Here is a 288,358-nt window from a genome sequence, read left to right as displayed (position 1 = left end):
AAACTGATAGTTCGCTAATTTTCACATCTGTCGATACCTGCTTCCTTTGGGATTGGAATTATTATATTCTTCTTGAAGTCTGAGGTTATTTCGCCTGTCTCATACATCTTACTCACCACATGGTAAAGTTTTGTCAGGACTGGCTCTCCCAAGGCTGTCAGTAGTTCTAATGGAATGTTGTCTACTCCGGGAGCCTTGTTTCGACTCAGGTCTTTCAGTGCTCTGTCAAACTCTTCATGCAGTATCACATCTCCCATTTCATCTACATCCTCTTCCATTTCCATAATATTGTCCTCAATTATATCGCCCATGTAGAGACCCTCTATATACTCCTTCCACCTTTCTGTTTTCCCTTCTTTGCTTAGAACAGGGTTTCCATCAAAGCTCTTGAAATTCATGCAAGTGGTTCTCCTTTCTCCAAAGGTCTCTTTAATTTTCCTGTAGGCAGTATCTATCTTAACCCTAGTGAGATAAGCCTCTACATCCTTCCATTTGTCCTCTAGCCATCCCTGCTTAGCCATTTTGCACTTCCTGTCAATATCATTTTTGAGACATTTGTATTCCTCTTTGCCTGCTTCATTTACTGCATTTTTATATTTTCTCTTTTCATCAATTAAATTCAATATTTCTTCTGTTACCCAAGGATTTCTACTAGCCCTCGTCTCTTTACCTATTTGATCCTCTGCTGCCTTCACTATTTCATCCCTCAAAGCTACCCATTCGTCTTCTACTGTATTTCTTTCCCCCATTCGTGTCAATTGTTCCCTTATGCTCTCCCTGAAACTCTGTACAACCTCTGGTTTAGTCAGTTTATCCAGGTCCCATCTCCTTAAATTCCCACCTTTTTGCAGTTTCTTCAGTTTTAATGTACAGTTCATAACCAATAGATTGTGGTCAGAGACCACATCTGCCCCTGGAAAATTTCTTACAATTTAAAACCTGGTTCCTAAATCTCTGTCTTACCATTATATAATCCATCTGATACCTTTTAGTGTACAAAATTGTTTTATTACAATAACAATAAAATGGAATTGTAAGACATATGCGGGGGAATGAAACACATACACTGAAACGAAAGAAAACTGTTTCCAACCATTCTACAGAGGTGTGCTACAGTTAATGGAAAGATAACATCTGTAGTTTGCAGTAATGAGCTGTTTGGCAGACGTTCATTACACTCCTGTATGACGAACTTTAGTAACAATTAATAATAATAATAATAATAATAATAATCCCCGTGGAGGCCCGGGAAAAGAATAGGCCTCTGGTATGTTCTGCCAGTCGTAAAAGGCGACGAAAAGAACAAACCACTAATAGGGCTAACCCCCCTTTTAGTGTGATTAGTTGGTTCAGGACAGAACTAAAGAAGCCTCGGACAAGCGCCGTCATGGTTGGGGGCGACGCTTGAACCCTATGCCCGCCCACAATGGTAACGACACTGCTAGCCAACTGGAAAATGATTTAAATCCAAATAGAGGTGTTTTGCGGGATATGCTTCCTGCAACCACCCTAGAAGGTAAACAAAGACAGAGGATGAGATGGTCAGATGAAGTTAATCGACACCTCATGTTCTGTTATTACCAAGCAACAAACCTAGGAACCAACACAACTGGATACAGATCACAAGTATACACAACATTTATTACCAGATACCCAGAATTAAAATTTTTAACAGAACAACGACTAGCTGATCAGATCCGTGTAATAATCAAAAATAACAGGATACCCCAGTCAGAATTAGAAAACATCAAACAAGAAGTACAACAAATACTGGAACAAAATAATGTGCAATCAGAAGAAGAAGAAAATACAGTAATGGACTCAAACATCCCAGAGCAAACAAACAAAGAACAACACGCACCAATTAAACAATCAGAGGAAAACGAAATCTTAAGACAGCCACCAGAACAAGCACAAATAGAACACGAAGTGACACAGATGCTAGATATAGAAGAAAAATTTCAGCTAACATATATAGAATACAAAGACACAAATGCAGACATTAGACCATTCTTGCATAGACCACCAAATAACCCACAAGCCGAAACAACAATAAAAACTATCAACACAATCATACACAACAAAATAAATGAAAACACAACTATGGAAGAGTTACAACTACTGGTTTATATAGGAGCACTCACTACACTAAATATACACACTAGACAGAGATCAGAACCAACCAACACACAGAAGAAACCCACAAAACCAGCATGGCAACACAGGCTACAGATCAGAATAGAAAAACTGAGAAAAGACATCGGACAGCTAACACAATTTAAAAGAAATGAAATCTCGGAAAAAAAACGAAAAAGGTTAGGTAAAATCTCACAACAAGAAGCGACAGACCAATTAGACGAAAAGAAGCAGAAATTACAAGCATTAGCCAAACGACTCAGAAGATACAAAAAAAGTGAAAATAGAAGGAAACAAAACCAAACATTCAACACAAACCAAAAGAAATTTTACCAGACAATAGATAACACACACATTAAAATAAACAATCCACCAAACATAACAGACATGGAACACTTCTGGAGCAACATATGGTCTAACCCGGTACAACATAACAGGCATGCACGGTGGATACAAGCAGAAACAGACACATACAAGATGATACCACAAATGCCTGAAGTGATAATTTTGCAACATGAAGTCACCCAAGCAATTAATTCTACTCACAATTGGAAAGCCGCTGGAAATGATAAAATAGCAGATTTCTGGTTAAAGAAGTTCACCTTAACACATTCACATCTAACTAAATTATTTAACAGTTACATTGCAGACCCACACACATTCCCTGATACACTTACACATGGAATAACTTATCTGAAACCTAAAGATCAAGCAGACACAGCGAACCCAGCTAAATATCGCCCCATAACATGCCTACCAACAATATACAAAATATTAACTTCAATCATTAAACAGAAATTAATGACACATACAACACAGAACAAAATTATAAATGAAGAACAAAAAGGCTGTTGCAAAGGAGCACGAGGATGTAAAGAGCAACTGATAATGGATGCAGAGGTGACATATCAAGCTAAAACTAAACAAAGGTCGCTACACTACGCATACATTGATTACCAAAAAGCTTTTGATAGTGTACCCCACTCATGGTTACTACAAATATTGGAAATATACAAAATAGATCCTAAATTGATACAGTTCCTAAACATAGTAATGAAAAATTGGAAAACCACACTTAATATCCAAACAAATTCAAATAATATCACATCACAGCCAATACAGATTAAGCGTGGAATATACCAAGGAGACTCATTAAGTCCTTTCTGGTTCTGCCTTGCTCTGAACCCACTATCCAACATGCTAAATAATACAAATTATGGATACAATATTACTGGAACATACCCACACAAAATCACACATTTGCTATACATGGATGATCTAAAACTACTGGCAGCAACAAATCAACAACTCAACCAATTACTAAAGATAACAGAAGTATTCAGCAATGATATAAGTATGGCTTTTGGAACAGACAAATGTAAGAAAAATAGCATAGTCAAGGGAAAACATACTAAACAAGAAGATTACATATTGGATAACCACAGCGACTGCATAGAAGCGATGGAAAAAACGGATGCCTATAAATATCTAGGATACAGACAAAAAATAGGAATAGATAATACAAATATTAGGGAAGAACTAAAAGAAAAATATAGACAAAGACTAACAAAAATACTGAAAACAGAATTGACAGCAAGAAACAAAACAAAAGCTATAAATACTTATGCCATACCAATATTGACCTACTCATTTGGAGTAGTGAAATGGAGTAACACAGACCTAGAAGCACTCAATACACTTACACGATCACAATGCCACAAATATAGAATACATCACATACATTCAGCAACAGAAAGATTCACATTAAGCAGAAAGGAAGGAGGAAGGGGATTTATCGATATAAAAAACCTACATTATGGACAGGTAGACAATTTAAGAAAATTCTTTATAGAACGAGCAGAAACTAGCAAAATACACAAAGCAATCAGTCATATAAATACAACGGCTACACCACTACAATTTCCTAACCACCTCTACAACCCTTTAGACCACATAACATCAACAGATACGAAGAAAGTAAATTGGAAAAAGAAAACACTTCATGGCAAGCACCCGTATCATCTAACACAGCCACACATCGATCAAGACGCATCTGACACATGGCTAAGAAAAGGCAATATATACAGTGAGACGGAAGGATTCATGATTGCAATACAGGATCAAACAATAAACACCAGGTATTACAGCAAGCATATTATTAAAGATTCCAATACTACAACAGATAAATGCAGACTTTGCAAACAACAAATAGAAACAGTAGATCACATCACAAGCGGATGTACAATACTAGCAAATACAAAATACCCCAGAAGACACGACAATGTAGCAAAAATAATACATCAACAACTTGCCATACAACACAAACTAATAAAACAACACGTTCCCACATACTAGTATGCACCACAAAATGTACTGGAGAATTATGAATACAAATTATACTGGAACAGAACCATTATAACAGATAAAACGACACCACATAACAAACCTGACATCATACTCACAAATAAAAAGAAGAAATTAACACAACTAATCGAAATATCCATACCCAGTACAACAAATATACAGAAGAAAACAGGAGAAAAAATTGAAAAATACATCCAACTGGCTGAGGAAGTCAAGGACATGTGGAATCAGGATAAAGTTGACATTATACCAATTATACTATCAATTACAGGAGTCATACCACACAATATCCACCAGTACATTAACGCAATACTGCTACATCCAAATGTATATATACAACAACAGAAATCTGTAATTATTGATACATGTTCAATTACCCAAAAGTTCCTAAACGTAATGAAACATATACCGTACAGTGAAAAGGAAGTCATGCTTGATCAAGGTCCGTGTCACTTTCCATTTTTAACCAGACATAACGTCTGAGAAAAGAAAGATAATAATAATAAGAAGAAGAATAAGAATAATAACATCTGAGAAAGGGAAGAAATAATAATAATTTTACTGTCATTTGCCCATTATAACAGTAGGCGATGTCACACACGTAATATAAATCAGTTGACAATCTAAAAGAAGCAACAGGCTGGTTATAAACATTACAGTTAGTTGATTTCTTTATATTTTAGGACAGGTTAGGTACTGTGTGTGTGTAGTGAGTAAATTGTTATGAAACAGTGTGTGAATAGTGTGTGCAGTAACTGATAGTGAGATATGAGTGAACAGTGTGTCATTACATTAGTTAATAAGTTATTTGTAAAAAAGTATTGTATACCAGGTGTAAATCTAATGATTGCCTCTAACTAGAAGTCTGTAAATATATGTGTGTACGAATTAGCTTATTTTAAATTGATCTAAACTTGTAAATACTTTGACATGTCCTATATCCTTGTAAAAAGAGATATATGGATGAATAGAGCTACTACTACTGCTACTACTACTACCACCTTCTGTAGTGTTTGTCTTAATGCTTTTCTGGTAAATATTCTAAAGTTTATGGAAGCTTATTAAATAATTTGTGCCCCATGAGTTCATAGTTGTTGAGTGATTTTGACAGTCTGTGGTATAGAGTGTCAATGCATCTGTTGCCTACTATGTTGTAACAATGTACATTTTCTCTGAGTTGCGTTCTGGTAATTTCTTTTTTTTCTATAAATGAAAAAACACATAAAGTTTATTACTGTCAAGATTTCTTGTTCCCAAAACGAAGGTTTGTACTATGCCCTATATGAAGAACCAGTAATTACCTTAAAAGCTTTCTTCTGCAATATTAAAACTAGAACTACCCCATAAAAATGCCATATGATATTACACTTTGAAAAAATGAAAAATATGAATTTTTGACATATCTTTCAGGTACACATTCCATAACTTGCCATAACAAATAATTACTCTTGACAACTTGCCACTAACCGTCTGTACATGTTGACCCCAAGGTAATTCGTTGTCTAAATATACACCCCCCCCCTCCAAAAAAACTAAATATAACTTGAATCATCTGATGGAAGCTGTCTTTTAGACTAAAAGCCTGTCTGCTGTATTTTGTTTCCATTCAATAAGATGCTTGATCAATTCACAACACAAATTTTAAGACTATTAAAATCATGACTTCTGCGAAGTAAAGTATCATCGGCATATAGCACTATACAGAATTTAATAAATGATGACAGGTCATTAATCATTATTAGAAACAAGAAAGGGCCAGGTACTGATGCCTGTGGAACACATACTTGAACTTGTTGTATACCAGACATTTCTTTCCCAACAAAGACAACTTGCTTATGACTCTGTAGATAAGATTTTAGTGATTTAAGATTGGCATCTCTGATGCCATTGAAGTTCATTTTGTATAGTGCTGTGTATGCCCTGCACAATAACAGGCTTCGCTTAATTCATAAAAAGTGACTTGAGAAAAGCCTTTGTCCTCTAACACACGAGGAATGTATTTGACTACACAGTCTATAGCATTAATCTTGTTTTCTAAAGCCATATTGTGATCAGCTAATTATTCCTAGATTTTAAAAGTAATCATATAATTGTTGGTAAGTAATACATTCAAATACTTCAGAGAAAGCTGGAACTATGGAAACTGGTCTGTAACTAGAAGGTGAGTCCATATCTCCCATTTTGGTATACTGGAACTACCCTAGACACTTTAAGCTCATCAGGAAAATATCCCTCAGATATATACTTGTTTATACAATGTGTTAAGGGGTACGCTACAGTCGATTACTTTATTATGTTGCTTGATATGAAATGCAGATCTTCATTGTTTTCAACTGTTTTCTCCTTGTTAGAACGAAAAGTGGTGTCTGAAAAGGGTGTAACTTTAACGGATGTCGATTTCTGCAACCACTAGGGCACATAGGCGTAACTTTATAATTTAAAACTGTGATAAACAATGTCTGAGTCACATGATGTGGATTTATTACATGCGTTCAGTTTTCATTTATTTCTAGAAGCCATAATTAGTTTACAAGTGGGTTTATGCGCCAACTATTTGATGTAAACTTGAAAGCGAGAAAAAGTGTAGGAAAGATTGGAAATTGCGTTAAAGATTCTAGGGAGTGGCTATGTGCATTTATTATCAAATACGGATAGTTTTCACTCCGTCTTAAGCAAATGCCACCCTTAATCACTGGAAACCGACTACCTGTAAGTGGGCCAGAGATGTAACAAGACGCATGCATGGTAGCTGGAGGGAATAGAATTCTCTTCTGTATTCAAACTAGTAGAGGTGACAAAAAATAACGTAACTGATAGTTAAGTTACTGAGAAGTAACGGGTACTGCGATAGCCGTTCCTCTTATACTGGCAGTTATTTCGATAACTGTCTATTGTCAACAGTGCCTCGTGCCATCTGTTGACCGGAGATTGTACTACGCTTTCGCGTCAACCCATTGGAGATCTAGCTACGAACGAAGGAGTGGGATAGACGATTTGGAAGGTGTTCTATAGGCCATGGGAATAACTGTGAGACTTCGCGCCATCTGTTGATAAGAACTGTGTACTATTTCGAGCGCCTTCATTACTTTTAGCACAAACAAAGGCTGATGTCCGAGCTGTGGTTGATAGGAGTTGTATTACGGGCATTAACAAGTACAGTCGTTCCCTTGAGCCACCGCCTTCTATGTAAGTTTAGCTTGGACGGGTAGTATAAAATAGAGTTACCATAAGAAATTCGAGCGACTATGGAAATAACTGCCAGAGATCGGCATTTTCCTCAAAGACGTTACTGGACATGGAGGTTAGGCACATGGGACGATAGGAAGAGGTATCAGAGGGGGGTTTGTTAGGTTTAGGGAACAGCAAGACTTCCCGTGTCCTGCTGTTCCCTAAACCTAACAAACCCCCCTCTGATACCTCTTCCTATCGTCCGATCTGCCTCACCTCCGTGTTCAGCGAGGTCTTCGAGGCCATCCTCTCTCACCGTATTCACCGGTACCTTAACCAGCACCACCTCCATCCCCTTACCCAATGTGGCTTCCGGCCTTCCTTCTCTGCCGACGACCAGCTCCTTAACCTTACCAATCCCTCCAACTTAACTCCCGTCGCTCCGCTATCTTTGTCTCCCTTGATCTCCAGAACGCCTATGACCGTGTCTGGCATCCCGGGCTCCTCTTCAGACTCCAGACCTATGCTCTCCACATCAACTTTGTCCGTCTCTTGCTTCCTTCCTCCCCCATCGTCCCTCCTATATGACTATCCACAATTCCAACTCCCGTACTTTCTATCCCTCTGCCGGCGTGCCCCAAGGTTCTGTCCTTTCCCCTCTCCTCTATCTCCTGTACACTGCTGATATGTCCAAACCTCTCCCACCTGTTCATCTTCTCCAGTTTCCTGAAGACACCGCCTTCCTAGCCCTTTATCCTACCCTTCAACAGTCCCAACATACCCTCCAAACCCACCTCGACCAATTCATCACTTGGTGCAACCAGTGGTTCCTCCGTATCAATCCCTCCGAGACCCAGGCGATCATCATAGGCTGCACCACCCGCTCCTTCCGCCTCCATGATTTCTACCTCACCATTTATGGTCGTCCTATCCACCTCTCTCCTGCCCTCAAATACCTTGGCATCACACCTGACCGCCACCTCACCTGGACACCCCATCTCCTTACCATCCAAAATAAAGCTCACAACTACCTCCACCTCCTGAAACTCCTGTCCGGCCAGACGTGGGGCCTGTATCCTTCCACCATACTTCACACCTACAAATCCTTGATCCGCCCCATCCTCTGTTATGCCCGCGTAGCTTGGATTTCCGCCACTCCCCGGTACTATAAAGCCCTTCAAATCCTCGAACGCCACGTGCTCCGCCTCGCCTTCCGCATCCACCTTCCGTCCCCCACGCGCATCCTCTACGACCTCGTCCCCTTCCCCCACCTTCTCCTTTTCCTCGAACACATCCGCACACTATATGTTGTCTGCCGCCTCGATCCCCCTCACCCCCTGGTTTCTCCCTTCCTCTTCAACCCCAACCAGTTGCTGCGCCTTTACCGTTGTGTCCCACCCTCTCTCCATCTCCACACCCTCCATCTCCTTTCCCAACACAACTTCCAACGCCTACCCCTCCCGGATGATGAGCTTCGTCCTGTCGTCTACCCTTCCTACCAAGTCCAACCCCATCTTGCTGCCTCCTCCTGAGTGGCTTCCCCCTCCTACTCCCCCTCATCTCTTGTGCCTCCTTTCAGTGTCTCTGCGCTCCCTCCTGCCCTGCCTTCCCTCTTCCTCTCCCACCCCACGTGTCTCCTGCCTCTTCGTGTACCCGCTAATGCCCCTCCTCTCTTCATCCCACTGCTTCTCCAGCTGCCCCATGCTCTCCCCTCCTTTTCCACCCTCTCTGAACTTTCCCTCGGTAGGTCCCACCAGCAGGTTTATTGTTCGTCGTGTGTGCTCCGAGTGGGTTTTCAGTGTGTTGTTCCAGAGTGTTTTTAATACTGTGGCCGACTTTTAACCTGCGCATGTCCGTTCAGTGTCTTCTCTGTGTTTTAAGAATCGCCAACAGTGTTTTTTGAACTTTCTGGTGACTTTTTTAATTGTCCCCCATGAACATCTACATGTCAGTCTATTTTTACCTCCATTTTCTCCCATTACTCTGTTTTATGTTTCCCTTTTTTATCGCCTTATGTATGCAACATTTTATTATTTTAGTCGGCATGTCACTCGGCTGAAGAGCGGCGGATTGCGCCGCTGACAGCCCTCCTCTGCCCATATGGGGCAGGGGAATGAAATCACAATAGAGAAAAAAAAAATTTCCCTCTGGCAGTTATCGTTATTGGCTCACATTTCTCGTTTTCTGGCCAGGTAACCTGGAAGTTGGTAACGGAATAACTGAGTATCTGTATTCCTGACTCAGTGACTCCAGTCGTAGACCCTGGTGATATTTCCAGAGGGAATAGTTACTGAAGCGAACAAATATTTTTGCAATGCTTCGGAAATAGCCGCTGGCTATCGCGAATGACAAATTTCAGACAGTATAACATAATACATTTGAATATAATAATTATTATCCTCATCATTTGTTAGGAGATTGTCAAAATATGTGAATATATTGCAGTAACTGCTAATATTTACAGAATTGATACACTGTCAGAATAAAACACAGTTATGCACTTTTAGTAAATTTACCATACACAGAAAATCCGATCTTGACTGTTGCGACCAAGTGCTGACAAAACTGAAATATATCAAAATTTTTACTTAAGCTGGTCTAACAGTTTCTGTTAAGATATTCATCTACTTGGTTGTGTGTGTGTGTGTGTGTGTGTGTGTGTGTGTGTGAGAGAGAGAGAGAGAGAGAGAGAGAGAGAGTGTGTGTGTGTTTTGCGGCAGTAATTGTAATTTCAAACATAAGTGTTTGGAAGTTTTTTCAATGAATTACCAAGTTTGTTTGTTTATATGTTTGGCGTTTTCGTTAGGTGTTATTGGTTTGTTATTTGTAGTGTGGTAAGACGTTTAATGTGTGTGTGTGGGGGGGGATAGGTGTTATTGGTTTGTTATTTGTAGTGTGGTAAGACGTTTAACGTGTGTGTGTGTGTGGGGGGGGGGAGATTGGTCTGGCCGATCTAGTTTGCAGTGCTGGAATTTGCTGGTGGTAAATAACTTTTTTTTCTAGTTGTGATGTTTTGTGTATTTGTGGAATATTCATTGTATTTTAATTTATGTAGGGATGTTTGATTTGTGGATTTTTGAGGTTGTTTTGATTTTTTATTTTTCGCAGTTGTAGGTGTTGGTTTTTTGGAATCAGTAGTTGTGGTGGACCTATATAGGTCACCGGAAATGACTGATTCCCATTTTCATACTCATAGGTGTTGATGTTTTGGTATCGTCATCTGAGGTTGACCTATGTAGGTCAATGGAAATTTTTGATTCCAACTTTCGTACTTTTAGTTGTGGGGGTTTGGTGTTTTGGTATGGTCACCTATGGTTGACCTATATTGTTCAAGGGAAGTTCCGATTCCTGCAGATTTTGTTGGTGTAGCGGAATGCTATATTTTTTTTTCTTTTTGTTCTTCATTTTGTGTTTTGGGATCATGGTGTGTTTTTCTTTACTAGCCTGTCCTCACCCTAAAACCCCCAACTTCCCGCGGTTGTCCCATTGGTTTGAGTGTATTTTTGGTGGGAGACGTTATTGTATTATTTATATGTATCTTCGTGTTTGTTGCCATGTGTATGTAGTGACGTCATAGACACACTCAAAATAGCCATTTCCGGCATATTGATGACGTCCTGGGTCAAAGCAGACGGGTGGAATCGGACACTTCTGTATCAAAAAGTCTTTGAAACGCTCTGTAAACCGCGCTTTATCTGAAACCAAGTTTTTAATGGTTGTTGACTTGATGGCAGTTTATTGAAAATGCATGTTCCTGAATATTGGACCCCTTTTGGACCAAGGTAAGTAATTTTAGGTCTTTATGTAGATTGCTGTTCCTATTTCTAGTACTGATATTATGTAGTGAGCTGTTGGTTGAAATTACTTGCAACAAATTTCATTAAGGAATAAATATACTATGAAGCAGTGGTTAGAGTACAAAGTTCCTCGAACAGGTTCCTACATGATGTTCTTGAATTTATACCACAAACGATTTTTATTACATCCTTTTACATGCCAAAAACTTTTGCTCCATTTGATGAGTTACCACAGAATATGATCCCTTATGAAATAATAGAATGAAAATATGTAAGCTTTTCTATATTTATATCTCCTACATCTGACATCATTCTCACTGCAAATTCAGACTTGTTTAGGCGCTTCATCAGTTCTGTGGTATGCCCTTCCCAACTGAATTTATTATCGAGTTGTAGTCCCACAAATGTAACACTTCAACCTTTTTGATCTGCATGTCTTCATATGTTATAAACATGCTGTAGCTGGAGAAATCGAGCAGTTTTCCAAATCTCACATAAAACTGGGATTAACGTACTCACACTTTCCCCAATAGGACTATCTTGCACAGGACAAGAGTAAACGAATCTGTCACATTACGAATATTTTTTGTTGTATTACAAGGCTGTACACTTATTCTATTAAGTGAGCAGCACAAAAAATTAAGCTTCGAATTTAACCTACAGTATTGAGTGTACATATTACTTCATACTTAAAAACGCACGTTGTCAACATTTTACTTAAACAGTGCTGTGGCGAAGTTCCGCATACTTTCTGTTGCAGCTGCGAAGATAATATTTCTAATAGCTACAGATAACCTATGTACATATAATATGAAACACTACATACATATAAAACGAAACACTAATAATAGTTCTAACATCAACTAAAATGTACCCGGAGTTAATTACCTAAGGTTATGACACGATTCATACGACATTCCTGCCATTTCACACTACCCGCCGTTATATTGATAACCAAACTGATGGATTCCAACTATGTCGTTATTTAACTATAACCCCGTCAGAGTATTCGGTAACGAAAAATAACTTGACAGTTAGTGATAACCGTTAAAAATAACGGTTACTCCAGAATAACTGTTTAGCCCACCTCAACAAACTAGTAAGAAAAGGAACTGTATTACTGTAATGACACACACTGAATTGTAACACCACAATACATCTCACGTGCATGGTTGACCTACTACCATATTTCACTGGGCTCATATCGAATGATACAAGCCTTCCAAAAATAATACTCGAAGATGCAGTACCTTGTAACGATCCTACTACGGATTTTTTATTTTTTTTTTCTTTATTGTGATTTCATTCCCCTGCCCCATGCGGGCAGGGGAGGGCTGGCAGCAGCACAATCCGCCGCTCTTCAGCCGAGTGATATGACAATTAAAACAAGAATAAAATAATACATACATAAGGAGGTAAAAAGGGGGAACATAAAACAGAGTAAGGGGAGAAAATGGAGGTAAAAATACACTGATATGTAGACGTTCATTGGGGACAGTTAAAAAAGTCACCAGAAAGTTAAAAAACACAATTGGTGATTCTTAAAACACATGGAAGTCACTAGATGCACAGGCACAGGTTAAAAGTCGGCCACAGTATTAAAAACACTCCGAAACAACACACTTAAAACCCACTCGGAGCACACACGACGAAGAATAAAACTACCAGGTGGGACCTGCCGAGGGAAAGGGCAGAGAGGATGGAAAAGGAGGGGAGAGCATGGGGCAGCTGGGGAAGCGGCGGGAGGAAGGGAGGAGGGGAACCGTGGGTTCACGAAGAGGCAGGAGACACATGGGGCGGGAGAGGAAAAGGGAAGACAGGGCAGGAGGGAGCGCAGAGACACTGAAAGAAGGCACAAGAGATGGAGGGGGAGGGGAAATCCGCTCAGAAGGAGGGAGGGGGAGGAGAGGGAGCCCTGAGGAGGAGGCAGGAAGAGGGGGTTAGAGTTGGTAGGAAGGGTAGATGTCAGGGCGAAGCTCATCATCCGGGAGCGGTAGACGGTGGAAGTTGTGGTGGGAAAGGAGATGGAGGGTGTGGAGAGGGAGAGAGGGAGGGACACAACGGTAAAGGCGCGGCAACTGGTCGGGAGTGGAGAGGAAGGGAGACACCAGGGGGTGGGGGGGATCTAGGCGACGGACAACATAGAGTGTGCGGATGTGTTCAAGGAAAAGGAGAAGGTGGGGGAAGGGGATGAGGTCATAGAGGATGCGCGTGGGGGACAGAAGGCGGATGCGGAAGGCGAGGCGGAGCGCATGGCGTTCGAGGATTTGGAGGGCGTTATAGAACCGGGGAGGGGCGGAAATCCAAGCGATGCTGGCATAACAAAGGATGGGGCGGATCATGGATTTGTAGGTGTGGAGGATGGTAGAAGGATGCAGACCCCATGTCCTACTACGGATTCGTCCACTTTTTTAAAAAAACACTATACCACAAATGTTTGTGAGTATGAAAAATTGTCTCTGCAAATAATTAAGAGACATCGACACTTTTACCAACTTCGTCAGGAAATTAAAAATAATCAAAACAATTAGATATGGATATTTTCGTTATTTTCAACCGGTTACTGTTAAGCTTTATATTGCAACATCAAATAAATGGCAATTGATTGCTTGTACTGTTGCATGGCGTCGCCGGCAGATGTCAGCTCGGTACGCTGCCGGAAATAACATGGCGACCCTTTCACCTCCGTCTCTTGTTGCCGTCTGCTTTGCAGTGCCTGTACACCGGAGCAAACACTGGCGAACGACCGGTCCACAGAAAAATGATAGTGTTCACTGCAATTCGCATGTACTTACGAACAAGCTTTTACACAAGACGAGTGAATGCAGCACTGTCACACGTGTAATGAGCGAGCAAACACAAGCGAACGATACGATTCTCTTTCTTAGGCGCGAAACCACGGCCGCCTGTATTAGAGGCCGGAGGACTGAAATGTGGCAACGTTACGTTAAGGCCTACTGCATGGCTGTGGCTACGAGGTAGCGAACGGTAGCAGTTGTTTACGTACTTTCGCGGTGTCTGTTTTATCCGACATTACAGAGTAATTATGCTATACTGGACTCTGCAAAAATTATAGCAGGTAGTCGTGACTACAGTAGAAGATATAACACAATGTAAGTATACAATTCTGTGAAGTTTGTAGTGTTTTTACATGTATATGTGCAAGTGTGCTACGTGAACGACTTTCGTCTACACAATTGCAACAAAAGTTCTACTATATTCTAGACAAAATTCGAAAATAAAGTTTTGAATTCATAAGGTTAGTATCTTCTCCTAAGTGATTTGTGTTAATATTATGAATATTTCTACACATTTGATTCTATTGTAGACTTGTGTTTCGTGATATCCAAGCAGTAGAAAAAACCAGTCCACTCAAATTCTCATTTGCTATTTTTACATAATAGTATTTTGATTTAAGATGTTAGCAATTAATGCATCATTCTATTTGCAGATGCCAGAAAAATGTTGTGTTCCTGGTTGCAACAGCAACTACAAATCCAGCAATGAAGAGGGTTACATCCCAGTGTTCAGATTCCCTACTGAAGAGGAAAACAGAAAACGATGGACAAGAAATATCCCCAGAAAGAACTCGACTCCATCAAATGGAAGTGTTGTTTGCATTAAACATTTTGAAGAAAGTGACGTATCAAGAGTGGAGATTTACAAGGATTCTGATGGGAACTGTCACGAGTTTCCTCGTGAAAGGCCAGCTTTTACCAGAAGCTGTGCCAAAAATATTCCCTGGGTTACCATCGTATTTAATTAAGGTGCAGCCTCCAAGAAGGTGTTTGTCATGTTTGTCATTTATATAGGAAGGAATATCATAATACATTCCAAATAACAGACTGAAATAATTGCAAGTCTGCAAATAATGTTAGTAGGCAACTCTCAAAATTGTTTGCTGAACTTGTATATCCAAATCTCGGGTAAGAAACGTCATAATATGAAGAACATGTGAGTTGTTGAAAAGTTCATCGTTGCAAGGAAACGAGAATAAAATGCGTAATTCCGACGTAAAGTCGGCGTAATACTGCGAGAAATTAGCTTTTCTAGGTTACTGTCTTATTTATAGGGACCAAATCTACAAAAAAAAGTGATTGCGTATTTATATCTGACACGTCTTCTCCATTCGACGAAATCTAAACTTTAGTCTCGGCCTAGCTGGTCACGCTAGCCGGCCTACTGACGTCACAGGCTACGTCGTTGTCAGCTTGACGACTCCGGCCTCTAATACAGGCTTCCGTGGCGAAACTCACATACACAGATATCCGTCAGAAAGCTACTGTAGCGAAATAGTTGGAATGAAAAGCAGTGATATCCAGACAGGACTGTTGTGTATGTCAGCTGCACTGTTGATGGTACAGAAAGCAGAGCAGCGAAGGAGAAGAAAAAAATATGGGCGTCTGAATGTTTGCAGTACGTGGTGGCAGTGCAGGAGACATTGAATTACAGCTCCCGCCTTTTGATGCCTGTGTCGAAATTTTACGCATATGTCTGTGGACAATTACTGAATTACATTTCTTCAGTATTCACTTTGAAACAGATAAACAAATTAATTGGTAAAACAATAGTGACTATGTAGCAGCTAGTGTACTGCTTTGCACAATATTGTTACTATTAATAGTGCCAGTGCTCAGACATGAAGTACTGGCTGACATGCTGAAGTTTCCTAATTTCTGAGAATTTGGAAGTAAGGAAGACCGGCAATAAAATAATTTGCAAAGAGTAAGAGCAGGCATCACATCTCCACTGGATTGATTTTTAATTGAGGACAGAGGGTGTGGAAGAGGCAAATGCCAGTAGATAGGCAGTGCAGCTTCCCTTCCTGAGGAAGAGTTGTTGATGCCAGGTGGGATGCACTGGGAATTGCTTCATCATTCATTTTAGCTGAAACACAACATCCTCAAATGAACACTGCATTCAAGATACAGATGTCTGAAAGCAGATTTTTGATTATGGTACCAATCTCAGCAACATTAACGGTGATATAATGACCACAACAACATCAATTGTGTTTCGTGAGAGTGCTGTTTGTTATTTCTGTGTGTAGCCCTTCCTTTATTTTCAACTGAAATATTATTCTTTCCATAGAATTTTGGACGCGATTCCTTAAAAATTAGCACCTCTTCTGTTTTTGGCATATTCACTTCAAAATGCATCTTTGTGCGAGAGTCTATCATTAATTCTACATATTCTTTCAGAAAATATACGAGGGCGGTTCAGAAAGTAACCTCCGATTGGTCACAGTGCGGGTTGTGGGGGGAGCAGCGACGCCATCTGTGCGTTCACGCACTCAACAGGTCAGTCGGTATCAAGCCGTGGTCGAGTGAACGTCGTACCTGCGCTAGTTTAGTTTTTGTGGCAGTTTGAAATGTGTGCTGCAATAGAAAACCCCGCCAAATGTGAAGTGCGTGCTGTCATAAGGTTTTTTACAGCCAAAGGATATTCTGCAGCAGCTATTCATCGTGAGCTTTGTGCCGTGTACGGACCGAGAGTTATGAGTGAAGGAGTTGTCCGTGAATGGGTACGTTTATTTAAAAGTGGACGAGAAAACGTTCATGATGAAGAGAGGAGTGGTAGACCATCATTGGTGACTGACGAACTCGTTCAGACAGTTGATGCAAAAGTTCGTGAAAATCGACGTTTCTCAATGTCGGAGTTGTCTACTGGTTTTCCACAGATTTCTAAGACTCTCTTGTACGAGATAGTGACAGCAAGATTGGGTTACCGTAAGTTCTGTGCACGATGGGTGCCCAAAATTCTTACCGACCACCACAAAACTCAAAGAATGGCCTCTGCATTAGACTTTCTGTCACGTTATGAGGACGAAGGAGAACCGTTGTTAAACAGAATCGTGACCGGTGACGAAACCTGGATTAAGTACGTGAACCCTGAGACAAAAGAACAATCAAAGATGTGGGCACATTCAAATTCGCCTACCAAACCAAGAAAAGCCTCGCAAGATTTTTCTGCCAGAAAACTGATGGCAACGGTGTTTTGGGATGCCAAAGGGGTGTTGTTGGTTGAATTCATGGAACGTGGTATGACCATTAATCAAGACGTGTACTGTGAAACAATAAAAAAGTTACGACGGGCTATACAGAACAAACGCCGTGGTATGCTGACTTCCGGTATCGTTTTTTTGCACGATAACGCCCGTCCTCACTCTGCTTGCAGAACAACGGCCCTTCTTCAGTCCTTCAAGTGGGACGTTATCAACCATCCACCTTACAGCCCAGACCTGGCGCCAGGTGATTATCACCTCTTCATGCATTTGAAGAAATGGCTCGGGTCACAGCGGTTTGATGACGACGAAGAGCTCAAAGATGCGGTCACAGGCTGGCTCCAGGCACAAGCGGGTGATTTTTATGCAGAAGGAATTTCGAAGCTTGTGAAGAGATACGATAAGTGCCTCAATCGCTATGGAGACTATGTAGAAAAATAGTGCAAAGATGTAGTTGTAAGATGTATATATTAAAATATTTTTATTTAACTTGGTGTATTTTTTTAAATCAACCGGAGGTTACTTTCTGAATGGCCCTCGTATAATATCCATTTTTCTAAACTTTCCTTTTTTTATCTGTTTAAATCTCTACTATGTGGCGGCCTCTTATTGTAAAGAAATTGGTGATGAACTGTAATCTTTCCTGTGGCACAAGCATTATACAAAACCTCAGCATTGCATTGTTTTTATTTTGGTCTCCACAAGAGCCAGGGAATGAGTGAAAGTGTTCAATGTGTTTCCCACCATTTTCGTCTATATAATCAAAAAGAAATGAACAGGTTTCATCAGCTCTTTTTCGTGCACGTTAAAGGCATTTAATGAAAGCTGATCCAAGTGAAATGTAAATTGTATTGGTATCTGAGGTAATAGCAAGTTCTGGATAAAGAAAAACGAGAGGGCTGGAATGGTAGAATCAGCTACAATTTTTGCTTTAACTGCGTGTAATTTCTTGCAGAATTTATCAGCACGCCTCTTGTGTGCTATTGATTCATCTGTTGCTGCCCTTTTACCAGCATAATTCAGAGATGAACCTTTGCTTTTTACCCAAAGCTCTTCACACGTACAAGTCCTGTCCACTCGTGGTGGTCCAAATTTTAAATTAAAATTTCAATGGCAACTTTTCAATTAAAATTGATAATCCACTTTAATATCTGGTTTAATATCGTTTTGAACATCTGCCACATAATCTTCACATGTTTATCGTCAAGATAATTCCATTCTTCATTGGTATAATGTGCTTTCCGGGTTTGAAATGTGATTTTTTGTTTCCACTTTTAACCCCTTATTTGGCAGTGTTGCTCTCAAGCAACATCAAATTTACGTTGGCATTATGGGACAACAAACACTTACCAGTGATTTTTACTGGCATAGATGCCTCCAGGCAACGTTCCTTTACACACTGCGAACGCCAGTTGTTGTAATAGTTCAAGGTTTTCCACGCGAGATGGCAGTTTGTGCAGTGGCGTTACAGAGATCTCCTCGTGTGAGCAACAGGGCTGTCTTATTTTGTTTCTGAAAGAGTGGATTTCAATAAATTGGCAGTAATCTTAGCAGATTTTCTTCACGAAATACCCAGAGGTGAGTTTACAGCAGAAATATTTGAATCTAATATTGTTTTGAATTACGTAAATAGTATAAAACTTTTATGTTGTCTGTGAGCAACATTGCCCATAGTTGGGACATGTGCCATTAGTATATTACAAATGCTTATGGCAGATATTCAAAACAATAAAATCGTGACACTTGCGAGCTGATTTTGTGGTGTCCAACCACTCTCAACAGTAAAATGATGGGACAGCAATGAAAAAAGAAGAATTGATGTGCCCTGTCCCAGTATTGAACGTCAGTACAACAAGCATATGGGAGGAGTTGGTATTGCTGGTATACTGATAGAGCTCTACAGAGTACCGATGAAAACTAGTTGTTGGTACATGAGATTGTTTGGATTTATGCTAGATCTGAGTATTGTAAATGCCTGCCTGGTATTTCGAAGACACAAGAAGACCTCACTGAAGTCATTCACGGCAGATATTGCCAATGGTTTGATGTTTTCAGGGAAAAGAAAGTAGGAAGGCCCTCAATAGACATAACACCACCACAAAAGAAGACGAGGAAGCCAACAGATCCGACTGTTACACAAGATGTCCGATTTGATAATATGAAGCATTGGCCTGTATACGGTCCCAAAGGTCGTTGTCGTTGTTGTCGATCTGGATTTTCTACAGTCATGTGTTCACAATACAATATAGTATTGTGTGTCGTTCCAAAGAGGAACTGTTTCCAAAAATTCTGTTGCAAGAAGAACTAGAAGGGAAAATGAAACAGTTCTATTACACAGCAGGAATGCATAAATGTGTTTATAAATTAAATTATTCACGTACAGGAAACCTTTTGCTTGAGGTTATTGGCAAACACTTTTTTTCTTTAATATGTATAAATGTCGTCTACTGCTGTCAATGTTGCTTGTAAGCAACATTTAATAATTTTCATAATTTTTGTCAAAAATTTCTAAAACTGAATTGTATTTCTTTAAGCATAATAAAGCACTGAAAAAATTTGTTGTTGTTATTTTCACCGTTTGCCAAATAAAGGATTAAAGCCACTGGTTTTACATTGCCAAGATGACATTTCTCCCTCTTACAATATACCAGTGCCTGTGTCATTGTGAATTACGACGCAATGTCCCTTATGACATCCACAATCTCCATAAGTGGCACAAATTTTCATTGTTGTCATTCCATTATCTAGCTGATGGTTGTCCATACTTGCAACTGTGGATACATTTCAGGTTTTCTCCTCTTATCTCTTGGAGATTTACCTTCTTTCAACAAATTGTCTTATTTGGCCATTGCTGACACCAAAAACACTTTGGAAGGCAGTTTTAAAAAATTGAATCTTACCTTCAGACCGTTGACTGGAATACTCTCTTTCAAATTCTGAAGGTGGCAGGGGTAAAATACAGGGAGCAAAAGGCTATTTACAATTTGTACAGAAACCAGATGGCCGTTCTAAGAGTCGAGGGGCATGAAAGGGAAGCAGTGGTTGGGAAGGGAGTGAGACAGCGTTGTAGCCTATCCCCAATTTTATTCAATCTGTATATTGAGCTAGCAGTAAAGGAAACAAAAGAAAAATTTGGAGTAGGAATTAAAATTCATGGAGACGAAAAAAAAAACTTTGAGGTTCGTCGATGACATTGTAATTCTGTCAGAGACAGCAAAGGACATGGGAGAGCAGCTGAACGGAATGGACAGTGTCTTGAAAAGAGGATATAAGATGAACATCAACAGAAGCAAAACGAGGATTATGGAATGTCGTCGAATTAAATCAGGTGATGCTGTGGGAATTAGATTAGGAAATTAGACGCTTAAAGTAGTAAATGAGTTTTGCTATTTGGGGAGCAAAATAACTGATGATGGTTGAAAAAGAGAGGATATAAAATGTAGACTGGCAATGGCAAGGAAAGCGTTTCTGAAAAAGTGAAATTTGTTAACATCGAGTGTAGATTTGTCAGGAAGTCGTTTCTGAAAGTACTTGTACAGAGTGTAGCCATGTATGAAAGTGAAACATGGACGATAAGTAGTTTCTACAAGAAGAGAATAGGAACTTTCGAAATGTGGTGCTACAGAAGAATGCTGAAGATTAGATGGGTAGATCACATAACTAATGATGAGGTATTGAATAGAACTGGAGAGAAGAGAAATTTGTGGCGCTACTTGACTAGGAGAAGGGATCGGTTGGTGGGGCATATTCTGAGACATCAAGGGATCACCAATTTAGTATTGGAGGGCAGCGTGGAGGGTAAAAATCGTAGAGGGTGACCAAGAGATGAATACAGTAAACAGATTCAGAAGGATGTAGATTGCAGTAGGTACTGGTAGATGAAGAAGCTTGCACAGAATAGAGTAGCATGGAGAGCTGCACCAAACCAGTCTCAGGACTGAAGACCACAACAATAACAAACCTTCAGACCTTGATAGCCAATAAATGTGAGATGGCCCTTTTAGTATCTTCCTCCAAAATTCCTTATCACTTCTAGGTTTCTTTCTTGCAACTTGTTTAACTTGTGTGAGGCTTTCAAAAACAGCATCCTGTTCATTTCTTGTTCTATCTTGCTGCCCTCTCTTATCTTAGTTGTCATGCATTTCATGTGGCAACTGGAAACAGAATTTACATATACAGCTGAAATATGTCCACTGTGGTGATTAAACTTTAATTTTGAGGTAATACTAAATTTCAGGATAGAGTTCACATGCAATCATAACCATGATGTTTTGGTTGAACTGTATTCCCTCTCCAATTTATATTATGCTTCATTTTTCAGTCTGCTCGACTTATAGCTATATGTTTCGGAAGCTCCACTTCATTCTTCTGTTTTTCATTACTCACTGACATGTGTCAGTAGCATCATGATTGTCTGACATTTTACCATCAATAACAATACAGATTAATGAAAGAGTTAGAAGTAATATTGATTATTGTCTCTGTTTCAACAATGCCGAGGACAGATTGTGTAGTACCCGACACGTACGTATCGAGACAGATACAGCTCATTTACGTGCATCTTATAACAGCAAAAGCCGCACTCGTTTCCAAGCACAGAGCCTTCGTGGTATCCATCCCGTCCTTCGAGGTTATACATAATATAGCCTACTTGATACACAAAACCTGTACTAACCTAACCTAGCCTCCTTGATCTCGTCAAAAGCTTCCAGTGCATCAGAAGTGGTATCAACAACTCCTCCTCAGGAAACGAAGCTGCACTGACCTACCTACTGGCCTTTTCTTCTTCTACATCCTCAACCCTCAAGTAAAAATCAACCCAGCATAGATGTGTTCCCTGTTGTTACTATTATCAAATTATTTCATTGCTGGACTTCTTTACTACCATATTGGCAGAAGTTAGGAAACTAACATATCAGTACTTCACGTCTGAGCACTGGCACTAATAATAATTATAATAATAATATTGTGTAAAGAAGTACAATACATATTACATAGTCCATGTTGTTTTACCACATAATATGAATACTGAACAAGTTGAATTCAGTAATCATACACAGACATACACGTAAAATTTCGACACAGGCCTCATAAAGTCGGGAGTTGTAATTCAATGACTGGTGCATTGCCGCCACGTATTTGTGAGCTTCTGCAAAAATACAGACGCCCGTATTTTTGTTTTCCTTCACTGCATTGTTTTCTGCATCACCAACAGCGCAGCTGAGATACACTACAATTCTGTCTGGATATCACTGCATTTCATCGCAACTATTTCGCTACAGTAGCGTTTTTTTTTCTTTATTGTTAATATAATAAATATGACATATAGGTGGTATAGATGAGACAATAAAAACGGCGGGCAATAACTGTAGACACAAAAAACAATAAACTTGAAGCCGTTCATGCTGGACGAGAAAAAACACTAACACCTGTTGACACGGCGCACAAAAACACGGACGACTGCGACGGTACAGGTGAACAGTGGTGGCGTGACGGCGAAAGAACACTAAACACAAAACGAAGGCACACACACGAGACACTGATGGCGATGATCTCCAGAGCGCGAATGTTCAAAGAGCGTGTACGAGTCCGGCAATCTGCCAAGAGAGGAGGAGGAGGAAGGGGAGTGGGAGAGGGAGAGGGGAGAGCAGAGATGCCAGGAGCAGGTGTGATAGGGGGAAGGGTGGAAGGGGGAGGGGAAGCCCTTGGGAAGAGGGGAGGAGGGAGGGGACGGTGGAAAAGGAAAGAGAAAGGAAGGGAAGGGAAGGGAAGGAAGGGAAGAGAAGGGAAGGGAAGGGAAGAGAAGGGAGGGAGGGTGCCTAAAGGAAAGAACACAGGAAGTGGGGGGGGAGGATCAAAGTTGATAGGAGGGGTAGAGCCCATATTACAATAAAATGAGTTACCTATATTTTTTTTTCCTTTATTGAATTTCAATTCCCCCCGAAGGGGGCGGGCTGGCAGCAGCTTAGTATGCCGCTCTTCAGCCAACAGACTTTGTTAGAAAGATGAAGAGAATAAAGAATAAAAACAGGCGATAAAATCGGAGACTTAAAGAGTAACATGGCAAAAAGAAATCGTGGAACTTAAAACAAAGAACAGAGGGATGATGATGCTAAGAAAACACATACAAAGCAGAAAGGTAAAACAATAGACAGACAATTATAAAAACACGGTGACAGTCTGGTTTCTGTTCGCAGAAGACATAAAACTCACACCCAGCGACAGCATGGTTTCTGTTCGCAACACGAGAAAGACGAACAACACTGAACAGTCACTGGAACATTGCACTAAAAAGTTGTCAAATGTGACAGACCACAGCCGAGAGCAGGTGGGGGGAAACTGGACAGATGATGGGAAAATAAAAAAGGGGGGGAGCCAGGAAAGGAGCTGATGGAGGATGAGGACCCATAAGAGGGGTGGGGGGCGCTGGGCAGACGCGACAGGGAGTGGGGTAGGCAGAGGAGGGGAATACAAAAGGACTCGGGGGGGGACAAGGGAGGTAGGGAGAGGTTTAGTGGGGAGAAAACAGGACGGTAGGGGGGAAGAGGGAGCCCAGGGAAAGGACAGAGGAAAGGAGGGGGAGTGAGGATCAGAGTTGATAGGAGGGATAAATGGAGGGAGAGAGAGCATCATCCGGGAGGGGGAGGTGACGGAAGCCACCTTGGGAAAGGAGATGTAGGGTGTAGAGATGGAGGGTAGGGGGGACACAACGGTGAAGACGTGGCAGGGGGCGGGGATCGGAGAGGAGAGGAGCAACCAGGGGGTGAGGGGGTTCAAGACAGCGAGAGTTGTAGAGGATGCGGATATGTTCGAGGAATAGGAGCAGACGGGGGAAAGGAATGAGATCATAGAGGATCCGCGTGGGGGACAGGAGGCGTATACGGAAGGCGAGGCAGAGTGCATGATGCTCAAGGATCTGGAGGGACTTATAGAATTTTGGGGGGGGGGCAGATATCCAGGCAGGACTGGCATAACAGAGGATGGGACGGATTAAGGATTTGTAGGTGTGGAGGATGGTGCAACCCCCAGGTCCGGCCGAAGAGGAGTTTGAGAAGTCGGAGGTGGTTGTGGGCTTTGGATTGGATGGAGCAGAGATGAGGGATCCAGGTGAGGTGACGGTCAATGGTGAGGCCAAGGTAGGTGAGGGTGGGGGTGAGGCGGACAGGACGGGTGCAGACAGTAAGGGAGAAATCCAGAAGCCGGAAGGAGCAAGTGATACGACCTATGATGGATGATTGCCTGGGTCTTGGAAGGGTTGAGTTTCAGGAGCCACTGGTTACACCATGCAGCAAAAAGGTCAAGGTGATTCTGGAGAAGGCGTTGGGACCGTTGGAGGGTAGGAGCGAGGGCGAGGATTGCGGTGTCATCAGCATATTGCAAGAGGTGTACTGGAAGGGGGGGTCTGAGTTACCTATTGATTTATGTGCATTTATTGCACTGTATTCAAGAAGGCCATATGTTCACTTAGTAAATTTTAACAGAACGTCAAGAAAATATATTAGGTTTACCAGCAGAGCATTTGCATTCACCCCTCCATAGAATAATGCTAGTGTTCACTGCAATTAGTCTGTGTTTGCTCCGCTATACAGGCACTGCAGAGCAGACGGCGACAGGAAATGGAGGTGAAAGGCTCGCCATGTTTTTCACGGCAACACGCCGTGCTGACATCTGTCGGCGACGCCAAACAACAGGGCCTTCATCCGACGGCCGATTATTCGATGTCGAAATAAGAAGCTTAACAGGAAATGGTTGGAAATAACAAAAACCTCCTTATCTACTGCAATTGAATATGTTTACTTTCTTAACAAAGGTGGTAAACTCATCCGTGATTCTTTTTTATTTGCAAAGACAATTTTTCATACTCAGCAATATTTGTGGTGACATGTTCTTTAAAAATGAGAAAGACATTACTGAGGGTAATACTCAGCAATATTTGTGGTGACATATACTGAGGGTAAGTGAATCGAATAATATTGCTAACAATTTTTGGAGGGTTTGTGCCGTTAGGTGCGAACCGGCAAATAGATTGATAATGTTTTCAGGCATCAAGTCCAAGTCGTTAGGTGCGAACCGGCAAATAGATTGATAATGTTTTCAGGCATCAAGTCGTGAGGGATGTTAGTCAAAATTACGTGTCTCTGCAGCTACCATGCATGGTGAGCTGCATCGAGCCAGTACTTGGACTGAAGACGCCGAAAACAACAACAACCCTTGTTCTGAAGATGGTTGCTGCTGCATATGTTATTTCTGGTCGTGTGATTGTTTTATAATGTTTTAAATTTGCAACTACAGACAGCCGTTTTTTGTTGTATGTTGTCTTGCTGATTTAATTTTCCTTAGTGAGGCTTTTTATTCTATTTTGCCATGTTCCTCATTTAGATTTCCCGTTATGATGTCACCTAAGTATTTAAATTGATTTATCGATTTTGATTTCCTGTTCTTCCGCTGTATTTCTGTGGACATGCTGGCATAATTTGTTTTTGCAAATGATATTCTGAGGCTGAGTTTCTGTGCTATTTATTAATGATTTAACTACTTTAGTAGTTTCTTGAACGTTCTTGACTAGGAGCATGCACTGTGTTAACTATAAGACGGCTGAGTTGTGAGGGGAGTGCGGGGGAGAGGAGGAAGCAAGCATTGGCCAGCGTGGTGGTATATATATATATATATATATATAAATAAATGAATGTATGTATGTTTGTCTACTATGCGCTCACAAACCATTCATCCGATTGCCATGTAACTTTGGTGAGTTGTTCTCCGAACGCCTGAAAAGAGTAATTGACAATATTTCAAAAGTGAAGTCATTGCAGCATGCGTAGTGCAACTGATTAGGTAAATACTTGTCATGCAGCGGACATGTGTTCGATACACACTGCTCGAAATTTTTTTTTTCATTTTATTTCATTCCCCGCAATGTTAAACTATTGATTATAAAAATTAAAATATACTTAAACAGGTCATATAGTATAACGTAACTGTCAATCGAAATAGGGGGCTCCTTCAAAGTGATCGCGAACAAAATATCTGAAATGGAAACTCACCTTTTCTTGCCAAACGTTTGTAGTGATAAGCCAGGATGATTCTTGGAAAACTGTTTGAATCTTCCAATGCTACTAATGCTTTGTCCTGTGTACGTAGCAGCTCTCACTGAATATTTGTAAATGGGGTGAAGCAATTTTTTCTGCTCCCTTTCCCTTTCGCAGCATTCAATCACACGCAATATAATTTTGCGAGCATCGCTACGTAATACTGGTTTCCTTCTAACCATAGGCCTACCGGTAGGGGTTGCTGGCGACTCCCGAGATGGGCCAGCAACTGCCCCTTCACTCATTTTCATAATGTTTAGCACAACTGCACAATAAAAACACGCAGAACAGTACAGCGCAAAACAATAACGAAGCAGACGACAATGGCTACCTCGTACAACACAGTCAGCTACGTAATGTTGGCAGCAGTCGAAACTGCGTGCCTACCGAAGCCTCCCGACGTTTAACGACTTCTACCGATTCAGGACTAGGGAGAGGTCTGCCATCTAAAAGTTTACACACTGTAATATCAGCAACAAATCCCAAGCAGTTTAAGCTTTTATCAGTTTTCACACTTCCAGTTCTTATGTTCTTTGCGTTATCCTTGTACCATTCTCTCATTACATTTCCAGTGCTCAGTCGAACAGTAATGGTAATAGGCATTCACCTTGTCTTACGCCTGTTTTTATGACGAATGTTTCAGAATTTTTTTCTTTAAGCCTTACTTTCAATTTAGCGTTGTTTAGAGTAAGTTCTACTAGTTTAATTAATTTTGGATAAAGTCTTAGATTTATTAGAATTTTTAAAACTGGAGTTCCATGGAGACATTGGATGGCTTCTTAAAGTTTACAAACGTTATTGCCAAGATTTGTTCTGTCTCCTACAGCACACCATAATCAACTTTAAACTAATGATCTGCTCTGCACAAATTCTCCATGGTCTGAAACCTTCCAGATTTCCTCGTAACTCCTGTTTTAGTTGTACCTAAAACTTTAAGTCGACAAACATTTTCAGCTACAATAAGCACATTAGGCCATAGGAGCAATACGTAAATTACAATTCAAGGCAACAATGACAAATATATTTAGCAATTCGGAAAGTATATTTGTTTAGAAACGTCAACTTGCACGATGGCCAGAGATATTGGACTACCTTAATGGTCATGGTTATTGTTTATGACAATGCTGTGTACAAATTATCCAGTTAATAAGCACTTTAAAACAAATGAAAAGACATTTGTGATAAGATTGTATAGAAAAACCGTCTCTAATTCGTGATTAATGAGTTAGCTTCGTAAAATAGAGGTATGAACCTGGGCATCCATGATGCCCTTTTGCCTACAACACCTAAAAGTATGTTTCGCATTAAAATTTTCAAAAAATAGTAAGTCATAGCACTAAATTGGTATGCAGTGCCAAATAAAACTATTTCTAGTGATACCACATTCGGCTGTGTACAATTAGTACATGTTCACGAAATATTTGTTGTCTTGAGAAATAATATATTATACTCTTCTTCTCGTAACATTGGCCGATTTAGAAAGAGATTGTAAAAATTTTTACTTATATACCAAACTTTGAAGTTTGAAGGTATCACAGATTTTTAGAAAATGGAGTGAACGTTTATTCAAGACATGTACAGAAACCAGACTGCAGTTGCAAGAGTCACAGAATGTGAAAGGAAAGCAGTGGCTAAGGGGAAAAGTGGGTTGTAGTGTACGACTCGTGTTATTCAGTCTGTACACTGAGTAAGGAGAAAAGGAAATCAAGGAGTAATTTGTGAGCGAAATTAAAGTTCTGGGACAAACAACAAAGGCTTTGAGGTTTTCTAATGATATTGTAATTCTCTCAGAGACAGCAAAAGGCTATGAAGAGCAGTTGAACGGAATGAATAGTATTATGGCAAAAAAAAGCATTTCTTGTTGCTGAATAATGCAGCTAGCTACGAATACTTCCGAAATGTTACAAAATAACTTCACGTACTGAGACACTATATTGACATCAACCATTTGGACCAGAAGAAAATTTGTGCCAGACCAGGATTCGAACCCAGATTTGTCGCTTACCACAAGTGCTCGCCTTAAGAACTACAACAACCTGAGCAGACTTCCAGTATCAATCGAAACTTACACGTGTCACATAGTCACAACCCTTATACTTGCACAATTCGTGATTCCCACACGGGGAAAACCTTTAAGACAGAAAAAAAAGCAACTCACCTCGAAGAAATTGTCCACTTGGGACTGAAATTGGTAGACGTTATGTACATGTACAATCAACCAAATGGTCACAACTGCAGAAAAATTGGTCGACTTATTCAAGAGAAAGAGCTCCACAAATTGAGCAAGTCAGTGAAGTGTTGGTCTACCACTGGTCCTTATATTAGCAGTTATTTGGCTTGGCATTGATTGATAGATTTGTTGGATGTCCTCTTGAGGGATGTCGAGCCATATACTGTCCAGTTGGCGCTTTAGCTCATCAAAATCCTGAGCTGGTCAGATGGCCTCACCAATAATGTTACATACGTTTTCAGATGGGAGCGAACCTGCGACCTCACTGGCCAAGGAAGGGTTTTTAAGCATGAAGACAAGCAGTAGAAACTATCGCTATGTGCAGATGTGCATTATCTTTCTGAAATGTAAGCCCAGAATGGCTTTCCATACAGGGCTACAAATGGGTGCATAGAATAGCACCGACATACGACTGTGCTCTAACAGTACTGTGGATGACAACTAAAGGGGTCCTACTACAAAATGAAATGGCACCCTGGACCACGGCTCCACATTGACGGTCAGTGTGGTGGGCGACAGTCAGATTGGTACCCCATGGCTGTGTGTAGCGTCTCCCGACACTTCTTTTCTCCTCATCCAGGCTGAGTTACAAGTGGGATTCGTCACTGAAGACAATTCTACTCCAGTCAACGACATTCCAGGTCGAATACGTGTTTCAAGACGCCCTGGACAGCAGTGGGATACGAACCTGAATGTTGCCCACCATGTGGCCTGACAACCATATGGTCTGGGGTGCCATGTCTTTTCATAGCAGAGCCCCACTGGTTGCCATCTGTGGCACCATTTTGTTTCCCTTCATAACAAGCCACCCTGGGCTCACATTTCAGCAACATTATATGCCTGTACACTGTGAGAGTTTCTACTGGTTGTCTTTGTGGTTGTCAAACCCTATCTTGGACACCACAGCCGCTGGTTCTCTCCCCAACTGAGAATGTTTGGAGCATTATGGCCAGGGCAGGGCCATCCAACCAGCTCAGGATTTTCATCTATTGATTTATGTCTCATTTCGCCATTTCATGCATAGAATTATTTTGTTTGTGTTATATCGTGATTCTTTGCGGTAGAGGAATAGATACATCATTGATTGTTCCAATATTGTGTTTATACAGTGACCGTATCTTCACAGTATATTCCTTCAAACATCCATACACATCTGAGAGAGCAGAAACCTCACTGGCCGTTACAGCAGTGGTAAACATTACAAAATAGCTTTGGATACTGCGACTGTACATTGATGTCCGATGTTTGTGACTCGTGAAAATTTGTTCTTGTCTGGGACTTAAACCCGTAATGTTCACCACTGCTATAATTGTCAATGACAGTGCCTGTTCCTTCAGATTTGCATGCCGTTCTGAAGGGCATAGTATTGTGAAGACTCAGATACTGCATAAACAGTTTCGTAGTGCCTTATTTCAGTGCCATAACTGGCCTTGGGAATCTGTGCCCATCTTCACATGGCTGACGTTCCAGTTATATTTATGTATTCATCAACAGCATGTCGTCAGCTCCTGCACTATGTTCCGGTAGACTATGCTTTGTCTTGCATCAGTCCATATGTTTTTCTGCGTCCTCAGCAAGACAAAGCGTTGTGCATTGGAACATATGAAATAACAGGCATCATTAAAAGAGTAGGATATACAAGAGCAATATAAGTTTAAAAAAGTGCAAGAATAAATCGTTTACATACAAAAAGGGTTCCATAGCATAAAAAATGGCAGGTAATGCATAATCTAAAAATAGATTGAACAATCTGCAGCAAAAAGAGTCTTAAATGTAGAATAACCAAAACCAAAAATTTTTAAAAACTCACATCAGGATGTCAAATTAATTCTGACACTTACTAATCAGCTGAACATTAAGCAGATGGTAATTAACTGTTCACACACCCCTGAGAGTTTCCAGTTCAACAGAAGGTCACGTTTCTTGCCTTTTTTTTTTTGGCATAATGCAGAGTCTGGCGATCATTCAGCACGTGTGGTCGATGCCCTGTTGACTTCAAACTCTCGACACAGGCTGAATGCTGCTTCATCTGGCCAAAGTCTTAAACCTCTCACAGTCATAAAATTTTTGGTAGACATTACACTCCAGTTTATATACTGGGGGAGGTGGGTTAACACTTCTATCTTTATGAGGCTATTCATTAGAAATGTAATTGTGCTGGGTTTTATTTTTGGCTTCTGGAAGAATTGTAAATTCTGAAACATGGGTGTGCAGTCAACGATCACCTGCTTAATGATCAGCTGATTAGTAAGGATCAGAACTACCTTGACACCACGATGTCAGTTTTTGAAATATTTAATTAGCCAATTTTTTGAGTTTAGTTGTTCAGCATTTAAATTATTTTTTTTACTGAATATTGATTTATGTATTTTTAGATGACGCATTTCCAGCCACTTTTTATGCTGAAACTCCCTTTGTTTATGTTAACTGTTTGATCACTTTTTTTGAGTATTTAACTGGTACTCCCCTCAGATACCCCTTTTTTTCTAAATGTCGAGTCTTATGTGTTGTTTATCCAGTAGATGTATACATGCAATATTTGTTTTTTTTTTCTAAATTAACCAATTTATTTTTCAAATGTGAAGGTTTTTGTCATTGTTTAGTTGGTAACACCTGGATATTTTACTACACTGTCTCCTACTCGTGGCCCGTGTCGCTTGCAGTCTTGTGGACTACGCGTGTGGCGTTTTTGATTTGTAATGTATACCCTGTCAGACTCATTATTTCACTATTGTTGTTTATTTGTACATAGTGATTCTGTAGTGACAGCATTCCAACGTTTTGTCAACTTGTGAATTCTGGACAGAGCGCCTTCATTGTTGAGCTGTCTGATTATTTGTGTCACCTCACTGAAAGCACTTGTACGCTTACGGATTTATGGAGAGCTCGGCAAGATTCGTGGCGTCATTTCCTTCCAGCAGTACTTCAGACTAGAGATGGGTCGAACTCGTTCATTGCCGTGAACTACTTAATTCATTTCACTCTTTGCCGTGAAGCGTTCAAATGAAGTAGTTCATTCACGAAGTCCGGAGGCGTGGCGAAGTTCCCCAGTTCGGCGCTCAGCTGCGGTTTCGCTCGCTTCCCCTTGCTCGTACAATAAAGCTTTGTAATACTTCATAATTTTACCAACAGATGGCCGAACTATATAGTAACGAGCACGCAACGTTTTTACGCTCTTACAGCGTCTCAGTTAACTGAAATAGAGCATGGTCGAAGGGGACAAAGGAAAGATAAACAGAGAAGCCTGTCACATATAAAGAAGGTATTACATTTAATCTTGCTCGACATTTCCTCATGAAGCACCCAAAAAGTCTTTATCTGCCAAATGAAACATTATTTGTTGTATTCATGGACTGAAAACTAGGGCTCCCAACGAAATGCAGTCCAATTTTATGTTCCTTTTAAAATTTAATCAAAAATAGAGTGAGTATGTTTACCACTGTCACAAAGTCTGTATACCTATGTTAAGTAATTATTCAGAAATTTTCCCGTAGATTTTATTTTTGTTGAGAATAATGACCCTCCAAATTCAAAACGTAAACTGTCACCTGTAGTCATTGGTACGATTTAAGGTAAAATCCCTCTTTCAGTGTTATTAACAAACCTTTTATTTTCATATTGGCTGTGCGTGCTCAGACAGCCAGCCTCTTCGTTTGTATCTTTAATATTAATTTGTCTGCAAGCGCTGGCAATGGTAGGCTACCCGTAGACGCGAAGTATAACTGCACAAATAGTCACGGGTAATGTTGTCAGCACTGCAAGAAGCAGCTGACGCTGCCTTCCCCTTGCCCCTCACCACCACAACCACTAGTAAACCTGTCGTTCCCCGCAAACACCGCGCGATTCGCCGACAGGCCCTAGAGGGGGGACTGAAGTGAAGGGAGAATGAGTGACGTAGCGCCGATGTAGCGGTAGTGGTAGAGGGGGGGGGGGGGGAGTGAGTGAACTAGAAAAAAGTGTGGAGTGTGCTATCTGTGAAGAGTTTGAAGTGCCAGAACATTGAAATTGAGTGCTTACTTCACACTTCACTGGAGTGAAGGGTTCATTTGAACGACTCATTCACGAGCTCCCCATCACTACTTCAGACATTAGTTGAGTCCGTGCCACGTCATGCTACGGAGCTTCTACATGCTCGCTGTGGCCCGGCACGATGTTAGCCAGATATACCAGTTTCTTCGCCTCTTCGATGTATAATATAAACATATAGTTTCATAACTTAAATTAACTATTATGTCCTCATAACCTAATAGGAAAAACTTTACAGACCGAAATCGCACGTCCTGCCACTGGTAGCATAATAAACCGCCTCTGAACAACGCGTTTTGGACAGATCATTAGGGCAGTGTATCACTGAAACTACATATTTTCGTAATAGGCGCTTATAGATATGAAAAAAATCAATTACGGCCTTTTCGTTTCTGAGGTGGTGGTCCCTTCTGACTCTAATCGCTGGTGAGAGTAGGAAAGTGGCTTCAGAAAATAATAGCAATTTTAATATTTGTGGCACGGTGTTTATCTTTCATCCCGTATGTTTGTGAAACTTGTCTGGCAATTACAGTAACTGAGGACAGAGTGTACAGTAATCGATACGCTCGTTTCGAGACAGATACCGCTCATTTATGTGCATCTTATAACAGCAAAAGCCGCACTGCAGCACTCGTCTTCAAGCACGGGGTAGTCGTGGTATCCGTGCCATCTTTGGAGGTTAGAATATAGGCTGCTTCATACATAAAATAGGTTCTAACCCAACCTACTCGATCCCGTCAAAAACTTCCAGTGCATCAAAAGTGGTATCAACAACTCCTCCTGAGGACAGGAAGCTGCACTGACCTACCTACTGGCATTTTCTTCTCCCACACCCTCAACTAAAAATAAACCCAGTATAGATGTGTTCCCTGTTATTACTGTTGTCAAATTATTTGATTACTGAACTTCCTTCCTTCCATACTGGCAGAATTTAGGAAACTTCAGCATGCCAGCACTTCATGTCCGAGCACTGGCACTAATAATAATAATAATAATAATAATAATAATATCGTGTAGAGCACTACAGTAGCCATTACATAGTCCCTGTTGTTTTACCACATAATATGTTTATCTGTTTCAAACAGAATACTGAACAAATTGAATTCAGTAATCGTCCACAGACATACAAATAAAATTTTAACACAGGTCTCATACAGCCGGCCTGTGTGACCGAGCGGTTCTAGGCGCTTCAATCTGGAACCGCGCGACCGCTACGGTCGCAGGTTCGAATCCTGCCTCGGGCATGGTTGTGTGTTACGTCCTTAGGTTAGTTAGGTTTAAGTATTTCTAAGTTCTAGGGGACTGATGACCTCAGATGTTAAGTCCCATGGTGCTCAGAGCCATTTTAGCCAAGCCTCATACAGTCGAGAGCTGTAATCAATGACTCGTGAATTGCCGCCATGTATTTGTGAGCTTCTGTAAAAATTCAGACGTCCATATTTTTCTTTTCCTTCGCTGCGTTCCTTTCCGTATCACCAACAGCAGAGCTGAGGTACACTACGATTCTTTCTGGATATCACTGCTTTTCACGTCAAGTATTTCGCTACAGTAGCGTTCTATCGGATATCTGTGTGTGAGAGAGGTCACAGTAAAAAAAAAAAAAAAAAAAAAAAAAAAAAAAATCGCTTATGTTCCCTCTCTCATTATTTGTTCGACAGTGCTGTCTTTCACTCGTCTTGCTTAAAAGCTTGTACGTAAGTACAGGCGAATTGCAGTGAACACTATCATTATTCTGTGGACGTAGTTTGCCTTTGTTTGCTCCGGTATACTGGCACGGCAGAGCAGACTGCGACAGTAGACGGAGGTGAAAGGATCGCCATGTTTTTCCCAGCAGCGTCCAAGCTGACATCTGTCGGCGACGCCAGGCAACAGTGCACTCAACATACGCCGTTTAATGGGTGTCGCAATAAGATGCTTAACAGGAAATGGTTGGAAGTAACAAAAACCTCCTTATCTGCGTCTATTGGCTATTTCTAGTATGTTAACAAAGTTGGTAAACCCGTCCATGTCTCTTGTTTATTTGCAAAGACAATTCTTCATACTCAGCAATACTGGTGGTGATGCGTTTTTAAAAAATGTGAAAGGTATCTGAACTGGCGGTCAATCAAACTACATTCTATGCATGACAATTTTTAGAGGGTTTGTGCTGTGATGCGCAAGCCGTTATTCATTGTGAGAGTGTGGGGGTGTTCGTTACACGTACCTATTTGCTAATGATGGGCTAAACTGCGATTTTCCGATATCAATGAGACAATTTTTAGAGGGTTTGTGCTGTGATGCGCAAGCCGTTATTCATTGTGAGAGTGTGGGGGTGTTCGTTACACGTACCTATTTGCTAATGATGGGCTAAACTGCGATTTTCCGATATCAATGAGTTCTGTGAATGCTACTTTTCAATATCTGTTATTCTTAACTGTGATTTGTCGCAGTTAAGGAACATAGGTCGTGTATCCCTCCGCCACTGCTACTTCTGCAATTTCTGCTGCTTCAGCTACTTCTGCGATTTATGTGACTCCTGCGATTTGCCACCGTATGAAAAAGTTACATCTGTCAACACAGAAAATTGCATCTCAACAAACCTGTCATTGGCAAGTATGTTTTACGTTTTTTTCTTCCGTTGGCTTTAATTTTGTATTAAAGAAACAGCTGTGAAAATATTAATAGTATAATTAATATGTAGGTAGCCGTACAGTACCGTAATAGTTCGTGTTTAGAAAATGAATTCTAACATATTGTTATGTTCACAAGTATCTGAACTACATTTCAGTCACTCAGTAAAGTGATAACTCAAAATATCATTGTCAACAGATCTGAAGAAATTGCCACTGCGTCTTTAGACCGTTTTCGTCAGACGAGAGGTTAGTTTCTAAGCGTTTCGATGTACTTAATTACTTCAGTGAGATCGTTCTTGCAAATGTGATATTCATTATAGCAAATATTAGTAATCTACTCTGTCAATTATATTGCTAGTAATTAATGACAGCAAAAATTGTTTAATAATCCTTGTGTTTTTGCAGACACAGTTCTGACTCTGATTACTGGTTGCTGTACGTATCTATCTGTTGGGAGAGACTCGTGAAGATTCAAGACAGATCTTAGAGGATTTGCTGTTTAAAAGTGAAATAAGTGTGTGAATGATTAAACTGTGTTTTATTGAAGTTGTTGTGCGATTTTAAAGGCATAATAAATGTTAAATACAGTGAGTGAATAATAAAAATCTCATTTTCCACATGTTAAGCCGTCCAATACCCGTAATTTTCCGCGACTTACTTATTGGTAAACACTTGTTGGAGAGTGACATGCCCCCCCCCCCCTTTCTCCACAATCTTGGTGTGACACTGACCTGTAACATATCCCGAAGTCTACAATATGCATTTTGAGGCTTTTGATGTGAAAGTGGGAAGTACAGATCATCCAGTTAAATCGGGAATAGCTTAAGTGCATTACTTGAAAGTAACACAGGAAAAGCTTACTTATGTAGGTGGTAGTAGTGTCGGCAAAAAGTTCTTGTGTGTGAAGTTGCCATGTAGAACACCAGGTGTAAAACTTTTCTCCCGAGTCTTGAACTGTGTCGGAACAAAAGTGAGGCATTCATATGACTGTTTTCATTTCTCTACACTTATACAGATGTCTGAGTTCTGCTGTGTTAACATTGCAAAGTCCTTTAGGCATGTGGAGTATTAACCAAAACTGTCATATTGGAAGCAGAATCAAACACATTTGTTACGTTACTTGATATCTTCAGGAGAAAAGGGCAATGTTGCTACTTATTAATATAATACATTCAGAGTCACAGCAGTATTTGACCAACCATAACTGACGATGAATGTGCATGTCGTCATATAATATGAAGGGCTTATTTCAATAGTGGTACAAGTCCATTACCTTCACTTTTCTGTCTATAATGCTTCTGAAATTAATGATCCAAACAAACATAAATAAAGGTTCATCTCTAGCATGAAGCCATATGCTTGAATATTTCTGGTATCTCAACTCCAGATTTTTCAGTGCTCATTTATCTTTACGACTCTGTATCTCAAAATGAACAAAAATGGACTTGTACTACTATTGAAATAATCCCTTCATATGCACACACAGCACACCGATCTCGTGAGGCACAAGGCTCTCATAACGAAGTACGTACGTCGGTCAACAGATGGCACTAGGAAAAGTATGTTAACTGCGCTTTTTAGTTGCTACTTGCGACTCCTAGCCGCGACTTGTCACTGAAATCGCAGAAAGGAATATGGAATTCAGCCCACAGATGGCTCACGGCGTTGAATGTGAAATGCTACTTCCGACTGCTAACTGTGACTGAAATCGCAGTTAGATTTAGTAAAGTTGTTATTGTGATACCTGTGACTTCTCAATCACTGTGATTTCTAACAGATACGCGATTTCCTGCCCACCACTAGTTTGGAGCCCACGGCTTCGATAGGCAAACATTCTTGGAAATTACCGAAATCAGAATAGGTGAGTTACTACTACAGTTCAATGCAGCATCTAGAATTTTGACGAACGCAATAACAAACCGACCCTAATGGCCGCAAAAAATTTCCTCTTCAAAGATAACACTCACAATGCCTTCAACTGGATGTGGTAACTAGTCTTGTGCTATCTATCGCCATCTGCTCTACAGTGTCTGTACACAGGAGGAAATATAAGCGAACGATCAGTCCAGATAACAATTCACTAGTAGATCTATCCAAGCGACATCCTTTTTTCCTCTGTTTGTTGTGCTACAACGCCTGAAAATGCAATACCGAAATTAAAAATTCTAACCTTTCGAATATCTTCTATGAGCTAAATTCTGTTTATTTTCTCGAGCTCTCTCTTTGTTCATCTCTCAGGAAACAAAAACACAAATTACACATTAACAACATCTAGGTTTCAGTTACTGCACTATTAACGCAGGCCAGCCGGAGTGGCCGAGGGTGTGTGTGATGTCCTTAGGTTAGTTAGGTTTAAGTAGTTCTAGGGGACTGATGACCTCAGAAGTTAAGTCCCGTAGTGCTCAGATCCATTTTTGAACTATTAACACAGTTCCCATACATCACCATTATGTTTTGCAATATTTCGGAAACGTGCATAAATACTCATATTGTCTTGTGCAAATTTCATATAAAGTGTAATATCGGAGAGAGCCGCCCCCCCCCCCCCTCCCTGCCGAATCACGTCTAATATCATGGTTATGCAACAGACTGATCTGTAGCAAAACCCGATGTCTAGGTTAGAAAGATGGTAATTTGGGTGCAAATTAGCGAAGCCAAGTAATGTGACTGACCAGTAGCGTAGCCAAATGTTTACATTCTCAGCATAAGACTCCTTTTGTCATAAAAACTAAAAGATAAAACTGCAAGTAAATTCAGTAAACAGGCAGGGTGTATCAAAAAGAATCATCTGATTTGGCACGTCTATATTACTGAAACTAATAAAGATATACAATGAATGTTGTTTTTTGACCTTTTCATGTGTGTTCAATACACCCCCTCGAGGTAAACGGCATATGTCAATATGGTATTCAAATTGTTCCCACACTGTAGCGAGCATGTCTTGAGTTACAGCTTCCACAGCTGTTCTTATGTGATGTCTCAGTTTGTTCATTGTTGCTGGCGATGGAGACACACAAACATAGTCTTTTATAAACCCTCATAAGAAATAATCACATACAGTCAGGGTCAGTGGTCTTGGAGACCAGTGGTGTAAGGCTGAATCATTTGGTCCAGTGCGACCAATCCATCGTTCAGTAATCCTTCAATTTAAAAATTCTCGCACTTCCACATGCCAGTGTGGTGGTGACCCATCCTGTTGGTAAATGAAGTCGTTCAAATCAGTCTTCAACTGTGGGAAAAGAAAGTTCTCAAGCATATCGAGATATATGCTTCGTTTAACAGTGTTCTCGGCAAAGAAAAATGGACAATACACCTTTTCCCGTGAAACTGCACAACACACATTAAATTTTGGAGAGTTCCACTCATGGTGTACAACTTCATGTGGTTGTTCTGTAACCCATATACTCACGTTATAACGGGCGCGAGTACGGAGCAGCGCGAGCACGCTACTCCCACTACCGGACCAGAGCGGAGAGTGGGGAGAGTCACGTGGGGCACACAACAGAGCCGCCAGTCAATGTAAATCCGCGGCTACCTTCAGGGATATCACTCACGAATTATTACTGCGGCAAATGAAACAAATAAAGGAGAGTGTACACGTGCCACATAATTTTATTAGCTTAGTGTATGCCTCTACATTCGTATTAATGTGTGAACTGTTACACAATAAAAGGTGTCACTGAAGTTTGGGATTCTCGGTTATCTTGTACTTTTTGCCCATTACAATTGTGTCTATGTTCTGAGTAATTGTTCTTGTGCATTGTAAGCGCAGCGTGCAGTTTAAATTTCGATCAGACAATGCATTTCTCAGGCGCGTCTTGTTTTATTTCATTGCAGAGAACAGTTGTTCACAAACATACGTGGAATCGAACATTGATATTATTGTAGCCGCCAGTTTGTGCAAACGAGGAAATCTATCCTGAGGGAAGTGTCTGTAGAATTCCAAAATGTTTTCCTTGTTCTGAAATTTGTCTCTGTATTCTCTGTCACACTGCAGGTCAATAATTTCTAGTTGCAGCTCAGGACGAATCTCTTCAATATTCGCTGAATATGGAGAGGAGAACAGATCAAAATCACTGTCTAGTGCTGTTAGATCCTGAAAGCGTTGATCAAATTCTTCCTTAAGGGCAACTAAACCATGTGAATAACGTTCACAGTCTTTGTGAATATCTTGCATGGATGATAATTTAGGAAAATGAGCTAGATTTCCTGTTTCCAGCATACTCACCCAAAGTGTCAATTTCATTTTAAAAGCTCGTATTCGATCTATGAAATGAGTAATTAGCAGATCTTAAGCTTGTAGTAAAATGTTCAAAGCATTCAGATGGCTAGTTAAATCTCCTAAGAACGCGAGATCACATTTACATGAAGGCTCTTTCAATTCAGGAACACACGTTATTTATTTCCATAAACATATTTATCTCATCTAATAGGCAAAAAAATCGATTTAATAATTCGCCACGACTAAGCCAGCGGACCTCGCTGTAATAAGGCAGGCTACCATACTGGCTTTCTACATCCTCAAGAAAGCTTTTAAATTGTCTGTGTTTCAGCCCATGCTTTCTTATGTAATTGGTTGTACGAACAACAACACTCATCACATTTTCTAGAGTGATACTCTTTGTACATAAGTTTTCCTGGTGGATCACACAGTGAACACCCCTTATTTCATTCGGCATGGTCAGTTTTTGCATTTTCTCCTTCAACAGCACAACGAAACCTGATTTTTTCCCTGTCATCGCTGGTGCACCGTCTGTAGACACTGAAACTAAAGAATTCCACGACAATCCTATATTTTCAACACTTTCTTATCACTACTTAAAATATCACCTCGGGTTGTAGTGTGCTTCATGGCTACTATGAGGTGCATTCAAGTTCTAAGGCCTCAGATTTTTTTTCTCCAGACTGGAAAGAGACAGAAACATGTGCATTGTTTTAAAATGAGGCCACGTTCATTGTCAATACATCCCAGAGATGGCAGCACCGTACGGCAGATGGAATTTTACCGCCAACGGCGGGAATGAGAACTGTTTTAGATACTTAAAATGGCGACGTTTTCCTTACTTGAACAGCGTGCAATCATTCGTTTTCTGAATTTGCGTGGTGTGAAACCAATTGAAACTCATTGACAGTTGAAGGAGACATGTGGTGACAGAGTTATGGATGTGTCGAAAGTGCGTTCGTGGGTGCAACAGTTTAATGAAGGCAGAACATCGTGTGACAACAAACCGAAACAACCTCGGGCTCTCACAAGCCGGTCTGACGACACGATCGAGAAAGTGGAGAGAATTGTTTTGGGGGATCGCCAAATGACTGTTGAACAGATCGCCTCCAGAGTTGGCATTTCTGTGGGTTCTGTGCACACAATCCTGCATGACGACCTGAAAATGCGAAAAGTGTCATCCAGGTGGGTGCCACGAATGCTGACGGACGACCACACGGCTGCCCGTGTGGCACGTTGCCGAGCAACGTTAACGCGCAACGACAGCACGAATGGGACTTTCTTTTCATCGGTTGTGACAATGGATGAGATGTGGATGCCATTTTTCAATCCAGAAACAAAGCGCCAGTCAGCTCAATGGAAGCACACAGATTCACCGCCACCAAAAAAATTTCGGGCAACCGCCAGTGCTGAAAAAATGATGGTGTCCATGTTCTGGGACAGCGAGGGCGTAATCCTTACCCATTGCGTTCCAAAGGGCACTACGGTAACAGGTGCATCCTACGAAAATGTTTCGAAGAACAAATTCCTTCCTGCACTGCAACAAAAACGTCCGGGAAGGGCTGCGCGTGTGCTGTTTCACCGAGACAACGCACCCGCACATCGAGCTAACGTTACACAACAGTTCATTCGTGATAACAACTTTGAAGTGATTCCTCATGCTCCCTACTCACCTGACCTGGCTCCTAGTGACTTTTGGCTAATGAAAGACACTCCGTGGCCGCACATTCACCAGCCGTGCTGCTATTGCCTCAGCGATTTTCCAGTGGTCAGAACAGACTCGTAAAGAAGCCTTCGCCGCTGGCATGGAATCATGGCGTCAGCGTTGTGAAAAATGTGTACGTCTGCAGGGCGATTACGTCGAGAAGTAACGCCAGTTTCATCGATTTCGGGTGAGTAGTTAATTTGAAAAAAAGATCGGAGGCCTTAGAACTTGAATGCACCTCGTACATCGAGGATCTCCTCCCTCACCTGAAGATCTATATTAACATCTCTAATAAATATGGCAAGCTGCGCTGTTCCAGTGATATCAACACTTTCGTCCAGAGCCAGAGAATACGCCATAAAATCTTTACAGATATTTGCAAGCTGGCTCTGGACGTCGTCTGCCATGTCCTGTATGCGATGCATAATGGTCATGTTAGAAAATGGCACAATGCGAAACTGTTCAACTTGAGATGGACACAAATGTTCCGCTGCAACTAGCAAACATTCTTTTATTAAATCGCCATCAGTGAAGGGGCGCAGGGATTTTCCTAAAAGCAAAGCAATTTTTTAACTCACTCTGAGAGCTGCCTCAGTTGATTTTTCTTCGTCGTCCAGATCTTCTTCAGATGCTTCCTTTTAAGTTTAATAACTTCCTGTGCACGATCTGGTCCGTCACATTTTCCACTTCCGTAGTCTTTCGCGTGGTACGACATATAATGTCGCTGCAAATTAAATTTCCTATAAGAATTCAGCGTTTTGTGACATACTAAACATTTTGCAACACCATCTTTTTCTGTAAACAGATACATTTCCTCCCAATGGGGGTTGAACTGCGAAAGCATGGTTGGGGTTACACAACGGCGACTTGACATGATTCTTAACCAGCGAAGCGAGTGTTAGAGCTGATCGTAGTACTTTAAACGTTACACAGTTGGCGCGAATTCAATAGGCACGCTGCGGCCCTATTCAAACGTGCGCGCGCATTTCCCCTCCCACCCTTCTCCTCGACCTTGCACCTGCTCGCGAGCACGTGCCTGAGCAGACGCGAGTACTCGCGTTTAAAACCGGCCAGTTGTTAAGCCCTGATTTAAATGAAATGTTGCCTCACACTGAACACCAAGCATGGAAAAACACTTATCATCCTCCACCTTGCCAAGAAAGAAATTGTCACCTTCACAAAGAGCTTGCAGTAGCTGAATTTTATATGGCTTCACGTGTAAATGTCGACAAAACACGTGCTTGTCAGACTTCGGAGGGCATGTTGAGCTGTCAAGCTGCATGGTAAATAGATTTCTGTGGAGTCCTTTAGACAGAAAACCTGTTTCTCAGAATTTTTCATGCCATCATCTAATGCTCTGGGCTGTGGGACGATCCGCACCATACCTAGTGCAAAAGTTATACTGAACAGTTATTACTGACCCGCACTGTGCAAAACGTAGAACACAAAACACTTTCTGCTTTCCCGACACCATTTCCATTTTTACTACAACTGAAGTCCGCACACACTGCTGGTACCTGGGGGGGGGGGGGGGGAGGATGTAAAACTCGAGTGTCTGCTCTTCCCAACAGTACGCTGTTCATGAACACATATCAAATAACATAATAGTTATGATTTTTTAAAAATGGGATGGTTCTTTTTGATACACCCTGCGATCAAGTGTTCGACAAATAATTTGGTGCATCGTGTGCTGTCATATATCGTACACGGACAACATAAAATCCATGTAAGTTTTATCCAGTTTTCATATGCAGATCAGTAATATTGCCACTTAAGTGTTCCAGAAATATTTTTACTCATTTCGCCACACATCATAGTGAGAAATCTATTCATATTGGGATCACTCACGTGTTTAGCTGTCAGATTTGTTTTAATGTTTATTATGTTCTTGTTAATTTTCGCGACATATTCCTACGGTGCGTGTATCCTGCCACAAAAGAAACCATATGTCTGAAAGAGTGTCATCATTATTAAATGTTAAGATAAGGGCTACTCTCTTCACAAATACCATAAACAGAAGAAGGGGGAAAAAAGTAATTATTCTTAAAAGTGGAAAAGTCAGTGACAATGGGTGAAAAAAATGCATACGTTTTTGTTATTTGACAGTCAGAAAGGAAACACGGTGTACAGCCGTAGAGGATAAAACAAATATCCAATATACAGTGATCAGCCAGAACATTAACCCACCTAGTATCGAAATAAACCGCGTTGATGTAGTCCTTACTGTTTCCAGTATTTTGGTTGGTTTATAATCCTGTGATTTTGATTGCTTTACTTAGTAGCTGCCTTGTTAGACCTACATTCTTTGCATGTTTCATATTCCATTTCTTGTGTGAAGATACTTCCTCATTGTGATGTGAAGTTATTTTATCTGCTGTTCATGTATCTGTACACAGAGAGGCAAAAGTTTGGAAAGAAGCTATCAGTAATGGAGACAGGAGAGTTGAGGAGGGGAGTCTGGAGGCCTTGCACTGGAATTTATTTTTGAAACTGACAGCAAAAATCTCAATTTGAAGCCTAACTGTAACAATTCAAAAGTTAAAATTTGGGCATTTCACCCCTAGTAAGAAAGACAAGAACGGGTTATGGAAGTTTAAAAATTAGATCTCAAAGTTATGTTTATCAAAATATAGGATGCAAATATTACTTTAAAGCAAAATGTTAGTGGATTGTGAAACAAGATCAGTTTTTAAAGGATAAAACACTTAAATTGCATAATCAATAAGCACACTGAAAGGAATTTTCAAAGTAGTAAAAACTGGACTTTAATCATGACTCTTGCATTGATAAAATATATCTTCAGAACTGCTAATGACACACAGAATTTCCAGGCTATGTTTAAATAAAAGTGTAACAAGCAAACCAAACCAAAGTATACAGTGACACTTCAAACACAACGAAGAAATTCTATTTTTGTTATAGCAAACTTCTCTCCACACTTTGAACTAAACAACTTCTGTAATGCACTCACAGACTTCCTCCTTCTACATACTATTCTTCCGGGGTTGTTTCTCTTCCAGTGACATCCTTGATTGCTGATTTATACGTGTGCAAGTAGATTTCTTCGCTGCTTTCAACGGAGCTTCTGAAAATTTTCTCTAAAAACAGAGTTTCCGTGCAAACTGTTGTTTTATTTTTTCTACCATTAATGCACTTAAAGTATCTGTGTTCACGTTAGGTCTAAAGACAGTTTCATTTTTTGTTATCATATTAAACACACTTTCTGTTGGAGAATTGCATTGCAGAACCAGTAAAACTGTCAGCATAAGTTTTGAAAGAGGAAATTTTTTATTTAATTTTTTACTTCTGACTTCTCTATTTTCCAAAAATGTTGTGCCAAAACTTGCCAGTTCTGTCATCTTCACATGAATTATTCAACAGACCCAGAGTCTTCCGAGTTTAAGATATTTGGAAACTGGGTTAATATATACTGAAGACAAAAAAAAGAGAGAGATTTCCTATCACTAATTTCAGCATATTTTAAAAATTCATCATCAATGCCAATTTTTTGTTTCACATATTTGCAGCTATTTATGTAGAATTCTCTGTCATCTGGGTAAAACTTTGATATGACATGATCTCCAATACAAGCTTCTTTAGCTTATGTTCTAATTTTGGCTCCAATAACAAGGTCTGGGTTGTCCTCCTGATCTTTTCAATTTTCAAATTTTAAGCATGACAGTGCAGTAGATTTTATGAATCTCACCACTAAATCCACAGAAAGGTCATTCAATTTTCTGTGAAGCTTATGAATAATTAGTTGCTCCTGCCGCAAATACACATTTGCTAATGACATGTTCAAAAGACTTCCGACATACTTTTGAAGACACAAGAAAGCTGTGTGATAAAAAGCTACCTTGGCAGGGTATCTGTGACTTTCAAGGAAACAATTACTTGAAACTTTATATAACTACAAGTTTACACACACACACAGTATTCAGTTTAGTGAGGCACACTATAGTAGAGAAGTGTTTGCGTAAATTGTATGTTGTTGTTGTTGTTGTCTTCAGTCCTGAAACTGGTTTGATGCAACTCTCCATGCTACTCTATCCTGTGCAAGCTTCATCATCTCCCAGTACTTACTGTAACCTACATCCTTCTGAATCTGCTTAGTGTATTCATCTCTTGGTCTCCCTCTACGGATTTTACCCTCCACGCTGCCCTCCAATGCTAAATTTGTGATCCCTCGATGCCTCAGAACACGTCCTACCAACCGATCCCTTCTTCTAATCAAGTTGTGCCACAAACTCCTCTTCTCCCCAATTCTATTCAATACCTCCTCATTAGTTATGTGATCTACCCATCTAAACTTCAGCATTCTTCTGTAGCACCACATTTCGAAAGCTTCTATTCTCCTCTTGTCCAAACTATTTATCGTCTATGTTTCACTTCCATACATGGCTACGCTCCATACAAATACTTTCAGAAACGACTTCCTAACACTTAAATCTATACTCGATGTTAACAAATTTCTCTTCTTCAGAAACATCTTTCTTGCCATTGCCAGTCTACATTTTATATCCTCTCTACTTCAACCATCATCAGTTATTTTGCTCCCCAAATAGCAAAACTCCTTTACTACTTTAAGTGTCTCATTTCCCAATCTAATTCCCTCAGCATCACCCGACTTAATTCGACTACATTCCATTATCCTCGTTTTGCTTTTGTTGATGTTCATCTTACATCCTCCTTTCAAGACACTGTCCATTCCGTTCAACTACTCTTCCAAGTCCTTTGCTGTCTCTGACAGAATTACAATGTCATCGGCGAACCTCAAAGTTTTTATTTCTTCTCCACGGATTTTAATGCCTACTCCAAACTTTTCTTTTGTTTCCTTTACTGCTTGCTCAATATACAGATTGAATAACATCGGAGAGAGGCTACAACCCTGTCTCACTCCCTTTCCAACTGCTGCTTCCCTTTCATGCCCCTTGACTCTTATAACTGCCATCTGGTTTCTGTACAAATTGTAAATAGCCTTTCGCTCCCTGTATTTTACCCCTGCCACCTTTAGAATTCGAAAGAGAGTATTCCAGTCAACATTGTCAAAAGCTTTCTCTAGGTCTACAAATGCTAGAAATGTAGGTTTGCCTTTCCTTAATCTATTTTCTAAGATAAGTCGTAAGGTTAGTATTGCCTCACGTGTTCCAACATTTCTGCGGAATCCAAACTGATCTTCGCCGAGGCCGGCTTCTACCAGTTTTTCCACTCGTCTGTAAAGAATTCAGGTTAGTATTTTGCAGCTGTGACTTATTAAACTGATAGTTCGGTAATTTTGACATTTGTCGGCACCTGCTTTCTTTGGTATTATTATATTCTTCTTGAAGTCTGAGGGTATTTCGCCTGTCTCATACATCTTGCTCACCAGATGGGAGAGTTTTGTCAGGACTGTCTCTCTCAAGGCCGTCAGTAGTTCCAATGGAACGTTGTCTACTCCCGGGGACTTGTTTCAACTCAGGTCTTTCAGTGCTCTGTCAAACTCTTCACACAGTATCTTATCTCCCATTTCATCTTCTTCTACATCCTCTTCCATTTCCATAATATTGTCCTCAAGTACATCACCCTTGTATAGACCCTCTATATACTCCTTCCACCTTTCTGCTTTCCCTTCTTTGCTTAGAACTGGGTTTCCATCTGAGCTCTTTATATTCATACAAGTGGCTCTCTTTTCTCCAAATGTCCCTTTAATTTTCCTGTAGGCAGTATCTATCTTACCCCTAGTGAGGTAAGCCTCTACATCCTTACATTTGTCCTCTACCCATCCCTGCTTAGCCATTTTGCACTTCCTGTCGAACTCATTTTTGAGACGTTTGTATTCCTTTTTGCCTGCTTCATTTACTGCATTTTTATATTTTCTCCTTTCATCAATTAAATTCAATATTTCTTCTGTTACCCAAGGATTTCTACTAGCCCTCGTGTTTTTACCTACTTGATCCTCTGCTGCCTTCACTACTTCATCCCTCAGAGCTACCCATTCTTCTTCTACTGTATTTCTTTGCCCCATTCTTGTCAATCGTTCCCTAATGCTTTCCCTGAAGCTCTCTACAACCTCTGGTTCTTTCAGTTTATCCAGGTCCCATCTCCTCAAATTCCCACCTTTTTGCAGTTTCTTCAGTTTTAACCTACAGTTCATGACTAATAGATTGTGGTCAGAGTCCACATCTGCCCCTGGAAATGTCTTACAATTTAAAACCTGGTTCCTAAATCTCTGTCTTACCATTGTATAATCTATCTAATACCTTTTAGTATCTCCAGGATTCTTCCATGTATACAACCTTCTTTTATGATTCTTGAACCAAGTGTTAGCTATGATTAAGTTATGCTCTGTGCAAAATTCTACCAGACGGCTTCCTCTTTCATTTCTCTCCCCCAATCCATATTCACCCACTATGTTTCCTTCTCTACCTTTTCCTACTCTCGAATTCCAGTCACCCATGACTATTAAATTTTCATCTCCCTTCACTACCTGAATAATTTCTTTTACCTCATCATACATTTCATCAATTTCATCATCATCTGCAGAGCTAGTTGGCATATAAACTTGTACTACTGTAGTAGGCATGGGCTTCGTGTCTATCTTGGCCACAATAATGCGTTCACTATGCTGTTGGTAGTAGCTTACCCGCACTCCTATTTTTTTATTCATTATTAAACCTACTCCTGCATTACCCCTATTTGATTTTGTATTTATAACCCTGTATTCACCTGACCAAAAGTCTTGTTCCTCCTGCCACCGAACTTCACTAATTCCCACTATATCTAACTTTAACCTATTCATTTCCCTTTTTAAATTTTCTAACCTACCTGCCCGATTAAGGGATCTGACATTCCACGCTACGATCCATAGAACGCCAGTTTTCTTTCTCCTGATAACGACGTCCTGTTGAGTAGTCCCCGCCCGGAGATCCGAATGGGGGACTATTTTACCTCCGGAATATTTTACCCAAGAGGATGCCATCATCATATAACCATACAGTAAAGCTGCATGCCCTCGGGAAAAATTACAGCTGTAGTTTCCCCTTGCTTTCAGCCGTTCGCATTACCAGCACAGCAAGGCCATTTTGGTTATTGTTACAAGGCCAGATCAGTCAATCATCCAGACTGTTGCCCCTGCAACTACTGAAAAGGCTGCTGCCCCTCTTCAGGAACCACACGTTTGTCTGGCCTCTCAACAGATACCCCTCCGTTGTGGTTGCACCTACGGTACGGCCACCTGTATCGCTGAGGCACGCAAGCCTCCCCACCAACGGTAAGGTCCATGGTTCATGGGGGTAGGTAAATTGTATAGTCCGGGCTAAACAGATGGTAAGGGTAACGTGTTACTCCTGAAACAATATTGGCTCACAAAATGATGTAATAAAAAACATTGTGTTGTCAAACTACTAAAATCAAGTAGTGAATTCTATAATTTTAATAGGGATTCCCATTAAGACTGTATTTTGGCCTAGAAATCATGATAATTGCACGTAAATCTTAATACTTGACATGCCTTTGCATGTTTACATTGTGATCAAGTACTTATTGTAGAGAATTTTATATATTTACTATGTACAGTGTTTGTGAGGTTTACTATAGAAGTGTAGGAGCATTCATCTCCAGACCAATATACATTATTATTTATTTTGATCCTGTTCTATTGTGAATTTGAGACTTTCCTACAGGTCACAAGCAGTGCCACAGATGTACATCTGCACCTTCATCTACGTCTACATAGATACTCTGCAAGCCATCTATGGTGCATTGTAGTGCTTAGAGAATTTTGGGGTAAATTCTAGAAACACTCGGCTCTCCACCGTCTCGAACACCCGATATTTTAATGACGTGGGTGAGAGAACCTTTTTATTGCACCACATATATCTGTGTGTGCAGGAGGGACAGCTGTCACGTGAAGCCAGGACCCCGACAAGTTACGGCCACGTACACCTCGGAAGCCGTATGTGCGGTCCGAGGAGTAATCGAGGGACACTCTCTGACAGTGAAATAGCAGTGACTATTGTGAACAAATGAAATATGTTTTATCTAGAGACCCATATAGACTATGTTGTTTGATTTGCTAGGAGCAAGAACTGTTGTAACAGTGGTTATTAAAACCAAAAGAGACTCTAACGTTATATATTAAGTACTAATGTTTTCCTGCAGTGACCGATTTGCGAGACTCGGAAACGCATGTGAAACTTGTGTAAAGAAGAAAATACAGCCAAGCCCGATGAAAATATTCTGAGAGTAAGAGATCATTTCCAAAGTAGAGAAGTAGTTCAGTATAATTCCCCTAACCAGCACGACAACTTTGGAGAAGATCAGCTGCGCACAAGACGTAAGTCAATCGCGAGAGACTTGGAGTCTTGCACACCAGTACCACACAGTCTCTGGTCATCAGGAAAACGCTAGAGTATGGCTGAGGGTACTCTGCACCACTACTGGGCATTTCCTTTCCTGATACACTTGCAAATAAAGCAACTGTCTTTATGCCTCTGTACAAGCCCTCATTAATCGTATCTTACCTTTGTGGTCCTTATGCACAATGTATATTGGTGGCAGAAGAATCAAGTGGCAGTCTGCTTCAAATGCCAGTTCTCTAAATTGTCTCAATAGCGTTTCTCGAAAAGAACGCCGCCTTCCCTGCAGGGATTCCTATTTGATTTCTCGAAGTATCTCCGTAACACTTACATGTTGTTTGAACCTACCGGTAACAAATTTATCAGCCTGCCTCTAAATTCATCTTTGTAATCCATCGGTATATAAAAACAAATCTTTAATTTTATTTCCACTGAAAATAAAGTAACTAAGTGAAGGTTCCAGAATGGAGAAACTACCGAAGTTTCATTTAGAAATGTAGTCCAAAACATGAGTTCAGAAGTAAACTTTTAAACTGGGTGCCACAGTTCTAAAATACGAGGGCTATCCACAAAGCACATTACGTTTTGGAATTAAAAATAAATAAAGTATTGGAAAAAATTATTATTATATACAGATGAAAGCCACACTTAAATACTACTTTTCCACATAGTTGCCATTTAAATTAAGGCACTTATCGTAGCGATGGACGAGCTTGGAAATTCCTTCGTCGTAAAATTTGGCCGCCTGCGCCTTCAACCACGTGGTTACCTCTTCTTTTGGTACAGAAAAGGTGTGATTTTTGTGGATTTCCTGGAAAGAGGCACTACAATGAACTCTCAAAGGTATTGCCAAACTCTGCACAATCTCAGAAGAGCAATACAAAACAAGTGCAGGGGAAAGTTGGGCTCAAAGATCTTGCCGATTCACGACAACGCCCGGGCCCACACGGCAAATGCCACTCGTGAAGTTCTCGAATCTTTTAAGTGGGAGTTGTTTCCTCATCCGCCGTACAGTCCCGACCTGGCACCGAGCGACTTCCACTTATTCCCAGCAATGAAGAAGTGGTTGGCTGTGCAGCGTTTTGGTGACGACGCACAGCTTCGAGAAGAGGTAACCACGTGGTTGAAGGCGCGGGCGGCCGAATTTTATGACGAAGGAATTTCCGAGCTCATCCATCGCTACGATAAGTGCCGTAATTTAAATGGCAACTATGTGGAAAAGTAGTATTTAAGTGTGGCTTTCATCTGTATATAATAATAATTTTTTCCAATACTTTATTTATTTTTAATTCCGAAACGTAATGTACTTTGTGGATAGCCCTCGTAACTTGCAACCAGCCTCAGGTGTATGCAATATGTACCATCCGATTTCTGTTTATATTTGTTATCTGTCATGTATTTATGAGTGTAATCCTATTTCCTTGTTATTCCAGGAGGGAAAAAGTAAAGTAATACCAGCTGTACAGGGGAATAAGCATTTCAAAAGATGGCAGACTGACAACAGAATGAGGCACAACAGAATGAGATCATCAAGGATTCTAGGTTTTGGCGCTGACACTGGCGGGTGACAGCAATGCTAACTTCGTAACCTATTCTTGCTGCACACAATCGTGCTGTAGCTGAGAATTTGTTTGCTTGTGAGCCTTCTTAATCTATATTTCAGCACTTACTCTGTTCCTGTGACACTCTGCTAGCATTACAGGATGACTTCATATTATTCCTTTAAAAAACACTGAAATAAAAACAATGGTTTATATTTACAATAACTGGATAAAGTACAAAAATGATTTACATTTACAAGAGTTCAATAAAGTAGGTACAAAAATTATTTACATTTAGAATTGTTGCACAAATTAGGAAAATAATTTACATCGATAATAGTTGAACAAAGTAGAAAAATGATTTACACTGACAATAGTCAGATCAAGTTGAAAAATGATATATATTTTGTAGTGTCACAGGCTATTCTGTAGGAAATAGCACAACACACTGGAGGTTTAACTTAGCTGATAAAATCTGCTGGAAGATTTCTTAACGGGTAAGTTAGGTAAACAGACTGGACAGCCCACACTGTGGGAACTTCTGCATGGAGATGGAGTAACCCATGGATGGTTGGTTGGTTGATTGATTTTGGAAGAGGGGACCAAATAGCAAGGTCACCGATCCCATTGGATTAGGAAAGGATGGGGGAAGGGAGTCGGTCACGCCCTTTCGAAGGAATCGTCCCAGCATTTGCCTGAAGTGATTTAGGGAAATCACAGAAAACCTAAATCGGGATGGCCGGACACGGGTTTGAACTGTCGTGCTCCCGAGTGCGAGTCCAGTGTGCTAACCACTGCGCCACCTCATTCGGTGGGGGTCGATTGTTGCTCATGTCCGTAGGTATAACCCAAATTACCCTACACGTGACCCCTGTGTGGTGCTGAATGAGCAACAGTGTCATAAGTGATATGCAATATGTCCGGAAACATAAGTAATAAACGTCCTTTTCACGATCATCAAACTAGAGACGAGAAACACCTAGTTCGTATTATGCAGCTTAATATTGAAGGCATAAGCTCTGCCAAATGTATCTACAGAAACAACTGCATGAACTTAACATTGGTGTTGTCAACATTCAAGAAACACATACCAAAGATGAGCAAGATCTTCAACACAGAGGACAAATACCCGGTTATACACTGGTCGAAGCTATCCACCATCCACGATATGGAATAGCCGCTTATGTGAAGTCGAGTCTAAACGGAGTGCATGTGATTGATTCTACAGAAGTTAACCACATCTACACAATAGTAATCCAGATAAACGACTTAAAAATTGTCATCCTGTACAAGCCTCCAAGTGTGAATTGGACCTCCACAGTTCTGCCGACTTTCAATCACCCTTGTATATACACTGGAGACTTTAACAGCCATTGCACGGATTGGTGGTACAACACCGTAAATGTCAATGGGGAGTCACTAGCTCAATGGGCAGAAACTACCAGCATGCACTTGGTCTTTGATGTGAAAGACAAGGGAACCTTCCACTCTGCACGCTGGAATACGGATTACAACCCAGACTTGATATTTGTGTACAAAGATCAGCTAGATCGACCACTTAATGCCACTCGTTCTGTTCTGTCTTAACTTCGCAAACTGCAAACACCGTCCTGTTACGAAAGAAATTGGTTTAAAAATTCCCCTTGTAAACTAAATTCCCCCTACTCAGATGGAATTTTCAACGAGCTAACTGGGACGGATTCTCAAAAGACCTCAACTCCACCTTCGCTGCGAAGAACTTACAGACAAAAGTAAACAACTACGGTGAATTCGTTAGACTAGTTATCAAAGCTTCTAAGTCAAACATTCCTAGTGGTTACAGAAAGGAATATGTGCTTGGCTGGAACCAAGAAAGTGAGGCTTTATATAAAGAATACCAAAAGTTCTAGAAATCAGAGGGCTCACAGCTACTCTAATCTTTAAACAAGAAGAGACGAGAGCACTCAAAGAAATGAACTTTGCCAAGTCAAGTAGGAAAGCACGGAGAGTCTTGAATGGGCTAACTGGCAAGCAACACCTCAAAAAGCCGTATCCTAAATTGAGTCCCGACCTCATTGCCAACTGGATCGCAGACCTCACAAGGGCAAAGAGAGACAAGAATCGTACCAGAGCAGTGAAATGTAACCCATCTAACCTCAAGCGCAGTGCCCCAAGAAATGAGGCGCTTTCCAGGCCCTTCTCCATAGCGGAAGTAGAAAGTGCTGTCAAGCAACTGAAAAGTCGGTAAGGCTGCTGGCCCCGACAACATCTATAATTAATTTATTAAGACCATGGGCCCACACTGCATACGTTGGCTCACTTCGCTCTTCACTTACATACTCAAAGAGAACAAACTTCCCAGACAATTCGAACTGTTGAAAGTTAGAGCCACTCTCAAACCTGGCAAGCCTGAAAGCTACCGTCCTATAGCACTGCCCAGTTGTACATTCAAACTTTTGGAACGAGTCCTCCTAACCAGAATATCACCATTTGTCGAGGCTGCTACCCCTCCCGAACAAGCTGGCTTCGGACAAGGATGCAGCTGCACCTATCAACTTCTTGCCCTAACTACCCGTATTGAAGCAGGTTTTCAAGGCCATCTGAAATCGACAGCTGTCTTCACCGACCTGACAGCCGCGTAAGACACTGTCTGGCAACAGGGACAGATCTACAAGCAACTGCAAGTTGTACCGTGTTGAGAAATTGTGGATCTAATATCTAACATGCTCAGTGAAAGGCATTCGAAGTGTTTCTAGGCAGATCTAAAAGCCACAAACGGAAACTAAATAATGGACTACCACAAGGATCTGTTTTGCCCCATCACTATTCAATTTATACATTAACGATTTACCAACCACAACACCGACTAAATTCATCTACGCTGATGACGTCGCACTGGTAGCACAGAGCAGTAACTTCGAAGATGGTGAATGAATTTTTACGGAGGATCTGTAGAAGATGTCAACTTTCTTTAGGAGCTTGAGACTGACCCCAAGCACATAAAAAACTGGAGTCTCTCGTTTCCACCTAGCGATTCGTGCTGCGAACTACAAACCGAGAGTTCTGCTCGGACAAACGTTGAGGTACAATCCTTCCGCAAAATATCTCGGAATCACTCTAGATAGAACCCTGAGCTACAAAGAGCACATCACCGAGCTTTCTCATAAAGTTGCTGCAAGGAACAACATACAACATAATCTCAGTGGCACCACCTGGGGAACCTCTGCTGACTGTCTGCGTTTAACTGGCATCAGTCTCGTGTACTCTGTTGCTGAGTACTGTGCACCTGTCTCGTTGGAAAGTGTACATGTGAAGAAGGTAGACACAAAACTGAAGGACACAATGCACTGCATTACTGGTTCCGTCAAATCAACCCCTGTATTGAGTCACATCCCTCCACCTCACTTAAGACGGAAACAAACTCTACTGAGGGAGGCCAAGAAAACCCCTGCATCACCCTCTCTACCACTGCACCAGGAGTTCTGTCATCCGCCACAGCAACAATTGTGATCAAGAAGACCGGCAAGTGTTACTGCAGGACAACTCGTCACAGATGGTTTTGATCTAAATGAAAGCTGGACGCACGAATGGTCAACAAAAGCCTTGGGAACAAGAGCCCGTCACCTTGATCCCACAAAGAAGCCAAAAGGTTTTGACCTACTGAGGAACCTCTGGTGCCGCCTCAACAGGTTCGGGACTGGACATGGTTGTTGTAACTACTTCAGGTACAAATGGGACTGTATCAGTTCGCCAATGTGTGAATGTAATCAAGAAGAGCAGACAATTGAACATCTGGTCCAATGCTGTCCACTTCATTCGTACCCTCGAATTCCCGACGACTTGTTCACCCTCACACTCAGCTTAATTAATTGGTTAAAAAACACAGACTTAAAGGTTTAATCTTGTCTTATATGAGGGGCACTCCAAAAGAAATGCACACTATTGTTGTAAAAATACCGTTTTCATTCTGCATGTGTGAAAGATTTACAGTGCATAGATACATCCTTCCCACTTGTTTTCAAATTTAGTTCAACCTGTTCCCGTGAGTGGCGCCGTCACAGCACGTCTTCGAGATGGCTGCTACACTTGACGTTCAGCAGAAGCAACGTGCTGCCATAGAATTCCTGTGCTGTGAAAACGAGACAGTGGGAAACATCCACAAGAGGTTGAAAAAGGTGTACGGAGATGCTGCTGTCAATCGCAGTACCGTTAGTCGGCGGGCAAGCAGGTTACGTGATTAAAGCGGGCACTGCAATATTGAGGATTGTCCTCGCAGCGGCAGGCCTCGTATTGCACACACTCCAGACAATGTGCGGAGAGTTAACGAATTGGTGACTGCTGACAGACGCATCACAGTGAAGGAATTGTCACGCTGTGTTGGGATAGGTGAAGGAAGTGTTCGCAGAATACTGAAAGTGTTGATGTTAAAAAAGGTTTGTGCCAGGTGGGTTCCCAGGATGTTGACAGTGGCTCACAAAGAAACAAGAAAAAACGGTATGCAGTGAACTTTTGGAACAGTACGAGAATGGTGGAAATGAATTTCTTGGAAGAATTGTGACAGGTGATGAAACATGGCTCCATCATTTTTCACCAGAGATGAAGAGGCAATCAATGGAGTTGCATCATGAAAATTCACCCAAGGAAAAAAAAAAAAAAAAAAAGTCAAAGACACACCTTCTGCTGGAAAAGTTACGGCTACGGTGTTTTTCAATTCCGAAGGACTCTTGCTTGTGGAGATCGTGCCAAGTGGAACCACCATAAATTCTGATGCATATGTGACGACAATGGAGAAACTTCAAGCTCGACCGAGTCGTGTTCGACCACATAGGCAAAAGCAGGATGTTTTGCTGTTGCACGACAATGCACGGCCACATGTCAGTCAAAAAATCGTGGAAGTGATCACAAAACTTGGATGGACAACACGGAAACACCTGCCTTACAGTCCTGACCTGGCTCCATGTGACTATCATCCGTTTGGGAAACTTAAAGACTCTCTTCATGGAACAAGGTTTGAAGATGATGACTCCCTTGCACATGCCACCAAACAGTGGCTCCAACTGGTTCTTCCAGAATTTTACTGTGCGGGTATACAGGCGCTGGTTCCAAGATGGCGTAAGGCAGTTGAGAGGGATGGAAATTATGTGGAGAAATGAAAATATTGTTCCTAAAGGATGTATCTACACACGGTAAAACTTTCAAACATGTAAAATAAAAGACGGATTTAAAAAAAAAAAGTGTGCATTTCTTTTGGAGTGACCCTCATATCATATGTATATTGTATAAAATCACTTGTCTTATATCAACTGTATATTGTATAAAATCACCATACGGTTAAATAAACCTCAATCAGTAACCCAAGGCTGTCACGTCAATGGCGCAGTACAGCTGTTAAAATATTGCCACCTGCTATGATGGGGCACCACATACTCCATGCTCTGACGCAATGCCAGAGATGTTCTCAAACCAGAGAATAGAACTGGGGACAATGCACAACTGGCATTTCTCTGGGCAGGGTATCAAATGGTGTCTATTTGGGCCTCAGGTGAAAATTTGGCACATTTTAAGGCGTTGGATTTTATGGATGGCCTACACAAAGTAATCAGAACATCATTTGTACACTCCTGGAAATTGAAATAAGAACACCGTGAATTCATTGTCCCAGCAAGGGGAAACTTTATTGACACATTCCTGGGGTCAGATACATCACATGATCACACTGACAGAACCACAGGCACATAGACACAGCCAACAGAGCATGCACAATGTCGGCACTAGTACAGTGTATATCCACCTTTCGCAGAAATGCAGGCTGCTATTCTCCCATGGAGACGATCGTAGAGATGCTGGATGTAGTCCTGTGGAACGGCTTGCCATGCCATTTCCACCTGGCGCCTCAGTTGGACCAGCGTTCGTGCTGGACGTGCAGACCGTGTGAGACGACGCTTCATCCAGTCCCAAACATGCTCAATGAGGGACAGATCCGGAGATCTTGCTGGCCAGGGTAGTTGACTTACACCTTCTAGAGCACGTTGGGTGGCACGGGATACATGCGGACGTGCATTGTCCTGTTGGAACAGCAAGTTCCCTTGCAGGTCTAGGAATGGTAGAACGATGGGTTCGATGACGGTTTGGATGTACCGTGCACTATTCAGTGTCCCCTCGACGATCACCAGTGGTGTACGGCCAGTGTAGGAGATCGCTCCCCACACCACGATGCCGGGTGTTGGCCCTGTGTGCCTCGGTCTTATGCAGTCCCGATTGTGGCGCTCACCTGCACGGCGCCAAACACGCATACGACCATCATTGGCACCGAGGCAGAAGCGACTCTCATCGCTGAAGACGACACGTCTCCATTCGTCCCTCCATTCACGCCTGTCGCGACACCACTGGAGGCGGGCTGCACGATGTTGGGGCGTGAGCGGAAGACGGCCTAACGGTGTGCGGGACCGTAGCCCAGCTTCATGGAGACGGTTGCGAATGGTCCTCGCCGATACCCCAGGAGCAACAGTGTCCCTAATTTGCTGGGAAGTGGCGGTGCGGTCCCCTACGGCACTGCGTAGGATCCTACGGTCTCGGCGTGCAACCGTGCGTCGTTGCGGTCCGGTCCCAGGTCGACGGGCACGTGCACCTTCCGCCGACCACTGGCGACAACATCGATGTACTGTGGAGACCTCACGCCCCACGTGTTGAGCAATTCGGCGGTACGTCCACCCGGCCTCCCGCATGCCCACTATACGCCCTCGCTCAAAGTCCGTCAACTGCACATACGGTTCACGTCCACGCTGTCACGGCATGCTACCAGTGTTAAAGACTGCGATGGAGCTCCGTATGCCACGGCAAACTGGCTGACACTGACGGCGGCGGTGCACAAATGCTGCGCAGCTAGCGCCATTCGACGGCCAACACCGCGGTTCCTGGTGTGTCCGCTGTGCCGTGCGTGTGATCATTGCTTGTACAGCCCTCTCGCAGTGTCTGGAGCAAGTATGGTGGGTCTGACACACCGGTGTCAATGTGTTCTTTTTTCCATTTCCACGACAGTATTTTAACTGTGGTAAAAAATCGAGTACAAGTTATTTAGAACACTGACATATGAGGGCAGTGAGGATAACGTTACTAATCACCTGTATTCCGTGCTCGAGGGATAATTGGCAGTCAGAATATGACACAACGTTTTTTCTGAGAAATCACAGGAAACAAAGACGGGCATTGTGAACTAGCGAGCCACTTTGCAGTGCGTGGCTCACGGTGGTGTCGTTGGGGGCGGCCACATTCCAGAGTCAATGGCACAGCAGGGGATGCTGGCCTGCCACCTGAAAGCCATCTTTTTGCAGAACGTTTATATGGGCTCTGGTCATTGAGAGTCTGCTGAAAGTGGAGTGGGAAGCGAAGTCTGTTGTGGCAAAATGGCTCCAGCCCTGCCACAGTCCAATGGCCACAGCTTAGATGCGAAAAAACATATATACACCGGTTCTTCTGAAAAACTAGGCAGGGTTGGGAGTTTTGCTGGAAATTTCCACTCAACTGGTATGTGGGTATTGTGACAGACAGTTCCTGCAGTTAGTTAACAATAAAAATGAAACAGAGAGTTAGAAAATTGACTAACAAAGCAAACTGCACCACTTACACGCGGAAGCGGCGTATTCAATGCTGGAGAAGGATGCGGCAAAAGCTATAGCAAACGAAACGTATGTTGTGATATGCACAGACCTCCAACAAGTGCTCTATTGTCCTACCCTTACCCATTCTGTGGGTTTTTATCAACATCAGCTGTCAACCTACAATCAGAGAATACATAACATTGGCGAGAATAAGGTGTGGATGTGTGTATGGCCTGAAACTGTTGCTAAGTGGGGATCAGCGGAATTACTTCACGCCTTCTGAAGTACGTAACATCTACATTTTCAGTACTAAACCTGCGTGAAGAAAGAACTTTAGTGGTGTGGTCAGATCGATGTACAGGACAGAACAATAACTGGAAAACTATTGTTTTGTATCAACATACACTGAACATGAAGTATTTCACCTCTGTGGAGCAAAAGTTTCTTATCACAGGACACAGCTTTTTGCCTCGTGACAGGGATTTCGCATTGATTGAGAGAAATAAGGAAAAACTACTGTGTGTATGAACCATTTGAATGGGTTCAGGTAATAGCTACTGCATGACCAAACAACTCGTTTCTGGTTTGTTACATGGAGCAGGACGATTTTACTGATTTAAGCAGTATTGAAAAGTTAGTCCGCAAAGATCCAAAATGCAAAATAACTGATTATGTTTGGATGAAGATATCTTCAGTGCCGCAAGAGCTATAACTACTTACAGCCTTGGTACTCAGAAAACTTTGCAAAACTCTCCAGGGGTAAAAATATGTAGCGGGACTTTGAATTTTGCCGCGCTACACTGGTTCCCTCAGATAAAAAATATCCCGTCGCAGCGGTACGAGCGCTCGACGGCAGAGAAAATACTAAAATTGTAACTCTTTTTTTGTTTTCTATCCGTTTCTTGATGGTCTCTTGATAGCCGAAGCTTAAAGCAGACGTGATCTGATGAAGACGTAAAAAAAACTTATTAGCTAGTCTTGATCTGATTTTAATGTGTAGACATATTGTGGAAGTTGTTGAGAAATTCGGAGGATGGAAGTAGCAAAGTAAATTAAATTGCATACAGTATCAAGATGCTTTTAATTGGTATAAATTAGTGATTGCTGGACGATTGGAAGATTTCGGAGCAGACTTTTCACGCAAAAATGAAGGAGATTTTTAAGACCTGGACGCCGCACGAAAGAAGACAAGTTAACCTGGTAAAGGATGAACACTTATCTACGCCACATCCCCCGTGTCAGTTACATTTTGTTATTCTCTGTTTCTTTTCAATAATTTTTGTAGTGGAAATTGGTTTAACTTTTGCTCAAAAACGCCACAAGGACCACCCCAACAATAGCTTTTCTGAATCACGAAGTCCGATAGTTTTTCTGTAATACGAAGTCCGATCTGCATTTCTTTCTTTCTTTCCCTTTTTTCACGGTCATTAACGATTTTAAAAAACCCATTTTCACTTACGATTTCTTCCCACATTTTCAACCTTTTTCTTTTCTTCTCTTCTTATTTTTCTTTTTTTATTAACCACTACAAATAGTATTACAGTTCCGCTGGTGGTGTTTAGCTCGAATGACCTATCTAGACTTTATGGTGAGCCATTGCCTGTCTATGCAGAAAAGAAAGCTAATCTGCTAGACACGTGTAGATATACTCCTGAAAAATACCGAGAGTTTTATGAGAACCTAAAGATAAAGTGAAGTGACAGTGTCAACGGTCGGTCACGCGAAACGTACGTTTGCAACAATACGTCTCGTGTGCCGCGAATAATCGTGTTACACAGTGGGAACTATTAATAATGTTTTGTTTAAACTGCGTGTGCAGTATTGATTCTGTTTTTGTTATATTCTTGTGAAATTAAAATGTGAACGTTGATCACTGCAAACCCTTCTTTTGTAACAATATTTCCACCTTCAGTCAAGCGCTCAGAAGCTCCGACATTGTATAATGTAAATTATATTTATGCCTAATCAGTAATGGACTCATTTCAAGGGATTGTGAACACTTTCTGCCATTTGTAAACCTGTTGCATAGGTAATGGTTTTTCGCACCTCCTGTACAATTTGTATTTTGAGGGTTACAACGTTTTTGCTGGCAGGTATTCATTTGTGATCTGGTGGTGTCAGTTGGAGAACAGCTTCTCTTGCAGCTCCATGCATAACTGCCAGGTGAAGAATGATTTAACATGGCAGAACTGAACCGAGTAGCAGGTCTGGTCCACTAATAGATGGCGACCGAATTATTTAAGGAAATCTCGAGTATTCAGAACACCGATTGAGACATTGTATGCACTTGCACGTACTACATATGTAAGTACAAAAACCCACTGAGTCACCAAGGCACCATAATATTTAACAGCTGGACAATGCACTAGCCGACACTGTGTTTCAACAGTGAAAATTTAAACTCTTATGAGGGACGAAAATAATTCCAGAATGAAATTTTCACTCTGTAGCGGAGTGTGTGCTGATGTGAAACTTAGTTGCAGATTAAAACTGTGTGCTGGACCGAGACTTGAACTCTAGACCTTTGCCTTTCGCAGGCAAGTGCTCTACCGACTGAGCTACCCGAGCACGACTCACGACCCTTTCTCACAGCTTTATTTCTGCCAGTACCTCATCTACTACCTTTTGTGAAGTTTGGTCGGTAGGAGACGATGTACCGGCAGAAGTAAAGCTGTGAGGATGGGTCGTCAGTTGTGCTCCGGTAGCTCAGTCAGCAGAACACTTGCCCACGCAAGGCAAAGGTCCCGAGTTCGAGTCTCGGTCCGGCACACAGTTTTAATCTGTCAGGAAGTTTCAGAAAAATAGTTTTTTGGCATTATTTGGCAATTAGAAAGAGAACAAAATGCAAAATAAAGGGTTAAAGGACCCTAATCACAATCTCCTAAATAACGTTTGATTTGTGTGTGTGTGTGTGTGTGTGTGTGTGTGTGTGTGTTTTTTTTTTTTTCACCAAGTAACTGTTTTAAAATTTTGGAAAGACTCTTTCTGTATGTTTGAATTGTTAGCAGTGCAGAAAATTTGTTTTACAACATTTGCCACGAACACCAACTATAAATTTTACTTTAGACATTGATAAACTCTACTATTATCCAAGTTCCTTAATGCACATTTTACATTCTGACTTTTTGTAAGACAGACAGCACCTAAGCTCACCTTCATAGTTCAGTACCGAAATGAGTTATGTGTTCTGTAGATGTTTCATCTAGCACGACCCCCACAATGGTTTGACATTGCTACTCTGTTCCATTCTGTGAGGATCTCCTGACGATTAGCGAAAATTGTCGTTAATACTCTTAAACAGAAGGAAACATTAAAATGTTGAAAAATATCTCCAGCCAGCAGGAATGCCACAATGCATGCAGTTGCCCCATTTGTTGACAGCTCTTCTTCATATAACAACAAAAATGGTGGGTGCAAATTCAGTGTCTACCAACTTAGCAAAACAAAATAATTATCAGAGTGTAAAATAAAACTGTTTAGCACCAAGAAACACAAAACGCCAGTATTTTAATTATTAGCTGCCAGTAGACTGACCACTTTATCCACAATGATGCGCCCTGAACCTGTGTTAACTGAGAAGTGTGTGAGGAGGAGACTCGTGTGCAGTCACAATTCTTTATCATTTTTCACTGCTTTTTCTTTCATGCCTCAATACAAGACAATCATTGCAACACTTGTGAACCGCTGCCCCATCACTGTAATGGTTACCACAAGTTCCATTATTCTCATTTCTTCTAACACAGATAATTTTTGTTATAGGCTCTACTTTGTGGTAGTATAAACATTAGGCAAGTTTTTCTTACACACAGTCCATTTTAATATGATTATCTTTTCCTTCTGCAGTGGATGCGTCATAACTTCACGCACAGTCAGCACAATTTACAAAACAGGATTTTGTCGAAAGTCACAAGTGAACAGTTGTTACTAATAACTGAGTTTCTGTGCCAGAGAAGGAAATTTGCAACTCACCATATAGCGGAGATGCCGAGTTGCAATAGGCACAATAAAAAGATTCACACAATCATAGCTTTCGGCTATTAATGCCTTTGTCAGCAGTAGACACACATACACACACAGACACTCATGCAAGTGCAACTTGCACACGCGTCTGCAGTCTCAGAGAGCTGAAACTAAACTGCGAGCAGCAGCACCAGTGCATGATGGGAGTGGTGACTGGGTGGGGGTAAGGAGGAGGCTGGGGCGGGGAGGGTGCGGGGTAGTATGGTGGATGTGGCGGGCAGTCAAGTGTTGCAGTTTAGACGGAGGGCCGGAGAGAAGGTGCGGAGAGTGGGGGAGGGGGGTGGGGTAAGTACTGTATTTACTCGAATCTAAGCCGCACCTGAAAAATGAGACTCGAAATCAAGGAAAAAAAATTTCCCGAATCTAAGCGGCACCTGAAATTTGAGACTCGAAATTCAAGGGAAGAGAAAAGCTTTAGGCCACACCTCCATATCGAAACAAAGTTGGTCCATTGTAATATGAGACACAATTTAGGTCGAATGGATGACGATACAGCTACAGTAGTTTGGTTCGAGTTGTAAGCTTAGCAGTTAAGCTTTACCAGGTAGCCATTGCTATGCGTCAGGCGCTCAGTCAGTATTTATACGGGTACTCTTGCTTTTTCCTGTGCTTTGCCTGGTTTGAATTTATTGCTTATTTTTCTTTGATCTGATAAGTGCCGTTCTCTTTGTTATAGCTGTTTACGTCGCACTAAGCTGAAAATGCATTACTGTACTGTGTCATCCATTGGTTGTCGCATTCTGATAATGAGTGTTTACGGCCGCTAACGGCATGGCTTGCTTTTGTGCACGCTACCGCCGCTTACAATTTAAAAAAAGGAGAGAGAGAGAGACAGAGAGAGGAATTGTCTCATTAGCGATACAATGGCAAGAGACTGCTATTTGTTGTTACTTACACTGCTGCTTTCTTTGATAATGATCAACAAGAACCAAATAATAGACTGCGTATGATAGAAGATGTTCTAAACAAGAGTTTAGCGAACATTTTTCTCTGTTTGAAAATCTTTGCAGACGCCCCTTTAGTACATTATATTCTGCACAGAAATTAGAGTCATCTTAGATTTAAAAATCTAGTCAATTGCCGTGCTTCATTTCTGACTGTATCACTATTAGGCTTAAGAATAATATGAATACAAACATGACATAATATGTATATTCTTCCGCGTTTGCTGTTCACTCACTCGAGTTTCGTAGTTTATTAGGCAGACAGGATTTAAACGAGATAGCAGCAAACAAGAAAGAATACATGGCAAAATGTTTATATTAAAGAATACATGGCAAAATGTTTATATTCGTATTATTCTTACGGTGAAGAGAATACTGCATGTGATTCACAATTCATAAAAGTTCCTATTAGTAACCATCTCTTCTCATACGAAGGAAAAAATTCAGAACGTAGAGTTGGCCATATTGACAAACATTCCAAACAATCTTGCCAGTCAGATTTTCGTAGTACACTGAAATGCTGCTACATTCGAAGATGAACAATACAGAAATTGTATTTACTTCGTTGGATAATGTATGAAAATGCAGTGGTCGAAACTTGGGGCGGAGGAAAAAAATTGTCTCCACTTTTTTTTTTTTTAAATTATTTACAGACGCAGGTGTTTTGGCACCAGTATTTATCTTTATGCCAACATAGCATGCCTGCGTAGCGCTACATATATTCGACAGCAGAAGTTAGTTGTGGTGGCACCTACCAACATTTTTCAGAACTTCCGCTTACTTTGCACTCGATTCTAAGCCACCGGCAGTTTTTTGGATTGCAAAAACCGGAAAAAAAGTGCGGCTTAGATTCGAGTACATACGGTAGTGGAAAGGAGAGAAATAAAAATTAATTAAAAGACTGGGTGTGGCGGTGAAATGACGGCTGTGTAGTGCTGGAATGGGAACAGGGAGGGGGCTGGATGGGTGAGGACAGTGACTGACAAAGGTCGAGGCCAGGAGGGTTACGGGAACGTAGGATGTACGGCAGGGAAAGTTCCCACCTGCGAAATTCAGAAAAGTTGGTGTCGGTGGGAAGGATCCGTATGGCACAGGCTGTGAAGCAGTCAATTGAGATGGGGGAGATCACGTTTGGCAGCGTGTTCAGTAACAGGGTGGTCCACTCGTTTTTCGGCCACAGTTTGTCGGTGGCCGTTCGTGCGCACAGACGGCTTGTCGGTTGTCGTGCCTACGTAGAATGCAGCACAGAGGTTGCAGCTTAGCTTGTAAATCACGTGACTGGATTCACAGGTAGCCCTGCCTTTGACGGGATAGGTGATGTCAGTGACCGGACTGGAGTAGGTGGTGGTAGGAGAGTCTATGGGACAGGTCTCGTATCTAGTTCTGTTACAGGGGTACGAGCCACGAGGTAAGGCAGTGTAAGGATGGACGAGTATATTGTGTAGGTTCGGTGGAGGGCAGAATACCACGGTAGGAGGGGTGGGAAGGATAGTGGGTAGGACATTTCTCATTCGTAATACTGTTACGTCGTCGTCACCACCCGGCCATCGACACAACACTGCTACCGGTGAGGGTGAGTCCTCGATACTCCCTGCAGTGTTACGGAACTTTCTCACAGGTAAGGCTGGTGCCAATCACAGCCTACAATTCTTCACCCAGTGAGGCAAGGCCACCATTAGTGTAGTGTGCTGTATCAACCTGTAAATGTGAAAAGAAGTGTTTCTAATTATGATAAAAAATGAAGCAATCAACATATATATATATATATATGACTTACTGAACGAAAGTGCTGGCAGGTCGATAGACACACAAGCAAACACAAACATACACATGAAATTCAAGCTTTCGCAACAAACTGTTGCCTCATCAGGAAAGAGGGAAGGAGAGGGAAATGTTGGGTGTCCCTCCTCTACAGCCTCAAATATAACCACACTGCTGATAGCTGTGGTGGTGGTGGTGGTGGTGGTGGTGAAGTGTAGTGGTTAAGGTGCATTCCCGACGTGCGAGACGTCGTCAGTTTGAATCCCACCAGGTATTACATAATTTTACTTTTAAGTATTTATTGATATGACAGTCATTATTTTTATTTGAATAATTAGTTTAAATATAATTTCTTTATTTCCAATCCTTTGGTGCATCATTTTCATCACTGAACTGAATTTATCTGCTATCAGTTTTTCTTCCTATCATTCTTTTTTCATTTGGAAACTCTGTCCGTTTGATATTTACTTCAATTTAAGTTTTTCTGTTTCGTTATCTTATATTTTCGTCCGTGTTACTGTATTCATTATTTCTGTTTCTCATTTTACTTGAATTTTATTTTATTTACAATCCCTTCTTTCATTTAAATCTTTATCAGGGTTATTTTGTCAATAGTATGATTAGAAATCTATGTTTCAAACGTTTGTATGAAAATTATCATTCAAAAAATGTAAGTCTTGTAACAAAAAATTAGTTTTTGATGCCACTACACAGTATATATAATTTAATCTTTAGTTTTTTACCCAATTCATTAGCATTTTCAAACATTTAAAGTATTATGGTAGATAGATAAAAATAGTTAGTCACAAAGGTGAAGATTCAAATAGAAAATACAATGACTGGAAAAAAATGAGAGCCAATAAAGTAATGATGAAAATGAGTGATTGACCGATTGATTGACTGAGAGAGTACGGAACCCAACGGCGAGGTCATCAGTCCCGCGATTACAAAGTGGATTACATAAGGAAGAGGGTCTGCTAAAAGTGGAAGGATTCAGGCAGAAGAGTCAAATTATAAAAGAATGAACATTAAACACAGACACAGCAAAATCATAAAAGGTGAGATAAAATATATAAACTGGAAGAAAAAGGGGTGGTCATGGGGTCACAGACTGTGAAGACTACAAAAGGAGTCCCAACCACAACCACCCCGGCCCTGCTCCAAGACTAAAGGAGAACCTTATATCTGGAAATAAAAACCACTTTCACGGAAGAAACTGAGGACCGGGTAAGCCATCCGTGGATTGTCTGCTAAAATTAAATTTAAGGAAGCAGGAAGACACTGTAACATTACGAGTCAAGATAGCTGTAACGGAACTTGAATAGCGTAAAGTTATCGTTAAAAATGCTCGCCGCGCGATTTGTTACGATTTGGTCGGTCATAATAGTAGTAACATGCTTTTGAATACAATTAAAATATAACGGCAATACCTGTTTAGTGTTATTGGAAATAATATGTAGTAAATTAATGAGTAAGGTAGCCGATCCTATAAGAAGAGGTAAAAATGGGAATATTGAGGTGTTTATATCGACTAAGCTGATGATACCGTGTCTTTTTTTTTTTTTTTTTTTTCGTTTACTCTTAGAAAAAAACAAGTAAAGAAGTGCTAATTGTGCATTGTGAAAAATATAGGGGCGAATTTTAAATAGCTACAGTGTATAATCAGACTAACAAATGGACATTCAGTTACGCGAAATATCGGACAGCGAAGTGTGGTCATTAAATTGAGCACACCTACAGGGCGGTCAATTCCGGGATAAGTCTATTCGCATCTCACGAGGGACGCGGTATGGAGACCGTTTTTTTTAATATATTTTTTATTTTTTTTTATTTTTTTATTTTTTTTATTATTATATCGCGAAGAGAGGGCTTCAATTTATAAAAAGGAGAAAAGCTGTATCATTACCATTGACTGTTGGTGTCAAGCGACCAAAACTGTTTATCAAAGGGTTTCGGTGAATGAGTGGTGAATGCGAAATGAAACTGTGAACGAAGTTATTATTCCATAAACTGTAACATTTCTTCTCGTTGTACGAAGCCCTTATAGACGATCGTTATGACAATTTGCTTTGAAGGGATCTCGTTACGAGTTAAGTTTTTGGGACCTGGTCAAGAGGGGATAGTTCGTAGATCTTAACTACTGCAGCTATTCTGGAATCGGGTGCTACCGTGACCGTTGTGTGTTGTCAATGGCTTAAGGTCATCGTATCTCATGCTCTACGATCGACGCGCCTTTCCTCTTGGTATAACGGTGTCTCACAGTAACAACGACAACGCCGACGGCGAAGGAAGATACGGTAGAACACGAAGGGTCGAAAGAAGGGGACATGCCACCAATGTGAGATATTGTCAGTCGGGTGCCACAACCACATTGTAGGGGTGCGTCATTACGTAGGAGGAAACAATGAGAGAGCCGGGTACGGCCAATGCGTAAACGGCACGAAACAGTGAACTCCTTCCGAGAGGGGCGGAAAGAAGCACCCCAAACTGCACTAGACTCCTCGATTGTAGGGAGTTTATTACTGTGAGCAGTAGCGATCCAGATGGCATTCCACTGTCGGGCAAAGAGACATTTGGCGTAGATCTGCATATCCGCAGCTGGAATCGAGAAAGGAAATGGGTGGTAAGTATCTGCTTCTCTAGCCAACTAGTCAGCCAATTCGTTCCCTGGGATTCCCACGTGACTCGGGACCCAGAGAAAGACGATCGAACAGGCGGCGCGCTCGAGGGCTGAGAGAACGTCACGGATGGCAGAGACCGGGGGGGCGACAAGAGTAGCGACGATCGATAGCCTGCAGGCTGCTCACGGAGTCCGAACAAAATAAAACGGTACGGAGGGAGGCCTGAGAAACAAAAAAAAGAGGGCCCTGTGAATGGCTAGAATCTCTGCTGTAAAAACACTACACGATCCTGGCAACAAATGGTGCTCTAAACCAGTAGGACATGTGAAAGTGTATCCCACCTTATCGGTAGTCTTAGAACCGTCAGTGTAAAAGATGGTGGCACCCTCGAACTCTGCGAGGATGGCACATACGAGACGCAGGTAAACCAAAGGAGCAACAGAGACCACGATGAAAATCGAGCCACAAACAATTAGAAATTTAATGAAATACACTTACATCAATTAATTGAATAAAGATAATGATCAGTCACTTTGATAAAGATTTAAAAATAAAATTCCGTAGTGCCCGATTCAAACCCACAACCTTCTGTAGCTCAGACACATACCTTACTCTCTACGTAACACCACTGCTCTGAGTTGTGCTTTTATATTTAAGGCTCTACAGTATCACCAGAAATTTCGAAAAAATTTCCGTCAATTAAATGTAAACGAGGGCCTATTCTGATGAACACCTGCAGGGTATGACGCTTGTGAGCCCATCCTACAGTGCTGTATAGCTCGCTTCAAAAAGCCAGGCCCGCCCCTGGAGCCCTCTTCTTATGGAACGTGGAATCCTGGCTGTCTCACACTCTTCTATGAGAAGTGTCAGGAGTTGGATGTACCCTGTCAATGATACTGGGTTCATTCCCTTCTGTAAGGATGTAGAGGCTTATCTCACTTGGGGTAAGATAGATACTGCCTACAGGAAAATTAAAGAGACCTTTGGAGAAAGGAGAACCACTTGCATCAATATCAAGGGCTCAGATGGAAACCCAGTTCTAAGCAAAGAAGGGAAAGCAGAAAGGTGGAAGGAGTATATAGAGGATCTATGCAGGGGCGATGTTCTTGAGGACAATATTATGGAAATGGAAGAGGATGTAGATGAAGATGAAATCGGAGATACGATACTGCGTGAAGAGTTTGACAGAGCACTGAAAGACCTGAGTCGAAACAAGGCCCCGGGAGTAGACAACATTCCATTAGATCTACTGATGGCCTTGGGAGAGCCAGTCCTGACAAAACTCTACCATCTGGTGAGCAAGATGTACCAGACGGGCGAAATACCCTCAGACTTCAAGAAGAATATAATAATTCCAATCCCAAAGAAAGCAGGTGTTGACAGATGTGAAAATTACCGAACTATCAGTTTAATAAGTCACAGCTGCAAAATACTAATGCGAATTCTTTACAGACGAATGGAAAAACTGGTAGAAGCCGACCTCGGGGAAGATCAGTTTGGATTCCGTAGAAATGTTGGAACACGTGAGGCAATACTGACCCTACGACTTATCTTAGAAGAAAGATTAAGGAAAGGCAAATCTACGTTCTAGCATTTGTAGACTTAGAGAAAGATTTTGACAATATTGACTGGAATACTCACTTTCGAATTCTGAAGCTGGCAGGGGTAAAATACAGGGAGCGAAAGGCTATTTACAATTTGTACAGAAACCAGATGGCAGTTATAAGAGTCAAGGGACACGAAAGGGAAGCAGTGGTTGGGAAGGGAGTGAGACAGGGTTGTAGCCTCTCCCCGATGTTATTCAATCTGTATATTGAGCAAGCAGTAAAGGAAACAAAAGAAAAGTTTGGAGTAGGCATTAAAATCCGTGGAGAAGAAATAAAAACTTTGAGGTTCGCCGATGACATTGTAATTCTGTCAGAGACAGCAAAGGACTCGGAAGAGCAGTTGAACAGAATGGACAGTGTCTTGAAAGGAGGATATAAGATGAACATCAACAAAAGCAAAATGAGGATAATGGAATGTAGTAGACAAACTGCCTATTGGCTTCTGTCTCGGGTTCTTCGGCCGACGTTCATCTAATGATTTTTCTGACGTTTCGCCAGCACGAGTGGCTGGCATTGTCAAAGCTTCACCCTCCATTGCCGGTGGTGAACTGGAGCCGAGCTCGCGGGCGCAGGCTATATGTACCTGGCGCGCCAACGTCCGAGGGCTTCTCCGCGGTCATTTCCGGTGCGGTTCTCCTCTTGCTACCTGCGACGGTCGTTCGCTGCAGTACGGGAAGCCAGGATCCGTTGACCTTAAGGCTTTCCTCTTTCTTGTTCAAACTGTTCGTGTGTTTTTGTATTTCTACAGCTTCTCTGAACAAGCGCGTGTGATAGTGCTTCTCTACAGCCAGAACTTCCGTGTCGGCGAATTTAATTACATGGTCGGTCTCATTCAGTGCGTGCTCTGCCACGGCCGATTTCTCCACCTGCCCCAACCTGCAATGTCGCTTATGCTCTTTGATCCTGGTGTTAATGGATCGTCCAGTCATTCCGACATAAACTTTTCCGCATGTGCACGGTATGCGGTATATTCCCGACATTGCAAGTGGGTCTCTTTTCTCCTTCGCCGATCTAAGACACTCTTTGATCTTCCTTGTCGGTTTGAAAATCGTCTTTACGCCATGTTTGCGCAATATACGGCCGATTCTGTCCGTCACTCTGGGAATGTATGGCAGAAAGGCCGTACCCGACAATTCTTTTTGCCATACATTCCCAGAGTGACGGACAGAATCGGCCGTATATTGCGCAAACATGGCGTAAAGACGATTTTCAAACCGACAAGGAAGATCAAAGAGTGTCTTAGATCGGCGAAGGAGAAAAGAGACCCACTTGCAATGTCGGGAATATACCGCATACCATGCACATGCGGAAAAGTTTATGTCGGAATGACTGGACGATCCATTAACACCAGGATCAAAGAGCATAAGCGACATTGCAGGTTGGGGCAGGTGGAGAAATCGGCCGTGGCAGAGCACGCACTGAATGAGACCGACCATGTAATTAAATTCGCCGACACGGAAGTTCTGGCTGTAGAGAAGCACTATCACACGCGCTTGTTCAGAGAAGCTGTAGAAATACAAAAACACGCGAACAGTTTGAACAAGAAAGAGGAAAGCCTTAAGGTCAACGGATCCTGGCTTCCCGTACTGCAGCGAACGACCGTCGCAGGTAGCAAGAGGAGAACCGCACCGGAAATGACCGCGGAGAAGCCCTCGGACGTTGGCGCGCCAGGTACATATAGCCTGCGCCCGCGAGCTCGGCTCCAGTTCACCACCGGCAATGGAGGGTGAAGCTTTGACAATGCCAGCCACTCGTGCTGGCGAAACGTCATTAGATGAACGTCGGCCGAAGAACCCGAGACAGAAGCCAATAGGCAGTTTGTCAACAAGTGGCCACGAAAGCCTCAACAATTTTGAATGTAGTAGAATTAAGTCGGGTGATGCTGAGGGAATTAGATTTGGAAATGAGACACTTAAAGTAGTAAAGGAGTTTTGCTATTTGGGGAGCAAAATAACTGATGATGGTTGAAGTAGAGAGGATATAAAATGTAGACTGGCAATGGCAAGGAAAGCGTTTCTGAAGAAGGGAAATTTGTTAACATCGAGTATAGATTTAAATGTCAGGAAGTTGTTTCTGAAAGTATTTGTATGGAAGTGAAACGTGGACAATAAATAGTTTAGACAAGAAGAGAATAGAAGCTTTCGAAATGTGGTGCTACAGAAGAATGCTGAAGATTACATGGGTAGATCACATAACTAATGAGGAGGTATTGAATAGAATTGGGGAGAAGAGAAGTTTGTGGCACAACTTGACTAGAAGAAGGGATCGGTTGGTAGGACATGTTCTGAGACATCGAGGGATCACCAATTTAGTATTGGGGGGCAGTGTGGAGGGTAAAAATCGTAGAGGGAGACCAAGAGATGAATACACTAAGCAGATTCAGAAGGATGTAGGCTGCAGTAGGTACTGGGAGATGAAGAAGCTTGTGCAGGATAGAGTAGCATGGAGAGCTGCATCAAACCAGTCTCAGGACTGAAGACCACAACAACAACCTTCTTCACCCACCAGTGATTACAGGGGGCGGGGAGGAGAGGGATTGTACTGTTGTTCACAGAATATTGTTAACGAGGGGACTGCACCTACTTGTCATCACCGCTTTCGTCCAAATTTATGGTACTCGCAGGACCTGGCCAGTACTGAAAGTGACAGACATGGGAGCTCCAGATGGAGGAGGGGGAGAAAAAAAAAGAGCAGCAATTCTGTAGTGGGTCAGGCAAAGCATGACCTTTTATGTTAGTGTAGTTTATAAATCGTGCTTAACACAGCAGGTGTGCCAACAGTAATCTGTGGTTCTCAGGGTATGTCCTTCCCGGAAATATTTTTTTTTATTTTCAATTTTTAAGTTAGTTACACTAAAAATAAATGAAAACAGTGCTTCATATGGTGTATTTGTAAAGATTATCATAAAAGGCATAAAATGGAAAACCAAAGGAAAATTTGAGATTGCAAATAAATTTCCAGGAAGAGAGTGTAGAGTGCACAAAAGAGGTTTGTGTGTAAAATTAGTTACTTTTATTATTTTACAGTTGACGATTTACCCTGCTCAGGTCCGCAGCTCGTGGTCCAGTGGCTAGCATTGCTATCTCTGAATCACGGGGTCCCGGGTTCGATTCCCTGCCGGGTTGGGGATTTTCTCTCCCCGGGGACTGGATGTTGGTGTTGTCCTCATTATTCGTGAAAGTGGCTAGACTCGAGTGTGTACAGACTGGGAATGTGTACAGGCACTGATGATTGCACTGTTGAATGCCCACAAATTAAACATCATCATCATCACCACCACCACCACCACCACCACCACCACCACCACCACCAACATTACCCTGCTCAGCTGACATTCATTGTACAAATAAGGGAAGCAGTAATGTTTTTGGCTACTTCCGTGTGTTTTAAACACCACAATTTTACAGTTACACAGTTACTTTAAAGTTTCTATAGAGAGGGAGAAATAAAACTTTGTTTACAGTCACAAAAGGTTCTCCCTCATCACACAGTTTACGGATAACCACACGTAATGCATCACTTCACCAAATACTGGTAAACAAATGAGCAAGGGCATAGCTAGCATTGTCCCTGACAACCAATTTTACCAGCAAAGGGAACCTATTGTTAACTTGCAGGTGCCGAGGACTGTTCAAATATCAAAATGAAACTAAGTCCTGTACACTCCGTACTGTAACGTGGATTATTCGTGAGAATGACCTACGTTCCACTGACGATGCACGTGCTGGCAAAAGGTGGTTGTGCTTTTTATAAACATATTACATTTTTAGAAAAATTGACTGTGCGTACCCCAATCTGTGATGTCCGGTGCCTATGCAGTGGCGTAACACAGCAGAGGCAAGGTGCAGCGCGGCCATCACAGTAGCACTTGCCGGACAGCGATATTTATGCCTCGGTGACGCCGCTCGAAGGTGTCGTGAACACCCTAGAGAAAACAGACGTACTACAATGTAAACACACGTGACGAATGAAGACTGTAAATCTTATATCTTAAGTTGAGCTTGCTGTGTTCAGACATATTGAATTACATATTTGAAGTTACGGGTTATTGATAACTGGATCCGATTTCAAAACTGATGTAAATAGTCTTTACAGCACCGCCCTGCTCGGAGACAAAGTCGAGAAGAATAAATTTGCACACGGTCGTGGTACAGAGTAGGCAGACTGAGAGAATGAAACAAAAAAAGACAACCGTACTGGAAGAAGAACAGTAAAAGGTAGCTCAGACCAGATCAAACTGACAGATCTGCCACTCAGTGTTCCCTGCTCATTGCGTTACAGTCGAGTCGCCGTACACATTCACGAAAGGGAAGTGCCACGACTTAAACTACAACTATTCTTCGAAAGTTATTTGCAGAGCTCTCACGGTTGCTGTCAATACAGACCTTTCTTGGAAATTCACTCACAATCCCAAATTTACCTTTGTCTTTCCTTTTGATGATACTTCCAAAAACATTAATAAATACAATACACGGAGTATTATTTTGATTTATCTTCATAAAAAAAACTAAAAATAAATTTTCCACAAAGGGACTTGACAGCACGACCCTCAAATTACCGTTCGGTACTCTTTCTGCCACATCGACGGCCACCTGGAAACTACACTAACATAAATGACAATCGCCTCACCCGATCCGGGCCAAAAATGCTATTCTTTCTAAATGCTTGACTATTTGGAGCTCCTACTTCTGGCCAAACCCTGCATATACCAGCAATTTGGACGAAACTGGTGGTCAGCTGGGGGCCAAACTGGTCACGTGGACACGGTTGCATACACGCCCCTCCCAGTTCCCTCCAAAACCACAAATCGTAGTTCTGTCACATCTCTCTCTAAGAACCTAGGAGCCACAGTTTGTAGGTAGTTGTCAGCTGGTGACGGCCACATGGAACCACTACAGGGCATATCTCCAATGTTTCTCAAGTCACAATGGTGCTCAAACGTCCATCACAGTGGCGTACGACAACACATTGGCAACTTTCGGAGACAAATACCCTCCTTGCCCAAAAGGGCCAACACACTCCCAATCTGAGTTTGAAATTGTTCGAGGCGTGTTAACAACTCGCCAGTCTACACGAGCACCACTGTCCCATTCACTGTCAGAGACACAGCTCGCTTTACTTGACTGCACTGAGAATGTACGTTTATTGTTACCTCCACTAATTAGGCATCTGTACGTAGCAGTATCCCATCATCAAATGCGTGCAGAAAATAGGTTTCCGATCACAAAAGATTTAATGACCCAAGTCGTGAAGATAGTGCAGAACTGTCTCAGGATGCCTCTCTACTCCCAACAAAACTCTGTAATTGCTTGGAGCAAGTTACACCAAATCTATAACACACTAGCAAACATGGCAATCCTTCGCAATTGCTAAATATGTATGTGAATTGCATATACTTCCTAAACGCCTTGCCCCTCCTCCTTTTTCGCATCTTCTCAGCCCCCTTTCCCTCCATTCATCTCCTCCTCCCCACTCCCTCTGTGCATAACCTCCCTCCCCCTCCCTCCCAATTTCTTTAAACTTTCTATGTGCATTTCCGTCTGGATAGTCAAACATAGCCTGTGTCCACCCGAATGTTCATTAGACTGTCAAGCTGATCTTTTTGTTACAAAAACATGTGACAGCAGAACTGTCAAACTGAACACAAATTTATTTTTTATTTTCTTTTTCATACAAAAAACACCACTACCAACCCCCCCCCCCCCCCCCACCCACCCTCACACACACTATACAGGATGGTCCATTGATAGTACTGGGCCAAATATCTCATGAAGTAAGTATAAAATGAAAAAACTACAAAGAACAAAAGTTGTCTAGCTTGAAGGGGGAAACCAGATGGCGTTATGGTTGACCCGCTAAATGGCACTGCCATAGGTCAAACGGATATCATATGCGTTTTTAAAAATAGGAACCCCCATTTTTTATTATATATTCGTGCAGTACGTAAAGAAATATGAATGTTTTAGTTGGACCACTTTTTTTGCTTTGTGATAGATGGCACTGTAATAGTCACAAACGTATAAGTACGTGGTATCACGTAACATTCCGCCAGTGCGGGCGGTATTTGCTTCGTGATACATTACCCTTGTTAAAATGGAACGTTCACCAATTGCGGAAAATGTCGATATTGTGTTGATGTATGGCTATTATGATCAAAATGCCCAACAGGCATGTGCTATGTATGCTGCTCGGTATCCTGGATGACATCATCCATGTGTCCGGACCGTTCGGCAGATAGTTACATTATTTAAACAAACAGGAAGTGTTCAGCCACATGTGAAATGTCAACCACGACCTGCAACAAATGATGATGCCCAAGTAGGTGTTTTAGCTGCTGTCATGGCTAATCCGCACATCATTAGCAGACAAATTGTGCGAGAATCGGGAATCTCAAAAACGTCGGAGTTGAGAATGCTACATCAACATTAATTGCACCCGTACCATATTTCTATACACCAGGAATTGCATGGTGACGACTTAGAATGTCATGTACAGTTTTTTTGGCACAAGATAAATTACGGGATGATGACAGATTTTTTGCACGCGTTCTATTTAGTGACGCAGCGTCATTCACCAACAGCGGTAACATAAACCGGCATAATATGCACTAATGGGCAACAGAAAATCCACGATTGCTGCGACAAGTGGAACATCAGTGACTGGCGGGTTAATGTATGGTGCGGCATTATGGGAGGAAGGACAATTGGCCCCCATTTTATTGATGGCAATCTAAATGGTGCAATGTATGCTGATTTCCTACGTAATGTTCTACTGATGTTACTACAAAATGTTTCACTGCAACACAGAATGGCGATGTACTTCCAACATGATGGCTGTCTGGCACATAGCTCGCGTGCGGTTGAAGCGGTATTGAATAGCATATTTCATGGCAGGTGGATTGGTCGTTGAAGCACCATACCGTGGCTCGCACATTCACTGGATCTGACGTCCCCCCGATTTCTTTCTGTGGGGAAAGTTGAAGGATATTTGCTTTCGTGATCCACTGACAACGCCTGACAACATGCGTCAGCTCATTGTCAATGCGTGTGCAAACATTACGGAAGGCAAACTACTCGCTTTTGAGAGGAATGTCGTTACACGTATTGCCATATGCATTGAGGTTGACGGACATCATTTGGAGCATTTATTGCATTAATGAAGTATTTACAGGTAATCATGCTGCAACAGCATGCATTCTCAGAAATGATAAGTTCACAGAAATGATAAGTTCACAAAGATACATGTATCACATTGGAACAACCGAAATAAAATGTTCAAAAGTACCTACATTTTGCATTTTAATTTAAAAAACCTACCTGTTACCAACTGTTCGTCTAAATTTGTGTCGTATGTTTGTGACTAAATGGTGCTATTCAATCTGTATACTGAGCAAGCAGTAAAGGAAACAAAAGAAAAGTTTGGAGTAGGTATTAAAATCCACGGAGAAGAAATAAAAACTTTGTGGTTCGCCGATGACATTGTAATTCTGTCAGAGACAGCAAAGAACCTGGAAGGGCAGTTGAACGGAATGCACAGTGTCCTGAAAGGAGGATATAAGATGAACATCAACAAAAGCAAAACGAGGATAATGGAATGTAGTCGAATTAATTCGGGTGATGTTGAGGGAATTAGATTAGGAAATGAGACGCTTAAAGTAGTAAAGGAGTTTTGCTATTTGGGGAGCAAAATAACTGACGATGGTCGAAGCAGAGAGGATATAAAATGTAGACTGGTAATGGCAAGGAAAGCGTTTCTGAAGGAGAGAAATTTGTTAATATCGAGTATAGATTTAAGTGTCAGGAAGTCGTTTCTGAAAGTATTCGTATGGAGTGTAGCCATGTACGGAAGTGAAACGTGGATGATAAATAGTTTAGACAAGAAGAGAATGGAAGCTTTCGTAATGTGGTGCTACAGAAGAATGCGGAAGATTAGATGGTTAGATCACATAACTAATGAGGAGGTATTGAATAGAATTGGGGAGAAGAGGATTTTGTGGCACAACTTGACTAGAAGAAGGGATCGGTTGGTAGGACATGTTCTGAGGCATCAAGGGATCACCAATTTAGTACTGGAGGGCAGCGTGGAGGGTAAAAATCATAGAGGGAGACCAAGAGATGAATACACTAAGCAGATTCAGAAGGATGTAGGTTGCCCTAAGTACTGGGAGATGAAGAAGCTTGCACAGGATAGAGTAACATGGAGAGCTGCATCAGACCAGCCTCAGGACTGAAGATCACAACAACAACAACAACAACAACATGTTTGTGACTATTACAGCACCATCTATCACAAACCAAAAAAGTGGTCCAACTAAAACATTGATATTTCTTTACGTGCTACACGAATATGTTCCTATTAAATATGTTCCTATTTAAAAAAACGCAGTTGATATCCGTTTGACCAATGGTAGTGCCATCTAGCGGGTCAACCATAGCGCCATCTGGTTTCCCCTTCAAGCTAGACAAGTTTCGTTCTTTATAGTTTTTTCGTTTGACACTTATTTTGTGAGATATTTGGTCCGATCACGATCAATGGACCACCCTTTATACATGCGTATCAGTGATCATCATTCATACATGAGGCAATTGATGAGTTTTACAAAGTATGAAAAATTACACTGTGGATACACACTCCTACCAACATTATGAGTAGGTGCGAAGATGGAAGAGAGCTACTTGCGAAGAACTATGAGGGCATGCTTTGAAAAGTAATGGTGCCAAAATTTTATTCTGTTCTCAATATCAGTTAAGGTATTACATGTCAAGCATATTACTCAGTTCGACTTTCGCACTTTGCGGATGCATGTTGAAACCTTCTACTCCGAGGGGACTCTGGATTGTAGCCTGTAACATGATGGTGTGAAATGTAACTATGTTGGTGCATGAGGAACTGTGTGCTGTAATCAAGTTTCTAACTGCAGGAGATTTTGTCCTCACACAAGCACCCTCTCCTACAGCACAAAAATCATACACTATGTGATCAAAAGTATCCGACACCTGGCTGAAAGTGACTTACAAGTTCGTGGTGCCCTCCATCGGTAATGCTGGAATTCAGTATGGTGTTGGCCTACCCTCAGCCTTGATGACAGCTTTCACACTCGCACGCATACGTTCAGTCAGGTGCTGGAAGGTTTCTTGGGGAATGGCAGACCATTCTTCACAGACTGCTGCACTGAGGAGAGGTATCGATGTCGGTCGGTGAGGCCCGGCACGAAGTCGGCATTTCGAAACATCCCAAAGGTGTTCTATAGGATTCAGGTCAGGACTCTGCGCAGGCCAGTCCATTAACGGGATGTTATTGTCGTATAACTACTCTGCCACAGGCCGTGCGTTACGAACAGGTACTCAATCGTGCTGAAAGACGCAATCACCATCCCCAAATTGCACTTCTACAATGGGAACAAAAAGGTGCGTAAAATATCAGTGTAGGCCTGTGCTTTGATAGTGCCACACAAAATAACAAGGTGTGCAACCCCCATCCATGAGAAACACGACCACACTATAACACTAAGGCCTCAGAATTTTACTGTTAGCACTACAGCCATTGGCAGATGACATTCACCGGGCATTCGCCATACTATCACACTGCCATCGGATTGCCACACGGTGTACCGTGATTCGTCACTCCACACAACATTTTTCCATTATTCAATGGTCCAATGTTTACACTCCTTACACCGAGCGAGGCGTCGTTCAGCATTTACCTGCGTGACGTGTCGCTTACGAGCAGCCGCTCGACCACAAAATCCAAGTTTTCTCACCTCCCACCTGACTGTCATAGTACTTGCAGTGGATCCTGATGCAGTTGGGAATTCCTGCGTAATGGTCTGGATAGATGTCTGCCTATTACACATTACAACCCTCTTCAACCGTCGGCGGTCGCTGTCAGACAACAGACTAGGTCAGCCTGTACGCTTTTGTGCTGTACGTGTCCCTCAAGTTTCCACTTCACTATCTCATTGGAAACAGTGGACTTAGGGATGTTTAGAAGTGTGGAAATCTTGCATACAGAAGTACGACACAAGTGACACCCGATCACGTGACCATATTCGAAGGCCGAGAGTTCCGCGGAGTGCCCCATTCTGCTCTCTCACGATGTCTGATGACTACTGAGGTTACTGATATGGAGTACCTAGCGGTAGGTGGCAGCACAAAGGACCTAATATGAAAAACGTATTTTTTTGCGGGCTGTCCGGATACTTTTGATCCCATAGTGTAGATGACACGCGAGTGCTGTGACATCTGCAACAATCCGACACCTCCGATTCACTGTCATTGATCATCCTCCATACAGTCCCGACTTGGCACCATCTGATTTTCATCTGTTTCCAGAACTTAAAGAACATCTTCACGGACTTCACTTTGATAGCGAAAAAGCAGTGAAAGCAGAGATGATGCGACTGTCAGCAAAGTCAAACAATCTCTCGAGGGGAAAAACGTGTTCACTGCCAGGGTGACTACATTAAGTAGTAAATATACATACACGAACATTGTTAGTAAAATTTGTTTTTTATAAAATAGATTTAAGAGTTTTTACATAAAAATTTGGAGGCATTATCTTTCAGCACTCCTTGGTATGTTGGAGAACACAACTACTGTGTTAATTTATTATTGGTTTTCGTATGGTGGGTCTTGTTAAACGATGGTGCAGCCTGCTAAACGAGGCAGCCAATCAGTAAGTCTGTGAGAGGAAGTACCTACTCGGGTGCAATGTGTGTACTCCGGGAATCACTGGTCTGGATTTAGAGTAGCGTATTGTCTCGGGAATAACAGATGGGAATTAACAATCACTGCACTGAGTTTGCAGACAAATGGATATTATAGTGTAGTTTTATTCTGATCTGTCATTGAGAACTGTCAATTTCTCATACTGAAATTCAGAACTCTGAGATCATATGTAGTTTTCTCAACTTTGACACGAAGAATCAAGTACACTCGTGCTCGAACAGTCCACGGGTATACTGCCGGTTCACAGTGTTCGACGGGCACAATATTTCGGCGATCAGACGTGTCGCCATCGTCAGGTGCGCTGACTGACTGAGCTCCTGAGGGCAGGCGGCCGATTTAAATCCCCTCTCCCCGCGGGCCGTTCTCTCTGCCGTCCGCGCCCACGTGCCGGCGGTCGCGAAGACGCGGGCGTCGGAATCTGTCGTAACGTCGATGTGCTTCCTACGTCCACCCTGGTCACCAGTTCGTACTTCTTGCTCAGAGTCTTCTTAATTACATTTGATGCTGGGTCCCAAGCCTTGCCGAGATAGTAGCCGCAATCTCAGTCAATAAGATCTTCCCTGGTGTGAATTTCGATAGTCTCCCTTATAACGCTGTGGCACTACACAAAGCTGGCGCTAATAGCATAGGCACATAGGGAAGACACACGACACGGATGTGTAAGTCCACAGTATCGGTGATAAGTTGAGAAAACTGTCCCGAAACACTTGTGCTACAAAACGCCACTGTTTCCTGTGCACGTACCCGACATCGATATCGGATACGATCACCGTACACACGTACACAGGCCGCACAACGGGTTGGCATACTCTGGATCAGGTGGTCGAGCAGCTGCTGGGGTATAGCCTCCCATTCTTGCACCGGTGCCTGTCGGAGCTCCTGAAGTGTCGTAGGGGTTTGAAGACGCGCAACGATACGTCGACCGAGAGCATCCCAGAGGTGCTAGATGGGGTTTAGGTCTGGAGAACAGGCAGGCCACTACATATCTTCTGTTTCAAGGTACTCCTCCACAATGGCAGCTCTGTGGGGCCGTACATTATCATCCATCAGGAGGAAGGTGGGACCCACTGCACCCCTGAAAAGGCGGACATACTGGTGCAAAATGACATCCTGATACACCTGACCTGTTACAGTTCCTCTGTCAAAGACAGGCAGGGGTCTTCGTGCACCAATCAGAATCCCATCCCACACCATCAAACCACGACCTCCATACAGGTCCCTTTCAAGGACAGTAAGGGGTCGGTATCTGGTTCCCAGTTCATGGCAGATGAAAACCCGGTGAGAATCACTGTTCAGACTATACCTGGACTCGTTCGTGAACATAACCAGGACCACTGTTCCAATGACCATGTACTGTGCTATTGACACTAGGCTTCACGGGCTCTCCTGTGACCAGGGGTCAGTGGAATGCACCTTCCAGGTCTCCGGGCAAATAAACCGTGTCTGTTCAGTCGTCTGTAAACTGTGTGTCTGGAGACAAGTGTTCCAGTGGCTGCGGTAAGTTCCAGAGGAAGGCTACCTGCAGTACTCCATCGGTGGGCACTGCTGGTGAGATATCGGTCTTTTTGTGGTGTTGTACACTGTGGACGTCCCGTACTGTAGCGCCTGGACACGTTTCCTGTCTGCTGGAATCGTTGCCATAATCTCGAGATCACACTTTGTTGCACGCGGAGGGCCCGTGCTACGACCTGCTGTGTTTGACCAGCCTCCAGTCGCCCTAGTATTCTACCCCTCATAACGTCATCAGTATTTGTTCTTTGAGTCATTTTCAGCACACAGTCACGATTAGCACGTCTGAAAACGTCTGCACACTTACTCGCTGCACCATACTTTGACATGCACACTGCGTATGTGGACTGCTGCCAGCGCCACCGTGCGACAACCGCAGGTCAAATGCACCGCACGGTCATACCCCGAGGTGATTTAAACCCGCAAACTGCCCACCAGTGTTGTTTTGCTATGTATCAGCATTATCCTTAATTTATGAGCACGACTGTGTTTACAATATAAGAAAAAGGTGGATTGTTGTTCACTGTGAAGATGACACGAGTTGCAGACAGTTAAAATAAAAAGACACTTAGACATTAGATTCAGCTTCACCAGGAAAGGAAACACACGTGCATTCATTCGCAAAGGCAAGCACGCACGACCGGCAGCTCGCACCTGAATGCAACTGTCGTGTACAACAGAAGCAGCAACTGGAGGGAGAGGAAAAGATCACAGGCTACACGTGGTCGGAGAGAAGAGTGCTGTCTGGCAGTGTGTTCAGGAACTAGACTGGCAACAGGTGCACTGTCGAGAGGCTGTGGGGCAGCGATCTAGGAAGGGGGACGAACAGAGCGAAAAAGGAGAAAGGTGGGTGAGTGCTTTGGCAGAGGGTTGTACACAAAGAGGGGGGGAGGTACGAGGACAGAGGGCAGAGGAAGTGGAGGGTGTGGGACAGTAGGTTACCGCAGTTGAGGCCAGGATAATTTCTGTAGCAGAGAGTGTGTTGTAAGATTAACTCCCTACTGCACAGTTCAGAAAAGCTGGTGGTGGGCACAGGAGGGGGGGAAGAATACAGATGGCTCAGGTAGTGAAGCAGCCATCGAAATCAAGTTGCTTGTCGTGCCTCACAGTGGTCTATGTTGCTCTCGGCCAGAGAGTGGAGGTGGCCGTTTGTCCTGGTGTACAGTTGATTGGTAGTCATACCAATATAAGAAGCTGTGCATTGATTGCAGCATACGGGGTATACGGCATGGTTGCTTAAGTAGCTAGCTCGGCCTCTGATGGGGTAGGATAAACCAGTGACAGGAATGGAAAGGAAAGTGCTTGGGGGGGGGGGGGGAGGGGGAGGGGAGGGGGGGGGGGGAAGATGGTTGGAGAGGTTTTGCACCTGGCTCCTCCACAGGGATATTATGCATGTGGTAAGTGGTTGGGATTAGGAGAGGGGTAGGAATGGATTGGGATGTTGTGGAGGTTGGGTGAGCAACGGAACACCACTTTAGTAGGGGTGGAAAGGATCTCAGGTAGTATGTCCTACGTTTCAGGGCACGAGCACTGGTAAAGGATGTGGTTCACCTGTTCCAGTCCACAGTGATATTGGCCGATGAAGGGGGCACTGCTTTGTGGCTAGTTCTCGGTGGTGGTGGGGGACTGGGGGTGTCAGGGGAAACGGCACGGGAGATCCCTTACGGACTATGTCTCGAGGATAGTGCCCGTCTCTCGAGGCCTCGGTGAGACCCTCAGCATAATGAGCAAGTGAGTAATCGTCACTGCAGATCTACATCTACAAACACATCCGTACTCCGCAAGCCACCTCACGGTGTGGCGGAGGGTACCTTGAGTACCTCTATCGGTTCTCCCTTCTATTCCAGTCTCGTATTGTTCGTGGAAAGAAAGATTGTCGGTATGCCTCTGTGTGGGCTCTAATCTCTCTAATTTTATCCTCACAGTCTCTTCGCGAGATATACGCAGGAGGGAGCAATATACTGCTCGACTGTTCGGTGAAGGTATGTTCTCGAAACTTCAACAAAAGCCCGTACCGAGCTACTGAGTGTCTCTCAGGCACTGCAGTCTCCCACTGGACTTTATCTATCATCTCCGTAACGCTTTCGCGATTACCAAATGATCCTGTAACGATGCGCGCTGCTCTCCGTCGGATCTTCTATATCACTTCTATCGACCCCATCTGGTACGGATCCTATACCGGTGAGCAATATTCGAGCAGCGGGCGAACAAGTGTATTGTAGCCTACTTCCATGGCGTCCCCAGGTGGCCAGGCTGTACGGGAGGGATTTTTGGATGTGAAAGGGATGACAGCTGTTGAAATGTACGTACTGTTGGCGGATGGTGGGTTTAATGTGGACAGAGGAGTCGATAATCAGAGAGGAAGGAGTCACTGCCCAGGAAGTTGGCACCCTCGGTTGATGAGGACCAGGTGAAGCGGATGGCAGAGAAGGTGTCGTGTACCAGCTCTGCTGTGATCACTGCATACCTTCTCATACTCGTATAACTACCGACCAGGCATCCACTAGTACGAAACCAAACAGTGGCCGCGAGAAAATTGGACCATCCTATGGCACAATATGCAGCTGAACATAACACGCACGATTTCAATGGCTGCTTCCCTACCCGAGCCCTTCGGATCCTTCCGTCCACCACTAGCTTTTCTTAACTGTGCACATGGGAGTTACCCTTATCACACACACTCTGCTCCCTAAATCATCTGGGCCCCAACCAACAGCAACCTGCTGTTCCCACATCCCCCACCCAACAGTTTCCGCCCCTCTGTTCTACCACCTCCTCCCTATTCTTGTCTCCCACCCTCTTTGTGTGCCGACCTCCGCCAATGCACCCACCCGTCTTCCCCTGCTCCTCTTCTCCTTTGCTCCGTTTTCCCCTCCTCCCTGCCCCATCACCTCCCGACGCTGCACCTGTCGGCAGTCTGGCCCTGCACGCTCCACCGGACAGCACTCTTCTCTCATGCCACCCGCACAATACTCGCACAAAACAAAAAAGGCTGACATCAAAATAAGTGTCCAAGGAATAGAAAATCAACTGGAATCACTCAACAGAGGAAAGTCCACTGGACCTGACGGGATACCAATTCGATTCTACACAGAGTACGCGAAAGAACTTGCCCCCCCTTCTAACAGCCGTGTACCACAAGTCTCTAGAGGAACAGAAGGTTCCAAATGATTGGAAAAGACCACAGGTAGTCCCAGTCTTCAAGTAGGGTCATCGAGCAGATGCACAAAACTATAGACCAATATCTCTGACGTTGATCTGTTGTAGAATTTTAGAACATGTTTTTTGCTCGCGTATCATGTCATTTCTGGAAACCCAGAATCTACTCTGTAGGAATCAACATGGATTCCGGAAACAGCGATCGTGTGAGACCCAACTCGCTTTATTTGTTCGTGAGTCCCGGAAAATATTAGATACAGGCTCCCAGGTAGATGCTATTTTCCTCGACTTCCGGAAGGCGTTCAATACAGTTCCGCACTGTCCCCTGATAAACAAAGTAAGAGCCTACAGAATATCAGACCAGCTGTGTGGCTGGATTGAAGAGTTTTTAGCAAACAGAACACAGCCTGTTGTTCTCAATGGAAAGACATCTACAGATGTTAATGTAACTCCTGGCGAGCCACAGGGGAGTTCTATGGGCCCATTGCTTTTCACAATATACAGGGCTATTACAAATGATTGAAGCGATTTCATAAATTCACTGTAGCTCCATTCATTGACATATGGTCACGACACACTACAGATACGTAGAAAAACTCATAAAGTTTTGTTCGGCTGAAGCCGCACTTCAGGTTTCTGCCGCCAGAGAGCTCGAGAGCGCAGTGAGACAAAATGACGACAGGAGACGAGAAAGCGTAGGTCGTGCTTGAAATGCACTCACATCAGTCAGCCATAACAGTGCAACGACACTTCAGGACGAAGTTCAACAAAGATCCACCAACTGCTAACACCATTCGGCGATGGTATGCGCAGTTTAAAGCTTCTGGATGCCTCTGTAAGGGGAAATCAACGGGTCGGCCTGCAGGGAGCGAAGAAACGGTTGAACGCGTGCGGGCAAGTTTCACGCGTAGCCCACGGAAGTCGACGAATAAAGCAAGCAGGGAGCTAAACGTACCACAGCCGACGGTTTGGAAAATCTTACGGAAAAGGCTAAAGCAGAAGCCTTACTGTTTACAATTGCTACAAGCCCTGACACCCGATGACAAAGTCAAACGCTTTGAATTTTTGGCGCGGTTGCAACAGCTCGTGGAAGAGGATGCGTTCAGTGCGAAACTTGTTTTCAGTGATGAAGCAACATTTTTTCTTAATGGTGAAGTGAACAGACACAACGTGCGAATCTCGGTGGTAGAGAATCCTCACGCATTCGTGCAGCAAATTCGCAATTCACCAAAAGTTAACGTGTTTTGTGCAATCTCACGGTTTAAAGTTTACGGCCCCTTTTTCTTCTGCGAAAAAAACGTTACAGGAACGTGTATCTGGACATGCTGGAAAATTGGCTCATGCCACAACTGGAGACCGAGAGCGCCGACTTCATCTTTCAACAGGATGGTGCTCCACCGCACTTCCATCACGATGTTCGGCATTTCTTAAACAAGAGATTGGAAAACCGATGGATCGGTCGTGGTGGAGATCATGATCAGCAATTCATGTCATGGCCTCCACGCTCTCCCGACTTAACCACATGCGATTTCTTTCTGTGGGGTTATGTGAAAGATTCAGTGTTTAAACCACCTCTATCAAGAAACGTGCCAGAACTGCGAGCTCGCATCAACGATGCTTTCGAACTCATTGATGGGGACATGCTGCGCCGAGTGTGGGGGGAACTTGATTATCGGCTTGATGTCTGCCGAATCACTAAAGTGGCACATATCGAACATTTGTGAATGCCTAAAAAAACTTTTTTTGTATGTGTGTGCAGAGCATTGTGAAAATATCTCAAATAATAAAGTTATTGTAGAGCTGTGAAATCGCTTCAATCATTTGTAATAACCCTGTATATAAATGACCTTGTAGATAGTGTCGGAAGTTCCGTGCGGCTTTTAGCAGATGATGCTATCGTATATAGAGAAGTTGCAGCATTAGAAAATTGCAGCGAAATGCAGGAAGATCTGCAGCGGATAGGCACTTGGTGCAGGGAGTGGCAACTGACCCTTAACATAGACAAATGTAACGTATTGCGAATACATAGAAAGAAGGATCCCTTATTGTACGATTATATGATAGCGGAACAAACACTGGTAGCAGTTACTTCTGTAAAATATCTGGGAGTATGCGTGCGGAACGATTTGAAGTGGAATGATCGTATAAAATTAATTGTTGGTAAGGCGGGTGCCAGGTTGAGATTCATTGGGAGAGTCCTTAGAAAATGTAGTCCATCAACAAAGGAGGTGACTTACAAAACACTCGTTCAATTTATATTTGAGTATTGCTCATCAGTGTGGGATCCGTACCAGGTCGAGTTGACAGAGGAGGTACAAAAGATCCGAAGAAGAGTGGCGCGTTTCGTCACAGGGTTATTTGGTAAGCGTGATAGCGTTACGGAGATGTTTAATAAACTCAAGTGCAGACTCTGCAAGAGAGGCGCTCTGCATCGCGGTGTAGCTTGCTCGCCAGGTTTCGAGAGGGTGCGTTTCTGGATGAGGTATCGAATATATTGCTTCCCCCTACTTATACCTCCCGAGGAGATCACGAATGTAAAATTAGAGAGATTCGAGCGCGCACGGAGGCTTTCAGACAGTCGTTCTTCCTGCGAACCGTACGCCACTGGAACCGGAAAGGGAGGTAATGACAGTGGGACGTAAAGTGCCCTCCGTCACACACCATTGGGTGGCTTGCGGAGTATAAATGTAGATGTAGATGTAGACCCTGTTATCGCTTCCCCTTCTCCAGCTACTCCTGACTGCTGCTTCTGTTCTACATGACAGCTGTATTCTGGTCAGAACTGCTGGTCACGTGTACACGAGGTGTGCTTGCTCGTGTCAATCAATGCGTGTGTGTTTCTTTTTCTGAGAAAGGCTCTGGCCGAAAGCTGATGAGTAGGTGTCATTTCCTTGTGCCTCTCTGCAACTCAAAGTGTCATCTTTACTGTGAGTAGCAACCTACCTCCTTATACTATTCATATTCCAATGAGGAGTTTCCGCTGTTTGAGAATCACGTATTTGTTGTACCGAGAGTACTGTGTTGGCTTCAGAGAATACATAGCACATATTTACGAGAAGTGTCAGTATACGTGTTCGAGGGAGATACATTTTAACATTAACGAAAATTCCAGGACAGAACAACATACAAAATAACAGAAAAGCAACCACTCACACAAAGCTGATAGACGTGTGGTGCATAACAGAATATAGTATGTATGAGGGTGAGTCAAATGGAAACCTTAAATTTGTAATAACAAATCTAAATTTCGCACCGTTATCCTGTAAGTTGGTAAGCGTGCTACAAACGGCATGCAGAATGGCCTGTGGGTGGCAGCATAGTGCAGATGCACACATACTGTCGCAGTATCAGTATAATGGTGGCCGCTCCACTTGCGAATCGCGCCAGGGAAGAGCAGCGTTCTGTATTTCGGTTTTTGCATAGTGAAGGTGTGAAACGTATTGAAATTCATCGACGAATGAAGGTTCAGTACGGTGATACACATTTGTCACAGCAGCAAATCTACGAATGGAGTAGGAAGTTCGCAAATGGTGTGACTTCGGTGGAAGATGGTCCTCGTCCAGGTCAGGCACAAATAGTTGCGACTCCACAGAACATTGCAACAGTTGAAGCCACAGTGAAGGAAATCCGCCGAGTGACACTGAATGACATTGCAGCATGTTTAACAGATTAGTCACGGGTCAGCACACCACATTGTGCACGATGTGCTCCAGTTTCACAAAGTGTCTGCAAGGTGGGTGCCACGGCAGCTGACTCCTGGAATGAGAGAACGACGTGTCGATGCTCGTGAAGAACTTCTTCGGCGCTTTGAACGAGAAGGTTATGGTTTCCTTGCAAGAATCATTACTGGGGACGAAACCTGGGTTCACTTCCACCAACCGGAAACGAAGAGAGCGAGCAAGGAATGGCGCCATTCCTCATCACCAAAACCAAAGAAGTTTCGAACAGAACCATCAGCAGGGAAGGTTATGCTCCTCTCTTTTGGGACGAAAAAGGTGACATTTTGGAGCATTGCATGCCTAGAGGGACCACTGTCACCAGTGCATCGTACACAGATCTCATAAAAAATCATCTGCAGCCTGCAATCAAATCAAAAAGACATGGATTGCAGTCAGCAGGTGTCCTTTTGCAACATGACAATGCAAGGCCCCACACTGCCCGTACAACGGTTGCAACAATCACAGACTTGCATTTTGAACGTCCTCCTCATCCACCATACTCACCAGACCTTGCCCCAAGTGATTTCCATATCTTTGGAGCACTCAAAGTGTGTTTGAGGTTTACGGGCGCTAAACAGCGGGGTCATCAGCGCCCAAACGCATAAAAACAGGAACACAGGCAGTGAAGGGACGAAGACTGACAGCGAACAAGATGGATATGGATGGATGTGGTGTTAAGGGCGCTCAACAGTGTAGTCTTTAGCGCCCGAACGAAAACAACAACGGACGAGTGTCACTAAAATGCAGCAAGTGCAGAAATAGGAGTAAAATTATAGATGAAAGTCTACAGAGGCAGTTTGCTCGTCAACAGTAGCAAAAGGAAAGCAGCACATAAGGAGGAGAACTGCAAGAGAACGGAGGGGAAGGGGTTAAAGGGAAACACATAGCACATGTTTGGAACAGGCCTATTACAAGAATAAAAAGGAGTGGTAAGCCACTCGGCAACACACTAAAAATTCCAACCTAAAATTTTTGGCTGAAGCCCAGAAACATCACACTACCTTAAAACTTTCTTGACACTCGCCTCGTCATCGGCTAAAATCGAGGGCAGATCCCCACTAATATTAACTTCCGCCCTGACAAAACGATATAAGTCACACTCAACTAAAATGTGGCGTACAGTGAGTCGTACGCCACAGGCAGCACACAGAGGGGGTTCCTTGCGCCGTAGTAAGAAGGCATGCGTAAGAGGACAGTGCCCTATGCGAAGACGTGTAAGGGTCACTTCGTCACGCCTAGGTGACCGGCAGCAGGAACACCACGGCTGGACGGTGGGTTTCACCAACCGCAGCTTATTTTCCCTCACCGCCAGCCATTCCTCCTCCCACAATTGCATATACTTCCGCCGCAGCACAGAAACGACACCTTGCAAAGGAATAGAACATTGCGTCACCTCCGGTAACCTGCAGGCGTCCTTGGCAGCTCTGTCAGCTTGTTCATTTCCCCGTATGCCCACATGCCCTGGCACCCAGCAAAAGGACACTCGCTTGCCCTGTCGTTGGAGGAAATACAGTTGGTCGTAAATCAGCTATTCCAACTTCTCCGCTGGGTACAGGTTCTGCAGTGACTGTATTGCGCTCAGTGAGTCAGAGCAAATGAGGAAGTGTTTGCCCTGAGTAAACCGTATCTGCTCCAATGCCTTCAGGATCGCATGAAGTTCTGCGGAAAAAACAGTGTATTCCTGGGGAAGGCGAATCCTGATGACACGTTCGGGGAACACGACTGAGCAGCCAAGAAGATCCCCCTGTTGGGATCCATCAGTGTAGACTACTGTAAAATCATGATGCCTGTCTAAAATGTTAAAAAACAAAGATTTGAAAGTAAAATCTGATGTACTGTCTTTCTTAAAATTTGCCAAATCTAAAATCAGTGTGGGTCTCTGGAGGAGCCAAGGTGGATATCTGCTCCAACCTCGACGTGAAACATTAAAACCGGCCACACCCATCCCTAAAATGCAATCCTTTGCACGAATCCCATAGGGCCTTGTCGCTCGTTGCCGGTTGCGAAAAAGCCTTTCCAGTGGAGGCCGAGCAACAGTGTGCTATGCAGGTGTGTACGGTGTGGATAATGTTTGATAGGCCTGGCGCACCATTAGTAGACGCCGCCGGAGGTGAAGTGGCTGTTCACCTGCCTCTGCACAGAGGCTCGGTATGGGGCTGGTTCTGAACGCCCCAGTGGCCAACCGAATCCCCTCGTGGTGCACCACATCCAACAGCTTCAAATAAGTGGGTCTCGCAGACCCGTACACCGTGCATCCATAATCGAGCCGGGACCGCACGAAAGCTCTGTAAAACCGGAGCAGACAAGTCCTGTCTGCTCCCCATGTGCGATGACTAAGACATTTTAAAATAGACAGCGCCTTAAGAGACCGTGTTTTCAGTTCCTTAATGTGTGGCAGCCACGTAAGCTTAGAATCAAAAGTGAGGCCCAGAAACTTCACCGTGTCTTTAAAATTCAGAACGGTGTCCCTCATCCGCAACTCAGGCAAGTCAAAAATGGAACGAGAACGGTGAAAAAGAACACACACCGACTTATCAGTTGAAAACTTAAAACCACTCTTCTGTGCCAATTCATCCATACGTCGCAGAGTGAGTTGCAACTGACGAGTCGTCGTTGCGAGGCTCGAAGAAGAGCAAAATACAGAGAAATCGTCCACAAACAAGGAACACTGCACAGGACTTTTCACAACAGACGTAATACTGTTAATAGCAATAGCAAAGACCGTCACACTTAAAACACTACCTCGAGGGACACCGTTCTCTCGTTCAAAGCGACTAGACAGTACGTCTCCGACTCGGTACCGAAAATAGCGTGGCGACAGGAAGGACCGAATAAAATTGGGAAGACATCCACGAAAACCCCATTCGTGGAGCTGCCTGATGATAAGATGCCTCCAAGTAGTGTCGTATGCCTTTTCAATGTCAAAAAATATTCCCAACAGGTGATGCTGGCGCAGGAAAGCCTGTTGTACAGCCGCCTCCAGGAGGGCCAGGTTATCAAAGGTGGAGCGATACCTCCTGAACCCACACTGAAAGCGACTAAGGAGTGGTCTGGATTCTAACATCCAGACAAGGCGGCGGTTGACCATCCGCTCCAAGGTCTTTCCCACGCAGCTAGTGAGGGCAACACTACGGTAACTACCCGGGCACGTGCGGTCTTTCCCAGGTTTTAAAAGAGGAATTAAAATTGCTTCACGCCACGAGTCGGGGAAGTGACCAGACATCCAAACTAGATTAAAAAGTCGGAGGAGGATTTCTTTATTTCTCCCTGTGAGGTGCCGCAGCATGCTATAGTGGATTCTATCCTGACCAAGGGATGTATCACGAGCCCCACACAATGCAGAATCCAGTTCCCACATGGAAAATGGGCAGTTGTACTCTTCTGTATTGGGTGAGCGGAAGTCAAAACTGCTCCTCTCAGCAGCCACTCTGTGGGGCTGGAAAGCTGGATTCTGACTGGCGGTTGCAGTAATAGCTGCAAAATGAGCCGCCATAGACTGGGCAATATCTTTTGGGGTCGTTTGGAGAGTACCATTCCACATTATAGCAGCCATAGGGCACCTCCCACCTCTCCCAGAAATCCTCCTTATGGTCTCCCATACAATAGAACTTCGTGTAGAACGATTAATGGTGTTCAGGAACTGCTGCCACGACCTCTTCTCGCTCTCTCGTATAATCCGGCGACACTTTGCCCTCGCCACCTGAAAGGCTGCAAGGTTCTCTACAGTTGGCCGGCATTTGAACCTACGCAGAGCTGCCCGCCTAGCCCTGACTGCAGAGCGGCATTCGTCGCTCCACCGAGGGACAGGCTGCCACTTCGGTTGTCCCGTGGACTGTGGGATGGACGCTTCACTGGCGTGGTGGATCACTTCAGTAATATGAGCCACCCATTCCTGGACACTGACCCGATGTTCAAACTGGGCCAGTTGACTATACAGTGCCCAGTTGGCTCTACCGAGCACCCATCGAGGCGGTTTCCTTTCCGGTTCCACTGCACGTGGCAGGTGAATCCAGATGGGGAAGTGATCGCTGCCGTGTAAGTCGTCAACCACTTCCCGTGCAGCAGTGTGGGCGACGGCTGGAGAGCAAAGCGAAAGATCAATGGCAGAGAACGACCCAGTTGCAATGCAAAAATGCGTGCTTTGACCTGTATTTAGCAAATAGGCACTGGAAGACAGAAGAAGCCTCTCGATTGCTCTACCCCTGGGGCAAGTACTCACAGAGCCCCAAAGCATATTGTGTGCATTAAAATCACCACAGAGGATGAAGGGGTGGGGGAGCTGTGTAAGAAGATCACCGAGAGCCTCTTCGTCGAGCACATCGTGTGGGGGCAGGTAAAGCGAACATACTGTTAGCATACGACGCACATGTACTAATATTGCAACTGCCTGTAAATTCGTCGTGAGGGGGAGAGGCGAGGAGTGGTAGTCGGTGTTGACGAAGATACCTACTGCTCCCCGAGCTATCTGTCCACTCAGGTCGTCCTTTTTGTGGAGGACATAACCACGTAGCTCAGGGGTGTATGTTTCACTGAAATTTGTCTCTTGCAGACATACACACATAGGTCTATCCTGAATCAAGAGATGTAGTTCCTCCACATGGGTCCTGAACCCTTGCAAGTTCCATTGCAATATGGGAGCCATCACGGTGGTTGTATTTTCGGCCTCTCTTTCCGCCGAGGTGGGGAGACTGCAGCGGGTGGAGGCTCAGTCTTGGGGCGAGATGACTGCCCCACATATACATCGTATTCCATCAACTCTGGGGAAGAGTCAGAGGAAGCCTCACGTAAAAGAACATCCGCATGGTCAGATGGCTTACCACGGGATTTGACCCGCTGTTGTTGCTGTACAGGAGCTTTCTGTGGTTTGGTGGGCTTTGGGGGAGCGGATGTGGGAGTGGGAATTGGCGCACTGGGCTTGGGAACAGCCGCAGCTGTTTGAGGCGCGAGGGGCTGGCCCAAGTTCGCCACTGTACCTGTGTCTGCCAGTTGAGTAGGGGCTACTGGCTCTGAAACACTGGCTGCGTTGCAAGTGCACTGACAGCTGCAGGTGTTAGTGCCAACACTCACCACCTCGGTCTGCGTCGAGGCATCGACTTTTGGAGTAGGCTTCTGAACCAGGGATGCAAAAGATGTAGCAAATGTGGGAGGGTGCATCGACTTATAGATCTTCTTGGCCTGACCATAGGGGATACGCTTGGTTGTTTTTATTTCCTGGACTTTGCGTTCCTCTAAAAATATGCAGCAGTCCCTACTCCACACAGGGTGGTTGCCAGAGCAATTGATACATCTAGCTGGAGACGAGCAACCAACTCCTTCAGGAGCAGCCTTACCACAGTTGCCACAAGTCGCTTCGCCTTTACACCCGAAGGTGGTATGCCCAAAACGCTGGCATTTAAAACAGCGCATTGGAGACGGGAAATAAGGCCGCACACTAAGGCGAAGGAAGCCAGCTTTAATATGTTCTGGAAGTTTCGTGCTATTGAAGGTCAGAATAAAAGAGTCGGATTTCACAAGATTGCCATCAACCCTCTTCATGATACGTTGAACATCAGCGATACCTTCCGGAGCCCACTCACATTGCAGTTCGTCTTTGGGAATGTCGACTAGATCCCGGCATGTCACAACACCTTTGCTATAATTCAAGGTGCTGTGCAGTTCAGTGTCTATGGCATACTCCCCAAGGCATTTAGCAGCTTGCAGGTTAGTGGCTTGCTGGGAAGTGGAAGTTTCCACGAGCAAGGTCCCATTACGCAAACGCTTCACTGATTTTAAGGAGCCACAGATGCCCTCCAGACCCTTTTGTATATAGAAGGGCGAAACCTTCTCAAAACTACCCTCCTGATTACCAGAATGCATTCTGTTACTAAAGACTTGACTTGTCAAAGATGTGCTGCAGTCAGGGGGACTGACTGCACGAGCCCTCTTCAGAGACTGGGTGTCGGAACCTTCCAGCGGCCCACCCTTTCCGCTGGGAGGAGGAAAAGAGGAATTCGAAGGATCCATCTCGGTCCCACGAGCAGCTAGGGAACTAGAAGTCCACCTAGACAGAGCCCCGCGTGCCTAGGTAAGCCTTATACAACTGAGGTGCGGCAGGTTCCCCAGAGGTTGCCCGCTATCGACTGTTCCACCTCAACAGCCACGCATCTCATCGGCGCGCAGCACACCTTGAGATTGAGGGGTTTTTTAGAGAGGTTTATTCCGTCCTCGCGATCCGGGCGGTCAAGCCAAGATCCCCATTCCCTGAGACACACAACGTTCCACCGCCGCGCCGCACGGTGGTCCCTGAAGGATGCTCAGAGCTTACGGTGACGGGGGACTGGCGGCGCTTACCAGTCCCCAGCTCAGGAACCCCGGGGTCGCCGAGCCCGTACCCAGCAAATGAATGCTGAGGCCCTGGGGACTTGGACCACTCAAAGACGCAGTGGGAGGAAAGAAGTTCCGCTCTGATGAAGAGGCACGCCACGCGGTGCACGAGTAGTTGCACGGGCTACCAAAAGAATTTTTTTCTAAAGGAATTTATGCTCTTTGTAAGCGCTGGAGGACTTGCATTGAGCGTGGGGGGCATTATGTTGAAAAGTGTTACAGCTTTGTACCACTTCTGCACAATAAATAATATTTAAAAAAAATATTTAAGGTTTTCATTTGATTCACCCTTGTATTCATATTAGCTTTCAAACTCCTGCTCTTTTGATTGCAAAAACTCAGATGTTTACAAACACAATCACAAAGAACAAAATGCACACTCACAGTGCTCTCGTGAGACTAATTATTGACAGAGTTGTCAAGATAGGAGAGGACACACAAAGCAAGGAGTGGTAGTGAGATAACGCTGAACGTACAGCATAAAAAAGAGATACACAGCCTGTGTAGGAAAGAAGAGGGATGTACCGCTGAGAGAAAGGAAAAGGTGATGTGAGGCGGTGTGAAAGAGATTTGCAGTGGTTTAGGCCAGGTGGCAAGGGGAGAGCACAGAATGTGTTGGTGAGATAATTGCCACCTGTGTAATTCAGAGAAGTCAGTGCTGGTAGGAAGTGTCCAAAACATCTGTGCTGAAAGGAGTACAGCATTCTGAAGCAACCATTTTCATTAAGCTACAACAAGAACTTAAAAGTCTTAGTAATAATCTTTGCACTTTCACGTCTATAATGAAGAATTTCTTCAGGGCCCACTCCTTGTAGTCTGTTGTGAAAAAAAAATGTTATGCTGTTGATTACACTAACATATACCCAGCAGCTTCACACCTGCACAACGTTCATGTGAATTTAATTTTATTTATTTTTAACTTTTGTGGAAATGGAAGAGGGTGTAGATGAAGATGAAATGGGAGATACGATACTGTGGGAAGAGTTTGACAGAGCCTGAAAACCCGAGTCGAAACAAGGCCCAGGGAGTAGACAACATTCCATTAGAACTACTGACGGCCTTGGGAGAGCCAGTCCTGACAAAACTCTACCATCTGGTGAGTAAGATGCACGAGACGGGCGAAATACCCTCAGACTTCAAGAAGAATATAATAATTCCAATCCCAAAGAAAGCAGGTGTTGACAGATGTGAAAATTATTGAACTATCAGTTTAATAAGCCACGGCTGCAAAATACTAATGCGAATTCTTTACAGACGAATGGAAAAACTGGTAGAAGCCAACATCAGGGATGATCAGTTTAGATTCCGTAGAAAGGTTGGTACCTGTGAGGCAGTACTGACCCTAAGACTTATCTTAAAAGATAGGTTAAGGAAAGGCACACCTACTTTCTTGCATTTGTAGGCTTAGAGAAAGCTTTTGACAATGTAGACTGGAATACTCTCTTTCAAATTCTGGAGGTGGCAGGGGCAAAATACAGAGAGCGAAAGGCTATTTACAATTTGTACAGAAACCAGATGGCTGGTACAAGAGTTGAGGGGCACGAAAGGGAAGCAGTGGTTGGAAAGGGAGTGAGACAGGGTTGTAGCCTCTCCCCGATGTTATTCAATCTGTACATTGAGCAAGCAGTAAAGGAAACAAGAGAAAAATTCGGAGTAGGTATTAAAATCCGCGGAGAAGAAATAAAATCTTTGAGGTTCGCCGATGACATTGTAATTCTGTCAGAGACAGCAAAGGACTTGGAAGAGCAGTTGAACGGAATGGACAGTGTCTTGAAATGAGGATATAAGATGAACATCAACAAAAGCAAAACGAGGATAATGGAATGTAGTTGAATTAAGTTGGGTGATGCTAAGAGAATTAGATTAGGAAATGAGGCACTTAAAGTAGTAAAGGAGCTTTGCTATTTGGGGAGCAAAATAACTGATGATGGTCGAAGTAGAGAGGATATAAAATGTAGACTGGCAGTGGCAAGGAAAGCATTTCTGAACAAGAGAAATTTGTTAACATCGAGTATAGATTTAAGTGTCAGGAAGTCGTTTCTCAGAGTATTTGTATGGAGTGTAGCCATGTACGGAATTGAAACGTGGACGATAAATAGTTTGGACAAGAAGAGAATAGAAGCTTTCGAAATGTGGTACTACAGAAGAATGCTGAAGATTAGATGGGTAGATCACATAACTAATGAGGAGGTACTGAATAGGATTGGGGAGAAGAGGAGTTTGTGGCACAACTTGACCAGAAGAAGGGATCGGTTGGTAGGACATGTTCTGAGGCATCAAGGGATCACCAATTTAGCATTGGAGGGCAGCGTGGAGGGTAAAAATCGTAGGGGGAGGCCAAGAGATGAATACACTAAGCAGATTCAGAAGGATGTAGGTTGCAATAAGTACTGGGAGATGAAGAAGCTTGCACAGGATAGAGTAGCATGGAGAGCTGCATCAAGCCAGTCTCAGGACTGAAGACCACTACAACAACAACAACTTTTGTGATGTTAGTATCAGGTTCCACGGCCACAGAGATGTGCTCCACAATCTAGTCCTATACGACCAGACACGTAAAATAAGAGTAAGCAAATCGATACGAATTTAGAGTCAGATAGCCGTAAGACTTACGACATTGACAGCCAGAAGGTGCACAATTGTGAACCGCTCCCACTCAGTCGCTCTCGGTCTCGTCGTCTTCCGTGATCGAGTCCTCGCTCTCGTCACCGCTGTCGGGCGTGCCGGGGTTCAGAATGACGTCGTCGACAGCTTCCTCCGCGGCACCGTCGCGCCTCCAGTAGTCCTCCTCGATGGCCCGCACCTTCCCGCAGTAGCCCTCCCAGTCCGTGGCAGTAACACTCTGGAAGGCGGCGGTCACGACCTTCTGCAGCCTGGCGAACGATAGCCCCGGGAGCGTGTGCTGTCGGACGTACTTTACAACTTTTTCCCACGCCAGGTCGGCCGCACTCAGTCCGCGGACGTTCGGCGGCAGTCGGACCACCGAGTGGCCCCGTACGGAAGCCATCTGGTCGACAATGTAGTCCTTCCGAGAGCCGCCGTTTGCCCGAATCAACTCCCACAGCACGTACTTCATCATCGTCTCGTCGCACGCGACGCCCCTCCTGCGCAGCCACGTCACCATGTGCGACTTCGGATCGTACACGCAGGGCGCCGGGTCGGCCCGCCTGCAGTGGTGCGGGGCATCGTCCACCACGACGGCAGACTCCGGCGGGAGGTTCGGGAGCACGCCCGTCTCGAACCACTTCTCGAAGTCGGCAGTGCCGGTCCACTTCTTCGCGGAGCCGACACGGAACGACAGCTGGGCCTCTCTGACGAACCCCTTCCGGGATCCGACACTCCGGACGACCAGCGCACCGCCGCCGCCCGCCGCTCTTCCGTCCCTGCACTTGCCGCAGTTCAGACCCGTGTCTATCCACGATTCGTCCAGGTAGAAGATTTCCCTGCCGACTTCCCTCGTGTGCTTCATCCGCACGATGAAACGCGAGCGCCACCGCACCAGACTGAACCGCTCGAGTAAGAAGGTCCGCCCGTCCTCTTCTTCGACCTTCCTCCAGACGAAGCCCATCGATTTCAACCTCTTCCTCAGAGCGGCGCTCTCACACTCCAGGCCCGTCTTCTCTCGCAGGGCGGACACGAGCTTCCCCAGCGTGGGCACCGCTTTCCGCACCGTGTAGAACTCCTCGATCGTGTCCCTCAAGACTCGCTCGTCGAAGTCGTCAATTTTCTCGTCATTCAATTTCCTAATTGAAAGAGAAGAGAGAAATTGTTACAACACTGGGCACTGCACAATGTAGTGATTTTTTATGTATGAAGAATTATAAAAGTTTTTAGAAAGTGTAGCTGTTCTCATTTAGGAGTACAAGTCAAAAGGTAAGTTGCAATCTTTTACATTTTTTAGTATGTATGTCAGCACGAGGGCACGCAATTTGTATCATTATCAGTTTTGACTTATTACCAAGTCACCATTAGACATAACAAGGCGGAACCGTCCCAACTGCTGCGACTGCACTCATTTTAATATTTGAATCTTTTCTTTCCACTCATTATTCACTTTTCTTACAGATACCTAAGTGATATATACATAACATTATGTAACATACTGATAAATACGCTGTCCAGTGACATTAATGTGACCAATACATATGTTAGACATCAACGTGCATTGAAGTGTAAAATGGTGCCGGGTAAAAGTGTACAAATTGCCGATCCCGCAGTTCCAACGAATTTCGACCGTAATAAGTGCAAAATATGTTCGAAAAGAGTTATACGAGGTATTCTGTGTATTAACTGTAATTACTGGTATCACGAAAAATGCGTCAAAGTTAACCTGAAATACTTTAAGAGTGAAGAACAGTGGACATGCCGCCAGTGCATCATACAAGCAGCTGAATCCAAAGTAAACAATACTCTAAAAACGCAGGATCACATAATTACGTCGTTGAAACAAGAAATAATGGACCTCAACCTGAAGCTTGAAAGCCTACTGGTGAAGTATCATGAACTATTAGTGAAGTGTAATGAACTTGAAGTGGCAGTAACCAATAAAACCACGAACAATGAACTCTTTATCCGCACACCGAACGTAAATATCGGTAACAAAAACTGGCGTTTGACGGGACAACGTACTACGAGAAATAGTCAAGCCGTAAATCGTGCTCAGAATGCAACGCTCAGAAATCGTGTGTTGTCTAGCGCCACGTGTGATCGTAGCCCTGTAAAATCTGCACGTAAACTAACTGCAATGGAAAACAAAGCTAATGTGGGGGTACGCCTACGTGAAATGGATCCAGAAAGTGATTTTAAAAGTGTAACTACTGATAACCGCTGGGTGCAAGATGCTAGCAAGGTCAATTTACAGTCTAACTTTGCACAATATCTTACGCAAAAATTAACCTAAAGTGAACAATCCGCCACAAAGTGTACGAATAATCCGCCGACGAACATAATCTCTCAAGCACTAATATATGTGCAGGACAAAAACGAAAGAAATTCCAGAACGTTACATAGACATCTGCAACACACTGTGTACCATCAGATCACACGGAATAAATAAATAAATAAATAAAAACCATTCACAGAAGTCAAGGGGAAGAACTAGCAGTGGAGTGGAGCTCTGAAAACAAACAGTGAAGTCATTATTGTAATGCAGAAATGGAACGATTTACCTGATGTCCAAAAGGACACGATCACCGACACTTTAGCCAGGGGAGGGCGGGAAGTATTTCCAAAATGGCTGAGTTTGTCACTGAGGTTAAAGTATACTGTGAACTGATGCTGAGGTAACTGTAGTGCACCACGGGCCACAGATAACACGGGTGTACGATGGGTGCGGAGACGTGTAGACGTGAACTATTGAGCAACTGACCTCCCCAGATGAACTGAGGAGTTATTGACAGTGTCTCCTCAATGACCACTCAGCAAAGGTTGCTGCATACGGGCCTCCAAAGCAGGCACCCGGTTCGTGCACACACGGCGACTGCCGTTCGTCGGTAACGGAGCCCGGAATTTTCACACTCGCGCCACAACTGACATCTACTGACTGGCAAGAGATGGAAATTTTGGACGAATCACATTTCGTTCCCCACCAGACAGACGGTCATCGGCACCCGTGTGACCCTGTAGCAATCGTCAGAAGGGTCCGGGCCGAAAGAGGAAGCGTTATAGTCTAGGAAACGTTTTTTGTGGTATTCCCTAGAGGATCTTGTCATTCTGGAAGGCACAACGCAAGTACGTATCTATCCTTGGGGACCGTGACCACCCCTCTGTGCAGTTTACTTTTCCTTGGCTCGATGACATCTACCAGCAGGACAACGCAACATGTCACACAGCTTACATTTCCAGATGCCGAGTTTGTCTTATTTGCAGATGATACAAACACTGCAATAAATAGTAAATCAAATATAAATTTAGAAAGGCCAGCTAATCAAATTTTTACTGACATTAATAAGTGGTTCATAGTCAATTCACTGTCACACTTTGAAAAGACTCACTACATGCAGTTCAGAACTTCCACGAGGTGTCCTAGTGTGTGTATAAAATATGACAACATGGAAATAGTGGAAGCTGAGAGTGTAAAATTCTTGGGATTACAACTTGATAATAAATTCAGTTGGGAGCAACAAACTAACGAACTGCTAAAGTGCCGAAATGAGTCTGTGTTTGCAATGCGAATGATGTCAGACATACGAAATATAAATATATAAAAAAAAGGCAGATTTTGCTTATTTTCACTCCATTATGTCATATGGTATCATATTTTGGGGTAACTCCACAAACCGAGAAAATTTTTTTAGAGTACAGAAGCATATAATAAGAGTAATGTGCAGTGTAAATCCGAGAACATCGTGTCGAAACCTATTCAAAGAATTGGGCATACTAACCACAGCTTCTCAGTATATTTATTCCTTAATGAAGTTGGTTGTAAATAATACACATTTTTCCAACTAACTGCTTAGTACACAGTAGCAATACTAGGAATAAGAACAATATACATAAAGATTTAAAATCACTTACTCTTGCCCACAAAGGAGTCCAGTATTCAGCAACGCATATTTTCAATAAGTTACCAGCAACCATTAATAGTTTAGTTTCAGACAAGGTACAATTTAAACATAATTTAAAAGAATTTTTGGTGGCCAACTCCTCCTATTCAATCCATGAATTTCCCAACAAGTGCAGTAGACCATTTTATTGAAAATTTATTATACTTGAATTTTTGAGAATACTTGGTTGTAACAACCAAGTAAGTACCTACTGTGTCAATGATGGATGTATGGAAAGCAGATGTAAGTCTTAAGTCTGTAAATATTAGAAGTTTAATTTTAAATATTGTACATAATTTGACTGTTCTTAACTGAGGATCATTGAAATGAATAATTTACTTTAATTTTTGACAATACTTGGTAGTAATAGCCAAGTAACTAGCTATTGCGTGAATGATGGATTTAATGAAAGCATATGTAAGTATTACACCTGTAAATATTAGAAGTTTAATTTTAATTCGTGTACATAATTTTACTGTTTATTGGCTGAAAAACTCAAGTTTTTCTAATTACATTTTTGTAATGTGTTTATCTGACATGCTCCACACCCAGGAGGATCCCCCCTTTTGTGGGTCTATGGAATGAATAATTAATCTAATCTAATCTCACAGTGTACACGTGCAGCTTGACAAACTCGAAGATGAGTTTACCGTACCCTGCCGACCACAAATATCCCCCGGTTTAAACCTAATCGCGAATCAGTCGGACTGCCTCGATCGGGCTTTTGCCGTCGTGGATCCTAAACCGAGCAACGAATCTCCCCCGGTTTAAACCTAATCACGAATCAGTCGGACTGCCTCGATCGGGCTTTTGCTGTTGTGGATCCTAAACCGAGCAACGTAGTGCAGCTGGTCACAGCACTCCAGTAGACACAGCTCCAAATCCCCATCAGTAACTTCCAGATAATCACTGTCTCTCTTCTGCACATCTAACAGCGGTCTGTGCTGCCCAAGGTGGGTGTTCAGCTTTTTGACAGGTGGTCATATTAATGTGACTGGATAGTGTATTTCAAGTCAGATATTGGGCTGAGTTTTGTTTCAATATATTGTCTAGATGATTATTTTTGAATAATCTGATTCCATTAATGTACACAGTTTTCACAATAACGCTGTTAATTAGAAGGTAAGACTAACTCGTCCCGATTTCCCAGTAATGTACCAAAATTCTCATAAATCTAATTAACTTATGAGATAATTGACACTGGAAGTCCAGACCGTCATACTTTTTTTTTTTTTTTTTCAAATTTGTTAGATTCTGACTTGCCACTGTACTTTTGTTGCTTTATTTTTTCTAAATCTGATGACACAACTCACTAATTAATTCAACTGCTAAGCAATAGGAATTTGCATTAATGATTACAAATCAAAAGATAACTGCCATTCTTCCAATCGAGGTATCCCCGATGCTGGTGCATAATACGGTTCCTTGTGCTTCTTCAATTTACTAGATTGCATCCTACTGCATAAATCAAACTACAGTCAAGATTCATAGTCCTTCAAAATAAGAGACTCTTAAATTTAATCAACTCTTCAAAACACTATGTAGTTTCTGAGACAACATACACATGCCAGTCTTTAAATAATAAAAGAATGACACCCAGTCTGCGACTGGAAAGTAACTGTGTAACATCTATGCAGCTCAATACCGGCACACCGGCAAACGTAATATCTCCACATAATTCTCTCGAGTAAAGTTCGTATTCGGAAAGCAAATGTCAAACGTGTAACTGTATCAGTTCCGTAAACTTTCAAAGTGGACTTTTCATCGTGCTGTCGACTTTTTATATGACAAAAACATTTTCACTGTGGTTATTATGACGTATTTCCACTGTGTCAAACCTTCATTGTATTCACTGACCATAGCATCACTTCACTGTGATGGTGATGTGAAACTGGACCTGGTCATTCCATAATTTACAATGAAAATAAATAATGGAAGATCTAGTTAACTGTAACAACTGTGTTGTGTACATCACATGCACATTCCTAGAAAATACTTTTTGGCTATGTCACCGGGACATTGAGGTACGAGGCACTCGGATTCTGACAAAATTGAGACTCTGCAGCAAAAACAGGTAGAAGACAATTGCAACCTGTTTAAAAGGAAGGAGGAAGGGGGACACTTAAACACCACGAGAAACTAAATTAAAAATCAAACTACCTTCAGTGTACAGCAACACATACTTAAATTCATTACACAGCAACTCTTCAACTTACAAGTTCACGGCGTTCTTTATCAGTATTGGTACACTGTGTACCATGATTCGTCACTCCACACAATGTTTTTCCACCGTTCACTCAATCCAATGTTTACGCTCCTTACACCAGGCGAAGCATCGTTTGGCATTTATGACCAAGAAATCCAAGTTTTCTCACCTCCCGCCTAACTGTCAAATTACTTGCAGTGGATCCTGATGCAGTTTGGAATCCCAGTGTGATGGTCTGGATAGACGTCTGCCTGTTACACATTACGACGCTCTTCAACTGTCCCCGGTCTCTGTTAGTGAACAGACGAGGTCGGCCTGTATGCTTTTATGCTGTACGTGTCCCTTCACGTTTCCACTTCACTATCTCATCGAAAACAGTGGACCTAGGGATGTTTAGGAGTGTGGAAATCTCAAGTACAGACATATGACACAAGTGACACCCAATCACCTGACCACATTCGAAGGCCGTGAGTTCTGCGCAGTGCCCCATTCTGCTCTCTCACAATGTCTAATGACTACTGGGGTCGCTGATATGGAGTACCTGGCAGTAGGTGGCAGCACAATGCACCTAATATGAAAAACGTATGTTTTTGGGGGCGTCTGGATACTTTTGAGCACACTGTGTATCTATACATACAGTGTGTTTTCTTTAACGGGGTCAATACAGGGAAATCGGACCTGCATAAGATACAGGAAAACTGTCTTAGGAACCTTTAGGTGTTTTTCTGTGAAAACTGTTGTGCCATAATCAACTTTCTTATGTGTATTGGATTAGTTCTGTGTAAGAGTCATTTCATTATATTAAGAAAAGAATCGGGACAGCAGCAGTTTTATAAAACTTAACCAAATAAACCAGGACAGAAATGATAAAATCCGTGAAAAGCAATGTTTTGGAATGTTTTATCATCCTAATGATAATGTTAACAGTTTAATCGTGTCATGCACAGACATTCTCGAATCAGTGCAACTATTATTACGGTATATTGATAATTTTGGTATTATTGTTGATAACTTCGTGGAGCTGACGCTATTATCATCACTGATAAGATTGTTGAGTTGACAATAAAAATCACTTTTGTACATTTCTTCAGAGGTTTTCATTGTGTTGTATCGATATAACTGAAGTGGTACAATTGTTATGATTTCCTTCATTTAATTTCTTTCATTCTTTGATTGGCGTAACTATTATTGAAGTCTGTTAAGTAGTAATAATGCCTTGTCTGCAACTTTGTCCATGTGGATCTTGAACCCACAGAAATTTTGAAAAATCCTGAAGCTTATCATCAGTGGGCGAAAAAAAACTGAAGGTGAAGCTGACAAAAGGGAAAACAATTGATGTGTTCATAAGCACAGTCTTTAATTATCATAATTTTTTTTTAAAAATACAACACTAGGATGTGCCCCTATCCAGGTCTATTGATAATTCATACTTCAAATATCTGTATCTGTGCTTGCAAACAAATCAATTCTCCACCATTCCGCCCTTTTGACAGTTTCACTTTTTGTTTTCTGTATCTGTTTTCCTCACCTGCAGCTATTTCAGATGGAGTGGGGCGGGTAGTGGCAGAACAAAAGAGGAATGAGGCAGGAAGGGGGAGTGATAGCAGAGTAGGAGTGCGGGAAAATGCAGTAGCTCTCTTTCGGGAACATGCAGGGAAGTGACGGGAATGTGACGGTGAGCTGCTAAGAGCAGCATCCGGAGGCTGTGGTGGTGGGAAAATGGGATGGAGGAGAGAAGCAAAGGAGGGTAATGGATTAAAGATGATGACAGGCAGAAGTTATCTGAGTTCCAAATGAGATGACTGGAGGAATGTGTGCTTGTCACAGGGGTGTGTGTACAACATTGATTGTCTCTCTCTCTCTCTCTCTCTCTCTCTCTCTCTCTCTCTCTCTCTCTCTCCCCACCCTCCCTCTGTCCACCCCCCACCCCACTTCTGCCCCCTCTTATCAAAGAATGACATGCCCCCTCCCTGGGGATTTCCAGACTTCCATCACTGATCAACTACTCCAATCCTACTGACTGGCTGCTGCTTTGATCACTGACTCCAGGGCACACCCAACTGTATTCTTAATTGGACCACGTATATCACATTTTGCCTCTTAAACCTCCCACTTTATTCCTATAAACCATAAGACCGTGATAATCTGGCAGGCGCAATAGTGCACCACTCATCAAAAACTTTGCCATGTCTTTAGCTCGGTGCGGTTAGTAGTACAATGCTGCATTCGACTAACTTCAGAACTGTTTTTCGGTGCACCTTGTCAATAACAACTGTCTGCTTCTCACCCAGAAAGCCAATTGCAATGTTATTTTCATGCCAGTATCAATGATTCTTTGTTCACTAGGCCTAAATTTACAATACTTACACCAGCATCAAGTGCTGTGGAGTTTTATTAAATAAAGTCATTGTACTGTGTCAGTATTCAGCTACTTGTACAACTGTCAAACACAGTGTAGCACAGTACAAAGTTCAAAGGTACAGTTAATGTTCTCCAAACTGAGCAAAACTGTATTTAAAACGGCAAAACACACACATATGACATTGTCATCCACCGCATACTCACATATACTGTAATTTTCCCATGGTGTTTAATAAATAACAGTTGCTTGTTTGTATGTATTAAAACTACAGGTTTTCCTTATATCCACTTTTTAAGCCAGTTTTTTCAAACAGGAAAAATCAATCAATGGAAAATCTAGCATGGAATAATGACATTAGATTGCTACTCACCATACAGTGGAAATGCTGAGTCACAGATAGGCGCTCTCTCTCTCTCTCTCTCTCTCTCCCCCCCCCCCTCTCGTCGCAGATAGGCTCTCTCTCTCTCCCCCCCCCCCCCCCCCCCACACACACACACAGCAGGAGAGTGGAGCGGGAAGGAATAGCAGGGCAGGGGTGGGTGGCGGTAAAGTGTCCCTTGTAGGAGCATATACGAATGAGGTGGAAAGAGGTAAGGCAGCTAGGTGCAGTCGGGAATCAGACAGGGAAGGAAAAAAGGAGGAGGGGGAAGAAAAGGAGGAGGGGGGAGAAAAGGAGAGAATTAGATGAGGGGAGAAAAGGAGAGAGCTAGATGAGGGGAGAAAAGGAAAGAGCTAGAGGTGGGGAGAAAAGGAGAGAACTAGAGGTGGGGTTAAAAGGAGAGAACTAGAGGTGGGGTTAAAAGGAGAGAACTAGACGAGGGGAGAAAAGGAGAGAACTAGAGGTGGGGATAAAAGGGGAGAACTAGACGAGGGGATAAAAGGAGAGAACTAGACGAGGGGAGAAAAGGAGAGAACTAGACGAGGGGAGAAAAGGAGACAACTAGACGAGGGGAGAAAAGGAGACAACTAGACGAGGGGAGAAAAGGAGAGAAATAGACGAGGGGAGAAAAGGAGAGAAATAGATGAGGGGAGAAAAGGAGAGAAATAGACGAGGGGAGAAAAGGAGATAACTAGAGGAGGGGAGAAATGGAGAGAACTAGAGGAGGGGAGAAATGGAGAGAAATAGAGGAGGGGATAAAAGAGGAGAACTAGACGAGGGGAGAAAAGGAGAGAAATAGACGAGGGGAGAAAAGGAGAGAAGTAGGCGAGGGGAGAAAAGGAGAGAACTAGGCGAGGGGAGAAAAGGAGAGAACTAGGCGAGGGGAGAAAAGGAGAGAACTAGACGAGGGCAGAAAAGGAGAGAACTAGAGGAGGGGAGAGAAGGAGAGAACTAGAGGTGGGGAGAAAAGGAGAGAACTAGACGAGGGGAGAAAAGGAGAGAACTAGACGAGGGGAGAAAAGGAGACAACTAGACGAGGGGAGAAAAGGAGACAACTAGACGAGGGGATAAAAGGGGAGAACTAGACAAGGGGATAAAAGGAGAGAACTAGACGAGGGGAGAAAAGGAGAGAAGTAGGCGAGGGGAGAAAAGGAGAGAACTAGAGGTGGGGAGAAAAGGAGAGAACTAGACGAGGGCAGAAAAGGAGAGAACTAGAGGAGGGGAGAGAAGGAGAGAACTAGAGGTGGGGAGAAAAGGAGAGAACTAGACGAGGGGAGAAAAGGAGAGAACTAGACGAGGGGAGAAAAGGAGAGAACTAGACAAGGGGAGAAAAGGAGAGAACTAGACAAGGGGAGAAAAGGAGAGAACTAGGCGAGGGGAGAAAAGGAGAGAACTAGAGGTGGGGAGAAAAGGAGAGAACTAGACGAGGGCAGAAAAGGAGAGAACTAGAGGAGGGGAGAGAAGGAGAGAACTAGAGGTGGGGAGAAAAGGAGAGAACTAGACGAGAGGAGAAAAGGAGAGAACTAGAGGTGGGGATAAAAGGGGAGAACTAGACAAGAGGATAAAAGGAGAGAACTAGACGAGGGGAGAAAAGGAGAGAAGTAGGCGAGGGGAGAAAAGGAGAGAACTAGACGAGGGGAGAAAAGGAGAGAACTAGATGAGGGGAGAAAAGGGCAGAACTAGACGAGGGGAGAAAAGGAGAGAACTAGAGGTGGGGATAAAAGGGGAGAACTAGACGAGGGGATAAAAGGATAGAACTAGACGAGGGGAGAAAAGGAGAGAACTAGACAAGGGGAGAAAAGGAGAGAACTAGACAAGGGGTGAAAAGGAGAGAAGTGGGCGAGGGGAGAAAAGGAGAGATGTAGGCGAGAGGAGAAAAGGAGAGAACTAGAGGTGGGGAGAAAAGGAGAGAACTAGAGGTGGGGAGAAAAGGAGAGAACTAGACGAGGGGAGAAAAGGAGGGAACTAGACGAGGGGAGAAAAGGAAAGAGCTAGAGGTGGGGAGAAAAGGAGAGAACTAGAGGTGGGGATAAAAGGAGAGAACTAGACGAGGGGAGAAAAGGAGAGAACTAGAGGTGGGGAGAAAAGGAGAGAACTAGAGGTGGGGAGAAAAGGAGAGAACTAGACGAGGGCAGAAAAGGAGAGAACTAGAGGAGGGGAGAGAAGGAGAGAACTAGACGAGGGGAGAGAAGAACTAGAGGTGGGGATAAAAGGAGAGAACTAGACGAGGGGAGAAAAGGAGAGAAATAGACGAGGGGAGAAAAGGAGAGAAATAGACGAGGGGAGAAAAGGAGAGAAATAGACGAGGGGAGAAAAGGAGAGAAATAGACGAGGGGAGAAAAGGAGAGAACTAGAGGAGGGGAGAAATGGAGAGAACTAGAGGAGGGGAGAAATGGAGAGAACTAGAGGAGGGGAGAAAAGGAGAGAACTAGAGGAGGGGAGAAAAGGAGAGAACTAGAGTAGGTGAGAAAAGGAGAGAACTAGAGGTGGGGGAAGAGGGTGGAGAAAAATTGTGTCACGAAATTTTAACCCTGGATAGCTGACCAGTAGGGACCAAAATTACTAATGCTGTGTAGGTCGACAACCCACCATTTTTAAACTATGGAAACATTGCGCCACACACTCCGATTGCCCGTGAGATTGCCCTACTGTCGTTCGTCAGTTGATGGGCAGCGCTATGGTTGTCGGTTCACACATATAAACCTCCCTCACCCCATCATTGCCCCAATGTGATACGCACACATGTCGAATAGGTTTTGCCGTTTGTCGCCACCTTATGTCAGAGGCATTCACCCGTAAGTTCGCTGCAGAGCACACACACGTCACCTGCGACTTGGTCACACAGTAAGCATGGCGGCACAATATTCGTTTGAAGAACAACAAAATATGGTTTTTGTTTATGGACTAGCCAACAGTAATCTGCACGAAGCTCGACGGTTCTATGAGGAACGGTACCCAGCAAGACACCACCCACACCCGCATCGTTTACAGCAATTCACTGGTGACTTGGTGAAACAGGCTTATTAGCAGGATATTGTGGTGATGCTGGAAGACCTCGAACACGACGGTACTGCATTTGACGAGACTGTTCCCGAGTGCTTCGACGTAACACCGACGACAAGTACTCGAGTGGTTGGACACGGCACGGAGGTCACTCTAGGAGGTTTTGAGGGATGACAGCCAGCATCCATTTACATTCCATCCTGTCCGAGACCTAAATCCTGCGGCGGACTATGAAAACAGGCTAGGGTTTTGCCGGTGGTTTCTGCAACGTGCTGTACGAGAATCAGACTTCCGCGCCATTGTGTTGCTTACTGACGAGTGCACTTTCCACTGGGATGGCCTATACACCACTCGAAATGTTCATTACTGGGCAAGAGGAAACCGTCACGTAACATACGTCCACAGACGCCAGGAACGAGTTTTGCTCAACATTTTGGCAGGCACTCGGGTGACCATCTGACTGGGCTGCTCCCTCTACCTCCTCGCCTTATCGGGACAAATTACCTTCACTACTTGCAAGAAACTCTACCCAACCTGCTGGAAGATGATCCTCTGGACGTACGGCTACACACGTGGTCGCAGCACGGTGCGGCATCTGCACGTAACAGTCGTGCTGTGTGCAAATATTTAAATGAACTCTCCAATGGCCAGATAATTGGCAGAGGTGCTCAGAAGACATGGCCACCACGATCACCAGACCTCACACCACCGGGCACTTTTTCCCGAGGAGATTCTTCAATGTTCTATTTCAACCACCCGGACGCGAACAAACTAGAAACAGAGAGGAATTAATGGATCACATTCAGCATGCCACCAATCACATCAGGGCAATGCCAGGAATCTTTGAAAGAGTGCGTCAAAACACCGTTCGATGTTACCCAGCTTGAGCCGCATCAGAGGGTCACCACTTCGTGCACCTGCTTTAAGTAAACAATGTCCTAGCTACAAAAAAAGCCAACACGATTTGTAAAGGACTTTCTGTACACGAACTAACAGCTGCTGACAGATTTTTTCCCGGTAGGTCTTATCGTGAAACAACAATTCACGTATCTGGACCCTAACGGATTTGCCCACAGGCCACCGGAGTGGAAGGCTGGTGCGCTACCACCGAGCGTACCAGCCGCCTCGGATACATCGCAATCTCCGCCAGGCACAGCATTCGCGGTCATGCACTGCCGAGAGCATCTGTCAACAGGGCAATCCTGCAGCCAATCAGAGCACGTGGCATCAAGTTTCCATCATTTAATAATTGTGTGTCGTCGGCCTACACTACATTAGTAATTCTGGTTCCTACTGTCATCAGCTATCCAGGGTTAAATACTTTGTGACACAGTTTTTCTCCACCAGAGAGAGAGAGAGAGAGAGAGAGAGAGAGAGAGAGAGAGAGAGAAATGGTTGTGTTGGTGGAATAGAAAGCTGTGAAGTGCCGGAGTGGGGTTTGGTAGGTGACATATAGGATCTAGCGAAGGTTGAGGCCAGGGAGGGTTGCGGGAATGTAGGATATATTGCAGAAAGAGTTAGCATACGCGCATTTCAGAAAAGCTGGTGTCGGTAGGAAGGATCCAGATGGAGCAGGCTGTGATGCAGTCATTTGACAGGACGCACATTAAGTCGGGTGGCGTGCTCATCAACTTGGTGGTCCAGTCGTCTATCGGCCACAGTTTGGCGGTGGGCATTCGTGCGGAAAGACGGCATGTCAGTTTCGTGTCGGTGTAATGTAGAACGCAGCACAGTGGTCCACATAGAATACAGTGTAGTGGTTATGAGTTACTTGTAGGCCACATGACTGCTTTCACAGGTAGCCTTGCATCTGGTGGGATAGGTGATGCTTATGACCACACTGGAGTGGGTGGTGGTGATGGTGTCGGTGGTGGTGGTGGTGGTGGTGGTGGTGGTGGTGAAGGTGGAGGTGGTGTTGGTGGTGATGGTGGTGGTGGTGGTGGTGGTAGGGTGTACGGGACAGGTCTTGAATCTATGTCTATTATTAGGATATGAGCCATGCGGTATGGAGTGGAGAAGGGATTGACGAGGATACTGTGCAGGTTCAGTAGGCAGTGGAATACCTATAAAATATCTTCATCCATCCCTCAACAACACCTGCTCCCAAAACCTTGCCTCATGGCACATATCCCTGTAATAGACCTAGATGTAATACCTGTCCTATACATCCACCACCATCTACACTAATCCAGTCACAAACATCACCTACCCTATCAGAGGCAGGGCTACCTGTGTAACCCGTCGTGATCGACATGCTAAGCTGCAACAACTGAGCTACATTCTACGAGGGCATGACAACTGACAAGCTGCCTGTCCACACAAATGGCCACTGACAAACTGTGGCCGAGAGCGAGCTCAGCCACACAGTTACTGAGCACACTGCCTGCCACGACGTTCTTCATTTCAATGACTGCATCGCATGCTGTGCCGCCCAGTGTGTGTGTGTGTGTGGGGGGGGGGGGCTGTTGGGTATAATGATTATTATACCAATAGACCGATTGATAGGTTAGCAGTTAATATTTTTCTGTTTTTCATGCACGTACTTCAGATATGTTACTGAGTCTGTGACAGGAATACTAGGAAACTGGACAGAGGATGGAGTGTATTCTCTACACGGTGATAGTTTATTAAAATAAATTTACTATAGGCTTCAAGAAACTTAGAGAAATGAACAGTAAGTTACACAAGCGCAAGCTGCTATATACTCCGGCCAGCATGGGAGCCCGATGTTAATACCACCACAATTCGCCGCCTGTCCTGTTTTACCAGTCTGACCAGCCTACGACATTCGACATCTTTAATGAGGGGCGGACAACCGACCCCACAACAACTGGACGTGGTTTCACCTCGGTTTTGCCACGTGTTGGAGACATTCACAACAGTATTCCTCGAATACCCGACAGGTCGAGCAGTTTCCAAAATGCTCCTGTCGAGCCACCGGACCTTCACAGTTTGGCCTCGGTCAAACTCGGATGAATCACATGCCTTCCCCATTCTACACACAGGCAGCACACTCATTGGGACCTGGAATCACTATACAGGGCGGGGGCCCTGAGGTCACAGCTAAAACAGCTTGATAAAACCAAGGCAGGCATACTTGCACTACAGAAAATGTTATGGAATGGACACGGTGTGCTCGATATGGGCACCCGGATAATTTTCTACCACGGTCCAGAGATCAACCACGAAATGGGTACAGAGTTCACAGTAAGACAAAAAATACATAGTGGGCGATTTTCTGGAATAACATCTAGAATGTCGACCCAATTCACAAACTATTCATTGATCAATGTACATGCATCCACAGAAGTAGCAGATGACCAGGACAAAGATGCCTTCTACGAGATCCTCGAGGGAGCCTACGACGGATGCCCTGGGCGTGATGTTAACACAATTGTTGGAGACCTCAATGCACAAACTGGGAAAGAAAATCATTACTGTCCAGCAATAGGAAACCATAGCCTCCATGAATACACAAATGATAACGGACACAGAATTGTTCAGTTTGCACTATAACATAACATGGCTGTAGGTAGTACTACGTTCTCACATAAAAGGATCCATAAAGCAACATGGTGTAACCCTGATCAGCATACCTTCAACCAAAATGATATGTAATTATTGACATCAGGCATTTCTCAAATTTATGAGTACTAGATGTATGCCTACAGAGGAGCTAATGTGGATTCAGGTCCACCACCTTTTAATTGTGAAACTAAGAGCTCGAACATCTTATGCACGGGAAGTGGAAGGCACATCTCATGAGAATCTTGCATTATACACTTCTATGGTAAGTAATACTCTGCTTCAGGAATGGAGTGCTTTCAGGCACTCACTCATTAAGGCAGCAGAAGAAGATCCAGGGACAGAAGGAAAGTCACCAAGGAATTCCTGGTTTGAGAAGACTGAAAGAGAGTAAGTCATGAGAAAACTTGGCTTATAGGAAAATGCTTGCTAAATCGTATACATGTGTAGTGGTAAGAAATTATCAGGATAAAAAGAAAGAAGAGAAGAAACAGCATTGGTAGAAGAAAAGGGAATGGGAAGGAAAGCAGACTGAGGAATCAGAGACAACTGGAAAAACAAATGATGTCAAAAAAATTTTATCAGAAAATTAATAGCCAAAGAAGAACATTTAAGCCACCTATTAATTTATGTAAATGTAAAATTGGGGGATTACTAACTCATGACCGAGAGACATTGGAGCATTGGGTAGAATATTTTAGTAAACTGTTGGATGCTCCAGAGGCACCTGAAGAGATCCTAATCCAGCCATAAGCAAATGATGAGCCCATAATACCCCCCCCCCCCCAAAAAAAAAAAAAAAAAAAAAAAAATCTCAAGAATACGTAGACTAAGCAATAGCCTGACGAAGAACAATAAAGCACCAGGGACTGATAATATACTACTAGAACTATTGAAAGCCAGAGGACTTGAGTTAAATTGCAATATATACAAGATTTTGTGCCTTGCCAGGGAAAAAGAAGAGTTGCCAGAAGAATGGAATGTACGGATAGTGTGTTTGATACACAAGAAAGGAGATAAATTTAAATGTAGGAAATACAGAGGCATAACAGATCTAAATATTTCATGTAAAGTGTTGTCAAATACCTTGTTTAGTAGGCTCTCACCCATAGCAGAAAACATTATTGGAAGCTGTTGCTGCGGTCTTCAGTCCAGAAACAGGTTTGATGCAGCTCTCCATGCTACTCTATCCTGTGCAAGCTTCATCATCTCTGAGTACCTACTGCAACCTACATCCTTCTGAATCTGCTTAGTGTATTCATCTCTTGGTCTCCCTCTACGATTTTTACCCTCCACACTGCCCTCCAATACTAAATTGGTGATCCCTTGATACCTCATAACATGTCCTACCAACCGGTCCCTTCTTCTAGTCAAGTTGTGCCACAAACTCCTCTTCTCCCCAATTCTATTCAATACCTCCTCATTAGTTATGTGATCTACCCATCTAATCTTCAGCATTCTTCTGTAACACCACATTTCGAAAGCTTCTATTCTCTTCTTGTCCGAACTATTTATCGTCCATGTTTCACTTTCATACATGGCTACACTCCATACAAATACTCTCAGAAACGACTTCCTGACAATTAAATCTATACTCGATGTTAACAAATTTCTCTTCTCCAGAAACGCTTTCCTTGCCATTGCCAGTCTACATTTTATATCCTCTCTACTTCAACAATCATGTTACTTTGCTGCCAAAATAGCAAAACTCATCTATTACTTTAAGTGTCGCATTTCCTAATCTAATTCCCTCAGCATCACCTGATTTAATTTGACTACATTCCATTATCCTTGTTTTGCTTTTGTTGATGTTCATCTTATACCCTCCTTTCAAGACACTGTCCATTCCGTTCAACTGCCCTTCCAGGTTGTTTTCTGTCTCTGACAGAATTACAAAGTCATCAGCAAACCTCATGGTTTTTATTTCTTCTCCATGAATTTTAATTCCTACTCCAAAATTTTCTTTTGTTTCCTTTACTGATTGCTCAATGTACAGATTGAATAACATCGGGGAGAGGCTACAACCCTGTCTCACTCCCTTTCCAACCACTACTTCCCTTTCGTGCCCCTCAACTCTCGTACCTGCCATCTGGTTTCTGTACAAATTGTAAATAGCCTTTCGCTCTCTGTATTTTACCCCTGCCACCTCCAGAATTTGAAAGAGAGTATTCCAGTCTACATTGTCAAAAGCTTTCTCTAAGCCTACAAATGCAAGAAAGTAGGTGTGCCTTTCCTTAACCTATCTTTTAAGATAAGTCTTAGGGTCAGTACTGCCTCACAGGTACCAACTTTTCTACGGAATCTAAACTGATCATCCCTGATGTTGGCTTCTACCAGTTTTTCCATTCGTCTGTAAAGAATTTGTGTTAGTATTTTGCAACTGTGACTTACTAAATTGGTAGTTTGATGATTTTCACATCTGTCGGCACCTGCCTTCTTTGGGATTGGAATTATTATATTGTTCTTGAAGCCTGAGGGTATGTAATTTGCCTGTCTCGTACATCTCTCTCAGCCAAGGGTAGAGTTTTGCTCCAAAGGCTACTAGTAGTTCTAATGGAATGTTTTCTCCTACTGGGGGGCCTTGTTTCGACTTAGACCTTTCAGTCCTCTGACAAGTTTTTCATGCAGTATCATATCTCCCAATTCATCTCCATCTATGTCCTCTTCCATTACCATATACTCCTTCCACCTTTCTGCTCTCCCTTCTTTGCTTAGAACTGGTTTTCCATCTGAGCTCCTACTATTCATAAATGTGGTCCAAAGGTCTCTTTAATTTTCCTGTAGGCAGTATCTTACATCTAGTGGTATATGCTCCTAATCCTTACATTTGCCCTCTAGCCATCCTCCTTAGCCATTATGCACTTCCTATCGATCTCATTTTTGAGACATTTGTGTTCCTTTTTACCTGCTTCATTTACTGCATTTTTATATTTTCTCCTTTCATCAATTAAATTCAATATTTCTTCTGTTACCCAAGGATTTCTACTAACCATCATCTTTTTACCTACTTGATCCTCTGCTGCCTTCACTACTTCATCCCTCAAAGTAACCATTCTTCTTCTACTGTATTTCTTTTCCCCATTCCTGTCAACTGTTCCCTTATACTTTCTCTGAAACTCTGCACAACCTCTGGTTTAGTCAGTTTATCCAGATCCCATCTCCTTAAATTCCCACCTTTTTGCAGTTTCTTCAGTTTTAATCTACAGGTCATAACCAATAGATTGTGGTCAGAGTCCACATCTGCCCCTGGAAATGTCTTACAATTTAAAACCTGGTTCCTAAATCTCTGTCTTACCATTATATAATCTATCTGAAACCTTCCAGTGTCTCCAGGCCTCTTCAACGTATACAACCTTCTTTCATGATTCTTAAACCAAGTGTTAGTTATGATTAAGTTATGTACTGTGCAAAATTCTACCAGACGGCTTCCTCTTTCATTCCTCACCCCCAGTCCATATTCACCTACTACTTTTCCTTCTCTTCCTTTTCCTATTATCCAGTCCCATATGACCATTAAATTTTCATCTCCCTTCACTTTCCAAATAATTTCTTTTATCGCGTAATACATTTTTTAAATATCTTTTTCATATGCAGAGCTAGTTGGCATATAAACTTGTACTACTGTGGTAGGTGTGGGCTTCGTATCTATATTGGCTACAACAAGGCATTCACTATGCTATTCATAGTAGCTTATCCACACTCGCGTTTGTTATTCATTATTAAACATACTCCTGCATTACCCCTATTTGATTTTGTATTTATAACCCTGTAATCACCTAACCAGTAATCTTGTTCCTCCTGCCACTTTTCTTTCTTTCACTCACGCCATAGTCCTGCAGCGATCGCAGGGTCGGCGTGGTTAGGACGGATTTGGCAAGGTTAGTTTTAGGGGCGTCCGGATGCCCTTCCTGCCGCCACATCGTACCCCCAAGGATGGAACCAGTGTACCCCAACTGTCTGCATCTGGTATAAATCGTGAAATAGCGCGAATGTGTTTCAAATGTCTGTGACGCGTGTAACTGAGGCGGAACGTGGCGACCAGCACGGTATTCACCTAGTGGGATGTGGAAAACCGATTAAAAACCACATCGAGGCTGTCTGGCACACCGGCTCTCATCGTCAATCCACCGGGCGGATCCGATTCGAGGCTGGCGCGCCAACCCGAGTCCAGGAAGCAGTGCGTTAGCGCTCACAGCTACCCTGTCGGGTATTGTTCCTGCTGCCACTGAACTTCACTAATTTCCACTACATCTAACTACCTGTCCATTTCCATGTCTAAATTTTCCAATCTACCTGCCTGATTAAGCGATCTGACATTCCACATTCCGAACCGTAGAACACCAGTTTTCTTTCTCGTGATAACGACGTCCTCCTGAGTAGTCCCCGCCTGGAGATCCAAATGGGGGACTATTTTACCTCCAGAATATTTTATCCAAGAGGACACCATCATCATTTAACTATACAGTAAAGCTTCATGCCCTCAATCAATGTCAATTCAGACCAGATATTTACTCTCTGGCAAATAGAAGAAAAAACCCACAAATTTAATGTTGGTGTCCACAGTCTTTTGATTGATTTCATATTGGCATATGACACAATAAACTAGGCTAAACTTTAGGAGGCAATGCGGGAATGTTGGGTGCCCGAGAGGTCGGTGCGTTCGATAGAGGTTACCCTAAGGCACCTCCCGTGTAAGGTGTAATGCGGTCTAGGCTATCATTCCAGTTCCCCACACAAATTGGGCTAAGACAAGGGGATGGTCTTTCCTGCCTACTCTTCAACTTGGCACTCGAAAAAATGGTGTGTGAATGGGTATCCAGATAAGAGGTATTATCTACAAGTCCGTACAACTGTTTGGATATGCAGATGATTTGGACCTAAGGAGTAGAACATTTAGAGATCTACAAAATGCCTTCTGAGCTCTAAAACTGAGAGCAAGGAAGATGGGCCTGAAAAGCAATGAAGGAAACACCACGTATATGTATAACAGTACAACTCAACCTTTGCATAACACAGTAACCCTCGATGGAATGAGTTCTGAGCAACTGGAATGTTTCACTTACCTGGGCACAAAGATAGAAGCAAATGGCAGCATTTCCACTGAAATTATGGCCCACATAAGTGCTTCTAATCGATGTTATTTTGGAATGTTGCAACATTTTAAGCCCAAGTTTCGATCACGAGAGACTAAGTGCCAACTCTATAAAACGCTGATATGCCCAGTACTGGAGTACGGTTCAGAGTCGCGAACAATAACTGTAGTAACACTGTTCACGTTACGTCGCACTTCACTTAGCGTAGACCGGGACTGTGTCCTAGGCATGCCCGATGTTAACTCACTGGGCACGGCCCGTGCTGCCGGAGTTGTTGTTGTTCTTGTTGTTACGCCGGCAGAGGTCGCGTCCGAATTCTCGCGTGCCCTCTGGTGGACGGGACTCTACTTGCGGCAACTACCGCCCGTGACGTGCCGTGCCAATGTGCACCTCCCGCGATCTTTCTGGTGGCTACTACACTCCTCCTCCTTCGGGGGGTGAAGCCACTGTGATCCACTGCATCGGAAGGTGGAGCGTCGGGCAGGAGCGATGACCTCCACATCCATTGGATGGCCGGAGTCGAGGGGATCTGCCAACCCTCGAGCCGGAACCTTCGAATACGGCTGGAAGTGACCCACACGAAGAGGCCCCCGTCGTCCCACAACTGGAGCTCGGGACAGAACGGGTGACAAGCTGTCGAACTCCGGATCCTGTTCCACCTTGGGAGGGGCAAGACCCAGTGGCGGGGACGAAGGGGAAGGGACGACCACAGGTGAACTAGCCCCTTGAGAAACCGGGCCTGCTAGGGAGGCCGGCTCTCGCTGGGGCATCTCGAATGATGTCGATGCCGGTGCTGGAGCTACTGGAGGCTGCCAAGGCTGAGAACCATCGCAGGGCAGCAGAGTCACAGCGGGGAGGGGAGGTAACGTCCCCTGAGAAACCAATACAGGTACCGGCAATGGGGAAGCCGGTGTCCGAGAGGTCGGAGGGTGGGTGCCCGAACGTGGACGTAGCTGATTTTGGCGACGACGTACCACCCGATCCGCCGCCTGCAAGGTATAGAGCCGGCGGCCATTTCGGCACAGGACCACCGCCGGTATCCAATGTGGATTGCGACCAAATCCACGGGCCCAGACCGACATACCCAGTGGAAAGCCAGGTACTCCGTTTTGTGAAGACTGGCGAGGACCGGGCCGGAGGAGGTGCAGCAGAGTCCTAGGTTGACGCCCATGGAGGAGCTTTGCGGGGCTGCGTTCGCCCATTGGTGTGGTCCGGTATGCCGTCAAGAAAAACGTCAAGGCTTCCTCTGCAGGAAATTCGTGCACATACTTTTTCATCGGTGTCTTAAATGTGCGCACCATGCGCTCGGCTTCCCCATTCGATTGTAGATGGAAGGGGGGAGAGCAAACGTGCCGAATACCGAAGTGCCTACAAATATCCTGGAAGGTCTGCGAAATAAACTGCGGTCCATTGTCTGAGACCAGGGTGATTGGCAGACCTTCCACAGAAAAGATTTTTGCTAGTGCCTGGATTGCAACTTCTGAAGTGGTTGAGGAGCAGCGAACCACATATGGGAATCGGGAATAAGCATCAATGACAATGAGCCAAAAGCCATTGAGAAACGGGCCCGCAAAATCGATGTGAACACGTTCCCATGCTTGGGTTGCCGGCGGCCATGAAGAGAACGCTGCCCTGGGAGATGCTTGTTGGCTCGCACACTGGAAACAGGCGGCCACTACTAAGTGCTCGATTTCTCTGTCAATACCGGGCCAGTACACATGTCTGCGAGCCAAGGTTTTAGTACGGGAAACACCCCAGTGCCCCGCATGTAATAACGTGAGGACCTCCCTTCGTAAACCTGCAGGAACAACCACACGAGGAGCTGTATCATCGGTAGCCAGAAGGAGAACTTCTTCCAAGACCGAGAGGCGGTCTCGTAGAAGAAAATAATTACGAAGAGGGTCCGAGGCCCGGCCCGGAGGGCGGGAGGACCACCCCTGCTGAATGAGGTGAACTACTTGCCGGAGAACCGGGTCAGCCGCCGTGTCCCTGGCGACTCGAGAACTAGTGATCGGGAAGCCATCAACTGCTTGGCGGGACACCACATCCAAATGAAAACACACAATCTCCTCTCGATCGAACATAGGATCCGGGCCCACCGGAAGACGGGAAAGAGCGTCGGCGTTGGCAAGCTGTCCTGTAGGGCGAAAATGAATGTCATAATGGTACTTAGAGAGGAACAAGGCCCAGCACTGTAGTCTGTGGGCCGTCCTATCCGGAATCTGAGAGGCGGGGCCAAATAACGATATTAACGGCTTATGGTCAGTGATTAACTGAAACTTCGTGCCGTACAAGAAAGGGTGAAACTTGGAAACAGCGTAGACAATGGCCAAAGCCTCTTCTTCCACCTGGGAGTAATGGGCCTGCGCGGGACTAAGCGTTTTCGACGCAAACGCCAGTGGTTGCTCGGAACCATCGGTGTTGCGATGGGCCAGGACCGCCCCCACCCCATACTGCGAAGCATCTGTAGCCAGGACCAACGGCTTATGGGGATCAAAAGTAGCCCAACAAGGGGCTGACGTGAGGAGGCGTGAGGAGGCCCTTCAACGAGGTGAACGCTGGCTCGCATGCAGGCGACCAATCAAAAGGAACACCCTTGTGCAGAAGGCAGTACAGGGGGTGGGCTATAGTGGAAGCCCTGGGAATGAACTGGTGGTAATAGGCTATCTTGCCTAAAAAAGCTTGTAACTCTTTCAGCGAAGTGGGCCGAGGAAGGTTGACGATACCTCGGACCAAACTTCCTAGTGGCTGGATGCCGTGCCGAGATATGGTGTAGCCCACATACTCAATGGATGGTTGGAAGAAGGTTGACTTATGCAGGTTGCAACGCAAGCCCACAGACCTGAATTTGAGAAAGAGGGTGCGAAGGTTGTGCAGGTGTTCCTTCGTGCTGCGGCCTGTGACAATTATGTCATCCAGGTAATTAATACAATGAGGGATTGTCGAAGTGACATGCTCAAGATAACGCTGGAATATCGCCGGGGCACTGGATATTCCAAAAGCCAACCGCTGGTATTGGTAAAGGCCAAACGGGGTGTTGACGACCGCCAGCCGTTTGGAGTCCTCATCAAGTGGTATCTGATGATAAGCCTCCGACAGATCGATTTTCGAAAAATATTGGCCTCCCGCCACGGCGGAGAACAATTCATCAGCACGAGGCAAAGGATAGGTGTCCACCACCAATTGGGAATTAATGGTGGCCTTGAAATCGCCACAAAGATGTAAGTTTCCCGAGGGCTTCTTGACAATAACAAGGGGCGAAGCCCACTCACTGGAAGAAATGGGAAGAACGACCCCTAGGGCTGTCAGCCGGTCTAGCTCTTCCTTTACCTGAGGGCGGAGAGCCAAGGGGGTCTGTTTCGCGCGGAGAAAACACAGGCGAGCCGACGCCTTCAACGTTAAGTGAGCTACAAAATTGGAAACACGCCCCAGGCCCTCCTCAAAAATATCTGGAAAGTCTGAGATCAAAGATTCCAATGAGTGATAGGGAACATCTTCGGAGACCAACTGTATGGTGTCAGCGATAGAAAAACCGAAAGCTTGAAAGGCATCCAGGCCAAAAAGGTTGGCGGAGCTCGCATCACTGACAACAATAAAAGTAATAGGCCGAGTGACTGATTTGTACGTCACGTCGGTAGTGAATTGACCCAGTAGGGGAATGAACTGTTTACCATAACCGCGTAGACGCCGGTAAACTGGCGCCAACGGTGGCGACCCAAGGTCGGAATAAGTTTGTGCATTCAACAACGAAACTGCCGCGCCCGTATCTACTTGCAGTTGTAACCGGCGCGACCGAACCGACACCTCGATAAAGAGTTTGCATGCCGATGTGTCGGGAGCCTGGCCTGATGAAATTTCCTGAATGTCAACGTCCATGTCCTCTGTACTTGCTTCCTTCGATTCTTTCGAGGCTGAGCGGCAAACTTTAGCAATGTGACCTTTTTTATTACATTTGCGACAAACGGCCCAACGCCGGGGGCACTCTGACCGATCATGAGGTATATAGCACGACGCACAGGACGGCAACAGGGGCCGGCGGCCGGAATTCTGTTTACGCGCCGTGAGGGAGTGGTTGTAACGGCCGGATTGTACCGCTCGCACGTCGTCCACCCCGGACACAGTGGATGCGGCCGCGCCGCCCTGAACCTCCACGACGTCGCACCACGCTTCCAGCTGTTGACCTGCCGCGTGAGAGACTTCGTACGATTGAGCAATGGACAGGACTTCCTCGAGGGAAGGGTCTTCTAACTGCAGGGCCCGTTGCCGGACCTCCCTATCAGGGGCCGAACGAACAATGACGTCGCGTACCGTAACGTGGGCATACGACTCTCGCGACTGCTCCGTGACAAAATGACACTTGTGACTAAGACCGTGCGGGGTAGTGGCCCACGCCCGGTAAGACTGATGAAGCTGTTTCTCGCATTGATAGAACTCGACCCTAGCCGCCACAACATGCGTGCGGCGGCGATAATATGAAGACAGCAACGAACACAATGCGTCAAAAGACAAGGACGAGGGTTCCTGCAACGGCGCTAGCTGCCGCAAAACTTGATACGGCGAGGGAGATATCCGAGACAAGAAGAGAGCACGACATACCTCCGCATCGGCAACATGAAACGCCTGGAAATGCTGCCGAAGGCGATGTTCATAGGCATCCCAATCCTCCACCGTCTCGTCATACGGGGGAAAGGGAGGGGGGAACTGCGCCGAAGCAGACGGCGTGGAGAGCAATGCCGGAAGCACTTGTTTCGTGGTGGCCACGAGCTCCGTCTGCTGCGCCACCAAAACCCGCACCAAATCCTCCATGCCGTGGAGAAGCTGCGAAACCGGAACAACGACGCAACACGCGAAAGAATGACCCTACTCGTCGCCAATTGTGTAGTAACACTGTTCACGTTACGTCGTACTTCATTTAGCGTAGACCGGGACTGTGTCCTAGGCATGCCCGATGTTAACTCACTGGGCACGGCCCGTGCTGCCGGAGTTGTTGTTGTTCTTGTTGTTACGCCGGCAGAGGTCGCGTCCGAATTCTCGCATGCCCTCTGGTGGACGGGACTCTACTTGCGGCAACTACCGCCCGTGACGCGCCGTGCCAATGTGCGCCTCCCGCGATCTTTCTGGTGGCTACTACAATAACAAAGCAGGTTGAAAGTAGACTGAGATCACAACGAAAAGGAAAATTTTTAGACCTGTGCATGAAAATGGGAGTGGGAGAAGGCGAAGGAATGACGAGCTTTATGACTGCTATAAGCAGGATGATGTGGTCAAGTTCATAAAGTTGTGTAGATTGAATGGGCTGGACATGTAATATGACTTGAGTCAGATCCTGCCAGGGGAGCCTGCTGCAGTGAATCTGGAGGAAGAAGAGCAAGAGGACGACCAAGGTTCAGATGAAGTGATCAGGTTGGAGAAGATGCTCCCCGAGTCGGTTGCCGTAACTGGAGGTCTACAGCGAAGTCCAGATAGGAATGGGGGAAAATTATCACGGAGGCCAAGTCCCATCCTTGGGCATAGTACCAACAGAATAATAATAATAATAATAATAATAATAAAAATAATAATAATAATAATAATTCAGCAATGATATAAATGTGGCTTTCGGAACAGACAAATGTAAGAAAAATAGCATAGTCAAGGGAAAACACACTAAACAAGAATATTACTTATTGGATAACCACAGCGACTGCATAGAAACGATGCAAAAAACAGATGCCTATAAATATCTAGGATACAGGCAAAAAATAGGAATAGATAACACAAATATTAAAGAAGAACTAAAAGAAAAATATAGACAAAGACTAACAAAAATACTGAAAACAGAATTGACAGCAAGAAACAAGACAAAAGCTATAAATAATTATGCTATACCAATATTGACCTACTCATTTGGAGTATTGAAATGGAGTAACACAGACCTAGAAGCACTCAATACACTTACGCGATCACAATGCCACAAATATACAATACATCACATACATTCAGCAACAGAAAGATTCACATTAAGCAGAAAGGAAGGAGGAAGGGGATTTATCGACATAAAAAACCTACATTATGGACATCTAAAAACTAAGATGATGTGACTTACCAAATGAAAGTGCTGGCAGGTCGACAGACACACAAACGAACACAAACATACACACAAAATTCAAGCTTTCGCAACAAACTGTTGCCTCATCAGGAAAGAGGGAAGGAGAGGGAAAGACGAAAGGATATGGGTTTTAAGGAAGAGGGTAAGGAGTCATTCCAATCCCGGAAGCGGAAAGACTTACCTTAGGGGGAAAAAAGGACAGGTATACACTCGCACACACACACATATCCATCCACACATATACAGACACAAGCAGACATATTTAAAGACAAAGAGTTTCATATGGACAGGTAGACAATTTAAGAAAATTCTTTATAGAACGAGCAGAAACTAGCAAAATACACAAAGCAATCACTCAGATAAATACATCGGCTAAACCACTGAAATTTCATAACCACTTCTACAACCCTTTAGATCACACAACATCAACAGATACGAAGAAAGCAAATTGAAAAAGAAAACACTACATGGCAAGCACCCGTATCATCTAACACAGCCACACATCGATCAAGACGCATCTGACACATGGCTAAGAAAAGGCAATATATATAGTGAGATGGAAGAATTCCTGATTGCAATACAGGATCAAACAATAAAGACCAGATATTACAGCAAGCATATTATTAAAGATCCCAATACCACAACAGATAAATGCAGACTTTGCAAACAACAAATAGAAACAGTAGATCACATCACAAGCGGATGTACAATACTAGCAAATACAGAATACCCCAGAAGACATGACAATGTAGCAAAAATAATACATCAACAGCTTGCCTTACAACATAAACTTATAAAACAACACGTTCCCACATACAAGTATGCACCACAAAATGTACTGGAGAACGATGAATACAAATTGTACTGGAACAGAACCATTATAACATATAAAACAACACCACATAACAAACCTGACATCATACTCACCAATGAAAAGAATATATTACCACAACTAATCGAAATATCCATACCCAATACAACAAATATACAGAAGAAAACAGGAGAAAAAATTGAAAAATACATCCAACTGGCTGAGGAAGTCAAGGGCATGTGGCATCAGGATAAAGTTGACATTATACCAATTATACTATCAACTACAGGAGTCATACCACACAATATCCACCAGTACATCAATGCAATACAGCAACATCCAAACTTATATATACAACTACAGAAATCTGTAATTAATATAATAGAGGGAAACATTCCACGTGGGAAAAATATATGTAAAAACAAAGATGATGTGACTTACTGAACGAAAGCGCTGGCAGGTCGATAGACACACAAACAAACACAAACACACACACAAAATTCAAGCTTTCGCAACAAATTGTTGCCTCATCAGGAAAGAGGGGAAGGAGAGGGAAAGACGAAGTTGTGTGTGTGTTTGTGTTTGTTTGTGTGTCTATCGACCTGCCAGCGCTTTCGTTCGGTAAGTCACATCATCTTTGTTTTTACATATATAGAAATCTGTAATTATTGATACATGTTCAATTACCCGAAAGTTCCTAAATGCAATGTAACATACACCGTACAGTTAAAAGGAAGTCACGCTAGATCAAGGTCCGTGTCACTTTCCATTTTTAACCAGACATAACATCTGAGAAAGGAAAGATAATAATAATAATAATAATAATAAGAAGAAGAAGAAGAAGAAGAGGATGTAATGTATGTGTCTTGACTATCGGTCATTCCTCGCCAGGTAATGTTGCTATTGCTTGGAGGGGTTTATATTGACAGTAGATCTGTGGTCATAATATACTGGTTCATCAGTGTATTTCTCCCTGCTTGAGGGTGGACTTTTTGTAGTATTTTAAATGTGCCAGTCTGCTAATCAACACCTTCTATATGTGGTGAATAGCAATTGTGATGATATTTATACAGATGATCACATGCACATTATAATACGTGTTAAGTTATGCTAGACAATACAGTATTTTCTGTCACAAAATACTGTGTAGTTAGTTTGTTTCACGGTCAGACGGAAAGCAACAAAATTCCAAATGTGGGCGCTGTGAGCTAAGAAGCTCGACTTCATTGTCACTCAACTGACAGCTGTGCACTGCGAGAAGAAGCCATCATCATTGTGGCCGTTTATAGTGCCTATTATTAAAATATGAAATTATGTTGTTACTGAAACAAAAAGTCAATGTGAATGTTTAAATGTAAGTGGTCTCCTGTTATAGTAGACAACAGTTTCAAAACACTGTAATGGATTTGTTATACAAAAATTGTATGCCTTAATTGTGTATTTCATTTACAAGTATTCCCTTTGAAGAAGGTACTAAACTGTCCAACTGAAACAAGAGGATTTAAATGGAAGGACTGAGTGATATTTTGACTACATTAAATAACCACGATGTGTCGTATCTTTGAAGTACTACTTATGGCAACCGAAAATTTGTATTACGAGTGATCTTTGTAAAATGAGAATATTTTGTCTAAGAATTATGATAAAAGGTTAAGTCACGGTACCCTAAAATATTATTAGGGTTAAAAGAGAATGTTATTTACGCAATCTGACACAACGTACAAGCACGCACACACGGACAGCTGTGATCTTTACTGATCTTGCTCACAGTGTGTCATCTGTGTGAACCATAGCTATAAAGAACCACTGAATCTAGATTATGTTAATTTAATGAGATTTGGCTTAAGTACTGCTCATTAATAATATGAGAGTTTATGCCCCTGATCCATAGAAATGATGGCCATCAAACTTATAAATTTTTCTGAAGAGATGACAAATATTGTATCCGGGAGTAAAAGGGTTAAACAATCTAACAAGAGTTAATGTCTTACTCTTACAGGTCATATATGCAGAGAAGAAAACGAAATTCCTGGATTTTTCCCACATTTCCCAGTTAAAAATACATTTTTTACTGGGTGAAATTACTTCTTTCCCAGGCGAAAACACACTTTTCCCGAGGTGAAAGTACATTTTTTGTCCAAGTTAAGTGACAATACACCTTTATTCTTATCAATATCTTGAATGGTAAAGGTTTTATGCACCAGTCTAGAACTTAATATCACTCTAACAAACGAAACCCATCAAAACACAACGTGTTTTGGAAAGATCTTTGATACAGGACAGCACGTACACTGCCTATTTTCGAATTATGAAAAGTGTAAATACAGCACGCAGTAGGTTACAAAGCACTGGAATCGAGACTGAGATACACTTTTGTCATTCAATGACAGCTCGTGTCACGTGACCTCACCTGTCAGTTAGCATTAGATATTAAGAGCACAGGACATGTGATGTAGTCAGTCAATAGCATGAACACAGAAATATGGAAAGTTTATGGTTTAAATTCATATACATCCAGTATAGCTACAAGAAAAGCTAATCTTTCACATATGATACTGGTCTTTTTTAGTGTGTGTTATCCTTTAATCAATATATTAATATCAATGAAGTCCCATGCTGCTTAACAGAGCATTGGGGAACGATGCGGGAGACCCGCACCACTGACTAGGCAAAGTCTTAATGGAGGTGGTTTGGCCGTTGCCTTCCTCCGACCGTGATGGGGATGAATGATGATGACGAAGACGACACAACAACACCCAGTCATCTCGAGGCAAGGAAAATCCCTGACCCAGCCGGGAATCGAACCCGGAACCCAGTGCTCGGGAAGCGAGAACACTATCGCGAGACCACAAGTGGAGGACCCTTTAAGATATATCAAACACAAATATGCCAGTCAAATTTTAAATAATAGTTGGTATTCGGGGTTCAAAATTTTTCTCTGTGGCTGGTCTTCAAACTGTTGAGCTCTGAATGAGAGTCAAATGCTCTTATTTCGAATGTAACGCTTCTCAGACCACCACTCACAATAATTTCTCACAACCTGTTTCAAATGCGATATGGCCCGTAATTGGTCACTCTTCTTGAAACCTTAAACGTGATTGATTTTCCGAGCAATTTCAATCAATATTATGAACATCACTGTGTCTAGAAGTTCTACTATGGAAAATGAACTGCTACGTTTAGCAGCAGTTGCAGCTGATTTCTGTATCCCCAGGAATACTTGCAAAATATAAATGTAAAATAAATGAGAATTGTGATTAATTAAACTTTTTTGCTGGGAATTGTAACTTACTTTACAGAATACATTACACTTTTCCCTGGCACCAAATGAGTTGTGTATGTCCTTCCAGTGGGTTAATACAACTTGTTTTATGTTTATTAGTACTTAATTCCTTAATTTAACTACAAGTATTTACACAATTTACTCGATGTGTTTATAGAGATGTTGTCCACAGCAGTACTATTGATTACCGTAACTGTTGTTATAAATTGTACGAAAGAGAATCAATTCATATTAAATAACAAGAGATTTGAGTATAAATGTATAATAGATTTGCCCCGAACATTTAAATTAAAATGTTCTTTTAAGATTACAGTACATGTGCATGTTATTTTGTTTAGAAGTTAAAAACTTTGATAATGTACATAATTATTTCATAAATAACTCAAAATCATGAGAGGGCGCCCACAGTATCATGACTATGAACTTCCCATCAATCCTATTTGTACAGCACAAACTTCAAAAATCGCTGCAAAATCAGAGGGCGGCAACTCTAGCTTCCACTTCACTTTTCAGAGTAGTTCACAGTCTCTGGATAACTCCAAATTCAAATGTAAATTTCTAACTCAATTTGGGGAAAGTGAAACAAAACGAAATGCACAACTGTGCTTAATAAATAGAGAAAGGAGATTATTGCCACACACATATGCTAACCAGCCAGGCAGCCATATTGCACGCACCAATTCCACGCGATCCATCAGACTGCTCGGGATTTCTGTGTTATCAGCAACCGATGGCTGCCATTCGCCCACACGCGTGTGGTCTACGAAACGATCGATAGTTCGTGTGACAATTCCTGGGTTCTTCCCAGATTTCCCAGGACGTATAAACCCGTATCACCGTATTATCCCTCGACGACGTAATTGATAGAGAACGATTGTGAGATGTTACTTGAGTTGACTGGATGCCAATGTTGTGGAACGACCTGATCAGTTTAATCGCATCTCATTATTAACGAGTTACTGTACGTGTATTGTTAATACGACCAAACCTAATGCGGACATCTATTGAACACCGTGTAATTGAGACAGTGTCAATACTGCCACACAATCTATCCTACTTCACACTGTCATCACTGACATTATAATACAATTTATATATAGCGAGCAACTACCGTCAAACCGGTGACTCGTCAGTTCCCGACCCTTACCTCTTCTTGTTGGGAACGGGCGTCGGAGAGCTGCCGCCAGCGTCCGCCGCAGGAGACTCCCTCAACTCCAGCAGGCTCTCCACAGTCCTCCCGGTGTAGACGGCGGCTCGCTTCAGCGGCTCGTTCAGTGGGAAGATCAGCTGCTTCTTCTGTTTCTCCAGGTCACAACAGTATGCCACATTTAATATTATTTTTCTGGCCTGGCTGTGGATAATCGATTTTTGTTTTCGACCGGTAACTGACGGTAGAGCCGGTGACAGGTGTGGAACTGCTCCGCCACACGTTCTAGAAGACAGTTTGAAAACGGCACAGTTAAATACGTTGCTGACGTGTACCGTATTTACTCGAATCTAAGCCGCACTCAAATCTAAGCCGCACCTGAAAAATGAGACTCGAAATCAAGGGGAAAAAAAAAAAAAATTCCGAATCCAAGCCGCACCTGAAATCTGAGACTCGAAATTCCAAGGGAGAGAAAAGTTTTAGACCGCACCTGCAAATCGAAACAAAACTGGTCCATTGTAACAAGAGACACAATTGAGGTCGAATGGATGAAGATACAGCTACAGTAGTTTGGTTCGAGTCATAAGCTTAGCAGTTAAGGTTTACCAGGTAGCTATTGCTACGCGTCAGGCGCTCCGTCCGTATTTATACGGGTACCCTTCCTTTTTCACGTGCTTCGTCTGGTTTGAATTGATTGCTTATTTTGCTTTGATCTGATAAGTGCCGTTCTCTTTCTGATAGGTATTTATGTCACTCTACGCTGAAAATGCATTATTGTACTGTATCGTGCATTGTTTGCCGCATTCTGATAACAAGTGTTTACGACCTGTCACCGTTTGCGGCGTGGCTCACTTTTGTGTGCGCTACCACGGCTTACAATTAAAAAAGAGAGGAATTGTCTCATAAGCACAACAATGGCAAGAGACTGCTATTTCCAGAATGAGAATTTCACTCTGCAGCGGAGTGTGCGCTGATATGAAACTTCCTGGCAGATTAAAACTGTGTGCCCGACCAAGACTCGAACTCGGGACCTTTGCCTTTCGCGGGCAAGTGCTCTACCATCTGGGCTACCGAAGCACGACTCACGGCCGGTACTCACAGCTTTACTTCTACCAGTATCTCGTCTCCTACCTTCCAAACTTTACAGAAGCTCTCCTGCGAACCTTGCATAACTAGCACTCCTGAAAGAAAAGATATAGCGGAGACATGGCTTAGCCACAGCCTGGGGCATGTTTCCAGAATGAGATTTTCACTCTGCAGCGGAGTGTGCGCTGATATGAAACTTCCTGGCAGATTAAAACCGTGTGCCTGACCGGTTCTGCAAGGTTCGCAGGAGAGCTTCTGTAAAGTTTGGAAGGTAGGAGACGAGATACTGGTAGAAGTAAAGCTGTGAGTACCGGCCGTGAGTCGTGCTTCGGTAGCTCAGATGGTAGAGCACGTGCCCGCGAAAGGCAAAGGTCCCGTGTTCGAGTCTCGGTCGGGCACACAGTTTTAATCTGCCACGAAGTTTCACACTGCTATTTGTTGTTACTTACACTGCTGCTTTCTTTGGAGAGTTCTGGACGAGAGTTTAGCGAAAATTTTTCTCCGTTTGTAAATCTTTGCAGACGCCTCTTTAGTACATTGCATTCTGCACAGAAATTAGATTTATCTGAGATTTAAAAATCTAGTCAGTTGCTGTGGTTCATTTCTGACTGTATCACTATCAGCATATGAATAATACCAATATAAACATGACACGATGCGTATATTCTTCCGCGTTTACTGTTGTCTCACTCTAGTTTCGTAGTTTATTAGGCAGACGGGATTTAAATGAGATAGCAGCAAACACGAAAGAATACATGGCAAATGTTTACATTCTTCTACATTTTAATTTACTTACTGACACAGGGGTTTTGGCGCCAGTATTTATCTTTGTGGCTGGAAAGCATGCCTGTATAGCGCTACATATATTTGATGGCACAAGTTAGTTGTGGCGGCTACTACCAACCTTTTTTCAGAACTTCTGCTTACTTTGCACTCGATTCTAAGCCGCAGGCAGTTTTTTTTATTACAAAAACGGGAAAAAAGTGCGGCTTAGATTTGAGTAAGTACGGTATTTGTATTTGGGCTCTGAAGAGCAACACTGCCACCAGTGCTCATTCGTGTGATTACTTCTTAAGAGGACAGGTGAGAAGGGTGAGACTGACTTTTTGAAGCCATCTGTACGGTGATGTACACTAGCGTCCCAGCTATCACGCCCGGCAGCCGTTCACCCTGGTGGGCCCTCGTTTGCAATTAACTGATGAGAAAATAATTTAGAATTTCACACAATACTCTAGAGCCTTCAAAATGATGACGGTACACAGACCAGTGTCATGGTATAGTGGTTAGATGCAAACTTCTAACAAACAGAAGGTTGTAGGTCCGAATACTGGCAGGTGCATTAATTTTTTTTTTTTTTTTATTATTATTTCAAATCTTTATTGAAGTGACTTTGATCATTATTTTTATTCAATTAATTCAAGCAAAGAAGGAAAAGCAGAAAGGTGGAAGGAGCATACAGAGGGTCTATACAAGGGCGATGTACTCGAGGACAATATTGTGGAAATGGAAGAGGATGTAGATGAAGATGAAATGGAAGATACGATACTGCATGAAGAGTTTCACAGAGCACTGAAAGACCTGAGTCGAAACAAGATCCCGGGAGTAAACAACATTCCATTGGAACTACTGACGGCCTTCGGAGAGCCAGTCCTGACAAACCTCTACCATCTGGTGAGCAAGATGTAGGAGACACGCGAAATACCCACAGACTTCAAGAAGAATATAATTATTCCAATCCCAAAGAAAGCAGGTGCTGACAGATGTGAAAATTACCGAACTATAGCTGCAAAATACTAATGCAAATTCTTTACAGATGAATGGAAAAACTGGTAGAAGCTGACCTCGGCGAAGATCAGTTTTGATTCCGCAGAAATGTTGGAACACGTGAGGCAATACTGACCCTACGACTCATCTTAGAAAATAGATTAAGGAAAGGCAAACCTACATTTCTAGCATTTTTAGACTTAGAGAAAACTTTTGACAATGTTGACTGGAATACTCTCTTTCAAATTCTAAAGGTGGCAAGGGTAAAATACAGGGAGCGAAAGGCTATTTACAATTTGTACAGAAACCAGATGGCAGTTATAAGAGTCGAGGGGAAGCAGTGATCGGGAAGGGAGTGAGACAGGGTTGTAGCCTCTCCCCAATGCTATTCAATCTGTATATTGAGCAAGCAGTAAAGGAAACAAAAGAAAAATTCGGAGTACGTATTAAAGTCCGTGGAGAAGAAATAAAAACTTTGAGGTTCGCCGATGACATTGTAATTCTGTCATACACAGCAAAGGACTTGGAAGAGCAGTTGAACGGAATGGACAGTGTCTTGAAATGAGGATATAAGATGAACATCAACAAAAGCAAGACGAGGATAATGGAATGTAGTCGAATTAAGTCGGGTGATGCTGAGGGAATTAGATTAGGAAATGAGACACTTAAAATAGTAAAGGAGTTTTGCTATTTGGGGAGCAAAGTAACTGATGATGGTCGAAGTAGAGAAGATATAAAATGTAGACTGGCAATGGCAAGGAAAGCGTTTCTGAAGAAGAGAAATTTGTCAACATCCAGTATTGATTTAAATGTCAGGAAGTCGTTTCTGAAAGTATTTGTATGGAGTGTAGCCATGTATGGAAGTGAAACATGGACGATAACTAGTTTGGACAAGAAGAGAATAGAAGTTTTCGAAATGTGGTGCTACAGAAGAATGCTGAAGATTAGATGGGTAGATCACATAACTAATGAGGAGGTATTGAACAGAATTGGGGAGAAGAGGAGTTTGTGGCACAACTTGACAAGAAGAAGGGAACGGTTGGTAGGACATGTTATGAGGCATCAAGGGATCACAAATTTAGCATTGGAGGGCAGCGTGGAGGGTAAAAATTGTAGAGGGAGACCAAGAGATGAATACACTAAGCAGATTCAGAAGGATGTAGGTTGCAGTAAGTACTGGGAGATGAAGAAGCTTGCACAGGATAGAGCAGCATGGAGAGCTGCATCAAACCAGTGTCAGGACTGAAGACAACAATAACAACAATTACTTTGAATATAATTTTTTAAATTTCTAATCCTTTGGCCTGTCATTTTATCCAGCATATTAAATATTTCATTTACTCTTATTTGGTCTTCCATTCTTTTGTCATTTGAAATCTTTGTGCATATGATTTTACTTATGAGGGTCACTCCAAACGAAATGCACACTATTTTTGTAAAAATACAGTTTTCATTCTGCATGTGGGAAAGTTTTACACTGTGTAGATACATCCTTCCCACTTGTTTTCAAACTTAGTCCAACCTGTTCCCGTGGGTGGCGCTGTCACAGCACATCTTCGAGATGGCTACTACACTTGACGTTCGTCAGAAGCAACGTGCTGTCAGAATTCCTGTGCTGTGAAAACGAGGCAGTGGGAAACATCCACAAGAGGTTGAAAAACGTGTACGGAGAGGCCGCTGTCGATTGCAGAACAGTTAGTCGGTGGGCAAGCAGGGTACGTGACGAAAGCGGGCACGGGAATATTGCACACACTCCAGACAGTATGCAGAGTGTTAACGAATTGGTGACTGCTGACAGATGCATCACAGTGAACGAATTGGTACGCTATGTTGGGATAGGGGAAGGAAGTGTTTGCAGTATACTGAAAGTGTTGATGTTAAAAAAGGTTTGTGCCAGGTGGGTTCCCAGGATGTTGACAGTGGCTCACAAAGAAACAAGAAAAACGGTATGCAGCGAACTTTTGGAACAGTGCGAGAATGGTGGAGGTGAATTTCTTGGAAGAATTGTGGCAGGTGATGAAACATGGCTCCATCATTTTTCACCAGAGACGAAGAGGCAATCAGTGGAGTGGCATCTTGCAAATTCACCCGAGAAAAAAAAATTCAAAACCACACCTTCTGCTGGAAAAGTTACGGCTACGGTCTTTTTCCATTCCAATGGACTCTTGCTTGTGGACACCGTGCCAAGTGGAACCACCATAAATTCTGATGCATATGTGACAACACTGAAGAAACTTCAAGCTCGACTGAGTCGTGTTCGACCACATCGGCAAAAGCATGATGTTTTGCTGTTGCACGACAATGCACGGCTACATGTCAGTCAAAAAACCGTGGAAGTGATCACAAAACTGGGATGGACAACACTGAAACACCCGCCTTACAGTCCTGACCTGGCTCCATGTGACTATCATCTCTTTGGGATACTGAAAGACTCTCTTCGTGGAACAAGGTTCGAAGATGACGACTTCCTTGTGTCGCTGCCAAACAGTGGCTCCAACAGGTCGGTCCAGAGTTTTACCGTGCGGGTATACAGGCACTGGTTCCAAGATGGCGTAAGGCAGTTGAGAGGGATGGAAATTATGTGGAGAAATGAAAATATTGTTCCTAAAGGATGTATCTACACATTGTAAAACTTTCGAACATGAAGAATAAAGGATGGATTTTTAAAAAAAATAGTGTGCATTTCTTTTGGAGTGATCCTCATATTTTTATTTATTACCTCTGATATAATTTCTTCCATTTTTTCATAAAATGAAAATATAAAATATTTTCATCCATGATACATTCATTATTTCTGTTCCTCATGTCGCTCGAACCTTTGTTTGGTTTGTAATAGTCTTCGTTTAAATCTTTCTCTGCATTACTTTGTCCACAGTGCAACAAGAACTTTGTTATGAATGTCTGTATGATGATTTCCACCCAACAAAAAATAATTTTTGACACTACCGCACAGCCAATATAAACAGATTATTTATTTTCTTCCTTTCTAGCCACCAGATTGGCATTTTCAAACATTTAAATATTGTGATACATAAAAAAAAACCATGATTAAAATCACATGAACAAAGATTCTAATTGTCCTCCCCCCCCTCCCCCCAGACAAAATAAAAGCAAATGAAATAGCGGATACAATGATTAACTTACACAATGGACCAGAAATTTAGATATTTATATTTAAACCAATTAACTGAATAAAAATTATTATGAAAGTAATCTCACTAAAGATTTGAAAATAAAAAGGAAAGTTTGAAGCACATGACAAGATTCGAACCCACAACCTACTGTACATCAGAAATGTCTCAACCAGAACACCTCAATGCCTCTCTGTATAAAGTTGTACTTTCTCAAGCCGTAGAATATCACAGAAATTCCAAATTTTTTTCTGACTATCATTCGCTATGAAGGGCCCACCAGAGTGAATGGCTGCAGGGTGTGATACCTGGGACCCTCACCTACACCACCATATAGACGGTTTCAAAGTGTCTACCTCACACCGGAGGACTTCTCTGTGTTACAGGTTCTGTTGCTAGGAGCAGTAGTAAACTCAGTTTCAACTGACCTATGTTTTACATAGTCATAATACGTATGTTAACTAAACCTTTGTATATGTGAACTAAAATCTATGACAATGTCCAAAACCTGACTGTTGTAGGGACGGCAAACAAACAAATTCAGAAATAAATAAAAAATAAAATAAAATTAGAATACTGAAACTAATAACATATTTTAGCCTTCCTCAATTACGTGACTGTATTTTAATTCACTTGACAGCTCCTGCCCACAGCAATCAGTTTTGTTTTCATTTGACACGGTAGCTGTAAACGGAAACACGGCTCACGTGGAGACTACCTCCTCCCCACTGCTACAACTCAGACTGCTCTGTGCGTGAGCAAATCTGGTAGCTTGGGCATGCCGGAGAAATTGCTTGTTGCTGCTCATACAGCTAAACAGCCACTCTTCAAGTACCCAGAAGCAGAAGACGGTACTGCTCTTAAGCGACTGAATTGCACGTGTGCCCACTGGCAACTGCTCAAATGAACCTAATGCGAACAGTTGTGACGTCATGCTCATCGGAAGCAGTTTGTCGTCTTCACCCTAAAGCCTTTGACGCATTCTGCTTTTGGCTGACACACACGTGTGCACTGCGTTTCATTTCTGTAAATGGTGCGTTTCCTTTGCAACTTAAGTTATATATTGGTTTTATCCCTCTAGTTTATGTTTTATTGCTGTAGTATTATTCTGCAGTAGTGGGATGCAGTAAAATTCTTTGTTAAGGTATCAATTTTTGCCAGTCAGAATTACAAAAATTTAACTGAAAACAAGAGCCATGAAAAATTTTCAGAATTCTAAAAAATTCCCGGATTTTTGCTGGTTTTCTCCCACATGAACAAATTCCCGGATTTTTCACGGATTTCCCAATTTTCCCGTGGCATATACGCCCTGACGAATTGTATACAGCGAGTTTACATAGACAAGGAAAAAAAAATCCTGGATTCCCAGTTGAAAATACACTTTCTCCCAGATGAAAAAAACATTTTTTCCGTGTTAAGTGACAGTATACTTTTCCTCAGCACTGTAAAACATCAATCCTTTGACGGTTTACGGTTTTATATACCGACGTAGAATTTCCCCGGCACTTTAGAAAATGAAACTCAGGGGGAAAAACCACGTTTTGGAAAGATCTTCGATGTGCAGCAACATGTACACTGCATATTTTGTGTTACGAAGGTATAAATTCGAATTCAACCAAACACCGCATGTTACTTTCCGAAGCATTGAAATCGAGATTGCGACGCACTTTTGTAAGCCAGTCATGGCTCCTGTCACGTGATCTCACCAGCTGATGACAGCATAGGACAAGTGATGTAGTCAGCCAATAGCAAGATCACACTTAAGTAGCGTGAACACATAAATAAGAAAAGTTAATGGTTTAAATTAATATACATACTGTTGCTACAAGAAAAGCAAAGCTTTCACATATAATATTGGTCTCTAAGATTAATAAGTTGCTAGAGAAGCTAAGCTTCCACATATAATATTGATCTTTTTTGCGTGTGTTACACTTTAAGATACGTAACACAAATGTGCCAGTAAAATTTTTAATAACGACGTAAATGTCTGATCTTCTGGGCACAAAATTCTTCTAGGTGGTCGTCCCCAAAGAAACGATTTTTAAATGAGAGTCAAACGCTCTGTGATTTAAGAAATTCGTCTTACATTCTCACATATAGTTCATCTTACATAAAAGGAAATTTACTTTGAAAGTAACGCTTTTCAAACCACCATTCGCAATATTTTCCCGTCACCTGTTAGAAATAGGTTCGTTTCAGCAGCTGCCAGAGAGTGGCAGATAACAGGCGACACCGCACTTGTGCAGCTACGATGACGCAGGAAGCCCGTATGTTCGTACACGTAAAACATTAAAAGATCTTGCATTAAAACGAAACTAGTGTAAACAGCTGTCATGTCATGCTTATTGGAGGCAATTTGTTGTTACGAAGCATTGTATAGTCCTCCTAAAGCCTATGATACAGTTTTTTTGAAATTGGTTCTCAGATATCAGTAATGTCAATGTGCTTACTTTGCGCTGTCAGCTCCTTTGGTTGCTGATGCAGATGCCTGCAACAGTTGAAAATGCCGTTTCAGTAAAATGCAGTGCTTAACAATTGAGCTATATACACGTAAGACCAAATAAATAAAAATGTATTTCACACAATTTAGGTAACTGCAAGCATGCAAATGATAAACACTGCAATACGAGGTGCATTCAAGTTCTAAGGCCTCCGATTTTTTTTCAAATTAACTACTCACCCGAAATCGATGAAACTCGCGTTACTTCTCGACGTAATCGCCCTGCAGACGTACACATTTTTCACAACGCTGACGCCACGATTCCATGGCAGCGGCGAAGGCTTCTTTAGGAGTCTGTTTTGACCACTGGAAAATTGCTGAGGCAGTAACAACACAGCTGGTGAATGTGCGGCCACGGAGAGTGTCTTTCATTGTTGGAAAAAGCCAAAAGTCACTAGGAGCCAGGTCAGGTGAGTAGGGAGCACGAGGAATCACTTCAAAGTTGTTATCACGAAGAAACTGTTGCGTAACGTTAGCTCGATGTGCGGGTGCGTTGTCTCGGTGAAACAGCACACGCGCAGCCGTTCCCGGACGTTTTTGTTGCAGTGCAGGAAGGAATTTGTTCTTCATAACATTTTCGTAGGATGCACCTGTTACCGTAGTGCCCTTTGGAACGCAATGGGTAAGGATTACGCCCTCGCTGTCCCAGAACATGGACACCATCATTTTTTCAGCACTGGAGGTTACCCGAAATTTTTTGGTGGCGGTGAATCTGTGTGCTTCCATTGAACTGACTGGCGCTTTGTTTCTGGATTGAAAAATGGCATCCACATCTCATCCATTGTCACAACCGACGACAAGAAAGTCCCATTCGTGCTGTCGTTGCGCGTCAACATTGCTTGGCAACGTGCCACACGGGTAGCCGTGTGGTCGTCCGTCAGCATTCGTGGCACCCACCTGGATGACACTTTTCGCATTTTCAGGTCGTCGTGCAGGATTGTGTGCACAGAACCCGCAGAAATGCCAACTCTGGAGGCGATCTGTTCAACAGTCATTGGGCGATCCCCCAAAACAATTCTCTCCACTTTCTCGATCGTGTCGTCAGACCGGCTCGTGCGAACCCGAGGTTGTTTCGGTTTGTTGTCACACGATGTTCTGCCTTCATTAAACTGTCGCACCCACGAATGCACTTTCGACACGTCCATAACTCCATCGCCACATGTCCCCTTCAACTGTCGATGAATTTCAATTGGTTTCACACGACGCAAATTCAGAAAACGAATGATTGCACGCTGTTCAAGTAAGGAAAACGTCGCCATTTTAAGTATTTAAAACAGTTCTCACTCTCGCCGCTGGCGGTAAAATTCCATCTGCCGTACGGTGCTGCCATCTCTGGGATGTATTGACAATGAACGCAGCTTCATTTTAAAACAATGTGCATGTTTCTATCTCTTTCCAGTCCGGAGAAAAAAAAATCGGAGGCCTTAGAACTTGAATGCACCTCGTATACTGAACAACTCTTCAGCATCTAGCATCTTGTAGAAAATAATATGACAAGCAAAGGAAGAGAAATTTCATGTTATGCTGCACCTCAAACACATCCAGGCTGGTATCTGCTGTGCTCTCCTGAGAAGGTTCCGTCTTCACCGTCACAAATACGAAGTCCTGCAAAACAAAATATCTAATATCAATTTCAAATTGCTGAGTTAGTTCTAAGATTTCATATGCCATTTGGCTAATTATAAAATTATTCTCAACCTCAGTCACTTTTTCTCTTTGGTATTTCTTCGCACTACAGATTTTGGCAGCAAGCTGCCACTACCTGGTGGTTTGTAACTGTAAAACAAAATTTAATTGCAGATACTTTTGGAGTGTGAAGCGATATATCAAGTCAGATTACATACCAATTTTTTTTCCATTTTTTCTGAATTATCCCTGTCTGGTACACGGAGCACAAGAACAAACATACCACTATCGCATCACTATCATATGTCCAGTGTTGCTTCTCTTTCTATCCATTATCCTGGTTATTTACTTAAAAAAATGTGATTTTCCACAATATCAGTCTCTCTTGAATTTCCATGAACTCTCTGCCTCCTGTTATACTCAGCAATAAAAAACCAATGAACAATTATGTCCTTTTTATATTCCTCAATCATTCAAATTTCAATTTCTGTAACTCAGTTTGAGGTGTTAAAAAGCATGCACTTTGAACATTGGTTAATTGCAGCTAATTGCTGGGTTGAATGTGAACAGTAAGGACAGTACCACAACTGTAACAATGGGAAGAGCCCACATTTGACACCTTTATTGCAAACAATCAAAACAGGAATATGAAGCTCTGAAATCAGGAGGAAAGTGAGCAGTATTGTTCGATATCAAGTTTACCTGCCTTCAAAAAGAAGGAAGGAATATTGGATTTAACGCCCCATTGAAATAGAGGTCGTTAGCGATGGAGCACAAGCTCGAATTGTGTCGAGAATGTGGAAGGAAATCGGCCATATCCTTTAAAGGAACCATTCTGGTATCATTTAAAGGAACCATTCTGGTACTCACTTCAAGCGATTTAGAGAAATCCCGGAAAAATTAGAAGTGGATGGCTGGATGGGGGTTTGAAACGCTGTCCTTCTGAATGCAAGTCCAGTGTGGTAACCACTGTGTCACCTCGCTCAGTACATACATGCCATCAACTATCAATTAAAATTATGTTACAAATTTGTAATCAAAGAAGGACCTACAAAGTTGAGGCAAGCAACAATAAACATATATATGACGGTAGTATCTGTTCCCGAAAGAACACATACCGTGGATGACCATGCAGCTTTGCTAGAAATGAAATGATAATTAAATAGACACCCTAGCTGCAAACAGGCGTTGATATACTTCACTGGGGACATGTTGAAAATGTGTGCCCCGACCGGGACTCGAACCCGGGATGTGTTCTTTCGGGAACAGATACTACCGTCATATATAGTTAAAATATGGCTTCCCGGCCACTGACCTTCTTGTGTGAATGCACACGCTATGTCCGAACTCGTACGGGATTTGGTAGATTAATCTGCCACGAGTAATGAGTATGATGGGCAAACATCTATTAGGCACACTACAAATGTAGTGGTGTGGACATGTTGGGAATGTGGATCTCACGGGGGGCGTGCAAGGGATAAGTCCCTGCAGACGCACTATCCTCTGTGCCCGCGGTGGCTCAGATGGATAGAGCGTCTGCCATGTAAGCAGGAGATCCCGGGTTCGAGTCCCGGTCGGGGCACACATTTTCAACATGTCCCCAGTGAAGTATATCAACGCCTGTTTGTAGCTAGGGTGTCTATTTAATTATCATTTCAACAATAAACATGTTGGAAGTTGCAATTGCCATCCCCAAATTGCTGTTCAACAATGTAGGTCTGTGCTGTGATAGTGTCACACAAAACAACAATGGGTGCAAGCCCCTCCATGAAAAACATGACCACACCGTAACACCACCGCCTCTGAATTTTACTGTTGGCACTACACAGGCTGGCATTTGCCATACCCACAACACCCTGCCATCAAATCACCACACCGTGTACTGTGATTCGTCACTCCACACAATGTTTTTCCACAGTTCAATCGTCCAATGTTTACGCTCCTTTCACCGAGTGAGGTGCCATTTAGAATTTACCGGCGTGATGTGTGGCTCGTGAGCAGCTGCTCGACTGTGAAATCCAAGTTTTCTCACCTCCCACCTAGCTGTAATAGTACTTGCAGTGGATCCTGCTGCAGTTTGGAATTCGCGTGTGATGGTCTGGATAGATGTCTGCCTCTTACACATTATGACCCTCACCAACTGTCGGCAGTATCTGTCAGTCAACAGATGAGGTCGGCTTGTAAGCTTTTGTGATGTACATGCCACTTCACATTTCCACTTCACTGTCACATCGGAAACAGTGGACTTAGGGATGTTTAGGAGTGTGGAAATCTCGCGTACAGACGAATGACACGAGTGACACCCAATCACCTGACCACGTTTGGTCCACAGAGTGCCCCATTCTGCTCTCCCATGATGTCTAATGACTACTGAGGTTGCTGATATGGATTATCTGGCAGTAGGTGGCAGTACAATGAACCTAATATGAAAAATGTATGTTTCTGGAGGTGTCCAGATACTTTTGATCACATAGTGTATGTCGACAGCTGATATTAAGTGAGCAATGACTGAACCGCAACAGACGATGCATTCTGTAACCTCGAATTTAAACATGTGTCCTAACCCGGCCACAACCTCGGGATGTGCAATGTATCTGATGCAACAGTGGTCAACTACCTGCTGCATAACTAAAATCACAAACAGTTCATGACAGTTAAAGGCAACACATATGATCAAATTGTGACAGAAAAAAAATCAGCACTAGAAACACACTGTAATTTCTCGCTATCATTCATTGGTTACCTGAGACTTTCCTAACACTGGCTACATGAGTTGCCACAATCAAAACCAATGACCAGTTCTGTTTGGCACCTCGATGGAGTTTACTGGCAACACAGGCAGATTCAAATGATAAAAGAATCATAGGAAGAAAAGGAAGTGCAAATAAGAAAGTCAATATGATGATGGAAATGTCACAGCAAAGAATTAGAAATAAAAAATTACAATTAAAACAATAAATAGAATAAAAATAATAATCAAACTCTTTTGATTACATTTGACAAGTGAAGGGTCACTAGATTTGACGAGCTTCAAATCTACTATCTTCTACACGCCAGGTTTCTACGCTAGCCATTGTGCTATGCCACAACACTGGGTTAGGCAGCTTTATTTACAATTGTAGCACCTCTGTCACAACTACGAATTGCAACCTTCAAAAATTTAGCTTCGCCCAATGTCGTGTAGCACTTACGTAATATAACAATGGAAAATCCAGGATGGAATGTAACAATACCAGAGAAGGGAAGCTGCTACTCACCATATAGCGGAGATGCCGAGTCGCAATAGGCACAACAAAAAGATTCACACAATTAAAGCTTTCGGCCATTAAGACCTTTGTCAGCAGCAGACACACATATATACACCCTTCCTATCGTGGTATTCCGCCATCCATCGAACCTACACAATATACTCGTCCATCCTTACAAGGCCCCTGCTCCCAATCCCTTACCTCGTGGCTCGTACCCCTGTATAGACCTAGATACAAGACCTGCCCCATACATCCTCCCATCACCACCCACTCCAGTCTGGTCACCAACACCATCTATCCCATCAAAGGCAGGGCTACCTGTGAAACCAGTCACGTGATTTACAAGCTAAGCTGCAACCTCTGTGCTGCATTCTATGTACGCACTGCAACCGACAAGCCGTCTGTTCGCACGAACGGCCACCGACAAACTGTGGCCGAAAAACAAGTGGACCACCCTGTTGCTGAACACGCTGCAGAACATGATATCCCTCATCTCAATGACTGCTTAACAGCCTGTGCCATACGGATCCTTCCCACCGACACCAGCTTTTCTGAATTGCGCAGGTGGGAACTTTCCCTGCCATACATCCTACGTTCCCGTAACCCTCATGGCCTCCACCTTCATTAGTCACTGTCCTCACCCATCCAGCCCTCTCCCTGTTCCCATTCCAGCACTACACAGCCGTCATTTCACCGCCACACCCAGTCTTTTAATTTATTTTTATTTCTCTCCTTTCCACTACCGTATTTACTCGAATCTAAGCCGCACTTTTTTCCCGTTTTTGTAATCCAAAAAGCTGCCTGCGGATTAGAATCGACTGCAAAGTAAGCGGAAGTTCTCAAAAATGTTGGTAGATGCCGCCACAACTAACTTCTGCCATCGAATATATGTAGCGCTATACAGGCATGCTTTCCAGCCACAAAGATAAATACTGGCGCCAAAACCTCTGCGTCAGTAAGTAAATTACAATGTAGAAGAATGTAAACATTTGCCATGTATTCTTTCGTGTTTGCTGCTATCTCATTTAAATCCTGTCTGCCTAATAAACTACGAAACTAGAGTGAGACAACAGTAAACGCGGAAGAATATACGTATTGTGTCATGTTTATATTCGTATTATTCGTATGCTGATAGTGATACAGTCAGAAATGAACCACAGCAACTGACTAGATTTTTAGATCTAAGATAAATCTAATTTCTGTGCATAATGCAATGTACTAAAGAGGCGTCTGCAAAGATTTTCAAATGGAGAAAAATTTTCGCTAAACTCTCGTCCAGAACTCTCCAAAGAAAGCAGCAGTGTAAGTAACAACAAATAGCAGTCTCTTGCCATTGTTTTGCTTATGAGACAATTCCTCTCTCTCTCTCTCTCTCTTTTTTTTTTTTTTTAATTGTAAGCCGAGGTAGCGCACACAAAAGCGAGCCACGCCGCAAACGGTGACAGGTCGTAAACACCTGTTATCAGAATGCGACAAACAATGCACGATACAGTACAATAATGCATTTTCAGTGTAGAGTGACGTAAACACATATAACAAAGAGAACGGCACTTATCAGATCAAAGAAAAATAAGCAATAAATTCAAACCAGATGAAGCACATGAAAAAGGAAGGGTACCCGTATTAATACAGACGTAGCGCCTGACGCATAGCAATGGCTACCTGGTAAAGCTTAACTGCTAAGCTTACGACTCGAACCAAACTACTGTAGCTGTATCGTCATCCATTCGACCTAAATTGTGTCTCATATTACAATGGACCAACTTTGTTTCGATATGGAGGTGTGGCCTAAAGCTTTTCTCTTCCCTTGAATTTCGAGTCTCAAATTTCAGGTGCAGCTTAGATTCGGGAAATTTTTTTTCCTTGATTTCGAGTCTCATTTTTCAGGTGCGGCTTAGATTCGAGTAAATACAGTACTTACCCCCCCTCCCCCCTCCTCCTCCCTCCGGACATTCTCTCCTGCCCTCTGTCTAAACTGCAACAGTTGACTGTCCACCACTCCCACCATACTACCCCTCCTCCTCCCCGCCCCAGCCTCCTCCTTACCCCCACCCAGTCACCACTCCCATCATGCACTGGTGCTGCTGTTTGCAGTGTGGTCTCAGCTCTCTGACACTGCAGGTGTGTGTGGTGTGTGTGTCTACTGCTGACAAAGGCTTTCATGGCCGAAAGCTTTAATCGTGTGAATCTTTTTGTTGTGCCTATCGCGACTCAGCATCTCCGCTATATGGCGAGTAGCAACTTTCCTTCTCTGATATTGTTACTTATGTAATATAAGCTGCTGTGTGTAATTATGTTAACTGTAGTTGCGACACTGAAAATGTATCTCGTGTGGAAGTATTCAGTAGCGCTTGGTTAGTGCTGTGTATGATGTGTGTGTATTTCAATAGCACTGTGTGTGGGGGGAGGGGGAGGGAGCAATGAGGGGGGCTTTGTTGGGGTTATCACGTGTGACGATATCAAGTAAAGGTGCCAGACCCACAATTTCGGATCCAAACACATCAAGAAATATTGCAAGACCAGGAATTGGAAGTGAACTCATCAATTGTTGTGACAGTCTGGCAACAGCGAACAGTTTGGGCGTTATGTGGAGCACTCTGATTGGAGGCAAACAAGTGAAGTGTCCACTATTAAGTAATTTTAATCATACAACAGTATCAATAAGAAATGTAGAGGGACAGAAAAATTTATGTACTCTAGACACGACAATGTAGACAGGATTGTTCACAGTTCTTCTTAAATGATAGTAAATGGAGCCTACCCTGCTACAATGAAGCGATATCTGGCTTCAAATACCCCCATTTCGCACAGCTCGTCCTCCGCGTGTCTTTTCATTCCGTCTGAATCACCAATCCCCAGTGACAGGTTAGCAGTGCTGACGAACTGTGACGTGTTTCTTGCCACTTGTTTGAAGACTTCAACTACGACACTGTAGCCTGTCGGCGGGCTCTGTCACTCCGTACTGTTACTCACAATAAGTTGCAACCGTGACACGTAGAAGACACACGCCTCTGGTGGAGAGCCTAGTCGATTGACTGCACGGTGCCGTCATCTACTCACCGGTTTGGCGCCCAATTGCTGCCTTCCGGTCTGTACGTGTACTGCCTTCCTTGTCGCACGCTGTGTGTGCCGAGGGAGCTCCAGACTGCACGTCCTCCACAAAGTGTGGACTTCCGAGTTCACTGCAGTGAGTCTGCTCGCCACCACATGGGGACCAGCTGCCACCCCTACAATGCTTTACTGTCAGGCAGGGTGTCCGACCAGCTACCAAACTACATCTACAGCTACATTTATACTCCGCAAGCCACCCAACGGTGTGTGGTGGAGGGCACTTTACGTCCCACTGTCATTAACTCCCTTTTCTGTTCCAGTCGTGTATGGTTCGCGGGAAGAACGACTGTCTGAAAGCCTCCGTGTGCGCTCGAATCTCTCTAATTTTCATTTATGATCTCCTCGGGAGGTATAAGTAGGGGGAAGCAATATATACGATACCTCATCCAGAAACGCACTCTCTCAAAACCTGGCGAGCAAGCTACACCGCAATGCAGAGCGCCTCTCTTGCAGAGTCTGCCACTCGAGTTTGCTAAACATCTCCGTAACGCTATCACGCTTACCAAATAACCCTGTGACGAAACGCGCCGCTCTTCTTTGGATCTTCTCTATCTCCTCCGTCAACCCGACCTGGTACGGATCCCACACTGATGAGCAACACTCGAGTATAGGTCGAACGAGTGTTTTGTAAGCCACCTCCTTTGTTGATGGACTACATTTTCTAAGCACTCTCCCAATGAATCTCAACCTGGTACCCGCCTTACCAACAATTAATTTTATATGATCATTCCACTTCAAATCGTACCGCACGCATACTCCCAGATATTTTACAGAAGTAACCGCTACCAGTGTTTGTTCCGCTATGATATAATCATAAAATACAGGATCCTTCTTTCTATGTATTAGCAATACATTTCATTTGTCTACGTTAAGGGTCAGTTGCCACTCCCTGCACCAAGTGCCTATCCGCTGCAGATCTTCCTGCATTTCGCTGCAATTTTCTAATGCTGCAACTTCTCTGTATACTACAGCATCATCCACGAAAAGCCGCATGGAACTTCCGACACTATCTACTAGGTCAACTACGTGAGCTGTCGCACTACTGTGTCCAGCATTCCTCGCCGACACCTGGGTGAGCAGCCTGGCCCATTTCCCGAGTACCAGGGAAGACAATATTCATTGTAACAAACACCTCAGTTAAATGTTGTTTCAGAAATTGTCGCTTCTCTGGTGCCTTCGGGTGTAAGTCTGTAACATTCACCAGCCCTCGGAGTTCGGCCTCCGACACTTGTAACGTCGTCGGCTCACCTGTCCGACTTCAACGCTCACAGATTTCCTGACTGGAGGGGAGACCGTTACACCTACATGATGGACACAGATGCTATGAGGGTAAGTCAATTATTATCTGCAATTTAGTTATATTTTGTTTATGTAGGTAGTACTGTCATTTTACTTTGATGACTCGTGCTTTGTTTATTTGTTGTTATATTTTGCAATTTTCAAGCTGCTACGATAGTTTCGTTATTGCTGCCGTGCTGTTAATCGTGGCTGCTCCACTGTCTATTTGCACCAAAGAAGAGCAATGTTCAGTCATCCGTTTTTTGTGGTCGGAAGGCGTATCGGGGGCCAAAATTCATCACAGACTTTCATTACAGTACGGAACAGTGTTTTCCCACAACGGAGTGTCTACGACTGGATTGAAAAATTCTGAAATGGTCGCACAAGTGTTATGCAAGATGAAGGAGCTCGACGACCGTTTACCAACATAAATGAAGAAACCATTGAGTGCTCACGTGAAATGATTCTTAGACAGACAATTAACTACTGACAAAGTGGAAGATTGTCTGCAAATTCTGCCTACAAAATCATCCACAGGAGACTTGGGTTTCATAAAGTTTGTGCCAGATGGGTCCCAAAACAACTCACACAGTTGCATAAACACAGGCACTTGGACATCTGCAAAAAACATTTGAATCACTATGGTAATGAAGGGGAAAACTTCTTAGACAGGATCATTACTGGTGACGAAACATGGATCCATCATTACAAGCCGGAAAGTAAACAGCAGAGTATGGAATGGAAACATCAAAATTCGCCATGCAAGAAAAAGTTCGAGACTCAATCGTCTGCAGGAAAACTGATGTTTACTGTTTTTTGGGCGGCACAAGGTCCAGTACTGGAACATTGTGGGGAAAGGGGCACAACAATAAACAGTGTACGTTACAGTGAGATGCTTACTGTCAGGCTAAAGCCTGCAATTCAAAGCAAACGCTGAGGATTGCTGTCAGAAGGTGTTGTGTTGCTGCACGACAATGCCCGTCCGCATACTGTTACCCACACTGCTGAAACGCTCCAGCAACTCAAATTTGAAGTAATGGATCATCCTCCATGTAGCCTGATCTTGCCCATTCTGACTATCACTTGTTTGGTCCACTCAAACAGGCATTAAGGGGCCATTGATTTGCCTCAGACGAAGCAGAGAAAGATGCAGTGCATTCCTGGCTCGCAGCTCAACCGAGAACCTTCTTTTATGAGGGAATCCGGAAGCTTGTACAACGATGACTCAAGTGCATTGAAACACAAGGGGGAAAAAATGTTGAAAAATGATGTTCTTGTAAGTTTTGTATTTGATTACAATAAAATTTCATAACTACTTTGCAGATAATAATTAACTTACCCTCGTACGTTAGGGTGTATACGTGGGTAAGAAAAAGAAATTCCAGGGTTTTTCCTGAATTTCCCACCTAGAAATACACATTTTCATAGGCGAACATATACTTTTTCCTGAGTGAAAATAAACTAACCCAGGTGAAACTACATTTCTTTCTGTAATGAGTGACAATATACTTTCCATTGAAGCAGCAGAACTTATCAATCCTTTCAATGGTGAAGGTTTAACAGACCTGCATCGAAATTCCTGACACTTTAAGAAGAAAAAAAAAAAAAAAGTCAAATTCAACATGGTGGCTTCCAAAGCACTGAAATCTAGAATGCCGTGCAGTTTTGTCAGCTGATCCTAGCTTGTGTCACATGATCTCGCCAGCCAATGACGGCAGATATCAGAGCAAAGGACACATGGATGGCGTCAGCCAATAGCAACAACATGGTTAAGTAGCGCAAACACACTAATAGAAAAAGTTAATGGTTTAAATTAGTATACGTTTAGTATGTTGTTGTTGTCTTCAGTCCTGAGACTGGTTTGATGGAGCTCTCCATGCTACTCTATCCTGTGCAAGCTGCTTCATCTCCCAGTACTTACTGCAACCTACGTCCTTCTGAATCTGCTTAGTGTATTCATCTCTTGGCCTCCCTCTACGATTTTTACCCTCCACGCTGCCCTCCAATGCTAAATTTGTGATCCCTTCATGCCTCAGAACATGTCCTACCAACCGGTCCCTTCTTCTTGTCAAGTTGTGCCACAAACTCCTCTTCTCCCCAATTCTATTCAATACCTCCTCATTAGTTATGTGATCTACCCATCTAATCTTCAGCATTCTTCTGTAACACCACATTTCGAAAGCTTCTATTCTCTTCTTGTCCGAACTATTTATCGTCCATGTTTCACTTTCATACATGGCTACACTCCATACAAATACTCTCAGAAACGACTTCCTGACAATTAAATCTATACTCGATGTTAACAAATTTCTCTTCTCCAGAAACGCTTTCCTTGCCATTGCCAGTCTACATTTTATATCCTCTCTACTTCAACAATCATGTTACTTTGCTGCCAAAATAGCAAAACTCATCTATTACTTTAAGTGTCGCATTTCCTAATCTAATTCCCTCAGCATCACCTGATTTAATTTGACTACATTCCATTATCCTCTTTGCTTTTGTTGATGTTCATCTTATACCCGCCTTTCAAGACACTGTCCATTCCGTTCAACTGCTCTTCCAAGTCCTTTGCTGTCTCTGACAGAATTACAATGTCATCGGCGAACCTCAACGTTTTTATTTCTTCTCCAGAGACTTTAATACGTACTCCGAATTTTTCTTTTGTTTCCTTTACTGCTTGCTCAATATACAGATTGAATATCGGGGAGTGGCTACAACCCTGTCTCACTCCCTTACCAACCACTGCTTCCCTTTCATGCCCCTCGACTCTTATAACTGCCATCTGGATTCTGTACAAATTGTAAATAGCCTTTCGCTCCCTGTATTTTACACCTGCCACCTTTAGAATTTGAAAGAGAGTATTCCAGTCAACATTGTCAAAAGCTTTCTCTAAGTCTACAAATTCTAGAAATGTAGGTTCGCCTTTCCTTAATCTATTTTCTAAGATAAGTCGTAGGGTCACTATTGCCTCACGTGCTCCAACATTTCTGCAGAATCCAAACTGATCTTCCCCGAGGGCTGCTTCTACCAGCTTTTCCATTCATCTGTAAAGAATTTGCGTTAGTATTTTGCAGCCGTGACTTATTAAACTGATAGTTCGGTAATTTTCACATCTGTCAACACCTGCTTTCTTTGGGATTGGAATTATTATATTCTTCTTGAAGTCTGTGGGTATTTCGCCTGTTTCATGCATCTTGCTCACCAGAGGATAGAGTTTTGTCAGGACTGGCTCTCCCAAGGCCGTCAGTAGTTCCAATGGAATGTTGTCTACTCACGGGACCTTGTTTCGACTTATGTCTTTCAGTGCTACGTTGAGTATAGCTACAAGAAAAGCTAAGCTTTCACATTTAATATTGATCGTTAAAAATTTTTAGCTGGTTTTTCCCCGAGGGCGTGGTTAGGCAGGATCCTAAGAGCACAGCTGAAACTGCAGCACCTGAATATTTCTGACAAGCAGGACTACAAATTTCACTGTTGTGCACTGAACATTTTGTGGGTTATCTGGCTGAACAAATGTTCTGTCGAGCACTTTGACTTTTCCACAGAAAAGATAATTACTGGTGAAATTGCTCAAAAACTCACTTTACACGTTTTTTAAGAATAATTATACTTTTTCTATCGTTATTCCATAACTTGAAACCTATGAAAGAATGAAAATAAATATGAACTTGGTCTTTTTTAGAGTGTATTATGTCTGTAAAATTTTAAATAAAGACATAATTGGCTGGTCCTCAGGGCCCGATATTTCTCTAAGTAACTGGTCCCCACCGTTAAGCTCTGAATGCTCCACAATTTAAGATATTCATTGCACATTCTCACATGTGATGTAATTCATCTTGAGTAAAAGTAGTAACACTTCTCAAACCACCATCTGCAATATCTTCCCATCACCTATTAGAAATGGAATCAGTGGCAATGTCACAGTCTTTGAGAGCAGTTTGTCATTATAAAGCATTGAATAGTCTTCGTCCTAAAGCCTTTGATACATCTTGCTATCAGCAGAAACTTGTGTGTACAGTTTGTTTAGTTGTAACAGGTGGGTACTCTTTCCAACTTAAATTTCATTTTCATGTTATTTTCTTGTTTATTCTCGCTGCAGTATTATTCCTCAGGAGAGGACTGAAATAAATTTTTTTGCCAGAGTTTCAATTCTTACCAGTCAAAATTACAGAAATTTAACTGAAAATTAAAGCAATGAAAACTTATTCAAAAACTTCCCAGGTTTTTCTGAATTTCTCCCAGATGAAAAAATTCCCTGGATTTTCCCCATTTGTCCCAGGGGATATACATCCAATACGTGCTGACTGCTACACAAAAATGATAAAAGTTTGGCAGAGCAACCCTTATGCATTCTATTTAAAAAACTTGTCTCATCAAGAGAACAGTGGACTGTCAGAATAGACACTATTCTCTATTGCCACACTAAATGACTGTTCCTACAAAAAGCTATGCCTGTCTTACCAGTAAGGTCTCGTTGCCATTACCTGGCCGGTCCCAACTGCCAGCTACCTCCCAGGAATATATCTGTGCGCTCCTTGCACCAATCTTCTAATCGGGGAGCTTCTCTAACAGTCACGGCCATCTCGGTGACAACAAATAATTACTATTTGAAAGGCGTTATTTTAAAATTAACCTGGCCCAAAATTACCCTGGTACACTGGGAATAATGTTACGATGAGTTAAGTAGCTTTCATCTCATCTTGAGGACACATGGAAAATCTGGAGTCAGGGATTTTTATTGTAATATATAGCTTAAACAAAAAGTAGTACCACAAGTTAACCATTAAAATGTATTTGTCAATATTCTTCATTATGTATCACCAAACAACTGCATTTGCTACATATACAAACTTTACCTGTGTGTGTGTGTGTGTGTGTGTGTGTGTGTGTCATTTTCATTGTTGACTATCAAGGAATTCATTGCTCTTACATGCCAGGACACTGCAGTCTACAGAGCTTTTATAAATGCACCACAATGAGCAATGTGACGAGGATTGAATGAAAAGTAATGCCTCCACCTTCATTAATTGGGCTTGGATGGGAATATTTTAATAAATCAAACACAGAAATAATCCTTAGAAGGTGATCTTTTATTAGCAATATTCACTTTTCCACATAATCACCAGCCACTTGGATGTGTTTCTGCCAACGATGAACAAGTTTTCTGAAGTAGTCACGGAAGAAGTCGACACTCCTGTTTACGCAACCACAGTCTCACAGTTCTCTCAACGTCTTCATCAGAAGCATAATGATGTCTCATGATTGACTGGAGAAAGGTGTCACCTTCATTCTCGTAACACGAGAGGAGTTCCTGGCAAATTTCAAGTCTGTGAGCTTTCATTTCAGGAGTCAGCATACGGGGTACCCATCGTGCACAGATCTTCCGATAGCCAAGCCGTTCTTGTGAAATGCCAATTGTGCTTGCAATTTCTCTCTGAGTGATATGACGATCGTCCTGAATCAATCTGCCAAGATTTTGCTTGTGAAACTCGGTGGTTGCTGTCACAGGATGTCCAACTCTTTGTTTGTTCCCACCTCAACATCTTTAAACTTACTCGCCCAACGACGCACAGTACTCACATCAACACAATCACCATAAACTGCTTTTATTCTCTGATGAATTATTCTGATTGAGTTGTTCTCGTACGCATAATATTGGAGAGGGGGTGGAAGGTAAATGATTCCATATTTGTTTGTTTTGTATAAAACAGAAGCTCTGTTATCGATTACAAATATGTGACTGTGAACTGCTTGATTTATGTGTGTTGTATGTATATTGCCTGTATTCTAAATTAAGTTTTGTTTGCCTCTGTATTCTGTACTTTGTCACACTTAACGGAGAACTCCATCTTAGCAGGTTCTGACAGTACTGTTATTCAACTTTATCACATTATGTTATGGAAGGAGTATGTAATTTTGCTTCAGATGGTGTTGCTTCTTGGCACTTAATGCCATGCATTTCACAGAGGTTTGCACAGTACGGCTATACAAGTAGGTGAGTATGCTTTCTGTCATAGTGACTACAGCACTCTTCCTTGCAGGATGATGAAATGTGGCAGTGGTTACGCAACTGCTTTCGCATGTTATTAGCAGGTACTACAAACAGTACATTTTAACAGAAATTAATGAAACTTTAAGTGGCCTCAGTTAAATGCAAGAGACCAGAAAATGGATGGGAACCAAAGTAATGTAGAATACAAGCAATATACTTGCAGTGCAATTCAAACATGGATTCATAAGCAGTAACAAACTGACACGAGTCCACAGAATAATGTGTGACAAAACAAGTTTATAACTCAAATGAAACATAACCAAATTTCGAATCATTTAACCCACCCAATATTACAGACAAGCACAACATAGTTACACTGCAATTCAAGGAGTGCAATACACACAAGAATATCATAATCACGAACGTAATTTCAACTTCATGAAAGCTACAGAGGCAAAACGGCAATATTAGGTTTTACAAATAAATACACTTCACCACCAAACTACCAGACACACCCACAAAGCATAAATGAAAAATATTATCACCTATAGTCCGATTAGAATTACTTCACGGCTGACACCTGTCACTTGCTGCTACAGTGCTGGAACATAGGCTGCATGCTGCCACTCGGTTATGGTGACACCCAAATATACTAGTCACTTCAAAAATGTTGTTACTGTGTAAACCAGAGCAACATTTGAAGCGGCCGCCACAGTGTATGATTCGAGGCGTGTTTTTTAAGTAAGTACCATTTTGAAATTAAAAAAAGACGTGCTAAGGTATCTCAATAATTTAATTTTTACATGAAAGTCTGTACCTTAATCTACTTGTCTACATAATTTCCGTCAATATTGAGGCACTTGTCATAACGTTGTACCAGTCTGCATAGAAGTCTGCCGCCTGACTTGTTAACCACTGCATCACCACTGTTTTGACTTCGTCATCGTCTCAAAGACGCTCTCCGCCCAGGTGTTTCTTCAAGTGCAGGAACAGATGGTCGTCACTGGGCGCAAGATCGGGGCTGTACGGAGGATGATCTAGAGTTTCCCATCGAAAAGATGTGATGAGATCTTTGGCCTGATTCGCCACATGCGGACGGGCATTGCCTTGCAGCAAAACGATGCCTTTGCTCAACTTCCACGGACTGTTGCTATGATTCTGGTGTGACGTAGGCCACCCACGTTTCATCGCCCGTAAAAATTTGGCTTAAGAAATCGTCACCGTCATCGTGGTGCCACTCAAGGAAAGTCAATGCATTGTCTAAACGTTTGGTTTTGTGCACATCCGTCAACATTTTCGGTACCCAACGTGTGCACAATTTTCGGTAATTCGAGTGCTCGGTCACAATGCCATACAAAACACTACGAGAAACGTTAGGAAAGTCATCCCGCATGGAGGAAATCGTAAACCGTCTGTTCTCTCTCACCTTACTGTCCACTTCCTCCACCAAACTTTCATTAACGACCGGACGCCCACTCCGTTGTTCATCATGCACATTTGTGTGGACATCTTTAATTGCTCTCACCATTCCATCACTCACAATGTCTTCTCCGTAAACTGCACAGATCTCACGACGAATATTGATAACTTTTAGGCCTTTAGCACTAAGAAATCTCATAACAGTCCGTACTTCACAGTCGGTGGGACTCATGGTTATTGGAGGTATCTTAAACACTCAGTACAATATGTAAACAAGGAAGAATCAGACTGTAATGGCGTCAGTGCGTAGATTAAGGTACAGGTTTTCACGTAAAAAAAAATATTGAGGTAGCTTAGCACATCTTTTTTTAATTTAAAAACGGTACTTACTTAAAAAACGCGCCCCGTAGAACTGCGAGATGCTCTGTCTACAGCTGATTCTAAGTGACCAATGATTGAACTGCAGCAGGAGACAAATTTTATAGCCCTGAATTTAAATTCAAATCCTGACCTAACCACAAACTTGTGATATGCAATATATCCAAGAAAACTGCGGTCAGCTATCTGAGGCAGAATTAAAACCACAATTAGTTTGGTCACCGCTATTACAGATAGCCTCTACAAGCAAACCCCACACAGACATTTTCAGTTTCAGTGCTAATGGCACACTGTAATTTCTTGCTATTATTGGTTACCTGAAACAATCTTCATACCGGCTGCACACACTACCGCATTACCGGCTGACGGTGACACAGGCAGATTACAAATGAAAACAAAATGATAAGAAGAAAAGTAAGAGCAAATAATAATGCCAACAGGATGGTGAAAAATGCCATGGTGAAATATTTGAAAGTAAAAAAACATGTTACACCAATTAATTGGGGGGGGGGGGGGGGGGGAGGAATGATCAAAGTCTTCCGAATTTTTTAATAAAAAAAATGTTATTACATTTCATGAGAATCAAACCTATCACCTTCAACACACAGGGCTTAAACACTAACCACTGAACTGTGCAACAATACTTGTTATATTTAAGACTCTGACGATCCAGTAATGACGAATTGCAGCCTTCTAAAATTCGTCTGCACGCAAAGGTGTGCGAAGCTTTCCAATGTAGCCGAACTTCTGATAATAACGACTGCATATGTGTTGCTGATTCTGTCATAAAACACAAAATAAAAGAATCACATCATGAAAGGAAGGCTGACAAGGATCTGAAAATGAACTGAATAATTAATGTGGCAGTATGGAAGTGGCGAACGTTTTGGGCATGATGTTGAATGCACTGACTGGAAGAAGCCAGACCGAACACGTCAAGTGTCAACTGTCCAGTAATTTTAATCAAAACACAGTACTTGTCTTTTGTAAAGCAAGAATACAGATTATTGCGCCATATTTTGCCGATTTCAAAGTTCACTGTCAGGTCACTTGGAACACTACTGTCAGTCTCTGTTTCCTTATCGTAACACGGGCTGGTGTTCTGTGATGTTAGTGTCTCTGTTCTTACACTTGTGGTGTTACATACAACTGCAGAAAAGTGATGTGTATGCTTACATATTCTTACCGACAAATGACGCTTTCAAACAAATAAGCTACAAAACAAAATATTATACAGGAGAGCACAACTACAGTGCATAATTATCGTTTTACTTGCATACGGAGAACTGTACTGAGGGATGACACATAGCTAAAGATGGAACAGTTAGCGCATTAACTTCACATTAGGAAGTTGACTGAAAGTAATGCCTCCACCTTTGTAACTCTTCAACAGTTGGCAGCATCGGTATGCGGCAGGTCCTGGCTTGATCTGTAGCTTCTTCTCTACATCTCCCATTGACAGGAAGCCTTAGCATCGAACGGTTGTGTTGTTCCGGTGTAAAGTATGGAACCCTGCGCAGACGGTCGGTCAATGCGATTTAAGCGACGCGTAGTCATTGAATTCTTGACAGCAGAAGGTGTCACCCCAAAGGAAATTCATCAGAGATTGAAAGCAGTTTATGGTGACTGTGTCGATGTGAGTGCTGTGCGTCATTGGGAGAGTAAGTTTAAAGATGTTGAGGCGGGAACATCTGACCTGTGTAACAAACAAAGAGTTGGACATCCTGTGACAGCAACCACCGAGCTCCACAAACAAAATGTTGACAGACTGATTAAGGACCATCATCAAATCGCTCAGAGAGAAATTGCAAGCACAACTGGCATTTCACAAGAACATGTGGGTCACATTACTGCTTTGCTCGGCTATCAGAAGATTTGTGCACGATGGGTACCCCGGATGCTGACTCCTGAAATGAAAGCGCACAGACTTGAAATTTGCCAGGAACTCCTCTCACGTTACGAGAATGAAGATGTCGCCTTTCTCCAGTCGATTGCGACAGGAGACAAAACGTGTGTACACCATTACAACATGGAGACGAAATGTCAGTCTATAGAATATCGGCACAAAGACTTGCCCCCCCAGAAAAAGATATTCAAGATGCAGCCCTCAGCTGGAAAAATCGTGGCCACAGTGTTCTGGGACGCAGATGGTGTTATCCGTGTCGGTTTCCTCGATTGTGGAACAACAATAAATTCAGAGCGTTACTTCAAAACACTGCGAACTCTCAAACGACGGCTAACGAGGGCCCAAAAGGAAAAGAGAAATGTTTTACTGCAGCATGACGATGCAAACCACACACTTTACGTGCCACCACAGCAGAACTTCAGAGACTGAATCTTACCACCATACAGCATCCTCCATACAGTCCAGATTTAGCACCGCCCGACTTCCATCTGTTCCCAATGATGAAAGACGATCTGCGGGGACACCATTATGTTTACGATGGAGACGTCGAGAGAACTGTGAGATTGTGGTTGTGGGAACAGTGTCGACTTCTTCCGCGACGGCTTCAGAAAACCTGTTCATCCTTGGCAGAAATGTATCCAATTGGCTGGTGATTATGTGGAAAAGTGAATATTGGTAATTAAAGATCACAGTCTAAGGATTATTTCTGCGTTTGATTTATTAAGATATTGCCATCCAAACTCAAGTAACAAAGGTGGAGGCATTACTTTTCATTCAACCCTCGTACACGTGGGGCCGTGTCATACAGATCAGAGAATTGCCAGGCTACAGCTACATGGGAGAAGCGTGACATCCCTGTAATAAATGCACAAAAAGATGGTGATGAATGAAATCTTATTCCTGCAAAGGAACTATGAATTTATCTGTCATTCTGATGCCTCAGAACATGTCCTACCAACCGATCCCTTCTTCTAATCAAGTTGTGCCACAAACTCCTCTTCTCCCCAATTCTGTTCAATACCTCCTCATTAGTTATGTGATCTACCCATCTAATCTTCAGCATTCTTCTGTAGCACCACATTTTGAAAGCTTCTATTCTCTTCTTGTCCAAACTATTTATCGTCCACGTTTCACTTCCATACGTGGCTATAATCCATACAAATACATTCAGTAAAGACTTCCTGACTCTTAAATTTGTACTCTAAGTTAAAAAATTTCTCTTCTTCAGAAACGCTTTCCTTCCCATTGCCAGAGGGCAGTGTGGAGGGTAAAAATCCTAGAGGGAGACCAAGAGATCAATACACTAAGCAGATTCAGAAGGATGTAGGTTGCAGTAGGTACTGGGAGATGAAGAAGCTTGCACAGGATAGAGTAGCATGGAGAGCTGCATCGAACCAGTCTCAGGACTGAAGACCATAACAACAACAACTACTGTCATTCTGAATCATTAGTTCTACATGATACTTGTACATAGTGTTTTCAAGTTGAATATTATGACTGAATTTGATATCTGAAGAATATTGTATATGTTTCATGAAATAATCAATGGAAAATCCAGGATGGCATAATGATAATATTATGAAACGGATAGATTGCTACTCACCGTACAGAGGAAATGCTGAGTTGCAGACAGGCACAACTAAGATACTGCTATAGAAGTAAGTGTTCAGTCAGAAAGCTGCCTCCTGAAATACACAACACACACACACACACACACACACACACACACACACACACACACACACACACACACACACACACACACACACACACACACACGACCACAGACTGGCAGCCGAAGCCAGACTGCAAGCACCAGTGCATGATGGGAGAAGCAATCTGGATTGTGGAGATAAAGAGAAGGGAGCGCAGGGTAGGGATGGGAGACGGTAAAAGTCCTGCTTGTGGGAGCATACTAGGACGAGGTGGGGAGAGGGTAGGGCAGCTAGGTGCAGTCAGGAAGTTAGACGGGGGTGGGGGCAGTGGGGGGCAGGGGGAAGCAGTAATACCAGGTGTACCAGTATGAAATGAGCGTTAAGATACAAATGTGTCGACAGGGAACATTTGTTGTGAACGAGCCTTAATATTTTTTGTTAGGTTGGTATGACATCTGTCAAAGATATTTAGTATACGTCAAGTCACGGAACAAACAACATCGTATGTTTTGACCTAGTTAACAAAGTCGTATTTTGTATCAGAAAGTGATGATTTGTGGAAAGCATTAATTTTTTGTTTTCATTTGAAAAAAAGTGCTGCAGTCACATCGAATGCTTGTCGAGGCATATGGTGATCATGCTCTATCAGAAGCAACATGCAAAAGATGGTTTCAACGGTTCAGAAATAATGATTTTGATGTAAGAAATGAAGAATGTGGAAGACCACCAAAAAAGTTCGAAGACGTCGAATTGCAAGCAATATTGGATGAAGATGATACTTTGAGTCAGAAGCAAATGGCAGCAATGCTAAATGTTGCACAACAAACAATTTCTGACCGTTTGAAAGCTATGGGAAAGATCCAAAAGTGTGGAGATGGGTGCCACATGAATTGAATGAAAGACAGATGGAAAACCGAAAAAATATTGTCAAATTTTGCTTCAAAGACATGAAAGAAAATCAATTTTGCACCAAATTGTTACTGGCAATGAAAAATGGATTTATTTGAAGAATCCTAAATGGGAAAAATCGTGGGTTAATCCGGGACAACCGTCAACATCGACTGCAAAACCAGATCGATTCGGCAAGAAGACAATGCTCTGTGTTTGGTGGGATCAGAAAGGTGTGGTGTATCGTGAGCTTCTAGAACCTTGTGAAACTGTGAATACTAATCGCTACAGACAACAAACGATCAATTTGAACTATGCATTGATCGAAAAAAGACCAGAATGGGCCAGAACACGTGGAAAAGTAATTTTTTTTTACACGACAATGCACCTGCACACAAAGCAAAACTGGTTCAAGATACAATCAAAACACTCGGCTGGAAGCTGCTACCCCACCCACCGTATTAACCAGACTCGGCCCCTTCCAACTACCATTTGTTTTCACCGATGGGACACGCATCGGCTGAGGAACACTTCGATTCCTACGAAGAAGTCGAAAAATGGGTGTCCGATTGGTTTGCTTCAAAAGACGAACATTTCTATTGGCGTGGTGTCCACAAACTGCCAGAAAGGTGGTCAAAATGTATAGAAAGCAATGGTCAGTACTTAGAATAAATTTTGTTTTTACTTTTCAATTCAAAATTATGTTTCATTTTCACAAAAAAGGCTCATTTCATACCGGTACACCTGGTAAGACTGTGGGTGTGTGGATGGAATAGAAGGCTGTGTGATGTTAGAATGGGAACAGGAAAGAGGATAAGTGGATGATGGACAATGACTAATGAAGGTTGAGGCAAGAGGAGTACAGGAACATACGATATATTACAGGGAGAGTTCCCAACTGTGCCGTGCAGAAAAGCTGGGGTCAGTAGGAAGGATACAGATGGCACAAGCTGTGAAGCAGTCATCAAAATGAAGAACGTCGCAGCAGGCGGCGAGTTCGGCAACTGGGTGGTCCAGCTGTCCCTCGGCCACAGTTTGACAGAGAGCTCGTCAGCTGTCGTTACCTTGCAGAGTGAAGCACGGTGACTGCAGCTTAGCTTGTATATCACACGACTGGTTTCACAAGGAGCCCTGCCTTAAGTGGGATAGGACATGCCTGCGACAGGACTGGTGTAGTGTGAAATATGGTATCCCGGCTGAGATGCCAGTTGAAATATGCGCACTATTTTTATTTACTTACATCTGGCATATTTCGTGACAGTACCCTTTCTGTGAAATGTTTACAAGATGATATTTGTCTTGGCTTCAGTCGTCTAGTGGAAGTATGATTCCACAATGCAGTTTGGTCGGCTGCAGAAATGACCTGGTCCAATGTGTTTGCCTCATTTTTGGTGCTTCAAATACCATTTCTTCGAATGTGGTTTCTTCTTAAAGTTTTTATAAAAAAAGCAGAAATATAATTCATTTTTTCCTGTTCACTAGCAAATATTTATAACGGCGACCTGCACATTGTTCTACCGTCAACACACACCAAGAGTTCACTGCCGACTGACTACAATCAAAGATGACTCCAGTGTCAAAGACATTTTACACAACACACAACCTTCCACTTGTAATCAGTCTCTTTGATATTCTTCGTCACGTCTACTAATAGTAATCAATATGCTGTCACTCTCAAAAAATATAAGTAAATTAACATAAAATAAGGCAAATTACAATAAAAAAAAATTCTGACAATATGGTATCGACAAATCCGGTAGAAAACAACACATCTCCCAGACCCATTACAAGTGGTTGTGGGACAGACAGGTCTTGCATCTAGGTCTATTAAGCAGCTATTACACAACAATCCGCCGCGAACGGTACAGGTCTAGCACGACAGCCGCCCGGTGGAGAACAAGTGAAACTGTGAAAATTAGCAGACACATTATCCGCGAGCCAGAATAGAGAGCAGTTCTAAACTGACGTCAATCTGCACGGACGTACTAGGTAGTGATAACTCGTGCATGCACAGAAGGGGGTACCGCAGTGCTTTCTGCTTGTTATCCACTTATTGAGCAGTGCCTAGTAATAAATTTCAGACTTTCGTGTTGGGGATTTTCCACGTTTTTTTCCGTAAATAGGTTTTCATACGTGCAAAAAAATTTGCCAGTAGACTTTCTTTTATACTAGCTGTTTGTGACAGCATTTTTTCGCGTCTAAATTCAGGCGTACAGCAAGGAAAGGTGTCTGTATGTACCTGTTGTATCATAATACAATACAATGGCAATAATTTCTTTCTGAGTAATATGCATATAATGTTACACGGTGATTTTGATTTGTATCGTAATGCCTTAGCTTACAAAAGTTCACGTTTGATTTGATTGTATCTCTTGCTTTATTTCAGCATACCAGAAAAGAGAAACTGGCAGTGATGGCGAGAAAGTCTGTGCAGTTTCGCCCTGCGCAACAGACGAGGACTGCACAACTGAGTAGCATACTCCACACTGCATTTCATTTTCCAAACTTGGAAAAGTAACAGAAGTGCACTTTTAAGTTTTAGTCCTTTAAAGTGTTGCAAATTGCAGTGCATACACCCACAACTTTTGAAATGGTGGACTGTGCTATTCCGTGGCTAAAAGCCAGACTCGTAAAAGATTCTCCAGTCACCAGAAAACGTAATGTTACAATCAGCCTGCAAATTAACAGGGTATGTACCGATATTTTATCAGTGATCTAGGCTGGTATGACCACAAAACATATAAACATATGATTTAATTCTTACTTTCGAAAAGGTGATATAGTCTCCCTGAAGACTGTGTCTCACTAGCTAATTACATCTTCTAACATAAGCAGCAGCTTCTCGAAACAGGCCATGTCCATCCTCACGAAGTTTCAAAATTCTTGCGGATCTTTAGGCCTAATTTCTTTCATAAGCAATATAATCCTCTGCCTGTATTCATTGCTTTCAGCCAGGGTCGAACTCAACAACGTCTTGCTTTTCATTTTCATCCTTGTTCTGCCCTAATCCTAAGGTTTATTGTCACTGCCAGGGCAATAGCTCCAAAAACAAGTGGGTCCTCCATGTGCAAAATGTAAAATTAGAGATACATGTATCTGTGTAACCAAGGGTTGTAGTACAAAACTAACTGTAGAGTCTGTAATGCAGAACACTAGTAACCTACATAATAGTATAACAATTACTTCATAAATAATGATATACAAGGCTTTCTTATTAAATAGGAGCCTTGAGCTCATATAAATAATTTGAAGGAACGACATTTCAATATGTCACACGGTCCCCCTTGTGTTTCGTGCAGTAGAACGATCGGCTTTACAAGAGAGCAGACGGTTCTGTAGTGTTGTGGAATAGTAAAGAGTTGGAAACGTGGAATACTGTCAAAGTTTCGTTGCCTATGCCGAGAGCCAGAGGCAGTAGGTTAGCCAAGAGGTAAGAGGATTGCGCACGTATCGGAATGTGTCGTCACGCAGGGGCAATGGCCTGCTTACACACAATAGGTGAGAGAGAATTGCTCAGCACGCGGGTTTGTGTTAGACGGAGACTTTCGTAGAGTGTAGGACAGAGGTATAGCGTCAGCTGTACTGCATTTCACAACTGCGCGTAGGTCTGCCGTAACAACACGTAACTCTGTCGCAAGAACGCCTAAGGGGCAAGTACGACAGATGAATCAACACTATAAGTGGAGAGAATGCGTTCATTACAAACGAGCACGACTTCAGGACGTCGCTCGTGCTTCCTTTAAATACGCCAGCTTTGATAGCAACAAGGCACTCGCAGTTAGACTTGCAGTTAGACGTGTACTGTGTCGCTGCATAACGCTCAGCTCGGTGATCGACACATTAATCTTTATTAAAGAGATGTTGCAGTAACGGTGACCCATCCAGCAGCACACATGAGGGGACAGTACCAGCTCTGGTCCTCTCTGCTGCCGCTGTCAATCGTCGACCCAGGATTAGCAGACATCGTGGCAGACTCGCTCGCCACCAATGCTGATCACATCGGTGAGCCATCGACGAGATCGTGCGGGGCCTGGGCCCTGTGCATCTGCCGTCACGACCGGGTGAGCCGACGATGCTGGGGGACTGCAGTCCGTTCCACCCGTCCACTGGGTAGGCGAGCCACCAGCAGGAACAGGGAAGTTTTTAGAGTACACCCCGCACTACGAGAACGCTCTCGTGCCGACAGCGCCGGGACTCCAACCCGGAGCCTCCTATGCACAGCGGCATGCTGTCCCTCGTCGAGCCGGCCGGCCAGCCAGACGCCGCCAGCCACACATGGCCGAAGTCCACCGCTACGTCACAGGACGCGGCGCTGCGCTATCAAGACTGGTATGGCCCGGAGCTGGTGTCATCGCTACGAGTCAGAGAGGACTCGGGGAACGTCATCGATATCACCAAGCTTAGTCAGCCTGTGTTACTAGGACCACATTGTACTCGGCAGGAATAAAGGTGTTACGAATTAATAATGTTTCTTTGGCATTTCTGACGCGTCCACAGTCATTTCCTAGCATCCTGACAACTGGAGAGGTCACCGCTCGGCCTCCAGTCCACCGTAGGCGACCGGGACCACGCCTACAGTTCTATTTGCATTTTGCAAGTTATTACCGTATACTGTGCATGCGTGCCACATATATCCCACGAGGATGGTGTAATAGGTCTACGTGAACCACCACGTAGTTACAGATATGCTTGCTTGGGGGCTGGTGCACAGGTGTGCGGTTTATGTGCATCGTGTAATAGGGGCTTTACAGGAATATGAGCCACGAGGCAAGGACTCGGGAGCACGGTTTTTGTAAGCGTGGATGACAGGATATTGTGCACAGGTTCAATGGGCGGCAGAATACCACTGTGGGAGGGGTGGGGGGACAGTGGGTAGCACATTCCTCATTTCAGGCTTCAGTGTCCTCCATCCCCTCTCTGTTCCCATTCCAGCACTCCACAGCCTTCCATTGCACCAACATACCCACAGTCTTTTTACTTCTCTCCTTTTCGCTCCTTCCTGGCTGCATCTAGCTACCCTAACCTCTCCCCACCTCCTCCCTGTATGCCCCCACAAGCAGCACTTAACTGTCCCCCCACATTTATCCAGCTATCCACAACCTCCTCATTACACTCACCACTTAGACGGCTTCTCCTATCGTGCCTGTTGTTCACAGTCTGGCTTAGGCAGCCAGAGGTTGTTTGGGGGAGGACACAAGACAGCTAGGTAATCGGAATCATCAGATTAGGGAAGGACAGGGAAGGACGTCGGCCGTGCCCTTTCGAAGGAACCATCCCGGCATTTGCCTGGAGCGATTTAGGGTTCAAAAATTGTTCAAATGGCTCTGAGCACTATGGGACTTAACACCTGAGGTCATCAGTCCCCTAGACTTAGAACTACTTAAACCTGATTAACCTAAGGACATCACACACATCCATGCCCGAGGCAGGATTCGAACCTGTGACTGTAGCAGCAGCGCGGTTCCGGACTGAAGCACATACAACTGCTCGGCCACAATGGCCGGCACGATTTAGGGAAATCACGGAAAACCTAAATCAGGATGGCCAGGCGCGGGATTGAACCGTCGTCTTCCCAAATGCAAGTACAGTGTGCTAGCCACAGACAGTGGTCATGTATGTGTGTGTGTGTGTGGGGGGGGGGGGGTGTCCTCTATTTGAGAAGAAGGCCTGTTGGCTGAAAGCTTACATATTTAGCAGCCTTTCTGTTGTGCCTGTCTGTGACTCAACATCTCCTCTATATGGAGAGCAGCATCAATCCTTTACATAATATTGTCAGCAGAGAAGGTTAGTTGGATAATCAAAGGGTTGAGGCAATCTTTCCATGGAAATAAACATCTCACAGACACAGAAGTGTTTTCAAATATATAAAGTGGGCGACAAATCCCTTTACAAGTTAATACCGTAGTACAGTTAGACGTGTAGATAAAAACTATTAAAATCCAGTTCCTTACAGCATCGGACTTCCGTGTATAATACAGCTTCACACAGCTGATTAATTTACAAATGAGTTAAAGCATCAGATTTTTTACATTAAACTTGTACATGAGGAAAGTCTGGAAAAGATTTGAAATTATGCTTGAAGTTTGTTGGAAGTCAGTAAGTGCTCTCATTATGAAACACAGGATGAATATAAACTGGGTAATTCGTGCTCCATTTTAAGCAAAAGATGGTTTTTCACACATCTCAATGCTTATGATCTATTTCCATAACTGTGTCATACAAGGACATAATTTCACGGGTACATTTAGTGGTGTATGTGGATACTGTCTGAAAAATGTGTTGCAAACAGAGTTGGTAGTAAAGAAGTACTTAATCAAAATGTCATGTCTGATGCTGAAATTTTACTAAAAGGACAACAAAACTGTAGTAAGAGATGAACTTTTCTTCTTCCGCCATTTTGTGGTGGATGTCAGGGACAAGATATTTCGTGAAAGTTTTGAAATTACATGTAACATTTGTTGGAAGTTGCTAAGTTCTCTCATTCTCAAACACTGGAAGAATAGAGTCCATGTATTAGGTGTTGTCAATTGCATTGTCCCAAGACAACCATAGTTTCTCACTGTAATACTCATATTGTTCCGTTAACCCTTTCATGTAAGATGATACCTCTGAATGAGTAGGGTATGACATTTTAAATTTTTAAATTTGGTCATAACTACAAGAGACGTTGAAAATCAAACTTTCATTGGCCACGGAAGCCAATTAGATAGGTACTTTGGAACTGGTATAGAATTCCAGGTTTGTCACTTAGTAATATAAACTGATGTGACGAAAGTCATATACAGATGGCAGTACGAATGCATACTCAATGTATAAAAAGACAGTGCATTGGCAAAGATGTCATTTGTACTCGCGTGAAAAGTTCTCCGACGTAATTATGGCTACATGACAGGAATTAATAGGCTTTAAACGCGGAATGGTAGTTGCAGCTAGACACTTGGGACATTCTGTTTTGGAAATCATTTGGGAATTCAAAACATTTTGAAATCAACAACGTCAAGAGTGTGCCGAGAATACCATATTTCAGGCATTTACCTCTCACCGCAGACAATGCAGTGGCCGACGGCCTTCACTTAATGACTGAGGGTAGTGGCGTTTGCATAGAGTTGTCAGGGCTACCAGACAAGCAACACAGTGAAAAATAACTGCAGATATCAAATGTGGGACGTATGACAAACTTGTCCATCAGGACAGGGCTGCAAAATTTGGTGTCAACAGACTATGGCTGCAGATGACCCACGCGAGTGGCTTTTGCGAACAGCACGACATCCTCTGCAGCGCCTCTCCCGGGCTCGTGACCGCATCGGTTTGACCCTAGACGACTGGAAAACTGTCGCCCGAGTCCCGATTTCAGTTGATATGAGCTCGAATGTGGCACAGACACCACAAAATCGTGGACCCGAGTTGTCAAGAAGGTACTGTGTGCAAGCTCCTGGTGCAGGGTGTATAGGTGGACAAGGAAAAAAAGTTCCCGGATTTCCCGGTTAAAAACACACTTTCTCCCGGGTGAAAATACACTTTTTCCATGTTAAGTGACAGTATACTCCTCCTCGGCACTGTAAAAGTCATCAATCCTTTGAATGTTTATGGTTTTATGTACTGACGTAGAATTTCCTGACACTTTAGAAAACGAAACTCAGAGGGAAAAACACGTTTTGAAAGACCTTTGATGTGCAGCAACATGGTACGCTGCATACTTTCGTATTACGAAGGAACAAATTCGAATTCCACCGAACAACGCATGTCACTTTCCGAAGCATTGAAATCGAGATTGCGATGCACTTTTGTAAGCGTCATAGCTCATTCGTGTGATCTCGCCAGCTGATGATAAAATCAAATGGCTCCGAGCACTACGGGACTAAACATCGGAGGTCATCAATCCCCTAGAACTCAGAACTACTTCAACCTAACTAACCCAAGGAGAGTCAAACGCTTTGTGATTTAAGAAATTCATCATACATTCTCGCTCATAGTTCATCTTGCATAAAAGGAAATCTGCTTTGAATGAAACGCTTTTCAAACCACCATTCGCAATGTTTTCCCATGACCTGTTAGAAATAGGTTTGTTTCAGCAGTTCCCAGAGAGCACCAGGTAACTGGCGTCACCGCGCTTGCGCAGCTACGATGATGCAGGAAGCCCACATGTTCGTACTCGTAAAACATTTAAAGATCTTACATTATGTCATAAAAGAAACAAGACATCAAAAGATACTTCAAGAGTGTCAGGATTTCGCAAACCATACTAAAATGCACATCTGTATGTACATTTTCTTAGAGTACCAGTACTTATGTTTGGTTCTTTATTATAGCATAATGCCATATGCGCACTTGAAATGCAGCGAACAACTGAAACTAGCCAATAGTGTGTAGTTAAACACCACTTTCAAATAAATTGACTGCATCAGTAGAAAGGATTAATAAAAGCCAAATCTCTTTAGCAAACCAGCAAAAAATAACTTCATTGTTCTGTAAGGCGATTAATGCTTGACTGTCAGAAAGGTGGAAATAAAATCTGAAACTATTAACATATTTTAGCCTGCCGTAATTACGCGAATGTATTTTAATTCATTTGATTGCTCCCAGCCACAAAAATCTGTTTTGTTGTCATTTAACATGAGAGCAATAAACGAATAGGAAACAACAAAATCACTGAACGTAAACACGGGTCACGTGGCGATGACCCACCTCCCCACCACAGCTCAGACTGCTCTGTGCATCAGCCCCGGATCTACGATATTTCCGAACCGGGGCAATATTAAGTAGTGGCGCCCAGCCACACTTCTGTATCCAGAAGCGGGAGAAGACTACTCACACACGACTCAACTGCGCATGTGCAAGAGGCCGCCCGCAACTGCTCAAACAGTTGTCACGTCATACTCATCGGAGGCAATTTGTTGTTATAAAGCATTGTATAGTGTTCCTAAAGCCTTTGACACACTTTACTGTTGGCAGACACTTGTATGAGCACTGTTTTGTTGTTGTATACGACCCATTTCCTCTGCAACTTAAGTTTTATTTCCATTTTTCCCCCCTCCCATTCACGTTTTGTTGCTGCAGTATTATTCTGCAGTAGCGGGATACAATACTATCCTTTGTTAGAGTATCGGTTCTTACCAGCCAAAATCACAAAAATTTAACTGAAAACTAAAACAATGAAAAATTCCCGGAATTCTACACAATTCCCGGGTTTTATTCTGGATGAAAAGGTTCCCGGGTTTTTCCTGGTTTTATCCTGGATGAAAAAATTCCCGGGTCATATACACCCTGTGGTGGCACCATAAAGGTGCAGGCTGTGTTTACACAGAATGGACTGTATTCTCCGGTCCAACTGCACCGACCATTGACTGGAAATGGCTATATTCGGCTGCTTGGAAACCATTTGCAAACATTTCCAAAAGAATCTTTGTAAGACAATGTGCCATGTCACTGAGTCACAAATGTTTGCAACTGTTTTGAAGAATATTCTAGACAATCTGAGTGAACAGTTTGACAACCCAAATCGTCCAACATCGATCCCTTCGAACATTTACGGGGCACAATCTAGGTCGGTTCGTGCTCAAAATCCTGCAATGATAACACTTTTGCAGTTGAGGATGGCTATGGAAGCAGCATGGCTCAATATTTCTGCACGGGATTTCAAACAATTTCTCGAATTCGTGCCACATCGAACTGCAGCGCTACACCAGACTGAAGGAGGTCCGACTCGACATCAGGAAATATTCCGTGACTTTTGTCACCTCGGTATACATTGCAATCAATATAGGAACAACTTTTTTAAAATGGAATTATGCTTAATTACTGTACTATTCCAGACTGCCAAGATAAAAATTTCCCGCAATAAGCCAAATCTACCCAATTTGGTCAGGTGAGTTAAATTGTGGCAGACCTACATCTACATCTACATGGATACTCTGCAAATCACATTCAAGTGCCTGGCAGAGGGTTCATCGAACCACCTTCACAATCTCTATTATTCCAATCTCGTATAGCGCGCTGAAAGAACGAACACCTATATCTTTCCGTACGAGCTCTAATTTCCCTTATTTTATCGTGACGATCGTTTCTCTCTATGTAGGTCAGTGTCAACAAAATATTTTCGCATTCGGAGGAGAAAGTTGGTGACTGGAATTTCGTGAGAAGATTCTGTCACGACGAAAAGCGCCTTTCTTTTAATGATTTCCAGCCCAAATCCTGTATCATTTCTGTGACACTCTCTCCCATATTTCGCGATAATACAAGACGTGCTGCCTTTCTTTGAACATTTTCGATGTACTCCGTCAGACCTATCTGGTAAGGATCCGACACCTCGCAGCAGTATTCTAAAAGAGGACGGACAAGCATAGTGTAGGCAGTCCCCTTAGTATGTCTGTTACATTTTCGAAGTGTCATGCCAATAAAACGCGGTCTTTGGTTAGCCTTCCCCACAACATTTTCTATATGTTCCTTCCAATTTAAGCTGTTTGTAACTGTAATACCTAGGTATTTAGTTGAATTTATGGCTTTTAGATGAGACTGATTTATCGTGTAACCAAAGTTTAACGAGTTCCTTTTAGCACTCTTGTGGATGACCTCACACTTTTCGTTATTTAGGATCAACTGCCACTTTTCGCACCATTCAGATATTTGTTTTCTAAATCGTTTTGCAGTTTGTTTCAATCTGCTGATGACTTTATTAGTCGATAAACGACAGCGTCATCTGCAAACAACCAGGGACGGCTGCTCAGATTGTCTCCCAAATTGTTTATATAGATAAGGAACAGCAAAGGGCCCATAACACTACCTTGGGGGACGCCACAGATCACTTCTATTTTACTCGATGACTTTCCGTCAATTACTACAAACTGTGTCCTCTCTGACAGGAAGTCACTAATCCAGTCACATAACTGAGACGATATTCCACAAGCACGCAATTTCACTATGAGCCGCTTGTGTGGTACCGTGTCAAAAGCCCTCCGGAAATCCAGAAATACGGAATTGGTCTGAAATCCCCTGTCAATAGCACTCAACATTTCATGTGAATAAAGAGGTAGTTGTGTTTCACAGGAATGATGTTTTCTAAATCCTTGTTTACTGTGTGTCAACAGACCGTTTTCTTCGAGGTAATTCATAATGTTCGAACACAATATATGTTCCAAAACCCTTCTGCATATCAACGTTAATGATATGGGCCTGTAATTTAGTGGATTACTCCTACTGCCTTTCTTGAATATTGGTGTGACCTGTGCAACTTTCCAGTCTTCGGGTACGGATCTTTCGTCGAGCGAACAACTGCTTTCACTGTAGAGGAACATTTAGTGCTTTCTGCTTGGATTCACAAATGTCAAGACACAAAGAAGACGGTGACAGACATTTCGAAGGATTTCACTGACGTAAAATCGCCACCATCAGGACTGACGTTACCCAGACGGGAGAAGTAAACTTCTGCGAAGAAGTGTCTTCTCGGTGCAGAATATACTGGAAGGCATTCCCCTGAAACTTGTGCTGTTGTGATGGAATCACGTGAATGATCACCAATGAAGTGAAACTGTAAGTGGTCTGCAGAATTAGGCGACACACAATTAGGCGACACACAATCTACTATGCGAGACAACGCGTGGAGTCAGTTTGAAGGGGAGCTGAAGTCGTTTACAGGGTCAATTATCTTTTCGTGATCACAGAATACTGTGCTGAGATGCCGTAGCTGTACTCTAGATCTTCACCCAGGTTTCCCCTCAAATATTCTGCAATTCTCTGAGTCAAAGGCATCTTAATCTGCGAATCGTCTCTCTCGTAATTTGAGTATCAGAACAATATGTTTTTCCATCTAATTTATCAATACTTATGTCTATATACAAGTAGTAACATGAAGCATTACAGATATTTACGTGACGAGCAAGAAAATACCTGCGGTTCAGAAGGTGAGTCACATCTTGTGTCGTCTTCAAGAGGCTCCACTTTACACTCGACTCCTTCAAAAAACTGCAACAAAAAATGTTACACTTTAGTCTTCTTCCTCCAACAATACTCCATACACTACATACATAACAAAGACACAAACTGTTGAATGTATAACAGTTAAGTTTTGAAGGCAGAGAACTGATAACTGCAGAATCTGCTAAATTTCTGGGAGTCACCATAAACAAAAACTTGTCGTGGACTGATCATGTGGATTGTTTACTGAAGCAGTTAAATAGTTTTGTTTGTGCAATGAAGATTCTGGATAAAGTAACTGACTTAGCTGTTAGGAAAATTGTGCATCACGCATATTTTATATCAGTTGTAAGATTTGGCATAATTTATTGGGTAGTTAAGAAAGGAAGCCACCTCAGTGTGTTCAAGATACAGAAAAAAATTATCAGGGCTACGAATGGAGCAGACAACACACAATCGTGAAAACCTTTATTTGCAAGCCTCGACTTACTGATGATTCCTTCCATGTTTATTTATGAAACACTTCCCATTGAGTTAAAAAACCCACATCTTTTTGAGCAAAATTCATTTACACATGCTTATGAAGCAAGGCATAAACAAGATTACATGTTATCTTGCCACAGACTAACATTATTTGAAAATGCACCATATTACAGGGCTTTGAAGCTTAGCAATAAAATGTGTCAAAGTTGAAGGACTACGAGCTAGAGCTCACAGGTGCAAACACTGAAAAATATTTGAAAAGCAAATGCTACTACAGTGTAGATAATTTTATACACGAGGAAGACATGTAGGAGATGTTTTGTTTCCCCCCCCCCCTCCCCCTCCCCCTACATTACGTTCTATGTGTATGCTTAAGTTCCCTTTTAATGAAGGTAGATGTTTTCTTCATATGTATCTGTACTTATAAACTGTATGTCGTGTGAACTATGTATCTAAATTTGTAGATGTATAAATATATACTACTTTTATGAAAGTATGTGCTCTTTGAAGTATGTCCATATTCATAAACTAGAGAAACAAACATGAAAAATACTTAAAAAGAACAATTTCAAACCACTGTGGAAATTTTAAGAAAAAGGAAGAAATCCAACCCAATTAATCATCTTTTTATATTGTAATGTGCTTCTGGGAGCATCCATATGCTTTATTTTAATGTATCTTGTTTTAAGGTACACTTATGTAGGCACAGAATTATTAATTGATGAGTTACCAATGTTTCAATCAAATGATTGTATATAACATGTCACGTGACAATAAAGATTCTATTCTATTTGATTCTACATCTGGGGAATTACATTAACAACTATTATGAATACTAGTTGTACCCAGCTATCCATTGCTGTGGCCCAGTCTGTTTAGATAAAAAACTGCTAAACATGTACGAGAAGTAGATATACACCCTAATCTTCTCCTGCATCTCCTCTTCATGTCCATCTTCCCCTCCTCCCCCCCCCTCCCTGTCCATCACCTTCTCCTTCCCTCTATCTTCTCTTGCCCCATCTTTCCCCTTCTCTCTATCTGTCCCCTGCTGCCCCCCCCCCCCCCCCTCCCTCTGTCCATCTCTTCCTATCTGCTCTTTATGCCCACTTAAGTTAGGGGAGCACACATCTGAAAATCATCTCTCTCTCTCTCTCTCTCTCTCTCTCTCTCTCTCTCTCTCTCTCTCCCCACCCCCCTCCCCCGCCCCTTGAGCCTTGCTTATTGTTATTGCACATTCAGATACTGTAGTCAGTCTGAATGTTTAGTAGAGTCATGCAAAATCTGAAGTAAATCGATCAAGCACTTCTTGAGATTTTTGATAACTATGTCTCCCTATTACTTTTTGCCAAATGTGGTGTTTTCCAGTGCCAGATTTGGTGTTACTTTTTTTGCCAAATTTGATGTTAACTTTCTTTGCCCAATTCGGCATAATTTCTTACCAAATTCGTTCTATTTTTTGTCAAATGTGATTTTGCCAGTTTTAGTGCTCTTGTCAATGCTCTTTTTTTAATGCTAATTTCACTGTTTTTTTCACATTGGTGCTTTTTATGCCAATTTCTCTGTTTTTTATAATTTCTGTAGTTTTCTCCTTTTGGATTTATGTTTGCCAAATTCAGGGCCATTTATTTTTACCTAATTCAGTGTTATTTTTTTGTCAAAACAGGTTACATTTACTGCTACTTAATTTTTCCAAACTGTGTGTTTATTTTTGCCAGTTGTTTTTTGGCAAATTCGCTGATATTTTTGCTAGATTCAGTGTTATTTTTTAATAAATTCGGTGTCTTTTGCCAAATTTGGTATTATTTTTTCGTCATATTTGTTGTTTTTATGCCACACTTGGTCTTTGTTTCTTGCCAGTTTTGGGATTCCCTATAGCTTTGGTGTTTTTGTTTTTCCTTTTACTGTGTTTTTTTTTTCATTTTTCTGTGCTTTTTTTACCCCCTTACAGCATTAGTTTTGGCATCACATCATTGTTGTGTGGGAAATGATCATTCACTGTACACGAATCTCTGCCTTGAGGAAATAAGAAGTCACAATAAAATTTCAACATTCAATAATTAGCAGTTACAAAATTTGGCAAACTGCCAGGCTCAGATTTATAACTTTTTTTAGATGAGAAAATGACAAATTTCTCTATAATTTGTAAAACTCTGCGATTTGGTGACAATTTGTTAAAAATCGCCAATTTCACATTATCGTTTTCATGATATTTTCATCTCCCTACACAAACATAATATGTTGATGGCAGGGAATGTAAACCTCATAACTCCATTTTGTTAACTTATGCAGGTGAAGCAGAAACGATTTCTTAAAAAATAATATAAAGTGGCACAGAAAGTTGCTACATGTGTAACTGTATAGTGGAAGCCTAGTTACTGACAGATTAGAGAAATAAACACTTTCAAATCTTCCTTTGATTACGGAGTTATTGTTTACTTTAATTACAAGTTCTCACAGACAGATGGAGCTCTGGGATTTTCATTGACTACCATCGATATATTAAAAAATATTTATAGCCTATCTCTGTCTGAAACTTCATTAGTATAGTGTAAAATTTTAAGTTAATCAATCGAGAAAGTTTCGAGATTTTTGGTACATATTAATGTTTCTCACTTATATATTACATATGTTTTTAAAAAATAGGCATACAGAAAAATGTGCGCATGTGAATGCAACCTCATGCCAAAATTTCTAGTCAGCTGGCCAACTACTTTTTGAGTTTTGTGAACACAATCATATCCAGGCTGAATTTTTATATATAAAGACATACAGACTATGATAACCAGTGAGCTCTGATATGTGGGCCGATGCTTAGTAGTAAAGCACGTGTAAACAGAAATTGCCTGACATGTGAACTTTCCTTTGGAGTCTGTAAGTATCTACAACACACTTATTATTTTCGAACAGTTGCATTCTATAACAAAGGAAGTTCACATGTGATAAACAACAGACTGAATAAGTGAATGCTCCTTGTTCCCTTCATACTGACAGGTACATCAAAAACAGAGAGCAGAAACTTAACAATTTCCTGAAAGGCCGATAACCAGCTCAACAAGATAAATCCTCCGCATATGTGAGTGAATGCGGCCAAATGCCATTCACTCGCACTCAGCTACAAGTTACACTGGAGGAAACACTTGTTTGCTCCAGTGTAAGTCAGGCTGTCCTCTACCACGATTTGAGCTTCCAGGAACAGACAGCCTTTGAAACACAATGTCCTCAGATAGACAACTATCTTTCTTACTTGTGTGGCTCACAACCTGTTTTAAGACTTTCTAATTGAAGACATGAGGTTAGCTCACATGTCAGGTGTGTAAACTGTAAATGTCTTGAATAAGTGACTGACAAGTGGGAGTTCAGTTTAGTATCATGTTACTGTTGTTCACGAATATTGTGATATTTGGTTTGTGGGGCGCTCAACTGTGTGGTTATCAGCACCAGAACAAATTCCCAATCTTTTCACTCTCCAGTCTTGCCATTTTTCCCAAATGATGGGGAAATGATGAGGACATGACAAACACCCAGTTCCCAAGCAGAGAAAATCCCCAACCCGGTGGGAATCAAACCTGGGTCCCCGTGATCCAGAGGCAGCAATGTTATCCACTAGACAGTGAGCTGCAAACTGACGATGATAAGGGAAAGGATGAAACCTTGCACTGATGCATAAGCTATGTGACAACATTTGCCATTCCAGAGGAGTAATGTGTATCCCTACACCTTCGTATGGAAGCATGACATTTACACAAACATACAAAACAGGATGTCAAATGTAAAGGTACAGATATTAGTTATTAGCTTTATTTTTTATTTATCTTCAGCTCGGGATGCGATCACAGATACGTCCCGAGAGGAAATACCTGTTTGGGCACAGAAATAAATGTTCCACGTAGTGCAGGCCTGTCTTCAAGAAGAACAGAGTCCCAAAGCATAGGCATGTGAATAATGAAAGTCAGTTAACGAAATACATTGAAACAGTGTCTGTTACTCATTATGATTTGATATATTGAACCGAGAAGGCGTTAAATGCATTCTAGGTAATGTATGTTTTGTGAATAGAAGTCGTAAGTCATTAACTCAATGGGAATTTTGCAAGTTATTTCAGACAAATTTGGTGTAGCAAGTCTAAATTTTAATATAATAACAGGCAGAGCAGAGGTTTGAGAAACATCAAAAGGCGTAACCGATATACAAAAAAAAAAAGTGTGAAGATAAACGGCACAGCTACTCCTAAGGTTTGGAGTCGTGAAGAATACGACATAATGAGTCAGTCACGACTGGGAAGGAGCGCCTGGGCCCCGGCACGAATCCGCCCGGCGGACTTGTGTCGAGGTCCGGTGAGCCGGCCAGTCTCTGGATGGTTTTTAGGTGGTTTTCTATCTGCCACGGTGAATGCGGGCCGGTCCCCTTATTCTGCCTCAGCTACAATATGTCGTCGATTGCTGCACAAACAAGTTCTCCACATACGCGTACAGCACCATTACGATGCCACGCAAACATAGGGGTTACACTCGTCTGGTGCGAGACGTTACCTGTGGGGGTCCACCGGGGGGCCGAACCACACAATAACTTTGGGTTCGGTGTGGGGCGGCGGAGGGGTAAAATGGACTGCAGTTGTCGTCGTGGGGTTGCGGACCACTGCGGCTGCGGCGGGGACGGAGCCTCTCCATCATTTCTAGGCCCTCAGTTAACATACAATACAATATAGCAATGACTGATGAAGATTAAAACCACTAAAGTGAATACCAGAAACCCCAGAGTCTTGAAAGAATTGAACTGCAATGTATAAAACAGCCACGAACGTCTAATTACTTTGTAAATGAAAAATGTTTTGAATATCTGCCTTTAAACATTTAAGCAAGAAAAAGTTAAAGAAAGGTCTAAAACCATGCTTAAAGTTTGTCAGAAATTTCTAAGTGTTCTCATTATGAAACACTAGATGAATATAAACTAAGTAATTTGCATGCCATTTTAATAAAGAACTAGTTTTTCACACATTTAAATAATGGGTGTCTGGGAAGTAAGGACGAATATGAATTTTGACTGTTTTGTCAGAAGATGACTGGCAGCCGTGGTTTTTTCACGTTTCTTGTCTGGGATCCTTCTAATTAGTAGCCTAATAGCTGTTATGTGGTGAGCATTGTTGTTTGACATTTACTTTCGTTGTGGAGCAGATGACAACTAAGCAACATATCCAAGAGATAAGAAGTTATTACAAAAACAGTGAAAGTCCCACAGCAACCGTTTGTGAATTGCGTGAGACACTCGGGCGTAATGCAGCTCTATTCGAATCATCAGTTCAGAAGTTGGTCCAGAAGTTTGAGACCACACGTTCTATTTCAAATGCTGAGAAAATAGGGCAACCACATTCTGTTCGAACACGAGTAAATATTGCTGTCTACATCTACATCCACACTCCGCAAGCCACATGACAGTGTGTGGCGGAGGGTACTTTGAATCCCTCTATCTGTTCTCCCTTCTATTCCAGTCTCGTATTGTTCATGGGAAGAAAGATTGTTGGTATGCCTCTGTGTGGGCTCTAATCTCTCTGATTTTATCCTCATGGTCTCTTCGCGAGATATACGTAGGAGGGAGCAATATTCTGCTTGACTCCTCGGTGAAGGTATGTTCTCGAAACTTAAACAAATGCCCGTACCGAGCTACTGAGTGTCTCTCTTGCAGAGTCTTCCACTGGAGTTTATCTATCATCTCTGTAACGCTTTCGCAATTACTAATTGACCCTGTAACAAAGTGCGCTGCTCTCCGTTGGATCTTCTCTATCTCTTCTATCAACCCTACCTGGTACAGATCCCACACTGCTGAGCAATATTCAAGCGGTGGGCGAACAAGTGTACTGTAACCAACTTCCTTTGTTTTCAGATTGCATTTCCTTAGGATTCTTCCAATGAATCTCAGTCTGGCATCTGCTTTACCGACGACCAACTTTATATGATCATTCCATTTTAAATCACTCCTAATGCCTACTCCCAAATAATTTATGGAAGTAACTGCTTCCAATTGCCAACATGCTATATTGTAGGTAAATGATAAAGGATCTTTCTTTCTATGTATTCACAGCACATTACCCTTGTCTACATTGAGATTCAATTGCCATTCCCTGTACGATGCGTCAATTCATTGCAGATCCTCCTGCATTTCAGTACAGTTCTCTATTGTTACAACCTCTCGATATACTGCAGCATCATCAGCAAAAAGCCTCAGTGAACTTCCAATGTTATCCACATGGTCATTTATATATATTGTGAAAGGCAACGGTCCTACAACACTCCCCCGTGGCACACCTGAAACGACTCTTACTTCGGAAGGCTTCTCTCCATTGAGAATGACATGCTGCGTTCTGTTATCTAGGAACTCTTCAATCCAATCACACAATTGGTCTGATAGTCCATATGCTCTTACTTTGTTCATTAAACGACTGTGGGGAACTGTATCAAACGCCTTGTGGAAGTCAAGAAACACGGCATCTACCTGGGAACCCGTGTCTATGGCCCTCTGAGTCTCGTGGACGAATAGCGCGAGCTGGGTTTCACACGATCGTCTTTTTTGAAACCCGTGCTGATTCCTACAGAGTAGATTCCTAGTCTCCAGAAAAGTCATTATACTCGAACATAATACGTGTTCCAAAATTCTACAACTGATCGACATTACAGATATAGGTCTATAGTTCTGCACATCTGTTCGACGTTCTTTCTTGAAAACGGGGATGACCTGTGCCCTTTTCCAATCCTTTGGAACGCTATGCTCTTCTAGAGACCTATGGTACAGCGCTGCAGGAAAGGGGGCAAGTTCCTTTGCGTACTCTGTGTAAAATCGAACTGGTATCCCGTCAGGTCCAGCGGCCTTCCCTCTTCTGAGCGAATTTAATTGTTTCTCTATCCCTCTGACGTCTATTTCGATATCCACCATTTTGTCACCTGTGCGACAATCTAGAGAAGGAACTACAGTGCAGTCTTCCTCTGTGAAACAGCTTTGGAAAAAGACATTTAGTATTCCGGCCTTTAGTCGGTCATCCTCTGTTTCAGTACGATTTTGGTTACAGAGTATCTGGACATTTTGTTTTGATATACCTACCCCTTTGACATAAGACCAAAATTTCTTGTTGTGATGTCATGTTTGACAATGTGATCGTAAGCCCAAGAAAATCAGTTTGCTGACGAGCTCAACGACTGGATGTTAAGTGACAATATACTTTCACTTGGAGCTGTACAACTTGTCAGTGCTTCAAATGGTGATGGTTTTATATCATGGCAAAGGACTTCCAGCATTTTAGGAAACAAAACTCAGCAAAAAAAAATATGTTTTGCAAAGATCGTTAATGTGCGGTAACATGTACATGGCATATTTTCATATCATTTTTTTTTCTTTCTTTCTTTTTAATTCATGGATTTGACCAGCTATGGGCCGCATAAACTTAAGACTTATGGTGTTTCTTTTTCTTCCATTCTTCCCAGTACTACTTCATTTTCTCGCCAACTGCTCGTCTCTGCTCGTCTGTCCACACTCTCTTGGGTCGAGGTTTTGGCGCATCTTCTTCATAGTTTCCGTTTTCTATAAGTAGCCTAAAGTTATACCTGTCACGTATTATTTCTTCTGTAACACCTATTTTGTTGGCGTCTTTCTTTACTGCTTCTATCCATCCTACAGTTTTTTTCAGCTTACTAACGTAATTAAAAATTTTCTTTGTAATCCGTGTTTCTTCCATTCTTTTTAAATGTCCATAAAATTTTAGTCTTCCTCATTGTATCTGTGATCTTTTCTGTATTTTTGTATAGGTCTTCATTTCTCCTTTTAATCCACCTATTTTCCTCGTTTTTCTCAGGACCTAGAATTTTTCTTAATATTTTTCTCTCTCTCTTCTTTCTAGTTATCTTAATTCGCCTTTCTTATTCAATGTTAGGCACTCTGATCCATATGTTGCTTGTGTCCTAATAACAGAATTATAATGTTTAATCTTTGCTTGTATGGATATTGATTTCTTATTGTAGTAGTTTTGTGTTAATTTGTATGCAAATTCTAACTTTATTTATTCTTTCTTTATTTGTTGTGTTATCCAGTCCATTGGCTTGGATCCACTCCCCCAGGTATTTGAATCTATCAACTCTTTTAATTTTTCCATACTTTGTTTTCATAAACTTTTCTGTATTATGTTTGTGTTCTATATACTCGTTTTTTTCATAGGATATTTTTAGCCCAGTGTTTTCAGCAATCTCGTGTAACAGATAAAGCATAACTGTTGCGTCTATTCGGTTTTCAGTTATCAATGCCATATCATCCGCAAAGGCTAAACATTTCACTTCAAATTTGTTCTTGGCCCATGCTTACACCCTTCGTGCCTCTGTTTTTTAATGTGTTTTCCCATGTTTTTACTATTTTATCTAAAACCAAGTTAAGGAGAATTGGGGACAGTCCGTCTCCTTGCCGAAATCCTGCCTTGATTTTGAATGGTTCAGAAATTTCGCCTTGAAACTTAATTCTTGATGTTGTATCTGTGAGCGTTTGTTCAACAAGTCTTCTGTTGTTTTCATCTATCCCTGGTTCATAAAGTATCTGGAATAGTGTTTGTCTGTCAACTGAGTCGTAGGCCTTTTTGAAGTCTACGAAAGTAACTACTGTATTTTTATTTTGTATAGCTCTCACACTCAAAATTGTTTATAAATTAAGAATCTGTTCTGCACATGATCTGCCTTTTCTAAATCCTGCTTGATAATCTCCTATATTAGGTCCTGCTTGTTCCTTTATTCTATTTAAAAGTGCTTCAGAAAGTATTTTGTATGTCACTGGTAACAAGGATATGCCCCTGTAGTTGTTGGTGTCTGTTTTATCTCCTTTTTTACGGAGAGGGTGGATCAATGCTTGTTTCCAGTCACTGGGTATGATTCCTTTTGTCCAAATGACTTTAATTACTTTGTGAATTTTCTGACATGCGGATAAGCCCCTGGTTTCCACATTTCTGCCACTATCCCATCCTCACCTGGTGCTTTGTTATTCTTCAATGCTTTGATAATCTTTTCTATTTCTTCTACTGTAGGTGGTTCCGACAGTGGATTTTCATGTTGTGGTTTTTGAAATTGTAACCTGTCATTAGGCTCCTCACAATTTAATAGATTTTCAAAATATTCAGCTAAAATTTGGCAGTTCTCTTTATTGCTTAAAACCATTTTTCCATTTTTATCTTTAAAATGTAAACTTGATGACTGGAATCCTGTTAAAACTTCTCTGAAAGTCTTATAGAAGTCTCTAGTTTTGTTCTTTTGAAATCAGAATCCATTTCTTCTAATCTGTATTTGTCTTTTTTTTTTAACTGATCTGATGATTTTTGCTGTCTTTTTCCTTTCTTCTTTAAACTCTTCCCAGTATTTGTGTTTCTTATTACTGTTCCATTTTTCCATGCCTGTAGTCATTTGTCAATTGCTTCATCACACAGCTCGTTCCACCATCTGTGTTTCGGTAATCTTCGTGGCTGTCCCATTTCTTTAACTGACTCTAGCATTGTTTCTTTAATTTCTTCCCAATTATCCATTTTTCTTGTGTTTAGTATATGACAGAATTTGTCCTGATTTTGCAGGAGAAATTTAATGTTTACTCTTGGAAATCTTCTTGGTTTTGGTTTAGGTTTGTTTGGTTGGAACATGGTCTTTATTTCTGTCAGATAATGATCTGAGTCTATGTTTAGGCCCTTCCTCACTCTGACATCAAAGATTTCCTTGTAGTTGCGACTCGTTATTGCCACATGGTCCAACTGATATTCACTGACATCATTATATAAATACGATTTTCACCAAACACAGCACGGCAGCTTCCAAAGCATTGAAATTGAGATTGCGATGTGATGATGTCACCCGTTCGTAGCTCGTGTCAATTTTGCCAGCCACTGGCAGCGATGTAGTCAGCCAAGTAGCATCAATTAACTAGTGTGCACACACAGACAGGAAAGGTTAATGCTTGAAATTAATATACATACTGTTTAGTAACAAGAAAACCTAACCTTTCATATATAATATTGCTTGTCAAAAATTCTTTGCTGTTTTTTCTGAAGGTTTGGTTAGGCAAAATCCTAAGAGCACAGCTTAAATTGCAACAGCTGAATATTTCTGACAAGCACAATTACAAATTTCACTACTGTGCACCAACCATTTTGTCGGTTACCTGACCGAATACATGTTCCGTCAAGCACTTCAAATTTTCCAATAGTAAAGCCAGTTACGTGTCAAATTGCTCCATATCTCACTGTGCACTTTTTTTGAAGGATAATTATATGAAAGAACTAAAATAAATATGAATAACTGATCTTGAAAATTTTTTAGCGTGTTTTACCTTCTTAAGATGGAAACCACCATCTGTAATATTTTCCCTGGACCTGTTAGTAGTGTGGCAGTTGTGATGTCACGCTCACTCAAACGAGGCCCAGGAAAAAGGTGCATCGAAAGCAGTTTGTTGTTATGAAGTATTGCGTAGTATTTTGATACATTTTACTGATGGCAGACACTTGTGTGTGCACCACGTTTTGTTGTTGTAGATGGCACATTTTCTGTGCATCTTAAGTTTTATTTTGGTATTTTTCTCTCATTTACATTTCATTTCTGCAGTATTATTCTGCAGTTGCAGTGTAAAGTAAAATTTTTCTTAGAATAATTAGTTCTTTCCAAGCAAAATTACAAAAATTTAACTGAAAATTAAAATAATCGAAATTTCCCAGAATTTTAAAAAATTCATGGGCTTTTCTTGGATTTGTCCTGGAAGAAAAAATTCCCAGGTTTTTCCTGCATTTCCCTGTTGCACCAGAGAGTATACAGCCTGCTCTCTGAATCGAGTGTGGGAAATTACCACAGGAACATAAAATTTCTTTTTCCCTTTCTATATGGATGAGTTTTCTGTTGTTGTTGTGGTCTTCAGTCCTGACTGGTTTGATGCAGCTCTCCATGCTACTCTATCCTGTGCAAGCTTCTTCACCTCCCAGTACCTACTGCAGCCTACATCCTTCTGAATCTGTTTAGTGTATTCATCTCTTGGTCTCCCTCTACGATTTTTACCCTCCACACTGCCCTCCAATGCTAAATTTGTGATCCCTTGATGCCTCAGAACATGTCCTACTAACCGATCCCTTCTTCTAGTCAAGTTGTGCCACAAACTCCTCTTCTCCCCAATCCTATTCAATACCTCCTCATTAGTTATGTGATCTACCCATCTAATCTTCAGCATTCTTCTTTAGCACCACATTTTGAAAGCTTCTATTCTCTTCTTGTCTAAGCTATTTATCGTCAACGTTTCACCTCCATACAAATACTTTCAGAAACGACTTCCTGACATTTAAATCTATACTCGATGTTAACAAATTTCTCTTCTTTAGAAACGCTTTCCTTGCCATTGCCAGTCTACATTTTATATCCTCTCTACTTCGATCATCATCAGTTATTTTACTCCCCAAATAGCAAAACTCCTTTACTACTTTAAGTGTATCATTTCCTAATCTAATTCGACTTCTTTGATTCACACGAATGCCAAACACAAAGAAATAGACCAATATGGCTGAAACTCGGTGTGCGTTTTTTCCAAAGATGCTATTAAATAAATATGACCTCGATACGCACCGGTGGTGCCATCTCTCGAACTTTGCAAGAACTTCCCAAACGCTCCTCGTACTAGCAGCAAGCAGTAGTTCAACCACAGTTTTTAAAATATCAATAATTTATATGGAATAATATTAATATAATTAACACAATTTGAAATTTAAATTTCAGTGCTAGGTTAAAAACACAGGATCACCGGGGATTTTTAGAAATTCTTGAAAGTCACAGAGATTTGGCTGAATTTTCTCCCAATTCCAGGTTTACCAGAAGAATCGCCACCCTGATTAAGGCAGACATTCTACAAGACTGATGAGGCACCACATTAGCAAGTTACACACACTCAGCACATTTCATGAAATGAAAGTGACAGTGTTCATCCCTACCTAGGAGAGCACTGTGTGACGGTACGTCACATAAATATTGACAATTTTAGCGGTTGTAAGTCGTAGTTTACGTATTTTATGAATATAATTAGTGTAAAAGGTACACACACTGTTTTGTTTCGCCATACGGAAGGCAGCCATTGAGCGGCTACACATATTTTATGTAAGTTATCAGTATTTATTGCTAAAATAAACTTGTTATTATTATTACAAAATGAATTTCTTTGTAATAGTTGTCACCTCAAATGCTCGCAGTGGCTAAATATTTTTAATAAGCATTTTTTCAGTAATTTGTGCTGTGAGAAACTCATCTTCCTATGCAGCCTCTGGTCGGCCATTACGCGCCGAAGTATTAATTTATTTTTCAGTGTTAACAGTAACTGTAAATGCGAGAGATTTCGTTATAAGAACCTTTTTAAATTGCAACAGATAATTAATTTACATTAAAGTTCATGTTTTTAAACTATACAGATTCCACGAGTTCAGTAAGTTTTATCTTTGCCGCTCCACGGCAACAATCGAAGTTCTCTCCAGCCTTGCTTTGCAATCAATAAATAGAAATTAACAAAATTACATTCAATCCAGTTAATGGCAACCATATTTTAGTCATCACGTTCAAAATCTAAAGTTGGTACATGAATAACTGAGGCCCTTCAAGAACACGCTTCATATTTACTTCTGCACGTCAGTAAAAGTGATAAAAAAAAGACAACATCCTTGAGAGAAAGAATCTTGCTGATAAATAAAAAATAATATATATATATGTAATTTCCTTTGTATGTGACGTAACGAATCCCAAACGGACGTCACAACTGCAATAGTTACATCATAAATTGTTTAAATCTCCCATCTGCTCTCAATCAAAAATTCAGCAACGCTTACATTATCCGATCAAAGGTATCGAGATGATCCTATGTAATGTGGCACTTACCATCTGATGTCACAAGAGGCAGATAGTAGGAGTTGGGGAGTATAGTGTTGTCAGTAGAGAAGTATTACTAGAGGAAATGATCACGCACGAGAGCTCAGTGACTTTGAACACGGTGAAGTCATTAGATTTTACCCGAGTAACAAATTCACGAAGGAAATTTCAAATCTCCTAAAGCGGTCCAAGTTAACTGTTGGTGATGTGATTGTGAACTGGAAATGCAGAGCAAGAACATACAGCAAAACAAAGACTGGGAAGACCTCATATACAGACGGGCTGGAACCACTGAGGACTGCAGAGAGTGGTTGTAAAAAATTGCATGAAATCAACAAAAGGAATCATTAATGTAAGTAAGGTTACAGTATCACTGCTTAAAACATTTATCGTTTATTGCAACAGCCGTTTCAGAAGATTTCCATTTACAAGTTACTGTGTAAACAAAGTTTGACAATTACAACACGCTATTGACAGATGTGAAAATTACCGAACTATCAGTTTAATAAGTCACAGCTGCAAAATACTAACGCGAATTCTTTACAGACGAATGGAAAAACTGGTAGAAGCCGACCTAGGGGAAGATCAGTTTGGATTCCGTAGAAATGTTGGAACACGTGAGGCAATACTGACCTTACGACTTATCTTGGAAGAAAGATTAAGAAAAGGCAAACCTACGTTTCTAGCATTTGTAGACTTAGAGAAAGCTTTTGACAATGTTGACTGGAATACTCTCTTTCAAATTCTGAAGGTGGCAGGGGTAAAATACAGGGAGCGAAAGGCTATTTACAATTTGTACAGAAACCAGATAGCAGTTATAAGAGTCGAGGGGCATGAAAGGGAAGCAGTGGTTGGGAAAGGAGTGAGACAGGGTTGTAGCCTCTCCCCGATGTTATTCAATCTGTATATTGAGCAAGCAGTAAAGGAAACAAAAGAAAAATTCGGAGTAGGTATTAAAATTCATGGAGAAGAAGTAAAAACTTTGAGGTTCGCCGATGACATTGTAATTCTGTCAGAGACAGCAAAGGACTTGGAAGAGCAGTTGAACAGAATGGACAGTGTCTTGAAGGGAGGATATAAGATGAACATCAACAAAAGCAAAACGAGGATAATGGAATGTGGTCGAATTAAGTCGGGTGATGCTGAGGGAATTAGATTAGGAAATGAGACACTTAAAGTAGTAAAGGAGTTTTGCTATTTAGGGAGTAAAATAACCGATGATGGTCGATGTAGAGAGGATATAAAATGTAGACTGGCAATGGCGAGGGAAGTGTTTATGAAGAAGAGAAATTTATTAACATCGAGTATAGATTTAGGTGTCAGGAAGTCGTTTCTGAAAGTGTTTGTATGGAGTGTAGCCATGTATGGAAGTGAGACATGGACGATAACTAGTTTGGACAAGAAGAGAATAGAAGCTTTCGAAATGTGGTGCTACAGAAGAATGCTCAAGATAAGGTGGGTAGATCACGTAACTAATGAGGAGGTATTGAATAGGATTGGGGAGAAGAGAAGTTTGTGGCACAACTTGACTAGAAGAAGGGATCGGTTGGTAGGACATGTTTTGAGGCATCAAGGGATCACAAATTTAGCATTGGAGGGCAGCGTGGAGGGTAAAAATCGTAGAGGGAGACCAAGAGATCAATACACTAAGCAGATTCAGAAGGATGTAGGTTGCAGTAGGTACTGGGAGATGAAGAAGCTTGCACAGGATAGAGTAGCATGGAGAGCTGCATCAAACCAGTCTCAGGACTGAAGACCACAACAAACAACATAGTTCTGTAGGAATTTTAGACCTAATTTTTTATAAGTGAAGAATTTCTTGAGTTATTATGGAGTTGAATATCTTGAGTTATTATGGAGTTATAACTGAAAGTGCAGTCATAATTTTCATTATCATGAATTAAACACACAACTATCTCGTAATTAAATATTATGTTTCTAAATTATGTAAGTAAGAGGGAGACTTACGTCTACGTTGCCCTGACGTATATATATCCTCTGGTGTGACTGGATCTGGTGACCGTGCACGTTATATTTCACAAGAAATCTAAAATATCGATTTCGTATCAATTCTGTTCTGTTTTATAGAGATATTTTACGATTTCACAAGATATATAACGAGAACAGTCACCAGATACAGTCACACCAGATGTATATACACTATATGATCACAAGAATCTGGACACCACCAAAAACGTAAGTTTTCCATATTAGATGCATTCTGCTGCCACCTACTGCCAGGTACTCCATATCATTGACCTCAGTAGTCATTAGACATCATGAGAGAGCAGAATGGGGCACTCCATGGAACTCACGGACTTCGAACGTGGTCAGGTGATTGGGTGTCACTTGTGTCATACGTCTGTACGCGAGATTTCCACACTCCTAAACATCCCTAGGTCCACTGTTTCCGATGTGATAGTGAAGTGGAAACGTGAAGGGACACGTACAGAACGAAAGCGTACAGGCCGACCTCATCTGTTGACTGAAAGAGACTGCCGACAGTTGAAGAGGGTCGTAATATGTAATAGGCAGACATCTATCCACACCATCACACAGGAATTCCAAACTGCATCAGGATCCACTGCAAGTACTGTGACAGTTAGGTGGGAGGCGAGAAAACTTGGACTTCATGGTCGAGCGGCTGCTCACAAGCCACAAATCACGCCGGTAAATGCCAAATGACGTCTCGCTTGGTGTACGGAGTGCAAAAACGGTGTGTGGAGTGACGAATCACGGTACACAATGTGGAAATCCGATGGCAGGGTGTGGGTATGGCGAATGCCCAGTGAAAGTCATCTGCCAGCGTGTGTAGTGCCAACAGTAAAATTCAAAGGCTGTGGTGTTAGGGTGTGGTCGTGTTTTTCATGGAGGGGGCTTGCACCCCCTGTTGTTTCGCATGGCACTATCACAGCACATGCCTACATTCACGTTTTAAACACCTTCTTGCTTTCCACTGTTGAAGAGCAAGTCGGGGATGGTGACTGCACCTTTCAACACCATCGAGCACCTGTTCATAATGCACGGCCTGTGGCAGAGTGCTGTCTGGATACTTTTGATCACTTAGTGTATATGTCAGGACAATGTAGACTTAAGTCTTCCTCTTACTCACATAATTTAGAAGTATAAAAATTAATTACAACATAGTTGTTTGCATAATTTGTGATAATGAAAATTATGACTGCAGTTTCAGTTATAACTCAATAACTCAAGAAATTCTTGACTTATAAAAAATTAGGTCTAAAATTCCCACATAATTATAGCATGTTGTAATTCTCAAACTTTGTATACCAACGTTCTTGAAAATGGAAATCTTCCGAAACAGCTGTCCTAATAATCAATAAATGTTTTAAGCAATGACAGTGGAAACTTATGTCCTTTGAAGACATATATGTCACTGCAGCACCAATCATCAAGAATCTTTAATGAGTTCCAAAGTGCTACTAACAGTCAGCAATGACAATGACTGTAGATAGGGAGTTACAAAGAATTGGTTAGAATGAAATAACAGCTCCTCATATATTACACATTGCTCTAGTCAGTGGCAACTGCAGACTGATGCCACTGCACAGTGGATGACTGGAAATGAGTGATTTGGAGTGAAGAATCATGCTATACCTGTGGCAATCCGAAGGAAGGGTTTTGGTTTGGTCATCGGTTGGAGAGTGTTACCTGTCATCGTGTGTATTACCAGCAGTGAAGTGGGACGGAGGTAGTGTTACGATACAGGGATGTTACTCGTGGTTAAGCAGTCAGCACAAGGATTGCACATTCGAACGTCAAGCGTGTCGAGTTTCTGACGTCGTAGGGTGGAAAAATATGTCGGGAACTCTTTCCAAACGAGCACAGCAAGATCTGACAAAACAGGTATTCTGAATGCTCACCATTGAGAGGAAAGTACACCATCTATGTCACGCGCACACCATCTCTCTTTAGTACGGACTCGTGAGACACCATATTGGCTTTCAGCTGAAGCCCATACATATAAATGCCGTTTCTAAGCGTTAGAAAATTGAGGCTCTGCTACAAACTCTTAGTTAATTGTACGATTCGTTGTAATAAAATGTCAGGAAATGTCACATAGGTGGTTAAACAATTATTGTAACACGTGTGTTACGGAAGTGTGCCATTTCGAGGCAATGGCATGCTGAGGATCCATGAGAAATGCAATGTTGTTGATACAATTTGCTATAATTAAATGTCATTTAAAAACATATCTACAATTAAAGCTTTCTGCAATGGAAGATGCAAAGTATGGTCATCCAACAGTCGTAGTCAGTGTAGCGCAATTAGCAGCATCGCTGTACGATAAGGTTACAGTTCTCGTGTTGCTGGTTTGCACCTCACTAAATTCAAATATTTCTATCACTAGCCTTCATGTATTCTAATAGTTTCTGATACTTTCTTATTATATTAATAAAATACACTCCTGGAAATTGAAATAAGAACACCGTGAATTCATTGTCCCAGGAAGGGGAAACTTTATTGACACATTCCTGGGGTCAGATACATCACATGATCACACTGACAGAACCACAGGCACATAGACACAGGCAACAGAGCATGCACAATGTCGGCACTAGTACAGTGTATATCCACCTTTCGCAGCAATGCAGGCTGCTATTCTCCCATGGAGACGATCGTAGAGATGCTGGATGTAGTCCTGTGGAACGGCTTGCCATGCCATTTCCACCTGGCGCCTCAGTTGGACCAGCGTTCGTGCTGGACGTGCAGACCGCGTGAGACGACGCTTCATCCAGTCCCAAACATGCTCAATGGGGGACAGATCCGGAGATCTTGCTGGCCAGGGTAGTTGACTTACACCTTCTAGAGCACGTTGGGTGGCACGGGATACATGCGGACGTGCATTGTCCTGTTGGAACAGCAAGTTCCCTTGCCGGTCTAGGAATGGTAGAACGATGGGTTCGATGACGGTTTGGATGTACCGTGCACTATTCAGTGTCCCCTCGACGATCACCAGTGGTGTACGGCCAGTGTAGGAGATCGCTCCCCACACCACGATGCCGGGTGTTGGCCCTGTGTGCCTCGGTCTTATGCAGTCCTGATTGTGGCGCTCACCTGCACGGCGCCAAACACGCATACGACCATCATTGGCACCGAGGCAGAAGCGACTCTCATCGCTGAAGACGACACGTCTCCATTCGTCCCTCCATTCACGCCTGTCGCGACACCACTGGAGGCGGGCTGCACGATGTTGGGGCGTGAGCGGAAGACGGCTTAACGGTGTGCGGGACCGTAGCCCAGCTTCATGGAGACGGTTGCGAATGGTCCTCGCCGATACCCCAGGAGCAACAGTGTCCCTAGATCCTACGGTCTTGGCGTGCATCCGTGCGTCGCTGCGGTCCGGTCCCAGGTCGACGGGCACGTGCACCTTCCGCCGACCACTGGCGACAACATCGATGTACTGTGGAGACCTCACGCCCCACGTGTTGAGCAATTCGGCGGTACGTCCACCCGGCCTCCCGCATGCCCACTATACGCCCTCGCTCAAAGTCCGTCAACTGCACATACGGTTCACGTCCACGCTGTCGCGGCATGCTACCAGTGTTAAAGACTGCGATGGAGCTCCGTATGCCACGGCAAACTGGCTGACACTGACGGCGGCGGTGCACAAATGCTGCGCAGCTAGCGCCATTCGACGGCCAACACCGCTGTTCCTGGTGTGTCCGCTGTGCCGTGCGTGTGATCATTGCTTGTACAGCCCTCTCGCAGTGTCCGGAGCAAGTATGGTGGGTCTGACACACCGGTGTCAATGTGTTCTTTTTTCCATTTCCAGGAGTGTATATTCTGTAATATTCAATGGTATGTAAATGTAAGTGCAATCTTTCTGAAAAGTGAATTTGTTCGATTGGCTTAATCTAAAAAACAGCTTCCACTACCTGCAGTAAGATATTTTGCACAGTTTTATTGTTTTATGTTTGTTATTTCACGTGTTGTAAAGATATTGCTGCTCAACAGGAACAGAGGAAATGTAAGAATTTGTATCACACTATTTGCAATGGAACATCTGTAAGCCGGTGCCCTTATGACAGGACATGATACTTTTCTTTTTGCCTTATAACATGCCCACGGATATTGCAATTTTTATTTATGTATATTACAGACAGAACAATATAACTAGCATACAGACAAGGGAGCAAATGTGCATTTTAATAGAAATAACAGAGAAATTTTACACCCGTCCATTTTGTAAACAGTGTGATGTGCAAACAATACACAGCCGACAACTGCGGCCGACACGCCCTGTGATCGTGTACACCACCTCGAACACATGTACCCTCTGTGAAAGTCTTATTGTTTCCGAGTTTTTGGCAGAACACTCGACGTCGACAGCACGGTCTGTGTGCTGACAGTTTACCGGGTATTGTCCCGTTATCAGGCCTAAGAAAATGCTACATCGGCAAGGATGTGAAAACATTTTACAGCAGTATGTACTCCATACAGTAGAGGAACAGTTTAGAGACGACGATCGATAATATCGGCACAACAAAGTACATTGTCATAAGGGGGCTTCAATGAAGCAATGGTCTGCAGACAATGACATTCCTGAAAACGATTAGCCTGCCCACGGTTCTGACCTGAATGCAACGGAACACCTTTAAGACAGGTCAGAATGCATATTCCTCTCCAGACTCCAGCATCAAACTTTATCACATTCTCTGGTTCTGTGGACACACTGCAAATTAATTTCCACTAGTGCGTGTGCGGACACTTTTGATTGGAAATACACATCTGAGGACAAGTATTCACCAAAGGCAATGTAAGCAATGAGCAGGAAAATACCTCTGGCTCAGGAACTGTGTCAGATTCTGTGTTGTCTTCATGTGGCTCTGCCTTACACTGAACTGCCTCGAACATCTGGAACAAAATATATTACACTTTAATTCTCATTCTCCAGCAGTACACCACACACTGCCTACATATGGAGAATTCTCCAATTCAATACGTATACGATTCAACAATATATTCAGTCAATAATCACCTCTAAGACATAGTATGTAATGGCGTGTACTGGTCTAACACACGTACGAGAGTTAGTATAAAGTTTAAACAATCACCTCAAAAAATACAGTTAACATATTTTATTACTTATTTTGTATTGCATCAAGGATACATTACTTACAAGAAGAGGTCCCCAGGGGTGGGACTGACTTTCTGAAATAGTTTATATGGTTATGTAGGCAGCTATTCACCATGGTGGGCCCTTATTGGCAAGTAATTGACAAAAAAAAAAAAAAAAAATATATATATATATATATATATATATATATATATATATATATATATATATATATATATATATATATAAAATTGGAATTTTGCATTATGCTCAATAATATAAAAAAATTTGTATTACATAGACTGGTTGTGTGGTGTAATGGATAGGATAAGGGCTTGACAAGCAGGAGGTTGTGGGTTCGCATATTTTCAGGTGCATTAATTTTTTTCGTTGTTAAATCTTTATCAAAATGACTTTGGTAATGATTTTTATTAAATGAATTTGTTTAATTGTAATTTTTATTTCTGTTCCTTTGTCACATCAGTTTCATCACCGCATGAACTTTTCATTTCCTTCATTTTTTTTTTTTTTTCCACTCTGAACTTTTGTGAACGTGAATTTAATTACACAGGGTGTCCATGAAGTCCGGGAACACCTTCAATTATTTATTGCACAAGAACTAAACATTGTACAGATGTCATACATATTGCATTTTGAAGAAAAACCCTGAAAGTTTTTTCCACGTATACCGCCACAGCGTACTCTGGTAATCTGCCGCTAGTCGCAAACATGGCTCCATGTCCGCTTCTCTTTACCGGGCACAAGCAACCAGTCGTAGCGAATTTGTTGTGTCAGTGGTAAATGGCCTTCCTTGTTGGTGGCTTCTTACCATACTTTATTCTGAATATCTGTTGAATAGCTGTAGCATACTTGTTTTTATTGAACTCCAACACACAGAAAGCTCGCTCCGCACCTGAACTCACCACGTTTGCGACTAACGCCGACTATTGGCAAATTACCTAACAATGCTGTGGCAGTATACATGAAAGAAAACTTTCAGGGTTTCTCTTCAAAATGACATATGTGTGATGCCTGTACAGCCTTTGGTTCTTGTGCAGTGAATGATTGAAAGTGTTCCTGGACTTTATTTACACCCCATATTCATCTATTATAACATTCGATTATTTCAAAATTCCAGTCTATAAATTAAAAAGGAAATAATCTATTTATACTAACTGTGGAATGGTATGAAAGATATATTTTTTATTACACAATGTGCAGCATTTTTGCACAGTAATTGTCATACAAACATTTAAAACACAGCCTAAATTCCTATTGCACTATGCACAAAATAACATATATGAAGATTTAAATAAAACAAGGATTTATAAATAAAACGAAATTCAAGCAAAATGATGAATATGTTCAATGAATGCAATAACCTGGACAAAATAAAAATAGGATGATAAAACAAAATAAATTAAGCAAAATTAATAAATAAAATTAATCAAAAACACATGAAAAAAGTTTCAAGTGGAAAAACAATGTTAGGAAGAAAAACAGGGGCAAATAAAGAAGTTGATATTACCATTAAAATTATGTTACAAAGGAATACTAATAAAACATTACATTTAAATCAAGTAACTGAATAAAAATTACAATCAAAGTTTTTTTGAAAACACATTTAAAAATAAAAAAAATTATATGCGCGTCAAGAGGTTCCAACCTGCAACCTCCTGCATAGGAAATCCTCTCCATTACACCGTGCAACCAATCGACACAATACAATTTCTTAAATGCTATTTAGCGTCACACAATATTCTGAAACATTCTTTCATCAGAATGAGATTTTCACTCTGTAGCGGAGTGTGCGCTGATATGAAACTTCCTGGCAGATTAAAACTGTGTGCCCGAATGAGACTCGAACTCGGGACCTTTGCCTTTCGCGGGCAAGTGCTCTACCATCTGAGCTACCCAAGCACGACTCACGCCCCCGTCCTCACAACTTTACTTCTGCCAGTATCTCGTCTCCTACCTTCCAAACTTTACAGAAGCTCTCCTGCGAACCTTGCAGAACTAGCACTCCTGAAAGAAAGGATACAACGGAGACATGGCTTAGCCACTGCCTGGGCAATGTTTCCAGAATGAGATTTTCACTCTGCAGCGAAAGCTGTGAGACCGGGTGTGAGTCGTGCTTGGGTAGCTCGGATGGTAGAGCACTTGCCCGCGAAAGGCAAAGGTCCCGAGTTCGAGTCTCGGTCGGGCACACAGTTTTAATCTGCCAGGAAGTTTCATTCTTTCATCAATTACTCGTAAATGAGGGCCCAGCAGGGTGTTGCACCTGGGACCTAGATCTACATCACTGTGTAGACTGTTTCAAAAGTCGACCCCACCACTGGGGAACTCTTCTTGTTAGGTCCAACAGAGATGGCGTTAATGGTAATATAATATACATAAAGTACAGATAAAATAAACTACATTCATTCCTGATTAGAAAAGTCATAGATTACCTCAAAAAGACAATATTATCCATGTGAAAAGAATACATTTAAGAAAACATTTGTATGGATTACACATAGGTCCCAGGTGCCACACCCTGCTGCACCCTCATTTACAAGTAATTGATGAAAGAATGTTTCAGAATATTTGCTAAGCAGGCATGGCTAGAGGACAAATGTAAGGATGTAGAGGCTTACCTCACTAAGGGTAAGATAGATACTGTCTACAGGAAAATTAAAGAGACCTTTGGAGAGAAGAGAACCACTTGTATGAATATCAAGGGCTTAGATGGAAACCCAGTTCTAAGCAAAGAAGGGAAAGCAGAAAGGTGGAAGGAGTATATAGAGGGTCTATACAAGGGCGATGTTCTTGAGGACAATATTACGGAAATGGAAGAGGATGTAGATGAAGATGAAATGGGAGATACGATACTGCATGAAGAATTTGATAGAGCACTGAAAGACTTAAGTACAAACAAGGGCCCGGGAGTAGACAACATTCCATTAGAACTGCTGACGGCCTTGGGAGAACCAGTCCTGACAAAACTCTACCATCTGGTGAGCAAAATGTATGAGACAGGCGAAATACCCTCAGACTTCAAGAAGAATATAATAATTCCAATCCCAAAGAAAGCAGGCGTTGACAGATATGAAAATTACCGAACTATCAGTTTAATAAGTCACGGAAGCAAAATACTAACACGAATTCTGTACAGACGAATGGAAAAACTGGTAGACGCGGACCTCGGGGAAGATCAGTTTGGATTCCATAGAAATATTGGAACACGTGAGGCAATACTGACCCCACGAGTTATCTTAGAAGCTAGATTAAGGAAAGGCAAACCTATGTTTCTGGCATTTGTAGACTTGGAGAAAGCTTTTGACAATGTTGATTGGAATAATCTCTTTCAAATTCTAAATGTGGCAGGGGTAAAATACAGGGAGCGAAAGGCTATTTACAATTTGTACAGAAACCAGATGGCAGTTATAAGAGTCAAGGGACATGAAAGGGAAGCAGTGGTTGGGAAGGGAGTGAGACAGGGTTGTAGCCTGTCCCCGATGTTATTCAATATGTATATTGAGCAAGCAGTAAAGGAAAGAAAAGAAAAATTTGGAGTAGGTATTAAAATCCGTGGAGAAGAAATAAAAACTTTGAGGTTCACCGATGACACTGTAATTCTGTCAGAGACAGCAAAGGACTTGGAAGAGCAGTTGAACGGAATGGACAGTGTCTTGAAGGAAGGATATAAGATGAACATCAACAAAAGCAAAACGAGGATAATGGAATGTAGTCGAATTAAATAGGGTGATGCTGAGGGAATTAGATTAGGAAATGAGACACAGTAGTAAAGGAGTTTTGCTATTTGGGGAGCAAAGTAACTGATGGTGTTCGAAGTAGAGAGGATTTACAATGTAGACTGGCAATGGCAAGGAAAGCGTTTCTGAAGAAGAAAAATTTGTTAACATCGAGTATAGATTTAAATGTCAGGAAGTCGTTTCTCAAAGTATTTGTATGGAGTGTAGCCATGTATGGAAGTGAAACGTGGACGATAAATAGTTTGGACAAGAAGAGAATAGAAGCTTTCGAAATGTGGTGCTACAGAAGAATGCTGAAGATTAGATGGGTAGATCACATAACTAATGAGGAAGTATTGAATAGAATTGGGGAGAAGAGGAGTTTGTGGCACAACTTGACTAGAAGAAGGGATCGGTTGGTAGGACATGTTCTGAGGCATCAAGGGATCACCAATTTAGTATTGGAGGGCAGCGTGGAGGGTAAAAATCGTAGAGGGAGACCAAGAGACGAATACACTATGCAGATTCAGAAGGATGTAGGCTGCAGTAAGTACTGGGAGATGAAGAAGCTTGCACAGGATAGAGTAGCATGGAGAGCTGCATCAAACCAGTCTCAGGACTGAAGACCACAACAACAACAACAACAACAACAACACATAAAACAAACAAAAAAAGAGATCATTTTTATAAACAGAACAAATACTCTAAGTTTAAGACTGTAACAGATATGAAAGTTCTGCAGGTAACTGGTTATAGGTGGATATCTAAAGTTTACATCCAGAGATTGCATCCTCAGAGACCTTATGTGTGGCAGTCAGAGTTCCAGCATATTTCCGTAAAGGACAGCCTGTGAGAACGTGTTTTTTTTCCAACAAAACTCCAAAAACATTGGTCATGTGAAATCCAACTTGCACTTTTCACATATAACATACTAAAATCTTTGGATCAAAGCAGCCAGGTAGATGCAGAATTTCTTGATTTCCAAAAAGCATTTGACTCAATACCACACCTACACTTGTCATCAAAAGTACAATCCTATGGGGGCAGCAAGTGAAATTTTTGACTGGATCGAGGACTTTTTGGCAGGGAACACACAGCATGTTATCTTGGATGGAGAGTCATCGTCAGATGTAGAAGTAACTTCAGGTGTGCCTCAGGGAAGTGTGTTGGGACTATTGCTGTTCATGATGTACACTACTGGCCATTAAAATTGCTACACCAAGGTATGTGATGCGTCTCAAACAGCCTCTCCATACAAATGCCAACCTCACCTTCACGAGTTGCAGCCAAGGATTGCTGCACGGTACACCCTGTTACCACTAACGCGGATATGGCGACCGAGTATCTCCCGGAATAAGGAGACACCCTCTACCAAGCGAAACGGCCTCCTAGGAGGGCGGATGAGCAGGTAGAGGCAGGGCACTCTCTTGTCCTTGGGATGGGAAACTGTCCCTAAAGGCGGAAGAGCCACATGATGGCCAACGGCATAGAATGAAGAAGGCAAGGAGAAACCACTTCATTAAAGATCTAATTAGATTTCTCAAGTATCAGCAGCCATAATATGAATATGAAACAAGCTCTAGTAAAAATGCAATCCGGAGTAATAGCCCCTCATTCGGATCTCCGGGAGGGGACTACCAGAGATCTCGTTTCAACAGTTCATAGGAAGAAAGGAAATAAAAAGAGCTATAGTAGAATTGGAACGTGGAACGTCCGCACCTTACTGCAGATGGGGAAGCTCGAAAACCTTAAGCAAGAAATGAAGAAAATGAAGTTGGATATACTAGGAGTGTCTGAAATGAGATGGCCTAACTGCGGAGATTTCTGGAGTGATGAGTACAGGATAATTCACACAGGAACGATAGAAGATAGACCTGGAGCAGGTGGGGTTGGAGTAGTTTTGAGTCGAAAATTGGGGCAGAGAGTGAAGGGATATATACAATATGGAGGAAGGATAATACTTGTCAGTCTGGATACCAAACCTACAGAGACGGTTGTGATGCAGGTCTATATGCCTACCACAAACCAGGAGGATGAGGAAGTTGAAGCTGTATATGAAGAGTTAAATGGAGCCTTGAGAGGAATCAAAGGAGAAACAAATTTAATAATCATGGGAGACTGGAACGCAATAGTAGGAGATAAAGAGGTACAGCCAGCTGTTGGACGCTACGGCCTTGGTAAGAGGAATGATAGAGGAGACCGACTTATAGAATTTTGTAACAGGAATCAACTGATAATATCGAACACGTGGTTTCAACATCACCCCCGTAGAAGATACACCTGGAAGTCACCAGGGGATAGAGAACGATACCAAATTGATTACATTCTAGTCAAAAATAGATTTAGAAATCAACTAAAAGACTCTAGAGCATACGCAAGCCCAGATATTGTGAGTGATCACAACATGGTTGTTGCGGAATGCCGACTCAAGTTCAAATGCATAAGGAAGAAAATAGGAAATGGAAAACTGGATATAGGGAAGCTTGGAAACCGTGAGACGCAGAAGGAGTTCCAAGAAAGGGCTAAGGATCTAATTCAACAGCATCCTATAGAGAATGTAGAACAACATTGGGAAAATATGAGAGATGGCCTAATAAAAGCAGCTGAAGAGATAATTGGAAAACAAAAACCTGAAAAGAGGAAGGAGTGGATAACTGATGAAATAATACTTATGTTTGAGGAAAGAAGGAAGCTCAAAAATAATGAAACGGAAGAAGGGAAAACGGCATACCAAGTGCTTAGGAACAAAATCAACAGGAAGTTGAAGCAAGTAAAAGAAAGATTCCTTGAAGACAGATGCAAAGAAGTTGAAGACCTTCTGAAGAAAGGGAACCTTGAATTAGCATACAAAACAGTGAAACGCTTCTTCTCAGGAGGACAAAGGATTAGATGTAATGCCCTAATAAGAGAGGATAATAAGATGGTGTATAATCATGAAGATATAGCACTTACGTGGAAGGAATACCTAGAGAAATTATATGGAGGCAACGTACAAGATGACATGATTGAAAGTGAGGACGAAGTAGATAAAGATGAACTAGGAGACAGCATACTAAGGTCTGAATTTGATCAGGCAATACAGGCACTTAAGCATGGAAAAGCACCAGGAATTGACTCATTGCCTGCAGAAATCATCAAAGCAGCTGGAACAGAAATAAAAGATAAATTGTATAAATTAATCTGCCAAATATATGATACTGGAGAGCTGCCTGAGGACTTCAAAAAGTGTATTATTGTTCCATTACCAAAGAAAATGCCAGCAAAATCGTGTGCACAATACAGAACCCTCAGCCTAACATCACATGCATCAAAAATTTTGACGACCATCCTCCTCAGAAGAATTGAAGGGAATGTGGAATGCATGCTCACAGAAGACCAGTTTGGCTTTAGAAGAGGGAGAGGTACGCGAGAAGCCATTATGGCCCTAAGGCTCATAATAGAAAAAAGAATGGAAAAAGGAAAGGACACCTACATAGCATTTGTTGACCTCAAAAGGCCTTTGATAAGGTTGAATGGAAAAAACTATTCCAGATATTGAGGGAAACTGGAGCTAAGTACAAGGACAGGAGAACGATATGGAACTTATACAAAGAAGAGGTGGCAATAGTGAGATGTGGGGAACATCAACAACAAGCAAAAATTAAACAGGGTGTCAGACAGGGATGTGCACTCTCCCCTGTCCTCTTTAATATGTACATACAGAAAGCAATGGACGAGGTCAGAGAAAAGTTAGGACAAGCTAATGGAATCAGGATCCAGGGAAAAATAGTTGATATGCTGCGTTTTGCGGATGACATTGCTGTCCTAGCGGAAAATGAGGAAGAATTACAAGTAGTGTTGGAGGAAATGGAAAACACTCTTGCTACACGGTACAACATGAAAATTAATAAGTCAAAAACAAAAATCTTAGTTGCAAGCAAACAAAATAATCAAGCAATTATGAATATAAGGCTGAATGGAGAGAAGCTGAAAGAAATACAAGACTTGGTCTACTTGGGAAGCAGAATAACATCAGATGGTCGTAGTAGGAAAGATGTAATAAGTAGAATAAATCAGGCAAAGACTGCATTCTATAAAAGGAAAGGACTCCTCACATCAAATATGATAAGTCTGGCGTTAAGGAAGCGGTTAATAAAGACCTTTGTTGGGAGTGTGCTTCTCTACGGCAGCGAAACCTGGACACTTGGAGAGGACGAAAGAAGAAGGATTGAAGGATTCGAAATGTGGTGTCTGCGAAGGATGTTAAAAATTCCATGGACGGCCAGGATGACAAATGAAGAAGTCCTGCAGAGAGCGGAGGAAGTTCCAGTTCTTTGGAAGACGGTCAAGAAGAGGAGAGATATATGGATGGGACACATTCTGAGACATGAAAGTCTTCTCCACACTATAATGGAAGGCCTTGTGGAGGGCAAAAGGGCAAGAGGCAGACCTAGAAGAAAGTACATAAGCCAGATAATGCAGGACCTAGGATGCGGAAGTTTCACGGAATTGAAGAGGCTGGCCGACAATCGCACTGAATGGAGAGCTGCTGCAAATCAATCTTAGGATTGGCAACTTAAGAAGAAGAATAAATGCAGATGATAAACGGGTATTCATTGGACAAATATATTATACTAGAACTGACATGTGATTACATTTTCCTGCAATTTAGGTGCATAGATTCTGAGAAATCAGTACCCAGAACAACCACCTCAGGCCGTAATAATGTTGGCCACCATTGACCAGACATTTTCAATTGTGAGAGATCTGGACAATGTGCTGGCCAGGGCAGCAGTCGAACATTTTCTGTATCCAGAAAGGCCCGTACAGGACCTGCAACATGTGGTCGTGCATTATCCTGCCGAAATGTAGGGTTTTGCAGGGATCGAACGAAGGGTAGAGCCACGGGTCGTAACACATCTGAAATGTGATGACCACTGTTCAAAGTGCTGTCAATGCAAACAAGAGGTGACCGAGACGTGTAACCGATGGCACCCCATACCATCACGCCGGGTGATATGCCAGTATGGCGATGAGGAATACATGCTTCCCATGTGCGTTCACCGCAATGTTGCTACACACGGATGCGACCATCGTGATGCTGTAAACAGAACCTGGATTCATCCAAAAAAATGACATTTTGCCATTCTTGCACCCAGGTTCATTGTCGAGTACACCATCACAGGTGGTCCTGTTTGTGATGCAGCGTCAAGGGTAACCGCAGCCACGGTCTCCGAGCTGATAGTCCGTGCTGCTGAAAACGTCGTCGAACTGTTCGTGCAGATGGTTGTTGTCTTGCAAACGTCCCCATCTGTTGACTCAGGGATTGAGACGTGGCTGCATGATCCGTTACAGCCATGTGGATAAGATGCCTGTCATCTCGACTGCTAGTGATACGAGGCCATTGGGATACAGCACGGCATTCCGTATTACTCTCCTGAGCCCACCGATTCCATATTCTGCTAACAGTCAATGTATCTCGATCAACGCGAGCAGCAATGTCGTGATACGATAAACTGCAATTGTGATAGGCTACAATCCGACCTTTATCAAAGTCGGAAACGTGATGGTACGCATTTCTCCTCCTTACACGAGGCAACACAAAAACGCTTCACCAGGCAGCGCCGGTCAACTGCTGTTTGTGTATGAGAAATCGGTTGGAAACTTTCCTCATGTCAGCACGTTGTAGGTGTCGCCACCGGCACCAACCTTGTGTGAATGCTATGAAAAGCTGACCATTTGCATATCACAGCATCATCTTCCTGTCGGTTAAATTCCGCATGTGTAGCACGTCATCTTTGTGGTGTAGCAATTTTAATGGCCAGTACTGTATGTTAATGACCTTGCAGACAATATTAACAGTAACCTCAGACTTTTTGCAGACGGTGAAGTTACCTATAATGGAATACTGTCTGAAAAAAGCTGCCTAAATTTTCAGTAAGAGCTCGATAAGATTTCAAAGTGGTGCAAAGACAGGCAACTTGCTTTAAATGTTCAGAAATGTGAAACTGCGCATTTCACAAAATTAAAAAATGTGGTATCCCTTGACTATAGTATCAATGAGTCACTGCTGGAATTGACCAACTCGTACAAATACCTGGGTGTAATGTTTGGTGGGGATATGAAAGGCAACGATGACGTAGGCTCACTTGTGGGTAAAGCAGGTGTTCAAAGAATCATTCTTCCTACGCTCTATATGTGAATGGAATGAGAAGAAACCCTAATAGCTGGTACAGAGGGTCGTACCCTCTGCCGCACACCTCACAGTGGCTTGCAGAGTATAGGCATAGATGTTTATGTATATGCATTGTCGTTGGTGTCAGCACGACTAGAGCTCGCGATCAACAATGCTACGGTGAAATAGAGTTGCATGAACCACTTGTAAAATTTATCTATCATGTTGTCTGTGTCACAATCCTTCACAGTATTAATTTCCAGAATATCTTTTCAGTACCGTATTTTCCCAATTATAAGAGGAGGTTCTTTCCCAAATTCATCATTCGAAAAATACGGGGCCGTCTTATATTCGCAGATTAACCAATTGCTGGTGAGGTCAATGTTTTTACACTGTTTAATAGATTAATATAGGCACTGTCTTACATTTACAGATGAAGCTTTGGTTATTGACGTTTCGTACGAACAATCACGAGACATTTGACTCACGGCACTAGTGCAAGGTATACGCGAGGAACTACAAACTAGCCACTACAACAGCACAACACCCTGCTTAAAGAAGGACAATTATGTGAAACACAGAGGGAAATAGCATTAAATTCTATCAACTTACAAACTTTTACTGTATTTGAACAGGATTCAATAAGTGTTGTCATACATGTATGGATATCGTATACATAAATTCACACTGTTTTTTAAGTGACTGTGACATTCAAAGACAAAAATCTTGTCCTTCAACAAACATTACTTGACTCCAGACCCAAGCCAATATTTTATTTGGTTATGAGAAATTAAATATTTACCAGATGGCTTGCAAATGAGAAATTCGATCTGTATACAAGTCTGAATATCGGAGAAAATTGTTACCAGCTTTTAATCAGCTTTAGAAAAAGATGATGACATTCAGATGAGACAAGAAGGAACAATCAATCCTGAATGAAATATCTAACAAATAAAATAAATTGTATTAAACTGACTAATTGTTGTTGCAAGACTAAATTATAATGGAAAGGCATGCTATGCGTGAAGCATTCAGTGAATTCGAAAGTACAATTCTATGTACCGACTTGACAGAAAATCCTAGGAAGTTCTGGGCTTACGTTAAATCAGTAAGTGGATCGAAACAGCATATCCAGACACTCTGGGATGATAATGGCATTGAAACAGATGATGACAAGCGTAAAGCTGAAATACTAAACACCTTTTTCCAAAGCTGTTTCACAGAGGAAGGCCTCACTGCACTTCCTTCTCTAAATCCTTGCATGAACGAAAAAATGGCTGCCATCGAAATAAGTGTCCAAGGTATAGAAAAGCAACTGAAATCACTCAACAGAGGGAAGTCCACTGGACCTGACTGGACACCAATTCGATTCTACACAGAGTACGCGAAAGAACTTGTCCCCCTTCTAACAGCCGTGTACTGCACGTCTCCAGAGGAACGGAAGGTTCCAAATGATTGGAAAAGACCACAGGTAGTCCCAGTCTTCAAGAAGGGGCGTCGAGCAGATGTGCAAAACTATAGACCCATATCTCTCTGACATCGATCTGTTGTAGAATTTTAGAACATGTTTTTTGCTCGCGTATCATGTCATTTCTGGAAACCCAGATTCTACTCTGAAGGAATCAACACGGATTCCGGAAACAGCAATCGAGTGAGACCCAACTCGCTCTATTTGTTCACGAGATCATGAAAATATTAGATACAGGCTCCCACGTAGATGTCATTTTCCTCGACTTCCGGAAGGCGTTCAATACAGTTCCGCACTGTCGCCTGATAAACAAAGTAAGAGCCTACGGAATATTAGACCAGCTGCGTGGCGGGATTGAAGAGTTTTTAGCAAACAGAACACAGCATGTTGTTATCAATGGAGAGACGTCTACAGACGTTAAAGTAACCTCTGGCGTGCCACAGTGGAGTGTTATGGGACCATTGCTTTTCACAATATATATAAATGAACAAGTAGTTAGTGTCGGAAGTTCCATGCGGCTATTGGTGGATGATGCTGTAGTATACAGAGAAGTTGCAGCATTAGAAAATTGTAGCGAAATGCAGGAAGATCTGCAGCGGATAGGCACTTGGTGCAGGGAGTGGCAACTGACCCCTAACATAGACAAATGTAATGTATTGTGAATACATAGAAAGCACACTGGTAGCAGTTACTTCTGTAAAATATCTGGGAGTATGCGTGCGGAACGATTTGAAGTGGAATGATCGTATAAAATTAATTGTTGGTAAGGCGGGTGCCAGGTTGAGATTCATTGGGAGAGTCCTTAGAAAATGTAGTCCATCAGAAAAGGAGGTGGCTTACAAAACACTCGTTCGACCTATACTCGAGTATTGCTCATCAGTGTGGAATCCGTACCAGGTCGGGTTGACAGAGGAGAGAGAGATGACCCAAAGAAGAGTGGCGCGTTTTGTCACAGGGTTATTTGGTAAGCGTGATAGCGGGCTGTGTAGTGCTGGAAAGGGAACAGGGAGGGAGTAGACGGGTAAGACTGAGGCCTCGAGGATTACAGGAACGTAGGATGCATTGCGGGGAGAGTTTCCACCTGTGCAATTTAGGAACGCCGGTGTCGGTGGGAAGGATCCAGACGGCACAGTTGTGAAGCAGTGTGCTCTGCGACGTGGCGGTCCGGTCGTTTCTGACCACAGTTTGTCGGCGGCTATACCTGCGGACAGGCAGCTCGTCGGTTGTCGCGCCTACGTAGAATGCGGCAGTGTGGCTGCAGCTCAGCTTGTAGATTGCACGACTGGTTTCACAGGTAACACTGTCTTTGATAGGACAGGTGACATTTGTGACAGGACTAGAGTAGGTTGGTATCTTTTATATAGGAGGGTAGGTTGCAGGTAACAGTATATTATAACCCCACCTGCCAACAAAGACTCCGACACTGTCGATTTGGACTGCAATGGTTATCTGGCATAAGGACTCCGCCAGCTGTCAGATTTACCCACCAATAAGGCCTGTCACAGTGACCCCATTCCAGATATCCAGCAGTATCTCCAGCCTCTCCTCAACTCCTTAAGCCATCCCAGAACCTCTCACACGAGTCCACCTCTCTTCTCACCTCTACCACCCCCTGCACTTCTCCTACACACTTCCTTAAGTTCACAAACCCAACCGCCCAGGACACCCCACTGTGGCCGGTTACTGTGCCCCCACTGACAGAATCGCTGCTCTCGTAGACTGAGACTTTCGGCCTATTATCCGCAATCTACCCTCCCGTATAAAAGATACCAACCATTTCCTCCACCGACTCTCCGCAGTTCCCGTTCCTCTACCATACGGTAACCTGTTAGTCACTATCGACGGCACCTCCCTTTACGCTAACATCCCTAATGCCCATTGCCTTACCGCCACTGAACACTACCTTTCCCGACACACGACGAACCCCGAACCTACGACCTCCTTCCTAGTCACCACGACCGATTACACCCCCGTCCGCAATTACTCCACCTTTGAAGGCATTACCTACATACAAATCTGGGGTACAACTTATGGGCACCTGCATGTCACCATCTTGTGGCAACCTGTTCGTGGGCCCGTGAGAGGAATCCTTCCTAAACACACACAATACAAAACCCCTTACCTATCCAGATTCACTGATCACATCTCCATGATCTGGATCGAGGTTGAGGACACCCTATCCACATTCTTCCAGAACCTCAACACCTCCCTCATTCGCGTTACCTGGTCCCATTCAACCCGGCAAGCCACCTTCCTTGATGTTGACCTCCAGCTCAAAGATTGCTACATCAGTGCCTCTGCCCATACCAAACCTACCAACCACCAGCAATTGCTTCATTTCAACAGCTGCCATGTGTTCCATACCAAGAGTCCATTCCATACAGCCTAGCCAACCATGGCCTTTACATCTAAAAAGGGTCCCACCATCTCCAAAAAGGGTCCCACCATCTCCAAAAGTCCCACCATACAGCCACAGAGGAGCATTCCCTTGTGACTCAGTAACACCCAGAACTGGAGCAACTGAATTACATTCTCCGCCCGGGGTTTCACTACCTCTTGTCATGCCCTGAAATGAGAAATGTCCCGCCCACTATCCTTCCCACTCCTCCCACAGTTGTATTCCACCACACACCGAACCTACATGATATCCCCGTCCATCCCAACACAGGCCTTGCCTCATGGCTCATAGCCCTGTAATAGACCTAGATGCAAAACCTGTTCTACACATCCCCCCCCCCCAAACACACCCTCACGACCACCACCACCACCACCACCACCACCACCACCACCACCACCACCACCACCTACTCCAGTTTGGCCACAAGCACCACCTACCCCATCAAAGGCAGGGCTAGCTGTGAAACCAGCTAAGCTGCAATCACTGTGCTACAGTCTACATAGGCACGACAACCAACAAGCCGTCTGTCCGCACGAATAGCCACCGACAAACTGTGGCTGAGAAACAGCTGGATCACCCTGTTGCTGAGCACACTGCCCAACATAATGTTCTCGATTTCAAAGACTGCTTCACAGCTGTGCCGTCTGGCTCCTTCCCACAGACGCCAGCTTTTCTGGATCGTGCAGGTGGGAACTCTCGTTGCAATATATCTAACATTCCCATAACCCTCCTGGCCTTAACCTTTGTTAGTCATTGTCTTAATCCACCTGGCCCCTTCACTGTTTCCATTCCAGCAATACACAACCCTCATTTCAACCAACACACCCAGTCTTTTTAGTCCTCTTCTTTTCTGCTACGCCCACCCCCGCCCACCATCTAACCTCCCGACTGCACCCAGCTGCCCTACCCTCTCTCTACCTCATCCCTGCACGCTACCCACCAGCACTTCACCGTCTCCCACCCCTACCCTGCTATCCTTCCCACTCCCACCCCAGCCTCCTCATTACCCCCACCACCCGGTTGCCTCTACCATTACGGGCTGCTGCTCGCAATCTAGCTTCAGCTGCCACAGACTGTGATCGTGTGTGCGAGTCGCATTTGCGCGAGTGTGTGTGTGTATGTTGTCTATTATTGACAGAGGCCTTATTGGCCAAAATCTCACTTTCCAACAGACTTTGTTGAACTATCTGTGAATCGGCATCTCCTACCTCTTCATAATATCAAAAAACAGACAATTAATAAATGACATAAATTTATAATGGGTATAATATAAATTTTCTGGACAGATTTCTTACATCAATAAAAGTTAGTAATCTTGATCATTCAGAATATGTTTAAAAAAATGTTTCTAAAAGAACCTCTTAAAATGGGGGAATTGTCTCATATTCAGGGTCATCTTATACTCAGATAAATACAGTATATCAAGAGATGAAACTTCAAAATACATAAAACCGAGTGCAACATTGTGTAACCCCCAGCTTTACATGGCCCCAGTCAGGTTCAAATATCTTTCATTTTTCTTGACACTGGAGGACAACTTTCTGCCACCATCTTTCCAGATATGAAGTGAACCACTGTTGAGCTGTATCCCCTAATCCCACGATGTTCTAACTTGTTGTTGTTGTTGTTGTTGTTGTGGTCTTCAGTCCTGAGACTGGTTTGATGCAGCTCTCCATGCTACTCTATCCTGTGCAAGCTTCTTCATCTCCCAGTACCTACTGCAACCTACATCCTTCTGAATCTGCTTAGTGTATTCATCTCTTGGCCTCCCTCTACGATTTTTACCCTCCACGCTGCCCTCCAATGCTAAATTGGTCATCCCTTGATGCCTCAGAGCATGTCCTACTAACCGGTACCTTCTTTTTGTCAAGTTGTGCCACAAACTCCTCTTCTCCCCAACTCTATTCAACACTTTATCAGTAGTTATGTGATCTACCCATCTAATCTTCAGCATTCTTCTGTAGTACCACATTTCAAAAGCTTCTATTCTCTTCTTGTCCAAACTATTTATCGTCCACGTTTCAATTCCGTACATGGCTACACTCCATACAAATACTCTGAGAAACGACTTCCTGACACTTAAATCTATACTCGATGTTAACAAATTTCTCTTCTTCAGAAACCCTTTCCTTGCCATTGCCAGTCGACATTTTATATCCTCTCTACTTCGACCATCATCAGTTATTTTGCTCCCCAAATAGCAAAACTCCTTTACTACTTTTTCTCATTTCCTAATCTAATTCCCTCAGCATCACTCAACTTAATTCGACTACATTCCATTATCCTCGTTCTGCTTTTGTTGATGTTCATCTTATACCCTCCTTTCAAGACACTGTCCATTCCGTTCAACTGCTCTTCCAAGTCCTTTGCTGTCTCTGACAGAATTACAATGTCATCGGCGAACCTCTAAGTTTTTATTTCTTCTCCATGGATTTTAATTCCTACTCTGAATTTTTCTTTTGTTTCCTTTACTGCTTGCTCAATAGACAGATTGAATAACATTGGGGAGAGGCTACAAACCTGTCTCACATTCTTCCCAACCGCTGCTTCCCTTTCATGCCCCTCGACTCTTATAAATGCCATCTGCTTTCTGTACAAATTGTAAATGGCCTTTCGCTCCATGTATTTTACCCCTGCCACCTTCAGAATTTGAAAGAGAGTATTCCAGTCAACATTGTCAAAAGCTTTCTCTAAGTCTACGAATGCTAGAAATGTAGGTTTGCCTTTCCTTAATCTACCTTCTAAGATTTATGTGATTAAATTGTGTAAGCGTCATTCGAGTCCCACAAACACCACAATTCGTATTCAATAACTGAGGCACCTTATGCGAAAGTAACAACAGACTGCTAAATATAAAGTGAATGTTATTTGTTCTCTTCACTTTGGCAGCACGGTCAAAGTGATACCAAGAACTGCCTTTGAGGATTTTCTGACAGCAACAAACAGCGAAAAACGTTTGAGCAGCTGCAAAACTAAGTTGAACACACTCGCTAGTACCGGGACTCACTACCGCCTGCAGCTGAGAGAAAGCTGTTTCACTGATGCTCAGTCACTTGGGTTCACTCCAGTGTAAACGAGGCTATTCGACGCAACCTACTGGCTTTGCAGTTCCTCTCAATTATTCTCTGATGAGGCAGAACATATCAGTATGAAATTTTGGTTACAGGACCATTACATACCTCTGAATGTTCTGGTGAGTGGTGTTCTGTAAGACTCTAGAAACATTCTGCAGACATCACTGTAGAAGCCAAACAATGCAGATATGTTAAGTATAAATTCAAATGAGAATTTCTAGTAAAATGCTCAAAGCAACATGAATGGAATCTGTAATGTACACTCCTGGAAATTGAAATAAGAACACCGTGAATTCATTGTCCCAGGAAGGGGAAACTTTATTGACACATTCCTGGGGTCAGATACATCACATGATCACACTGACAGAACCACAGGCACATACACACAGGCAACAGAGCATGCACAATGTCGGCACTAGTACAGTGTATATCCACCTTTCGCAGCAATGCAGGCTGCTATTCTCCCATGGAGACGATCGTAGAGATGCTGGATGTAGTCCTGTGGAACGGCTTGCCATGCCATTTCCACCTGGCGCCTCAGTTGGACCAGCGTTCGTGCTGGACGTGCAGACCGCGTGAGATGACGCTTCATCCAGTCCCAAACATGTTCAATGGGGGACAGATCCGGAGATCTTGCTGGCCAGGGTAGTTGACTTACACCTTCTAGAGCACATTGGGTGGCACGGGATACATGCGGACGTGCATTGTCCTGTTGGAACAGCAAGTTCCCTTGCCGGTCTAGGAATGGTAGAACGATGGGTTCGATGACGGTTTGGATGTACCGTGCACTATTCAGTGTCCCCTCGACGATCACCAGTGGTGTACGGCCAGTGTAGGAGATCGCTCCCCACACCATGATGCCGGGTGTTGGCCCTGTGTGCCTCGGTCGTATGCAGTCCCGATTGTGGCGCTCACCTGCACGGCGCCAAACACGCATACGACCATCATTGGCACCGAGGCAGAAGCGACTCTCATCGCTGAAGACGACACATCTCCATTCGTCCCTCCATTCACGCCTGTCGCGACACCACTGGAGGCGGGCTGCACGATGTTGGGGCGTGAGCGGAAGACGGCCTAACGGTGTGCGGGACCGTAGCCCAGCTTCATGGAGACGGTTGCGAATGGTCCTCGCCGATACCCCAGGAGCAACAGTGTCCCTAATTTGCTGGGAAGTGGCGGTGCGGTCCCCTACGGCACTGCGTAGGATCCTACGGTCTCGGCGTGCATCCGTGCGTCGCTGCGGTCCGGTCCCAGGTCGACGGGCACGTGCACCTTCCGCCGACCACTGGCGACAACATCGATGTACTGTGGAGACCTCACGCCCCACGTGTTGAGCAATTCGGCGGTACGTCCACCCGGCCTCCCGCATGCCCACTATACGCCCTCGCTCAAAGTCCGTCAACTGCACATACGGTTCACGTCCACGCTGTCGCGGCATGCTACCAGTGTTAAAGACTGCGATGGAGCTCCGTATGCCACGGCAAACTGGCTGACACTGACGGCGGCGGTGCACAAATGCTGCGCAGCTAGCGCCATTCGACGGCCAACACCGCGGTTCCTGGTGTGTCCGCTGTGCCGTGCGTGTGATCATTGCTTGTACAGCCCTCTCGCAGTGTCCGGAGCAAGTATGGTGGGTCTGACACACCGGTGTCAATGTGTTCTTTTTTCCATTTCCAGGAGTGTAATTTTGGCTGTATGTTCCTGGAATGTAGCTTAAGAAAGTCTGTTATTCTCTTGGCACATATTTTATATTCCCTGAAGAAATAACAGGTCCACAGTTGGCACTTTTTTTATGTGGAGTGATTTTTGTAACTATATCATTTCCTCCAAAGGCTTCCAGTAGCACTATTTTATCCTTATGTCCAGACCAGGAGTTGCAAAGTACTAACGACTTTGTCTACAAAGTTGATTCAAAACTGACAGAAAAAGTCTTCAGACGTTCTTTCGTCATCTTCATTTGCATCTATGTAGACATTTAGAGGGCACCATTTTTCTATTTCTGTTGACACACACGGTCAAAACTTTCTGTTTTGTTCTTGAAAGCATATAAAGACTTTGTCTGTCAGTCATCCATCCACTGATACAGCATCATTGATTGTGTAACTGTGTGTTGCACTGCTAACCGATTGCAACATCGAGACAGTGTTTTGCTTCTCTATCACGAATTGTGTTCTTTTGGGAGGAAACTCTTAGCCGAACTGACTCTGAACACGGTTTTTACAGAACCCATTTCAATGTTTCCATGCACAGAACCCATTTCAATGTTTTCTACTGCGATATGTGCATTGACTGCAGCAACAAATGTTTGAGGTCTTTGAATCATCTCTTTTTCGTCATCCTTATCTTTTTTGTACTTGAGGCATAGTTATATGGCATAATGTTAGCTTAAACTCCTTTTTCAAATCATTAATAAATACCTGTGATGCTGCAAATTTTGTACACCCAAGGTTTCGGGCTACGTACAATGCCCAATGTTGTAAATGCCAACAATGAACAGAAGAGCCAAATTTTCATGCTTCATAAATCTTGATGACATCAAACTGCAGCATGTGATTTCCTATGAAAACAGTACTGTCTTCTCTTTTCTTTGTCACACAGTCAAGTCAGCTTTTAATATTGCTTTTATCCTTCATTTTAGGGTACACATTCACGAGTTTGTCACGTCTGCTGAAACCTAACACATAATAATCATAGTATATATTCTCTATTGTGTTGTCACGAAACACTTTGATGACATTTTGGACTTTAAAATTCTTATCAGAAGGTCAGAACTCAATTTTACTACTTCCATTACCTCTTCTCGAACATGTCGTATAACTACAACTTGTAGTGAAGTATTCTTCATTATCATCGCTAGCATCACAATTTTCTGTTAGTGTTATGACAGTATCCATTCCTAACTGGTGGCAATATCTTTGCACTACGAAGATCTTGTCATAACTTAGTCTCAAACTAGCAGGGTCGATTATCAACTACCGACCAATCTGATGCTTCACTACACAAATAACTTCACAAAATGCAACTTCACATACACACTGCACCATACCTGCTGGTAATAACTGACGTGGTGGCACGCAAAGGTCAAGTTTGTCACACCATACTCAGTGGTATCTAATGGACAACTGCAGAGGTTTGCAAACAAATATCACCAGTGCAATAAGAGACCCTTGAATGATCCCTCACAGGATTGTGGTGTAAATGTATCTGTGCAATTCTGAATGCTTTCCTTGTAAGAGAGAACAATTTTAGCTATTCCTTTGGCTCAAAGACTGACCCGAGCCAGTATAATTGACAAAATTTGGATGGCTTACTTGTCGGATGTCTTAATTTTTTTGGGTAGGTGACTGATGAGTGAAAATACAGCATAGTGTCAAGTAGTATCATTGTACTTAAAATGACACAACTTATTATGAAATAACCCTTTCAAAGGATCACGAAAATAAAGCAGAAAAAGATGGAAGGTGGAGTACAGAAAAAGGGAAAAACATTTTCTATAATTCTGTAGCATTATCTCCACAAACTGCAATACCTTCCTAGCAAAACTGAGGTTTTTGTGGAATTGATGGCACAGCCAACCAATGGACAATGTAATATCTGACCAAAAAATGTAGAATGCTGTACTTAGTAAGTCAAACATTGTAATTGGGGGAGAGGAGAGATTCCTCTGACTAGGGAGGAATCGTGTATGATGTTCGCAAGGACTCAATTTTAGGTGCATTTGTAAACTAAATTCCATCTAATGAACAACAAGCAAAATTAGTTCATTTTGGAGATGACAATTGTGTTGTAACCAATCCACAAGCAACCGAGGGGTGCTATTGCTGTTAATTTTACTTTGTAAATGGTCGCTGACCACGCAGCCATGTTCAAAACTTCCAAATACAAATTTTCATAGATTTAGCTTTGAAAATGCTTTCATAATGAAATAATTTCGTAAAACATTCTATCTCCCATTCCACTCCCTTAAGGGACCGAGAAGTCAAATGGCAATTTTCATAGATGTAGCTTTAAATATGCTATAGTAGTTCTTTAACAACAATTTATTTTCAAAAAACCATTCACCCACTATTTTACCATCTTAGTGGGTGAATTTCCAGAAATGCTGAAACACTTTATATATATAATAGAGGGAAACATTCCACGTGGGAAAAATATATATAAAAACAAAGATGATGAGACTTACCAAACAAAAGTGCTGGCAGGTCGATAGACACACGAACATACACACAAAATTCAAGCTTTCGCAACAAACTGTTGCTTCATCAGGAAAGAGGGAAGGAGAGGGAAAGACGAAAGGATGTGGGTTTTAAGGGAGAGGGTAAGGAGTCATTCCAATCCCGGGAGTGGAAAGACTTACCTTAGGGGGAAAAAAAGGACAGGTATACACTCACACGCGCGCGTGTGTGTGTGTGTGTGTGTGTGTGTGTGTGTGTGTGTGTGTGTGTGTGTGTGTGTGGCGCGCGCGCGCAAGTGAGTGAGTGTATACCTGTCCTTTTTTTCCCCCTAAGGTAAGTCTTTCCGCTCCCGGGATTGGAATGACTCCTTACCCTCTCCCTTAAAACCCACATCCTTTCGTCTTTCCCTCTCCTTCCCCGTTTCCTGATGAAGCAACCATGGGTTGCGAAAGCTTGAAATTTGTGTGTGTGTTTGTGTGGTTTTTATTGTGTCTATCTACCAGCGCTTTCTTGTTTGGTAAGTCACAGCATCTCTTTTTTTAATATTTTTCCCATGTGGAATGTTTCTTTCTATTATATTCAATCTTTGTGGAATGTTTCTTTCTATTATATTCAATCTTTGTGGAATATTACACATAGTACATTTCTTACAAAATACGATATCAGTGTTCTTCACACACTCAAAGTATGTATCAAAGTAAGTAGAAGACACAAAGCTGTTAAGTCCGCCACGATATTTCCAATCAAACATTCGGCAACACGAGAGAGGTAGTACCCAAAAGCGGGGCAGAAATTTATGCGATGAGCGGGTAAATACCTGTGGGTCAGGAACTGTGTCAAATCCCGTGTTCTCTTCATGTGGCTCCACCTTACACTCGACCGCCTCAAACATCTGGAACAAAAAATGTTACACTTTAAACATAATCCTCCATACACTGCTTACATCCAGTCACCTACATTAACATAACTATACCACGTGTAAGACTGACCACCTTGAACGAGTGTAAAGCAGTCACACACACAGTGCAATCGAAGGTGGAACAATCACATAACAATGGTAATAGGAAGGCAGAAATTATTTTGCAATAGCTCTCAGGATGTTCGGTCGAACCACATAGGAACTAACTTAGCTAATTCTTTTACTCATTCTTGAGTATTGCTCATCAGTGAGGGACCTTAACCAGATAGGAATGATAGGGGATATAGAGAACATCCAAATGTGAACAGCGCATTTCATCACAGGCTCATCTGGCGAATGCAAAATTGTTAAGGACATGCTCACCCAATTACAGTAACAGCTGCTAAAAGAAAGGCACTGTGCATCACTGAGAGGCTTAATGCTTAAATTCTGAGTGTGCACGTTCCTACACATTCAAGCAAGAAGTATTGAGAATTTTTGTTTTTCTTAAAGAATTTTTATTTATGCAACAACATCAACTTTGTCCCATTCAAAGTGGTCCCCTTCAAATACAAGGTGTGACCGGAAAGTTTTAAGAATCGGCTTGTAATTGTACAATGGTGGTTCTCACACGCTCCTTCAAAATAGTCCCCTTCTGACTGACCACGACTCCAACAGCATTTCCACTTTTGGAAACATTCCTGGAATTTTTACTCCTGAAGTGTGTTACGGACGCTCTCCGTATTTGCCTGTATGTCTTCGATCGAGTCAAATCACTTCCCCTTCAGTAAAAATTTCAGTTTAGGAAATAGGTAGAAGTAGTCCACATGCGCCAAAACAGGGGAATATGGCGGATGTGGAAGCACAGGAATTTTGAATTTGGTCAAAAATTCAACAATGGAGATGGCACGATGAGCCGTAGCATTGTCACGGTGTAGCACCCAACTCCTGTCTTTCCACAATGCAGGCCTTTTCTTCTACATCTACATCTACATCTACATTTATACTCTGCAAGCCACCCAACAGTGTGTGGCGGAGGGCACTTTAAGTGCCGCTGTCATTACCTCCCCTTCCTGTTCCAGTCGCGTACGTTTCGCGGGAAGAACGACTGTCTGAAAGCCTCCGTGTGCACTCGAATCTCTCTAATTTTACATTCGTGATCTCCTCGGGAGGTATAAGTAGGGGGAAGCAATATATTCGATACCTCATCCAGAAACGCACCCTCTCGAAACCTGGACAGCAAGCTACACCGCGATGCAGAGCGCCTCTCTTGCAGAGTCTGCCACTCGGGTTTGCTAAACATCTCCGTAATGCTATCACGCTTACTAAATAACCCTGTGATGAAACGCACCACTCTTCTTTGGATCTTCTCTATCTCCTCCGTCAACCCGATCTGGTACGGATCCCACACTGATGAGCAATACTCGAGTATAGGTGGAACGAGTGTTTTGTACGCCACCTCCTTTGTTGATGGACTACATTTTCTAAGGACTCTCCCAATGAATCTCAACCTGGTACCCGCCTTACCAACAATTAATTTTATACAATCATTCCACTTCAAATCATTCCGCACGCATACCCCCAGATGTTTTACAGAAGTAACTGCTACCAGTGTTTGTTCCGCTATCATATAATCGTACAATAAAGGATCCTTCTTTCTATGTATTCACAATACATTACATTTGTCTATGTTAAGGGTCAGTTGCCACTCCCTGCACCAAGTGCCTATCCGCTGCAGATCTTCCTGCATTTCGCTACAATTTTCTAATGCTGCAACTTCTCTGTATACTACAGCATCATCCGAGAAAAGCCGCATGGAACTTCCGACACTATCTACTAGGTCATTTATATATATTGTGAAAAGCAATGGTCCCATAGCACTCCCCTGTGGCACGCCAGAGGTTACTTTAACGTCTTTAGACGTCTCTCCATTGATAACAACATGCTGTGTTCTGTTTGCTAAAAACTCTTCAATCCAGCCACACAGCTGGTCTGATATTCCGTAGGCTCTTACTTTGTTTATCAGGCGACAGTGCGGAACTGTATCAAACGCCTTCCGGAAATCGAGGAAAATAGCATCTACCTGGGAGCCTGTATCTAATATTTTCTGGGTCTCATGAACAAATAAAGCGAGTTGGGTCTCACACGATCGCTGTTTCCGGAATCCACGTTGATTGCTACAGAGTAGATTCTGGGTTCCCAAAAACGACATGATACTCGAGCAAAAAACATGTTCTAAAATTCTACAACAGATCGACGTCAGAGATATAGGTCTATAGTTTTGTGCAGCTGCTTGATGACCCTTCTTGAAGACTGGGACTACCTGTGGTCTTTTCCAATCATTTGGAACCTTCTGTTCCTCTAGAGACTTGCGGTACACGGCTGTTAGAAGGGGGACAAGTTCTTTCGCGTACTCTGTGTGGAATCGAATTGGTATCCCGTCAGGTCTTCCGCACCTTTTCATGCAAACTCTCAAGGAGACATTTGTAGTGTTCCTGGTTAATTGTCTGTCCTCCGGGGGTAAATTCACGAATACAATTACCGACATTGTCTTCACCTTCGACCGACTTTTCCGTGCTTTTTTCGGTCGTGGTGAGCCCGGAGTCTTCCACTGCGAAGACTGCACTTTGGTTTTAGGATCGTATCCATATACCCAAGATTCATCCCCTGTACTTACCCTATTTAACAAATCGGGGTCATTTTTAGTCCAGATTAATCAGATCCTGGCTCACTTCAAGTCAGTATTGTCTCTGGTCACTTGACTACACTTTGGCAATGAATTTTGCGGACACTCGACAAATGTTAAGATCTTCAGTTAAAATTGAGTGAACTGCATTGAAACTTAAATTAAGTTCATCAACCATCTCCCTAATTGTAAGTCTATGATCAGAGCACACTAACTCGCGAAGTTTCACACCATTTTCATTCGTTTTTGAGATGGAGGGACAGCCGGACCGTGGTTCATCTTCACATGATCCGCGGCCATTTTTAAATCTGTGAACCAGACAAAAACATTTGACTGTCTCATAGAATTATAATTATCTCCAAAAGTTGTTTTTAATAGTTCGTAAGTCTCAGAAGCTGATTTCCCAGTTTTAAAACAAAATTTCACACAAACTCGTTGCTCCATTTTTACGTCCATTTTCACGCAGACAGAATCCGGCAACAAGCACTAACAGACCCGCACTCGACCAGCTGCCACAACAAACTGAATTAAGGAAACACAGTTCCTCACTCCCCACCCTCCGTGTACCTGCCCACCAAACCAGTAAGCAGTATCAGATCAATTCTTAAAACTTTCCAATCACACCTCTTACAACTGCACATTTTTCAAGTATTTATGGAAGATTTTTTAGTAGCAAATTATGTCATGTATGACGTTGCTCCTATGACTTCATGTTTTGCTGATAAAATAAATCCGAGATGGCTTATGCTATTTTAAGAGCACGTCACTTTGGAGCACTTGTTGCAAACCTCATATATGAAACAACTTCTCAAAATTCACGTGCTCCTAAAATAGTGTAAAACATCTCACATTTATTTTATGAGAATAACACGGAGTCATAGGAGCAATGACATACGTGGCATAATTTACTACCAAAAAATCATCCATAAAATACTTGAAAATGGCCTCAGGCCGAAACTGTACATGAAAGAACGACATGGCAGCTGAAGGCATCATGAAATCTTTCCAAAAAAAAAAAAAAAAAAAAAAAAAAAAAAAAAAAAAAAAAAAAAACTGTGTTCAGAGATGAATTGCAGTTCTGCAATAATTGTACTTTAAGAGCTTTTGGTAATATAAGTCTGACTGTGAACAATTAATTCGAAGGTTTAGGGAAGTGTACAGAACGTTTGTACTTATGACAAACAGTATTACATGTGCACACGCATATTATGATTTGAGACAGAGAATGTATAAAAAGTTGTGGTATCAATATTAGAACTTCAATACATTAAAAATCTCAAAAGGCATACCTCAAACGCACAGCCGCATGCCAGCCTAGAAAATTGACTCGTGCTTAAGGTGGCATCCTACATTATTGCCTAGAATGTATAGTGACCTGTGGAGATGTCCCATTCTTCCAGTCTTTTGGAAAGCCACGGAGGTGTTTGCTGGCTTCACAGTGCAGGCAGCCAATGGGGACAACCTCAGGTTTTTAATTTGTGTGTCAACTCTTCTTTGAATGATTAGACCAAATTTCCCAGATGGTTCTTGTGGACATAAGAGATTATCTTTCCTGACACAGTCACACTATACTGTGCTGTGAAGGAATAGCTAATCTGGTTCAAATTTTTTTCTGCACAGGGACGTTTTTCGCTGCTTGTTCTGCATTTAGCAAGACTGGACATATGGAGGATGAGGGGAAAAGGGGGGGGGGGGGGGGAGCATGTGGGACGCATGATAATTTGATGTCTCTATAGGCCCCCTGGTTCAGCAGCTGTTGTGGCAGAACACCTGAAGGAAAATTTGGAAAATATTTCCCGACCATGTTATAGTTTTGGGTGGAGATTTTAATTAACCGCATACAGACTGGGAGACTCAAACGTTTACAATGGGTGGCAGGGACAAAGAATCCAGTGAAATTTTTTTAAGTGCATTATCTGAAAACTACCTTGAGCAGTTAAACAGAGAACCGACTCGTGGCGATAACATATTAGACCTTCTGGTGACAAACAGACCCGAACTATTTGAAACAGTTAACGCAGAACAGGGGATCAGCGATCATAAAGCTGTTACCGCATCGGTGATTTCAGCCGTAAATATAAATATTAAAAAAGGTAGGAAGATTTTTCTGACTAACAAAAGTGACAAAAAGCAGATTTCAGAGTACTTAACAGCTCAACACAAAAGTTTTGTCTCAAGTACAGATAGTGTTGAGGATCAGTGGACAAAATTCAAAACCATCGTATAATATGAATTAGATGAGTATGTGCCAAGCAAGATCGTAAGAGATGGAAAAGATGCACCGTGGTACAACAACAGAGTTAGAAAACTGCTACGGAAGCAAAGGGAATTTCACAGCAAACATAAACATAGCCGAAGCCTTGCACACAAACAAAAATTACGCGAAGCGAATGTGAGGAGGGCTCGAAAGTAAAGTTCTATGTACTGACTTGACAAAAAATGCTAAGAAATTTTGGTCTTATGTAAAAGAGGTAGGTGGATCAAACCAAAATGTCCAGACACTCTGTGACCAAAATGGTACTGAAACAGAGGATGACAGACTAAGGCCGAAATACTAAATGTCTTTTTCCAAAGCTGTTTCACAGAGGAAAACTGCACTGTAGTTCCTTCTCTAGATTGTCGCATAGATGACAAAATGGTACATATCGAAATAGATGACAGGGGGATAGAAAACAATTGAAATTGCTCAAAAGAGGAAAGGCCGCTGGACCTGATGGGATACCAGATCGATTTTACACAGAGTACATGAAGGAACTTGGGCCCCTTCTTGCAGCGGTGTACCGTAGGTCTCTAGAAGAACGTAGCATTCCAAAGGATTGGAAAAGGGCACAGGTCATCCCCGTTTTCAAGAAGGGACGTCGAACAGATGTGCAGAACTATAGACCTATATCTCTAACATCGATCAGTTTTAGAATTTTGGAACACGTATTATGTTCAAGTACAATGACTTTTCTGGAGACTAGAAATGTACTCTGTAGGAATCAGCATGGGTTTCAAAAAACACAATCGTGTGAAACCCAGCTCGGGCTATTCGTCCATGAGACTCAGGGGGCCGTAGACACGGGTTCCCAGGTAGATGCTGTGTTTCTTGACTTCCGCAAGGCATTCGATACAGTTCCCCACAATCGTTTAATGAACAAAGTAAGAGCATATGGACTATCAGACCAATTGTGTGATTGAATTGAAGAGTTCCTAGATAACAGAACGCAGCATGTCATTCTCCAGGGAGAAAAGTCTTCCGAAGTAAGAGTGATTTCAGGTGTGCCGCAGGGGAGTGTCGTAGGACTGTTGCTATTCACAATATACAAAAATGACCTTGTGGATAACATCGGAAGTTCACTGAGGCTTTTTGTGGACAATGCTGTAGTATATCGAGAGGTTGTAACAATGGAAAATTGTACTGAAATGCAGGAGGATCTGCAACGAATTGACACATGGTGCAGGGAATGGCAATTGAGTCTCAATGTAGACAAGTGCAATGTGCTGCGAATACATAACAAAGAAAGATCCCTTATCATTTAGCTACAAAATAGCAGGTCAGCAACTGGAAGCAGTTAATTCCATAAATTATCTGGGAGTAGGCATTAGGAGTGATTTAAAATGTAATGACCACATAACATTGATCATTGGTAAAGCAGATGCCAGACAGATTCATTGGAAGAATCCTAAGGAAATGCAGTCTGAAAACAAAGGAAGTAGGTTACAATACACTTGTTCGCCCACTGCTCGAATGCTGCTCACCGGTGTGGGATCCGTACCAGATAGGGTTAATAGCGAAGATGCAACGGAGAGCAGCGCACTTCGTTACAGGATCATTTAGTAATCGCAAAAGCGTTACAGAGATGATAGATCAACTCCAGTGGAAGACTCTGCAAGAGAGATGCTCAGTAATTCGGTATGGGCTTTTGTTTAAGTTTCGAGAACATACCTTCACCGAGGAGTCAAGCAGTATATTGCTCCCTCCTACATATATCTCACGAAGAGACCGTGAGAATAAAATCAGAGAGATTAGAGCCCACACAGAAGCATACCGACGATCTTTCTTTCCACGAACATTACGAGACTGGAATAGAAGGGAGAGCCGATAGAGGTACTCAAGGAACCCTCTGCCACACACCGTCAGGTGGCTTGCAGAGTATGGATGTAGATGTAGATTTAGAACAATAATACACGTAGGATTTAAACCTATACCACCACCAAGGCAGCTGTAAACCTTAGCCACTACACTACACTCATTTGGTCAAAATGAGAGTAACGTTACAGGTATACAAGAAATGCTTAAAACTTCAACATTGATTTTCTCGGAAACATGGAGCCACTGCACGGAAAGGTACCTCCTGTGTACTTGCGACATGTCCCTCTACAATATAACTAACACTCATCAAAACCTGTGATTGACAGGCGTGATGGTCCCCTCATCAAGTGTCAACTCCATCCCAGAGCCAGTACCGTGGATTTCGAGGACCAGTCTACAGTTGTGGGCCAGCTAAACTAAGGAGAGAATACAATGGCTTTATCGCACTTTACCCGATGAAGATAGTAAATGTGTTCAGGCCAGAGCGTGTGCAATGTCATACTGCTAAGTGGGCTCATGCTCCAAAATCTCTGTGAATTTTATTCAATTTTGGAATCACCGAAATAACATCACATATCCACTGAACACATGAAATTGCTTTTCATTTCCTCCTTCCATTCTTGGTGCCTCATTTTTTGTCCAACAGTGTATTTCTAATCTAACATCCAGCAACAGTTACATCCACAGACAGTTAGTATCCAAAAGTGAACAAAAAATTAGGCAACAGAAATACCTGTGGGTCAGAGATCGTGTCCGAACCCTTGTCATCTTCAGGAGTCTGCAAGTTACATTCGACCGTCTCGAACATCTAGAACACAAAAATATTACACTCGTCTTCCAACAATACTATATACACTGCTTACATTTGGGGAATTACATTAACGACTACACGAGAATCTGAAATCCACTAATTTAAAAAAATCTGAGACAGTCACATACAATAAATTTCTGGGAGTAATGTATACAGAGCAACTTACAAAGTGGAATGATCACTCAAAACCAGTCGTAAAAGAGTACATGACAGACTGAAATTCATCAGAAGAATCTTACGAGATCTGTCGAATGATTCTCGAGTATTGCTCTTCAGTCTGAGACCCTTGCCAGTTACATACGATAGGGGATACAGATAAAAAGCAAAGAAAAGCAGTGCATTTTGCCATAGTTTAATTCGGTAAGTGTTACCGAGATGTTCACCCACGTACACAAGCAGGTGCTAAAATCAAGGCAACGCAAGTGACTCAGATTTACTACCAAAATTCTGAAGGGCACATTCCCAGGACTGTCACTCAATATATCTGTCGTCCTGAATACATCTCGCGAGAAAAGAGAGAAGGTAAAATTAGATATTAAACAGTGGTAAGTCCAGGATGGAATAACAATGATACGGAAAAGAATCAATAGCTACTCCTCACATAGAGGAGGTGCTAAGTTGCAGACAGGGGACAAAAGACTGCTAAACATTAAAGCTTTCAGACTAAAATGCCTCCTACTGGCGCGCGCACACACACACACACACACACACACACACACACACACACACACACACACACACACCTCTGGCTTCTAGGGCCCTGACTCTGGCAGTACTGTCCTAGGGGGGACATTCACCTAGACTCGCATAGGAAGTGTGGTAGTAATCAAAGATACAATGACAATTTTGGACTACTGAAACATTATTGTTGACCACCTGTATCCCATCACACCCTACATCCTCCCCAATCCTGCAGGATAATTATCAGTGTCAGAAGGAAAGAATGGTGTCGAATTTGACTGAGGAGCCCAATAACGGCCTCACGACGACGTCTCTGCCATATCTACAGTTACACATCTACAAGCGGCAGGCAGTCGTAAAGCGGCATCCCACGGATGGCCGAGTATCGAGCACCGTCCCCTGCACCCAGCTTACGTGTTGGCTAGCCCATCGGCAATTGGGACTCGCCTCACTTGTTAGTAACTATACCACACAGCAACCAAAGTGGACAGTATTCTTGGCACAAAAGCCGCCACAAGATGTGCCGTGTTCTCCGAACGGCACAGTGCGCATCCAAAGCCACGGTGCTGCTATCACAGGCACTACGTCGGTCACCATATTATTGTGCCACAACTGTATTTACACTGACGCACAATCACGGAATGGCAGTTCACATCCAGCTCTGCACAGGCACACACTGCTGTGATCTACGTACCTGTAAAGTCGTCGCTAATTTTGGGTGTTACTGAGTAGCAAGCAGCTCCATTGCAACCGTACGTGAGGACAAGAGGCAGGAACGGAGATGCCGATACGCGGTTTCAGGAGCGAGCCTCTTCGCACACCCCGAGGCAGCAGTGTCGAGTCGTACTATTGTGACGACATTGTAGAAAGGCCGCGCAACACCAAATTGGCTTGCAGAGTATTTTTGCAGCAGCGAGACAGTGAGGTGTCAATCTCTGCATGCCCCAAGTATGCTATTAATCACTATAAGTACCCTCTAATTCTAGCACAGTTATACACAGTTCGGCAGTACCCTCCAGAACATCGAGTCCACCCGAGTCTCCGTCACATTACGGCCCCCCAGCAGCCGACGCTACTCTGGGCAGCTGTCACCACCACCCCATTTACGGTTCTAACAAGGGAACCTCCCCGTCGCACCCCCCCCCCCCCCCCCCCTCCCGGATTTAGTTATAAGTTGGCACAGTGGATAGGCCTTGAAAAACTGAACACAGACCAATCAAGAAAACAGGAAGAAGTTGTGTGGAACTATGCAAAAAATAAGCAAAATATACAAACTGAGTAGTCCATGCGCAAGATAGGCAACATCAAGGAGAATGTGAGCTCAGGAGCGCCGTGGTACCGTGGTTAGCGTGAGCAGCTGCGGAATGAGAGGTCCTCGGTTCAAGTCTTCCCTCCAGTGAAAAGCTTACTTTCTTTATTTTCGCAAAGTTATGATCTGTCCGTTCGTTCATTGACGTCTCTGTTCACTGTAATAAGTTTAGTGTCTGTGTTATGCGACCGCACCGCAAAACCGTACGATTGGTAGACGAAAGGACGTGCCTCTCCAATGGAAACCGAAAACATTTGGTCGCTAGGTCATAGGTCAACCGATTCCTCCACAGGAAAATACATCTGATATATTATATACGACACTGGTGGCGGCATGTGCGTCACATGACAAGAATATGTTGTCGACCCACCTAACTTGTACACTTAGTGAATGGGTAAAAAGCTTCTTCTACCTTCCCCGGTTTAGGTTTTCTTGTGGATGTGATAATCACTCCCAAAAAACTGATGAAAACATAAGAGTTTGTCACATAAACTGCAACAAATGCATGCAACAGTTTCACAGTCGCACAGTTTTCCCTGAGCTGTGTCAAAACATATGTTTTTAACGTTTTCAAATTTTTCCGTGTGTAGACCGTCAAATCCTGCATATGTTCAAGCAAATCTGAACATGTCCTGGAATTTTGGAGAGCGAAGTTGATTATGTGTGAGTGCCTGAACTTTGATAATTGACAAACGATCACGTAAACAATGCTGCTCTGTGTACCTGTGCAGCTTCGCAAAATCATAGAATCTTTTCACAAAGTATTTCACTTGCCGAAAACCAAACACATCTAGCAGTTGCACAAGAGTTGTACAACCTGGAGGAATGGTAATCACGTCTACGCCCACACTAAAATTGTCTGAAAATAAAAAATTGAACTTTTCACTTGAGGTAAGACTTGAACCGAGGACCTCTCGTTCCGCAGCTGCTCACGCTAACCACGGGACCACGGCGCTCCTGAGCCCACATTCTCCTTGATGTTGCCTATCATGCACGTGGACTACTCAGTTTGTATATTTTGCTTATTTTTTGCATAGTTCCACACAACTTCTTCTTCTCGGTTGATCTTTGTTCAGTTTTTCAAGGCCTATCCACTGTGCCAACTTATAACTAAATCTGAGGAGGGTGCAATGGGGAGGTTCCCTTGTAAGTGCGAGGGTGCAGACTTAACAACCGTGACCTGCTCTGGTGGAGACTTCTGCCCACACTAGAGTAAGCTGCTAGCTGACCTGTAACGTGGCGGAGACTTTAAGGATCTGATATCGTGGAGGTTGCTGCCATAATACACAGCACAGGTTTTCTAGTCAACCCTAGTCACCTATAACCTGCACAATCACCACTCCACATGCTCTGTGCCACAGTGGCCCCGCTCACGTCAGGTCACTATACAGGGTGTTACAAAAAGGTACGGCCAAACTTTCAGGAAACATTCCTCATACACAAATAAAGAAAAGATGTTATGTGGACATGTGTCCGGAAACGCTTAATTTCCGTGTTAGAGCTCATTTTAGTTTCGTCAGTATGTACTGTACTTCCTCGATTCACCGCCAGTTGGCCCAATTGAAGGAAGGTAATGTTGACTTCGGTGCTTGTGTTGACATGCGACTCATTGCTCTACAGTACTAGCATCAAGCACATCAGTACGTAGCATCAACAGGTTAGTGTTCATCACGAACGTGGATTTGCAGTCAGTGCAATGTTTACAAATACGGAGTTGGCAGATGCCCATTTGATGTACGGATTAGCACGGGGCAATAGCCGTGGCGTGGCACGTTTGTATCGAGACAGATTTCCGGAACGAAGGTGTCCCGACAGGAAGACGTTCGAAGCAATCGATCGGCGTCTTAGGGAGCACGGAACATTCCAGCCTATGACTCGCGACTGGGGAAGACCTAGAACGATGAGGACACCTGCAACGGACGAGGCAATTCTTCGTGCAGTTGACGATAACCCTAATGTCAGCGTCAGAGAAGTTGCTGCTGTACAAGGTAACGTTGACCACGTCACTGTATGGAGAGTGCTACGGGAGAACCAGTTGTTTCCGTACCGTGTACAGCGTGTGCAGGCACTATCAGCAGCTGATTGGCCTCCACGGGTACACTTCTGCGAATGGTTGATCCGACAATGTGTCAATCCTCATTTCAGTGCACATGTTCTCTTTACGGATGAGGCTTCATTCCAACGTGATCAGATTGTAAATTTTCACAATCAACATGTGTGGGCTGACGAGAATCCGCACGCAATTGTGCAATGACGTCATCGACACAGATTTTCTGTGAACGTTTGGGAAGGCATTGTGGGTGATGTCTCGATTGGGCCCCATGTGCTTCCACGTACGCTCAATGGAGCACGTTATCACGATTTCATACGGGATAGTCTACCTGTGCTGCTAAAACATGTACCTTTACAAGTACGAGACAACATGTGGTTCGTGCACGATGGAGGTCCTGCACATTTCAGTCGAAGTGTTCGTACGCTTCTCAACAACAGTTTCGGTGACCGACGGATTGGTAGAGGGGGACCAATTCCATGGCCTGCACGCTCTCCTGACCTCAACCCTCTTGACTTTCATTTATGGGGGCATTTGAAAGCTCTCGTCTACGCAACCCCGGTACCAAATGTAGAGACTCTTCGTGCTCATATTGTGGACGGTTGTGATACAACAAGCCAGTTTCCAGGACTGCATCAGCGCATCAGGGATTCCATGCGACAGAGGGTGGATGCACGTATCCTCGCTAACGGAGGTCATTTTGAACATTTCCTGTAACAAAGTGTTTGAAGTCACGCTGGTACGTGCTGTTGCTGTGTGTTTCCATTGCATGATTAATGTGATTTGAAGAGAAGTAATAAAATGAGCTCTAACATGGAAATTAAGCGTTTCCGGACACATGTCCACATAACATCTTTTCTTTCTTTGTGTGTGAGGAATGTTTCCTGAAAGTTTGTCCGTACCTTTTTGTAACACCCTGTATATCAGGATCTCTCCAGGAACCTCCAGCGAGCTACTCTCCGACACTGGCCCACCTGTCGTGCTACTCCGAGACGTGACATCTGTCACAGTGGACCTCCAGAACACTGCTGTTGTGGCTTGTCATTATGTTTGCCCAAACATACATCAAATTCTACAAAAAAAAAAAAAAAAAAAAAAAAAAAAAAAAAAAAAAAAAAAAAAAAACTAGGTACATTTTGTCTTAAACATTTGTTTCGATTCTTGGTTGTTGGCACTGGAATTTAAGAAAATCCATGTTCTCATTTTTGCGTGGAAAATGGTTACGCATAAATAAAAAATATCTTATTTACTTCGAAATTTTGATTTGCTAAAACTAAAGCTCTCCCTCTCTCCCCATGGGGTGGGATTTGAGAGAGAGGAATTAGAGTTTTACAAACGTTGACCCAAATATTAATTTTTTCCACAGATTCGAATAAATTTTGTTTGCTATTTGGCTTCTTGACATTGAGTGGCGTCCTGGACAGGGTCGGTCTTCAATTGACATTTCTCCATATTCAAAACGTGAAAACCACTCGTAGACCTAGGGCAGCGGCTCCGTAAGCAATCTTAAGCATTACAGTAGTTACTGTGGACAATTTCCCCGATAGCAAACAAAATTTCACAGCCGCACTTAGCTCCTGACAAACTGCCGACAAGTTTTCACCAAAAGGGAAAAAGTTGTTTTACTAAAAAAAGCTCTCATAGCCAAACCAACACACTGACAGAAACAACTTCGCCCAATGCCTCATAGGGTGTGACCGTAACGAACAACTGGTCGAACAACGGGTTTCCCCACTCTCCCTCCCCACCCCAGCCCAATTCCCATTACTTTTGGGTTCCCCCTTGTATATACAATGGGGTGACAACAGTCACGAGATACCTACCAATGTTTTGACAGACTTGCTTTTGCCTAGTGCACTGCAGCAACTTGATGTGACTTAGACTGAACAAGTCCTCTGCAGAAATACTGAGCCACGCTGCCTCTGTATCCGTCCATAATTGTAAAAGTGCTGCTGGTGCTGGATTTTGTGCACAAAGTGACCTCAGTTATGTCCCGTAAACGTTTGATGGGATTCATGTTGGGCGATCAGGGTGACCAAATCATTTGCTCAAATTGTCCAGAATTTTCTTTAATTACAAACAACTGTGGCCCGGTAACATAGCGCAGTGTCATCCCTAAAAATTCCATCATTTTTTTGCTGCGAATGGCCTCCAAGTACCTAAACATTACCATTTCAAATCAATTACGGGTTCAAATTAATGATATAAATTAATAGAGGGAAACATTCCACGTGGGAAAAATATATCTAAAAACAAAGATGATGTGACTTACCAAACGAAAGCGCTGGCACGTCGATACACACACAAACAAATACAAACATACCCACAAAGTTCAAGCTTTCGCAACAAACTGTTGCCTCATCAGGAAAGAGGGAAGGAGAGGGAAAGACGAAAGGATGTGGGTTTTAAGGGAGAGGGTAAGGAGTCATTCCAATCCCGGGAGCGGAAAGACTTACCTTAGGGGGGAAAAAGGACGGGTATACACCGCGCACACACACACACATATCCATCCACACATACACAGACACAAGCAGACATATTTAAAGACAAAGAGTTTGGGCAGAGATGTCAGTCGAGGCAGAAGTGCAGAGGCAAAGATGTTGTCGAATGACAGGTGAGGAATGAGTGGCGGCAACTTGAAATTAGCGGAGATTGAGGCCTGGTGGATAACGGGAAGAGAGGATATATTGAAGAGCAAGTTCCCATCTCCGGAGTTCGGATAAGTTGGTGTTAGTGGGAAGTATCCAGATAACCCGGACGGTGTAACACTGCGCCGAGATGTGCTGGCCGTGCACCCAGGCATGTTTAGCCACAGGGTGATCCTCATTACCAACAAACACTGTCTGCCTGTGTCCATTGATGCGAATGGACAGTTTGTTGCTGGTCATTCCCATATAGAATGCGTCACAGTGTAGGCAGGTCAGTTGGTAGATCACGTGGGTGCTTTCACACGTGGCTCTGCCTTTGATCGTGTACACCTTCCGGGTTACAGGACTGGAGTAGGTGGTGGTGGGAGGGTGCACAGGACAGGTTTTACACCGGGGGCGGTTACAAGGGTAGGAGCAAGAGGGTAGGGAAGGTGGTTTGGGGATTTCGTAGGGATGAACCGAGAGGTTACGAAGGTTAGGTGGACGGCGGAAAGACACTCTTGGTGGAGTGGGGAGGATTTCGTGAAGGATGGACCTCATTTCAGGGCAGGATTTGAGGAAGTCGTATCCCTGCTGGAGAGCCACATTCAGAATCTGATCCAGTCCCGGAAAGTATCCTGTCACAAGTGGGGCACTTTTGTGGTTCTTCTGTGGGAGGTTCTGGGTTTGAGAGGATGAGGAAGTGGCTCTGGTTATTTGCTTCTGTACCAGGTCGGGAGGGTAGTTGCGGGATGCGAAAGCTGTTGTCAGGTTGTCGGTGTAATGCTTCAGGGATTCCGGACTGGAGCAGATACGTTTGCCACGAAGACCTAGGCTGTAGGGAAGGGACCGTTTGATGTGGAGTGGGTGGCAGCTGTCGTAATATATGTGTGGATGGATATGTGTGTGTGTTTGCGTGAGTGTATACCCGTCCTTTTTTCCCCCTAAGGTAAGTCTTTCCGCTCCCGGGATTGGAATGACTCCTTACCCTCTCCCTTAAAACCCACATCCTTTCGTCTTTCCCTCTCCTTCCCTCTTTCCTGATGAGGCAACAGTTTGTTGCGAAAGCTTGAATTCTGTGTGTATGTTTGTGTGTCTATCGACGTGCCAGCGCTTTCGTTTGGTAAGTCACATCATCTTTGTTTTTAGATACAATTACTGGTTCAGTTGGTGAAGAGGATCCAGTCCATTCCGTGTAAACACAGCCCACACCATTATGGAGCCACCACCAGTTTACACAGTGCCTCGTCGATAACTCGGGTCTGCGGCTCCGTGGGGTCTGCGCCACACTCCGACCCTACCGTCAGCTCTTATCGACTGAAATTGGGTCTCGTGTGACAAGGCCACAGTTTTCCAGTCATGTAGGGTCGAACTGATACGGTCACAAAAACAGCAGAGACACTCCAGGTAATGTGCATCTTCAGGTTTTGGCGGCGCAAAGACTGTTCCATTAAGTTTCGGGTGTGCAGCTGCAAGAAATCTTCTTCTTCTTCTTCTTCTTCTAATATTTCGGCTGTATAACGTTCAGCCATCTTCAGAGTGAGCCGCAAGACTGCCGCTCCAGTGCTCGCTTCGTCCCTTTATACTCGTGTACCGCGCGACTGCGCATGCGGCCACAGATGCAAATGCGCCAGAGACGTTGGTCGGCGGCATAGACGTGCATAATGCGCGAGTTGTATTTATGACTCCGCATTTGATCTGTGTTGGCATATCGATATATCATTGTGAGCTGCACTGTGACGACGTCTTTGTGAGTTTATTAGGGCAAGTGCCGGATTCCATGATTTATCAAGATTGAAACCACTATCTCTATTAATTAAATTCGTCGTCAAGCGAATTTCAATCGCCTCCTTCACTATCGAGTCCCATAAAGCTGATGTAGTTGCCAAAATTTCGACGTTGTCATACCACATACTGTGACCATTATCAACACAGTGCTCTGCCACTGCCGACTTATTAGGTTGTAAAAGTCGTGTGCTCCTCCGGTGTTCTGTACATCTTTCTTGGACAGTACGAGTTGTTTGCTCGATGTAATAAAGGCCACATTCACATGGAATTTTGTAAACTCCAAATTTCTTACATCGGACAAACAACTCGTACTGTCCAAGAAAGATGTACAGAACAGCGGAGGTGCACATGACTTTTACAACCTAATAAGTCGGCAGTGGCAGAGCACTGTGTTGATAATGGTCACAGTATGTTGTATGACAACGTCGAAATTTTGGCAACTACATCAGCTTTATGGGACTCGATAGTGAAGGAGGCGATTGAAATTCGCTTGACGACGAATTTAATTAATAGAGATAGTGGTTTCAATCTTGATAAATCATGGAATCCGGCACTTGCCCTAATAAACTCACAAAGACGTCGTCACAGTGCAGCTCACAATGATACATCGATATGCCAACACAGATCAACTGTGGAGTCATAGATACAACTCGCGCATTATGCATGTCTCTGCCGCTGACCAACGTCTCTGGTGCATTTGCATCTGTGGCCGCATGCGCAGTCGCGCAGTACACGAGTATAAAGTGACGAAGCGAGCACTGGAGCGGCAGTCTTGCGGCTCACTCTGAAGATGGCTGAACGTTATACAGCCGAAATATTAGAAGAAGAAGGAGATTTCTTGCGGCTGCACACCCGAAACTTAATGGAACACTGCAGGTAATGTTGTGCTGTGGCAAAGACACATCACTCGGCTGCCATAGTCCATTAACACTGAATTTCACTGCACTGTCGTAACGGATACATTCGTCGTATATCCCACATAGATTTCTTAAGTTATTTCATGCTTGTCTTTTAGCACTAACAACTCTATGCAAATACTGCTGCTCTCCGTCAGTAAGTGAAGGCTGTCAGCCACTGTGTTGTCCGTGGTGAGAGGTACTGCCCGAAATTTGGTATTCACGACACACACTCGGCATCGTGGATCTCTGAATATTTAATTTCCTAGTGATTTCCAAAACAGAAGGTCCCAGGCATCTAGCACCAACTTCCATTTCGCATTTGAAGGCCTTTAATTTCTGTCATAAGGCCATAATCGTGTCGGGAATCTTTTCGCAAGAATCACCCGAGACAAATGACAGCTTCACCAGTGCACTGCCCTTTTATACCTTGCATATGCGATACCATCTGTATACGTGCATATCACTATTCCACAACTTTTGTCACCTCAGCGTACATACTAACATCTTCACTTCAGTGCTCAGCATTCTCGTAGCGAGAAAAAGTATGCTCAATTGTGTACGCCTCTATTCGTACAATTATAAATACTATAGTGTGCGTCATTTAGGACGGCGGCCGAGTTTAGGTTCGTTCTGCGCATCTGACATCACAAAACAAAATCAGCCAATGAACAGAGAACGACGTTGCCAGAGCTCGACTGCAGTGCAGGGCACAGACGAGTGTCTTCAGTTTTAGAAACGTTCAGTCATAAATAAAGTAATTGAACAAAAGCAATGTCTTGATAGCAGACTTTCTTTTATAGAAAGTTTGGGAAAAGCATTCTTTATACCAATTGCTTCATATTCTATTAATTAATTAAACCAAACAAGCAACAAGCCTGCTAATTCAGTCAATAGCAAGGAAAGGTGTTCGTATCATTCTCAAGAACCGTTTTTTCGCAATAAAGAACAGAGGTAATTGTTTATTTCCTAATGTACTTTGACGAAACGTGAGAAATTCATAGTCATACCAACAGTGTTTGTCGGTGTTTTGCGTGATAATTAGAGTCCTCCATGAATTCTGTTGAATGACAAGTTGCGGTAGCGTAATGCTTAAGGTGTTTGGCTGCCAAGCGAAAGGTTTAGAGTTCAAATCTCGTTCAGCCGGCCCCGTAGCTCAGCGTGTTTGGTCAGAGGGTTAGCTGCTCTCTGTAATAAAAAAAACTGAGTTAATGGACCAATGACGAACTGAAACGGGTGTCTTGCAAGGTCCACCCCGAGAAGATACTAAGAATGAAGACGAACAAAAATGAGTTTTTAAAAAAAAAGAAAAAGGGGGGGTGGGCAAAGAAAGAAAAAGAAAAGTTGGTATAGGGGAAAAAAAAAAAAAAACTTGTTCGGAGTGTAATATTTTCTTTATTTAAAAACAATATCGAAGTGTCTTACTTCATGAATTTTATTCGTCTGAATGTAATTTTTTGAAATTTCTAGTGCTTTGTCTCTTCATTATAGCCATAAGTTTTCGGTTTTTCTAATTTTGGGGCCAAATAGTTTTGTGAAATCGAATGATCAAGTGTGTCAAAGCAGTCTGAACACTATGTGTCTGCACAGGCGAGCAGTGCAGTGACGACAAAATCGTGCACAGCGCGGAATGCGGGGAGCACGTCTCTGTAGCAGCGAAAGGGTTAATGTGGCCGTGGTGGCTTTACTTCATAAACTGCACGCTCTCCCTAAACGTAAGTTTGCGAACTGTACTATAGCGCTGCTTCTCTTGGTGCGTGCGTCGTTTGCAACTGGCAACGCAGCAATCTCCCGCGTCGGGGCGGGCATATGCGAACTGCCAATATAAAAGAATTTAACTATAGTGGAAGAGGCAGATTATAAATATACATCCCAATCCCCCCCACTCTCTCTCTCTCTCTCTCTCTCTCTCTCTCTCTCTCTCTCTCTCTCTCTCTCTCTCTCCCCCTCTCCCTCCCCTCCCTCTTTCTCTCATTCCATCACCTCCCCCTGGCTTTACCTATCCATCTTCTCCTTCCCATCCTCTCTCCATCAACTCCCACACCCCCTCTCTGTCCGTCTCCTCCTTCCAAATTTTCTATGTCCATCTCCTCTTTGCCCTCCCCCTCTGACCTCGAGTCTTTTTTATTGTTACTGCAAAATCAGATTCAGCAGTGGTATTTTAATCATAAACCAAAAAGCCATAAATACAACTTTCCTGTTATCTATGTTTCACTAATTTTTTTAAGAATTGGGTACATAAGAACACACACACTTTAGAATTCAACATCGAGTCAAAATTTCAAAGCCATTAGTCAAGAATTTTCAGAGATTAACGATATTCAACAAAGCAACATTTACATTTTTATAATGTTTCCCCTTTTATTAAATATATATCAGATGGAATTCCTATAGTATATAAAAACACTTGAGCTATCAGATGCAATGAGAACTTTCAGAGATTTGAGATTTTGAAGATACGAACATCTATTTTTGACCAAATGCTTTGAAATTTTGACACAACGAACGTTGTATTGGAATATGTGGATGTTTTCCTATACTTTTTTAAAAATATATCTAATATACATTTTTTATAAATTTAATAACTGCGAAACATCATTAAGATACCTAAAACATACCTGTATTAGAATGCAACACTGTGCCAAAATTCAAAATTTCAAAGAAGTCGGTCAAGAACTTTCAGAGACACACGATTTTGAACAAATGAATATTTTTTTTACAGTCAGGTAATTATATGACTTGGCAAACAAATGATAATGAGATGGGGAGCTATTAACATCAATGGGGGCTACTCTGGGAAGAAGGTAGAGCTGGCAGAGGCTGCAAGTAAGATGGGACTGGACATTTTAGCTGTTAGTGACATTCGGGTAAGGGGTGAGAAAGAACAGGAAGTGAGAGAATACAAGGTCTACCCGTCAGGAGTCAAAGCAGGAATAGCACAATGGGGTGTAGGGCTTTACATCAGGAAAGAAATGGAACCCAGCGTAGTTGCAATAAGGTATGTAAACGAACGACTGATGTGGATAGATTTGACAGTGTCTAGCAAGAAAATTAGGATTGTGTCAGTATATTCGCATTGTGAAGGGACAGATCAAGATAAGATGGATAGTTTTTATGAGGCACTCAGTGATGTAGTTGTTAGAGTAAAGGACAAGGACAGTGTTCTGCTCATGGGTGATTTTAACGCCAGGATTAGAAATCGAATAGAAGGGTATGAAAAGGTTATGGGTAAATTTGGAGAGGATATAGAGGCCAACAGGAACGGGAAACAACTCTTGGATTTCTGTGCCAGTATGGGCTTAGTAATCACAAACTCCTTTTTTAAACATAAGAACATTCACCAGTATACTTCGGAAGGCAGGGGAACCAGATCTGTCATTGACTATATAATAACAGATCAGGAATTCAGGAAGGCTGTGAGGGACACACGTGTATTCAGAGGATTCTTTGATGACACTGATCATTATTTAATCTGCAGTGAAATAGGGATTGTGAGGCTGAAAGTGCAGGTCAGGTCCATATGTAGGACGACAAGAGTGGAGAAACTTCAGGATAAGGAAATCAGGCACAAGTGCATAACAGTGATCTCAGAAAGGTATCAGTTAGTTGAATGTAGTCAATTACAGTCATTGGAAAAGGAATGGACAAGGTACAGGGACACAGTACTAGAAGTGGCTAAAGAATGTCTTGGGACAGTAGTGTGTAAAGGTAGGATGAAGCAAACAGCTTGGTGGAATGAGACAGTCAAGGGAGCCTGTAAAAGGAAAAAGAAGGCGTATCAAAAATGGCTACATACCAGAACCCAGGTAGACAGAGAAAGTTATGTTGAAGAAAGAAACAAAGCCAAACAGATAATTGCTGCATCCAAGAAGAAATCTTGGGAAGACTTTGGAAACAGGTTGGAGACTATGGGTCAAGCTGCTGAAAAACCATTCTGGAGTGTAATTAGCAGTCTTCGAAAGGGAGGTAAGAAGAAAATGACAAGTATTTTGGACAGGTCAGGAAAACTGCTGGTGAATCCTGTGGATGTCTTGGGCAGATGGAGGGAATATTTTGAAGAGTTGCTCAATGTAGGTGAAAATGCGATCAGTAATGTTTCAGATTTCGAGGTAGAATGGGATAGGAATGATGATGGAAATAGGATCACATTTGAGGAAGTGGAAAAAATGGTCAATAGATTGCAGTGCAATAAAGCGGCTGGGGTGGATGAAATTAAGTCGGAACTCATCAAATACAGTGGAATGTCAGGTCTTCAATGGCTACACAGGATAATGGAAATGGCCTGGGAGTTGGGACAGGTTCCATCAGACTGGACAAAAGCAGTAATCACACCAATCTTTACACATGGAAACAGAAAAGATTGTAACAACTACAGAGGCATCTCTTTAATCAGCGTTGTGGGTAAAAACTTCTCAGGTATTGTTAAAAGGAAAGTGCGAGTATTAGTTGAGGACCAATTGGATGAAAATCAGTGTGGGTTTAGGCCTCTTAGAGGTTGTCAGGACCAGATCTTTAGCTTACGGCAAATAATGGAGAAGTGTTATGAGTGGAACAGGGAATTGTATCTATGCTTTATAGATCTAGAAAAGGCATATGACTGGGTTCCTAGGAGGAAGTTATTGTCTGTTCTACAAGATTATGGAATAGGAGGCAAACTTTTGCAAGCAATTAAATTTACATGCATAGTCAGGCAGCAGTTAGAGTTGACGGTAAATTGAGTTCATGGTTCAGAGTAGTTTCAGGGGTAAGACAAAGCTGCAACCTGTCTCCACTGTTGTGCATATTATTTATGGATCATAATGTTGAAAACAATAGACTGGCTGGGTGAGATTAAGATATGTGAACACAAAATAAGCAGTCTCGCATATGCGGATGACTTAGTTGTGATGGCAGATTTGATTGAAAGTTTGCAAAGTAATATTTCAGAGTTAGATCAGAAATGTAAGGACTATGGTATGAAGATTAGCATCTCCAAAATGAATGTAATGTCAGTGGGAAAGAAATATAAACCGGTTGAGTGCCAAATAGGAGGAACAAAGTTAGAACAGGTGGATGGTTTCAAGTACTTAGGATGCATATTCTCACAGGATGGCAACATAGTGAAAGAACTGGAAGTGAGGTGTAGCAAAGCTAATGCAGTGAGCGCTCAGCTGCGATCTACTCTCTTCTGCAAGAAGGAAGTCAGTACCAAGACTAAGTTATCTGTGCACCGTTCAATCTTTCGACCAACTTTGTTGTATGGGAGCGAAAGCTGGGTGGATTCAGGTTACCTTATCAACAAGGTTGAGGTTACGGATATGAAAGTAGCTAGGATGATTGCAGGTACTAGTAGATGGGAACAATGGCAGGAGAGTGTCCACAATGAGGAAATCAAAGAAAAACTGAGAATGAACTCTATAGATGTAGCAGTCAGGGCGAACAGGCTTAGATGGTGGGGCCATGTTACACGCATGGGAGAAGCAAGGTTACCCAAGAGACACATGGGTTCAGCAGTAGAGGGTAGGAGGAGTCGGGGCAGACCGAGGAGAAGGTACCCGGATTTGGTTAAGAATGATTTTGATGTAATAGGTTTAACAACAGAAGAGGCACCTATGTTAGCACTGAATAGGGGATCGTGGAGGAATTTTATAAGGGGGGCTATGCTCCAGACTGAATGCTGAAAGGCATAATCAGTCTTAAATGATGATGATGATGATGATGATGATGATGATGATGAGGTAATTATACAAGTTGCCCGACTCCATTTGTAGCTCACTAGTTTTGTAACCATATGATACCAAATCTTTTTCACTTTCTGAAGTGGAAACTAGTACATTCCTGACTGTTTAAAGCAAGCTGTCAATCTCTGCACCACTTCAAAATCTTACTGACTTTCAACTGAATATTTGTCCAGCTTTATTTCAGGCAGAACTTTATTATAGACACCTCTACCCCTGCACAAAGTACTACATTAATATTAATATTATCTACAATGTCATTAACAAACAAAATGCTCAGCAGAGCTTGGCTGGGGCACATCTGAAGTTACATCCACATTCTCAATGAGTCTATCCAAGATAATATGCTGGGTCCTCCCTACCTAGAAAGCCTGCACACAGTCACAAACCTCGCTAAATATCCCATGTGATCATACTTTCAATAATAAGCACGTGTGTGATACTGACTCAAACAACTTTCAGAAGTCATAAGCACTGGCCGACACAAACCCAACACGAAAAGATTTAACTGCGCTCATCCAGATGCCAAACAGCAAAGGGCAACAACCACAGACACAGTTCAGATGTGTGTCCCATCTTTCAAATTCCACTGATTGAGAAGAAGGGAGTTGAAGCATAAATAACTGAGAATACATATTTATTATGCAGACACTTGGAATTTGAGGGGGGGGGGGGGGGGGCGGGGTGATGTTCTGCACCACAAGAGATTGGGCCTTCCAACTTGTAATGATAACACCACCCTCAGCAACTGCAGTAGCCATTACTGATTACCCCAAATGCTTTGTCCACTCAACTTCACTTTGAGTTACACAGATCTCTTTTTCTTTAGTCTAATTTGTTGGAAACAATCAGCAACCTGTAAAAATAAAACATGAATCCAGAATACCTCGCCTCTCTGGATGTAAAGTGTGGAATAGTTCAAGGTTTCTGTGTTACAACCTCTGGTCTTTATCACAAATATTTACAAAAAAATATCGATGTGTGTACAGGGTGGGCAAGCAGTCCCCATACCCCCTAGTATCGAATGCTAAATGATTTCATTTTTGTTTTAGCACAAGTACTTACTTATGTATTACGGAGGACACAGCACGTTATCTCGGATGGAGAGTCATCGTCAGATATTGAAGTAATGTAGGGTGTGCCCCAAGGAAGTATGTTGCGACCCTTGCTGTTCGTGTTGTATATTAATGACCTTGCAGACAATATTAATAGTAAAACCCAACTTTTTGCAGATGATGCACTTACCTGTAATGAAGTTCTAGCTGATAGAAACTGCATGAATCTTCAGTCTGATTTTGATAAGATTTCAACATGGGGCACAGATTGGCAACTTGCTCTAAATGTTCATAAATGTAAATGTTCACAAAATGAAAAAAAAACAACATAGTATCCTATGAAGACTACATTTATTCTATATCAGTGAGTCACTGCTGGAATTGGCCAACCCATACAAATGTCTGGGTGTAAGGCTTTGTAGGGATACGAAATGGAATGGTCACATAAGTTCAGTCATAGGTAAAGCAGGTAGCAGCCTTCAGTTTATTAGTAGAATACTGGGAAAATGCAATCAGTCTACAAAAGAGTTTGCTTACAAATCACTTGTGTGTCCCATCCTAAAATACTGCTCAAGCATGGGGGGACCCATACCAGATAGAACTGTTGTTGTTGTTGTGGTCTTCAGTCCTGAGACTGGTTTGATGCAGCTCTCCATGCTACTCTATCCTGTGCAAGCTTCTTCATCTCCCAGTACCTACTGCAACCTACATCCTTCTGAATCTGCTTAGTGTATTCATCTCTCGGTCTCCCTCTACGATTTTTACCCTCCATGATGCCCTCCAATACTAAATTGGTGATCCCTTGATGCCTTTAGAACATGTCCTACCAACCGATCCCTTCTTCTGGTCAAGTTGTGCCACAAACTTCTCTTGTCCCCAATCCTATTCAATACTTCCTCATTAGTTATGTGATCTACCCATCTAATCTTCAGCATTCTTCTGTAGCACCACATTTCGAAAGCTTCTATTCTCTTCTTGTCCAAACTATTTACCGTCCATGTTTCACTTCCATACATGGCTACACTCCATACAAATACTTTCAGAAATGACTTCCTGACACTTAAATCTATACTCGATGTTAACAAATTTCTCTTCTTCAGAAATGCTTTCCTTGCCATTGCCAGTCTACATTTTATATCCTCTCTACTTCGACCATCATCAGTTATTTTGCTCCCCAAATAGCAAAACTCCTTTACTACTTTTAGTGTCTCATTTCCTAATCTAATACCCTCAACATCACCCGACTTAATTCGACTACATTCCATTATCCTCGTTTTGCTTTTGTTGATGTTCATCTTATACCCTTCCTTCAAGACACCATCCATTCCGTTCAACTGCTCTTCCAAGTCCTTTGCTGTCTCTGACAGAATTACAATGTCATTGGCGAACCTCAAAGTTTTTATTTCTTCTCCATGGATTTTAATACCTACTCCAAATTTTTCTTTTGTTTCCTTCACTGCTTGCTCAATATACAGATTGAATAATATCGGGGATAGGCTACAACCCTGTCTCACTCCCATCCCAAGCTCTGCTTCCTTTCATGCCCCTGGACTCTTCTAACTGCCATCTGGTTTCTGTACAAATTGTAAATAGCCTTTCACTCCCTGTATTTTACCCCTGCCACCTTTAGAATTTGAAAGAGTGTATTCCAGTCAACACTGTCAAAAGCTTTCTCTAAGTCTACAAATGCTAGAAACGTAGGTTTGCCTTTCCTTAATCTTTCTTCTAAGATAAGTCGTAAGGTCAGTATTGCCTCACATGTTCCAGTATTTCTACGGAATCCAAACTGATCTTCCCCGAGGCCGGCTTCTACTAGTTTTTCCATTCGTCTGTAAGGAATTCGTATTACTATATTGCAGCTGTGGCTTATTAAACTGATTGTCCGGTAATTTTCACATCTGTCAACACCTGCTTTCTTTGGGATTGGAATTATTATATTCTTCTTGAAGTCTGAGGGTATTTCACCTGTGTCATACATCTTGCTCACCAGATGATAGAGTTTTGTCAGGACTGGCTCTCCCAAGGCCGTCAGTAGTTCCAATGGAATGTTGTCTACTCCGGGGGCCTTGTTTCGACTCAGGTCTTTCAGTGCTCTGTCAAACTCTTCACGCAGTATCGTATCTCCCATTTCATCTTCATCTACATCCTCTTCCATTTCCGTAATATTGTCCTCAAGAACATCGCCCTTGTATAGACCCTCTATATACTCCTTCCACCTTTCTGCTTTCCCTTCTTTGCTTAGAACTGGGTTTCCATCTGAGCTCTTGATGTTCATACAAGCGGTTCTCTTATCTCCAAAGGTCTCTTTAATTTTCCTGTAGGCAGTATCTATCTTACCCCTAGTGAGATAAGCCTCTACATCCTTACATTTGTCCTCTAGCCATCCCTGCTTAGCCATTTTGCACTTCCTGTCGATCATTTTTGAGACGTTTGTATTCCTTTTTGCCTGCTTCATTTACTGCATTTTTATATTTTCTCCTTTCATCAATTAAATTCAATATTTCTTCTGTTACCCAAGGATTTCTACTAGCCCTCATCTTTTTACCTATTTGATCCTCTGCTGCCTTCACTACTTCATCCCTCAAAGCTACCCATTCTCCTTCTACTGTAATTCTTACCCCCATTCCTGTCAATTGTTCCCTTATGCTCTCCCTGAAACTCTCTACAACCTCAGGTTCTTTCAGTTTATCCAGGTCCCATCTCCTTAAATTCCCACCTGTTTGCAGTTTCTTCAGTTTTAATCTACAGTTCATAACCAATAGATTGTGGTCAGAGTCCACATCCGTCCCTGGAAATGTCTTACAATTTAAAACCTGGTTCCTAAATCTCTGTCTTACCATTATATAATCTATCTGATACGTTTTAGTATCTCCAGGGTTCTTCCACGTATACAACCTTCTATCATGATTCTTAAACCAAGTATTAGCTATGATTAGGTTGTGCTCTGTGCAAAATTCTACCAGGCGGCTTCCTCTTTCATTTCTTAGCCCCAATCCATATTCACCTACTACGTTTCCTTCTCTCCCTTTTCCTACACTCGAATTCCAGTCACCCATGACTATTAAATTTTCGTCTCCCTTCACTATCTGAATAATTTCTTTTATTTCATCACACATACAGATAGAACTAACAGGGGATATTGAACGTACACAGAGAAGGGCAGCACGAACAGTCACAGGTTTATTTAATCCGTAGGAGAGAGTCATAGAGGTACTGGAGGAACTGAACTGGCAAACTCTTGAAGACAGACGTAAACAATCCCGAAAAAGGCTGTAAGCAAAGTTTCAAGAACCGGCTTTAAACAATTACTCAAGAGATTTACTACTACCCCGTACATATCGCTCACAAGGGATAGTGCGGATAAGATTAGAACATTACAGCGTGCACAGAGACATTCAAACAATCATTCTTCCTGCAGTCCATATGTGAATGGAACAGGAAGAAACCCTAATAACTGGTGCAATGTGACATACCCTCTGCCAAGCACTTCTTGGCGGTTTGCAGAGTATAGTTGTAGATGAAGGGTCTAGAACATCTGTATGTTTCCCTTAATGTTGTAAACACATTTCTATACGCCTCCATATTGTTCTTGACATTTCTGAGCACATCTGATGCTACAGTGTGATACGCATCTTCAACAGCATTGCATGTGCAGATACCAGTGCCTCAATGATCCATAACGAGTAGTCTGGTGTGATGAGGTCGGGGCTTCTTGGCGGTCTTTTCAAGGGAGCTGTTGTTGCTGATGCACCACGACCAATCCACCATCCCGGAAAGCATCCACTTAGGAACTCACTTGTTGCAAGAGCACAGCGAGGAGACATTCCATCTGGCTGTCCGTCGTGTGGATTGCGTGAGGCCCCTTTACTCGTGCTGAGGTATCAACAATGTGATGTCACTGTTACTCATACCATTACATAAGTACGTTCCTTTCTAACTTGAATGTGAGATGAAAATTCTCTTAAGCTCTAATGATGACAATATTTCTAGCTCATTTCTAGCATTTGTAGACTTAGAGAAAGCTTTTGACAATGTTGACTGGAATAATCTCAATCAAATTCTGAAGGTGGTAGGGGTAAAATAAAGGGAGCGAAAGGCTATTTACAATTTGTACAGAAACCAGATGGCAGTTATAAGAGTCGAGGAACATGAAAGGGAAGCAGTGGTTGGGAAGGGAGTGAGACAAGGTTTTAGCCTCTCCCCGATGTTATTCAATCTGTATATTGAGCAAGCAGTAAAGGAAACAAAAGGAAAATTTGGAGTAGGTATTAAAATCCAGGGAGAAGAAATAAAAACTTTGAGGTTCGCTGATGACATTGTAATTCTGTCAGAGACAGCAAAGGACTTGGAAGAGCAGTTGAACGCAATGGACAGTGTCCTGAAGGGAGGATACAAGATGAACATCAACAAAAGCAAAACGAGGATAATGGAATGTAGTCGAATTAAGTCGGATGATGCTGAGGGAATTAGATTAGGAAATGAGACACTTAAAGTAGTAAAGGAGTTTTGCTATTTGGGGAGCAAAATAACTGACGATGGTCGAAGTAGAGAGGATATAAAATGTAGACTGTCAATAGAGAGGAAAGTTTTTCTGAAGAAGAGAAATTTGTTAACATCGAGTATAGATTTAAGTGTCAGGAAGTCGTTTCTGAAAGTATTTGTATGGAGTGTAGCCATGTATGGAAGTGAATCATGGACAATAAATAGTTTGGACAAGAAGAGAATAGAAGCTTTCGAAATGTGGTGCTACAGAAGAATGTTGAAGAGTAGGTGGGTAGATCACGTAACTAATGAGGAGGTATTGAATAGGATTGGGGAGAAGAGAAGTTTGTGCCACAACTTGACTAGAAGAAGGGATCGGTTGGTAGGACATGTCCTGAGGCATCAAGGGATCACAAATTTAGCATTGGAGGGCAGCGTGGAGGGTAAAAATCGTAGAGGGAGACCGAGAGATGAATACAATAAGCAGATTCTGAAGGATGTAGGTTGCAGTAAGTACAGGGAGATGAAGGAGCTTGCACAGGATAGATTAGCATGGAGAGCTGCATCAAACCAGTCTCAGGACTGAAGACCACAACAACAACTAATGATAATATTTCTAGGTTGTGAGCTAGAAATTTATCTGAAAAGATAACTTCACCACAGTTCACTACATCCGGAAATCAACTTAACAAATTGTGGCATTATGTACGTCTGTCGAGAATGTCTGATCTTGAAGTCTCCACTCATTTGAGATCGCGTCGTTGTTCTCAGTATACTGAGTTACAAAGCATGTTGACATGTCGACTTCGTATGAGATTTTTCAATCAAAGTGAATACTCCGGCACATGTTTCTTCTTCCTTCCACTTTGCAGCCTGTCTTAACACTGCCAAAAGTGAAAGTGTGTCTTTACCAGTCTATAAGTGTTGACTTCTGCGGTGGAGCCTTATTAAAACTTTCCTGAAATTCTCCCGTAACCTATCTCATAGTCTGCCCTGCGTGTTGACACTCGTGAACCCACACACACTTGTCGCTAAGTGTCCACGGTGTAACTATGACTGCTCAAACTTGCCACTAATACAAAATAAAACTTGACTTCGAAAAAATGTAAACGTGAATTCCAGAAATTGACAAGCTGCCAACTTGTATAATAACATTTGATACTAAGCATGGGTTACAGGGGTACAGGGACTTCCCACCCACCCTGCATGTATGAACGTTTCACATCTACTCCTAAACAAGGGGATCAATTTCATGAAATCTAGGGTGCATAAAAATTTCCACTGCCAGTCACAATAAAAGGTTATTTACTTGTCACAAGGTTATTTATTTGTCACACGACCGATTTCGGGCTTGCTCCCATCTTCAGGTGTTTATACATTCATGTACATTTTTATATGCTGGAGATCAATAAAGATGAATCATCATTATTATAGTTACACCGTGGTGACAGTCTTTCCACTTAGTTACACACTTATTATTATCATTATGTGCGATTGGACCCATACGGATCACGCAAAGCTTTTCCGATTCAATTTTTTAATCCTCCACACTTCTCTCATTCTTTCCCCATGAATTCTCTTTCTTTCCTCTGTCCATTTTGTCCCCTGTCTCTTGCAAACTTCATTCTCGGGTTGTACTTTCCAACTATTGATTTTTTGCCTGTATACATTTCTGTTTATAACTTCTGAAGAATTTATTTGTGCATTTGCTAGATCTGTTTTGGTTTCTTGTATCCAGGGTATGGTTTTCAATTTTTCAATGTATATTAAAATTTTGTGGGAGAGTCTGGGTGTTGGGATTCTGTGGATATGACCATAAAATTTTAGTCTTCTTTTCCGGATGTCTGCGGCGAGGTTAGATAATTTTTCTGTAGTTTTCCGAGACTGTAACCTGTATCCATCTTCAGTTCTTTTTGGGCCAAGAATCTTTCTGATAATTTTGTGTTCCTCTTTCAGGATGCCTTCCAGGTCGCCTTTTCTATGGAGTGTGAGTGTTTCGCTGGCATATAGTGCTTCGGGCTTGATTACTGTATTGTAGTGTCGTATTTTTGAGTGAATGGAGAGACACTTTTTATTGTAGATGTTGTGGGTTTTCCAGTATGCTCTTTTCAGTTTTTGCAGTCGAACTTTTTGTGCAGTTTTCTCTCCCCCTGTGGGTTCTAGGACCTCGCCTAAGTATTTAAAGAATGGAACTCTCTCAATTTGTCCATATTTTGTAGTCAGTTTTTGAGTTTCAAATTTTGAGCAGATGAATTTGGTTTTTTGAAAGGAAATTTGTAGCCCAACTTTTTCGGCACATTCTTTGAGAATGTCTATCTGTTTAATTGCTGTGGTCTCATTTTCTGCTAGAATGGCCACGTCATCTGCAAATGCCAAGCTTGAAATTTTAATACCATCTTTAGATCTTCCTAGTTGTATAGGTTTCCAGTAATTTTGATTCTTCAGTTCTTTTTCCCATTCTCGGATGACCTTGTCTAAGACAAGGTTGAAGAGAAGTGGAGACAAGCCGTCACCTTGTCTGACGCCGGTTTTGATCAGGAAGGGCTCTGATATTTCACCCAGGAATTTTATCTTAGAAGTTGTGTTTGTGAGCGTTTCTTTGATAAGGTTTAGGGTTTTCGGATCGAGTCCTAGCTCCTCAAGGATAATAAAGAGAGATTGCCTATTGATTGAATCATAAGCCTTTGCGAAATCAACAAAGGAACAAATGATCGGACTGTTTCTGACTGCTTTGTATTTTAGTGTTGTCTTCAAATTGAAAATTTGTTCTGCACAGGATCGGTGAGGGCGAAAGCCAGCTTGCTATTCACCAATACTGTATTCGAGTTGTTCTTGTGTTCGTTGAAGAAGACAAGCTGAGAGGATTTTATAAGTGACTTGGAGAAGGGAGATTCCTCGATAGTTGTTTATATCTGCCACTTATTATAATTTTCACATCCGTATTTCAGTTTTATAAAGTTTAGCTGCCTATTTCATTATTAAGATGTGCACTCTTGAAATACACTGTGTTTACATACACCACAGCCCACATGTTTGTATGTAAACACAGTGTATTTCAAGAGTGCACATCTTAATAATGAAATAGGCAGCTAAACTTTATAAAACTGAAATACGGATGTGAAAATTATAATAAGTGTGTAACTAAGTGGAAATACTGTCACCACAGCATAACTATAATAATGTGCTTCATCTTTATTAATCTCCAGCATATAAACATGTACATAAACGTATAAACACCTGAAGGTGGGAGCAAGCCCGAAACCGGTCGTGTGACAAATAAATAAAATACTTTGGTAGTAGATACCCCTACGGGTCTATAGCAGGTATAAGGCACCACAGTATACCGATCACACACACTCAGTCGGTTCCCGAGGCGAGGATGTCGAGAGCAGGAGCTCGCTTTCAGCACGTAGCACACCAGTAGTCGGGATTAGCCCTACTTCCTCTCCCCGGAGCTTACACCTCAAGTACACTCCAAATGACAGTCCTCGTCTTTTGCAAATGAGTCGGAGAGGTACGTGGAGTCGATGGCGAGCCTCTAGAAGGAACAGGTACGGTCTCTTTGCTCATTTTAGTAAATAATATTGTCAGTCACTATAAACAACATACATATAAGGGCATTAAAGTTTGCAAGCTTTCGGAACCAGTGACTCCTCCTCCTGGCAAAAGGGTTGAAGGGGCAGAAAGAGGGATAAAAGATGTAGTGTTTCCTTTCCTCGGAGTTCTGCCGTGAAAATATAAAATAGAAAATCTGATTGGGTTTTGAATTTTGGTGGTTTCAGTTACGGATAAGGCGGACTTTGTATTATTGATTGACATAGTGCTGTAATTTGACCGTGCATGGCAGACCGGGTCGGGAACACTACAAAAAGCAACTGTACGGAAATAGCATCAGAAACTAGTGGAAATTTACCTTATAATCTTGTTAGAAACGCAGTACTAATTACAATATAGTCTTCATGGCTGTCCTCCTAATTCCCTTGTAGGACGACCCGTCTTTATCTTTTCTCCGTCTGTTGAAAACTTCAAGTTGTCACTGTCATGATCAATTCACAAATTTGGCGATAACCACCTCGAATCACTATTGAAACAACCTCGCTTTGTAATATAATTTTAATTTCCACCCAAAAGCACATTCACCACAGCGCCAAAAAATACACGTCTTTCGTATGAAGACAAAAAAAGAGAGAGAGAGAGAGAGAGAGAGAGAGAGAGAGAGAGAGAGAGAGTAATCAATTAGCTGTTAAAAACAAAACCTACGCAAAAGTAAAAAAAAAAGAACAAAATTATTTATAAAAATCGGTCGCTGGCGCAGCGCTCTTCTGCGTGCGCGATCGTGAATTATATCTTTGTATTGGCGGAGGCGCGGTGGTCAAAGTAGCATTACAAAGAAAAGGACCGGTGAGGGTAATTACGGTGACACATTGCTGTAAAAGATCTCGACAGAGTCATCGCCTTTTAGGAAACGGAGCACCTGGAGTTCTGAAAAGGGCAGGTGGGGGTCATGTTGTAGGGACCTGAGAAAGGGCAGTGAAGTAATGCCTGGATGTGAGGAATTCTTGGTAGCTTTTAAGGGATGATTTTGAGGTAGTGGTGGTGGATGAAGTTGAGACTATGGTCTGTTTAGGACAGGGTTCAATGTCAGGTCTGCTGTAGGAACAGTTTTGGGACTGAGTTGCAAAGTCAGTTTCCAATTGACATTACGTGTCAAGGACAGTGGATCTTTCACCAAAGGAGCACGATGAAATGCCAGTTTAGGGTTGAAAGTGAGATTCTTTGATAGTACAGATAATTCAGGAGGGAGAGTGCTTTGGATCGGTTGAGAACACTGTACTATTGCGATCGGTTCTCGCGATCATGAATTATCGTCGGTCTGGGAAGCAGTGTTGAAGGCTGGCGGTTCTTAAGGAGGTTGGCAAAGTTCAGTTTGTAGGAGACGAGTGGGGCCTGATGATTCACCACTGTCCCCCCAGAACAATAACAACTCGTAATCATAAGAACCAGTCACAACAGTACACTGTTCTCAACCTCACATCTAGAGCAATCTCCACTCTTTAACTATCTTCATTATCCAAGGGTGTCACATTTAGCCCTAAACCTGAATTTAATCACGTTGCTTTGGTTTTTGTTTCGATTTAGGGCGCAAAAAACAACTGGGGTCATACGCGCCCAAGTCAAAACTATAGAACACAAACACAGGGAAGAGTTACATGACTATACTTCAGTCCCATTGGACAGAATTGGAGACAGCTAAAAACAGGCACGTGGAAAAAGGGCTAAAAAAAAACACCATGCAGAAATGGAGGTCCAAAACTTAAAATTAAATGACCTTCGTCATATTGCTTTGGTGGATAAAAAATAAATGTGGTTGACAGCCCGCGCCTCATTCACTAAAACGGCTGATAAATCAGACGGAAAACCCAAGCTGGAACATAGATTGTTAAAAAAAAAGGGCATTCCAGCAGGAAGTGAGGGAAAGTTAAAATTTGCACGCAATGTGTACAAAGTGGTGTAGTAGCACAACTTAGCAGATGACGATGGCTAAAAAGACAGTGCCCAATACACAGCCTCCCGGCAGAAGAGCTGGGAGAGGCTTAATGAGGCGAAGCTTATTTCCGTGAAGGGAGAACCAACGGTGATGCCAAAGGGACACCACCTCCTGACAGATGCCAACACAGAGATCATCTGGTGGAATATAGGTACTCGCAGACTGAGGTACGAGGACTGCAGCCTCGGCAGCTGCGTCAGTAGCCTCGTTTCCCGGCAGACCGACACGACCGAAGACCCACAGAAACGTGACACTGGCTCCACAAAGAGTGAGCAAGTGACAGTTTTCCTGGACCCACTGCACTAAGGGATGAGCAGTGTACAGCACACAGACTTTGGAGAGCACTGAGTGAGTCTGCGCAGAGGGCACAATTGGAAAGGCTGTGTTGCCGGATGCTGCTTTGTTGAAGGATCCACTTTCCTTTACACGTAACGTCAACTGGAAATCATTTTGCAACTCAACCTCAAAACCATTCCTACAGCAGACCTGACACTGAACCCTGTCTCGAACAGACCACAATCCCGACATGATCCACCACCTCTATCCCAAAGTCATCCCTTACAAGCTTTCTAGCAATTCCTCACATCCAGCATTACTTCACAACCTTTCCTCAGGTCCCTACTACATGACCCCAACCTTTCCTCTGGAGAACTGCAAGCTCACCATTATCTAAAAATTGACAACTCCGTCATTATTTTCCCAGCAGACAACGGATCTACCACTGTGGTGCTTCAGTGACGCGTGTTAGTGAAGGTCTACTCCAGCTGTTTGACACCTCTACATTCAGCAACGGCCATCGAGAACCCGTCCCTGTCATTCTAACAGACCTGCAGTCCCTTCTAAAAAAATTCAGGCCCCTCACAGAGACTAACATCTCAGAACTTCTTACCATACCCAAACCACGCACCCTACCTTTTACCATCTCTGTAAGATCCACAAACCCAATCATCCTGGATATTAAACAGTTGCTGGCTTCAAACACTCACCCAACGTACATCTGTCTCCGACACCTGCAATCGATACTACAAAGACTTCCCTCCTATACTAGAGGTGCCAAATATTTCCTAGATCATCAGATATCTTTGCCTGTCCCGCTCCCACCATACACCTTCCTTGTCACCGACGATGCCACCCCCGCTCTATACCAACATCCCCCCACATACGTGGTCTGTATGCTTCTGCTGCTGAATATTTTATCAGTCACTGCCCACCTGATTCCAAACCTATGACATCCTTCCTGCTCACCTTAATCAACTTTATGCTTACCAACAAGTACTTTACCTTTGAGAAGCAGATATAAAAACAGATGAGGGCAGAGCCACGGGAACCACGATAGCTCCTTCCTAGGCCAACATTTTCACGGGTCACTTGCAGGCTGCGTTCCTGGGGTCCGTAAGCCCCTGGTTTGGTTTTGATACACTGAGTACATCCTTGCCATATGGACTTACGGTAAGGGTGACCTATTAAAATTCTCAGAATCTCTAAATATGTTCTCCCAATTCAATTTCACATAGTCCTATTCCGAATCCCGTGCCACTTCCCTTAATATTGCTCTCATCCTCACTGAAGATCAGTTACACGCTTCTGTCCGCATTAACCTACTAACAAACAAGAGTAGTTAATTTTGACAGCTGCCATCCTTTCCACGTCAACTGTTTCCTCCAATATAGCCTCGACATTTGAAGTAAACATATTTGTTCAGATGCAGACTCTTTACAGCAATGCATCATCACCAGCATTCACTCGACATATTTACTCCACCAGCCTAGTTTAAATGCAGATTTTCCGGGCCATCACATCCGACCCCGGTACGGCCGATCCCTCCAAAAAACAACTCTGGAGTACACCACTCGTCACTCAGTATCATCCTGGTCCTGAATGTATTAACACTATGCCATCCGGCGACACCACAGTGCTGCCGTGAGCATAGTATCGCGCAGTCGCCGGTGGCAGCACTTTAGTATCTTTTGAATTATGTTGGTGTTTTGTTTAGGTAACAATAAGCTACACATGCCAACAAGTTTTTTGTTTTTATTTTTATTTCATACTTGTGCCCTTTCATCATGGCAGACGGAAGAGACAATAGGATTATTTACAATGAATGCACGGACATCTTGTCTGATGTCCTGGACAACTTGGCCGATTGGGAAGAAGACACTGGATATCAAAGAAATGAAAGTGAAGCAGAATCTTAGGAAGACTTTGGCGAACACTACAGTTGCCAACTGATTCGGCTGAATCAGATGAAGAAGACAGCGCATAGTGGTCAGACTTCGGTTTACTGAGGACCAATAATAAATTTGAAGGATCCCCGGGTCCAAACATATTTCACAAAGATACAGAGAGCATCGAGGATATTGTGCAATTATATATTGGGAACGACCTATTCAAATATATTAGCAACGAAACCAAAATGTACTATAGTCAAAATTGCAATAGAAGGAAACTGGATTTTAAAAAAATGCCAAATTTGCCGACGTTATGGGGGCCTAACTTAGAAAATGGTTTCGGCTTGCTATCCTTATGGGAATTGTAAAAAAAAAGCAAGGATCGGTGATTATTAGTCAACGAATATGTTGATAGACAAATCGATATTTCGCAAAACAATGTCCCGCAACCGATTCAGACAAATATCATTTTTACATTTTTCCGACAACAACAATAAACCGGATAATGCTGACTGGCTTGTCAAAGTGCAATTTGTATTTCATTATTTTTCCAAAAAGTTTAAAGAAATGTTTAATCTAAGTCAAAACATCTCAATCGATGAAGGAACGATACCTCGGCGTGGACAGTTAAATTTTAAAGTTTGCAATCTGTCGAAAATTATGAAATATGGCATACTCATTTGGATGCTGTGAGATACATTTCCTCATTCAAGATATGCACAGCCTTTAGCAAAGACGGTGATGGAACTATTGGCACCTTCTGATGGAAAGTGGTACCACCTCTGCATGGATAATTATTATAACTGTGTAGAACTTGCAGAGAAGTTACTTGAAAAGAAAATTCAAGTTTTGTGGAACAACACAGCAAAACAGGGGATTTCTGGAAAATTAAAGTGTGGTGTCACCGCTAGACACCACACTTGCTAGGTGGTAACTTAAATCGGCCGCGGTCCTGTAGTACATGTCGGACCCGCGTGTCGCCACTGTGTAATCGCAATCCTAGCGCCACCACATGGCAGGTCACAAGACACGGACTAGACCTCGACCCAGTTGTACGGACTACATAGCTTGCGACCAGACGTACGAAGCTTTCCTCTCATTTGCCGAGAGACAGATTGAATAGCCTTCAGCTTAGTCCATAGCTACTACCTAGCAAGGCGCCATTTGTATCAGTGCTTATAGCTTACTAATATTCAAGAGAGATGTATTCCAACAAGAGAATTAAAGATAAGTATTAAAACGCTACGTACTTTTCTTCTTATTCATTAATAAGTCTCATGTTCCAGAACTTCAAGCCCGTCTGCGTTAGTTTAGCGTGCACCTAGCTACCTCATTGTGTCTATGCTGTATGAATTAGACACAACATAAAGTGCGCAAAAGTCAATGTGTTTGAAGCTTGTCATCAACAGAAAGGTGAGAAGTGGCCGGCGCCAAGCCAAGTAATCCGAATTAGCGCTGCCGGCGCTAAGCGAATAAATTTGTACAAGATGTGCGGACGGCTAAGTGCTAATCAGCTATTTCAACATGGCCACAACTTCCTAAAATCATCCCTGCAATCAGGTCCATTCAGTCTCAGATTTTGCCCACCACACCTAGAATGGCATTTTGTCACACTTCCAATCTCTGCAGTACCCTTGTCAGACCCTGTGCTGTTCCTGCACCTATCTCCCTGTACTACCCAACCCTCCCTACTCTCAGGCTCCTACCCTGCGACCACTCCTGCTGCAAGACTTGCCCTCCGCACCCTCCTATGACCACATATACCGGCCCTATAACTGGCAAAAATGTACTACCAAAGAGAGAACCATCTGTGGAACGATACATCGTATACCAGATGTTATGTAAACACGATTCCGATTTTTACATTGGCATGACTGACTACCACCAAGTTATCAGTCAGAATGAATCTGCATAGGCAGAGGGCATTACTGGCATGCTCTGCAACAAGATAGTCATGATCTCGGTGCCTGTTTCACCACATGTGCCATCTGGATTCTTCCCCCAGGCAACCCCAGTTTCTCACAACTTTACAGGTGGGAGCTAGCATTACAACATGTCCTCAGTTCTCGTCAACTACCTGCCCTTAATTCGCGCTGATTTTCAGTCTTGGCATTTCTTCGCAGAAATTATTCCTTTTGTCACTCGTTTTTAGTTTTCTATATCTTATTTTCTGACCCGTTTATTTTTCCCCGCCCTCCACCACTACCACATACAATTCACTTAGCTTTCTGATCTTGTTAACTAGTGCACGATGTTTTGGCAGTAATCTCTGTCTTGCGTATTACCCTCTCTTCCATCTTTAAGTTCTAAGATTTCCAAATCTCGTCCAGTGCAGTACCCTGGAATCAGTTTCCTTCTCATCCAATCCATTCTGGGTGACTTACCTGAACTCTCCCCTTTCCCTAAACTTCACCAGTGCTTTTCCTTCACCCCCCCCCCCTCCCTTCAACCCTTTTCCTAGGAGAAGGAGCCATTGGCTCCGAAAGCTTGCGAACTTTAATACCATTAAATGTGTGTTCGCCCGCTGCCACTTGGTGAGTAGATTTTCTATCAATACAATTGCATTATATTTTCAAAAACTGAATATTTTGCAGTAAATGGAGAGGTGATCACACATGTCGATAACGCTACTTCATTAGTAAGATTCTGGAAAAGAGAGCTAGTTAGGGCATTCAAATGATAAATATTTCTGAGAAAATAACCTATTCATTAACAGAAAAAAAAAACAACATATACAAAACTTCAAAGAAACATAAGTGCCAGCACAGAAGATTTTTATTCTGTTCACTGAAGATGCAGAGCTAGAAAAAGTGGACTGTAATCGACTTACAGCAATAACTGGTGGAGAAATTGTTGACATAGGAAAACCACACTAACAAGATGATCTCAAAAATACGTACACATTTATTCTTCACGAAGAAAAGTCCTGTATGGATAAAACAGAAAGCTTACTAAAAATGTACAACGAATTTACACATATTGCATATTATACCAATATGGTGAGGAGCAGCATATGTACATAGTCAAAGACTCTTAAAACTTCAAAAGAAGGCCATCAAATGCACAGCAGAACTATCACTGTGGGAATCCTACAAAACCAAATTTAAATACTTTAACATATTATTGAGAACTAGTTTGTACATATGTGACAGAATTTTCCTAATAATGAAAGTGTTCAGCACCGCTAAACAGAGATATGCAAATCTTGCACAACACAAGAACTATAGCAAATTACCGTAACTGAAGCAAATGCTTTTAAGGATATATGGGAAATAATATTAGTTAGTTTCACATTCTACAGATCATTCACATGATCAATCATAATGATTTGGAACAAGCTATTTTACATTCATATCGCATATTAATTTATAAATATCGCTACATGCTGAACATTTATGACTAGTCAAAGATAAAAATCTCAACTTCTTAATGTATCGAACCTTGGCGTTTAGTAAAATTAATTCAATGACCATTTTTTTGACAAATTACATATGAATTACACAATTCAGCCAATGACTTGTTACACTACTGGCCATTAAAATTGCAACACCAAGAAGAAATGCAGATGATAAACGGGCATTTATTGGACAAATATATTATACTAGAACTGACATGTGATTACATTTTCACGCAATTTGGGAGCATAGATCCTGGCCGTAATAATGGTCTTGATACGACTGGGCATTGAGTCAAACAGAGCTCGCATGGCGTGTACAGGTACAGCTGCCCATGCAGCTTCAACATGATACCACAGTTCAACAAGAGTAGTGACTGGCGTATTGTGACAAGCCAGTTGCTCGGCCACCATTGACCAGACGTTTTCAATTGGTGAGAGATCTGGAGAATGTGCTGGCCAAGACAGCAGTCGAACGTTTTCTGTATCCAGAAAGGCCCCTACAGAACCTGCAACATGCGGTCATGGATTATCCTGCTGAAATGTAGGGTTTCGCAGGGATCGAATGAAGGGTAGAGCCACGGGTCGTAACACATCTGAAATGTAACATCCACTGTTCAAAGTGCCGTCAATGCGAACAAGAGGTGACCGAGACGTGTAACCGATGGCACCCCATACCATCACGCCGGGTGATACGCCAGTACGGCGATGACGAATGCTCGCTTACAATGTGTGTTCACCGCGATGTCGGCAAACACGGATGCAATCATCCGATGCTGTAAACAGAACCTGGATTCATCCAAAAAAATGACGTTTTGCCACTCGTGCACCCAGGTTCGTCGTCGAGTACACCATCACACGCGCTCCTGTCTGTGATGCAGCGTCAAGGGTATCCGCAGCCACGGTCTCCGAGCTGATAGCCCATGCTGCTGCAAACATCGTCAAACTGTTCATGTAGATGGTTGTTGTCTTGCAAACGTCCCCATCTGTTGACTCAGGGATCAAGACGCGGCTGCACGATCCGTTACAGCCGTGCGGATAAGATGCCTGTCATCTCGACTGCTAGTGATACAAGTCTGTTGGGATCCAGCACAGCATTCCGTATTACCCTCCTGAACCAACTGATTCCATATTCTGCAAACAGCCATTGGATCTCGACCAACGCGAGCAGCAATGTTGCGATACGATAAACCGCAATCGCGATAGGCTACAATCCGACCTTTACCAAAGTCGGAAACGTGATGTTACGCCTCCTCACATGAGGCATCACAACAATGTTTCACCAGGCAACGCCGGTCAACTGCTGTTAGTGTATGAGAAATTGGTTGGAAACTTTCCTCATGTCAGCACGTTGTAGGTGTCGCCACTGGTGCCAACATTGTGCGAATCCTCTGATAAGCTAATCATTTGCATATCACAGCATCTTCTTCCTGTCTGTTAAATTTCGCGTCTGTAGCACGTCATCTTCGTGGTGTAGCAATTTTAATGGCCAGTAGTGGCCAGTAGAGGGAGTGAGACAGGGTTGTAGCCTCTCCCCGATGTTATTCAATCTGTATATTGAGCAAGCAGTAAAGGAAACAAAAGAAAAATTCGGAGTAGGTATTAAAATTCATGGAGAAGAAGTAAAAACTTTGAGGTTCGCCGATGACATTGTAATTCTGTCAGAGACAGCAAAGGACTTGGAAGAGCAGTTGAACGGAATGGACAGTGTCTTGAAAGGAGGATATAAGATGAACATCAACAAAAGCAAAACGAGGATAATGGAATGTAGTCAAATTAAATCGGGTGATGCTGAGGGAATTAGATTAGGAAATGAGACACTTAAAGTAGTAAAGGAGTTTTGCTATTTAGGGAGTAAAATAACTGATGATGGTCGAAGTAGAGAGGATATAAAATGTAGACTGGCAATGGCAAGGAAAGCGTTTCTCAAGAAGAGAAATTTGTTAACATCGAGTATAGATTTAGGTGTCAGGAAGTCGTTTCTGAAAGTATTTGTATGGAGTGTAGCCATGTATGGAAGTGAAACATGGACGATAACTAGTTTGGACAAGAAGAGAATAGAAGCTTTCGAAATGTGGTGCTACAGAAAAATGCTGAAGATAAGGTGGGTAGATCACGTAACTAATGAGGAGGTATTGAATAGGATTGGGGAGAAGAGAAGTTTGTGGCACAACTTGACTAGAAGAAGGGATCGGTTGGTAGGACATGTTTTGAGGCATCAAGGTATCACAAAGTTAGCATTGGAGGGCAGCGTGGAGGGTAAAAATCGTAGAGGGAGACCAAGAGATGAATACACTAAGCAGATTCAGAAGGATGTAGGTTGCAGTAGGTACTGGGAGATGAAGAAGCTTGCACAGGATAGAGTAGCATGGAGAGCTGCATCAAACCAGTCTCAGGACTGAAGACCACAACAACAACAACAGTGTACCTACTCATGATTGTGGCCGAAAGTTTTACTCCATCTAGGAGATGCAATATAATCTGAAATAGGTAAATAATTAAATAGGGTTTGCTCACTTATTAATAGGTGGAGGGCACACACTTTTTTTTATTTCTAGAATTTTTAACTGGCTCAGTTTTGCCCCCTTTTTTCTCTGTGTAGGACTTCGGCATCTATTATGTAGTTGTGGTTTTTGTTAAGGCAATGTTCAGAAAAGGCAGAATCAGGCTTCTTCAATCTTCGGCTTCTATGATGTTCTTTAAGCCCGGTGCAGATTGACCTCCCAGTCTGTCCAATGTAGAAAGGCCTGGCACTCCCAGCATATGATATTCAAGACCCCACATTCCATAATGGCTATTTGTTTGTCTCTTGCATTGAACAAAGCAACTACCTGTCAGTGGAGGAGCAGACAGAGATCTAGGGAAGTCTCTTGTCCTTGAGGTGGGAAGCTGCCCCTACAGGTGGAAGAATCAGCAATGATCAACGACATGAGGATGCAGAAGGCAATGGAAACCACTGCATTAAAGACACGTAACGTGTATCCACAGGACATGTGGCCTGTAATTGAAGAAGTGTCATGATGATCTCTCCACTGGCAAAAGATTCCAGAATAATCCCCACATTCGGATCTCCAGGAGGGGACTGCCAAGGAGAAGGTGACAAAGAGAAAAAGATTGAATGACCAATGAAAAGATAATGTTCTAGGAGTTGGAGTGTGGAATGTCAGAAGCTTGAACTTGGTAGGGAAGCCAGACAATCTGAAAAGGGGAAATGCAAAGGCTCAATCTAGATATAATGGGGTCAGTGAAGTGAAATGGAATGAAGACAACAATTTCTGATCAGGTGGGTATGGGGTAATATCAACAGCAGCAGAAAATGGTGTAACAGGAGTATGATTCATTATGAATAGGAAGGTAGGGCACAGAGTGTTACTGTGAACAGTTCAGTGATACGGATGTTCTTATCAGAATCAACAGCAAAAACACCAACAACGATAGTTGAGGTATACACGCCAATGTCGCAAGCTGAAGGTGAAGAGACATAAAAAGTGTATGAGAATACTGAAAGGGTAATATAGTATGTCAAGGGAGATGAAAATCTTATAGTCATGGGGAACTGGGATGCATTTGTAGGGGAAGGAGTAGAAGAAAGGGTTACATGAGAATATGGGCTTGGGAAAAGAAAAGAGAGAAGAGAATGATTAGGTGAGTTCTGTAATAAATTTCAGATAGTAACAACAAATACTCTGTTCAAGAATCACTTGGATACAGTAAGATTTCAGTTACGTTACATCATGGTGAGACAGAGATTGTGAAATCTGATACTAGATTGTAGGAGCAGATACAGGCTCAGATCGCAATGTCATAGTGATGAAGAGTACGCTGAAGTCTCTGTCAAGAAGAATCAACACACAAAGCAATGGGATACGGAAGCAGTAAGGAATAATGTGATATGCATGAAGTTCTCAAAGACTATAGATAGAGCAATTAGGAATAGCTCGGTAGGCAGTATAGTTGAAGAGGAATGGGCATCTATGAAAAGGGCAGTCGCAGAAGCTGGAAAGAAAAACATAGGTACAAAGCAGGTAACTGCAAAGAAACCATTGATCTATGAAAGAAAAAAATGTTCAGGGAAATTCAGGAATACAAGTCACTGTGGAAGGAAATAAACAGGAAGAGCAGGGAAGTTAAGACAAAATGGCTGAACGAACAGTGTGAAGAAATTGAAAAAGAAATGGTTATCGGAAGAAATGACTCGGCATATAGGAAAGTCAAAATAACATTCAGTGAAATTAACAGCAACTGTGGTAACATTGAGAGTGCAACAGGAATTCCACTGTTAAATGCAGAGGAGAGTGTGGACAGATGGAAAAAGTACATCAAAGGCCTCTATGAGAGGGAAGATTTGTCTGATGTGATGGGAGAAGAAACAGGAGTCACTTTAGAAGAGATAGGAGATCCAGTATTAGAATCAGAATTTAAAAGCACTTTGGAAAGATCAAATAAGGCAGAAGGGATAGATAACATACCATCCAAATTTCTAAAACCACTGGGGGAAGTGGCAACAAAACGACTATTCACAGTGGTATGTAGAGTGTAAGAGATTGGCGATATACCGTCAGACTTTTGTAAAAACATCATCCAGACAATTCCAAAGACTGCAAGAACTGACAACTGCAAGAATTATCACACCATCGGCTTAACAGTTCACGCATCCACATTGCTGACAAGAATAATATACAAGAATAGAAAAGAAAATTGAGGATGTGTTAGATGACGTTCAGTTTGGCTTTAGGAAAGGTAAAGGCACCAGAGAGGCAATTCTGAAGTTGCAGTTGATAATGGAAGCAAGACTAAAGAAAAATCAAGACACGTTCACAGAATTTGTCGACCTGGAAAAAGTGTTAGACAATGTAAAATGGTTTAAGATATTTGAAATTCTGAGAAAAATAGGAGTAAGCTACAGGGAGAGACGTGTAATATACAATATGTACAAGAGCCAAGAGGGAATAATAGTATGGACAACCAAGAACTAAGTGCTCCAATGAAGAAGGTTATAAGACAGGGATGTAGGCACTACTGTTCAATCGGTACATCGAAGAAGCAATGATGGAGAGGAAAGAAAGGTTCAGGAGTGGGATTAAAACGGATGGTGAAACATTGTAATTGATACCATTTGGTGCTGACATTGCTATTCTGAGTGAAAGTTGAGAAGAATTACCTGATCTGCTGAACGGAGTGAACAGTCTAATTCGTACAGAATATGGATTGAGAGTTCTAAGCAAGGAGGGGAAATACCCTCAGACTTCAAGAAGAATATAATAATTCCAATCCCAAAGAAAGCAGGTGTTGACAGATGTGAAAATTACTGAACTATCAGTTTAATAAGTCACAGCTGCAAAATACTAACATGAATTATTTTCAGACGAATAGAAAAACGGGTAGAAGCCGACTTCGGGGAAGATCAGTTTGGATTCCGTACAAATGTTGGAACACATGAGGCAATACTGACCTTACGACTTATCTTAGAAGCTAGATTAAGAAAAGGCAAACCTACAATTCTAACATTTGTAGACTTGGAGAAAGCTTTTGACAATGTTGATTGGAATACCCTTTCAAATTCTGAAGGTGGCAGGGGTAAAATACAGGGAGCGAAAAGCTATTTACAATTTGTACAGAAACCAGATGGCAGTTATAACAGTCAAGGGGCACGAAAGGGAAGCAGTGGTTGGGAAGGGAGTGAGACAGGGTTGTAGCCTCTCCCCGATGTTATTCAATCTGTATATTGAGCAAGCAGTAAAGGAAACAAAAGAAAAATTCAGAGTAGGTATTAAAATACATGGAGAAGAAATAAAAACTTTGAGGTCCGCTGTTGACATTGTAATTCTGTCAGAGACAGCAAAGGACTTGGAAGAGCAGTTGAACAGAATGGACCGTGTCTTGAAAGTAGAATATAAGATGAACATCAACAAAAGCAAAACAAGGATAATGGAATGTAATCGAATTAAGTCTGGTGATGCTGAGGGAATTAGATTAGGAAACGAGGCACTTAAAGTAGAAAAGGAGTTCTGCTATTTGGGGAGCAAAATAACTGATGATGGTCGAAGTAGAGAGGATATAAAATGTAGACTCGCAATGGCAAGGAAAGCGTTTCTGAAGAAGAGAAATTTGTTAACATCGTGTATAGATTTAAGTGTCAGGAAGTCGTTTCTGAAAGTATTTGTATGGAGTGTAGCCATGTACGGAAGTGAAACGTGGATGATAAATAGTTTAGACAATAAGAGAATAGAAGCCTTCGAAATGTGGTGTTACAGAAGAATGCTGAAGATTCAATGGGTAGATCACATAACTAATGAGGAGGTATTGAATAGGATAGGGGAGAAGAGGAGTTTGTGGCACAACTTGACAAGAAGAAGGGATCGGTTGGTAGGACATGTCCTGAGGCATCAAGGGATCACAAATTTAGCATTGGAGGGCAGCGTGGAGGGTAAAAATCGTAGAGGTAGACTGAGAGATGAATACACTAAGAAGATTCAGAAGGATGTAGGTTGCAGTAAGTACTGGGAGGTGAAGTAGCTTGCGCAGGATAGATTAGCACGGAGAGCTGCATCAAACCAGTCTCAGGACTGAAGAGCACAACAACAACAACAACAACAACAACTACAACAACGGATTGAGAGTAAACTGAAGAAAGATGAAAGTAATGAGAAGTAGCAGAAATGAGAACAGTGAGAAACTTAACGTTATGATTGATGGTCACGATGTAGATGAAATTAATAAATTCTGCTACCTAGGCAGTAAAATAACCAGTGACAGATGAAGCAAGGAGGGCATCAAAAGCAGACTAGCACTGGCAAAAAGGGCATTCCTGGCCGAGAGAAGTCTACTAGTATAAAACATAGGCCTTAATTTGAGGAACAAATTTCTGAGAATGTGCACCTGGAGTATAGAATTGTGTGGTAGTGAAACATGCACTGTGGGAAAACCGAAACGGAGGAGAATCTAAGCATTTGAGATTTGGCGCTGCACATGAACGTTGAAAATTAGGTGGACTGGTAAGGCAAGGAATGAGATGGTTCTGCGCTGAATCGGAAAGTAATATGTGGAAAAAAATGGCAAGGAGAAGGGATGGGATGTTAGGACATCCGTTAAGACATCATGGAATGACTTCGATGGTACTACCGGCAATGTGAGTGAGTTAATAATTCCTACTTATCATTTTTTACACATTACAGCAATAGGAATTCTTCTACAGAATAGAATTTGTCAAATAGAAGTTTTTCAGTTTGACTTCAAATTTTACTTTGTTGTCTGTCGGACATTTTATATCTCCAGGTAAGAGGTCAAAAATTTTAGTTACAGCATTGTGACCCCTTTCTGTGTCAAAGACAATCTTAATGTGGAGTAATTAATGTCATGTTTTCTCATGGTGTAATTATGTACATCAGTAGTTCTAAACCTTTTTAACTGTGCACACCACCTATTTCATAAAAAAAAAAAATAAAAATAAAAATCCCTAGAGGCTCATTAATTAAATATACAAATAAAAAATATACAGAGTGCCTTCCATAAGTAATGGAACCAATTTTTTTCTGACGCAACGGTACACCACAGCGTGTTGTAACCGGCTGGGCTAAGTGGAGGGGGGTGTTAATGCTCTTTGTCTCATTCGGCTGTGTGCTGCTGGATAGTCAGGATGTGTGTTTCCGTCAACCCCATTTTGAGTTTATGTAACACGGCACAATGGATCTTTCTGTAGAGCAACGGTACGCTATCAAATTTTGCGTTAAAATTGGGAAGTTCGCCACAGAAACGCTTCCATTACTTTAGCATGCCTTTGGGACTGATTGCTTGTCCAAATCACAAGTTTTCCGACGGCACAAGTCGTTCATGGAGGGCCGAGAGGAGATCACCGACGAACCTCGCTGTGGACGGCCGTCAACCGCACGAGTCGACGAAAATGTGATGTGTGAGCGCAATTGTTTGAACTCTGACAGCCGGCTGAGCCTTCAATTGATAGCACAAACTCCAAACATGTCAAAAACAACTGTTTTCTGCATTGTGACCGAAGATTTGAACATGCGAAAGGCGTGTGCCAAACTCGTCCCAAAAGTGTTGACCGACGAACACAAGCACACGTGAGTGCTTCGGAGCCAAGAAATGTTGGAAATGATCCTCATTTTTCAAAACTCAGTTATCACTGGTGTTGAGTTGTGGATTTCTGAGTATGACCCTGAGACGAAAAGGCAGAGTTCAGAGTGGCACACCCCATCATCACCCCATCCCAAGAAGGCACGCATGAGCAAGTGCAGGATCAAAACTATGCTCATTGTTGTCTTTGACATCAGACGCATTGTCCACCACGAATTCGTACCTACCAGGACTACAGTGAACTCTGCTTTCTACTTGGAAGTGCTCAAAAGACTGAAAAGGAGGGTCTCACGCTGCCAAAGCAACATCAAGGACACGTGGAAAGTTCACCACAACAACGCGCCGAGTCACAACGCCTTCATTGTCAACGACTTCCTAGCCAGGACCAGGAACACTGGTTCCCCAGCCTCCATACAGTCCTGACCTGGCTCCTGCTGACTTTGTTTTTGTTTCCTCGGTTAAAAGGAGTCATGAAAGCAAAACATTGTGACACAATTGAAAGCATCCAGGCACATGTTACATCAGCTCTAAAGGACATTCCGGAAAAGGCATTCCAGGATGCATTCCAGGCATGGAAACACTGCCTCCAGAAGTGTATCGATGCAAAAGGGTGCTATTTTGAAAATGTTTGATTATTTGTGTGAATATATTCAATAAATGATTTTTTATGAATTTGGTCACATTACTTATGGAACACACCCTGTAACACACACACACACACACACACACACACACACACACACAGGGTGAACATTAATAAAACCAACAAACTGCAGGGATGTACCCCTGAGTGGATATGGAGGTAAAAAGGTCATATGAACTTATGTCCATAAATTCATCATTGCCATGATAGATGGCACTGATGAATGAAAGTTCCTCTGACCACGTCTTGTGTTTCTTGTGTGTTACACACTGTGTGAGATTGGCAAAGCATGCGGTAAGTGCCATAATGGCCCGGTATTTACGTCACGAAGAAGTTGAGATAGTTTTTGTATACGGCCAAGCAGATGGAAATGGTCGAGAGGCAGCATGGCTACCCCAAAACAAGTACGTTCCCAGGCACCAACCACACCACACAGCTCCCTGCACGTTCGCCTATCGAGGACCCATGATCACACAAATGCCCAAAATGGACCTGAAATGCTGTGTGCTGTGGTTGGTGCCTGTGAACATACTTGTTTTGATATAGCAGTGCTGCCTTTTGACCGTTTACATCTACCTGGCCATACCCCAACACCGTCTCGGCTTGTTCTTGACATAAATACCAGACCATTCTGCTGCTTACAATATCTCACATCCTGCAACACAGAAGGAATGCACGGCATGTGGTCAGTGGAACTTTCTTTCGCAAGAAACTTGGCAATGATGCATTTCTGGATACATGTTCATAGCTCCTTTTTTCCTTCATTTCCAGTCAGGAAGCTGTCCCTGCAGAGAGAGAGAGAGAGAGAGCACAGGTACACTCACATACCAGTAGGTCTAATTAGAAACACATACTATACATGAACGGTTGAAAAATATGTATTTTTTTATGAAGAAAATATTATGTTTACTAAGATGTCACAACTAGATGAAAACTCAAAATTGAATGGTCAATTTTAAAAATAGCTGAATGAGATTTTTCACATTGTTTGTCACAACGCAACAGAATCAATATCTGGATTAGAACTGATTAATTTTTGCCTGCATTCAATGTACTCCTGTAGTTATTTTCAAAGCGAGTAAGTTCAAAGACCTCATTCACACAGGTAGTTAGCGAAAAGCCCATCAACTGTCTCAGTGAACACTAATTCAGTAATACCTCCAAAAAGGTGCTGAGGAAAGTGGTGTAGTAGCTAACACCCTCAACCTGCATTCAAGAGACCCTGGACCAATTCTCGAGTAGACCATCCACATACTGGTGTCACTCCATGCAAATGCCAGGATGGTTCCTTAAAAGGATGATGGCAGCTTCATTCCCTTCCAGTAGTAAGAAATCTAAGCAAAGCTTCATCCCTCACCACCTTAGCTGTGGATGGCACATAAATCACTAACCGCATTTTTTCTTGTGTCAGGGTATTAAATGAGTAACATTCGAGTAAGTCATTTTTGTGAATAATTATATCTGAGAAACTACCGAATGGACAAATTATGATTGTGTGTTTATGCACCAGAGCAGCCAGTCTAAGGCATACACTGCCCCGGTAGTGCAGTCCGTTGAGATGCAGACTTCCAGCTGCCTGGTGGCACCTGATATTAGTAATTTTCTGCATTTAAAGAGACGTATTGACAGTTCATCTGAGAGAAGCAGGGCAGGTTTCGATATTACAGAATGTCTGTTGTGAGCAATACAGGACAGTGACGGGGCACTTCATCCTGCACTTGCTGCCTTGACAACTGACTACTAAAGCCCCTGACACTCACGATAATTTTTATCTCGTCTTCAACTCTCGACCAGCATTCACAGCCCAGTGCCACACTGTCTGCAACCCAGAAGCAGACTGCGGCCCATGGGTCGGAAACCACTGATGTACATTACTGTTTTGAAATGCATTGGATTATTTACAACAAACTCAATGAGGGAATAAACATACTGTGAAGCAGTAGTCGGAATGCCCAGTTGCTTAAAAAGATGCCCACAACATGATCGGGGCTAAACTAAACTGTTTTACGAGCTCCAAAATGTTATAAATGCAGGATGCTTATTTTATAATGGATTGCCACTTAGCATAAAGGGGCCAAGGAGATAAAAAAGAAAGAACGAAATAATATCGAAGAAACATATTATTTGTGGGTGTTGCTATAAAGTGAATCAAAGCTAGCAGACAAATGCATAGAACAAAGATAAACTTATAATTGGAAACAGTGGAAAGCATCATTTCTACATGTGCCAACCAAATTCCTGAAAAGGAAAGGATAATTAGAACACTGCGAATAAAGGAATGAACAGACTACATCTAAATCTACATTTATACTCCGCAAGCCACCCAATGGTGTGTGGCGGAGGGCACTTTACGTGCCACTGTCATTACCTCCCTTTCCTGTTCCAGCCGCGTATGGTTCGCGGGAAGAACGACTGCCGGAAAGCCTCCGTGCGCACTCGAATCTCTAATTTTACATTTGTGATCTCCTCGGGAGGTATAAGTAGGGGGAAGCAATAATATCGATACCTCATCCAGAAACGCACCCTCTCAAAACCTGGACAGCAAGCTACACAGCGATGCAGAGCGCCTCTCTAGCAGAATCTGCCACTCGAGTTTGCTAAACATCTCCGTAACGCTATCACGCTTACCAAATAACCCTGTGACAAAACGCGCCGCTCTTCTTTGGATCTTCTCTCTGTCAACCTGACCTGGTACGGATCCCACACTGATGAGCAATACTAGAGTATAGGTTGAACGAGTGTTTTGTAAGCCACCTCCTTTGTTGATGGACTACATTTTGTAAGGACTCTCCCAATGAATCTCAACCTGTCACCCGCCTTACCTACAATTAATTTTATATGATCATTCCAGTTCAAATCGTTCCGTGCGCATAATCCCAGATATTTTACGGAAGTAACTGCTACCAGTGTTTGTTCCGCTATCAAGTAAGTGGGAAAAACGTATTTACGATTCTGTGTATGTGATTTTTAAAAAAAATCTTTCAATTTGTATAAAGTGTGCCGCTTTATATTTCTTTGCAGTAAAACACACACACACACACACACACACACACACACACACACACACACACAGAGAGAGAGAGAGAGAGAGAGAGAGAGAGAGAGAGAGAGAGAGAGAGAGAGAGAGCTGTGTCTACAGTCTGCAAGATTGTGTGTTATTCATACTAGTTCATATTAGTTATTAGCGATTATCATTACTTAAAAATTGTTTTCTCTGTTTTTTGCTGTATGTACAGTGTATGGTTACTATTTTTTATCAGCACTTTAAAATCTAATTTTCCTGTACCAATAGGAAATTTGTACGTCAAAGTAATTTTGTTCATTCTAATTAAAACTTGCAACATGATGTACCTCACAGCAGCACAAAATATGATCTGCAGACTAAACCAACGCAACTAGTTCATCACCAAGTTTGAGTACAGCTCAAACAACCCCAATGAAGACCGGTGGTCACTATTCTGATGTTGACGGTCTGCTCTTTTAGAAGCACAAAACACAAGTGTAGGTCACTAGTGCTGGGCGAGGAAGGTGGGCTTTTAACACTCAGCCACCTCCCCAAACTGTCAAAGTCTAGGTTCATGTTGACTGCTACATTAAAAATTTCCGCAGTGTATTTCATTTTGAAATATTTCTGACGGTTTGTCTATAATGGGCAGATTTCAGAGCCAACATTCAAATCTGCAACACTCACTGCACGGTGTACTTGGTAGAGATCAAAAGAGACAATGCAAGCAGATTAAGTGACGCATATGATACATTTCACCAACTGACAATAAAACTATCATCTTTTGACGTTACCTCAAGCTTGGACTATGCTATAAATCAATATGTTACCACACTCAAGAATTTGTATTCACATCTGCTAGTTTCAGCTACTCACAAGCAAACTGTCATATTCCAAACTAGGCTGGCCTTCGGGGTGCACTACAACCAACATCCAAAAAAATACAATAAATGTCGGTGTTCTGTTCCCATACTGTTTCCACACACATGATATCACAAGCCACGTCGTCCTTACGTTATGGGGCAAAGCTATGATATAGTATCAGTTTGTTTAGTTGGGCCACCCACACTGTGAGGAAGTACGCCATAGGTCTAGCAATTAAGCATATTAACAGCCATATAATACAGAAACACCAACATGCTAATGGCACCAAATGCTCTGTAGTTTGTGAACAACGTCCTGAACAAGGGCTTCCTTGTTCAGGACCATAGAACTCATTCCATTTCAGGCCATCAGCGTTTTGTCTGTGGCCCCTGCCTACATTGGAGGGCCAACAATACAGAACCTGTGTGTACTGTAGTCATTTACAAAATGATTGTCCTTCTGTGCAGCAAACCAGTAAGCATGCATGTAGTGCCAGAGGCCTGGAACGGTGTGAGGGAAGCACACAGTTTTCGCTCCACAAGGAATTGTGTTTGGTTTTGGTGGGTGGAGCTGTGAACAACTAAACATCCTATGCCCTCACACTCAGTAAATTAATATGGTTGGAACAGACATCACGTTTAGTTTGCTGTTTCGGGACTTCTGATACACACACATGCACTGCTGTATGTTTTTGAAACTGCTATATATTGTCATGGATACCACATTATTTGAACACGTGTCTAATGTAACTACTGATGGAAGGCAAAAACATTTTGGCAAAAAATTATTTGCCTGAGTACTGAACATGATTCATTTGGAGAAAAGAGCTCATATCCATCTTTTCATCTCAACATTTTACCTTCTTGGCAAGAAGCAAAGAGCATCATCAATTACTATAGACTTGTGTTACTTTTGACGTAGGCTACAGTGACCAAAATCAAACTCATTCTTAAAAACACATGTTCTACTCGAATTTAATTTCCCACTCTTCTGAAGATTTTCTGCTGTTGTTGTTAGCTTTGAATGTATTACAAATATTATAAAATAATTATCTTGCTGCAGCCTAATTTTGTTCATTAACTACCGTCAATTTATTAATTAGTTCATCAACACAAGAAAAACACAGCCAAAAAGCAGCGTCAATACCAGCTGCTGAACACTCAAATCCAAATTAATCATTTCCACATTTCTTTTCGGCCTTTTACTGCAACGATAGACTTACAACGTCGGTGCGTGGTGTCTTAATATTTTTCTGATTAAATCAAAACAAACACACACACACACACACACACACACACACACACACACACAAATCAACAAAGTCTGGAAATTTTTTTAAAAAAAGTCAGGCACAAGAGGATATTTTCAGCTTTCCATATCGACAAGAAATCTTTCCCTTCGTATATGTCTGGAATATGGAAGTTTGCGAACTATTTGCTGACAAACACAATAGCTGTTATCAACTGGATTTGGTCATTTCGAGTATTTGCTTAATTTTTCCACATGCGAAATCGTTATGTCCTCTCCCTGGTCTGGGTAGTGATATCCCGCATTTAGCCAGTTAACTTGGGGAAGGCTCATTAACTAACCTTCCGATTCAACTGGCGTGCTAATTTACAAATTTAAAGTAGTTGTGAAACAAAGTACAATAATGTATACGTAAAAAAGGAAACGACGTGGAAAATTAAAAGTACAAAGTTACGCAAAGTTGCACTTACTTTTCTCATGAGTGGATTCGCACTCTTCTTTGCAATAACTAATACTTAGAACTGACAGCTCGGCCCTACTGTTTGTATACAAAACAAACCACTCTGAACAACTCACAATGATTGGAACACTATCTCGAACAGAGTAGCCAACTCTTTACAACCAAACCGACGAAATAACGCTGCACATTTGTCAGGTTATTGAACAAGTATGGATTAACAAATATCCAACGTCTGAAGGTGTGGTCATACTTATCTGACAACTACGCACTAAACAAACTACACGCTAAGGCGTGATACCGCGATCCAAAAAATATGCCTGTCCTTCTGGACCCGGTCGTCCTAGTACTCCATTTGTTGCGTTACTTCCCTTGCTCCGTAATAATTTTACACATAATCTAACGTTTTTCACATTCTAACACTTCACTCGCTTTTTCAAGACACAAATACTTACCTCATATTCAAAACGAGACTGTATTGAGGATTTTGATGTTTTGGAGGGAGGGGTTACTTTTGTGGCAAAAAACAGTTTTTTTGCTCTCGGCATTGTTTTACGGTGTGTCTGTGGCAGCTTCCTCTCCAGCGGCACTTGCTGCGACTTTTTTGGAACGTCAAATAATGTAGGTACTGCATTCCACACCAGCTGCTTTTTTAATTCATTCATAAACTGGTTTGGCTCGAAATGCTGCGAACAGAACTTCACGTTATGGTACAGGTAAAGGACATCTTTCTGCAAAAGGTCGTCCCTTCCGCAATTCACTGCCCATTTCCTGCTCCTAAAACGTGACGTTAAGCATCACATAAATAATGAACTTATAACCATAACGCAATAGTAAATAAATAATCCATAGATGTAATATTATATGTACCTCTCTGGGTCTTTAGGAAACCTAAAGAACGACAAATGTGGTGTCTTCTTCCTATTGTTGGTGCAATTTATTGCACTACATACGCTCCCATTTGTAAAAACCATTTTCCGAATTACTCTAGTCTTCTTCGTATAGTATTTATGCGAATGCGAAATCTATCTCTACAGTGCAGCTTCCTGACCGCTTGGCGCGCTGTTGTCGTAGTGCTGCTCCACGCCATGGGAGTGGAAGAAATTCTGCCACCCCAATTGCAACGCTGCAAGTAAACAGTCAATCATGTCGTTTTCTTATTGGCTGTTTTTTAGTCGTCCGAGTTTGTTTTTGTTTCATAAATTCATAGCGAAAAAGTTTGGTTTACCCCAGTGTGCTTCTAATTACGGCTGCTCGTGTCTATTGCACTAATGCATTCTTCGTATTGCGTTGTAATATGTTATTCATACACCTTTTGAGTTCTGCTCGCATCCGTAATATTTTGAGGGGTAAATGACTGCAAGTTTATTTTGTTTCCTATAAAACGTAACTGCTTCCGTTGCGAGGTGTTTAGCGGACTTACGTGTAGAATATTTATTATAGTTTGCGAATCTGAGTGTGAATTTCTCGATTTAAGTCCATTGTAAGTAAACGGTACGTTGTTCATATTCTACATTATTTTTGTTTTCCGTACTTTCTCACATGGAGAACGCCATGGTAGCAGGTTTTGACAGTATTGGTATTCAGCTTTTATTATGTCTTGTCACGGCATGATACGTAATGCTTCGAATGGTGCTGCTTCTCGCCTCCTAGTGCCATGCAGTTAACAATGTCTTGCAGATTATGGATGTAAATGAGTAGGCCCTATGCTTTGTAGTTTGTAGCCTTGGTGAGTAGAGGATTCTTCATTGCAAATGCAAAAAATGCATCAATTACGTATATGTTATCACACCTTATTAACAGGTAAGCAGTACATTATAGCAGAAGACAATGAAAATTTCTGTGGCCTTCATTAAAAGAGAGACTATAAAAATCGGATGGTAACAAAAATTTCGTAGGATACGAGGCGCATTTAAATCGAGCAGTTCACACACGAATTCGTAAGCAGTAACAAACAGTCTGCAGAATAACGTGACGAAACCAGTTTCTATTACATATGAAACACAAACAAATAAGGAATCATTTACCCCGCCCATTATTACGGATGAGAGCATAATATTAGTAACATATTTAGGTTGCAATCCAAAGAGTGTCGTACGCACAAGAAGGTCGTATCAGGAACATAACTTCCAGCCACACAGTCGAAACTGCAATATTGAGTTTTACAAATGAATACTCTTTACACTGGACTCGCACTCGGGAGGACGACGGTTCAATCCCGCGTCCGGCGATCTTGATTTAGGTTTTCCGTGATTTCCCTAAATCGCTCCAGGCAAATGCCGGGATGGTTCCTTCGAAAGGGCACGGCCGACTTCCTTCCCCGACCTTCCCTAATCTGATGAGACCGATGGCCACGCTGTTTGGTCTCTTCCCATAAACAACCCAACCCAATACTCTTTACAACCAAACTACAAACACCACACACAAAGTATAAATGAAAAATATTACCTAGTAGTTGGATTTCGAAAAGCAATAATACGAATTTTCAGGCCATATTGGCCACATTCTAAGTTCATTGCCACGCAGATCCAGCGCTTTCATTTTCGTTTCATTTACCATCATCCCTTGAATCATTTACATGATATAGGAATTGGCAAAATACTGTCCAGAGTATGCACAGCAGAATATTACAAATTTCTATCAAACACACAAAATTAACATTACGTTGAAAATTAAAACATTGAATTAATGGGTTGTTCTTTTACATGCTCTTATAGCATGTACCGTATGTGATGGATTTATATATATTTAGTACATTTTGGAAAACATATTACACATAATTTAGAGTTAAAAGTGTGTCGTCGTTCTGTTTCAATTTCGTACGACATGTATTCCATTCGTGAAGTTTTTGTGTTCTGTGTTCCACGGTGGATAACAGAAACGAATAAAATTTTCGTGGATGTGTTAAGTTTTTAATGTTTCACTAGATTCCACTTACTCTACATATGTACCGTCAAATGGGGTCGACCGAAGCGTCCGATCCCACCCGTCGGCTTTGACCCCAGACGTAAGGCTGTTGTGGTGTGTGACGTCACGACGGCGCGGAATTTAGTTTGTGAGAGAGGCGTGTTTGTAGGTGTAGTTTTGATGCGATCGGTGGTGCTCTCTGGTGGTGTGTTAGGTGATGTTTTTGGTTTAGTGTGCGAGTGTGTCGTCGTGTGTGAATTTTGGTAAATTGCATTTTTTATGTCGTTGGTAGGTATGGATATGACTGACAGGGTCAACAGTTTTCGGTTGACGGCTATGATGGGGGACAGTGCGTTGTCTCTAATAAAATTTCTTCAACTATTCGGATTTTTGGATGAAGTCGTGAAGTGTTCAGTATGTCGTGAGGAAATGAGGCTTACTTAAAATTCCGGCGTCTCGGACCAGGGACGGCTGTATGTGGAGATGTCGTAAGGATAACAAGTCAAGGGAAGTGTTCGATCCCAATGTGTGGCTGTGAAGGTTGGTACTGGTATCGGGAGATGTTTTTGAGCTATATAGGTCAAGGGAAGTGTTAGGTCCTAATTCATGGGATTGGGAGCTGACTCGAGACAACATAATAAAACAGTAAACTAGTAAAAAACTGCGAATATCTTCGGGGGGTACCCTCGCTGGGTACGCTCATGTACATAGGTCAAGGGAAGTGTCAGATCCCAGATGATATTGTGTTCAGTGGTATTTGGGGAGTTTTTTGATGTCGGTTTTTTTCGTCGTTTTGCGTGGTTTTGTATGGGGTGGGTGCCTAAATTTGTTTATATTTAGTTTCTCCCCACGCAAAAACCCCCTATTTCCCACGCTTGTCCCGTTAGTGTCATTAGGCTTTTTGTGTGTGTTTTTCGATGTATTTTCGTCCTCATAATGTGTACGTAACGACTTTATATGCGCCATATTGGAATCGTGGTTTATGGTCGTTTCCGCCATGTTTGTGATGTCATGGGCTAAAGCAGACGGGCGGTCTGACAGTCGTGTACCTGTGACACCAGTACCAGAGGTACCACAAGTTGTATGCTTCCCAGTGGATCCTGTCTCCTATGCAGCGTGTGTCATTACTCGTCCACTTCACTGCAATGTGCATGTCGGTTGCAGATTCAGGGGTCCAGTACAGGATGGTTGGGGAACAGGGAGATTCAGGGTAATATTGTTCACAGAAAATGAAACTGAGCTAGTGGGGATCATTTGACCTGTTTCGGGGAAATCTGTTTTGTCCAGTGTCGATAGGTGGCAAACGCAAAATGATCCGCGACTATTAATCATCAGCAGTTCAAACGTACGGCAAATGATTTTACCCATGGGGGAATGGCAGCAAAGGACAGGACAGGTAAGGATACCAGGTGCACTCAGTTTGTATGCCTGAGGGCGTCATTCAACATGCTGAAGATGCTATTCCAGCAGCCATTAAGGGAAGAGGGTGCAACCAACTCCAGATTGTGGTGCACATTGGAACAGATAATGTCTATCATCTGGGCTCAGAGATCATCCTTGGGCCATTCCAGTGATTGGCGGAGAAGGTTGAGAAGACCAGCCTTGCGCATGGCGTTTCAGCAAAGCTCACAATTTGCGGGATTGACCCCAGAACTGATCGTGGCCCTGCTGTTAAATTTGGAAGGTAGAAGACTAGATACCGCCGGAATTGAAGCTGTGAGGACGCGTCGTGAGTTGTGCTTGGGTAGCTCACACCGTAGAGCAGTTGCCTGCAAAAAGCAAAGGCCCCGAATTCGAGTCTCAGCCCGGCACACAGTGGGTAGGAAGTTTCATATCAGTACAAACTGTTCTGCAGAGTGAAAATTTCATTCTGCATGTGTGATTGTTCGGGCAAGACACAGTATCAGGGATGGGCATAAAATGGTAGCTGGATCCTTCCATTGCCCACCAGACTCATTTCCTGATGTAACTGAAAACTTTAAAGGAAACCTCAGTTTACTTATACAGAAGTTCCCCAATCATAATGTAGTCGTCACTGAAGATTTTAATCATCCAACAATTAATTGCGAAAATTACAGTTTTGTTGGTAGTGGGTGTGATAAGACTTCCTGTGAAACATTACTAAATGCCTTCTCTGAAAACTACCTAGAACAGATAGATACGAACTCCACTGATAATGAAATATATTGGATTTAACGGCAACAAATAGACCTGACCTCTTTCAGGATCTCACTTCAAAAACTGGTATCAGTGACCATGACGTGGTTGTGGCAATATATGTTCAGTGAAATACACTCCTGGAAATTGAAATAAGAACACCGTGAATTCATTGTCCCAGGAAGGGGAAACTTTATTGACACATTCCTGGGGTCAGATACATCACATGATCACACTGACAGAACCACAGGCACATAGACACAGGCAACAGAGCATGCACAATGTCGGCACTAGTACAGTGTATATCCACCTTTCGCAGCAATGCAGGCTGCTATTCTCCCATGGAGACGATCGTAGAGATGCTGGATGTAGTCCTGTGGAACGGCTTGCCATGCCATTTCCACCTGGCGCCTCAGTTGGACCAGCGTTCGTGCTGGACGTGCAGACCGCGTGAGACGACGCTTCATCCAGTCCCAAACATGCTCAATGGGGGACAGATCCGGAGATCTTGCTGGCCAGGGTAGTTGACTTACACCTTCTAGAGCACGTTGGGTGGCACGGGATACATGCGGACGTGCATTGTCCTGTTGGAACAGCAAGTTCCCTTGCCGGTCTAGGAATGGTAGAACGATGGGTTCGATGATGGTTTGGATGTACCGTGCACTATTCAGTGTCCCCTCGACGATCACCAGTGGTGTACGGCCAGTGTAGGAGATCGCTCCCCACACCATGATGCCGGGTGTTGGCCCTGTGTGCCTCGGTCGTATGCAGTCCTGATTGTGGCGCTCACCCGCACGGCGCCAAACACGCATACGACCATCATTGGCACCAAGGCAGAAGCGACTCTCATCGCTGAAGACGACACGTCTCCATTCGTCCCTCCATTCACGCCTGTCGCGACACCACTGGAGGCGGGCTGCACGATGTTGGGGCGTGAGTGGAAGACGGCCTAACGGTGTGCGGGACCGTAGCCCAGCTTCATGGAGATGGTTGCGAATGGTCCTCGCCGATACCCCAGGAGCAACAGTGTCCCTAATTTGCTGGGAAGTGGCGGTGCGGTCCCCTACGGCACTGCGTAGGATCCTACGGTCTTGGCGTGCATCCGTGCGTTGCTGCGGTCCGGTCCCAGGTCGACGGGCACGTGCACCTTCCGCCGACCACTGGCGACAACATCGATGTACTGTGGAGACCTCACGCCCCACGTGTTGAGCAATTCGGCGGTACGTCCACCTGGCCTCCCGCATGCCCACTATACGCCCTCGCTCAAAGTCCGTCAACTGCACATACGGTTCACGTCCACGCTGTCGCGGCGTGCTACCAGTGTTAAAGACTGCGATGGAGCTCCGTATGCCACGGCAAACTGGATGACACTGACGGCGGCGGTGCACAAATGCTGCGCAGCTAGCGCCATTCGACGGCCAACACCGCGGTTCCTGGTGTGTCCGCTGTGCCGTGCGTGTGACCATTGCTTGTACAGCCCTCTCGCAGTGTCCGGAGCAAGTATGGTGGGTCTGACACACCGGTGTCAATGTGTTCTTTTTTCCATTTCCAGGAGTGTATATAAAAAAATCAGTAGTTTCACATCTCAGTGGGGAACTTGAAACTTTCAGCACAGGGCAAGAGCACGTAGAGGAATTATGCCTCAAATTTAAAAGAACAGTTGATCATGCACTGGATAGATATGTGCCTTATAGAACAGTTCATTGTAAGAGGGAACCTCCACGTTACACAGTCACTTTAAAGAAACTTATAAAGAAATGGAGATTACTGCATAATAGATGTGAAAACGAAGCATGGGGCTATAGATAGAGAAATGTTGAGTGAAACGTGTTTGACTGTCAAGAGACCAATGCATGATGCCTTCAGTGACTACCATAGCAGAATACTGTCAAATGATATTTCACAAAACCCAAAGAAATAATGGTCATATTTAAAGGCTGTTAGTGGCAGCAAAGTTAGTGACCAGTCCCTAGCAAAGGGAACAGGAAGTGAAATTGAGGGTATCAAAAGCTGAATGCAAAATTCCGTTTTCAAATATTTCTTTACAAAGGAAAATCCAGTTTAATCTTTGTACCCCTGAAAATATGAATGAAATGAGTATAAGTGTCAATGGTGTTGAGGAACAGCTGAAATTGTTAAAACTGAACAAAGCTCCTGGGCATAATAGAATTCTATACCACATTTGCAGCTGAGTTAGCCTCTCTTTTAACTACAATTCATCGTAGATCCCTGGAACAAAAAACTGTGGCCTACTCTTGGAAAAAAAGTAGAGGCCACACCCGTCTACAAGAAGAGTAATAGAAGTGATCCACAAAACTGTCGCCCAATATCCTTGACATCTGTCATAGAACGTATTCTGAGCTCAGACATAATGAGGTATCTCGAACAGAATGATCTTCTCAATGCCAACCAGTATGGTACCAAATAAGTCAATCATGTGAAATCCAACTCGTACATTTCTCACAAAATATACTGAAAGTTTTGGATCAAGGCAACCAGGTAGATTCAGTACTTCTCGATTTTCGAAAAGCATTTGACTCAGTACCACACCTATCCTTGCTGTCAAAAGTACAATCGTATGTGGTATCGAGTGAATTTTGTGACCGGATTGATGACTTTCTGCTAGGGAGGATGAAGCGTGTTATCTTGGATGGAGAGTTATTGTAAAATGTGGAAGTAAGCTTTGGGTGTGTCTCAGGAAAGTACATTGGAACACTTACTGTTTATGTTGTATATTAATGACCTTGCAGATAGTATTACCAGTAACCTCATGCTTTTTGCAGATATCTGTAACAAAGTACTGTCTGAAAGAAACTCCATAAATATTCAGTCAGATCTAAATAAGATTTATAAGATTTCAAAGCAGTGCAAAGATTGGCAAGTTCCTTTAAATGTTCAGAAATGTAAAATTGTGCACCACACAAAAGAAAAACATGTAGTATTCTGTGACTATAATATCTGTGACTCATTGCTGGATTCAGCCAACTTTCACAAATACCTGGATGTAACATTTTGAATGAAAATGAAATGGAATCATCACTTAGCCTTAGTTGTGGGTAAACCAGTTTATTGGTAGAATGCTGGGGACATACAGTCAGTCTACAAAGGAGATTGCGTACAAATCACTTATGTGACTGGTTCTAGAATATTGCTCAAGTGTGTGGGATCTGTACCAAATAGGACTAATTGGATATGTAAAGTATACAGAGAAGGGCAGCACAAGTGGCCACAGGTTTGTTTGATCTGTAGGAAGTTGTCACAGAGATACTGAAGAAACTAAACTGGCAGACTCTTGAAGATAGACGTAAATTCTCCCGAGAAGGTCTACTAACAAAGTTTCAAGAATTGCCTCTAAATGAAGACTAGGAATATACTACAACCACCTACGCATTGGTCACTTAGGGACTGTGAGGATTAGATTAGAGTAACTGCTGCAGGCACCGAGTCATTCAATCTTACTTTCTGCGCTGTGAATGAATGAAACGGGAAGAAACTCTAATAACTGGTACGATTGATTGAACCCTCTGCCGTGCTCTTCACAGTGGTTTGCAGAACATAGGTGTAGATATACTTCGCAAATCACTGAAGTGCACGACTAGATTATGTCCCACTGTACCAGTTACTAGGGTTTCTTCCCATTCCATTCACGTATGGAGCACGGGAGCAATGATTTTCAAATGCATATGTGGGTGCTGTAATTAATTTAATCTTATCCTCACAATTCCAATGAGGGTTACATGTAGGCTCAGAGGTTGTAGCATATTTTTTGAATCATCATTTAAAGCCAGTTCTTGAAACTTTTAAGCTGAATTTCTCTGGATAGTTTTTGTCTACCTTCAAGAGTATATCATTTCAGTTTGTTCAACATCTCACAAGGGAACCTCCCCATCGCACCCCCCTCAGATTTAGTTATAAGTTGGCAGAGTGGATAGGCCTTGAAAAACTGAACACAGATCAGTCGAGAAAACAGGAAGAAGTTATGTGGAACTATGAAAAAAATTAGCAAAATGTACGAACTGAGTAGTCCACGTACAACATATACTACCTCAAGGGCAATGTGCAGCCAGGAGCGCCGTGGTCCTGTGGTTAGCGTGAGCAGCTCTGGAGTGAGAGGTCCTTGGTTCAAGTCTTCCCTCGACTGAAAATTTTAATTTTTTGTTTTCAGACAATTATTATCTGTCCGTCTGTCCGTCCGATGCAATCACTTTTTTGGGAGTGATAATCACATCCACAAGAAAACCTAATTCGGGCAAGGTAGAAGAATCTTTTTATCCATTCGCCAAGTGTACAAGTTAGGTGGGTCGACAACATATTACTGTCATGTGACGCACATGCCGTCAACAGTATCGTATAGAATATATCAGACGTGTTTTCCTGTGGAAGAATCGGTTGACCTATGACCTTGCGATCAAATGTTTTCAGTTCCCATTGGAGAGGCACGTCCTTTCGTCTACTAATCGCACGGTTTTGCGGTGCGGTCACAAAACACAGACACTAAACTTATTACAGTGGACAGAGACGTCAATGAAAGAATGGACAGATCATAACTTTGCGAAAATAAAGAAAGTAAATTTTTCGCTCAGGGGAGGACTTGAACCATGGACCTCTCATTCGGCAGCTGCTCACGCTAACCACGGGACCACAGCGCTCCTGACTGCACATCACCCTTGAAGTTGCATATGTTACACATGGACTACTCAGTTCGTATATTTTGCTAATTTTTTTCATTGTTCCATACAACTTCTTCCTGTTTTCTCGATTGATCTGTGTTCAGTTTTTCAAGGCCTATCCACTGTTCCAACTTATAACTAAATCTGAGGGGGGTGCGATGGGGAGGTACCCTTGTCAGTAACACTATCCTGTGTATCAAACAAACCTGTGCCCATTTGTGCTGCCCTTTCTCTGTATACATTCAATATCCTTTGTTAGTCCTGTTTGGTAGGGGTCCAACATGCCTGAGCAATATTCTAGGGTGGGTCACATGAGTGATTTTTAAGCAATCTGCTTTGTAGATTGATTGCATTGTAGTGTTCTACCAACAAACAGAAGTAAGCTACCTGCTTTACCCACAAGCCTATGTCATCGTTTCATGTCATGTCCCTACTAACAAGGGAACCTCCCCATCGCACCCCCCTCAGATTTAGTTATAAGTTGGCACAGTGGATAGGCCTTGATAAACTGAACACAGATCAATTGAGAAAACAGGAAGAAGTTGTGTGGAACTGTGAAAAAATAAGCAAAATATACAAACTGAGTAGTCCATGGGCCACATAGGCAACATAATGGACAATGTGAGCTCAGGAGCGCCGTGGTCCCGCGGTAGCGTGAGCAGCTGCAGAACAGGAGGTCCTTGGTTCAAGTCTTCCCTCGAGTGAAAATTTTACTTCCTTTATTTTTGCATAGTTATTATCTGTCAGTTCATTCATTGACGTCTCTGTTCACTGTAATAAGTTTAGTGTCTGTGTTTTGCGACCGCATCGCAAAACCGTGCGATTAGTAGATGAAAGGATGCGCCTCTCCAATGGGAACCGAAAACATTTGATCGCAATGTCATAGGTCAACCGATTCCTCCACAGGAAAACACGTCTGATATGTTCTATACGACACTGGTGGGGGCATGTGCGTCACATGACAGGAATATGCTGTCGACCCACCTAACTTGAACACTTGACGAATGGGTAAAAAGATTCTTCTACCTTGCCCGATTTAGGTTTTCTTGTGGATGTGATAATCACTCCCAAAAAAGTGATGAAAACATAAGAGTTTGTCACATAAACTGAAAACAAAAAGTTAAACTTTTCAGTCGATAGTAGATTTGAACCAAGGACCTCTCGTTCCGCAGCTGCTCACATTACCACAAGTCCACAGCGCTCCTGCGTTCCTAGTGTCCTTGATGTTGCATGTCTTCCCATGAACTACTCAGTTTGTATATTTTGCTTATTTTTTCACAGTGCCACACAACTTCTTCCTGTTTTCTCAATTGATCTGTGTTCAGTTTTTCAAGGCCTATCCACTGTGCCAACTTATAACTAAATCTTAGGGGGGTGCGATGGGGAGGTTCCCTTGTAAGTGTCACACCCAAATCTTCGTATGAGTGTACAGATTCCATATTGTGACTCACTAATGTTATATTTGTGGTGCCAATGAGATCGACACCAGTATCGATCTGAGCATCATCTTTGAACTGAGCAAAACATTATTTTTGTGTAGTTCCGCCATCCAGTTCTGTGTAAGCCGTACTTGTGGGAAGAGGTGAATAACTGAACTCCTGATTATAAGGTGTTGTTTGGTGTATTTCACCCCAGCATCCACCTCACTGGTGACCCCGAGTCTTCTGTTTTCGCCATTTTACTGTGTCAGCGGCCTCCGGGTCGTTCATTTTCGCGTGTATTACATCAACACAACATTCGAACAACGGCTTCGACTCAACGCCTAACGTCGGATTTTGTGATCGACACGCATCGTGTTGCGGGCGATGTACACCTGCCAGGACTGCAACACGATATCTCTCACTCGTCGATTACACCAATTTCGCCGGACGTTTTCGTGCCTGCAACGATAAGTGAGGTTAGGAGTGTGCACGACTCCGGCTATCAGACCCCTTTGTTAATGCCACATGTGCCCTCCCTCGTCAACGGTGCAGTTACCTCTTACGGATCTCCGTGCAGTGCGGGATCGATGCCAATTTCTGAAAATGCTTCGTCGGATAACCTACCACCGCCAGGACAACGGTTTGCCACACCACAATCCGTGCAGTACCACGCGGATTCCTGCCACGTGGCCGGAACTGCTTCGTTCACACGTCAACCTCCTCAGCATCCGACCACGCCCACGCTTGCCTCGGTTCAGCACTGGCACGTGCCTTCCTGCTTCAATACCTTTGGCCTGCAACAGGAACAATGGCTTCTTATCTGTGCCTGACCGCCATCTCCGTCCTGCTGCTACGCCTCAGTGTTTTGTGCCACGACATTCACCTTATCCGTACACCGTTTTGAGTGAAGTGTCTACGAACAGTGAACATTCACACATTCCGCCCAATGTTTGACATCATTTTCCTCGCTGTGCTTCTGGACAGCCCGCACCTCCACAGCGTCCCTGCAACACAGGTGGCTCCGACTCTGAACGCACGTCAAGTTTTCCGCGGACAGGCACGCCTTTTCAAACTTTGAACTTTTTCTCACCTGTCGCCACCACGCCGGCTCCAGTGGAGCTTCCACTCACGTTCTCAGCACATCTCGGTGCCTCACCCGCGTCGGCCTTCCGCGTCGCGACGGATCGCACTCCACCACAACGCGTCATCTTCACGATGCCACCCGACCAGCCGTCGTCGCCATATACCCTGGAGACACACTCTCCTAGAATACTGCAGCAACAACAGCTCGTTTCAGGGAGTGCCACGACGAATTCAACTCACCCTGTTCTTCCAAACATTCTACACACTCGTGCCTCACAATGCAAATTTACCCTTAACATGTGGGTTGGCACCGTGGGGAGACTGCTTAATTGGGCCGTACATTCTCGCAGACTGACTCGACGGTTGCACGTATCTCGTATTCCTGCGAGAGGTTCTGTTGGACACGACGAATGATGTTGCCGTGCATGTTCATTGCCACATTTGATTTCAGCATGATGGTGGCCCAGTACATTTCAGCAGGCAACTGAGGGCACATCTGAAGACAACATTTCCTGGCCGCTGGATTTGTCGTGGAAGGCTGGAAATTATTTTGTGCAACTAGTGTGTATAGACATAAATTTTCAGGGCAACGTATGGTCAAATTTGGGCTAGTATTATTTTGGGAAGATATTCTTCCCCACAAATCATGGTCCTTGCCATTGGTGGGGAAGCTTGCATGCCTCAGCAATACAGATAACCGTACTGCATGTGCAACCACAACGGAGGGGTATCTGTTGAGAAGCCAGACGAACGAGTGGTTCCTGAAGAGGGGCAGCAGCCTTTTCAGTAGCTGCAGGGGCAACAGTCTGGATGATTGACTGATCTGGCTTTCTAACAATAACCAAAACAGCTTTGCCGTGCTGATACTGCGAACGGCTGGAAGCAAGGGGAAACTACAGCTATAATTTTTCTCGAGGGTATGCAGCTTTACTGTATGGTTAAATGATGATGACATCCTCTTGGGTAAAATATTCCGGAGGTAAAATAGTCCCCCATTCAAATCTCTCGGCGGGTACTTCTCAGGAGAGCGTCGTTATCAGGAGAAAGAAAACTGGTGTTCTATATATCGGAGTGTGGGATGTCGGATCTCTTAATTGGGCAGGTAGGTTAGAAAATTTAAAAAGGTAAATGGCTAGGTTAATGCTAGATATAGTGAAAATTAGTGAAGTTCGATGGCAGGAGGAATAAGACTTTGGGACACCAGTTTCTAACATTACCTTTTTTTTTTTATAGAAATAACCGATACCATTTATACAGCCGATTCTTGTATAGGTGAACATTATCTCAGTTGTTTAACTAAAAAAATTTCATATGATTTTGTATACAACGTATTATATTTCAGGCTAAAATGTTGTTGTTGTTGTGGTCTTCAGTCCTGAGACTGGTTTGATGCAGCTCTCCATGCTACTCTATCCTGTGCAAGCTTCTTCATCTCCCAGTACCTACTGCAACGTACATCCTTCTGAATCTGCTTAGTGTATTGATCTCTTGGTCTCCCTCTACGATTTTTACCCTCCACGCTGCCCTCCAATGCTAAATTTGTGATCCCTTGATGCCTCAAAACATGTCCTACCAACCGATCCCTTCTTCTAGGCAAGTTGTGCCACAAACTTCTCTTCTCCCCAATCCTATTCAATACCTCCTCATTAGTTACGTGATCTACCCACCTTATCTTCAGCATTCTTCTGTAGCACCACATTTCGAAAGCTTCTATTCTCTTCTTGTCCAAACTGGTTATCGTCCATGTTTCACTTCCATACATGGCTACACTCCATACAAATACTTTCAGAAACGACTTCCTGACACTTAAATCTATACTCGATGTTAACAAATTTCTCTTCTTCAGAAACGATTTCCTTGCCATTGCCAGTCTACATTTTATATCCTCTCTACTTCGACCATCATCGGTTATTTTATTCCCTAAATAGCAAAACTCCTTTACTACTTTAAGTGTCTCATTTCCTAATCTAATCCCCTCAGCATCACCCGATTTAATTTGACTACATTCCATTATCCTCGTTTTGCCTTTGTTGATGTTCATCTTATATCCTCCTTTCAAGACACTGTCCATTCCGTTCAACTGCTCTTCCAAGTCCTTTGCTGTCTCTGACAGAATTACAATGTCATCGGCGAACCTCAAAGTTTTTACTTCTTCTCCATGAATTTTAATACCTACTCCGAATTTTTCTTTTGTTTCCTGTACTGCTTGCTCAATATACAGATTGAATAACATCGGGGAGAGGCTACAACCCTGTCTCACTCCTTTCCCAACCACTGCTTCCCTTTCATGCCCCTCGACTCTTATAACTGCCATCTGGTTTCTGTACAAATTGTAAATAGCCTTTCGCTCCCTGTATTTTACCCCTGCCACCTTCAGAATTTGAAAGAGAGTATTCCAGTTAACATTGTCAAAAGCTTTCTCTAAATCTACAAATGCTAGAAACGTAGGTTTGCCTTTTCTTAATCTTTCTTCTAAGATAAGTCGTAAGGTTAGTATTGCCTCACGTGTTCCAACATTTCTACGGAATCCAAACTGATCTTCCCTGAGGTCCGCTTCTACCAGTTTTTCCATTCGTCTGTAAAGAATTCGCGTTAGTGTTTTGCAGCTGTGACTTATTAAACTGATAGTTCGGTAATTTTCACATCTGTCAACACCTGCATTCTTTGGGATTGGAATTATTATATTCTTCTTGAAGTCTGTGAGGTATTTCGCCTGTCTCATACATCTTGCTCACCAGATGGTAGAGTTTTGTCATGACTGGCTCTCCCAAGGCCATCAGTAGTTCTAATGGAATGTTGTCTACTCCCGGGGCCTTGTTTCGACTCAGGTCTTTCAATGCTCTGTCAAACTCTTCACGCAGTATCTTATCTCCCATTTCATCTTCATCTACATCCTCTTCCATTTCCACCGAGCGAGGTGGCGCAGTGGTTAGCACACTGGACTCGCATTCGGGAGGACGACGGTTCAATCCCGTCTCCGGCCATCCTGATTTAGGTTTTCCGTGATTTCCCTAAATCGTTTCAGGCAAATGCCGGGATGGTTCCTTTGAAAGGGCATGGCCGATTTCCTTCCCAATCCTTCCCTAATCCGAGCTTGCGCTCCGTCTCTAATGACCTCGTTGTCGACGGGACGTTAAACACTAACCACCACCACCACCACCACCATCTTCCATTTCCATAATATTGTCCTCAAGTACATCGCCCTTGTATAAACCCTCTATATACTCCTTCCACCTTTCTGCCTTCCCTTCTTTACTTAGAACTGGGTTGCCATCTGAGCTCTTGATATTCATACAAGTGGTTCTCTTCTCTCCAAAGGTCTCTTTAATTTTCCTGTAGGCAGTATCTATCTTACCCCTAGTGAGACAACCTTCTACATCCTTACATTTGTCCTCTAGCCATCCCTGCTCAGCCACTTTGCACTTCCTGTCGATCTCATTTTTGAGACGTTTGTATTCCTTTTTGCCTGCTTCATTTACTGTATTTTTATATTTTCTCCTTTCATCAATTAAATTCAATATTTCTTCTGTTACCCAAGGATTTCTATTAGCCCTCGTCTTTTTACCTACTTGATCGTCTGCTGCCTTCACTACTTCATCCCTCAGAGCTACCCATTCTCCTTCTACTGTATTTCTTTCCCCCATTCCTGTCAATTGTTCCCTTATGCTCTCCCTGAAACTCACTACAACCTCTGGTTCTTTCAGTTTATCCACGTCCCATCTCCTTAAATTCCCACCTTTTTGCAATTTCTTCAGTTTCAATCTGCAGTTCATAACCAATAGATTGTGGTCAGAATCCACATCTGCCCCTGGAAATGTCTTACAATTTAAAACCTGGTTCCTAAATCTCTGTCTTACCATTATATAATCTATCTGATACCTTTTAGTATCTCCAGGATTCTTCCAGGTATACAACCTTCTTTTATGATTCTTGAACCAAGTGTTAGCTATGATTGAGTTATGCTCTGTGCAAATTTCTACAAGGCAGCTTCCACTTTCATTTCTTCCCCCCAATCCATATTCACCTACTATGTTTCCTTCTCTCCCTTTTCCTACTGACGAACTCCAGTCACCCATGACTATTAAATTTTCATCTTCCTTCACTACCTGAATAATTTCTTTTATCTCGTCATACATTTCATCTATTTCTTCATCATCTGCAGAGCTAGTTGGCATATAAACTTGTACTACTGTAGTAGGCATGGGCTTTGTGTCTATCTTGGCCACAATAATGCGTTCACTATGCTGTTTGTAGTAGCTAACCGGCACTCCTATTTTTTTATTCATTATTAAACCTACTCCTGCATTACCCCTATTTGATTTTGTATTTATAATCCTGTAATCACCTGACCAAAAGTCTTGTTCCTCCTGCCACCGAACTTCACTAATTCCCACTATATCTAACTTTAACCTATCCATTTCCCTTTTTAAATTTTCTAACCTACCTGCCCGATTAAGGGATCTGACATTCCACACTCCGATCCGTAGAATGCCAGTTTTCTTTCTCCTGATAACGACGTCCTCTTGAGTAGTCCCCGCCCGGAGATCCGAATGGGGGACTATTTTACCTCCGGAATATTTTACCCAAGAGGACGCCATCATCATTTAATCATACAGTAAAGCTGCATGTCCTCGGGAAAAATTACGGCTGTAGTTTCCCCTTGCTTTCAGCCGTTCGCAGTACCAGCACAGCAAGACCGTTTTGGTTAATGTTACAAGGCCAGATCAGTCAATCATCCAGACTGTTGCCCCTGCAACTACTGAAAAGGCTGCTGCCCCTCTTCAGGAACCACATGTTTGTCTGGCCTCTCAACAGATAACCCTCCGTTGTGGTTGCACCTACGGTACGGCCATCTGTATCGCTGAGGCACGCAAGCCTCCCCACCAACGGCAAGGTTCATGGTTCATGGGGGAAGGGCTAAAATGTATAAAAAGAAATTAATTTGGTAGTACTATGTGTGTACAGTTAAAATTAATCTTCTTTTAAAAATATTTGAAATTACAAAATTTCTGGTGTACTCCAAATTCCTGTTATTAACTGCACAATGTGATGGTAATTATAAAATTTATTTCTGGACTCATTTACAAAATAATGATATATTTTAGTGAAGATTCTTCTTTTGTGAAGAAAATATGTAAACTCTTTCCCTTTGTAAACTCTTTGGGATACTGAGAGTACCGCAGAATGTTAGTAGTGACGGGCATGCCTCTGATGGAAGCGCATGTTTTTTTTCTTCTTCCCTACAACACTGTAATTGATGGTTTCATGAAAATGGAGATTGTGAAGTCAGTGTGATATAGAGGAGTGGAATAAAATAAGAGAAAATCACACCAATAGATAGTACTTCATCAGTTATTTAGTCATCAGGAACCCACAATGTTAAGTCAAAATTTCAGGTGCAAGAATGTACCCCTAGATGCAAGAATTGCAGCCAACAACAAGTGGAGAGAACTAAGATAAGTAAAAAGTTTTTCTTTTTTGTATCTTATGCCTCTCCAAGGTCTGGAGACTAATGAAGACACTACGAAAAATGTAATAGTGATGAGTGGGAGGGTAAGATTACAAAATGCAGTGAGAGTGACACAGGACTTGCTTTTGCAGTTTCAGTGGGAAATTTTCCAACACCCGTCATTCAGTCCAGACTTAGCCCCAAATGATTATCACTTATTCCAACAAATGAAAGATCTTTGAGTGGACAATGCTAAGGGAGAGATGATGAACTTAAAGAAGCCGTTGATCTGTGGTTCAACAACTTGGGGCAACTGAATATGCAGAAGGCGTAGAAAGGCTGGTGAAACAGTACACGTGCCTAAATTTGAACAATGACGAAGTAGAAAAGTAGCTTGGGTATCAAACTCTATGTAAAATACAGTTTTGGTTAACCCATTGCCTTATACAGCCAGCTCACAGCTGGCCGCAGGTTTTTAATCCGTTATTGCATTGCCGACTGTGAGATGGTCTGAGCAGCTGTAGCCTCTTCTTTGTGTTTCTCCTTATCTGTCGATATACAGCATGACGTTGTGACAGTACAAACCCCTGTTACTAGATGAATAGGTCTAGTATGCAAGGTATGCTTTGTGGAGAGCGAGCACACTTCCACCGCCAGGTGACCACGTGGCCCGCAGCTTGGGGCATTGTTTGGATTTTCCCTCATTACGCGAAAACTATGTAACTTAGTTATATGTTAACATTCATAAATAATTAAACTTGTAAAAAGCAATAAACAAAGTTTGGTGAGCAATTGTTTATAAAATTCAATAGAAAATTCATGACGTAAAGAATGGCACTATAATATTTTGGGTGGCATCACATGTATTTTAAAATAGTAAAGATATACTATACACTTAACTTGCAATGGTTTTCATTGTTTGCAAATTATTATTAACATTTATCACCCATAATTAATTAATTATTATAGGTATGAAGTTATTGAGCAGCGTAATGTGTAGATCACTATAGATTACATCTAACAACAGTGCTATATGCAGTTCTATGTTAAAACTTTGCAGCACAGATGTAAACAAACAAATTTGTGCTAAGTGGCGAAATTTTGCAAAAAACTAAAACTTGATTTATGGGCGATAGTATAATCCTAGCAATTAATGTAACATAGTAAGTAAGATGTAATTTTTAGCACGGTTATGATGGTGTACTTATTTCTGTTGAGGGATGTATGTGTCAAAATTTGTAACCTTAACTGTTGAGATTGGTACTTGCATAGCCAGGAGGGGTAGATATCCAAGCCTATATAAGCGAGCAGCCATCTTGGCCGGGAGTCAGTTGTTCGGCAGTCTGTGGGCGTGTGGGTGGCAGAGTTGGCCGGTGGGTGGCCCATGTGGTCGTTTGAGTAAGAATTTTTTTCACGCCGATTTATTTCGACAAAGAGTATTGTTTAATAGTGCAAGTGTGCAAGAATATATTTGGTGAACTGGAAGTGCTACGATTATTTGTGTGAGTACGAATTACGAGATATACATCGGTGTAAGTGAACGCGTGGCAATCTGCAATTTCACGCCAAAACTGCTAGAACAAAGAGGACAGTGGGACTTGTGGTTCTGTTCGAGTTGATTGAGTAAATTTCGATTATAGCAGCCTACATTACTGCGATTGGTGGCTCGGAGTCAAATTATTATTAAAGTAAAACTGTAAACCGTCTCACCAGTGCTAATTTCATTGTGTGAAAGGAAAGGATGATGCCAATAAATAGTGATGATAAAAACGTAATTGAATTGTGTCATAAAAACTGATTTTGCTATAATAATGATCTAATTTTTGTTCCCTAGCATAAACTGTACTCATGTCTGAGTGAATAATTAATTCAACAACTATAACAAATGCACGGGTGTGGAACAGTGTACTAATGCACCAAGTGTGGTAATCATCCCCTGAGAGCCAAAATTTCCAGTAACATTTTTAACCAACATTCGTATATGCACATTCGTGTGAACACTTCAACCACTTCTTGCTTATTTACCGCCCCGTCGCAATTGGGGCTCAGCCGGGATACTAGTGTGCTAGGCAATCAGGCCCAAAGGCTAGTGGAACTATGCGAAGCACGAACCTTTGCGGAAATTTGTGAGTTTCGGTTAACCGCGTGTGCTCCTACTATCGCCGTTCGATGACGCCACACGGCGTGCATCGGCTGGAGTACCAGTGACCGGCGGACCTGCAACAAGTGGCCGTGACTACACTTCGCAACGCAGCCTCTTCAGCACCGCTGAGACCTACACTGCCCCTCCAGGAAGATAAGTGATTACAGCAGGCACAATTTTTGTTTTTGTTGTTCTTGTTTTCAGTTCTTGTGCTAGCCAGGGCACAAAATTAAAAAGATATCGCTTAGTGACTGCAGGTTGTCAGAGAGAGGTAGTGAACCACAAAGTCCTCAGAGACAGGAGGAAATCATTATCCCTGTAATGTCTAAAGAATTATTGCTCTTCTCCAAAATATGAGTAGCCAAATAGGTTTATTTAAAACTGATTGGATAATAAATTAAGTGCTTTAGACACTAATTTTGGAACTAAATTAAGTTCAGTAAATTCCGAATTAAGTTCTCTGAAGACTAATATGGGCAAAATAAATAGTCAATTGGGGTCAATGAAACAAGAAATTGTGACCGAATTAGATAATAGATTAGAAAAAATAGAAGAGAGCTGGCATTCAAAGGCTGAAGCGGTTGAGGCTGAGCGGAGGGGCACTGGTGTCCCCCAAGGGTCAGTTTTGGGTCCTTTATTGTTCATACTATATATTAATGATCTGCCCACAGAACACAACAGCAAGATACTTAACTATGCAAATGACACAACCGTTGTTAACTGGAGAACCAATGAGAATGATGGCCCAAAATTGTTCTGATGTCTTATTTGGATTGAAGAACTGCTTCCGTTTAATCACTTAAGCTTAAACATGAATAAAACGAATCTAATTGAATTTCAAATACTCCACAAACAAGATGAAATGCAATGGAGTGTTGTGTCTGATGAGGGTCCAGAAATAAAATTGAAAGATAAAACTTCCTTCCTTGGTGTAATGTTAGATCAGCATCTCTCTTGGGAGCATCATATTGATTTCTCATGCCAAAAACTTAGCAAATAAGTTTATGC

General features: G+C 42.6%; 1 protein-coding gene and 1 non-coding gene across 2 annotated transcripts; one reads left to right on the top strand and one right to left on the bottom strand.

The window, feature by feature from the left end:
• Window positions 1-73,548: 73,548 nt before the first annotated feature.
• On the bottom strand, window positions 73,549-268,153 carry LOC126212749 (uncharacterized). Its single transcript, XM_049940157.1, has 10 exons — window positions 267,976-268,153; window positions 221,421-221,495; window positions 213,846-213,920; window positions 191,749-191,823; window positions 171,545-171,619; window positions 139,691-139,765; window positions 138,111-138,148; window positions 129,680-129,964; window positions 97,851-98,980; window positions 73,549-73,685 (listed from the first exon to the last, which is right to left on the bottom strand). Exons 1-9 carry the CDS (start codon window positions 268,066-268,068, stop codon window positions 97,894-97,896), a joined length of 1,878 nt encoding a protein of 625 aa, XP_049796114.1. The 5' UTR covers window positions 268,069-268,153; the 3' UTR covers window positions 73,549-73,685; window positions 97,851-97,893.
• Trnat-ugu (transfer RNA threonine (anticodon UGU)) lies at window positions 141,294-141,368 on the top strand. The gene has a single exon. It is a non-coding gene; the product is annotated as a tRNA-Thr (tRNA).
• Window positions 268,154-288,358: the final 20,205 nt, after the last annotated feature.

The sequence above is a fragment of the Schistocerca nitens genome, chromosome 11 (assembly GCF_023898315.1).
Source record: "Schistocerca nitens isolate TAMUIC-IGC-003100 chromosome 11, iqSchNite1.1, whole genome shotgun sequence".
Classification (NCBI taxonomy): domain Eukaryota; kingdom Metazoa; phylum Arthropoda; class Insecta; order Orthoptera; family Acrididae; genus Schistocerca; species Schistocerca nitens.
This window is presented reverse-complemented; position numbering and strand designations above follow the sequence as displayed.

What these genes read in the sequence shown, in the direction of transcription:
- LOC126212749 (XM_049940157.1), bottom strand. Translation starts at nt 268,068, where the DNA reads ATGCCGAGAGCAAAAAAACTGTTTTTTGCCACAAAAGTAACCCCTCCC. An exon ending in ACACAGTTCCTGACCCACAG is followed by an intron (nt 191,824 to 213,845) that starts GTATTTACCCGC and finishes ATTTTGTTCCAG; the next exon opens with ATGTTCGAGGCAGTTCAGTG. An exon ending in ACTCACCTTCTGAACCGCAG is followed by an intron (nt 139,766 to 171,544) that starts GTATTTTCTTGC and finishes TTTGTTTTGCAG; the next exon opens with GACTTCGTATTTGTGACGGT.